The sequence below is a fragment of the Rutidosis leptorrhynchoides genome, chromosome 5 (genome assembly GCF_046630445.1).
Source record: "Rutidosis leptorrhynchoides isolate AG116_Rl617_1_P2 chromosome 5, CSIRO_AGI_Rlap_v1, whole genome shotgun sequence".
NCBI classification, from domain to species: domain Eukaryota; kingdom Viridiplantae; phylum Streptophyta; class Magnoliopsida; order Asterales; family Asteraceae; genus Rutidosis; species Rutidosis leptorrhynchoides.
Window position 1 is genome coordinate 336014157 of NC_092337.1, and position 287677 is coordinate 336301833.

Consider the following 287677-nt stretch of genomic DNA (forward strand, 5'->3'; position numbering starts at 1 on the left):
CGCGGATGGGGGTTTTGGTAGTCCCCGGGATTATGCTCTTGGTATCGGGTTGGATTGTAGAGTTCTAATCCGTCTAAAGAGATAAATGGGTCGAAACTGCTACTTTATTTGTAAAACGGGTCATTGTGAGCCCGGGGTTGTAAAACTTGTTTTTATGGTGGCAATATCTTAGTTTTACTTAATATGTCATATTGTGAAAATGGTTTCGTTGAAAAGTGTCGGGGAGCGAGTTTTTCGCTCGCGTGTAAACAAAAACTGATCAGTACTTTTTAGTTCATTGGGACGCCGTCCCAAATCCTTGGACGCCGTCCCAGTTGTAAAGGCTGGACGCCGTCCCGATTTCTGGACGCCGTCCAGATGGGCAGTCACAGAAATTTTTTTTGTGTCGTGTTTTTGGTAAATCAATGTTGGGTTGTTACAAGTGGTATCAGAGCATAGTCTAAGGGAATTAGGTGACCTTGGAGTAGGTACCTAGTCTTAGACTTATTGGCGGTTGTGCGTTATTTGCGGGACTTGTAGGAATACGGGTCAGATTGAGATTTGTTAGTACCTTAGAGTAGGTGACTAACTAGGACTAGTGCTTGTCCAATGTGGGATTATGTGGGGCCTTATTTCGTGAGTAAATTAGTGCCTTAGATTGCTAGTGCCTAATGTAAGTAGGCGAACTTGGACGTTGTTTTAGTGATAGTCACCTAGGTTGTAGGTTGACTTGTTGTTGCGGTGTACTTGTGTACATTTAGTATTTATATTGTATATAGGTATATATATATACAAGTATCTATTTCGTGCGGTGTCCTAGGGACGAATCTATTGGAGAGATTCGAATACTTGGCGGTTTGAGTGATCAAGTTCGCGGTAAGAACTTTGGTCATTCGGGTACTAGAAAATATCGCGTGTTATTTTGTGTGAATGTCGCGTCAGTCCGGGTAAAGTACTTTGCGTGACCATGTGAAAATGGTAAGGTACGCATTTGTAATAGTGACCGATCACCATTATTATGAAAGTGTATCTTGACATCAAGCATGACATGACGAGTACCGAACGGAGGAAACGTGGCATGGTTGGGGTAGATTCGAGATAAATGAGGAATCTTTATTGGTTCCTAGGTGATAGTTGTCTCGGGTGATGTGCTTGTAGTCACATCGGGTTCGTTGCGAGTCGAGAAGTGTTATGGTAGATTCGCTTAGTTAAGTGAGTGAGCAAACTCACGAGTTTGGTGCGTACTTAGTCACCCTATGTAGTGGGCGCACTATTAAGATTGTAATTGGTTTTAGTTACCCATCGTAACTAGGATGACCGATTTACGCTTGCGTGTATGCGACGAGGACTTGAATTCCGTAATGGAATGCGACAAGTCTAATGATTGTAGTTTTGAGTTACACTCGGTAGAGTGTGTGGGTAGAGAATCATGTTAGGATTCTAATTGTGAGTCGCCTTGGAATTGGCGAATCGAGGAGTCTTCGGGTCATTAAACTCATGGGAGTGGGACCCATATGATGATGTTTACGATAGTGTGTTGGTGTGTTGTGGATTATAGGGTAACATTCCTAACGGAATACCCCTGTCGTTGTGACTGTGCCGATAAGTGGAAGGGTGTAAGACTTGGTGTTCTCAAGCATCTCCTTAGTGTTAGATGAAGGGTTTCGTTAGGCTATATCGTTTTGGCCTTGTGAAAATTGCGGGTAGCGTGTGATCGCTAGGAACCTTCGATAAGACGATAAACCGTAAGGTTTGTCGGGTATGTATGACTTCGGGTCATTATTATAGAGAGACGGGTGACATCGGGTGTATGGAACCTAAAAATCGAGTTCTAAAACTTAGTAGGTTGTGGCGGGAGTCTGTATGACACTGCGTCAGGTGCCTTCTTATACCTGCTAGTGTGATGTTCAACTCCGATGATGGTGTGATCACTTTGTGCTTAGGGTGCCGGTGAGATACCCTTGGAAGCAGCGGAGATTATAATAGTGATCGACGGGTGATAGTAATACGACAGTTGCAAAAGTCGAAGTTTAAAAGCATTGTGATGAATACTTCTTATGAAGTGACGGGTGAGCAAATCTTGTTGCTCTTAAGTGATAGACGGGTAAAGATGACCGGTGAGCCGGTGACGGACTTAATGGTCGGTTAGTCCGAAGGGTTTTGATGAAGTGTTGATATTGTGGTGGACGCAATTATGGTGTCAGAATTGGTCACTCTTCTCCATGAGAGTGAGCAATTGTTGATAACGATCCGTCAAGTGGAAGGTCGGGTGATCTCGACTGAGAATCACGGATAAGTAAGCGGCGTGACATATGCCTAGGCTTAGAGGCATATGTAAGACTTTGGTCGAGTTTGCTTTTCGAACGATTAAGGTAGTTAGTTGTGAGTTGTGGGATGAAGGTGCGATTTCATCGCGTGTACGACGTCTCAAGTGATTGTGCATGTCGGCTCTGAGAGCCTAAAGCGAATTTGCGGTGAATTGATGTTTATGACCAACCGTGAGAATGGTCAGGTGTGACGTGGAATTACAATTCCGCGGGATGTTATCATCTTGGCGGTGAGAATAGGGAGATAAATCCTAAGTGGGGGAGTTTTTACTGCCGCCCGAGGAAAACTCCAGTGGTGTTATGTATAGTGAAATGTTGGAGCGTACCGTGCTAAGCCTCAATGGGTATTCGGAGCTCCTAACGAAGAAGAGTGACGGGTTGCTAATGTCGATTCGAGATCGTGCTTTACGATTGTGAGTTACAACTCGAGAATGTTATGCCTGAAGATTGTGATGATGGGATCGAAGGAAGTGTAAGACTTCCTATGTAAGGTGGTCGTGTAGTACCAATGTGCGGTATGAGACCAAATTTGAAGTTTGAGATTCCGGAGTGAGAGAATGAAGTTGTCATTGCGGGTGCTCCCGTAGTGAAAAATCTGGGTTGTCGTGAAACCCGGACAGTATAATTGAATGAGAACAAGTTCGATATCGTGACGAATATCGTATTTTCCCTGTCGGGAAACGCAATAGTGGAGATTGTCAGTGGATTATTCCACTTTATGGACGAATGTGAGGCGGAAAGTGTCGATTCTGATTGTCTCACATCGAGACACGTGGATGTTGTTTGTTTGCGAGAGTGTGTTCCCTAGTAATGCGACTGTTAGTTGCATTAAAATGTCGAGACCATCTTTAACGGACGGTCTAGGTAGGAAGGTCCACCCGGCGTGGTGAATATTTTTGTAGATCGTGTGGCGAATTGCGGAATTTTGTGATGATAATTCGCCTTGACGGGATTCTAGTATATGATTAGTCTCCATGCTAGTACTAGGAATCCGTCTGGTGTGGTTGTGTCGTAGGGTTTAGAGGAGGAACCCTCGTCGAGTTTTGATGTTTTGCTCATCACATGGTGTATTATTGTTGTCCTGGATTAATCCAGTGACGGATTGGTAGTGTGCGGATGGACTGATTGAGTGATATGGTTACGGACGTAGCTTGTGGCGAGTTGTAGCTGAGAGAACTTGAAGGTATATGTAGTGATTTTCGTATTTTCCTATATGGAAACTCTGGACGTTGAGTGTATGAGATATCGTTTATTGCGGTAGTGCACGCTAGTGATTATTAGCGTGTGGTTAGATCTTCGGATTTGTAGAAGATGTTATGGATGTCGGGCTTGGTTGTGTTTCGCAAGATCGTGAGGCGTGATGACGATGTTTGTCGGCAAATTGTTCTACTCTTAGGACGATTGTGAAGTGTATGGTATGAGTTTGGATACTCGGCGTAGGAGCAACGGTTACGGTTGTTTCGACTCGTGGGTTGATTACCCAATATTGAGGTATTATGATGCGTTAGTGCACGAAGCGAGGATTCGGATGAGTTTACTACTTGTGTGACTCCGCGTTGGAAGAGGAAATGTTCGTGGGAGAAGTGCTTAACTTCTAGTGTTTGTGCGGATCACGAGGACGTGATCCAATTTAAGTAGGGGAGAGTTGTAACACCCGTTTTTCAGTTACACGTTATTTCGAGCGTCATTCGAAATACGAGGCATGTAAGTGTATATTTGGATCCCAAATAAAGTTGGAGTTGATGTTCTAAAACCTTACCATTGGATAGTAAATCTCATTACGTTTCCAACGATATTTGATTCGTCGAAAACGGAGTTACGGTTTGAAAGTTACGACCAAAACAATTTCAGTTTCAGACTCAGTTCATTGGGACTCCGTCCAGACTTTAGGACGCCGTCCAACAATGAAGGTTAGGACGCCGTCCAAACTTTTTGGACGCCGCCCAGAAGGCCTGACAGGCCAGCAGCTGTATTTTAAAGGTTTTAAAAGAGGGTATTTGAGTCTTTTCACTTGGGGGTCGATTTTGAGCCATTAAAACTGATCCACTCTCATTCTTATCCCCATTTCACCTTCTCAAACACTCTCATCAAACCCTAATGAGAGAGAGAGGTTCTAGCGAGAGAGAGTTGGGGATTTGGAGAAGAAGAAGTGTGATTCGGGTCCGGTCTCAAAAGTTAAAGTTGTTCACCTCGTTCACGGCTACGTGGTGGTAGTGTTGGTAAGCTCTAAATCCGAATTTCTTTGTTAAGATTATTGTTTGAGTTAAAGTTTGTGCTAGTTAGAGTTATAACCCATTTATTGTGAAGTTTGGGGGTTTTTGGGGAAGATTCATGTATGTAAGCTCGAATTGGTGACTTAGGGCTTCAATTGATGGAATTGTTAGTTTGGACCTTGCATATGTTAGTTAAACCTTAGAACACTTGTGTTGACTTGATTTTTGGGTGTAAACCCTAATCTAGGTCAAAATGGGTCGAATGGGTATTTTGGGTCAAGTAAGCTTGATTCGGTGTCAAACTAAGTTATGGGTCAAGATTTGATGAACCAAGTATATAAATGTTTGATTCAAGTGTTAAATGGTATTTTGGAAAGTTAGTCACTAGCCGTTAGTGATTAAAGATGTTTTTGGGACTTATGTCAAAATAGGTTGACTTAGATGGGTCAAATTTGGTAATGACTTTAATTTTGGATTAATTGGATGATAAGCAATTTTGGTTAAGACCTAGATTAGTTTAAATGGTGTCAAATATAATTTTGGTTAAATTGTACTTGTTGGATGGGTCGGAATTACCACCCGTAGTGGTAATTGGTGAAGTCCACTTTATGTGTCTAAATGGCCGGTTTGTGGTGATAGGTGTAAACCCTTGGTTAAGGGTGTTGAAGTCGAATTCTCTCGTAGAGAATGTATGTTGATTGTTTGTATATCTATATGCGTTATTATAGGTAAAAGGTTTGCTCGGTTGCTTTTGGAGGCGATTTACGTTTATGACTTGTGCGGGCAATTCGAGGTGAGTGGAATAATTATATGTGTAGGTATATAATGTATCTATTTGTTGTAGCGTGAAAGGTGTAGTGTCGAGGTGCTAAGACACCATGTTTCACGTGAAGAGTGTAGCATCGAGGTGTTAAGATGTCACTCGGGTGTAGCATCGAGGTGTTAAGATGCCACCTAGGAGTGTAGTGTCGAGGTGTTAAGACACCACTCCGTAAAATAATGAGTGTTGCATCGAGGTTTTAAGATGCCACTCGGGGTGATGTGCCGAGGTGTTAAGGTGCCACCCTAGGGGTTAGTGGTGCGAGGTGTTAAGTGCCCTAACGGATGTTATGAACACCGATGGCGTTTTCGCGAGCGCCGTTCCCTTGTACTATTGGTCGACCATGGTTATTTGTGTTGTAGCGTAAGCATATTATATTTGTTCATATTATATATGCTTTCGTTATGCTAGCTTGATTATTGGAGGTTATAGCTTGTAATTGTGATGATAAGCTAATCGTGTTGCTAGCATGTATGCGGTATGTGTGTAAGTGTTTGCAAGTAGGTATATTATATATGTATGTGCATAATTATTGCATTCACTAAGCCTAGGCTTACCCCTCTCGTTGTTTACCTTTTTACAGGTATTGTGTTATTGATGCTAGCTAGTTGATTAGACTAGACGTGCAGGAGCGGTTGGGCTTGATGGGGTAGCTTTCGGATAATTGGACGCGGATGGGGGTTTTGGTAGTCCCCGGGATTATGCTCTTGGTATCGGGTTGGGTTGTAGAGTTCTAATCCGTCTAAAGAGATAAATGGGTCGAAACTGCTACTTTATTTGTAAAACGGGTCATTGTGAGCCCGGGGTTGTAAAACTTGTTTTTATGGTGGCAATATCTTAGTTTTACTTAATATGTCATATTGTGAAAATGGTTTCGTTGAAAAGTGTCGGGGAGCGAGTTTTTCGCTCGCGTGTAAACAAAAACTGATCAGTACTTTTTAGTTCATTGGGACGCCGTCCCAAATCCTTGGACGCCGTCCCAGTTGTAAAGGCTGGACGCCGTCCCGATTTCTGGACGCCGTCCAGATGGGCAGTCACAAAATTTTTTTTTGTGTCGTGTTTTTGGTAAATCAATGTTGGGTTGTTACATTGATGGTCACGGATAATAAGAGTGGTGAGGTTGATATCTCACTTTGTGTATGAATGTGTAATATAAATATATGTAATGTAATATTCCTGTGAAAGAACGAATCCAAAAACAGTAATATTAAATTAATAATATAATGATAATGATAATATATAATATAATATTAATTCTCAATCACTAAATTTAGTACAGTAATCAAGTGGATATGAATTCAAAAAGGAAACAGTCCAGCCATCGGATGAATTGGATTATTCTACCGACAGTTTTTCCCGGATATTATATCGTACTCCGTCGTAAATCAGTGGCGGATAACAGTGTTCAGAAAAATACCAAATTTTTATATTAACTATATTTATTTATTTCGGTCTTTTAGGATGTAAAATAAATCATAAAAAGTTGATTAATTATTAGCGCTCAGTCCCAAGTAAAAAGTACAGAGTATTATTATCAAAATATATTCTAAATATATTTTAATAAAGCTATAATTTCTATAACTCATTTTCGGATCACCGTTTATTTTTAAAATCACATAAGTTTATTTTTAACTTGTTTAATATCGATCAAATGACAATTGAGCGTTACGGTCGATTACAAAATAAGTTCGAAACCCTATATAAATATTCTATATACTTTATTTATATGTATATATATACTTTTTAAATAATAATTATCTTAATATCCTATTTTTATTTTATTTTACATAATTAATTTTAATAACACAACATATAATATTTACAATTATATTTCTAATTATATATATATATATATATATATATATATATATATATATATATATATATATATATATATATATAATACATACATATATATTTACAATTAATTGTTCGTAAATCGTCGAAAATTGTAGAAGGTCAAATAAATTCATGAAAACAGTTCAAAATTTTTGAGACTCAACATTACAGACTTTCCTTATCGTGTCGAAAATATTAAATCATATATAGATGTGGTTAAAAATAAGTCGAAATTTTCCGGGTCGTGACAGATTACATTTGTTTACAAGCGTCTACGTTCGAAAGATGTTGATTCACCGATATTTTTTTATAGTTGTTTAGGGTCTTTAATTATCTATTTAACTAGTTATGCTTGCTAAAGTAGTTTTATTTACATATTTATATACTTGCTTCCTCTTTTATATATTTTCTTATCTTATTCCATTTTAGCAATTGTTCATTCAAACGCTAATATTTTTTGTGTATCTAATTGTTAACATAATCTAAACAATACGACTTTAATATTTACATTCACTTAAAACCTTAAACATAACATTCAACTGTATCGTGCGGGTTAAATTTTTTCAAGACCACCGTTCAACTCGAAAAAGTCTCACGAACCCAACGGGACTAACTATACGCGAAACAGACACTTTTTAAAAAACGCTTAACACAACGACAACTCGTATCTTTCTGTTCGCCGCAAGTTAAATTTTTCCGACAGTAATGTTACACTCGAAAAAAATTTTATGAACAAAACGAAACTAACTACGTTCGAAACGGACACTTTTTGAAAAACGCTTAAGACAACGACATCTAAAACGGCGCTTAAAATATGAGCCGTTTTCCCCTCTGTAAATACACAACGCTACGTTAAATATGAATAACCGACCGAAAGCCCATGCCGCATCGCACGAGCCGGATCCGGACTAGTTTGTGGGTAACTAAGTCCTAAAAAATAATATTAAAAAAACAACCGACTTAGGCTATACTTTAGGCAGCAGATATCACTGACCCCGTAAAGATTTATCGGATTTAAATTTCTAGGGTTTCTATCGTCCACTTCCATTCAAAATCATGGATCTTTTACAAGCATACAAAGACAAAGATGCCGACGACGGTGCCGATCATCCGATGTCCGACAACTCATCACCGGACTCATCACCACCACGTCACTCAATTGTCTCAAAATCCGCCGCCCCTAAAGTCGACGACACCATGCTCTCCCTAACCGTCGCCGATGCAATCGCCAACAAAACCCTAACCAAACCACTCGATCCAACACAACACATTGTTTCCTTCAATCCGACCTACGATCAGCTCTGGGCACCAATTCAAGGTCCTGCACATCCCTACGCTAAAGACGGCATCGCTCAAGGTATGCGTAATCATAAATTAGGGTTTGTAGAAAACGCTTCAATTGATACGTTTGTGTTTGATGAACAATATAATACTTTTTATAAATACGGTTATGCTGCTGATCCGTCTGCTTCTGCTGGATATAATTACGTTGGTGATTTGGATGCGTTGAAACAACACGATGCGATTTCGGTGTATAATATACCGCAACACGAGCAGAAAAAGCGTAAGCTTGAGAAAAAGAAGGAGGCTTTGGAGAACGAAGGAGGTGATGGTGAAGATGTTGATACGGAAGAGGTTGAAAATCCGGCAACTGACGCGTGGTTGATTAAGAATCGAAAGAGTCCGTGGGCTGGGAAAAAGGAGGGTTTGCAGGGTGAATTGAGTGAAGAACAGAAAAAGTATGCTGAAGAGTATGCGAAAAAGAAAGGCGAAGAACGAGACGGGAATAAAGAAAAAGGCGAGTTTTTATCGGATAAAAGTACGTTTCATGGTAAAGAGGAGAAGGATTATCAAGGTAGGTCATGGATTGCACCACCTAAAGATGCAAAAGCAACTAATGATCATTGTTATATACCGAAAAGATTGGTGCATACGTGGAGTGGGCATACGAAGGGTGTTTCTGCGATTAGGTTTTTCCCTAAACATGGGCATTTGATTTTGTCTGCTGGGATGGATTGTAAGGTGAAGATTTGGGATGTTGTTAATTCGGGGAAATGTATGAGGACTTACATGGGACATTCAAAGGCGGTTCGTGATATATCGTTTTGTAATGATGGGTCTAAGTTTCTAACTGCTGGGTATGATAAGAATATTAAGTATTGGGATACTGAAACAGGGCAGGTGATATCGACTTTTTCGACTGGGAAGGTACCGTATGTGGTTAAGTTGAATCCGGATGATGATAAACAGAAAATACTTTTGGCAGGTATGAGTGATAAGAAGATTGTTCAGTGGGATATTAATACGGGGCAAATCACTCAGGAGTATGATCAACATTTGGGTGCAGTGAATACAATCACATTTGTTGATAATAACAGAAGGTTTGTTACATCTAGTGATGACAAATCGCTTCGTGTATGGGAGTTTGGTATTCCTGTTGTTATAAAGTATATAAGTGAGCCGCATATGCATTCGATGCCTGCAATTTCACTTCATCCTAATGGGAATTGGTTGGCTGCACAAAGTTTGGATAATCAGATTTTGATATATAGCACTAGGGAAAGGTTTCAGCTTAATAAGAAAAAGAGGTTTGCTGGGCATATTGCGGCTGGGTATGCTTGTCAAGTGAACTTTTCACCTGATGGTCGGTTTGTTATGTCTGGAGACGGTGAAGGTAAATGCTGGTTTTGGGATTGGAAGACTTGTAAAGTTTTTAAGACACTAAAGTGTCATGATGGAGTGTGTATTGGTGCTGAATGGCATCCTTTGGAACAAAGTAAAGTTGCTACGTGTGGATGGGATGGCTTGATCAAGTACTGGTAAGTATTGTCATTGTTGCTTATCAATTTTACTTATTTATCTGTAAATGTTCAGTATTTGAAATTGACGTTATGGTTAGTAGTTTCTTTTTAGTTTTGTTTGTAGAGGCTGCACTTAGGGAGATCATTAGAGATTTTATGTAGCAATAGGACTAACATCACTATAGTACCAGACTGGATTCTAACTTACAATGTGGACTAAAGAACTTTAAAAGGCTAGCATTTGTGAGTTTGTAACAAAGATTTCATAAAGCTGTAAGCAACTCTCAAGGTATTTTTTTTTATGCATTAGAAAGATTTGAGGATCTCTAGACTTTCCGAAAATCTGTTAATTAATGCTGTTTCTCTGGTATTTGGACTAAGAATATTGTAAATGTTATAGTTTTGAAAGTCAGAAAGAACCATAACCAAGGTGGCCTAGTGGTAAGTATACCTGGCAAATGGGTCAGGTTGGGTTGGTCTGGTAACGGGTTAAAACGGTTTTTGGTTGAAATGGGTCATGGGTCAAAAGGGTCAGATTTTTAATGGGTCAGGTTGGGTAACGGGTCAAAACGGGTCATAGGTCAAATGCGTCCAAACGGATCATATACTTTTACATTTTCTTTTTTACGTTTATATTTACGTTTTACTTTTATATTTACGTTTTACGTTTATACTTTTACATTTGATTTTTACATTTATGATTACGTTTGACTGATGCAACTTGTTATGATCTTTATGGACCCATTTGATCTATCCATATTTCTTGAGCTTTAGGAATTGATACTCACTTGACATGTTCTTTTATATTTTATATTTTGTATAGGACCCAACAGGTTGGAGGGAAACCCGTTGGATCTTTTTTCAAGTTTTGATTTACATTGCCAGGCTTGATTTTTCTCAAGACCCAGTTGACCCAAAAGCTTTACCCAATTTGACTCAAATTTGAGAGTATGGGTCTCAATTGCCGGGCATAGTAACATAAAGCAATTGGTTTAAAAAGAGTATCTTATCATTATAAGTCTTGTTAGGTTGATTCTGAGGGTGTTTTAGTGGGGTTGAATGCAAGTTACTTATCATCTATCATGTACCATCACTATTACATAGTGTGATTTCATCAATTCTCTGCCAGCTTTAATCTGATTTGCAGTATGATGTGCCCACATGTTTCAGATGATCCCCTTATTCCTTAGTTAATTTTATGTTGAATCGTGTGATCAGTTTAACTACTTCAAGTCAAAGGTAGACGAAAAGGGATAACTTATCACCTCGAGTAGAAATTATCTATTATATAGTTCCAAATCTTGAAAATGTAGATACAAGGACCTTACTCTTAATTTTTGAACAACCTTTTTGCTTCTTATTCTAAAGAAACTTATCACTATTCATGACATAAACACACACTCCGTAGTATTTTCTTTCTATATTTACTTGTGTAAACATGCTAAAATAACTAGAAGTCCTTAGTGCGTTTCACTAAATTGTGTTATTTGTGTGGCTTGCAGGGACTAAAGCTGTAGTGCAAGATTGTTTGAGCTGTAAACGGGAATCCAGAGTTTTGGAAAGGTACACTAATGTCTCTGCTGTGAACAGTGATGGTCTTGGATATCAAAGTTGTATGCTATGGACCTGTATCATTCGTATAGCTGAGGCATGTCGTTATAGGAACATATGGTAACTTGTATTTTACTTGAACTTCCCATCATCTTTTGTATGGTTTCCGCAATCAGAAGATATTAGTTTTGTGCCATTTTTATATTATGCTACAGCATTTGATATCCTTTCGTTTGCAACTCACTTGTGTGTAACATCCCGCATTTTTCCGTTAAATTATTTTAACGCCCGTCTTTTTCTTTTTAAATAATATCCTTCGTGTCTAGATTCGTATCCTTTGTTAAGTAACATTTTAAATATTCTCGTTATCGGATTTTAATATCTCCCGTACTCCCGTGAAATTTAAAATAATTCGTTCGGTTATTTCCCGCACCCGATTCATAGTTGAGGGACCAAACTTGCCAAGGGTTCAAACCTTTGACTAGGTCAAAGGGTCAAACCCTTTCCACCCTTTCATTATCACCTCCTCCATTTTATTACTTCCTCCATTTTCTCTCTAACTCCAAACACAAAGATTCATCATCCATTTATGATCTAGCGGGTATTTTGCAAAACAAATTACATATTTGAGCTCCTTACAACTTCCTCTTCGTTTTGGTACCAACTTCATCTCATTTGGGTAACATTTCTAAAACACTAGATTTCTTTAAATTCGTGTTCTTGACTTATAAAGTAGTTAATTAGTGTCTATGGCTCATTGTGATGTCGTGTATGTAATTTGTATGCTCGATTTGTTGTTTTTGGTGTAACTAGTTCATTATGAAAATTGCTTGCTAAATCTTTGATTTTGGATGATTAAAAGTTGTTTAATTGTTAAAGTTCATGTATTAAATGTGTTACTAGCGTCATTAGCTTCAATTTGATGTGTAGGTTGATTAAGAAAACTTCAAAAACATGATTATTGATTTTGAGATGTTTGACTAGGGTTTGATAGTTCTTGACATGAATTTTTGGATGCTTGAATGCCATGAAATGTTAATTGTTAGTGTTTAGTAGTAATGTATGCTTCATTACCTTCAAAACGGCATATCACATGTGTGAATTGGATTCCCGAAACTTAAAATGCATTTGATGAACTTGAAACTTTGAAAATGGATTCTTAATGATCACTTGACGGAAAATCGGTTATTGAAATTGATGTTTTTGTTTGATGAAACGTGTTTAGTTGTTTTCCTTGTCAAATTACCTTTCCAACGATATATAGTATGCATTTTGGATGTTTTCGGTTCATAAAATATGTTAATATGAGTTTTGGTTCGTGACTTGGTCTATTTTTCTGCAAACAGCAAAAATTCCAGGTATGCGCGCCGTGCAACCTCAGCGCGCCGCGCAAAACAGAAATCCCAGATATTTGCCCCCTTTAGTTGAGTTCTGACCCGGATTTACACTAGGGTGCGGGCCGCGCAACCCATAGCGCGCCGCGCATATGCCCAGCTCATTTTTGTTTTTATTTTTCCTTTCACAAAATGTTTCCCGCTTAACAGTAACTCCGATTAACATGAAACTTGGCCATTCTGCTCATAAATGATTTCTCATCATGGGAAAATTGTCGGATACCCGACCCCGTTGAAACTTGACTTTGACCAAGTTTGACTTTTAGTCAAACTTAACCAAACAATTATACGATCGTTCTAACATGCTTAATTACTTGTATCGTGCATGAAACTTGACTAATTGATTCACATGCTACATAATCGAGTCGTAACGAGCCATAGGACTAATTGAACATCTTTGACCGTTTGTGTTTACCGTTATTGATATAACCTATATGTTTAGGTCAAGACTAGCTTTGTCTTTGCACGCGTTTACTTGTTGAAGTACTTTATTAACTCTTGCACGCAAGGTGAGATCATAGTCCCACTTTTTACTCATTTGAACTTACTTTTGGGATGAGAAAACATAAACGATTCTTTTGAACTAAGTGAACACAAGAACGGGAAAACAAACATTCTACATACGAGTTTAGAACAAAATCCTCAATTCAATTATCATTAGTTACATTTGCAGGGTGTAAGTGTAGGCGTGAACTTATGTTGTATGGCCATATGGGTTTGACAACCCTCATCTTTGACGGTTCGCTACCGTCTACGGATGAAATATATTTTCGGAAAACAGTGTTGTTCTAGCACTAATTAATGGGGTATTCAACGGACGGAATGTTAAGCTTTGATAATTGGGTGCTCGTGAATATTAACTTTAGAATGTATTACTATTATTTCAACTTTGCAAACCTTGTGGTTCGACTTACTTACTTTTACTCACTTACTTACTTAAACCTATGATTTCACCAACGTTTTTCGTTGACAGATTTCTATGTTTTTCTCAGGGCTTGCACGATATGTGAAACATGCTTCCGCTCACTATTTGATACTTGCATTGGATGTCGAGTATACATGCATTTCATGGAGCGTCTTTGACTTTACTTTAAACCGTGTCGCCTAGATTTCATTTGTACTTATAACCTTGTAACTTAACCTATGGTTGAACTATTCTTGTAAACTTTGAAAACAATCTTTATTTTGAAATGAAGGCGACATATTTTGGTCAAACGTTGTCATAAAGACTTATGACCAGGTAATGGGACCCACGTAGACGACGCCGTCACTTGACGATTTGTCGGGGTCGCTACAAGTGGTATCAGAGCTTTGGTTGTAGGGATTTGGAGTTCATTTATGTCCACCCCGAGTCATAGGGTACATAGGTGAATCTAGACTACAACCGGCATATAGACTGAAGTAGGAATTACTTGACTATTTGTGCATTTATACTCGAACTCTTCTATCATATCTAACTCGTATTCGATCTTGATCTTACGTTGATAAATTTTGTTGACGCGCCACCTTGACTTTATAAAGTAATGTTAAATGCACATGTAAATCAGGGTAATATAATTTCCGGGATTATATTACGGTGATTCACATGGACGTTCCGACATTATGACGTAAAGAATTTAAGGCGAGTCAAGGAAAAATTTCCTCTCTATCCTTATTCCATACTCCGGTTAGTATTGTTGAAAATACTAACCAACGATATTCTTGTGTCATGAAGGAACAATGGCTCACCAAGGTCAACACAATACTCCTCTCGAAACCCTAGAACAAGCTCTTCAACGAATGATAACCACCGCCGTGGGTACGGCCGTGGCCGATCACTTTTCTAACAACAACAATCATGGAGCCGGTAATTCAATCGAAGGTTGCTCCTACAAGAACTTCATGAAGTACAATCCTCCCACTTTCGATGGAACCGGGGGACCGGTTACTCTCACCCGATGGTTTGAACAAATGGAGACCGTTTTTAACACAAGCGGTTGTCAAGACCAAGATAAGGTCAAGTTTTCCACCCTCACTTTCACCGGTATTGCTCTCTCATGGTGGAACACGTATGTACGATTAGTGGGAAGCGATGAAGCCCACACACTCTCTTGGACCGAATTAAGAGAAAGAATGATCACCGAATACTTCCCGCGCGACGAGACTCGAAGGCTCGAACAGGGTCTAAGGAATTTAAAAACGGTCGGAAATGACCTCGAAGCTTATAATCAACGGTTTATCGAACTAGTCTCAATGTGTCCAAATCTCACGACTCCCGAATCCCTAAGGGTCGAACTTTACATGGATGGCCTCCCTAAGAGCATTCAACACGGGGTAATAATATCCCAACCCCCTAACCTACAAGAGGCTTTAACAACGGCCCGCCAAACTTTAGGAACGACGAATGAAATGAAAGCACCGACACCAATGGTCGAGAGCCACCCGAGTAACAACAAAAGGAAATGGGAAGCCTCGCAACCAAGCAACCACAACAATAATAACATCTCCAAGAAACCTTTCACCCTCGGCCGCAAGAAGGGGTACGCCGGAAATCTACCTTATTGTAACAAGTGTCGCAAACATCATTTTGGTGAGTGTGGCAAACCATTTTGCATCAAGTGTCACCGAAGTGGCCATGTGGCCCATGCCTGTAAGAGTACCGCTACCGTCGCTCGAAAGGAGCCCAATGCGCCCACGACGGGTGTTTGCTTTGAATGTGGCCAACCGGGTCATTTTAGGAGTGCATGCCCAAATAAGAAAATCAACCCCAACGCACGCCGTTGAACTTTCAACATCAACGCCTAGGATGCCCGAGACGACGATGGACTAGTCACGGGTACGTTTCTTCACAACAAACCGTATATTTCATACTTATTCGATTCGATTACCGCTAGACGTTTTACAACCGAGACTTTGACCTGTACTCTTTACATTTCACCTTTTTCCCTAGATACTACTTAGACGATTTAAGTGACTAACGGAAAGATATTGTGTGCCTATAAATTTTATCGGAGGATATGCGTTAAGAAATTGGACTCGGCACCTATAGAACTAAGGAACTCAAAACCTATTCATTAAGGAGAAATTGCTTCCCTACAATTTTGTGTAGATTATTGTGAACTAAGAAATTTTCGGTTGAAACCGATACCCTCTCCCTCGCATCCATGACCTCATGATTAATTGCATGAATCCCGTATGTTCCAAATCGACCTCCGTTCCGGTTATCATCAATTGGGGGTTAAGGGAGACGATGTCTCCTAAGCCATTTTTTTTCCGAACTCGCAACGTTAGTTGTAAATCTCTCTTAGTACCGTTTGATTTATTTAGGACTCCGTCCGTATTCATGAACCTCCTAAACCACGTATACAACTTATCTAGACAAATCTGTTATCGTATTTATAGATGACATCTTAACTTATTCAAGTAAAGAAGGAAAACGAACAACATCACCATCTTACGCTCGAACTTTTGAGAAAAGAGCAACTCTATACCAAATTCTCCGAGTGGGAATTTTTGTTGAACGAAGTCCAATTTTTCTAGACCATGACGTTAATGGTCAAGGCATTACAATCAATCTCGAAATCAAGCCACATGTAATCAGGAAACTCTCCCAACTCAGACTTGTATTCGTAAAATCTTAGATCTCGCCTGTTATCACCGAAAATTCATTTCTGACTTTTCTCGTGTTACACGACTTTAACCTCGTTAACTCACTAAGGAAAACTTTAAACCTCTCCGTGTTCGAACCTTGAACGTAATTTTGCATGCAAACCTTTCTAGCTAAATTCGTATAGCACATAACGGAACTCAATATGGAAATAATTCTACTTAAACGCCCGAAAGGCATACTCTCTCGACTCGAAATCAACGGAACTGAAATTCGTTATTTTTGCACGAAGAATTCGAATACATAATTGTTGATCCGATCAACTTTTCTCGTCATCACGTACCACACTACGTACCTCTGTTATTCCACCGTTACCGTCTGATATTACTGAAACTTAAGATAACCCGCAATCCAAGGATACATCACTCTTATTTGACATAACGTCCTTGTGTTTCTGATAATCGGCCAACTACTATTCAACCCCGAACTATACAACTACGTGTACTATCTCGATTTTCTTTCAAACTTCAACTTTTGACAACTAGATGCACAATACTGCGACCTTGAGATGTAAACTCATCCTATTCTAAGACCTCATTTCACTCCTATCTTTATCGCTCGCACTTCCGTTTAAGGAAACTCCTTGTGACATTTCTCCATGGATAGAGAAACTCCTCATATTACCTTAACATTCGCCACGAGGGTGAATAGTCCTAACGAACATATTTCGAACCCTAACTGACTTGTTCAAACATATCTTAAGAGATTCTATTCCAGTACGGTGTATCTTCGTCATTTATCCTGTATCGAAATACTCGTTTCACTTCTAGTGTTACAAGAAACCTTGGGAACTCGCTTAGACACATGTACCGCGTATCTCCCACAACCGACGAACCGAGCAAACGTACGATTCAATCTTGGAAAGACATGTTACAGACTAGTATTGTTACCTTTAGTAGTTCCTCTTACAACGACAGCTATCACTCGTATATTAACGCCGCACCTCCGAAACCCTATATGACCGCAAATGTCATACCCCTGTTCATTTAACCAAAGCATGTGGCAAGCAAATCACCGAATCCGAACCCCATCAAGAAACAACAATTGAGATCGTTCAAGTCCGAGAAGGGCTCGAGATGACCCGTAGTCGCCAGAAGAGTTATACCAAACTTAGATGAAAACCTCACAAATCCCAGTGTGTAACCACGTAATATTGAGAACCTGCACCTTGGAAGGGTGTAATCCGTTTCGGGAATCAGGGAAAGTTAAACCCGCGACATGTTAACCCTTTTGAAACCTTGGGGCGTATTGGAACCGCTTCCTACCGTTTAGAACTTCCGACTCAATTAAGTTTCCGTTTACCCTACATTTCGTGTAACAAACTTAGAAACGTGTCCTGCGGAACAGGAACGTGCAATCCTGCTAGATACATCAACTATCGATGACAAACTACTCTTCATAGGAAAACCAGTTGAAACCAGGGATCGTAAAAAACCAAACCTTAATACAACGTGAAACCCTAACTATCCAAATTCATGAGAACACTCAAGGACGTACCTTCACTTATTCATAGCATTGACATCTCCGGTCTCGAGTGAGAGGCATCGATTATTACTTCCAACTAAATTTCGGGACGAAATTTCTTTTGAGGTGTGGATAATGTAACATCCCGCATTTTTCCGTTAAATTATTTTAACGCCCGTCTTTTTCTTTTTAAATAATACCCTTCGTGTCTAGATTCGTATCCTTTGTTAAGTAACATTTTAAATATTCTCGTTATCGGATTTTAATATCTCCCGTACTCCCGTGAAATTTAAAATAATTCGTTCGGTTATTTCCCGCACCCGATTCATAGTTGAGGGACCAAACTTGCCAAGGGTTCAAACCTTTGACTAGGTCAAAGGGTCAAACCCTTTCCACCCTTTCATTATCACCTCCTCCATTTTATTACTTCCTCCATTTTCTCTCTAACTCCAAACACAAAGATTCATCATCCATTTATGATCTAGCGGGTATTTTGCAAAACAAATTACATATTTGAGCTCCTTACAACTTCCTCTTCGTTTTGGTACCAACTTCATCTCATTTGGGTAACATTTCTAAAACACTAGATTTCTTTAAATTCGTGTTCTTGACTTATAAAGTAGTTAATTAGTGTCTATGGCTCATTGTGATGTCGTGTATGTAATTTGTATGCTCGATTTGTTGTTTTTGGTGTAACTAGTTCATTATGAAAATTGCTTGCTAAATCTTTGATTTTGGATGATTAAAAGTTGTTTAATTGTTAAAGTTCATGTATTAAATGTGTTACTAGCGTCATTAGCTTCAATTTGATGTGTAGGTTGATTAAGAAAACTTCAAAAACATGATTATTGATTTTGAGATGTTTGACTAGGGTTTGATAGTTCTTGACATGAATTTTTGGATGCTTGAATGCCATGAAATGTTAATTGTTAGTGTTTAGTAGTAATGTATGCTTCATTACCTTCAAAACGGCATATCACATGTGTGAATTGGATTCCCGAAACTTAAAATGCATTTGATGAACTTGAAACTTTGAAAATGGATTCTTAATGATCACTTGACGGAAAATCGGTTATTGAAATTGATGTTTTTGTTTGATGAAACGTGTTTAGTTGTTTTCCTTGTCAAATTACCTTTCCAACGATATATAGTATGCATTTTGGATGTTTTCGATTCATAAAATATGTTAATTTGAGTTTTGGTTCGTGACTTGGTCTATTTTTCTGCAAACAGCAAAAATTCCAGGTATGCGCGCCGTGCAACCTCAGCGCGCCGCGCAAAACAGAAATCCCAGATATTTGCCCCCTTTAGTTGAGTTCTGACCCGGATTTACACTAGGGTGCGCGCCGCGCAACCCATAGCGCGCCGCGCATATGCCCAGCTCATTTTTGTTTTTATTTTTCCTTTCACAAAATGTTTCCCGCTTAACCGTAACTCCGATTAACATGAAACTTGGCCATTCTGCTCATAAATGATTTCTCATCATGGGAAAATTGTCGGATACCCGACCCCGTTGAAACTTGACTTTGACCAAGTTTGACTTTTAGTCAAACTTAACCAAACAATTATACGATCGTTCTAACATGCTTAATTACTTGTATCGTGCATGAAACTTGACTAATTGATTCACATGCTACATAATCGAGTCGTAACGAGCCATAGGACTAATTGAACATCTTTGACCGTTTGTGTTTACCGTTATTGATATAACCTATATGTTTAGGTCAAGACTAGCTTTGTCTTTGCACGCGTTTACTTGTTGAAGTACTTTATTAACTCTTGCACGCAAGGTGAGATCATAGTCCCACTTTTTACTCATTTGAACTTACTTTTGGGATGAGAAAACATAAACGATTCTTTTGAACTAAGTGAACACAAGAACGGGAAAACAAACATTCTACATACGAGTTTAGAACAAAATCCTCAATTCAATTATCATTAGTTACATTTGCAGGGTGTAAGTGTAGGCGTGAACTTATGTTGTATGGCCATATGGGTTTGACAACCCTCATCTTTGACGGTTCGCTACCGTCTACGGATGAAATATATTTTCGGGAAACAGTGTTGTTCTAGCACTAATTAATGGAGTATTCAACGGACGGAATGTTAAGCTTTGATAATTGGGTGCTCGTGAATATTAACTTTAGAATGTATTACTATTATTTCAACTTTGCAAACCTTGTGGTTCGACTTACTTACTTTTACTCACTTACTTACTTAAACCTATGATTTCACAAACGTTTTTCGTTGACAGATTTCTATGTTTTTCTCAGGGCTTGCACGATATGTGAAACATGCTTCCGCTCACTATTTGATACTTGCATTGGATGTCGAGTATACATGCATTTCATGGAGCGTCTTTGACTTTACTTTAAACCGTGTCGCCTAGATTTCATTTGTACTTATAACCTTGTAACTTAACCTATGGTTGAACTATTCTTGTAAACTTTGAAAACAATCTTTATTTTGAAATGAAGGCGACATATTTTGGTCAAACGTTGTCATAAAGACTTATGACCAGGTAATGGGACCCACGTAGACGACGCCGTCACTTGACGATTTGTCGGGGTCGCTACATTGTGAGTGTTGCATACTCTGGCTTTGATAATAATGCGTCACTTACCGTGTTAAAAAAGAATTGCGTTTGAAAATCTGATTCACAGACCATATTTAGTACTCTTTATATAAATGAATTACTGATTTTGCAGGTGCCAGTTTTTGTTGCCAAAACACCAATAATCAAATGAACTCTTATCTACCCCTTTTTCGTTTATAAAACAGAATTTATGTCCTTTTTGGTTCACATAATCCCTAATCTCAAGGTAATTTGATAGAATTGGAATTGAATTACTTAGATCATCCCGTTTGGTTGACATATTATGGGGGAGTTAAATTTCATGGGAATTATGAGATTCCCTCATCCATGGAATCTTCTTTTTCAAGACGTTGATGCATTTGAATTCCTTTTAAGAATTGAATCTATGAAAGATTAAAATATCTGTAAATATTTATGTTCATATTTTACGTACATTTTGTGTACCGCGTTTCAGTTTTGCGTTTCAATTTTGGGTTTCACGTTTCAGTTTCACTTCTGCGTTTCACATATCATTTTCGCTTTCGCGTTTCGCTTTACATTTCCGAGTTTCAGTTTCACTGTTTCAGTCAACTTTGCATTTCGGGTTACCATTTCGCGATTAATTTTCGCATTTCGGTTCGTGATTCGGCTCCACGTTTTGATTTCGCGTTTCTATTCCGCGTTTCGGTTTCCCGTATCGGTTGCGTGTTTCAGTTTCGAGTTTATGTTTCACTTTCGCGTTTCGTTTTCGCAACCCTTAAACTTTGAATACGTGACCAAATATTTATCTTGTATTTTACCGAAATTTTTGAACATTGGAACTTATCTATTACATACCCACACCAACTCTTGAATCTTAAAACTTGAGCATCACTTCAAATACATAATTGGATTAACTGATATATTCATGATATATAATAGATGCGTCACATATATACAATAATACGCAAGGGAATCGTTTATTTTGGAGGAGATAATGTGGAACACCAGGGAGGCTACTTAATGAAGTTCCCTATATATCCCACATGGTATTTCACTATACCATAGGTAAATACATCTGATTAGATATCACCAACAATCTCCATAAAACCGTATGCTTTGAAAGAAGCTTGAACTACAAAATGAACTCTTGAACTTTGAAAACAGCACAAACATCTCTAAACCCTTGGTCTAGTTTCCATTTCTCTGGTTTGCGTTTTGTGTTTGTTTCTTTTTTTATTTCCTTTTGATTTGTTTTGTTGCTTGTTGTTTCTTGGCATGGCATGGTGTGGTTGTTTTAGGCGTTAGTTGCGTCGTTTCTTTTTTCCTTGTTTAGGGGTCGGTTTTATGGCTCAGTTAGGCTTATTAGTAGATAGTGTTAGCTAGTCGATTTGTTTAGCGTAGTTTTACAAGTTGCGAGCCTTCCCGTTTCCCTTTTGTATGTTTGTCGGTGACTTTCATCTTCAGATGAAAACCTTTGTTATATACTTCTCGTTATTTTTGCTAAAGAAACATCTTTCTAAACCCTTGCAGTGAATATGATCAATACAAAAAATGAAGACAAGAATTCAAAGGAGAAAATCCGTTTAGAAATCGAGATCTCGAGGCGTTCAGGAAAATATACAAAAAGAATGTCCTTGATTTCAAGCTTGCAACAGAACACCAACATTGGTATATATAAATTTGTATAGAGCAATACCCAATGCTTGATTGAGCATATAAAATAAAAATACACTCATCTGAAACACAATGAGAACATGAGGTAACAGATTTCAAGATGCAACTGGATATGAGAATAATAGATCGAGTAAATGGTAGCATTAATACAAATCCATGAATATACAAGTTGAAGAATGAAGAGTGAGTTGAAACTTGGAAACCCTTGAAACCAGCAGTTGGTTAAATTCTAAGAATACCACTGTTTAACAAGTTATTATTGAAATTTTAGATACCTCTGGAGCCATATACCCAAGAGTCCCACTATGAATACTTATCATCTTCTGATTTCTGAAAAAGTGATTCTCCAAAATCAGCAAGTTTGATCATGTGATGCTCGGTAATAAGCATATTCTCTGGCTTCACATCACAATGAATTATATTCATGGAATGAAGATAACTCAACCTAGAAATTAGATCAGTGGTTTCATGAGTGTTTAATTGAAAGTTTAAATAGAAAGATTAAATATCAAGGTGTCGTTTGCTTACCCTTTAGCGATATCAAGAGCAAATTGAATGGCGATTTTCATTGGAAGCTTCTTGGATTTTCATTGGAAGCTTCTTGTTTCGGTTCTTTCTTAAGTAAGATCTTAGTGTGCCTCCTTTTATATATTCAGAGAGAATACAAAAGTTGCTTTCAGGTATTGTTTTCTTGTTCTTCTTGTGTCCCAAATCTGTTTTCATTGACATGGATGCTCCGATCATCTGAAAACGCACACGAAACTATGGTAGGATTCATACATATGTACATTCTCATATGTACATATTAATTCAGTTCTTATTACCTAATATTTTAACACCAAACTTTGGGTGTATATAAATCACCCAAGGTAACCTCAAACATATACACGTACACGTACACGTTGGAGATAATCGGTTAATGGCTGCAAACTAAGTCCTACATCGGAAATTAAAATAAACTAATGTATGCATATAACTACTTGTGAACCTTCCTCTATCACCAATTGGTTTTAAAGTAGTGTACATACGTACCTTAATTATATTTGGGTGATCAAGATTTTGCCATAAAGCAGCTTCATTTTTGAAATCAGATTCCAAGATTTCCTTTTGCGCCTTTGTAAACTTCTTGTCGCGTAAATCAAGTACTTTAACTAAAAGCTAAATAAAACACTATTAATCATAATCATAAAAACAAAAATGTAGACATGCATATATAATTAGCATCTGTAAATCAACTAGACATATAATATAATCTGTCAACAATAAAGCTAGCTAGAACATTGCCTGCAACTGTTCGACGGTCATACGAGCCCTTATGAACAACACCGAAAGCCCTATGACCGATAACTTCGTGAAGATAAATTTTAAACGGATCGATAGTATCCTTCCATTGTTGTTGATTTTCATGTTGTTGTTGTTGAAGGATTAGATCGGGAGATCGCTGTTCATTGTCATTGATGAGGTTGATCTTGTCGGATACCATCCGGCCGGGTTCATCCATGATTGTTTGCACGAAGTTTGCAAGAGGTTTAATGTATAGAGTTGACAAATATATAGTTTGATTTATTGTTTTTAAACAGTTATTTGGGTTATATCTGGCGCTTCTGTTGTTTTTAAATTAGTATCATATGATATATACGGATCTAGTAATATATTATATTTCTGAATAAGTCAATCAGACTGATGCCTTTTTCACAGCTTTAAAGTTGTAAACGACTACTTAACTGAAAACAATCAAATAATGTCCCAAGTTGACAAAACAAAATTCAAATATATAATTAACGGTACGGTAGTACAATTTCTTTATGTTTGGATTGAGGGTGTTGGTAGGTTGTTAATGAAATTGAGACGAATGATAGTTAAAATGTTTCGTTAATGGGTATAATGTTTTATGGGATGAAATTCTCATTGAAGTATAACTTTTGTATATTGATAGGTTTAAGATTGATTTCGTAGTCTTAGATAGAAAACACTAAAGCCTAACCAAATAGAACGCTATCTAAAACCGAGTCTAGCCCTAAAACTAAAAAGAACGCTATAAAAGAACCAAACAAAGTGAACAAACAACCATAACAACAAACATGAGATTACTTTTACATACGAAAGAAGATGGGAGTATTACAAACTTACATACTTGAAAACCAACATCTTGAGTCTTCTTCATTTTCATTACATATTACATCGTAGCTAGTATGTAGACATCAACATAATAATAGAAGAACCAAATTTCTGTACTATAATAATATAATAACATAACATTAACACATACTATTATACTCCATGTATACTTTTATGAAATTGTGTCTTCTATTTACATATATTCTTTTACAGATAATTTTCATCTCTATATAATTAAGACAGTACTCTTGATGCTTTCTTTCATACCCCAAAGCAACTGAATCCAAAAACACCATGTCGATTTCCTGACATCGTTTGTAGCTCATGTGATTTCTGAATTTCTTCCAATTCAACGACCACGTCTTTCATCTCTGGCCTCTTCGTGGGATCCGTGTTCCAACATCGTTCCATTAATCGAGCCAACCATTTTGGACAATCCACCGGTATGCTTGGTCTCATATTCTGTACATAATAAAAACAACACGTACAATTAATCATCAATATATACACGTATGATCAAACAAATGAATCAGGGGCGGAGCCAGGAACTTGAATTGATGGGGTCACTAAATAATACTAAAAACACCTCTCGACCTTTGCGGTTGCAACGGGCAAAAACAACATAGACTTTATTAATCGATAAACATAACGATATGAAAGATTTTCCAGTTTCAACCATCAATCTAGTAAAGTATTTTGATTTCATCTCTTTGATTATTGTCATAGTCGAATATTTGTATCGTGTATATGGGATCCCAAGAAAGACGGTTATTTCAATTTTTTTAGCATTAAAGGAGTAGAGCTAAGTTTAATTAATTCTTTAATTTAAACTAAATAATTCTTTGAAACGACTACCACTAAAATTTATAATAACACATATGTGTTATAAAATATCTAGATTGGATGTTAATTTTATTATTATTATATTTCTTGCATAGTAATATTTTATACTATAAATAGACATGTATGGTAGCCATTTAAGGTGTACCATTTCTCTTGAAATATCAATATCAATATTTCTTCTCTCTTTCTTCTCTCTTTTTCTCTCTCTTTGTTCTTATAACCATTAAAGGTAGTTATAAGCCTACTGAATTATAATACGTTATCAGCACGAAGAGCTTAGTGTAATCAAAGGATATCTCAAACGATCACGAGTCACTAATCAAGGTATGAAATTATTAATAATTTTCAGACTCGGACATATCAAATTTTGGACTACTAACATTTTGAACTACTAATTTTTATTAAGTTCTTAGTGCATTTGTATTGTTCTTATTATATGGTTGGCTCTGCCACCTAAATTATATATGGTCGACACTGTCGCCTAACTATCATTTATGTTTACTAACTTTTATTAACTTCACTAACATTTATATTTATGTTATTTAAGTTATATATGGTCGGTTATACCACCTGAATTATATTTATGTAATCTAACTTTTATTAACTTCACTAACATTTATATTTATGTTATTTAAGTTATATATGGTCGGTTATACCACCTGAATTATATTTCTGTAATCTAACTATTATTAACTTCACTAACATTTATATTTATGTTATATATGGTCGGTTATACCGTCTGAATTATATATTCTGTAATCTAACTCTTATTAACTTCACTAACATTTATATTTATGTTAATAAGACCTCATGATTGTACGCAACACGTCATTTGACAACACGGTACTTTATGTACGCAACACGTCATTTGACAACACGGTACCATGGGTCGAGATTAATTCCGATCAATACGAATACGATGGGGTCTTTATATGTTATCTAACATTTATGATTACTTATGCAATTAATCATTATTTATTTCATGCATACTAATGTTTATTCTTAAATTTATAATCTTAAAAGTTAAAATAAGAAAAAGTAGTTTGTACTTTTATTAAAAGTAAATCTTAAAAGTTAAAATACAAAAAGTAGTTTGTATTTTTATTAAAAGTAAATCTTAAAAGTTAAAATACAAAAAGTAGTTTGTATTTTTATTAAAAGTAAATCTTAGAAGTTAAAATAAAAAAAAAGGAATGGTAAAATGGATTAGCTTTTTGTCAAAAATGAAGTATTGAAAATGAAGTGGTCTCCTTCTATAATTAAAAAAAAATATATTTTCATCAAATGAATTTTTATTGTGGCCGACAATTCCAAACACGAGTCAGTGTTTAGTTTATCAAGAATATCTCTTGCTTTGGTGAAAGGTCACGATCACGATATCGGGTGTTGTGAAAGAATTAAAAAATTGGTCAAGTGATTTTTTTTAAAACAAAGAAAGTGTTTAAATGAGTTTTACAGAAATGGGGAAAACAAAGTAAATTTTTTTTTCCAAACTTGTCAAATGTTTTGTTAAAAACGTGACCGTTGAAAAAAGGAGGTTGAATAATAAAACTTAAAAAAAAAACAAATTATTTTTTTTAAGAGTGTGCATCAAAATGGCCATAATGCCAAAGTGATGTATAAAGTTAATAAAGATGCAAGATGATCGTTTTGTATGTTGAAGTTAAACAAAAAGTTGATACAAGTGGGGTTTACATATATTATTTAGTTACTATTAGTCCACTAACCTCCACTCAAAACATATTTATAAGTTATAAAAAAAAAGGGTTTGGTGGCAATGCTAATTATTGAACCGAAAAAAAAAAATTATAAACCTTGGATGGCCACGAACCAAAACAAGAGGAGGCATGGATTTTAAGTTAGTATATATTCTGAAATGGTACGGGTGATGGATCCAATGAATCCGCATCAAGGACCCGCGGGTGCTATCCCTAATTGTGACAAGTACAAATCAACTAAAAGTCTAAAAGATAAATGCTCTTATAAGGACCAAATGTTCACAATAATTGCCTAAGCTAGATATGAAACAAATAGTTCATCAATAAAAAATATGCATCTAAAGCTTCTACTGAAAATTAATGTGCAATGTACAACATATAACTATATGGTCAAATTCATTTGAGCCTTCGGAGTCACAAGTATATGATGTATATATATTACTCAATTAACAAAATAGTAAATCGAAATTAATTCATATGAATAGTAAAAAGAAATTAATTAATTTACTATTCACATAAAAAGCGCATATGATGAAAAGCACATATGGTGAAAAACACAGCGCATATGATTAAAAGCGTATATGGTGAAAATGATATATAATGAAAAAGCACATGTGGTGATTTATGAAAAGAAAAAAAAACACATATGTTGATTAATGGAAAGCACATATGATTATTAATGAAAAGTATATTGTGAAAAAGAATCACAAATGTTTCTTGAAAGAATTCAAGGTAAGATATATGAACCAATTCATCCATCATGTGAACCATTTTGATATTTCATGGTTCTAATAGACGCATCTAGCGGATGGTCTCATATTTGTATGTTATCAAGCCGTAATATGGCATTTGCAAAGTTTCTTGCACAAATTATTAAATTGAGAACACATTATTCTGATTACACCATTAAAAGGATGAGACTTGATAATACCGGTGAGTTAACATCTCAAGCATTTAATGATCATTATATATCTACAGGGATTGTTGTTGAACATCCAGTTGCTCATGTGCATACAGCTAATAACTAGACAATTGATAATGAGTACAAAACTCTCGATATTTATATGTGGACATGTAAATTTACATGCTGCGACATTAATTCGCATTATACCATGTGGAAGTCATAAATATTTTCACTTACTACTTGATTTTGGCCAAGAGCCAAATATTTTCACCTTAGAACATTGGTTGTGCAGTGTATGTTCCAATTGTATCACCACAACACAATAAAATGGTTTTTCAAAGAAAGATGGTAATATATTTTGGATATAAAACATCTTCAATCATAAGATATACTGAACTCATGATGGGTGATGTTTTTACAGCACGTTTTGCTGATTGTCATTTTAATAAAACATTGTTCCCTAGATTAGGGGGTGAAGTAAACAAAATAAATAAATAAAATGATGCTTCATGATGTGAACATCAATTAAGGTATATTGAACTCGCACAAAAGAATGTGAAACGAAAGTTCAAAAATAATGCATATGCAAGAACTTGCAAATTAATTACTTTATGCATTTACAGATATAAAAAAAAAAGTGACTAAATCATATATACCAGCGATAAATGCTCCAGCTCGAACTGAAATTCCAAAAGCTGGCAATAATGTCACTGTTGAGTCTTTACCACGCATCAAACGTGGAAGATCAATTGGTTCCGAAGATAAAAATTCTCGAAAAAGAAAATCAGCTGATAATGAGGTAAAAGAAAGTGTTCAAGAAGAACCACAAATCAATATTCCTTCTGCAGAGGATATTGATAAATGTAAATACATAAATTGCGATAAATTATGCAATATTATGGAACCGAAATAAAATGAAAAAATCTTGATGAGATATTTTCATATAATGTTACAATGACATCATGAATAAAGATGATGATCTGGAACGAAAATCTGTCATTGAATATACAAAATGGACATGATTGAGCTCAATGGAAAGGAGCAATACGAGCTGAATTAGAATCGCTCGATAAAAGAAAAGTTTTCGGATCAATCGTTATCACTTTTAAAGATGTGAAACGTATGGGATACAAATGAATTTTTATCCGAAAAGAAATGTGCAAATGAAGTTACAAGGCAAAACTAGACTTGTAACTCAAGATTTCCCACAAAGACCATAAATGAATTATAAGGAAAACTTATCCTCCTGTAATGGATACAATTACTTATTAGATACTTAATCAACCTGGTAGTTATTTAAATGCATCTCATACATGTTGTTACTACTTACTTATCTGTATGGATCACTTAATAGTGATATATATGAATATACCTAAAGGTTTAAGGTATCATAAGCATCTAATGTAAAACCTAAGGGAATATATTCCATTAAATCACAAAGATTTCTTAATGTGTTTATACAAACGGGACGTATGTGGTATAACCGATTAAATGACTACTTGATAAGAAAAAGGGTATACATATAAACTTATTTTGCACGTATGTTTTATAAAAACAATGTTCGGATATGTGATCGTAGTTGTTTATGTCAATGTTCTTAACATCATATGAACAAATAAAGAGATCTATGAAATCATTCAACTTCTAAAGAATTATTTTGAAATAAAAAATCTTGAAAAAACCAAGTATTGCCTTGGATTGCAAATTGAGCATATGCCTAATGGTCTACTTGTACATCAAACAACTTATACTGAAAAGATTTTAAAACATTTTTTTTAAAGATAAAGCCAATTGGTTGTTAGATCACTCAATATTGACACTGATCCATTTCATCCCCGTGAAGATCATGAAGATATTAACGGATCAGAAGTTCCATATATTAGTGCAATTGGGACTGTTATGTATCTTACAAATTGTACAAGACCTGACATTTTTTTGCAGTTAATTTGTTGACAAGGTTCAACTCAGCCCTTACAAAAAGACATTGGAATGGGATAAACACATATTTTGATACCCTTGAGAAACTGCTAATTTAAAATTATTTTATTCTAACGTTTCAAAACAAGATTTGGTTGATTATGTATATGCAGGTCATTCATCAAATCCTCATAAAGATAAATCTCAAACTCGATATGTATTCCTAAATGGAGGTACCACAAAAATCATGGCGTTCTTAAAATAAACACTTGTTGCAACATAATCAGATCATGACGAAGTGATTGCATTATATGAAACTACTCGAAAATGTGTTTGGTTGAGATCAATGACACAAATCATTATTGATTCTTGTGGACTAGAACGCTATAAAAGACTAACAACTATCTTCACCAACAACTATATATGAAGATAATGCAGCTTGCATAATACAAATGAAAGAAGAGTATCAAAAGTGACTGAACAAAATATAAATACTGACGAGGCGCCAAAGCCATAGACAGTCTTAACGGTCATAAGTTTGATGGAAAAGAATGGTATGTTGGTAAGGCTCAGAAAAGACTACAAGGAAATATGAATTGAAACAAGGGTTTGAGCAAACCATGAAGGAGATTGTAGACAAATCACAGGGGCTAAACTTCTACATAAAAGATTTAGATGATACAGTTTCAGATGAAAACCTCAGATTCTTCTCATATACTCAAGATCTCGTAAAAGACAACCAGATTAAAATGAGATACGTTCAATCAACAACTCTGCTGATCTTTATACCAAAGCACTGCCAACTGCTATTTTCAGAACACACGTTCATAATATTGGCATGATGCATGTTCAGAAGATGTAACAACTCAGGCGTTGCCTACTTGAGGGGGAGTCAACTCTATGTTGCACTCTTTTTCCCTTAGCTAAAGTTTTATCCCAATGGATTTTCTTTAGCAAGGTTTTTAACGAGGCAGTACTAGTTATTCTCTAATAAAATTGTCATCCAAGGGGGAGTGTTATAAAATATCTAGATTGGATGTTAATTTTATTATTATTATATTTCTTGCATAGTAATATTTTATACTATAAATAGACATGTATGGTAGCCATTTAAGGTGTACCATTTCTCTTGAAATATCAATATCAATATTTCTTCTCTCTTTCTTCTCTCTTTTTTTCTCTCTTTGTTCTTATAACCATTAAAGGTAGTTATAAGCCTACTGAATTATAACAATATGAAATTATTGATTTTGCATCCTATATTAGTTTAGGATAAATTATAGTATGTTAAATAGTAGTTTATATGGTCAAATAAAAATAAGTAAATTAGTTTCTTCATCTCTCTACTAGTTTTTCAATTTATTATGGTCCAATCAAAATTTAAATATAGTCATATAGTTCAGTGATACACATATTTGAGTCCTTAAAATTACAAACTACTTGTATTTGTGATACTCGTGATGGTTGGTTGATAATAGATTACAACAGTGCTTGAAAGACATCGAGTTCTGGGCTTCGGAATATTTAATGGGGTCACTATCTAAAATCATAATATCACATAGTCTATGGGCTACTTGACTAGTGAGTTTCTGGGCAATTGAATGGGGTCACGGGCTCCCAGAAGATACAACATGGCTCCGCCCCTGACCTGAATATACTAAAATTATATACATGTGTATACATACGTTGTATATCTCTGATGGAATGTTTTCCAAGTCATACGTATACGCCATATCGCAACTATATATCTCCCACAAGCATATTCCAAAGGCATACACATCACATTTTGGCCCGTATGGTTTCTTGCTCATAACCTACAATCAATCAAAACCTTAAGAATTAGTAATTAATTATGAAATCAGAACTAGAGGGCGATCGGCTGTACGTGTTACGGTGTGTGAGTTGTCCTTATAAAAACTCTATAATATATCGAAACTATATGAAGACCTAAAAAGTTAGAAAGTTATAATTGAAATTGTATATACTGTTAAAATACAATGCAAATTTAGAATAATATGGAATTAGTAAATGTATATGGATAAAATATCTAGATATTAATATGTATAAAAAAATATCTAGATATTAGAATATGAGAGAAAAATCTAGAAATTGAAATGTAAAAGAAAAATCTAGATATTTGTAGGTTGTAGAAATATCTAGATATTTATATATCCATGAAAATATCTAGGTTCTAGAATGTTCCATGGAGTAGTATAAATATGGGAGGAGATTTCATTTGTGTTGTGTGAAGTTGTGCGAGTGAAATAAGAAGTGAGTTGTGAAGAAGAGAAGAAGAGTGTGAGTTAGCGAAAGTAGAGAAGATAAAGCTTGTAAGTAATATTGTAATTGTAATTTAATATAAGTGTTTTTGTTAAGTTTCCCGATCAAGCCTTAGTTTGTGTTTAAGTTCTTAGTGCACTTTTGTCGTTCTTATTATATGGTCGGCTCTGCCGCCTAAGTAATACATGGTCGGTTATACCGCCTAAAGATATATGGTCGACACTGTCGCCTAAGTACATTGTGCACTAAGGATTTATAAAATTAAAGGCTAACCAACGTCAAAGTGTTGGTGTAGTGAGTCTAGTATAGTCTAGATCCTCTATAGTGGTGTGTTGGGCTCGTCGAAGCTTCCAACAATTGGTATCAGAGCGGGTCGTTCGGGATCATTTCTAGTGGAGGAAATCGGTAAACGTTGGACGTTTACATCGACTTGTTTTCACCAAGGCTCTAAGGGAGATTCTGTCGGAGCACAGTTAGGAACTGTGAAAGCTCATCGGTCAGGGACCAAGCTTATTGGACGTTGGACGTCATGATGGCAGATCTTGCAAGTACGAGCAGTGGTATCAAGAGTCTCAATAACCACAACTATGGTTATTGGCGGACTTGTATAGAATCCTACCTACAAGGACAGGATTTATGGGAAATAGTTGCTGGCAATGACACAACGCCTCCACCGAAAGAAAATGCCGAAGCCTTGAGAAAATGGAACATCAAGGCCGGGAAGGCTTTATTTATATTGAAGACTACAATCGAGGAGGATCTGTTGGAGCACATCCGTGACGAGAAAACACCAAAGGCAGCTTGGGAAACTTTTGAAAAATTATTTTCAAAGAAGAATGAAGCACGCCTCCAGCTCTTGGAAAATGAGCTCGCGGGTATCTCACAAGGAAGTCTGTCTATTTCGCAGTACTTCACCAAGGTGAAATCAATTTGCCGTGAGATATCTCAACTTGCTCCTGAAGAGAAAGTGAGTGATGCAAGGATGAAGAGAATTATCATCCACGACTTAAGATCCAAGTATAATGGATTTATAGCCGCTGTGAGAGGATGGCCTACTCAACCATCATTAATAGAGCTGGAGAATCTATTGGCAAATCAAGAGGCATTAGCCAAGCAGATGAATGAAGTAACCGTAAAAGACGGAGAAGATGCACTCTTCACCAATAAAAAGAAAGCAACATCTCGAAGACAAGAGGCGATGAAAGAAAGTAAGACATATGGGTGGAAGGGTCACCCAAAATCAAAAGGCAACGCTTCAGGGGAAGCTCAACAAGGAAGAAGAGATCATCGCCAACAATACGGGGAAAATGATAAGAGAAAGAATGGTGAATGCTTCAATTGTGGCAAGAAGGGTCATTTTGCTCGAGAATGTAGATTCCCCAGAAGGCGAACTTTCGAAGGAAATGTGGCCGCTGCAAGAGATGAGAAGAAAGAGGTCACATTCGAAGCAACCATTAATGAGGAAACATGGGATGCAGAAGCAGGACTCTCCGTTGAAGCTGACATGGATGATCAAGCTCTTGCAGCAACCTTAAAGTCAAAAATAAACTACAAAGATGATTGGATCATTGATTCTGGGTGCTCAAATCATATGACCAATGATGAGACGAAGCTGCAAGAAATAGAGGATTACAAAGGAAAGAGAGTCGTGTTGACAGCCGACAATTCAAGGTTGTCTATTTCTCACATTGAAAATACAATAGTTCCAAATGAAGGCGACTCTCATAAGCTCCAACTCGAGAAGGTGTATCTTGTCCCTGGCCTAAAGAAGAATTTACTGTCAGTACCACAATTGACAGCAGAAGGGAACTATGTGTTCTTTGGACCAGAAGATGTGTCCGTATTCAAGAGAGTAAAGGTGGTTGGCAATCCAGTTATGCATGGAAGAAGAATAGAATCGGTCTATGTATTATCTGCTGAAACAGCTTATGTGGATAAGACTCGAAAAAATGAGACGGCTGATCTTTGGCATGAACGTCTTGGGCATGTGGGCTACAACAAGTTAAAGGAGATGATGGTAAAATGCATAGTAAATGGGCTTCCTCAAATTGATATCCGAACAGATACAATATGTGCTGGATGTCAATTTGGCAAAGCTCATCAATTGCCATTCAAGGAGTCAGAGCATCAGTCCAAGACACCACTAGAGCTTATACACTCAGATGTCTTCGGCCCAGTGAAACAAACATCACTTGGAGGTATGAAATATATGGTGACATTCATTGATGACTTCTCAAGATATGTTTGGGTTTACTTCATGAAGGAGAAGTCGGAGACTTTTCTGAAGTTTAAAGAGTTCAAGAACAAGGTAGAAAGTGAGCTCAATACTAAGATCCGGTGCTTACGCACAGATAATGGAAGAGAATATTTATCGACTGAGTTCAATATGTATCTTGAGAAGCACAAGATCAGAAGGTAATTAACTTGCCCCAATACTCCACAACAGAATGGAGTGGCGGAACGCAAGAATCGTCACCTTGCCGAAACTTGTCGAAGTATGCTTCATGGTAAGAATGTACCAGGCAGATTTTGGGCCGAATGTATGAGGACGGCAACGTACGTGATTAACAGACTCCCACAAACAAAGTTGGGATATATTTCACCATATGAAAGATTATGGAAGATCAAACCAACCGTCAACCATCTCAAAGTTTTTGGATGTGTATGCAACGTCTTCGTGTCAGATCATCTACGAAGCAAATTTGAGAAGAAGGCAATTCGGTGCATTTTTGTCGGTTATGATGAATCAAGAAAAGGATGAAGATGTTGTGATCCAAATACCGGAAAATGTCATACTTCAAGAAATGTGGTATTTGATGAAGCGTCTTCATGGTGGTCACCTCAAAAGATAGAGCTTCCAGAATCTCATGGATTAGAAGAAGGTCCAGAAGAAAAAGAAGAACCTAAAGAGCAGATATTGGATCCAATAAAAGAAGGAGAAGGGTCGTACTCTAAGGAAAAGAGTCCATGGAAAACTGGTGTGCATCAATCTGTATCCGAGGAGGTTCGTCCAAGCCAAATGGATGTCGAGGAGCATGTACAAGAATTACGGAGATCAACAAGACCGAGGCAACCTAATCCAAGGTATGCCAATGCTGCTCATGTGGATGAATCAATACCTATTGAGCCTTCTACTTATGAAGAAGCAGCACAAAGTCGAGAGTGGCAGAAAGCAATGGAAGAAGAAATTAATGCACTAAAAGAAAACCAGACATGGAGTTTAGTTCCAAAGCCAAAAGATGTAAAACCAATATCTTGTAAATGGGTTTACAAGGTGAAGACTCGATCAGATGGCTCCATTGAAAGGTATAAAGCTCGACTTGTTGCTAGAGGTTTTTCTCAACAATATGGGCTGGATTATGAAGAAACATTTAGTCCAGTGGCGAAGATCACAAAAATTCGTGTTCTACTAGCTTTAGCCGCTAGCAAATCTTGGAAGCTGTGGCAGATGGATGTCAAGAACGCTTTCTTACATGGAGAACTTGACAAAGAAATTTATATGGAGCAACCAAGAGGCTTTGAGAACAAGTTCCATCCTGACCATGTCTGCAAATTAAAGAAAGCACTATACGGCTTGAAGCAGGCTCCAAGAGCTTGGTACGGGAAGATTGGCGAGTTCTTAGTACAAAGTGGTTTCAAAGTTGCTCCTTCAGATTCTAGTTTATTTGTGAAACAAGATCAAGGAAAACTAGCCATAGTGCTAGTATATGTGGATGACTTAATCATCGCGGGAGATCACTATGAGGAGATCCAAAGAACAAGAGAGAATCTGTCTATCAGATTTCATATGAAGGAGCTTGGAGAACTCAAACATTTTCTTGGACTCGAAATAGAGCAGAAAAGAGAAGGATTATTTCTGGGACAACAGAAATATGCGCGAGATCTTTTACAAAAGTACAGAATGCTTAATTGCAAACCTATCTCAACTCCGATGGATCCGAATACAAAACTACTAGCAGATGAAGGAAAAAGTCTTCAAGATGTTACCATGTATCGAAAGATGGTCGGAAGTCTTATTTATCTCACACTAAGCCGGCCAGACATATCTTATGCAGTTGGAGTGGTAAGTCGATACATGAGCAATCCGAAGAAGCCTCACCTTGATGATGTACGACGCATCTTAAGGTATGTTAAAGGCACTATTAACTTTGGTATTTTATACAAGAAAACTAAAGAATGTCACGTGACTGGATATTGTGACGCCGATTACGCTGGAGACTATGATACACGACGGTCAACAACTGGATACATGTTTAGTCTTGGATCGGGAGTAATATCATGGTGCAGCAAGAGACAACCAACAGTATCCTTGTCAAGCACTGAAGCAGAATATCGATCGGCAGCATCAGCAACACAAGAAATTATGTGGTTGAAGCAACTAATGGAAGATCTTCATCAATCAACAGATTATCAAGTAAAGCTTTTCTGCGATAACCTATCAGCTATTCGTCTAGCAGAAAATCCAGTCTTTCATGCGAGAACAAAACATATAGAAGTGCACTATCACTATGTTCGCGAGAAGGTCCTTGAAGGAGAGATCAAGATGATGCCAACAAAGACAGATGAACAGGTTGCAGATATATTCACCAAGAGCCTAAGTAAACCGAAGTTTACAAAATTCAGAGAAGCACTTGGAATGGTCTGCAAGACATCGTTGGAAGAAAATTTGCATTGAGGGGGAGTGTTAAAATACAATGCAAATTTAGAATAATATGGAATTAGTAAATGTATATGGGTAAAATATCTAGATATTAATATGTATAAGAAAATATCTAGATATTAGAATATGAGAGAAAAATCTAGAAATTGAAATGTAAAAGAAAAATCTAGATATTTGTAGGTTGTAGAAATATCTAGATATTTATATATCCATGAAAATATCTAGGTTCTAGAATGTTCCATGGAGTAGTATAAATATGGGAGGAGATTTCATTTGTGTTGTGTGAAGTTGTGCGAGTGAAATAAGAAGTGAGTTGTGAAGAAGAGAAGAAGAATGTGAGTTAGCGAAAGTAGAGAAGATAAAGCTTGTAAGTAATATTGTAATTGTAATTTAATATAAGTGTTTTTGTTAAGTTTCCCGATCAAGCCTTAGTTTGTGTTTAAGTTCTTAGTGCACTTTTGTTGTTCTTATTATATGGTCGGCTCTGCCGCCTAAGTAATACATGGTCGGTTATACCGCCTAAAGATATATGGTCGACACTGTCGCCTAAGTACATTGTGCACTAAGGATTTATAAAATTAAAGGCTAACCAACGTCAAAGTGTTGGTGTAGTGAGTCTAGTATAGTCTAGATCCTCTATAGTGGTGTGTTGGGCTCGTCGAAGCTTCCAACATATACCTCAGGAGCCATATATCCAAGAGTTCCACTTTGATTACCAATTAGAATAAATTGTGATGGCTTCATGAAAACCGATTCTCCAAAATCAGCAATTTTGATCGTATGATGCTTGTCGATAAGCATGTTCTCTGGCTTCACGTCACAATGAATTATTTTGTTGGAATGAAGATAGCTCAACCTAAAGAAATAAAACGATATATTCTAATTAGTGTTTAATTTATGTATTAAGTTTAATAAATGGATCAAGATTTGAAGTTATATATTTTTTTTCCTCAAGTAGGTCAAGTTGATGTACTCAAAACATATATGAACCTAAAGCTAACAAAATTAATTAAAGAGTATGCTCTTTTGTTTCCTCTTGCAATTCAACAACTTGAGAGAACTTTAACTTGTAATAAGTATCCTAATTTAAAGACAAGTAATTAAGTACTAATAAGGTGTTGATTTCTTACCCTTTAGCTATATCAAGTGCAAATTGAACGACGTTTTTCATAGAAAGCTTCTTGGTTTTGTTCTTTCTTAAGTATGATCTTAGTGAGCCTCCTTTTAGATATTCACAGACGATACAAAAGTTGCTTTCGGCTATTGTTTTCTTGTTCTTGACCCCCGATGAATTGGTCTTCAAGGACATTGTGGCTCCGATCATCTGAGATTTAACACAAGAATGATTTTGAGATTCATACATAGTTTTATTTCTTAGCTATACATTCAATTGTTATTTTGCCCATCTATTCTTTATAAACAAATTAACATATATATAGTTTAAATTACTAAAAATTGGTAATATTGTTGGAACACACCTTAGTAATATTTGGATGATCAAGATATTGCCATAAACCGGCTTCTTTTTTGAAATCCTCCTTCATAATACCCTTTTGCACTTCTGTAATCTTCTTGTCGCTTAAATCAAGAACTTTCACTAAACAAACAATTAAAAAAATCCTATTAGCCTTACACACAAAAAAAGATCCTTAATTAGAATCTTAAATCAACAAATTAAAGAAAAAAGGAAGTAAAATCAAACATAGTCTTATACAATAATACAAACAGTCAAGAACGTTACTTGCAACCGTCTGGCCATTGTACGATCCTTTACGAACAACACCAAAAGTCCCACGACCGATAACATGGCCAAGAATAATCTTATTTGGATCGATTGTATCTCCCCATTGTTGTTGTTCTACTTGTTTTTCGTTAACTTGTTGGTGTTGTACAACGTAACGTTGCTGACAATTAAACGAACGTGGCATATAATGGTTGCGATTCATGATGACGTCGACTGGTTTCAGGGGATTCTCCATGGATACTTGCATGAAGTTTAGAAAGGCGTAATGTATCTAATAGTTGGACGTGCATGAAAAGTGTTAGTACGTACTTTCCAAGTTATATATAACTAAATGTAAAGTTTAGGCAGTAATTAGTTAGGTTTTGCGTCCGCTTATTTCGTAGTTTGATTTATATTCAATTACTTTTTTCCTTTTCCTACTTATATTTTCAACAAATGAATGTTAATCTTTTATTTGACACATGAGTTAATTTATCTATCTGGTATTGTTGTAAAATGGTTAGCTTAAGATATACGGAGTATCAATAACCATATTCATAACCTTTAGATAATAAATTATTATATTTCTATAAATTTCAATTATAATATAATAATAAACACATTATAATTATAAATATATTTTATACTATGAAAGAAAATATAAAGCTTTGAATAATTAATTAATCAAACAGTTTAAATAATCTAATTGATTCCATAACATATTGGTTTTGTAAGCAAATTCGATAACACTTTATATAAAAATTTTGTGTAATTTAATACAAAACCGTTTTAACAACCTAATAGAGATCTTATCTTATATTGAACCTGAACTTAATAATTAAATAATTATTCTTCACATTCATATTCAAAACTGAAATTCGATTATTCAATGGAAATTTATTATCTCTTTCTCTTTTAATTAATACAAAATTAGTGTATACTCCACTATTTTATATTATTATTAATTTATTTATATCATTTAATAAAATAATCTTATTGATAAAGGAAATATTATTGTAATAGATTAAAAGAATACTTAGTGTTAGTTTCTGAAAAGTACTAAGACTGCTATTAACCCTGCATGTGACGTCACCGGCAAATAGTGTACTTTTCAATTTTGTAGGGCCGACCATTTTCTGATTTTTATTTTTTACATTTGAATAAATATAATAAAAAATACATTATATAAAATAAAATACATATCAAATATAGAAAAAGACATAAATTAACATTTTATTAAAATTAAACATTACATAAAATTAAAAATATAAAGTTATAAATATAAATTTAAGTTAATTTAAATAATAATTAAAATAAAACATACTATTAAATTAAATATATTTTGTTAAATAAATTGAAAAATTGGCCCAAAAATAAAAAGTGGACTTTTAACCCTTTAAACTACATCTCTTCTATATCATCTATTTGCACCCTTCATTTATTATTCTCCATCATCTTCATCATCGCCTTTCTTAAGAAATACAAAACTTAAATTCAAAGTCAACAAATAAAAACGACTAGCAACAAGTTAAAAAAGCTCAACCAATCAAAAGAAACCACGTCGACCTCACGCCACTCTCCCTCTCCGTGACTCCGTCAGTTTGGTGACTAATTCCTCAACAGTGTTACACCATTATGATTTGAGTGGTGATGTGATGATAGCAGTGTTGTGAGAAAAAGAATTTTTCCAACGATGTTATTAATAAAACATTGTAGAAGATTTTAAGTGATGTGATGACATATAATTGGTAGTTAAAGGGAAATGGGGGGGGGGGGGGAGAAAGAGAATACGAATGGACAGAAGTCAGGAGCAGGAAGAACACAAGAAGATATGAAGACAACAGCAAAAAAATCTACGAATGGCAATGAAGCTAACAAAGAAAGGAGAGGTCGAACAGATATTGGAAGAATAATGGAATCAATGAGAACCACCTTTTTCTTCACTAATTACCCAGAAAAGTGGGGAAAGGAACTGCTTTGGCAATTATTTGACAAATATGGAAGGGTCATTGACATCTTCATTGCTCAGAGGCTATCAATGGCCGGAAAAAAGTTTGGTTTCGTCAGATTCAAAAAGGGTGAAGATGAAGATTTGTTGAGTCAAAAGTTGGAAAATGTTTGGGTTGAAGAAAGAAGACTAGTCATCAATAAAGCAAAATATGAGAGGAACAAAAATGATATCACAAAGCAGGAGAAGAAAGAATGGAGGAATCCTTACATCAACAACAGTTGTCATGTCTCTAACTCAGGAAGAGATGGTAGGAGCTTTATGGAAGTTTTATCAGGAAAACAAACTCAACCTAATTTAATCATCAAAGACTCAGAGATTGACCAAGACAGAATTGATAGATCCTTCATTGGAGATGTTAAAAATGTGAAGATATTAAAAAATATAAAGATGATATGCTATGTCGAAGGTATTGAAGACTGCCAAGTAAGCTATTTGGGGGGAAGATCGGTCCTTATGGAATGGAAATCAAAAGAATCCGCCAAAAAGGCATTTGAAAACTGTTACGATTGGCTTCTCAATTGGATGGATTGTGTGTAAAAGTGGAATGGAAACATCAGCTCATTTGGAAGAATCACTTGGCTTCATGTTGATGGATTTCCTATTTTTTTTTTAAATAATATGGATAAAGTTGAGAGATGGATAACTGACAAGTGGGGTCGTATTATGGATCACGATTATAGCTGTCCCGCACGGTGGAAGTTCCTGGTTCATACGTATCACATGTCCAGTATCAATTAAAGCTGCTTGTTTGAAGTCAATAATAATAAAAATTGGAAGGTAATGGTCACTGAGGAAATGGTGAATCCATCTCTTTTAATTTCATCTGAGGTGGAAGACAGCGTATGTAGTGATGATCTAACCAATTCAACTAGTTGGTCGAAAAAGTTTGCCGGAGACAGAAGTGTGGATGATGAAGATGATGGCGTGTCTTCCTTTGGTTCTTGGGACTCACAAAGGTCACGGGTGTGGGAAGAACGTAAGGTCAACAGTTCGCCGTTTTTGGGAGTTGTAGAAGATACTTGGGAACTAAAAAATATTAATGACGGCTACGCCTCGACTCCTTCAAAACCTAATATGACGGTTGGCACCCAGAGCGAAGAATGTGCAAAGGAACCAATGTTGGATGGATTGGGCCAATCAAGTAATAGCCCAATTAGATCTTCTAAGGTGAGCCGGCCCAAGACTAGTGGGCCAACTGATAATAATTTTAATGATTTGGATATTGAGTGTATGGGCCAAAACCTGGGCCAAGGAGGCGATAACTCATCAAAAAAAGGAACCGATCCAGAAAAACAAATGGGCAGTGCTTCTAAAAGTAAAAAAGATGATGTTGGAGATGCTAGAACAGAAAACAATAGAGGAAAAAGAACCCTAAATCAGAAAGAAAAAGAGGGGTTGAACATTCCAATTGTGGGTAGGATAAGTTTCCACAAGCTAAAAGAGTCGGCGAGAAAAAAAGGAAAAGAGAAAATCAAGATTAGCTCGCAAAAGTCGTTCGCTAGTAAAGAATCCAATGCGAATCAGAATCGTGATTCAATTGGAATTCGGTTAGATGCAAAAAAGAAGAAAGCTGTCGGTGAAGCACTTGGATTCAATTTCTGTAAGCATACACATTGTAGCAAAAGGTTTGGTAGGAGCTCTAATGCCTAACTTGGATGGAGCTCTACGACGTTTTATAAGTTTAATAATGAAGCTTTTATCTATCAATTTAAATAAATGGTATAGGAGGAACAGAAAAAAGAGAGTGGATTAGAAATTTAAATAAATCAAATCAACTTGATTTTAATGGTATCCAGGAGACAAAATCGCAAATCAACGATCATTCGTTGCTTGTTAGTCTATGGGGTACTAATGAGTTTGAATTTGTTCACTGTCCTGCTAGTGGCCTTTCGGGTGGTATTGTTTCGTTATGGCGAAGAGATAGCTTCATGATGGAAGGTTGTATCACCAACAGAAATTACATTTTAGTTTACGGCATTTGGCCAGGATTGAATGGGAAGATAAACCTTTTAAATATATATGCCCCACAAGAAGCTATAGCGAAACAATCATTGTGGCTGGAAATTGGTAATCTAATGACAAATCATGAAGGGAATTGGGTGATTTTTGGTGATTTTAATACTGTTAGGCAAAAAGAAGAAAGGCGTGCTTCTATCTTTAAAGAAAGAGAAGCCAGAAATTTCAATAATTTCATTGAAAGTGCAGGTCTAATAGACCTACCAACAGGAGGCAGGAAATTCACGTGGATGTCAAGCGATGGGAGGAAAGCAACTAAAATAGATAGAATTCTTCTATCTCCAGATTTCATTGATCAGTGGCCAAATTCTGAAATTATGGTACTTCCACGGAAAGAATCCGATCATTGTCCCCTTTTCCTTAACGCGAAACTGAGTATGAACTTAAATTTTGGTCCGAAACCTTTCAAATTCTTTAACGTTTAGCTTGAGGATGAGGAGTTCATGCCAATGGTGGAGAGAGCCTGGGCCAGCTATTCTTTCAACGGCAGGGCTGATACTTGTTTCAAAAATAAATTAAAGGCATTGAAGTTGGACTTAAAAAAATGGGCCAAGGACAAATACGGAAAGCTGGATTACAATATTCAGAAATTACAGGAGAAGATCAATGATTGGGAAAGTATGGCTGAAATCTCGACTCCAAATGATTATGATATTCGGCGACGGGAAGAGAATCTAATTACCCTAAAAAATCTTGAAAGAGCTAAGAAAGAGATGTTAAAGCAGAAAAGTAGAATCCGATGGGCGGTTGATGGAGACGAAAACTCTAAATTTTTCCACGCTATCAACAAAATGGGGGAAAAATCTAATGGCCTTTCCCGGATTAATATTGAAGGAGAATTGATCTCTGATTCAAGCAAGATCAAATAAACTGCCTTTACATGCTTTGCTGAGAAATTCAAACGCTCATCAGACTGCAGAACAGGTTATCTCAGTCCCTCTTTTTCTCGCCTTTCTGATTTTGATAATGATGTATTATGTAGAGAATTCGATAAAGACGAGATAAAAAGAGCTGTTTGGAGTTGTGCCATCTCAAAAGCCCAGGCCCAGACGGATTTAATTTTAATTTCATAAAAAAATTCCGGGGGATTCTGGAAGAGGATGTATTGAAGTGTGTACAGAAATTCAGAACTTACAGTAACTTCCCTCGTGATTGCAATAGTTCATTCTTATCTCTTGTTTCAAAGGTTTCAAACCCCATGACTTTCAATGAATTTCGGCCAATTAGCTTGATTGGATGTTTGTACAAGATAATAGCCAAAATTCTTGAAAATAGATTGAAAAAGGTGTTGTCGAAAGTTATTAGTGCTAATCAGTCCGCATTCTTAAAAGGAAGACAAATTCTTGATGGTGTGCTTGTGGCAAATGAAGTAGTGCATGAATTTAAAAGAAACAAAAGGAAGCTCTTCCTCTTCAAAGTAGATTTCTCGAAAGCTTTCGATTGTGTTGATTAGAGGTTTCTTGACGAAGTCATGAAGCAAATGAACTTTTCTACCAAGTGGAGAGGATGGATAAAGGGGTGTTTAACTTCTGGTAGAGCATCTGTTTTGATAAGGGGCAGTCCCACGAATGAATTTCCAATTGAAAAGGGGCTACGCCAAGGTGACCCTTTGTCCCCCTTCTTATTTACCATTGTGGGTGAAGCGTTAAGTGTGGCGCTGAAAGACGCAAACAATATCGGTGTTTTTAAAGGCTTTTCGGTGGGATCTAAAGAAGTGAAGCTGACACATTTACAATACGCGGATGATGTTTTATTTTTTGGCGAATGGTCCATAGAAAATATCTCAAATCTGATCAATATTGTCTCATGTTTTGGGGATGCTTCTGGCTTGAGAATTAATTTTGGAAAAAGCCGAGTATTCGGTATTAATGTGTCTGATCAGGAGGTTTCTGCTGTATGTCGAGATATAATGTGTGCCAAAGGTTCGCTTCCTTTTTCTTACTTGGGATTGCCTGTCGGACAAAGAATGAATAATTCAAGTGCTTGGGAAAATATAGTAAACAAATTTCTTTCCAATCTCAACCCGTGGAAAGCAAGAACTCTCTCAATTGGTGGTAGGGCTACTTTGGTAAAATCAATATTAAGTAGCCTACCACTATATTACATGTGGATTTTCAAAGCTCCGATTGGTGTCATTAATCACCTCGAGTCATTGAGAAGGAAATTTTTCTGGAATAATCTTGATGGCAATGGAATCTCATGGGTAAAATGGAATAAAGTTCTTGCCTCAAAATCATTTGGCGGGCTTGGTATAGGTAGTCTCCGAGCAAAAAATCTTAGCTTACTAGCCAAGTGGTGGTGGCGTTATAAGAAAGAAAGTGGCTCACTTTGGGCATCTATAGTCAACTCAATCTACGGTGATGATGGGGCATTCAGAATTGAAGGGTGTAAGGGTTCTGGAATATGGCCAATGATTATAAAAGCATGCAAGGAGATTGACAAGCTTGGAGTTTCCTTTTCTACATCCTTCTGCAGAAACATTGGCAATGGAAAATCCACTTCTTTCTGGTCTGACTCCTGGCTACCTAACAACTCTTCAAACCTTCGGTCTTGTTATCCACGTTTATTTGCATTGGAGTCAAATAAAAATTGTTGTGTTGCGGATAGAGTTCGTAATTCAGACCATGGTCTTAAACGCTGCTGGGATTGGCTAAACTCTATTCGTGGAAGGGCCCTTGACGAATTAAATAGCCTCTCTGATGTCATAGCTGTTGGGTCGAATTTAAATGAAAAAGACGACTCATGGGCGTGGTCTTTAAAGTCAAATGGTGTTTTTTCAGTTAGCCATTTATCTTCTCTTGTTGATAAGCAATTCCTTAACATTCTGCCGGATCTAAATTCGAGTATTTGGTTGCCATGTTTACCTAAAAAAGTTAACATCTTCAATTGGCAATTAAATATGGACAAAATTACAACAAGGTCAAATCTGTTAAAGCGTGGTGTAAATCTCGACCCATCTTGTCCATTTTGCGAAGAGGTGGAAGAAGACTCGTCACATTTATTTGTCAATTGTAGGTTCATAAAGCCTTTGTGGAGAAATCTATTTGCTTGGTGGCAGGTTCCAGCTCTAATTCTAAATGGAGTTGACAATGCTATAAATGCATCGTCCTATAGCATTGGTTCGGAGAATATTAATAAAGCTCTATGGACGTCTAGTAGAATTCTTCTCTGGCTTATTTGGAGGTGGCGAAACAAACTTGTGCATAGCTCTATTGAACAAAGGCAATCAATTAAGAATGAAACATAACGGTTAGCCTTCGAGTCCTCTCACACCTATGGCTATCTAATAGAAGAAAGGTGATTCATGGCGACTTTGATTCATGGAAAAGAGATCCTAAAAGTTTGGTGTTATAGTTTGGTGTTATAGTTGTTTTAGGTGTGAGTGGTGTTCTATATCATTTTGGTCTTTTCGGCTTTTTGTAGTTTTTCTAGGTGTTGTTTGGCCCTTCTGTTGTATTCTAACACGCTTCTTGCGTGCTTCTTTAATTGATGTTGCTTTCAAAAAAAAAAAAAAAGGGAAATGCGGGAAAATACATCCGTTGTTGAAAACATTGTGAGATGCCCACACCAACGCCCCATAGGAGGATGCCCACACCAACGCCCCATAGGAGGCGTAGAGTGCATTTTAGCAAGCAATGTCACAGAACCAACGCCCACAACAGACTTTAGAAAGCAGTTGTGAAATTCGGAGCGACCCTGAACACATTCGGAGTAACCTTTGAAGTCTAGCCTAAAGATACCACTTAAAAAGTCATTAGGAGCACTACTTAGTTGCCAAGCAGATACTACTACAATACTAGTTGGCCATATCCTCTATTTCGCGTCACAGGTATCACCCCAACCTATGCATCCAAGTAAAATATATCTCCTTAGTATAACCAAATTAGGCGCATACATTTAAGTAAAAGAATACTTCCAAAAATACTTTTTTTCCGGAGTAGCAACTTGATCCATTTTTTTTTTATTGTTTTAGCTTTTTTAGGGGGATTCAAGCATGTTTTCAAAGCATGGGCAACTCTACCTTAATCCATTACTACTTACTAGTTTTTCTACTTTTAATCCTTCCTATACAAATGTATGTACAGCTAACGACAGCTTTTTGAAAATGGATTTACATCTACAAATGCAACTTTTAACATAATGCTTCCGAAACCAAATCGATCTTGATTTACCATAACCTCCAAAACATTACCAGTAGCACTTCAACCACACCTAAATCTCGGGAGACGGGGAGCATTCATTTGCCTTTTTAGCTTTCTTGAACTCTTGTACAAGTAGATCATATATTTTTACTCTTGATTTGGATGCTTCTTGAGCGCGAAACCATTGCTTACCAAACTGATGATCAAAATACAATAATTGGCAAGTGAGTTGTACCTATTGACATAGCTCAATAACAACACAAATATATAATTATAATAATGAAATATGAAGGAGAGATGTAAAGATTTGTACCATTGATAAATCTTTTTTCCTAAACCTCTCGGGAGCTTTTTTGATGAAAAGTTCCAAATAGAACAAAATAAAGAGCCCACAGTCATATTCATTCTTTTGTTGTGGAACCTGATTAAGCAAAAACAGACATTGTGATATCAAAATTATGAGATATCTATATATTTATGTTTATATGAAGATAATAAATACCTGGCAATTGAGACCCATACTTTCTAATTTGGGTCAAATGGGTTAAGCTTTCAGGTCAATTAGGTCATGAAAGAAAATTAGGCCTTACAATGTAAATCAAAACCTAAAAAAAAGTCCAGTGAGTTTTTCTCCGGCCTATTGGGTCTTATACAAAATATAAAAGGACGGGTCAAATGGGTATCAAATCCTAAAGTTCAATAAAATAGAGACAGGTCTAATGGGTCTTGTGAATGGGTCAAATGGGTCAAGCATAACAAGTTTCATCCGTCAATCATTTATGAATGCATTCATGGTTATATCAATTATTATGTATATTAATATTTTCTTAAATATACAATAAAAATTAATAATAACTAAAACAATATAATAAATGTAAAAAATCAAGTTTAAAAGTATATGACCCGTTGAACCTATTTGACACATTTGACCCATTACCCGTTTTGACCTGTTACCCAAACCGACCCAACCTGACCCGTTTGGATCCGTTTAAAATGTTTACCCGTTTGACCCATGAACCATTTCAACCCAAAACCGTTTTGACCCGTTACGAAAACTGACCCAACCTGACCCGTTTGCCGTTTGCTGGGTATTCATAATATATAATAAAGTTGTAATGATGTAAAAGCACAAATTATTACCATAACCCTTTTGTGATCCATTCTACGGTCAAGAGTCTCCCAAATTTCATCTGCAATCGGAATATTCAAATGAGCTTCTGATTTTCTTAGGTAGTTCCATTCTTCTTTCAGAAATCTACAACCAAGCTTAATTTATAAATCTCACAAAACGTGAATTTAACTTATTGCATGAAAGGCATTTATAAGTATGATCGAAAGTGTTTTCAACACATGTTCCATTAAATCACATCATCAGATAACTATTACTCTTGTCATGTATTTTCCATTAGTTGTGCCTATCATGGTTGCAAACGGCGGTAGCATCGCTTTGGTGAGTAGCCCGTCCCATTTCACCAACGTCTAATTAGTTGTGTCAACGCTAAAAAGTCGGGTCAAAGTCGGGCAACGTCTGTCAAAAGTCAACATTTTGTCTGGCCTTTTTCTAATGTAAACAAAAATCCCAAGGCCATTTAATAATTAGTTGGGAAAAACACTGACTTATATAGTATCCCTTAAAGATAAATTATTAATAAATATAAATACACTATATAATTATAGAAAATATTATAAAAAACCTATATAATATTTAAGCTAATACCAAGTCATCTTATTTGTAAATCATTTATTTTTTAAAAAATTATTTTTGAAATATTTATGTTTGAAATGTTTATATTTAATAGATTTATACTTAAAGGTCAACATTGGTCAACATACGTCTCGCGCCTTTTTCAACCTTGGTGTCTATTAATGATGTAAATTAACTTATACAGTAGATAAATACCTTTTAATGTTATCAAAAAGTGATGTACTGTCATGTAGCCCAAGTGAGTCGAAATGAAGCAAAATTGGCCCTAATTCATCTGCTTTTGTAGGTACACATATTATCACCAAACTCCAATGCGCACTGTGCAATTAGCGAAAACATTATGCATGATTTTCACACATCTAACATCTTAAGTATGAGTGAGATTCTTACCTTTCATGAACGGGGAGAACTATGAAGGCTTTCTCGAATAAGCTAACACCTTTCCACCACTTTCTGAACTTAAGAAATGAATCTTCCTTGTAGCTCAACTAATAAAAAGGAGAAAAAAAAAAAAATAGAAATCAGTTATTTGCCATTGAAAAGAAATATAAAGTGTAATACAAAATTGGAATTCATATACCTTCGCCAACTTGTTATAAAAGTATGTGTTGAAGAAATGATAACTGCTTGTGGAACTCTCAGACGAAGGTGTGGGCTGCTGAAGGTATCTGTTCAAAAAATAAAGAAAAACGTAACCATCAAATAAATTCATTTTGCGTTGTGTGCTCGTTTTTCTAGTGGAAAAGAATGTGATAAAGAGAGAAGAGAGAAAATGATGAAAAATAACGTAATATAAAATAGCATACATGTATTCTTGAGTTGAAAGGAGAGTAAAAGAAAGAAAAGGAATATTAAAAAATAAAAAATAAAAAATTTTACAATTATATCATTTGCAATATTTGAACTAAATTGATTTGTATATAACTTATATGATCAATAAATAACATGTAATCAGTATTTTATTGTTAGTTTTATAAATATTATTAATTATTAATTATTTTTGAACACATGAAAGAAGTAGAGAAAGACAACTCGGATCATTTTTTACTGTATTCTGTTGCGTACAACGTACAATAATGTTGGTTATAGAATAATAAGAGGATTGGGAATAATATTCAAATATAATATTAAAAAAATACGTAGGTTTTTCTTCCAATCCCCGCCCAAATATGGGCGAAAAATGTTAACAAAAACCTTGTATACTCTCCTTTCTGATATCTCCTCTTCTTTCGTTTCCACTTAAAATGAAAACTCATGAATGCCTATTATTTAAAAATCTGTTCAATTCCTTTCCTTTCCACCATTAACATAACTTGAGAACGCTAGAATCTCAAACAATGGTAAAAGCGTATGAAACCTTTGCATAAAATAACACTAACCTTATATAAAAATTGATTATAGTGGACGAAAGACATGCTTCAGGCAAAAGACATTCCATGTCATTAGAATTAACTTCAACTGGATCAGGGTCATCCCTGTAAATTCACAATCAAAAGCAGATAGTAAAACTAAAATTGTAGGGAATCCTATAAATATGTAAATTCAATTGTATCATACCTTGATGGGTAGTAGACTTTAACATCTTTCATACTGCAATTTGACATCATCGATTAAAACATTTTTCCTATAATATCAAGTCATTAAACATAAAAAAGAGATGGCAGATGTGAGTCAAGATTGGTTACCTTGGATCCAATTTTTCAACATACTGTAATGTAGTCTCGATATCTTCATCCACTAAATGATAACTCCGTTTCTGTTGAATTAATGACAGTACTAAAACTTATAAGCAGAAATTATCAAAATACCCTCAACATGACAACATATTGGACCATCTTATTTACTAAAGTTCAATTTTGATCAACGCCCGACTCTTCCCGTCTCATCCCGACTATATATATGATGTATATATATTACTCAAGTAACGAATAAGTTAAAATGTTTAATTTTGAATTAATTAATTAATGAGTGACTAATTATTTAATTAAATGATATTTAATTATTAAAACATATATATATATATATATATATATATATATATATATATATATATATATAGGTCCCAACTGCGACTTGAGACTTTTACAACCTTAATTAGAACTAAATGGGGAACAAAATATGAGATGGTTCGTTTCATAACATTTTAGAGGAACATCCTAAATTTAAAACTTCCTGATACTGATGACGATTCCTATAGATATCTAAGATAGAATGGTCTCGCCATTCAACGAGCCATTGATAAGCATTTGAGCATCAAACTGTATGGTCTTCCAAGACATACATTGAAGAAGAATGAACTAAACTGATAATATGCCCATCTTATACGTTTGGTCCAAAGACTAACTTCGTTTTTGGAAGGTAGATACCATCCCATCTCTTACAATTTGTTTTTTTCATGGTTAATTTCTTTGTCCAAATATACATGAAAAAAAAAAAGGTCACCTAGACCACAAAGCTCACCAAATACTTTAAGCAAGAAGACTAAACATCAAAGCAAATGGGCAGCCAAGGAAGGGTAAAATAAAGGAAAGTATTCATGCGATGAAAACATTTAAATAAATAAAAAAAAAAAAAAAAAAAAAAAAAAAAAAAAAAAGAATAACGAAAACAATTTACTTGTCTAGGTCTTAAATTTCTTGATGGTGTATCTTTTGGAGAGTTTGGCCTGCAACAGAAAAAGAACAACTTAATAAGAACAAGATTATATTTAAAGCAAACTGATTGCTTCTATTCTTGCGATGAATTGTAAAACAAGTATACAGATAATGAAAAACAACATTCAGACTGAGATAAACATTTCTTACTCTAATTTAGCAGTAGTAGAATCGCCATCTTTTTTATCGTCATCGGAAATTATCTGTCTCTTACTATCTACTGGACGCGATAATCCTGTTTTGGATCCTCCCTTCCCCAAAATAGTCTTCAACTTCACTTTTCTCCCTTGACAAGGATTGATAACACACAAATCTTTTTCGAATGCATTGACAGTCCTAGAATCTTGCTGTTATTAAATGAAAGTTCATGTTGGCGTACTCTTTACTTCAGTAAGTACCAGAAGAAAAAAATAATAAATAAAAATTATTTAGGTATGATAGAGGATCATACATCTTCCATCAGCTTACTCAAAAAACGTTTGGTGAATCTTGAAGCAGATGCAGAATTCTGACCACCTTTCTTGTTGCCACACGATCCACCTACAGAAAAACGGTTCATATGATTTTATGCAAATAGTTAGATATCATGCCAAGCTTCAAAATGAGCAGTCGATACAAAACGCAATCCAACAAAACAGATAGCAGAACAATGCAGTTGTATCCTATACTTTTTCTTTGCAGCATACATTCTTAACAGTTAAATTAGGGTTTGTATAAGCTTCAATAAACAGTTGGCAGTTAATTTTACCATCATCACTATGATCCGAAAGCTGAATTGTCTCCTTACTTCCATTCTCCACCTGTTAAAACGACACGATAACAAAAAGATAGTCAAATAAAAACTCAACAGTGAGAATTATGTACATCATAGCTCAAGTTCAACCGAATAAACACGAAAAACCAAAATGCACAAAATACAAACCCTAATTTACAAAATGATCATCCATCAACCAATTACTACATTAAATTGACGCAAAATTAGGGCAAAAGAAAGCACAACCTTCGTCAATTTAGCTTGAATCCTTCTTTCGAGTTCGGCTTCGTATCGCCTGACAGTTGCTTTAAGCTTTTCGCCTCTATCAGGCAACTTATCAGATATTTTAACCATTCTTTTTTGTCTTGATATAAACTCGTTGATTTCACGGTCAGTTTTCATCATTAGTTCAGTATCATGTTCTCGATTTTCGAGTGTGTCAGTTTCCGTACTACCGCCGGTAACGTCCACCGGTTTTTTGCTTGATGTAATGATAATTTCCGGCGGAGGATCGTCATCGCCGGAGTCTAACAGGTTGTCATAGTCAATATCCAAAGGTTTCCCCCTTTTTATTCCGTTGCAACCGTTATTTTGTTCGTCGATTTCCATTCCAAATTGATTGATTATCAGTAAATTTGTAAATAAAACTGATAAAATGTGAATGTGAAATCGACGGTGGTTGTGGCAGAAGGAAGAGGGCCGAAGACGGCTAGTGTTGATTCAGGGTCTGAGGAAAGGGGGTAAAACTGAAATATTGAAATAGAATTAGAAATAGAAATAGAAATCATAATTAAAATTCAGAGTTAATTATATCATTGGTCCCTGTAGTTTATCAATAGTTATACAAGTAGCCCTTTTCTTTTTAAAATCATACCAGTAGTCCTAAACCTAAAGCCAAGTAGTCAGTTAACGAAAAAAATTAACTGACGTTAAGTTTAGAACCATCCCGTGCATTTATCAAACCACAAAGATTACCGGTACCATTTAAAAAGAAAAGAACACTTTTCTATTCTTTTCTTACCTTCATCTTAATCTTCTCAAAATTATAAACCCTAATTTTTAGAGCATGCTTGGTATAATTAGGGGAATGGAAATGAAAATGGTAATAGGAATATAATGGGAATATAATGGAATATTATAAGGGTTAAATATATAATAAATAAAATGTATTGAAAATTAAAAATATTATAAAAAAGAAAATACACGTACATAATTGTGTGATGAGGAGTGGGGAGAAAAACATGGAAGTTTGTTTCTAAGCATAATACGTAGAGATTTTTTTTATTCCCCTCTAATTGATGGGGAATGCTCCATTAACCACTACTAAGGAACGCTCATTCCCTTTATATTTAACAAAGCATATTATTGATTCTCTTTCTCATTCCTTATCACCCAAAACCCCCAACCAAGCACACCCTTATTAACCTTCAACTTTATCATCCAAATTACAATAATCGTACAATTACAATAATCATAATTTTATAACCCTTCATTTTATAAAATTAGTGCTACAACGAAGTCGATTCGCAACGTCTATAAATCCATCGTAACCTGCTTTCTTTGAATCTCATCCAACTTCCTGTTATCTAATTTTCACAACACAAAAATCACATATTTTATTTGTTTTTTATTAAAATAGTAGTGATAATGATATTGATTTAAGATCTATGTTAACCTGAACCATTTTATTGCGAAAAAGATCGAGGAAAACATGGTCTAACAAGCCGGGTTTGTACTCAACTGTTGTTTTTTGTATCTGTAAATTTTAGAAAGAAGAGACACTAAGACAATAGTGGATGATGAATAAATATAGAAAAAAACATTTTGTAACACCCCGTTTATCTAAACATGACGCTCGGGGCATCATTTGAAGTCCAAGAATGATTATTTAATAGTTTGGATGTAATGCTTTGACCACGTTTGACTTTGGGATGTTTTAAAAGTGAAATTGGAGTACATCAGGTAATCTATCGAGTTTGAGAGCAGTTTGTCGCGTTCTGGTGTGTCGCGTTCCGTGACAAACATGCTTGAAACGAGACAAGTTCTGATGGTGATTTCTGACCACTTTGTCGCGTTTGAGTGCTGTTTATCGCGTCCTGGTGTCGCGAAACGCGACGAAGTGTCGCGAAACGCGACAAATGTCGCTGAAATGACTTTTTAGCCATTTTAAATGGCATCTTTTGGGGGTATAATAGTCCTTTCACTTGTGGCCGGTTTTGAGGAGTTTAAAGCTGATTTAACCTTACCCAATCCTCATTTATCACATCTTCACCTTCACCAATTAAATCCTAGAGAGAGAGTTAGGGTTTAGTGAGAGAGAGCTCACTTGAAGAAGAAGAAGACCAAATCCCACCCAAGTCCGAGTTTTAAAGTTGTTCCCTACGTCTCTAGCTACGTTGTGATTGTATTGGTAAGTCTTAACTCTATGTTCTGAGTTTTAATTGGTTTATGGCTAGGGTTTTGTGTACTTGAGGCTTGTATGACCATTTGGGGGTTAAATGGGTGAATTTAGGTTATATTGATGAAAGGAAAACCCTAATAGCTATAACCTAGGCCTTGGTCTTGTAGTTTGAGATTTGTAAGTGTTAAATGTGTTGTTAGGCACTAATACACATGTTAAATGTCGAAAGATTTGTAAATGGGTTAAGTTTGACTAAATTTGTAAGTTTAAGTGTCAAAATGGGTCAAATGGGTAATGTTGACCTAGTTTGGGCAAGATGGGTATGAAAATACCCTAGATGGTGTTAGTTGTTGATATTGGACTATAATCACTAGCTTTTGGGGAATTATAATGGGTCTTGGCCATTAATGGGCGGTTTTGGTGTAACTGAGTCATTTAATGCAATTGGGTCATTAAATGCTCAAGTGTTAAATGTTGGTGTCTAGTCCAACTAGTTTGTGTATTGAAAGTGTACTTAATGAAATAGGTACGTTGCATTGAAGGTTGCGAGCTTGATTCCCTAGTTCACCAAAGACGATAAGGTGAGTGGAATAATTATACGTTCATGTATATGGCGTGTTTATTTGTGAATGTTATGGCATGAACCATGTGCCGGTAGTGCCATAACATGTATGTGACGGATATAGGATGTGAACCACGTGCCGGTAGCATCGAGTGTGAACCACGTGCCGGTAGCACTATAAAATGAGGCGTGAACCACGTGCCGGTAGCGTCAAAGTGTGGACCATGTGCCGGTAGCACTATAAAAGAGTGAGACTCAAATGCGTATGGTGTGAACCACGTGCCGGTAGCACCATAGCGTTATGGTTAACCATATTGTGTTGTGATCGTTTAGCATTATATATATATATATATATATTGTGTTGAGTATATGCTAATGAGATTTTGTGTCAATGTACTACTTGTTGGTATTTCGGGTATGATTAACTTGCTTTGTGAGTTACATGTTCGTACGAGGTATTTGGTATTAGTGATTGCAAATAGATGGGTTATATATATGTATGTATAATTATTGCATTCACTAAGCATTTCTTACCCTCTCGTTGTTTACCATTTTATAGGTTCCGGCGTGGACAAGGGTAAGGGCATTCGTTTGGATTAGAGATCCCGCCTTATTGTTAGGGGACGCTTTTGGATTTGTTAGCTTTGGAAGTTGGCCTAACGTTTTGGATAGTTTAGTCCCAAACCATGCTCGAAGTGTCGTTTGGATTATAAACTATCATTTGTAGTGGGGCGAACTTGTATTAAACTTAATTAATGGCCTTCGTGCCTTGTAAACATTTAAATTATGGTACGTTTTAAATAGAACTTGTGGAATGGTTTACATATTTTATTGGCGCGTAAATGTAAAATATATATATATATATATATATATATATATATATATATATATATATATATATATATATATATATATATATATTGTATGGAAATACGGGTTGGGTTGTTTCACATTTTCAAGTAGAATAGAAAATTAAGAGTAATAGACTGTTTGTGGTGACTCGAGAAGATGGGATGAGAATTTGTTGTTGGTTTTATAGAAAAGGAATAAGGGAAGGTTAGAGGAAAAAATGTGGCCACATTTGTTCGATAAGAATAAAAGATGGATATTTGCTGCCATGTCTATGTAATATATATTTATATATGTATATATGTGTATGTGTATTAGGCATTGATCCTAAACTTAATGTCAGTTAATTCGTTTCGTTAATAATTGAAATGTCCCGTTCTTATCGATTAAAAACGTTCCATATTAATTGATTTCGTTGCGAGGTTTTGACCTCTATATGAGACGTTTTTCAAAGACTGCATTCATTTTAAAACAAACCATAACCTTTATTTCATCAATAAAGGTTTAAAAAGCTTTACGTAGATTATCAAATAATGATAATCTAAAATATCCTGTTTACACACGACCATTACATAATGGTTTACAATACAAATATGTTACAACAAAATAAGTTTCTTGAATGCAGTTTTTACACAATATCATACAAGCATGGACTCCAAATCTCGTCCTTATTTAAGTATGCGACAGCGGAAGCTCTTAATAATCACCTGAGAATAAACATGCTTAAAACGTCAACAAAAATGTTGGTGAGTTATAGGTTTAACCTATATATATCAAATCATAATAATAGACCACAAGATTTCATATTTCAATACACATCCCATACATAGAGATAAAAATCATTCATATGGTGAACACCTGGTAACCGACATTAACAAGATGCATATATAAGAATATCCCCATCATTCCGGGACACCCTTCGGATATGATATAAATTTCGAAGTACTAAAGCATCCGGTACTTTGGATGGGGTTTGTTAGGCCCAATAGATCTATCTTTAGGATTCGCGTCAATTAGGGTGTCTGTTCCCTAATTCTTAGATTACCAGACTTAATAAAAAGGGGCATATTCGATTTCGATAATTCAACCATAGAAAGTAGTTTCACGTACTTGTGTCTATTTTGTAAATCATTTATAAAACCTGCATGTATTATCATCCCAAAAATATTAGATTTTAAAAGTGGGACTATAACTCACTTTCACAGATTTTTACTTCGTCGGGAAGTAAGACTTGGTCACTGGTTGATTCACGAACCTATAACAATATATACATATATATCAAAGTATGTTCAAAATATATTTACAACACTTTTAATATATTTTGATGTTTTAAGTTTATTAAGTCAGCTGTCCTCGTTAGTAACCTACAACTAGTTGTCCACAGTTAGATGTACAGAAATAAATCGATAAATATTATCTTGAATCAATCCACGACCCAGTGTATACGTATCTTAGTATTGATCACAACTCAAACTATATATATTTTGGAATCAACCTCAACCCTGTATAGCTAACTCCAACATTCACATATAGAGTGTCTATGGTTGTTCCGAAATATATATAGATGTGTCGACATGATAGGTCGAAACATTGTATACGTGTCTATGGTATCTTAAGATTACATAATATATAATACAAGTTGATTAAGTTATGGTTGGAATAGATTTGTTACCAATTTTCACGTAGCTAAAATGAGAAAAATTATCCAATCTTGTTTTACCCATAACTTCTTCATTTTAAATCCGTTTTGAGTGAATCAAATTGAAATGGTTTCATATTGAACTCTATTTTATGAATCTAAACAGAAAAAGTATAGGTTTATAGTCGGAAAAATAAGTTACAAGTCGTTTTTGTAAAGGTAGTCATTTCAGTCGAAAGAACGACGTCTAGATGACCATTTTAGAAAACATACTTCCACTTTGAGTTTAACCATAATTTTTGGATATAGTTTCATGTTCATAATAAAAATCATTTTCTTAGAATAACAACTTTTAAATCAAAGTTTATCATAGTTTTTAATTAACTAACCCAAAACAGCCCGCGGTGTTACTACGACGGCGTAAATCTGGTTTTACGATGTTTTTCGTGTTTCCAGGTTTTAAATCATTAAGTTAGCATATCATATAGATATAGAACATGTGTTTAGTTGATTTTAAAAGTCAAGTTAGAAGGATTAACTTTTGTTTGCGAACAAGTTTAGAATTAACTAAACTATGTTCTAGTGATTACAAGTTTAAACCTTCGAATAAGATAGCTTTATATGTATGAATTGAATGATGTTATGAACATCATTACTACCTTAAGTTCCTTGGATAAACCTACTGGAAAAGAGAAAAATGGATCTAGCTTCAACGGATCCTTGGATGGCTCGAAGTTCTTGAAGCAGAATCATGACACGAAAACAAGTTCAAGTAAGATCATCACTTGAAATAAGATTGTTATAGTTATAGAAATTGAACCAAAGTTTGAATATGATTATTACCTTGTATTAGAATGATAACCTACTGTAAGAAACAAAGATTTCTTGAGGTTGGATGATCACCTTACAAGATTGGAAGTGAGCTAGCAAACTTGAAAGTATTCTTGATTTTATGTAACTAGAACTTGTAGAATTTATGAAGAACACTTAGAACTTGAAGATAGAACTTGAGAGAGATCAATTAGATGAAGAAAATTGAAGAATGAAAGTGTTTGTAGGTGTTTTTGGTCGTTGGTGTATGGATTAGATATAAAGGATATGTAATTTTGTTTTCATCTAAATAAGTCATGAATGATTACTCATATTTTTGTTATTTTATGAGATATTTCATGCTAGTTGCCAAATGATGGTTCTCACATGTGTTAGGTGACTCACATGGGCTGCTAAGAGCTGATCATTGGAGTGTATATACCAATAGTACATACATCTAAAAGCTGTGTATTGTACGAGTACGAATACGGGTGCATACGAGTAGAATTGTTGATGAAACTGAACGAGGATGTAATTGTAAGAATTTTTGTTAAGTAGAAGTATTTTTATAAGTGTATTGAAGTCTTTCAAAAGTGTATAAATACATATTAAAACACTACATGTATATACATTTTAACTGAGTCGTTAAGTCATCGTTAGTCGTTACATGTAAGTGTTGTTTTGAAACCTTTAGGTTAACGATCTTGTTAAATGTTGTTAACCCAATGTTTATAATATCAAATGAGATTTTAAATTATTATATTATCATGATATTATCATGTATGAATATCTCTTAATATGATATATATACATTAAATGTCTTTACAACGATAATCGTTACATATATGTCTCGTTTAAAAATCATTAAGTTAGTAGTCTTGTTTTTACATATGTAGTTCATTGTTAATATAGTTAATGATATGTTTACTTATCATAGTATCATGTTAACTATATATATATCCATATATATGTCATCATATAGTTTTTACAAGTTTTAACGTTCGTGAATCACCGGTCAACTTGGGTGGTCAATTGTCTATATGAAACATATTTCAATTAATCAAGTCTTAACAAGTTTGATTGCTTAACATGTTGGAAACATTTAATCATGTAAATATCAATCTCAATTAATATATATATACATGGAAAAGTTCGGGTCACTACAGTACTTACCCGTTAAATAAATTTCGTCCCGAAATTTTAAGCTGTTGAAGGTGTTGACGAATCTTCTGGAAATAGATGCGGGTATTTCTTCTTCATCTAATCTTCACGCTCCCAGGTGAACTCGGGTCCTCTACGAGCATTCCATCAAACCTTAACAATTGGTATCTTGTTTTGCTTAAGTCTTTTAACCTCACGATCCATTATTTCGACGGGTTCTTCGATGAATTGAAGTTTTTCGTTGATTTGGATTTCATCTAGCGGAATAGAGAGATCTTCTTTAGCAAAACATTTCTTCAAATTCGAGACGTGGAAAGTGTTATGTACAGCCGCGAGTTGTTGAGGTAACTCAAGTCGGTAAGCTACTGGTCCGACACGATCAATAATCTTGAATGGTCCAATATACCTTGGATTTAATTTCCCTCGTTTACCAAATCGAACAACGCCTTTCCAAGGTGCAACTTTAAGCATGACCATCTCTCCAATTTCAAATTCTATATCTTTTCTTTTAATGTCAGCGTAGCTCTTTTGTCGACTTTAGGCGGTTTTCAACCGTTGTTGAATTTGGATGATCTTCTCGGTAGTTTCTTGTATAATCTCCGGACCCGTAATCTGTCTATCCCCCACTTCACTCCAACAAATCGAAGACCTGCACTTTCTACCATAAAGTGCTTCAAACGGCGCCATCTCAATGCTTGAATGGTAGCTGTTGTTGTAGGAAAATTCTGCTAACGGTAGATGTCGATCCCAACTGTTTCCGAAATCAATAACACATGCTCGTAGCATGTCTTCAAGCGTTTGTATGGTCCTTTCGCTCTGCCCATCAGTTTGTGGATGATAGGCAGTACTCATGTCTAGACGAGTTCCTAATGCTTGCTGTAATGTCTGCCAGAATCTTGAAATAAATCTGTCATCCCTATCAGAGATAATAGAGATTGGTATTCCATGTCTGGAGACGACTTCCTTCAAATACAGTCGTGCTAACTTCTCCATCTTGTCATCTTCTCTTATTGGCAGGAAGTGTGCTGATTTGGTAAGACGATCAACTATTACCCAAATAGTATCATAACCACTTGCAGTCCTTGGCAATTTAGTGATGAAATCCATGGTAATGTTTTCCCATTTCCATTCCGGGATTTCGGGTTGTTGAAGTAGACCTGATGGTTTCTGATGCTCAGCTTTGACCTTAGAACACGTCAAACATTCTCCTACATATTTAGCAACATCGGCTTTCATACCCAGCCACCAAAAATGTTTCTTGAGATCCTTGTACATCTTCCCCGTTCCAGGATGTATTGAGTATCTGGTTTTATGAGCTTCTCTAAGTACCATTTCTCTCATATCTCCAAATTTTGGTACCCAAATCCTTTCAGCCTTATACCGGGTTCCGTCTTCTCGAATATTAAGATGCTTCTCCGATCCTTTGGGTATTTCATCCTTTAAATTTCCCTCTTTTAAAACTCCTTGTTGCGCCTCCTTTATTTGAGTAGTAAGGTTATTATGAATCATTATATTTCATAGATTTTACTCGAATGGGTTCTCTATCCTTCCTGCTCAAGGCATCGGCTACCACATTTGCCTTCCCCGGGTGGTAACGAATCTCAAAGTCGTAATCATTCAACAATTCAATCCACCTACGCTGCCTCATATTCAGTTGTTTCTGATTAAATATGTGCTGAAGACTTTTGTGGTCGGTATATATAATACTTTTGACCCCATATAAGTAGTGCCTCCAAGTCTTTAATGCAAAAACAACCGCGCCTAATTCCAAATCATGCGTCGTATAATTTTGTTCGTGAATCTTCAATTGTCTAGACGCATAAGCAATCACCTTCGTTCGTTGCATTAATACACAACCGAGACCTTGCTTTGATGCGTCACAATAAATCACAAAATCATCATTCCCTTCAGGCAATGACAATATAGGTGCCGTAGTTAGCTTTTTCTTCAATAACTGAAACGCTTTCTCTTGTTCATTATTCCATTCAAATTTCTTCCCTTTATGCGTTAATGCAGTCAAGGGTTTTGCTATTCTAGAAAAGTCTTGGATGAACCTTCTGTAGTAACCAGCTAGTCCTAAAAACTGGCGTATGTGTTTCGGAGTTTTCGGGGTTTCCCACTTTTCAACAGTTTCTATCTTTGCCGGATCCACCTTAATACCTTCTTTGTTCACTATGTGACCGATGAATTGAACTTCTTTCAACCAAAATGCACACTTTGAAAACTTAGCGTACAATTCTTCCTTCCTCAATACTTCTAACACCTTTCTCAAATGTTCACCGTGTTCTTGGTCATTCTTTGAGTAAATAAGTATGTCATCAATGAAAACAATGACAAACTTGTCAAGGTATGGTCCACACACTCGGTTCATAAGGTCCATGAACACAGCTGGTGCATTAGTTAAACCAAACGGCATGACCATAAACTCGTAATGACCATAACGTGTTCTGAAAGCAGTCTTTGGAATATCATCTTCTTTCACCCGCATTTGATGATACCCGGAACGTAAGTCAATCTTTGAATAAACAGACGGGCCTTGTAGTTGATCAAATAAGTCGTCGATTCTCAGTAGTGGGTAGCGGTTCTTGATGGTAAGTTTGTTCAACTCTCGGTAGTCGATACACAACCTGAATGTACCATCTTTCTTCTTGACAAACAAAACAGGAGCTCCCCACGGTGATGTGCTTGGTCGAATGAAACCACGCTCTAAAAGTTCTTGTAATTGGCTTTGTAGTTCTTTCATCTCGCTAGGTGCGAGTCTGTAAGGAGCACGAGCTATTGGTGCAGCTCCTGGTACAAGATCTATTTGAAATTCAACGGATCGATGTGGGGGTAATCCCGGTAATTCTTTCGGAAATACATCGGGAAATTCTTTTGCAATGGGAACATCATTGATGCTCTTTTCTTCAGTTTTTACTTTCTCGACGTGTGCTAGAACAGCATACGCCAGTTTTCTTATTAGTTTTTGTGCCTTCAAATTACTAATAAGATGTAGCTTCGTGTTGCCCTTTTCTCCGTACACCATTAAGGGTTTTCCTTTTTCTCGTATAATGCGAATTACATTTTCGTAACAAACGATCTCTGCTTTCACTTCTTTCAACCAGTCCATACCGATTATCACATCAAAACTCCCTAACTCTACTGGTATCAAATCAATCTTAAATGTTTCGCTAACCAATTTAATTTCTCGATTCCGACATATATTATCTGCTGAAATTAATTTACCATTTGCTAATTCGAGTAAAAATTTACTATCCAAAGGCGTCAATGGACAACTTAATTTAGCACAAAAATCTCTACTCATATAGCTTCTATCCGCACCCGAATCAAATAAAACGTAAGCAGATTTATTGTCAATAAGAAACGTACCCGTAACAAGCTCCGGGTCTTCCTGTGCCTCTGCCGCATTAATATTGAAAACTCTTCCGCGACCTTGTCCATTCGTGTTCTCCTGGTTCGGGCAATTTTTAATAATGTGGCCCGGTTTTCCACATTTATAACAAACTACATTGGCATAACTTGCTCCGACACTACTTGCTCTGCCATTACTCGTTCCGACACCATTTGTTCCTTTCGTTCTATTAACCCCTGGTCCGTAGACCTCACACTTCGCCGCGCTATGACCATTTCTTTTACACTTGTTGCAAAATTTGGTGCAGAACCCCGAGTGATACTTTTCACACCTTTGGCATAGCTGCTTCTGATTGTTGTTGTTGTTGTGGTTATTATTGTTGTTGGGATGATTGTTGTAGTTGTTGTTGTTGTTGTTGTTATTGTTGTTGTTGTTGTTGGGCCGTTTGTTGTAGTTGCGATTGTTGGGATAATTGTTGCGATTATTGTTGTAATTGCTGTTGTTGTTGTATTGGTGATTCTTATCACCGTTTTCCTCCCACTTTCTTTTGACTTGCTTTACATTGGCCTCTTCAACAGTCTGTTCTTTAATTCTTTCTTCAATCTGATTCACTAGTTTGTGAGCCATTCTACATGCCTGTTGTATGGAGGCGGGCTCGTGTGAATGATGATGTAGCGGAGGGGTACGTGATAGTACTATATTTTACTAGGAAATACTACAAAATATGACACAAGTTTTATTAATTTACGGATGGGATATACCTAAACCTTGCTACAACACTATAGGCAGTGTACCTAATCGTAGAGTAGTGTAGTTTTTAGTAAGTCCGGTTCGTTCCACAGGGAGCTAGTGATTACGTACTATATTTTTATAAAACTATATTTATATAAATATATATATATATATAAGTAGTAATATTATTATAAAAGGGGGGTTTTACCGTTTAATGACCGGTTTGTCGATTCTATATTTTAAGCGCAAAGATAAATGACGATAATTAAAGTGCGCAAAATAATGACAATAAATAAAATGACAGTAAATAAAATTGCGAGTAATAAAATGACAGTAAATAAAGATACGATGAGAAATATAATAAAACAATTATGCTTATTTAAACTTCCGTAATCATGATGTTTGACGTGTTGATTTTAATTTATTACCATGGGTTAATTGTCCTTTGTCCTGGTTTATTTGATACGTCTATCTGATTTTTGTCCATAATAGTCCATCGGTCATAAATATAAAGTGCGAGTGTCCTCGTCAAATTACCCTTATACCCGAAGTCAAATATTCCAACTAATTAAGGATTTAAACTGTGACGCAGTTATCACTTCTGTCAACAATTACACCAGTTATCACTGTGTGTAATCTACCCCTGTTTTGATTAGATATGAATATTAATTTACCCACTTGATCAGTTTGAATAATCAATTACCCAACCCGAATAATTAATTAAATGATTATAATAGATTCCATATGAACGTCACTAAATAGGACAACCATAATCATTATTAATTATTAGGATAATTAATTTGAAGATAGGTTCGACAGACTCCAATGAGTTGTCACTCAATTAGACAATACCCCCCATCTATTAATAGTCAATAGTCCAATTTCCACAAGTGTCGGTCTTTTGCCCAAATCTTAATTATGGTACAAAGCCCAATTACCCAATTTTAGTAATTAGCCCAACATCATGATTACTTCGTTTTAAATAAGCATAATAATAACTTAGCTACGAGACATTAAATTAAAAAGGAAAGACATAACTTACAGTGGGTATTAATATCGTAGTATTACACGGGCAGAGTCTTGACTTAAAACCCGTAAATCATTTGTTACAATACTAAACTAAATCATAATTATTAAAATTATAATTAAAATTATAATTATTTATTTATGTTATATGTTTACAGAGAAGGAAAAGAAAAAGATGTGTTTGAGTTCGTGCATAAACTGCCTTTTTATAGGCATTTGGCCAGATTTTTACTGCCATGCGACTCGCATGGGTTTATGCCTATTTGCCATGCGACTCGCATGGCCACGCTGGACAGCTCACATATCTTTTGTCTTCTTGTTCGTCGACATATTTATTAAATATATATAAAATATAAATAATTTTAATAATTATTTATATATTATATTATATTTATGTGCATAGTAGACTAGATATTTTTGGTCCATTGCGTCGGGCGTTTCTTCTTGGCTCGGGTCCCGGTTCCGGATTTTCGGACGTCCTTTCGTACTATTTTATATCGTGTACTTTGCGTTCCGCAACTTGTACTCTTGTCATTTTTAGACGTTCTTCATCAATAATTTGAACCTTTTTATTTGTATCTTGTATATTTGAGCTTTTTGGACCTTTGTGTCTTTAATTCGTCGTTTTCGCCTTTTGTCTTCGCACTTATTTAATATAAACGAATATCACTTGAAAATGGAACAATTGCAACTAAAATCTTGTCTTTCTTGGGGGATTTTGCTATGAAATATATGTTCCTTTTTAGCCTTATCAATATCCCCACACTTGAGCGTTGCTTGTCCTCAAGCAATACAGTCTTGAAATAATATAATACATCACACGAATCACTTCTTTATTCTTCACACTTTGTACATCAGTGATTTTGATAGAGCGGTATAAACAATGATATTAACAATAGAACCATGGTTAAAGGTGGGTGTGTCATCCACAGTTGCCTTGGGTTTAGGTCAACGACACTTGCAATCAAATAGCCGATTTACTTTCGGTTTCCAAAGCAAAGTGCACATTTGAAAGGCGGTTTACAGTCCCACATGACTATAAAAATGTAGATCCTTTAGGAAATTGGATCTTTATGAAAACATTTGATCTTTTAAAAATTCAAGCTAGATTTTACCCTAGACAAGTTTTCTGATTTGACCCACCATCGGTGTTGCAAAATATATTTGTGGATCAATATTTTGGCTAAAAACATTTAGGTTCGTGTAATCCACTGCTATCCCGGTATCGGAAAGCACACATCCAGTTTACTTGTTCCGTATATTACCTTTCGGTAAACTACCGTCCGGTTGTAAAGGAAAGCGATGAACAAGAAACTGTTAAGGCAATGTCTAATGACATGCATTTGTTCATGGTCTAATTACGTGTCGGATGCTAGTACTATCCTTGGTAGGAGCAATAGTAAAGATCATCCTATGATTTTTCGGTCTGGCACAAGGTCCTGTCTCCGACCATGCTATGCAACCACCGTTCTTACGGTTGACACCCGATTTGGTTCAGGTGACCTAATGAATTCTGTTGAATTCCCAGGATTTTACGTTCAATGGTAATGAACGCATTGAAAATGGATTTTCAGAAAACAAATCGGTTTTAATTTTGATCAAAATATTTTCTCGTTCAAGCTTGAGTTTAGATATCATCGAATTCCATGAGTTTGAATTCTCAATCTTTAAGGTCAATCTCAAGGATTGAGTAATATCAGGCTTAAAAGCTGATTTTTAATCTTTAAGGAGATTATCCTTTCTGGGGATCTGATTCATTAGTCTTATCAAGCTAATTTGCATGGCGCCCCCCCATTGTACGAGATAAATCCTTCTCATGGTTAGGATAAATCTGACCACTTGGCGACCCTGTTTGATGCTGAGGTCCGTGGATTTCCTGCTGATTTTAGAGATGACTTTTCTAGATTTTTCGTCAACCTACAGCTGGTCTGGATGACAACTTCATGACCTAAATCAAGAAGCGCGTGTCTTTTTCGGAAGACTTTACTTCCTTTTAATGATGGAATTGATTCATCGTGTAGATCCATCTTTTCTTTCAAATATATTACAATAAACCGGGTAAAACTGTTAATTAAGTCCAAAACAAAAGCACCTGCAATAACTTTACAGAAACATGTGATAGATAGTTTTTAATTGAATAACTTGGTACATTCTCCCCACACTTAGTTTCTTTCTTTGCCTTTTTATTCTTCTTTATTCCTTTTTAAATGAATTCAAGCGTTTTGGGTTGTTTCTCAATTTATGTCCTCGAGGTAACGATAATTTCGGTATTAACACCTAGTTTTCATCGTTCATAAATATGTATAAACATGATTTTGACTTCATTTAATTGAAAATTTTGAAAAATTTTACTAGAAGTGGGTAGTCAGCATATAAGACTAGGGCTGTTCCTTGTTATCAGAGAGCACTAGATTCTAATACAACTACTGCGTTACTAGTATTTTAGTTGAAAATTTTTCAAATTTTCATGAAATTTGGCAATTAAACTAAGTATAAACCCGAGAGAATTTATAACCCTTCCCCACACTTGAGATCATGCAATGCCCTCATTTGCATGAAATCATACTATAATTATAAATTCATGAGGGTGATTAGTGTAGAAAAGTGATTAAAAATACCGAGTTTGTAATTACAAAGCTCGTCGAATGATTGATGGCGCCTCATCGTTCATTCCTCCATTTGTTATATAACATTTGTTATTTTGCGTCTTGTCGTCAAAATTGGTACCTTTTGCTGAACTTTAATGACAGTCTTTGAAAGTGCGTTGTTTTACCCTGTTGAGTTCATGATATAAACTACAAACATATATACATATTTTTGAAGTTGGGTATATTTCCCCACGTTCAAAAATTTATAAAATATAATATTTTTTTTTGGCATACTTTAGATCAATAAAATTAAAAATAATGATAACAAAATTTTTCGCCCCACTCTCGGGTAAAGCAATTTCGGCTCTATGACCTAGTCTTCAACTCACGACGAATTTTAGAAATCAAATTTTTTTTTTTAACTTAATGAAATAAAGTAAATTTTGTTTTTAAAATCACACAAAACTTAAATTTAAAAAGCATATTAATTTTTATATAAAACCTACAAAATAAAAAAAAATTCAGAATGGAGGGAGGAAACTAGTTCTTTAGTGTCTGCTAGCGGAAAAGACCAATCGGGTTCCATTCTCGGAACTACACGAGAACAGAACAACTAACTCTAGATAGCATTTTCTTTTTAGAACATTTGAATCTCCCCACACTTAGGTAGCCGTGGTGTCAAAATTGTGATTAACTTCATCGTTAATTTCTCTTGGTCCATAATCAACTTGCATATCCGTGACTTTTTCTTTAAGCCATTGGTCGGATTCCTGTGTAATATCCACAATTTCAACTAGTTTCTCCTTTTCTTTAGGTGATAGATTGGATACTAACCGGTTACATAACTTAAAGTTCCCCTTGGTTCTAGCATCGCGAATCCGTTTAATAAGTTTCTTCATTGAACTATTAATAACGAGATCATTTAATTTCGTATCAACAACGGGGTTCTTTGTTATCATGTCATCATTAGGTGTTACTTCATTTTCCCCACACTTAGGCGTTTCATTATTATTAAGCACTACCGTTGGAGTTGGTAAAACAACATGGTTGTTACCAATCGTTTTTGCTGGTTCAATGGTTTTGGTTGGTGGAGATTTAGACTTTCGAATCATAAAGGTGATCGATTTGTTACCACTACTAAGTGTCATTCTTCCATTTCCTACATCAAATAACGCCCCGGTGGACGCAAAGAATGGTCGACCTAAAATTAGAGGAATGTTTGGGTCCTCTTCTATGTCAATGACAATGAATTCGACTAGAAAGGTTAAATTACCTACTTGAATGGGTAGGTTGTCAGCAATTCCAACTGGGTGCTTAATGGTTTGATCAAAGAGTCGAACACTCATATCCGTTGGACTTAACTTACCTACACCTAATCTCTTATATAAGGAAAGAGGCATAACACTTACACTTGCACCTAAATCTGCTAGTGCATCATACATGACACAATCACTAAGTAGACAAGGAACAATAAATTCACCCGGATCACCTACCCTAGGTGGAGGTTTTGGTGGAACTGTCTTCACCGGGTTTATATTTACGGCTTTTGTTTCTTGCACTTTCTTATTCTTTTTCTTCTTCTTCTTTCCAGAGGTATCACAATCTTTATTACCTATCACTTGCTCATACTCAACTCCTTTTCTTGGAAACGGGATGGGTGGTTTGTATGGTGCCACCATTGGCTTTACATACTCGGGTGGTGGTGGTGTAACTTCTTCATTGTTACTCTCATCTAAAACCTTCCCATCTTCTGGTGCTGGTTTTTCAGAATTCGTTGAAACCATATTAACATTCTCATTCCGAGGATTTACTTCAGTATTACTCGGTAGCTTTCCTTGTTCCCTCTCACTCATCATGCTAGCAAGAGTACCTACGTGTTTTTCTAGATTCAAAATGGAAGCTTGTTGAGTTCTTAATGACTGATCAAATCTCTCGTTCGTTTGGGTTTGAGATGTAATGAATTGTGTTTGAGATTCAATCAGCTTTGCCATCATTTCTTCTAGATTTGGCTTTTTCTCTTCGGGTTGTTGTGGTGGTTTATACAAGCTAGGTCTTTGTTGATTGAAAGTGTTGTTTTGAGTCGGTTGGTTATTCGGACCTTGTTGGTTATACCAGTTATTTTCGGGTCCTTTTGGATTGTAAAGAATGTTTTGATTTCGATTTAAGTTTAGCCTTGGCGGTTGATAATTATTTTGATAATTATTTCCCGGCCTTTGGTTCATATAGGAAACATTCTCTCGTTGTTCCATCGTTGGTTCAATGTGACAATCTTTCAATAAGTGTGGTCCACCGCATTGCTCACAACTGATTCGTATTGCGTGAATATCTTTATTCATCTTTTCCATTCGTCTTTCGAAAGCATCTATTTTTGCGGAAACGGAATCAAAGTCATGGCTAGAATCGGCTCTAGCCACTTTAGATGAACGAAAAATATCTTTTTCTTGGTGCCACTCATGCGAGTGGGAGGCTGTATTATCAATAATTTTGTAAGCTTCAGTTGCGGTTTTCTTCATGATGGAACCACCAGCTGTTATGTCGATGTCTTTTCGTGTAGCAACGTTGACACCTTGGTAGAATATTTGTACTATTTGGTAAGTGTCTAAACCGTGTTGAGGACATCCTCTCAACATCCTTCCGAATCTTGTCCACGCCTCATATAATGTTTCATTTGGCTTTTGCGCGAACGTAACAATTTCTCCTTGAAGTCTCACGGCTTTAGATGCCGGAAAGAATTGTTTAAGAAATTTTTCAACTAAAACATCCCATGTGTCAATCGCCCCTTCAGGTAACGATTCTAACCAATCTTTGGCTTCTCCCTTTAAAGTCCAGGGAAACAACATGAGATAGATCTGCTCATCTTCCACTTCTCGGATTTTGAATAGTGTACAAATTCTTTTAAACGTACGAAGGTGTTCGTTAGGATCTTCATTCGGTGCACCACTGAATTGGCATTGGTTAGTTACCATGTGTAGAATTTGTCCTTTGATTTCATAATCTGGCGCATTAACTTCTGGCTTAATAATGGCGTGACCTTGGCCCGTGCGTGTGGCTCTCATTCGATTTTCCATACTTAGAGGTTCCGTTACTTCCATAATTGAATTTGTTGAATACGAATCACTAGAGGACTCTGATTTAACGGTTTGTGGTTCAGGAGGAATAATTAGTGGTTCAGGATCTTGGAATTGTCCTTGAATATGCTCCGGGTTCTTAATTGTGAAGTCGGGTTCAAAAGATGGATTATCGGAAATTTGAGTTGGAGTTCTTGTTCGACTAGATGACGATTCTAAAGAAAAATCAACGGCGACAATATTTGCTAGATGTCTTGATCGAGTTACAGGTGGTGAACGTATGAAAGGTGGTGAACGTTTTGCTCGGTGCATTAACTGAATATCCTATTAGTTTTTAAAAAGGAAAGAAAAATTATAATAAGTTATCCAATTAATAGACTTTTCTGATTTTGCCCACGTTTCGAATAGCCAAAAGATGCAGCAGAGGGGCAGGATTCGTTTGGTCTTAATATAATTGAGTACTGTTTGGCTCCAATAACCCGGTCCACGTACAAATCCAACTATTACTACGAACCAGAAAATTTTGATGTCTATCAATTTAACCACTTAAAATAAATTTTCGTAATTTTAAGAAATTTAGAGAAGAAGTAGAAAAAAAATAAGTCCTAAAAACTATAATGGCGAGAAATAAGAGAGAAAAAGATTGCGCGTCGAAAAGTGTCGAAAAATGAAAAAGACGAAAAGTGGTTTGTAAACACGCGGTTAATCTAACCTTATAACTATCACTATCTTAAAATTAAAACTACAAATAGAGATTACTAATTGGAATTGTAATTGATACATAGGTAAACGGCGTCGAAAGATAAATAAAAATAAGAAAGTAGCACGAAAAATAGCGTCGCAAAATTTTAAGGCACCTAAATCTTAGTCTAAAGAAAAAGCACTTAAGGGATTTTACGGCAAAACTAAAAATTCTAGAAGTAAAAATAACTATGGCAAAACTAAACTTAATACTAAAAGTTGCGAATATAGTCTAAAAATCTAAAGGTAATAAAAAAAAAAATTTTTTTTTTATAGACAAAATCTTAAAAATATATTTTTTTATAATTTTTTTTTTTTTTTACGTTTTTTTTTTTTTTACGTTTTTTTTTTTTTTTTTTTTTTTTTGCAAATATAAATTAAAAATATAGCGTTTTAGTGCTCCCCGGCAGCGGCGCCAAAAATTTGATGATGTAGCGGAGGGGTACGTGATAGTACTATATTTTACTAGGAAATACTACAAAATATGACACAAGTTTTATTAATTTACGGATGGGATATACCTAAACCTTGCTACAACACTATAGGCAGTGTACCTAATCGTAGAGTAGTGTAGTTTTTAGTAAGTCCGGTTCGTTCCACAGGGAGCTAGTGATTACGTACTATATTTTTATAAAACTATATTTATATAAATATATATATATATATAAGTAGTAATATTATTATAAAAGGAGGGTTTTACCGTTTAATGACCGGTTTGTCGATTCTATATTTTAAGCGCAAAGATAAATGACGATAATTAAAGTGCACAAAATAATGACAATAAATAAAATGACAGTAAATAAAATTGCGAGTAATAAAATGACAGTAAATAAAGATACGATGAGAAATATAATAAAAGAATTATGCTTATTTAAACTTCCGTAATCATGATGTTTGACGTGTTGATTTTAATTTATTACCATGGGTTAATTGTCCTTTGTCCTGGTTTATTTGATACGTCTATCTGGTTTTTGTCCATAATAGTCCATCGGTCATAAATATAAAGTGCGAGTGTCCTCGTCAAATTACCCTTATACCCGAAGTCAAATATTCCAACTAATTAAGGATTTAAACTGTGACGCAGTTATCACTTCTGTCAACAATTACACCAGTTATCACTGTGTGTAATCTACCCCTGTTTTGATTAGATATGAATATTAATTTACCCACTTGATCAGTTTGAATAATCAATTACCCAACCCGAATAATTAATTAAATGATTATAATAGATTCCATATGAACGTCACTAAATAGGACAACCATAATCATTATTAATTATTAGGATAATTAATTTGAAGATAGGTTCGACAGACTCCAATGAGTTGTCACTCAATTAGACAATACCCCCCATCTATTAATAGTCAATAGTCCAATTTCCACAAGTGTCGGTCTTTTGTCCAAACCTTAATTATGGTACAAAGCCCAATTACCCAATTTTAGTAATTAGCCCAACATCATGATTACTTCGTTTTAAATAAGCATAATAATAACTTAGCTACGAGACATTAAATTAAAAAGGAAAGACATAACTTACAGTGGGTATTAATATCGTAGTATTACACGGGCAGAGTCTTGACTTAAAACCCGTAAATCATTTGTTACAATACTAAACTAAATCATAATTATTAAAATTATAATTAAAATTATAATTATTTATTTATGTTATATGTTTACAGAGAAGGAAAAGAAAAAGATGTGTTTGAGTTCGTGCATAAACTGCCTTTTTATAGGCATTTGGCCAGATTTTTACTGCCATGCGACTCGCATGGGTTTATGCCTATTTGCCATGCGACTCGCATGGCCACGCTGGACAGCTCACATATCTTTTGTCTTCTTGTTCGTCGACATATTTATTAAATATATATAAAATATAAATAATTTTAATAATTATTTATATATTATATTATATTTATGTGCATAGTAGACTAGATATTTTTGGTCCATTGCGTCGGGCGTTTCTTCTTGGCTCGGGTCCCGGTTCCGGATTTTCGGACGTCCTTTCGTACTATTTTATATCGTGTACTTTGCGTTCCGCAACTTGTACTCTTGTCATTTTTAGACGTTCTTCATCAATAATTTGAACCTTTTTATTTGTATCTTGTATATTTGAGCTTTTTGGACCTTTGTGTCTTTAATTCGTCGTTTTCGCCTTTTGTCTTCGCACTTATTTAATATAAACGAATATCACTTGAAAATGGAACAATTGCAACTAAAATCTTGTCTTTCTTGGGGGATTTTGCTATGAAATATATGTTCCTTTTTAGCCTTATCAGTGAACTTATATCTTCTTGGATTCTTTTCGGTAATCCTTTCACAAACGCGTCAATCTTCTCTTCCTCATCTTCGAATGCTCCCGGACACAATAGGCACAATTCTGTGAATCGTCTTTCGTACGTGGTAATATCAAATCCTTGGGTTCGTAACCCTCTAAGTTCTGTCTTGAGCTTATTGACCAACCCTCTAAGTTCTGTCTTGAGCTTATTGACCTCGGTTCTGGGACGGTACTTCTCGTTCATCAAGTGCTTAAATGCTGACCACGGTAGTGCGTACGCATCGTCTTGTCCCACTTGCTCTAGATAGGTATTCCACCATGTTAACGCAGAACCTGTGAAGGTATGCGTAGCGTACTTCACTTTGTCCTCTTCAGTACACTTACTTATGGCAAACTTTGATTCGACCTTCTTGGTCCACCATTTCAATCCGATCGGTCCTTCGGTTCCATCAAATTCCAAAGGTTTGCAGGCAGTGAATTCTTTGTAGGTGCATCCTACATGATTTCCTGTACTGCTAGATCCAAGGTTATTGTTGGTATGTAGCGCAGCCTGTACTGCAGCTATGTTTGAAGCTAGAAAAGTACGGAATTCCTCTTCATTCATATTCACGGTGTGTCGAGTAGTGGTGCCATTTCCTTCAAAATAGTCAAATGGATCAAGTTAATCATACAGAATATTAAGAGTAGTTAATAGTATTTCGTAGCATAATATGAACTCATTTATAAAAGCTTTTTCTTCATATTAGCGTTTTATAAGTTTAAATTCGGGTAGTACCTACCCGTTAAGTTCATACTTAGTAGCTAATATACAATTCAACTACTACAATTCTATATGAAAAACTGATTATAATAATATATCGCGTTCAAACTTTTACACAATATTTTACAAACTTACAATACCGCTTATTTTACATATAGCATGAAATATAGCACACAATAAATTTGATACAACATGGTTGTGAAGATAATTCTAGCTAGTACACAAGTCGTTCAGCAAAGGCAATAAAGACACGTAATTCATACGTCCAGAAACAAGTCATGCATTCTGGTTTTACTAGGATTACTTCCCATCCTTGGTCTTGTGGAACATAACCGTTATGGCCGTTGATAAGACAGCATGTTGTAACGTCGTCAAAGGGACGAGGGTTACGTAATGTCCAACAATCCCGTAACAATCTAAAAACCTCATTTCTTACCCCAATTACCGACTCCGTCACTTGTGGGAATGTTTTGTTTAATAGTTGTAGCCCGATGTTCTTGTTCTCACTTTGGTGAGAAGCAAACATTACTAATCCGTAAGCATAACATGCTTCTTTATGTTGCATGTTAGTCGCTTTTTCTAAATTACGAAGTCCAATATTCGGATATATTGAGTCAAAATAATTTCTTAACCCATTGCGTAAAATAGCATTTGGGTTCCCCGCAATATATGCGTCAAAGTAAACACATCGTAACTTATGGATTTCCCAATGTGATATCCCCCATCTTTCAAACGAAAACCTTTTATAAATCAAGGCATTCTTGGAACGTTCTTCGAATGTCTTACAAACTGATCTCGCCTTAAATAGTTGTGCCGAAGAATTCTGACCGACTCTAGACAAGATTTCATCAATCATGTCTCCGGGTAGGTCTCTTAAAATATTGGGTTGTCTATCCATTTTGTGTTTTTATACTGTAAAATAGACAAGAGTTAGATTCATAAAAAAAATACTTATTAATACAAGAAATTTTTACATATATCATAAAGCATAAGCACACTATATTACATATATTACACCACACGAATACAACTATCTTATTCCGACTCGCTTGTTTCTTCTTCTTCGGTTTTGGTTCGTTTTGCCAAGTTTCTAGGGATATATGATGTTCCCCTAATACGAGCCGTAGTTTTCCACATTGGTTTAGAAAAACCTGGTGGTTTAGAGATTCCCGGGTCATTGTTACAACTTAAGGACTTCGGGGGTTGACGATACATATAAAGTTCATCGGGGTTGGAATTAGATTTCTCTATTTTTATGCCCTTTCCCTTATTATTTTCTTTTGCCTTTTTAAATTCAGTTGGGGTAATTTCTATAACATCATTGGAATTCTCGTCGGAATCCGATTCATCGGAGAATTGGTAATCCTCCCAATATTTTGCTTCCTTGGCGGAAACACCATTGACCATAATTAACCTTGGTCGGTTGGTTGAGGATTTTCTTTTACTTAACCGTTTTATTATTTCCCCCACCGGTTCTATTTCTTCATTCGGTTCCGATTCTTCTTCCGGTTCCGATTCTTCTTCCGGTTCCGACTCTTCTTCCGGTTCCTCTTCGGGAACTTGTGAATCAGTCCACGAATCATTCCAATTTACATTTGACTCTTCATTATTATTAGGTGAGTCAATGGGACTTGTTCTAGAGGTAGACATCTATCACATAATATCAAATGCGTTAAGAGATTAATATATCACATAATATTCACATGTTAAAAATATATAGTTTCCAACAAAATTTGTTAAGCAATCATTTTTCAAGTAAACACGGTCGAAGTCCAGACTCACTAATGCATCCTAACAAACTCAATAAGACACACTAATGCAAAATTTTGGTTCTCTAAGACCAACGCTCGGATACCAACTGAAATGTCCCGTTCTTATTGATTAAAAACGTTCCATATTAATTGATTTCGTTGCGAGGTTTTGACCTCTATATGAGACGTTTTTCAAAGACTGCATTCATTTTAAAACAAACCATAACCTTTATTTCATCAATAAAGGTTTAAAAAGATTTACGTAGATTATCAAATAATGATAATCTAAAATATCCTGTTTACACACGACCATTACATAATAGTTTACAATACAAATATGTTACAACAAAATAAGTTTCTTGAATGCAGTTTTTACACAATATCATACAAGCATGGACTCCAAATCTCGTCCTTATTTAAGTATGCGACAGCGGAAGCTCTTAATAATCACCTGAGAATAAACATGCTTAAAACGTCAACAAAAATGTTGGTGAGTTATAGGTTTAACCTATATATATCAAATCATAATAATAGACCACAATATTTCATATTTCAATACACATCCCATACATAGAGATAAAAATCATTCATATGGTGAACACCTGGTAACCGACATTAACAAGATGCATATATAAGAATATCCCCATCATTCCGGGACACCCTTCGGATATGATATAAATTTCGAAGTACTAAAGCATCCGGTACTTTGGATGGGGTTTGTTAGGCCCAATAGATCTATCTTTAGGATTCACGTCAATTAGGGTGTCTGTTCCCTAATTCTTAGATTACCAGACTTAATAAAAAGGGGCATATTCGATTTCGATAATTCAACCATAGAAAGTAGTTTCACGTACTTGTGTCTATTTTGTAAATCATTTATAATACCTGCATGTATTCTCATCCCAAAAATATTAGATTTTAAAAGTAGGACTATAACTCACTTTCACAGATTTTTACTTCGTCGGGAAGTAAGACTTGGTCACTGGTTGATTCACGAACCTATAACAATATATACATATATATCAAAGTATGTTCAAAATATATTTACAACACTTTTAATATATTTTGATGTTTTAAGTTTATTAAGTCAGCTGTCCTCGTTAGTAACCTACAACTAGTTGTCAACAGTTAGATGTACAGAAATAAATCGATAAATATTATCTTGAATCAATCCATGACCCAGTGTATACGTATCTCAGTATTGATCACAACTCAAACTATATATATTTTGGAATCAACCTCAACCCTGTATAGCTAACTCCAACATTCACATATAGAGTGTCTATGGTTGTTCCGAAATATATATAGATGTGTCGACATGATAGGTCGAAATATTGTATACGTGTCTATGGTATCTCAAGATTACATAATATACAATACAAGTTGATTAAGTTATGGTTGGAATAGATTTGTTACCAATTTTCACATAGCTAAAATGAGAAAAATTATCCAATCTTGTTTTACCCATAACTTCTTCATTTTAAATCCGTTTTGAGTGAATCAAATTGCTATGGTTTCATATTGAACTCTATTTTATGAATCTAAACAGAAAAAGTATAGGTTTATAGTCGGAAAAATAAGTTACAAGTCGTTTTTGTAAAGGTAGTCATTTCAGTCGAAAGAAGACGTCTAGATGACCATTTTAAAACATACTTCCACTTTGAGTTTAACCAAAATTTTTGGATATAGTTTCATGTTCATAATAAAAATCATTTTCTCAGAATAACAACTTTTAAATCAAAGTTTATCATAGTTTTTAATTAACTAACCCAAAACAGCCCGCGGTGTTACTACGACGGCGTAAATCTGGTTTTACGATGTTTTTCGTGTTTCCAGGTTTTAAATCATTAAGTTAGCATATCATATAGATATAGAACATGTGTTTAGTTGATTTTAAAAATCAAGTTAGAAGGATTAACTTTTGTTTGCGAACAAGTTTAGAATTAACTAAACTATGTTCTAGTGATTACAAGTTTAAACCTTCGAATAAGATAGCTTTATATGTTTGAATTGAATGATGTCATGAACATCATTACTACCTTAAGTTCCTTGGATAAACCTACTGGAAAAGAGAAAAATGGATCTAGCTTCAACGGATCCTTGGATGGCTCGAAGTTCTTGAAGTAGAATCATGACACGAAAACAAGTTCAAGTAAGATCATCACTTGAAATAAGATTGTTATAGTTATAGAAATTGAACCAAAGTTTGAATATGATTATTACCTTGTATTAGAATGATAACCTACTGTAAGAAACAAAGATTTCTTGAGGTTGGATGATCACCTTACAAGATTGGAAGTGAGCTAGCAAACTTGAAAGTATTCTTGATTTTATGTAACTAGAACTTGTAGAATTTATGAAGAACACTTAGAACTTGAAGATAGAACTTGAGAGAGATCAATTAGATGAAGAAAATTGAAGAATGAAAGTGTTTTTAGGTGTTTTTGGTCGTTGGTGTATGGATTAGATATAAATGATATGTAATTTTGTTTTCATGTAAATAAGTCATGAATGATTACTCATATTTTTGTTATTTTATGAGATATTTCATGCTAGTTGCCAAATGATGGTTCCCACATGTGTTAGGTGACTCACATGGGCTGCTAAGAGCTGATCATTGGAGTGTATATACTAATAGTACATACATCTAAAAGCTGTGTATTGTACGAGTACGAATACGGGTGCATACGAGTAGAATTGTTGATGAAACTGAACGAGGATGTAATTGTAAGCATTTTTGTTAAGTAGAAGTATTTTTATAAGTGTATTGAAGTCTTTCAAAAGTGTATAAATACATATTAAAAAACTACATGTATATACATTTTAACTGAGTCGTTAAGTCATCGTTAGTCGTTACATGTAAGTGTTGTTTTGAAACCTTTAGGTTAACGATCTTGTTAAATGTTGTTAACCCAATGTTTATAATATCAAATGAGATTTTAAATTATTATATTATCATGATATTATCATGTATGAATATCTCTTAATATGATATATATACATTAAATGTCTTTACAACGATAATCGTTACATATATGTCTCGTTTAAAAATCATTAAGTTAGTAGTCTTGTTTTTACATATGTAGTTCATTGTTAATATACTTAATGATATGTTTACTTATCATAGTATCATGTTAACTATATATATATATCCATATATATGTCATCATATAGTTTTTACAAGTTTTAACGTTCGTGAATCACCGGTCAACTTGGGTGGTCAATTGTCTATATGAAACATATTTCAATTAATCAAGTCTTAACAAGTTTGATTGCTTAACATGTTGGAAACATTTAATCATGTAAATATCAATCTCAATTAATATATATATATATATATAAATGGAAAAGTTCGGGTCACTACAATAATTACATGGAGTTAGGTGTAAGATCAATGCCAATCATTTATCAAACCACATGGACAACCGGTATAATTTTAAAAAGAAAAGGATTGCTGGTATATTTATGAGTATGTCACATGGATCAATGATATAATTAACTCTTAAATTAAAAATCTAACGTTGTTTTCTCGAGGGTTTTTTTTATTTTATTTTTTATTTTTTTATTTTTTCTGTGTGTGAAAATGAATGGGGATGGAAAGGAGATGGGAGAATAAAGATAAAAAAGAATGTATTGTAAAAAAAGATCAAGTGTATTCTCGAGTAAAAGAGAAAGTAAAAGAAAACAAAGAAAATAATTAATTAATTTTATTAAAGAAATAAAAATAATAAAAATCCAATATCTCTATTTTCAACCAAAAGAATCACACAAACACATATGCACCAGCAAAATCCCAACACTAATTTTATGAAATATAGGCATATCAAAATAAAAATATCAAACTTAACGGTGAAACACAAATATAATAAGAATTTTAATTTTAGATCTAATATGATAATTACATATACAGCATGTTTGACCTTTCAGTTATGAATAAACGGCAATGCAATATAGGGTCAGAATAGTACACATACGTTTAAGCTTAGTTAAAATAATCACATAATTTTTGTGGTGAAAGTTGTGAATGAACACAGAAGATGCGTATCATTATATGGATACAAAAAAATTGTTTTTCCCTCTAACGAATAAACGGCGATGCAATATATGGTAAGAATAGTACACATACGTTTAAGCTCAGTTAAAATAATCGCATAATTTTTGTGGTGAAATGTGACACCCCGTACAAAACCATCGTGTACGGATCATCAACAACAGGAACATTACAAGGTCAAACACATATGCGGTTTTAAAATAAGTTTGCATTCATAAGAAAAGGTGATGTCTTAACCAACATCAAAAGTTTAACATACGAAAGTGTGCCTCTATGAATAGAAGGCAAATAATAATAGTACGTGACCCAATGGTCATTACAAATTCATTATTTCAAAATAACATAATTTGAATGCAAATTAAATGTTTCATTCGAAGACATCTCTAATAAGCGCAGCGAGAGTCTACAAAGCATGACAACTACAGCGGAAGTAACCAAACCTTAAGCACCTGAGAAAAACATGCTTAAAAACGTCAACACGAATGTTGGTGAGCTATAGTTTGTTCGTAATCAGTAATGTGATGTAGGCCACGAGATTTCAGTGCTTCAACCAGCAGTTTAAATCAGTAATTCAAATCAGTATGATAAAGTATATGTTCAACCGTGGGCACCCGGTAACTAACTTAACGTAATAATAATACCCCCTAAAAGTGCACTTGGCGAGTGCGTATGTTCACGAAGTATTAAACACCAGTTAAATGCTAGCGCGACTAGCCCGAGTGGGGATGTCAAACCCTATGGATCCATATCTAAGATTCGCGTTCACCAGTTCAAAAACCAATGACTAAACGTTACCGGGCTAAGGGGAAAGTTTATGCCGTTGTATAACCCACACATATATAAAGTTTAAGTACTCGTGCCTAGTATGTAAAACGTAAAACACGCATGCATTCTCAGTCCCAAAATAGTTAAAGTAAAAAGGGATGCTATAACTCACAGTGAAAAGTAGTGGTAAAATTGATTCGGGAAAGTAAGCAAGTAGTTTGTCCAAAAGGTCCTCAACTTAAGTCAAAAGTTACTAAGTCAGTAAACCGTTCCCAAAGTTTTAAAAGTATGTAAATTAGGTCTTAAGTATCATCATCATTCATCATTAAACAAAAAGTGTAACGTAAGTTTTAAATCAAGAACAAGGTTTAAAACAAAGGCTGACTTCGTTCAGTCGCCACGGCCTCTATACAAATTGAAATGAGGTGAAACCAGTGGCGATGGCTCCGTATATCAGTCCCCTAGATTCTGACCAATTTCCAGAACCAAACTCGTCTTCGTTTGACCGCGGTGACGGTTTAAGTGCGAGTAGGTCAGAAATTTCAGCACAACGTTAATAGGGTGTAGTGGCTTTCGGAGGGCCATAGATCCTAAACCGTAACCCGTATTAAGACGAGGTCTAAACAGAAAATCATCTACTCGAACAAAAATAACTGAAAATCAACTTTACAGTATCCCAGGTGGTCTGATCAGACCCGAAAAAAAGTAGGTAATGTGTTCTGGTGGGTTCTTGGTTCTTGATGCTCATCACGGTTCTCATCCTTGATGCTTATAGCTTCAAGTGTACAACTCGTTGATGTGTTTACATCATCTTTACCAAGTTTTGACCATCATAACACTAGTGCAAGTCTAAGATATGTAGCACAACTCAATTAAGGGTTTTAAGTAGTTTGATGAACCAAAGTTACATTAAGATCTTAGATACGACACATACATGAGTTATAAGAGTAATATTAAGCTATAAACTTGAAAGTAAACTTATATAAACAAGATCTTAAGTTGTAGAACATAGTTCTTAGTTAGATCTTGAAGATCCTAGACCCAAAAGTCTAGATCTAACATAAGTGTACAAAGTTATAATTAAAAAGTTTTACTTACATGTTCTTGAACTTACAAAGTAGTTTCAAGAAATATGAGATCAAGATTAACTAGTAATACTTGACCAAATTAACAACATTACAACTTTAAATAAATGAAATGAAGAAATAAATTAAAGTTACAAGTATTATATTCATGTTTGCTTCATACTTGAGAAGATTCAAATCAAGTTTGAATCTTAGGAAAATAAACTTCAAGTCTACAAAACATGAATACAAAGAAGATCATCAAGTTTATGAACTTTAGATCTTGGAAAAATTTAAGTGTAGAACCATAAACTAACAAGTTTAGGTTCTTGTTCTTGGTTCTTCATCAAACAAAGAATGGAAGTATCCAAGATTACATGAAGATACAAGTTAGAAAACTTGATCGTTAACAACAACAACAAACAACAAGTAATAAATCAAGAAGGATGATGATGGTTATATTCGGTTTTAATGGAAGAAAAGAAAGAAAAAAAAAGAAGTTTGTTACTTACAAAGTAGAGAGAAAATGAGAGAAAAATGAAAGTGCAAGTAGTGAAGTGTGAAGAGTGAGGTAGAAACTAGTTAATAAGTAGCAAATAAAAATGAAAATGGATCTCCCCATTACCCATCTAAAACCAACGGCCAAGACACAAAAGGGGAAAGGTCAAATTCCTACTTTCATGCATGGGGAGGAGGTGAAAGCTCAAAATGGATTAAAGTTAGATGCATGAGAAAGAGGTGCAAGCATGCTTGAATCATTTGTCTCCTCATTAACTAATTAACCTTGTTTAAGCTTAATAAATTACTAGTAACAAAATGGGCTCACAACTAGTCCATTAAGAAAAGTAGGGTGGGCTTCCAAGTCCAAATCCATTAATAAAAGTCCATGTACAAGTATGTAACAAAAAGCCCAAGTAATTAACTACTTACATTAGTTAATTAAAAATGATTAATATTAATTAATCATGAATGTAAATAATATTCGAAAATATTATTCGTGGAAAGCATGTGTGTCACAAAGACAAGTCGGGCCATGGAAAGTCAATTACGGTGTTAAGTCCATTAAGGTAACTAGTAAGCATTAATAAACACCAAGCTTAATTAGACAAACCTTTAAGCCAAGTAATTCTTATAATAAATAACAATCAAGTTTACGCAGTCATAATATCCCAATTACGACAAAAGTTTAACGTGTACCAAGTACGTATTTCGTTTAAAACGATAAGTGACACCAACGGTCGTAAAAGCATTCGGGGATCAAGTTAAGTGATTACACACTTAATAGCACGTAGTAAGATATTAACGAGAGTAATTAATCATGATTAAAGATCCCAGAGCATAAGCTAGCTCAGTACGCATAAATACGCAGTTTCGTGAAAGCACAAAGCACAAAAGCAAATTGAAAAAGCCGGGTCGTTACATTACCCACCTGTTAAAGAAAATTTCGTCCCGAAATTTTAAGGAGTGACCAACAATGGTACTGTATTTGAATAAGAAGGAGCGTATCAAAGTTTCGTGAGACTCGTGGGCTCAGAAGTTAGTTATTTACCTTGAAAGGTACTTCGGCGTATGAAAGTAAGAATAGGTATATGCCATTAATTAAGTCTCTCAACAAATTGGTTTCGTTTCTGATTAACATGAGTATGCCATCTGAATATATATCCACAAAAGGAAAGATGGTGTTTTTAGCCTTACAGGCATCTTCAGTAAGCTGGATGCGTGAAATGAATCATGAATGTTTCTAAGCTCATCTAAAACATTGAGCGCTTATATCGCAATACAAAGCTGACAGGTAGAATGGAAAACATGGTGATCACAACCATGCGATTTGATGTCTGGATAGTGTTAGCCACGGAATTTACCAACCCCTTGATTTCGGAAGGAGGCCATAGGCATAAAGAACCCGATATTTAAGAACGTTTCATTGAATAAATGAATTGAAATTTTAGCTGAAAGTGACCAATCGGACTTGCAAGCTATAATTATTTATAGTGTCTTCAGGACGGTCTGGACGAAAAATGAATGATATTACCCATTTTACCACACTACAGGTGAACTTATCCTTGGATGAAATGAAAGTACAGTTCCGTAATGTAACTTCATCCTTTCAGTTACATGTTGAAGTTAGGGTTAACATTAACTAGGACAACAGATAGTTGCAACCAACGAAGGAAGAAATATATAGAGTATCCACATCAGTGTCGTAAATGTTTTAAGCAGTCCCCTCCCAAAAGGGATAACAAGATTCATAGGTTCTCAAAGTATCTTATATTACATTTTCGAAAGAAAATCGCACGAAAGATGTGATCTTTGAACGAGAGTGAACTCTTCGAGCAGTTCGTTCTGAATTTATCTGTGTACTTAAGGGGATGCGCGGATGAGAAGATACGTGAACCTTTGGTCATAAAGAATGGTTTACTCTAAGTGAAAAGAATCTCAAAAATGATATCTTGTACCTCTACATACAGATTCATAGAGATGATGTTTACGAGGGTGTTGTGATTTTCCGTGAAGTATTGAGAACAGAAACCCACCTAGTGCCTTTCCTACAATAGGGTGACCACTGAGTGTACTTCGGAAAAACTGATTTATCGGCCCACGTTTTTGCCATGTATAAACTTAAGAGGAACACTTTATGGGTGCAAGGATTTTCTAACAATTTTATAAAACTGCCATCCAAAGTGGCTCAAGAGTTTTTAACAAAGATCTTAATGGTAAGCTTCATCCCTAACGGAGGGCGAGAAGAAGTGTGATCCATACATAGTGTATTTGTAAGGCCCTTATTAGCTTGTACAGCAGTGTAATTATGTTACATAGAGTGTGGGTGATGTTGTGCAGTTAAACAGAAGTCACTGAGTGAGCTGAGCCTAGTGCACGCCGCGCACACTAAAGGGAGCGCGCCGCGCACCCCTTACTGTAGCCGGGTTCCAGCTTTTTAAATCAGATATTTTGATGGGCATTTTGGTAAATTCACTTATGGACGGGTTAAAGACAGATAGGTCAGTTTGGGGAGCACCATTACTCCATTATCAACAACCTTATCACTTTAACTTTAATTCTAGAGAGAGATTGTGATTTTTGAGAGAGAAGGCTTAAATCCAAGAGGAAGGAGCTTGTTTTGGGTTAAAGTTCAAGCATTAAAGTCGTTCATCTTATCTCTAGCTTCGTTGTGGTATGTTCTAATTTTATTTTCCTTACTTTGATTTAGTGTAAGGGTTAGGGTTTGAGTAAATGATGAACACAAAACCCATTATTGGTGATTTTGGGTGTTCTTGGGTAAAATTGAGTCTTGAATACTAATTGGTGACTAGTCTAGGGTTTCAAAGCATTAAATGATGTTTATGAACCCTAATTGGTGAGTTAATTGCTAACACACCTAGTTATTTAGTAAATGGGTGTTGGTTAGTTAGTGGATGACCCGAAATGGGTGTGTTGTCTTAAAATGGTTATTTGGGTAATAAATTGACCTAGTTTGGAAAGATGGGTATGAATTACCCTAATTATGTGTTAGTTGGTGTTGTTGGACCTTAATCACTTGCTTTTAAGTGATTAGTGGTGGTCTTGACTTTAATTGGGCGGTTTTGGTATAAATGGGCGATTTAATACATTAAGTCATTAAATGCTCATGTGTAAGTGTTAGTATTGAGTCCACTTAGCTTGTGTGTTGATCAAGTACTTATTATATTAGGTACTTTGCTTTGAAGCTTGTGGAGGTTGAAATCGTCATCTAATTGTTAAGGTGAGTGGAATAATTATATGCGTATGTATATAATGTATCTATTTGTAGTAGCGTGAAAGGTGTAGTGTCGAGGTGTTAAGATACCACGTTTCATGTGAAGGGTGTAGCATCGAGGTGTTAAGATGCCACTCGGGTGTAGCATCGAGGTGTTAAGATGCCACCTAGGAGTGTAGTGTCGAGGTGTTAAGACACCACTCCGTAAAATAATGAGTGTTGCATCGAGGTGTTAATATGCCACTCGGGGTGATGTGCCGAGGTGTTAAGGTGCCACCCTAGGGGTTAGTGGTGCGAGGTGTTAAGTGCCCTAATGGATGTTATGAACACCGATGGCGTTTTCGCGAGCGCCGTTCCCTTGTACTATTGGTCGACCATGGTTACTTGTGTTGTAAGCATATTATATCATTTCGAGTTATATTATTATGAGGTTGTTGCTAGCTTGTAGTATTGGAGATTATAGCTTGTTAATGTGACGATAAGCTAATTGTGTTGCTAGCATGTTTGCGGTTTGTGTAAGTGTATGCAAGTAGGTATGATTATATATGTATTCGTATAATTATTGCATTCACTAAGCTTTGCTTACCCTCTCGTTATTTACCATTTTATAGGTTCGGTTTTGGACAAGGGTAAGGGCATCGTATTGGACTAGAGATCCCGCTTGATACTAGGGGACGCTTTTGGCTTTAGTAGCTCTTGGAGTTTGACCGGTAGTTGGGTAGTTTAATCCCAAACGCCATGCTCATTGTGTAGTTTGGAACTTAAACTTTTTGGTGGTCGAAACTCTAAACTTGTATTAAACTTGTATTTTGGGTCGTGTGGGCCCCGCTTGTAAAACATCATTTTTATGCTTGATTCGTGTTAGTTTTACATATATAAGTTTGTTGTGAAAAGCGTTCGGTCTAAAAGTGTCGGGAAGTCGAAGATCTTTTCGCGAAAAATGGACATTTTGATCAGAACTGTCTCAGGCCTTGTGCGCGCCGCGCACAGGCAGTGGTGCGCGCCGCGCACCCTCCAGATCAATTTTAATTTTTTTTTATTTTATTCCGCGTTTTTGGTTGGTTAACGGGTTGGGTTGTTACAAGTGGTATCAGAGCATGGTCTAAGGGATTTAGGTGACTTGAGATAGGCGCCTAGACTTAGACTTTTGTGTGCGCGTGTATGCGGGACTTGTAGGACTTTGGGTCGGATCGGGATGGTTAGTGCATAGGTTTATGTGAACTAATCATGCGCTATTTGTTTGTGTTGTGTTTAGCAATCATCAAGCGAGATAGGCGTTGTACTAGCGAGTTAATGTGACGTGCTCGCGTAGTAATGACTAGCTACCATTGTTACGGGCGCAAATCATGTTAAACAAGCAATGTACGACGATTGTTGAGCGAGATGGAGTAGTGTGGCATATATGTATATACACATGTAATTGTCCTTTCATTTTTGTGGTTTAACCTATTTCGTTTTATAGAATGAAGACGAGAAACGGTCCCGATCATGATAACGAAAGTACAAGCGAGGACGCCGAGTTTTCGGCCAAGGTTGAGGCCGTCTTTAAAAAGTTAAAAGCGGATTTTCTTACGGACGTCCGAAAGGTCTTTCAAGATTCGGTTGATGAGCAAATAACCGATCTAATTAATGAACGAATGAAGGCCACTATCGAAGAGGCCCTTGACGCTAGGAATATCTATCCTCGCGGTGAAGGAGGCGAAGGAAGGCGGGACTTCCACTACAAGAACTTCAAGGATGCTCAACCCCCGATGTTTAATGGGGTGCGAGATCCTTTGAAGAGTACATGTTGGATCTCCGATATCGAGGGAGCTTTCCGTACCGTGGAATGCCCTCCTGAGAAGAAAATAAGGTTTGGTTCAAGCATGTTGCGGGAGGAAGCTAAGTTGTGGTGGGACGATAAGATCAACTTATATGGCGAAGAACAATGTATGAACTTGACATGGGAGGAGTTTAAGAAGGAATTCTTCAAAGAATACCGAACTTCTTCCGATCTCGATAGAATCCGGGACGAGTTGCACCATTTGCAACAAGGTTCCATGGATTTGGTTACCCTCAAGTCCACATTCTTGGCAAAGACTCGTTTTTGCCCGGAATATGTTGGTGATGATCATAAGCTCATGAAGGATTTCTACCGTACTTTGAATGATGAGTACAAGGGGAAGATTGGTCGGGGTATGGCTAAGTCTTTTGATGAATTGTTCGAGTTGGCTCGGGGTTTTGAGCCGGAGGTTCCAAGAAAGAGTGATTTCATGTTTACCAAAAGAAAGTTTGAAGGTTTTAGTTACTCTAACGCCTCAAGCAAGAAGAGCAAGAGCAAGAGGGGGGCCGAAAGTGTCAATAGTGCAAAGAAGGGCACTACCGGTGGGTTTTCTTATACGTGCTACAATTGTGGGCAACTGGGTCATATGGCTCGTGAGTGTCCGAAACCATCTTTCGGAAACAAAGTCACTTGTTATAATTGCGGCAAAGAAGGGCATAAGAAGCCGGAGTGTCCCGACTTGCGAAGCGACAATGTGAAGCGGTTAGAGAAGGCGGCAGGTACGGCTAGGGGTCGCAACTACTTGATTACTAATGTGTAGCGACCCGACCAAATCATGTTTGACGGCGCCGTCTACTTAGGTCCCGTTACGTGGTCATAAGTCTTTAAGACAAAGTTTGACCAAAATATGTCGCCTTCATTTCAAAATAAAGATTGTTCCCAAAGTTTACAAGAATTGTTCAACCAATAGTTAAGTTACAACGTTATAATACGAATGAAATCTAGGCGACACGGTTTAAAGTAAAGTCAAAAGACGCTCCATGAAATGCACATATACTCGACATCCAATGCAAGTATCAAATAATGAGCGGAAGCATGTATCATGTATCGTTCAAGGACCTGAGAAAAACATAGAAATCTGTCAACGAAAACGTTGGTGAAATCATAGGTTTAAGTAAGTAAGTACAAGTGAACCACAAGATTTGCATCAATGAAATAATAGTAATACATTCCAAAAGTTTGTTTCACGAGCACCCAATTATCAATGCTTAACATTTCCTTCCATTGAACCCCATCACTTAGTGCTAGAACATACACTGTTTCTCGAAAATATATTTCATTCGTAAACGGTAGCGAACCGTTTGAATGAGGGTTTGTCAAACCCATATGGATCCATACAACATAAGTTCTCGCTTACACCCGGCAAGTGTAACTAATGATAATCGAATTGAGGATTTTGTTCTAAACTCGTATGTAGAATGTTTGTTTTCCTGTACTTGTGTTCACTTAGTAAAGAAATGTTTATGTTTTCTCATCCCAAATGTAAGTTCAAAAAGAGTAAAAGTGGGACTATGATCTCACCTTGAGTGCACGAGTAGTAAAGTACTTCGACAAGTAAACGTGTGCAAAGAACAATGCTAGTCTTGACCTAAACAATAGGTTTGTATCAATAACGGTAAACACAATAGGTCAAAGATGTTCAATTAGTCCTATGGCTCGTTAAGACTCGATCATAATAGCATGTGAATCAAATTGTCATGTTTCATGCAAGGTACAAGTATAAAAACATGTTAGAACGATTGCACAATTATTTGGTTAAGTTTGATTAAAAGTCAACTTGGTCGGGTCAAAGTCAACAGAAAAGTCAACGGGGTCGGGTTGGGTATCCGACAATTTTTCTAAGTTATATAATCATATATGAGCATGTTGGCCAAGTTTCATGTTAATCGGAGGTCCGTAGCATAGCAAACATTTTTATGTCAAATGACCAAAGTAAACAGCCCGTTTTAGTACAATGGGACGGCGTCCCAATTGGCTAGACGGCGTCCCGTTTTTAAGGTTGGGACGGCGTCCCGAGAAGCTAGACGGCGTCCCGGTTTTAAGTTTGGGACGGCGTCCCGAGAAGCTAGACGGCGTCCAGATCGTTTTCCAGGCCCTGTTTGCTGTACTTCCTAAGTGCACGAACCAAAACACAAACCAACACATTTCATGACCCGCAAACAATCAAGATATGTATCTTATATCATCGGAAAGGTAATTTGACAAGGAACATAACTAAGCACTTTTTATTAATCAAAATTCCACTTACAACTACCAAAACCGCATCTAATGCTTAACCTTAACCGCATACAAGTTCATAATGCAATTCAATGATTCGGGCAACCAATTTACATGAATGATATGCCGTTTCGAAGGTAATCAAGCATACAATCCAACTAAACACTTACCAATAATAATCCATGGCATTCAATGCATCAAAAGTCCATTTCAAGTTCATCAAACCCTAACCCAAATTCACCAAAATCAATAATCAAGTTCATGAAGTTTTCTAAGGCAACCTACACATCAAATTGAAGCTAGTGATGCTAGTAACACAATTTAAAACATCAACTTTTAACATCTAACAACATATGATCATCCAAAATTCAAGAACAACACACCAAAATTCAAGTTCATGCTAGTTACACTAAAACAACGAGATCGAGCATATAAATCATATATTCATGTTAGACTTGAGCCATAGACACTAATTAACACTTTTATAAGTTAAAAACATCAAGAACACAAAATCTAGTGATTTTGGAAAGTTACCCAAATGAGATGAAGTTGGTACCAAAATGAAGAGGATGAAGAGAGGATCACAAATATGTAGTTTATTTTGTTGTAAGCCTCCTAGATCGAATTTAGATGATGATTGAATGAATTTGGTTTTGAGTGTGTGTTCTTGCTAGAGAGAAAGAGAGAGAGATGGAGGTGGAAATGAATGGGTGAAAGGGGTTTGACCCTTTGACCTAGTCAAGGGTTTGATCCCTTGTCAAGTTTAGTCCCTCAACTTTCGTTCGGGTGCGGGAATTACCTAAACGAGATAATTTAAAACGCGTATCAACGGGAGATGTTATAAACATATAACGGACTTTATATTAGTATAACGGAAAAGAAAACGGAAAAAGGCGGGATGTTACATTACCTACTCCTTAAAAGAAATTTCGTCCCGAAATTTAAGTAGGCGTAGTAGTCGTTGTTTCTTCCTCGAGATCTTGCGTTTCTGAATTCACAAATAGATGAGGATACTTCCTTTGCATTTGGTCTTGTCTTTCCCAAGTAAACTCGGGTCCTCTTTTGGCATTCCAACGAACCTTGACAATCGGGATTCGGCTTTGTTTCAATGTCTTGACGGAGGTGTCCACAATTTCAACCGGTTCCTCCACAAAATGAAGTTTGTCATCAATAGTAAGTTCTTCGAGAGGGATGACGATATCGGGTTCGGCAAGACACTTTTTCAAGTTAGATACATGGAAGGTAGGATGAACAGAGTTCAATTGAGGCGGAAGATCTAAACGATAAGCAACGGTTCCAATACGCTCCAAGATTTCGAAAGGACCAATATACCGCGGATTTAGCTTCCCGCGTTTCCCAAAATGGATTACACCCTTCCAAGGTGCGACTTTTAACATTACTCGGTCACCGACTTGAAATTCAAGATCGTTGCGTCATTTGTCGGTATAGCTCTTTTGACGACTTCGGGCCGTCCTAAGCCTATCTCGGATTTGAACGATTTTCTCGGTGGTTTCGTGAATGAGTTCGGGTCCGGTGATTTGCACGTCGCCTACCTCGGCCCAACAAAGAGGTGAACGACATTTGCGGCCATATAGCGCTTCAAAAGGTGCGGCTTTAATACTCGCGTGATAACTATTGTTGTAAGAGAACTCGGCGAGAGGTAAGTGCTTGTCCCAAGCTTTTCCGAAATCAACCACGCAAGCTCGTAACATGTCCTCTAAGGTTTGAATTATACGTTCGCTTTGTCCATCGGTTTGAGGATGATATGCGGTGCTCATGTCTAAACGCATTCCCAACGCTCCTTGCAATGTACGCCAAAATCTAGAAACGAAACGGCCATCTCGGTCGGAGATAATCGATAAAGGTATACCGTGTCGGGCTACGATCTCCTTAATGTAAAGTTGTGCAAGTTTCTCCATTTTGTCTGTTTCTTTCATGGCAAGGAAGTGTGCGGATTTGGTGAGACGGTCAACAATAACCCAAATGGTATCATAACCGCCCGTCGTTTTTGGTAGCTTGGTGATAAAATCCATCGTTATCCTTTCCCACTTCCATTGCGGGATCTCGGGTTGTTGAAGTAGTCCGGACGGTCTTTGGTGTTCGGCTTTGACTTTGGAACATGTCAAACACTTGGAAACATAAGTAGCTACGTCCCTTTTGATGTTCGGCCACCAATATAGTTGTTTAAGGTCGTGGTACATCTTATTGGCACCGGGGTGAATCGAGTATCGTGACTTATGGGCTTCATCTAAAATAAGGCTTCGTAGATCCCCATAACTATTCACCCAAATTCTTCCGGCGAAATATCGGAGTCCGGTTTCTTTAACTTCGAATCGAGAGGTGAGGACGTTCAAGTGTTCGAGAGAGATGTTTTCATCCTTGAGAGCCTCATCTTGGGCTACCCGAATTTGGCTATTAAGGTTGGTGTGAATGGTGATGTTTAAAGCTCGGACACGGAGAGGCACCGCTCTTTCTTTTCGACTTAAGGCATCGGCTACTACATTTGCCTTCCCGGGATGGTAACGAAGCTCGCAATCGTAATCGTTTAAGGTTTCAATCCACCTTCGTTGTCTCATGTTTAGTTGCTTTTGATCGAAAATGTGTTGAAGGCTTTTGTGATCGGTGAAGATAGTACTCTTGGTTCCATAAAGATAGTGTCTCCACATTTTAAGTGCAAAGACAACGGCTCCGAGTTCGAGATCATGTGTCGTATAGTTTCGTTCATGAATTTTGAGTTGTCGAGAAGCATAAGCAATGACTTTCGTTCGTTGCATCAATACACACCCAAAACCATGTTTTGAGGCATCGCAATATACAACAAAGTCATCATTGCCTTCGGGAAGTGACAAGATAGGAGCGGTGGTTAGCTTCGTTTTCAAGATTTGGAATGCGGATTCATGTTCGGTCGCCCAAATGAATTTCTTTCCCTTGTGAGTCAATGCGGTTAGAGGACGTGCAACCAAAGAGAAATTTTCGATGAATCTACGATAGTACCCGGCGAGACCCAAAAATTGACGAATGTGAGTAGGAGTAGTAGGAGTCTCCCATTTACTAATGGCTTCGATCTTCGTGGAATCGACTTTAATGCCTTGATCACTTACAACATGACCAAGAAATTGAACTTCCTTCAACCAAAATTCACACTTGGAGAATTTGGCATAAAGTCGTTCTTGTCTCAAGAGTTCAAGCACAAGTCGGAGATGTTGTTCGTGCTCTTCTTCATTTTTAGAATAGATCAATATATCATCGATGAATACAATAACGAATTTATCGAGATACGGTTTGCACACGCGGTTCATAAGATCCATGAACACCGCCGGTGCGTTAGTGAGACCAAATGGCATGACGAGGAATTCATAACTACCATAACGAGTTCGGAAAGCGGTTTTGGAGACATCTTCCCCCTTAACCCTCAATTGATGATAACCCGAGCGGAGATCGATTTTCGAATATACACAAGACCCTTGTAGTTGATCAAAGAGGTCATCGATGCGAGGAAGAGGATATCGGTTCTTAACCGTCAATTTATTTAGTTTACGATAATCAATGCACATTCGTAGGGATCCGTCTTTCTTTTTAACAAACAAAATCGGAGCGCCCCAAGGTGAATGGCTAGGTTGGATAAAACCACGATCAAGTAGTTCTTGGATTTGACTTTGCAATTCTTGCATTTCGGATGGGGCGAGTCTATATGGTGCACGTGCTACGGGTGCGGCTCCCGGAATAAGATCGATTTGGAATTCAACCGGTCGATGAGGTGGAAGACCCGGCAATTCGTCGGGAAATACATCGGAAAAGTCACTAACAATTGGCACATCATCGATATGCTTATCATCGGACTCGACTTTCTTAACGTGGGCAAGGATCGCAAAACAACCCTTACGGAGCAGTTTTCTAACTTTAAGGCACGAAACGAGGTTGAGTCTGGTGCAACTCTTATCGCCATAAACAATCAAAGGTTCACCATTCTCGATGGGAATTCGGATTGCGTTAAGATCACAAAGAATATGAGATTTCGTTTTGACTAACCAATTCATACCGATTATTACATCAAAGCTTCCTAGTTCCATGGGTATCAAATCAATTTCAAATTCCTTACCCAAAATGTTTATCGTACACCCCCGGTAATATGTGTCGGCACTTAATAGTTTCCCGTTAGCCACTTCAATGGTATAAGTGGTATCTAATGGAAGAGGTGGAGTGCTAAAAGAATGAGTCAAAGTCTTGGATACAAAGCATTTATCGGCACCCGAATCGAATAAGCAAGAGACATAAGAATTGTTGAGAAGAAACGTACCCGTGACTAGTTCAGTGTCATCCCGGGCTTCCTCGGTGTTGATGTTGAAAGCTCGGCCGCGCGTATTGGGGTTATCTTTCTTCTTTGGGCATGCATTTCTATAATGACCCGTTTGGCCACATTCGTAACAAGTGCCCGTCTTTGGTGCATTGGGCCACTTTCGAGCGACGGGAGTGGCACTTTTACAATCGTTGGCCTTATGACCAACTCCTTGGCACCGGTGGCAAATTAACTTGCCACATTCACCAAAGTGATGTTTGTTGCATTTGTTGCAAAGAGGTAGATTCCCGGCATAACCCTTCTTGCCGTCGGAAGTGAAAGATTTCTTGGCAAAGTTGTTGTTGCTTGATTGGGGAGCTTCCCATTTTCTTTTGTTGCCGCCCGATTTATCCTCGGCCTTAGGTGCCGGAACTACGATTTCGTCAACCGTTTCAATTAGTTGGCGAGCCATGTTCATAGCGGCTTGATGAGTAGTGGGTTTGGATGACATCACCCCTTGTTTGATGCTTTTTGGAAGACCGAGCATGTAGAGCTCAATCCTTTGAGATTCGGGGTTAACAAGATTAGGACACATCAAGGATAGTTCGGCGAAGCGTTGATTATAAGCTTTAAGATCGTTTCTGACCGCTTTCAAAGCTCTTAGTTCTTCCTCAAGCTTTCGGGTTTCTTCGCGCGGAAAATATTCAACAATCATCTTTTCCTTTAGATCGGCCCAAGAGAGGGCATGAGCTTCATCGGTACCCACCGATTGAACATAGGTGTTCCACCATGTTAGAGCAATTCCGGAGAAAGTGTGAGTGGAGTATTTGACCTTGTCTTGGTCCCGACAACCGCTTATGCTAAAGACGGCTTCCGTTTGCTCAAACCATCGGGTGAGCACGACCGGTCCCCCGGTTCCATCAAAAGTGTGAGGTTTGCACCCCATGAAAGCTTTATAGGAGCATCCCTCGTTTGAGTTTCCGGCTCCATTGTTGTTGTTGTTGTTGTTGTTGTGGTTGTTGTGGTTGTTATTATTATTGTTGTTGGATGAGTGACCGGCCATGGCCGCATCTACGGCGGTAGCTATCATCCGTTCGAGAGCTTGTTCGGGAGTTTCATTGCGGCGTACACGACGAGGAGCCATTGTTCCTTCAAGACACAAGAATATCATTGATTAGTATTCTCAATAATACTAACCGTGATATAGAATAAAGATAAAGAGAAGTTTTTCCTCGACTCGCCTTAAATTCTTTATGTCAAAATGTCGGAACGTTCATATGAGTCACCGTAATATAATCCCGGAAATTATATTACCCTGATTCATATGTGCATTCGACATCATTTCATATAGTCAAGGTGGCGTGTCAATCAAATTAAACAACGTGAGATTAAGATGAACTAAGAGTAGATATGAGTAGAAGCGTTCGAGTATAAATGCACAAGTAGTCAAGTAATTCCTACTTCAAGTCTATATGCCGGTTGTAGTCTAGACTCACCAATGTACCCTATGACTCGGGGTCGACACCAATGAACTCTAAATCCCTACAACCAACGCTCTGATACCATCTGTAGCAACCCGACCAAATCATGTTTGACGGCGCCGTCTACTTAGGTCCCGTTACGTGGTCATAAGTCTTTAAGACAAAGTTTGACCAAAATATGTCGCCTTCATTTCAAAATAAAGATTTTTCCCAAAGTTTACAAGAATTGTTCAACCAATAGTTAAGTTACAACGTTATAATACGAATGAAATCTAGGCGACACGGTTTAAAGTAAAGTCAAAAGACGCTCCATGAAATGCACATATACTCGACATCCAATGCAAGTATCAAATAATGAGCGGAAGCATGTATCATGTATCGTTCAAGGACCTGAGAAAAACATAGAAATCTGTCAACGAAAACGTTGGTGAAATCATAGGTTTAAGTAAGTAAGTACAAGTGAACCACAAGATTTGCATCAATGAAATAATAGTAATACATTCCAAAAGTTTGTTTCACGAGCACCCAATTATCAATGCTTAACATTTCCTTCCATTGAACCCCATCACTTAGTGCTAGAACATACACTGTTTCTCGAAAATATATTTCATTCGTAAACGGTAGCGAACCGTTTGAATGAGGGTTTGTCAAACCCATATGGATCCATACAACATAAGTTCTCGCTTACACCCGGCAAGTGTAACTAATGATAATCGAATTGAGGATTTTGTTCTAAACTCGTATGTAGAATGTTTGTTTTCCTGTACTTGTGTTCACTTAGTAAAGAAATGTTTATGTTTTCTCATCCCAAATGTAAGTTCAAAAAGAGTAAAAGTGGGACTATGATCTCACCTTGAGTGCACGAGTAGTAAAGTACTTCGACAAGTAAACGTGTGCAAAGAACAATGCTAGTCTTGACCTAAACAATAGGTTTGTATCAATAACGGTAAACACAATAGGTCAAAGATGTTCAATTAGTCCTATGGCTCGTTAAGACTCGATCATAATAGCATGTGAATCAAATTGTCATGTTTCATGCAAGGTACAAGTATAAAAACATGTTAGAACGATTGCACAATTATTTGGTTAAGTTTGATTAAAAGTCAACTTGGTCGGGTCAAAGTCAACAGAAAAGTCAACGGGGTCGGGTTGGGTATCCGACAATTTTTCTAAGTTATATAATCATATATGAGCATGTTGGCCAAGTTTCATGTTAATCGGAGGTCCGTAGCATAGCAAACATTTTTATGTCAAATGACCAAAGTAAACAGCCCGTTTTAGTACAATGGGACGGCGTCCCAATTGGCTAGACGGCGTCCCGTTTTTAAGGTTGGGACGGCGTCCCGAGAAGCTAGACGGCGTCCCGGTTTTAAGTTTGGGACGGCGTCCCGAGAAGCTAGACGGCGTCCAGATCGTTTTCCAGGCCCTGTTTGCTGTACTTCCAAAGTGCACGAACCAAAACACAAACCAACACATTTCATGACCCGCAAACAATCAAGATATGTATCTTATATCATCGGAAAGGTAATTTGACAAGGAACATAACTAAGCACTTTTCATTAATCAAAATTCCACTTACAACTACCAAAACCGCATCTAATGCTTAACCTTAACCGCATACAAGTTCATAATGCAATTCAATGATTCGGGCAACCAATTTACATGAATGATATGCCGTTTCGAAGGTAATCAAGCATACAATCCAACTAAACACTTACCAATAATAATCCATGGCATTCAATGCATCAAAAGTCCATTTCAAGTTCATCAAACCCTAACCCAAATTCACCAAAATCAATAATCAAGTTCATGAAGTTTTCTAAGGCAACCTACACATCAAATTGAAGCTAGTGATGCTAGTAACACAATTTAAAACATCAACTTTTAACATCTAACAACATATGATCATCCAAAATTCAAGAACAACACACCAAAATTCAAGTTCATGCTAGTTACACTAAAACAACGAGATCGAGCATATAAATCATATATTCATGTTAGACTTGAGCCATAGACACTAATTAACACTTTTATAAGTTAAAAACATCAAGAACACAAAATCTAGTGATTTTGGAAAGTTACCCAAATGAGATGAAGTTGGTACCAAAATGAAGAGGATGAAGAGAGGATCACAAATATGTAGTTTATTTTGTTGTAAGCCTCCTAGATCGAATTTAGATGATGATTGAATGAATTTGGTTTTGAGTGTGTGTTCTTGCTAGAGAGAAAGAGAGAGAGATGGAGGTGGAAATGAATGGGTGAAAGGGGTTTGACCCTTTGACCTAGTCAAGGGTTTGATCCCTTGTCAAGTTTAGTCCCTCAACTTTCGTTCGGGTGCGGGAATTACCTAAACGAGATAATTTAAAACGCGTATCAACGGGAGATGTTATAAACATATAACGGACTTTATATTAGTATAACGGAAAAGAAAACGGAAAAAGGCGGGATGTTACATAATGATGAAGCCAAACAATCGAACGAAGTTGTCTCAGGTACTTTCATGGTTAATTCTAATCCGGCGAGGACTCTTTTCGATAGCGGTGCAAATTTGTCGTTTGTGTCTCCTAAATTTGTGCCTAAACTTAATAGACCGTTAGCTAAGTTAAGTCATCCGATAGAAGTCGAAATAGCGGACGGCAAGACGGTGCTAGTGGTTGATGTGTGTGAAAATTGTGATGTTGTTTTTGGTGCCGAAACCTTTAAAATTGATCTTATTCCAATGACCTTGGGCGACTTTGATATTGTCGTTGGTATGGATTGGCTCGATCGTTATAGAGCCGATATTGCATGCCATGATAAGTTTATTCGTGTGAAGACCCTAAGTGGGGGAGAGTTAATTATTCATGGTGATAAGCGAAGGAGACCGGTGCCGATATGCACTTTTGCACGGGCACGTCGTTTTGTTGTTAGTGGTGGCATGGCTTTCCTTGCTCATGTTGTTGATACTCGTAATGAGCCACCACCTATTCATGAAATTCCGGTTGTTAGTGAATTCGAAGACGTTTTTCCGGACGAATTACCGGGTGTTCCGGCGGAAAGACAAGTTGAGTTTCGTATTGAGTTGGTTCCTGGAGCTACTCCCATTGCTAAAACTCCTTATCGTTTAGCACCAACGGAAATGCAAGAGTTGTTAAATCAAACCCAAGAGTTGCTCGAGAAGGGTTTTATTCGGCCGAGTGCTTCGCCATGGGGCGCTTCGGTGTTATTTGTGAAGAAGAAAGATGGTAGTATGCGTATGTGCATTGATTACCGTGAGTTGAATAAAGTGACGATCAAGAATCGTTATCCATTACCTAGGATTGACGATTTATTTGATCAACTTCAAGGTGCAACGTATTTCTCTAAGATCGACCTACGGTCCGGCTATCACCAAATGCGGGTCCGTGAGGAAGACATAGAGAAAACGGCTTTTCGAACGCGTTACGGGCATTATGAGTTTGTAGTTATGCCCTTTGGTCTTACGAATGCACCGGCGGCATTCATGGATCTTATGAACCGAGTGTGCCAACCTATGTTGGACAAGTCGGTAATAGTGTTCATTGACGACATACTAGTCTACTCGAAAAGTATGAACGAACATGAACATCATTTGCGTGAAGTATTGAAGACGCTACGAAAGGAGAAGTTGTATGCAAAGTTCTCCAAATGTGAATTTTGGCTAAGGGAAGTTCAATTCCTTGGTCATATTGTGAACGAAAACGGTATTCAAGTAGATCCGGGGAAGATCGAGACGGTGAAGAGTTGGGGACGACCGACTACGCCTACGGAAATCCGAAGTTTTCTCGGATTGGCCGGTTATTATCGTCGGTTTATCCACGATTTTTCTAAGATCGCTTCTTCGTTGACGAAATTGACAAGGAAGAATGCGAGGTTTGTTTGGGAGAACGAGTAAGAAATTGCTTTTCAATTGTTAAAAGAGAAGTTGTGTCAAGCTCCAGTGTTAGCGTTACCGGAATGTGTTGAAGACATGGTGGTTTATTGTGATGCTTCCTTAAATGGTCTCGGGTGTGTTCTAATGCAAAGAGGTAAAGTCATCGCTTATGCCTCTCGACAATTAAAGGAACATGAAACGAGGTATCCGATTCATGATCTTGAGTTGGCGGCGGTTGTGCATGCGTTGAAAATTTGGCGCCATTACTTGTATGGTGTCAAGTGTACGGTTTATTCGGATCATAAGAGTTTGAAACATCTCTTTAATCAACGAGATTTGAATTATCGCCAACGTAGGTGGATGGATGTGGTGAAAGACTACGATTGTGAAATACTTTATCATCCGGGTAAGGCGAATGTGGTCGCGGATGGGTTGAGTCGAAAGAGTCAACATCCGGCGATACGAGTTGGATCGTTACGTTTGATTATTACCAACGATTTTCTTGAAAAGCTTGGTGAGATTCAAATAGAGGCTTATGTTCACAACAATCATACGGAGCGAATCGTGGGCCAATCGGAGTTTATTACTATGGGTCCGCGTGGTTTGTTGTCTTTCCAAGGAGGGGTGTGGGTGCCTAAGATGGGTGATTACCGACGAGTGCTACTTGATGAAGCACATAAGTCAAAATATTCCATTCATCCGGGGCGACGAAAATGTATCTTGACTTGAAGAAAGATTATTGGTGGCCGAGCATGAAGCGTGATGTTGTGAAGTATGTTGAGCAATGCGTCACGTGTTTGCAAGTAAAAGCCGAACACCAAAAGTTGTATGGTAAATTGCAACCGTTAGAAATTCCGAAATGGAAATGGGAGCACATTACCATGGATTTCATAACAAAGTTACCTAAGACGGCGAGAACCCAATTTGATACGATTTGGGTGATAGTTGACCGGTTGACGAAAAGTGCTTTGTTTCTTCCCATTAAAGAAGCGATATCGTCGGAGACCTTGGCTAAGTTGTTTATCAAGGAAGTGGTCTCTCGACACGGGGTTCCTATATCTATTGTTTCGGATAGAGATACTCGTTTTACATCTCGGTTTTGGGAAAAGTTTCACGAAGATATGGGTACGCGATTGAAATTGAGCACGGCGTATCATCCTCAAACGGACGGTCAAACCGAACGTACGAATCAAACTTTGGAAGATATGTTACGGGCGTGCATTATTGATTTTGGTGGTAGTTGAGATGAGCATTTGCCTTTGGTGGAATTCTCGTACAATAATAGTTATCATACTAGTATCGGGATGCCACCTTATGAGATGCTTTATGGGCGGAGGTGTCGAACTCCCATTTGTTGGGGAGAAGTGGGTCAAAGAGAAATCGGGAGTACCGATTTGGTTTTAGAGACGAATAACAAGATTGATATTATTCGAGAACATTTGAGAAAGGCTCAAGATAGACAAAAGTCGTATGCCGACAAACGTAGACGAACGATCTAATTTCAAGAAGGCGATATGGTGATGCTTAAGGTTTCGCCATGGAAGGGTATTATTCGATTTCGAAAACGGGGAAAGTTAGCTCCTCGGTTTATTGGTCCCTTTAAAGTTTTAGCTCGTGTTGGTGAAGTTGCGTATCGTTTGGAATTACCCGAAGAGCTTGCGGGGATTCATAATACATTTCATGTTTCCCATCTCCGTAAGTGTCTTACGGATGATTCATCATGGGTGCCGTTAGACGAAATTGAGCTAAATAACAAGTTGGAGTATGTTGAGGAGCCGGTTGCTATACTCGATGAAAAGGTTAAGAAATTGAGAAATAAAGAGGTGAGGACTTTTAAAGTCCAATGGCGTCGAAGTATAGGTTCCGAGTTTACTTGGGAGCCCGAAGAGTTTGTGTTGGTATATCTTCCCTCTTGTCATGCGGCTTGGATTGCGAGGACGCAATCCGAATAAGTGGGGGAGAGTTGTAAGACCCTAATCAGTTTGTACAGCAGTGTAATTATGTTACATAGAGTGTGGGTGATGTTGTGCAGTTAAACAGAAGTCACTGAGTGAGCTGAGCCTAGTGCGCGCCGCGCACACTAAAGGGAGCGCGCCGCGCACCCCTTACTGTAGCCGGGTTCCAGCTTTTTAAATCAGATATTTTGATGGGCATTTTGGTAAATTCACTTATGGACGGGTTAAAGACAGATAGGTCAGTTTGGGGAGCACCATTACTCCATTATCAACAACCTTATCACTTTAACTTTAATTCTAGAGAGAGATTGTGATTTTTGAGAGAGAAGGCTTAAATCCAAGAGGAAGGAGCTTGTTTTGGGTTAAAGTTCAAGCATTAAAGTCGTTCATCTTATCTCTAGCTTCGTTGTGGTATGTTCTAATTTTATTTTCCTTACTTTGATTTAGTGTAAGGGTTAGGGTTTGAGTAAATGATGAACACAAAACCCATTATTGGTGATTTTGGGTGTTCTTGGGTAAAATTGAGTCTTGAATACTAATTGGTGACTAGTCTAGGGTTTCAAAGTATTAAATGATGTTTATGAACCCTAATTGGTGAGTTAATTGCTAACACACCTAGTTATTTAGTAAATGGGTGTTGGTTAGTTAGTGGATGACCCGAAATGGGTGTGTTGTCTTAAAATGGTTATTTGGGTAATAAATTGACCTAGTTTGGAAAGATGGGTATGAATTACCGTAATTATGTGTTAGTTGGTGTTGTTGGACCTTAATCACTAGCTTTTAAGTGATTAGTGGTGGTCTTGACTTTAATTGGGCGGTTTTGGTATAAATGGGCGATTTAATACATTAAGTCATTAAATGCTCATGTGTAAGTGTTAGTATTGAGTCCACTTAGCTTGTGTGTTGATCAAGTACTTATTATATTAGGTACTTTGCTTTGAAGCTTGTGGAGGTTGAAATCGTCATCTAATTGTTAAGGTGAGTGGAATAATTATATGCGTATGTATATAATGTATCTATTTGTAGTAGCGTGAAAGGTGTAGTGTCGAGGTGTTAAGACACCACGTTTCACGTGAAGGGTGTAGCATCGAGGTGTTAAGATGCCACTCGGGTGTAGCATCGAGGTGTTAAGATGCCACCTAGGATTGTAGTGTCGAGTTGTTAAGACACCACTCCGTAAAATAATGAGTGTTGCATCGAGGTGTTAAGATGCCACTCGGGGTGATGTGCCGAGGTGTTTGAAATGTCCCGTTCTTATTGATTAAAAACGTTCCATATTAATTGATTTCGTTGCGAGGTTTTGACCTCTATATGAGACGTTTTTCAAAGACTGCATTCATTTTTAAAACAAACCATAACCTTTATTTCATAAATAAAGGTTTAAAAAGCTTTACGTAGATTATCAAATAATGATAATCTAAAATATCCTGTTTACACACGACCATTACATAATGGTTTACAATACAAATATGTTACATCGAAATCAGTTTCTTGAATGCAGTTTTTACACAATATCATACATTCATGGACTCCAAATCTTGTCCTTATTTTAGTATGCAACAGCGGAAGCTCTTAATATTCACCTGAGAATAAACATGCTTTAAACGTCAACAAAAATGTTGGTGAGTTATAGGTTTAACCTATATATATCAAATCGTAACAATAGACCACAAGATTTCATATTTCAATACACATCCCATACATAGAGATAAAAATCATTCATATGGTGAACACCTGGTAACCGACAATAACAAGATGCATATATAAGAATATCCCCATCATTCCGGGACACCCTTCGGATATGATATAAATTTCGAAGTACTAAAGCATCCGGTACTTTGGATGGGGTTTGTTAGGCCCAATAGATCTATCTTTAGGATTCGCGTCAATTAGGGTGTCTGTTCCCTAATTCTTAGATTACCAGACTTAATAAAAAGGGGCATATTCGATTTCGATAATTCAACCATAGAATGTAGTTTCACGTACTTGTGTCTATTTTGTAAATCATTTATAAAACCTGCATGTATTCTCATCCCAAAAATATTAGATTTTAAAAGTGGGACTATAACTCACTTTCACAGATTTTTACTTCGTCGGGAAGTAAGACTTGGCCACTGGTTGATTCACGAACCTATAACAATATATACATATATATCAAAGTATGTTCAAAATATATTTACAACACTTTTAATATATTTTGATGTTTTAAGTTTATTAAGTCAGCTGTCCTCGTTAGTAACCTACAACTAGTTGTCCACAGTTAGATGTACAGAAATAAATCGATAAATATTATCTTGAATCAATCCACGACCCAGTGTATACGTATCTCAGTATTGATCACAACTCAAACTATATATATTTTGGAATCAACCTCAACCCTGTATAGCTAACTCCAACATTCACATATAGAGTGTCTATGGTTGTTCCGAAATATATATAGATGTGTCGACATGATAGGTCGAAACATTGTATACGTGTCTATGGTATCTCAAGATTACATAATATACAATACAAGTTGATTAAGTTATGGTTGGAATAGATTTGTTACCAATTTTCACGTAGCTAAAATGAGAAAAATTATCCAATCTTGTTTTACCCATAACTTCTTCATTTTAAATCCGTTTTGAGTGAATCAAATTGCTATGGTTTCATATTGAACTATATTTTATGAATCTAAACAGAAAAAGTATAGGTTTATAGTTGGAAAAATAAGTTACAAGTCGTTTTTGTAAAGGTAGTCATTTCAGTCGAAAGAACGACGTCTAGATGACCATTTTAGAAAACATACTTCCACTTTGAGTTTAACCATAAATTTTGGATATAGTTTCATGTTCATAATAAAAAACATTTTCTCAGAATAACAACTTTTAAATCAAAGTTTATCATAGTTTTTAATTAACTAACCCAAAACAGCCCGCGGTGTTACTACGACGGCGTAAATCCGGTTTTACGGTGTTTTTCGTGTTTCCAGGTTTTAAATCATTAAGTTAGCATATCATATAGATATAGAACATGTGTTTAGTTGATTTTAAAAGTCAAGTTAGAAGGATTAACTTTTGTTTGCCAACAAGTTTAGAATTAACTAAACTATGTTCTAGTGATTACAAGTTTAAACCTTCGAATAAGATAGCTTTATATGTATGAATTGAATGATGTTATGAACATCATTACTACCTTAAGTTCCTTGGATAAACCTACTGGAAAAGAGAAAAATGGATCTAGCTTCAATGGATCCTTAGATGGCTCGAAGTTCTTGAAGTAGAATCATGACACGAAAACAAGTTCAAGTAAGATCATCACTTGAAATAAGATTGTTATAGTTATAGAAATTGAACCAAAGTTTGAATATGATTATTACCTTGTATTAGAATGATAACCTACTGTAAGAAACAAAGATTTCTTGAGGTTGGATGTGTAACGACCCGACCAAAACCGTTATTGACGGCGTCGTTAACTTAGGTCCCGTTACGTGGTCGTAGTCCCTATATGAGACTCGTTTGACCAAAATTATGTCGCATTCATTTGAAAGGTACAAGACTTGCAAGTTTAGTTTACAAAACCGTTCGACAACAAGTCTAAGTTTACAAAAGTCATAAAGTATAAATGAAATAACTTGCGACATAATATAAGTTGAAAAACACAGTTGCTATAAATAGCGTAAGTATGTAAACAAAAGTTTGAATCCAAAAGTGCTATCCCTAGCGTATGTATGTATGTATGCTTGACCCCAAGCAAGAAATCAGAGTGTATGCATGTATGCTCGACTCCAAGCAAGTATGAGTGTACGCGGAAGCATGTATCAAATAGCCAAGTATGAACCTGAGAAACATATAGAAAACTGTCAACGAAAAACGTTGGTGAAATCATAGGTGTATTAGTAAATGTTATATTTTGAACCACAAGATTTAGTATTTCCATAAATTGATCATCCAAAAGTTGCATTCCAAAAGTTGGTTCGCGAGCACCCAATTATCAAGACTTAACGTTTCCTTCCATTGTATACCCCATCACTTAGTGCTAGAACAAACACTGATTCTCGAAAATATATTTCATCCGTAGACGGTAGCGAACCGTCCGAAATGAGGGTTTGTCAAACCCGTATGGCCACACAATATAAGTTCTCGCTTACACCCTGCAAGTGTAACTAATGATAATCGAATTGAGGATTTTTGTTCTAACTCGCTGTGGAATGTTTGTTTTCCTTGTACTTGTGTTCAAAGTATAAAAGCAAGTAGTACAAAATGTAACAAAGTATATGTTTCTCAGCCCACAATTTAAAAGTGTAAAAAGTTGTTGAAAAGGTGGGACTATGATCTCACCTCGAGTGCACGAGTATAAAAGTACTTCACAAAGTAACGTATGCATGAAAGTTGCTTAGCCTTGACCTAAACAAGTAAGTTATATCAATTAACCGGTTACGACACAAGGTCGGGTGAAATGTGTTCAATTAGTCCTATGGCTCGTTACGACTCGATTAAGTATAGCATGTGAATCACGTTGTCAAGTTTCATACAAGAAACAAGTATAAAAGCATGTTAGAATGATTGTATAAAAGTTTGGTTAAGTTTGACTAAAAGTCAAACTTGGTCAAAGTCAACGAAAAAGTCAACACGTTCGGGTTCGGTCCCGAACTATTTTTCTGAGGTTTTTATTCATATATAAGCATATTAGAACAAGTTTCATGTGAATCGGAGGTCGGTAGCTAGTCAAACATTTCACGTTAAAAGGGACATGGAGGTCAGAATCTGTCCAGGCCATTTGGCGCGCCGCGCGGGGTAGGGTGCGCGCCGCGCGACCTGCTGTTCAGCTATTTTCTGCAGTTTTCAACTTATGCACGAATCCAACTTCAAATACCCATAAATCCTAAACCGTAAACATCCAAAACAAGTATCTTATATCGTTGGAAAGGTATTTTGACAAGGAATACAACTAACCACTTTTCATCAAGCAAAAACATCATTTACAATAACCGAAAACTCGTCAATTGATCAAGAAAGGTTTATTTTCAAAGTTTCAAGTTCGTAAAACGTATTTTATGATTCGGGAACTTTTAACATACAAATGATATGCCGTTTTGAAGGTAATAACGCATACATTGCAACTAGACGCATATTCCAAGTTTCAATAAACATTTACTACGTCAAAATCACTAGCCACGTTATCGTTTCAAAATCAATTTCGACACAAATGAGACTTATGATTCACTAATCAAACGCTAGCATACATCACACCATTTCGAAGCTATTTACGCATACAATTTAACTAGTTAACTAGCATACATTCAAACAAGTGTCTCAACTAGCATTCAACCGCATCAAGTTCCTACCAAAACGATAATCGATTCACCAAAAACACATTTCATGTTATTGAGCTAGTTTTTCATCATCCAACATATCAAAACGAAGCTAATGAAGTAACTAACACTTTTAACACATACACTTTATCTTATAACATCATTTGAGCAACCAAAACTCAAGATTAAGCTAGACCCATTTGGGTGTTCATGTCATATTTTCAAAACACGAAGAACGAGCATACAAATTACATACACGACATCCCTACGAGCCATAGACACTAATTAACCACTTGACAAGTCTAAAAACGAATTTAACAAGTTAGGGTTTCATGAGAAATTCTTACCCCATGCCATGAGACTAGTATCGAATCGAAGAGGATGAAACGAGGATTCCAAAAGTACAATTTGTTTTGATGTTTGCTTCTCCAATCGGATTTAGATGATGATTTTGTGATTTTGGTGTTTATGTTCATAAAAGAGAAGTAGAGAGAAAAAGAGGAAGAGGTGTTGGTGGAAATGAATGGAGGAGGTGAAGTGGTTGACTAGTTGACCTAGTCACCACTTTGCCCACTTGTCAACTTAAGTCCCTCATGTTTGTAGTCGGGTGCGGGAATTAACCAAACGAAATATTTTAAAAACGCTCGAGTAGACGAGTGATGTTATAATTAAATAACGAGAATATTATAAACGTTAGTCAACGGAAATTGGGAATTTAAATAGCGAAAGACAATATTTAAAAGAAAAAGACGGTGTTAAAATAAATTTAACGGAAAAACGCGGGATGTTACAGGATGATCACCTTACAAGATTGGAAGTGAGCTAGCAAACTTGAAAGTATTCTTGATTTTATGAAACTAGAACTTTTGGAATTTATGAAGAACACTTAGAACTTGAAGATAGAACTTGAGAGAGATCAATTAGATGAAGAAAATTGAAGAATGAAAGTGTTTGTAGGTGTTTTTGGTCGTTGGTGTATGGATTAGATATAAAGGATATGTAATTTTGTTTTCATGTAAATAAGTCATGAATGATTACTCATATTTTTGTAATTTTATGAGATATTTCATGCTAGTTGCCAAATGATGGTTCCCACATGTGTTAGGTGACTCACATGGGCTGCTAAGAGCTGATCATTGGAGTGTATATACCAATAGTACATACATCTAAAAGCTGTGTATTGTACGAGTACGAATATTGGTGCATACTAGTAGAATTGTTGATGAAATTGAACGAGGATGTAATTGTAAGCATTTTTGTTAAGTAGAAGTATTTTGATAAGTGTATTGAAGTCTTTCAAAAGTGTATAAATACATATTAAAACACTACATGTATATACATTTTAACTGAGTCGTTAAGTCATCGTTAGTCGTTACATGTAAGTGTTGTTTTGAAACCTTTAGGTTAACGATCTTGTTAAATGTTGTTAACCCAATGTTTATAATACCAAATGAGATTTTAAATTATTATATTATCATGATATTATCATGTATGAATATCTCTTAATATGATATATATACATTAAATGTCTTTACAACGATAATCGTTACATATATGTCTCGTTTAAAAATCATTAAGTTAGTAGTCTTGTTTTTACATATGTAGTTCATTGTTAATATACTTAATGATATGTTTACTTATCATAGTATCATGTTAACTATATATATATCCATATATATGTCATCATATAGTTTTTACAAGTTTTAACGTTCGTGAATCACCGGTCAACTTGGGTGGTCAATTGTCTATATGAAACATATTTCAATTAATCAAGTCTTAACAAGTTTGATTGCTTAACATGTTGGAAACATTTAATCATGTAAATATCAATCTCAATTAATATATATAAACATGGAAAAGTTCGGGTCACTACAGTACCTACCCGTTAAATAAATTTCGTCCCGAAATTTTAAGCTGTTGAAGGTGTTGACGAATCTTCTGGAAATAGATGCGGGTATTTCTTCTTCATCTGATCTTCACGCTCCCAGGTGAACTCGGGTCCTCTACGAGCATTCCATCGAACCTTAACAATTGGTATCTTGTTTTGCTTAAGTCTTTTAACCTCACGATCCATTATTTCGACGGGTTCTTCGATGAATTGAAGTTTTTCGTTGATTTGGATTTCATCTAACGGAATAGTGAGATCTTCTTTAGCAAAACATTTCTTTAAATTCGAGACGTGGAAAGTGTTATGTACAGCCGCGAGTTGTTGAGGTAACTCTAGTCGGTAAGCTACTGGTCCGATACGATCAATAATCTTGAATGGTCCAATATACCTTGGATTTAATTTCCCTCGTTTACCAAATCGAACAACGCCTTTCCAAGGTGCAAATTTAAGCATGACCATCTCTCCAATTTCAAATTCTATATCTTTTCTTTTAATGTCAGCGTAGCTCTTTTGTCGACTTTGGGCGGTTTTCAACCGTTGTTGAATTTGGATGATCTTCTCGGTAGTTTCTTGTATAATCTCCGGACCCGTAATCTGTCTATCCCCCACTTCACTCCAACAAATCGGAGACCTGCACTTTCTACCATAAAGTGCTTCAAACGGCGCCATCTCAATGCTTGAATGGTAGCTGTTGTTGTAGGAAAATTCTGCTAACGGTAGATATCGATCCCAACTGTTTCCGAAATCAATAACACATGCTCGTAGCATGTCTTCAAGCGTTTGTATCGTCCTTTCGCTCTGCCCATCAGTTTGTGGATGATAGGCAGTACTCATGTCTAGACGAGTTCCTAATGCTTGCTGTAATGTCTGCCAGAATCTTGAAATAAATCTGCCATCCCTATCAGAGATAATAGAGATTGGTATTCCATGTCTGGAGACGACTTCCTTCAAATACAGTCGTGCTAACTTCTCCATCTTGTCATCTTCTCTTATTGGTAGGAAGTGTGCTGATTTGGTGAGACGGTCAACTATTACCCAAATAGTATCAAAACCACTTGCAGTCCTTGGCAATTTAGTGATGAAATCCATGGTAATGTTTTCCCATTTCCATTCCGGGATTTCGGGTTGTTGAAGTAGACCTGATGGTTTCTGATGCTCAGCTTTGACCTTAGAACACGTCAAACATTCTCCTACGTATTTAGCAACATCGGATTTCATACCCGGCCACCAAAAATGTTTCTTGAGATCCTTGTACATCTTCCCCGTTCCAGGATGTATTGAGTATCTGGTTTTATGAGCTTCTCTAAGTACCATTTCTCTCATATCTCCAAATTTTGGTACCCAAATCCTTTCAGCCCTATACCGGGTTCCGTCTTCCCGAATATTAAGATGCTTCTCCGATCCTTTGGGTATTTCATCCTTTAAATTTCCCTCTTTTAAAACTCCTTGTTGCGCCTCCTTTATTTGAGTAGTAAGGTTATTATGAATCATTATATTCATAGATTTTACTCGAATGGGTTCTCTGTCCTTCCTGCTCAAGGCATCGGCTACCACATTTGCCTTCCCCGGGTGGTAACGAATCTCAAAGTCGTAATCATTCAATAATTCAATCCACCTACGCTGCCTCATATTCAGTTGTTTCTGATTAAATATGTGTTGAAGACTTTTGTGGTCGGTATATATAATACTTTTGACCCCATATAAGTAGTGCCTCCAAGTCTTTAATGCAAAAACAACCGCGCCTAATTCCAAATCATGCGTCGTATAATTTTGTTCGTGAATCTTCAATTGTCTTGACGCATAAGCAATCACCTTCGTTCGTTGCATTAATACACAACCGAGACCTTGCTTTGATGCATCACAATAAATCACAAAATCATCATTCCCTTCAGGCAATGACAATATAGGTGCCGTAGTTAGCTTTTTCTTCAATAACTGAAACGCTTTCTCTTGTTCATCCTTCCATTCAAATTTCTTCCCTTTATGCGTTAATGCAGTCAAGGGTTTTGCTATTCTGGAAAAGTCTTGGATGAACCTTCTGTAGTAACCAGCTAGTCCTAAAAACTGGCGTATGTGTTTCGGAGTTTTCGGGGTTTCCCACTTTTCAACAGTTTCTATCTTTGCCGGATCCACCTTAATACCTTCTTTGTTCACTATGTGACCGAGGAATTGAACTTCTTCCAACCAAAATGCACACTTTGAAAACTTAGCGTACAATTCTTCCTTCCTCAATACTTCTAACACCTTTCTCAAATGTTCACCGTGTTCTTGGTCATTCTTTGAGTAAATAAGTATGTCATCAATGAAAACAATGACAAACTTGTCAAGATATGGTCCACACACTCGGTTCATAAGGTCCATGAACACAGCTGGTGCATTAGTTAAACCAAACGGCATGACCATAAACTCGTAATGACCGTAACGTGTTCTGAAAGCAGTCTTTGGAATATCATCTTCTTTCACCCGCATTTGATGATACCCGGAACGTAAGTCAATCTTTGAATAAACAGACGAGCCTTGTAGTTGATCAAATAAGTCATCGATTCTCGGTAGTGGGTAGCGGTTCTTGATGGTAAGTTTGTTCAACTCTCGGTAGTCGATACACAACCTGAATGTACCATCTTTCTTCTTGACAAACAAAACAGGAGCTCCCCACGGTGATGTGCTTGGTCGAATGAAACCACGCTCTAAAAGTTCTTGTAATTGGCTTTGTAGTTCTTTCATCTCGCTGGGTGCGAGTCTGTAAGGAGCACGAGCTATTGGTGCAGCTCCTGGTACAAGATCTATTTGAAATTCAACGGATCGATGTGGGGGTAATCCCGGTAATTCTTTCGGAAATACATCGGGAAATTCTTTTGCAATGGGAACATCATTGATGCTCTTTTCTTCAGTTTGTACTTTCTCGACGTGTGCTAGAACAGCATAGCAACCTTTTCTTATTAGTTTTTGTGGCTTCAAATTACTAATAAGATGTAGCTTTAGTGTTGCCCTTTTCTCCGTACACCATTAAGGGTTTTCCTTTTTCTCGTATAATGCGAATTGCATTTTTGTAACAAACGATCTCCGCTTTCACTTCTTTCAACCAGTCCATACCGATTATCACATCAAAACTCCCTAACTCTACTGGTATCAAATCAATCTTAAATGTTTCGCTAACCAGTTTAATTTCTCGATTCTGACATATATTATCTGCTGAAATTAATTTACCACTTGCTAATTCGAGTAAAAATTTACTATCCAAAGGCGTCAATGGACAACTTAATTTAGCACAAAAATCTCTACTCATATAGCTTCTTTCCGCAACCGAATCAAATAAAACGTAAGCAGATTTATTGTCAATAAGAAACGTACCCGTAACAAGCTCCGGGTCTTCCTGTGCCTCTGCCGCATTAATATTGAAAACTCTTCCACGGCCTTGTCCATTCGTGTTCTCCTGGTTCGGGCAATTTCTAATAATGTGGCCCGGTTTTCCACATTTATAACAAACTACATTGGCATAACTTGCTCCGACACTACTTGCTCCGCCATTACTCGTTCCGACACCATTTGTTCCTTTCGTTCTATTAACCCCTGGTCCGTAGACCTCACATTTCGCCGCGCTATGACCATTTCTTTTACACTTGTTGCAAAATTTGGTGCAGAACCCCGAGTGATTCTTTTTACACCTTTGGCATAGCTGCTTCTGATTGTTGTTGTTGTTGCGGTTATTATTGTTGTTGGGATGATTGTTGTAGTTGCTGTTGTTGTTGTTGTTGTTGTTGTTGTTGGGCCGTTTGTTGTAGTTGCGATTGATGTTGCGATTGTTGGGATAATTGTTGCGATTATTGTTGTAATTGCTGTTGTTGTTGTATTGGTGATTCGTATCACCGTTTTCCTCCCACTTTCTTTTGACTTGCTTCACATTGGCCTCTTCAGCAGTCTGTTCTTTAATTCTTTCTTCAATTTCGTTCACGAGTTTGTGAGCCATTCTACATGCCTGTTGTATGGAGGCGGGCTCGTGTGAACTTATATCTTCTTGGATTCTTTCCGGTAATCCTTTCACAAACGCGTCGATCTTCTCTTCCTCATCTTCGAATGCTCCCGGACACAATAGGCACAATTCTGTGAATCGTCTTTCGTACGTGGTAATATCAAATCCTTGGGTTCGTAACCCTCTAAGTTCTGTCTTGAGCTTATTGACCTCGGTTCTGGGACGGTACTTCTCGTTCATCAAGTGCTTGAATGCTGACCACGGTAGTGCGTACGCATCGTCTTGTCCCACTTGCTCTAGATAGGTATTCCACCATGTTAACGCAGAACCTGTGAAGGTATGCGTAGCGTACTTTACTTTGTCCTCTTCAGTACACTTACTTATGGCAAACACCGATTCGACCTTCTCGGTCCACCGTTTCAATCCGATCGGTCCTTCGGTTCCATCAAATTCCAAAGGTTTGCAGGCAGTGAATTCTTTGTAGGTGCATCCTACACGATTTCCTGTACTGCTAGATCCAAGGTTATTGTTGGTATGTAGCGCAGCCTGTACTGCGGCTATTTTTGAAGCTAGAAAAGTACGGAATTCCTCTTCATTCATATTCACGGTGTGTCGAGTAGTCGGTGCCATTTCCTTCAAAATAGTTAAATGGAACAAGTTAATCATACAGAATATTAAGAGTAGTTAATAGTATTTTGTAGCATAATATGAACTCATTTATAAAAGCTTTTTCTTCATATTAGCGTTTTATAAGTTTAAATTCGGGTAGTACCTACCCGTTAAGTTCATACTTAGTAGCTAATATACAATTCAACTACTACAATTCTATATGAAAAACTGATTATAATAATATTTCGCGTTCAAACTTTTATACAATATTTTACAAACTTACAATACCGCTTATTTTACATAAAGCATGAAATATAGCACACAATAACTTTGATACAAGATAGTTGTGAAGACAATTCTAGCTAGTACACAAGTCGTTCAGCAAAGGCAATAAAGACACGTAATTCATACGTCCAGAAACAAGTCATGCATTCTGGTTTTACTAGGACTACTTCCAATCCTTGGTCTTGTGCAACATAACCGTTATGGCCGTTGATAAGACAGCGTGTTGTAACGTCATCAAAGGGACGAGGGTTACGTAATGTCCAACAGTCCCGTAATAATCTAAAAACCTCATTTCTTACCCCAATTACCGACTCCGTCACTTGTGGAAACGTTTTGTTTAATAGTTGTAGCCCGATGTTCTTGTTCTCACTTTGGTGAGAAGCGAACATTACTAATCCGTAAGCATAACATGCTTCTTTATGTTGCATGTTAGCCGCTTTTTCTAAATCACGAAGTCCAATATTCGGATATATTGAGTCAAAATAATTTCTTAACCCGTTGCGTAAAATAGCATTTGGGTTCCCCGCAATATATGCGTCAAAGTAAACACATCGTAAATTATGGGTTTCCCAATGTGATATCCCCCATCTTTCAAACGAAAGTCTCTTATAAACCAAGACATTCTTGGAACGTTCTTCGAATGTCTTACAAACTGATCTCGCCTTAAATAGTTGTGCCGAGGAATTCTGGCCGACTCTAGACAAGATTTCATCAATCATGTCTCCGGGTAGGTCTCTTAAAATATTGGGTTGTCTATCCATTTTGTGTTTTTAAACTGTAAAATAGACAAGAGTTAGATTCATAAAAAAAATACTTATTAATACAAGCAATTTTTACATATATCATAAAGCATACGAACGCTATATTACATATATTACACCACACGAATACAACTATCTTATTCCGACTCGCTCGTTTCTTCTTCTTCGGTTTTGGTTCGTTTTGCCAAGTTTCTAGGGATATATGATGTTCCCCTAATACGAGCCGTCGTTGTCCACATTGGTTTAGAAAAACCTGGTGGTTTAGAGGTTCCCGGGTCATTGTTACAACTTAAGGACTTCGGGGGTTGACGATACATATAAAGTTCATCGGGGTTGGAATTAGATTTCTCTATTTTTATGACCTTTCCCTTATTATTTTCTTTTGCCTTTTTAAATTCAGTTGGGGTAATTTCTATAACATCATCGGAATTCTCGTCGGAATCCGATTCATCGGAGAATTGGTAATCCTCCCAATATTTTGCTTCCTTGGCGGAAACACCCTTGACCATAATTAACTTTGGTCGGTTGGTTGAGGATTTTCTTTTACTTAACCGTTTTATTATTTCCCCCACCGATTCTATTTCTTCATCCGGTTCCGATTCTTCTTCCGGTTCCGATTCTTCTTCCGGTTCCGACTCTTCTTCCGGTTCCTCTTCGGGAACTTGTGAATCAGTCCACAAATCATTCCAATTTACATTTGACTCTTCATTATTATTAGGTGAGTCAATGGGACTTGTTCTAGAGGTAGACATCTATCACATAATATCAAACACGTTAAGAGATTAATATATCACATAATATTCATATGTTAAAAATATATAGTTTCCAACAAAAATGTTAAGCAATCATTTTTAAAGAAAACACGGTCGAAGTCCAGACTCACTAATGCATCCTAACAAACTCGATAAGACACACTAATGCAAATTTTCTGGTTCTCTAAGACCAACGCTCGGATACCAACTGAAATGTCCCGTTCTTATTGATTAAAAACGTTCCATATTAATTGATTTCGTTGCGAGGTTTTGACCTCTATATGAGACGTTTTTCAAAGACTGGATTCATTTTTAAAACAAACCATAACCTTTATTTCATAAATAAAGGTTTAAAAAGCTTTACGTAGATTATCAAATAATGATAATCTAAAATATCCTGTTTACACACGACCATTACATAATGGTTTACAATACAAATATGTTACATCGAAATCAGTTTCTTGAATGCAGTTTTTACACAATATCATACATTCATGGACTCCAAATCTTGTCCTTATTTTAGTATGCAACAGCGGAAGCTCTTAATATTCACCTGAGAATAAACATGCTTTAAACGTCAACAAAAATGTTAGTGAGTTATAGGCTTAACCTATATATATCAAATCGTAACAATAGACCACAAGATTTCATATTTCAATACACATCCCATACATAGAGATAAAAATCATTCATATGGTGAACACCTGGTAACCGACAATAACAAGATGCATATATAAGAATATCCCCATCATTCCGGGACACCCTTCGGATATGATATAAATTTCGAAGTACTAAAGCATCCGGTACTTTGGATGGGGTTTGTTAGGCCCAATAGATCTATCTTTAGGATTCGCGTCAATTAGGGTGTCTGTTCCCTAATTCTTAGATTACCAGACTTAATAAAAAGGGGCATATTCGATTTCGATAATTCAACCATAGAATGTAGTTTCACGTACTTGTGTCTATTTTGTAAATCATTTATAAAACCTGCATGTATTCTCATCCCAAAAATATTAGATTTTAAAAGTGGGACTATAACTCACTTTCACAGATTTTTACTTCGTCGGGAAGTAAGACTTGGCCACTGGTTGATTCACGAACCTATAACAATATATACATATATATCAAAGTATGTTCAAAATATATTTACAACACTTTTAATATATTTTGATGTTTTAAGTTTATTAAGTCAGCTGTCCTCGTTAGTAACCTACAACTAGTTGTCCACAGTTAGATGTACAGAAATAAATCGATAAATATTATCTTGAATCAATCCACGACCCAGTGTATACGTATCTCAGTATTGATCACAACTCAAACTATATATATTTTGGAATCAACCTCAACCCTGTATAGCTAACTCCAACATTCACATATAGAGTGTCTATGGTTGTTCCGAAATATATATAGATGTGTCGACATGATAGGTCGAAACATTGTATACGTGTCTATGGTATCTCAAGATTACATAATATACAATACAAGTTGATTAAGTTATGGTTGGAATAGATTTGTTACCAATTTTCACGTAGCTAAAATGAGAAAAATTATCCAATCTTGTTTTACCCATAACTTCTTCATTTTAAATCCGTTTTGAGTGAATAAAATTGCTATGGCTTCATATTGAACTATATTTTATGAATCTAAACAGAAAAAGTATAGGTTTATAGTTGGAAAAATAAGTTACAAGTTGTTTTTGTAAAGGTAGTCATTTCAGTCGAAAGAACGACGTCTAGATGACCATTTTAGAAAACATACTTCCACTTTGAGTTTAACAATAAATTTTGGATATAGTTTCATGTTCATAATAAAAATCATTTTCTCAGAATAACAACTTTTAAATCAAAGTTTATCATAGTTTTTAATTAACTAACCCAAAACAGCCCGCGGTGTTACTACGACGGCGTAAATCCGGTTTTACAGTGTTTTTCGTGTTTCCAGGTTTTAAATCATTAAGTTAGCATATCATATAGATATAGAACATGTGTTTAGTTGATTTTAAAAGTCAAGTTAGAAGGATTAACTTTTGTTTGCGAACAAGTTTAGAATTAACTAAACTATGTTCTAGTGATTACAAGTTTAAACCTTCGAATAAGATAGCTTTATATGTATGAATCGAATGATGTTATGAACATCATTACTACCTTAAGTTCCTTGGATAAACCTACTGGAAAAGAGAAAAATGGATCTAGCTTCAATGGATCCTTAGATGGCTCGAAGTTCTTGAAGTAGAATCATGACACGAAAACAAGTTCAAGTAAGATCATCACTTGAAATAAGATTGTTATAGTTATAGAAATTGAACCAAAGTTTGAATATGATTATTACCTTGTATTAGAATGATAACCTACTGTAAGAAACAAAGATTTCTTGAGGTTGGATGATCACCTTACAAGATTGGAAGTGAGCTAGCAAACTTGAAAGTATTCTTGATTTTATGAAACTAGAACTTTTGGAATTTATGAAGAACACTTAGAACTTGAAGATAGAACTTGAGAGAGATCAATTAGATGAAGAAAATTGAAGAATGAAAGTGTTTGTAGGTGTTTTTGGTCGTTGGTGTATGGATTAGATATAAAGGATATGTAATTTTGTTTTCATGTAAATAAGTCATGAATGATTACTCATATTTTTGTAATTTTATGAGATATTTCATGCTAGTTGCCAAATGATGGTTCCCACATGTGTTAGGTGACTCACATGGGCTGCTAAGAGCTGATCATTGGAGTGTATATACCAATAGTACATACATCTAAAAGCTGTGTATTGTACGAGTACGAATACGGGTGCATACGAGTAGAATTGTTGATGAAACTGAACGAGGATGTAATTGTAAGCATTTTTGTTAAGTAGAAGTATTTTGATAAGTGTATTGAAGTCTTTCAAAAGTATATAAATACATATTAAAACACTACATGTATATACATTTTAACTGCGTCGTTAAGTCATCGTTAGTCGTTACATGTAAGTGTTGTTTTGAAACCTTTAGGTTAACGATCTTGTTAAATGTTGTTAACCCAATGTTTATAATATCAAATGAGATTTTAAATTATTATATTATCATGATATTATCATGTATGAGTATCTTTTAATATGATATATATACATTAAATGTCTTTACAACGATAATCGTTACATATATGTCTCGTTTAAAAATCATTAAGTTAGTAGTCTTGTTTTTACATATGTAGTTCATTGTTAATATACTTAATGATATGTTTACTTATCATAGTATCATGTTAACTATATATATATCCATATATATGTCATCATATAGTTTTTACAAGTTTTAACGTTCGTGAATCACCGGTCAACTTGGGTGGTCAATTGTCTATATGAAACATATTTCAATTAATCAAGTCTTAACAAGTTTGATTGCTTAACATGTTGGAAACATTTAATCATGTAAATATCAATCTCAATTAATATATATAAACATGGAAAAGTTCGGGTCACTACAGTGTTAAGGTGCCACCCTAGGGGTTAGTGGTGCGAGGTGTTAAGTGCCCTAATGGATGTTATGAACACTGATGGCGTTTTCGCGAGTGCCGTTCTCTTGTACTATTGGTCGACCATGGTTACTTGTGTTGTAAGCATATTATATCATTTCGAGTTATATTATTATGCGGTTGTTGCTAGCTTGTGGTATTGGAGATTATAGCTTGTTAATGTGACGATAAGCTAATTGTGTTGCTAGCATGTTTGCGGTTTGTGTAAGTGTATGCAAGTAGGTATGATTATATATGTATTCGTATAATTATTGCATTCACTAAGCTTTGCTTACCCTCTCGTTGTTTACCATTTTATAGGTTCAGTTTTGGACAAGGGTAAGGGCATCGTATTGGACTAGAGATCCCGCTTGATACTAGGGGACGCTTTTGGCTTTAGTAGCTCTTGGAGTTTGACCGGTAGTTGGGTAGTTTAATCCCAAACGCCATGCTCATTGTGTTGTTTGGAACTTAAACTTTTTGGTGGTCGAAACTCTAAACTTGTATTAAACTTGTATTTTGGGTCGTGTGGGCCCCGCTTGTAAAACATCATTTTTATGTTTGATTCGTGTTAGTTTTACATATATAAGTTTGTTGTGAAAAGCGTTCGGTCTAAAAGTGTCGGGAAGTCGAAGATCTTTTCGCGAAAAATGGACATTTTGATCAGAACTGTCTCAGGCCTTGTGCGCGCCGCGCACAGGCAGTGGTGCACGCCGCGCACCCTCCAGATCAGTTTTAATTTTTTTTTTTATTCCGCGTTTTTGGTTGGTTAACGGGTTGGGTTGTTACAGTATTCTAATACGAAAACCTTTAATAAAATCAACCAAGGAAGTTTTGAAAAACCTTTAAACGTTTGATGCGACAACATAAACGGAACGAAGTTCTTAGTAATTTTAGAAGTAGGTACAACGTGTACCATTTTGCACAAAACTATTTGACTTAGTTGAATAACTCGATAAAGGAGCGATTTTTAAATAATTTGAAGATATAACTTAGTATGTACTAACCAATATAAGTAAAGGTAAATTTATTAACTTAATTATACATACATATATGATTTTATAAATCGCATAAGTGACAGAAAAATTTTATTACTTTCACTTGTCCATAAATCTCGTGAGGACCGCACGAATAATCAACGTGTAAAAATCAACGTGTAAAAATTTTGATAAACATAGCTCTTCGTATTTCGGAGGCTGCGATTTGAAAAAGATTGAGTGGAAAATCTTTAAATCATCGGGTGACAAGTTACTAGGTAATGAAAACTAATGAATCCAATGTAGTTTTGATAATTATTAGGACTTAAGTCTTTGGGCCAAAAATGTTTACGTCCGAAGCCGTTGCTAAAAAGTGAGGTATGAAGGATAGAGCATGAGGACGAGAAGTTAATCGCTTCTTGTCTTTGTAAAATGCCAAACAGGTTATGACTAATATTAGAGTCGGAATACTGATGGTATTAATATCACTAAATGAGAATCCCTTGGAATAAGTCAGGACTTAGAGTTATGTAAGAAAGAGCATTGTTCCAACAGGTGTGGCGGATAAGATCCATGGGGTAACGCAATAATTTTGAATGGTTTAAGTGTTAGTGGATGGCCAAAGGCTCTGCATGACGTGGCAGTAAGTGCCTTCAACACATACACACATGAATCTCTCAATTTCGACGGTTGTAAAGTCTTCACGATGACCTGGGTACGAATGAGCAACGAAGAATTTTATATAACAAGCGACGAAATTTTTTATAGAAATTGTTTAAGGTGACAATATAAGAAAAGAAACGAAGTTCTTAGTAAATATAGGTTACTCCAAGTAAAATGTCTTTTGGTTAAAAAGGATTGATTTGTAAATGTGAAAGTAAAATTTCACATGTACTAGTCAAAAGTAAGTAATCATTTACTTTATTATATATAACATATACGGCTTCTAAAATTTGTACGAATGGTAATAAAATAAATTTATTTTTATAAAACTTTGAGAGGATCGCACGGTAAAATAGTGTGTGTAAAATTTTGGCAAACAAAATTTTCATATTTCGAAGGTTACAAGTTGGATAAAGATTGATGAGGGTTGAGTAAAAGATTTTTGAAAATTTTGGGTGATATTTGAGAAAAAATGTCACGAGGTAATGAAAACTGTTGAATTTAAATATGGTTGATGTCTATTAGTAGGGCACAAGTCCTTTGACCAAAAATGCTTAAGTGTGAAGTTGTTGCTTATAAGTGAGTTACGAATGAGAGAGTATGAGGATGAGAATTAACCACTCGTTAATTTTAGGAAAATTTTGAACTGGTATGACTAATGTCGAAGTAAGAAGGATGATGTTGTGATTATCATCGAATAAGTAATCTCCCGGAATAAGTTAGGATTTAGAGTCGCGTAAGAAATAAGATTCTTGGGTAGTCCTTAATATAAAATTCGAACCGCTGAAGGGACGGGATACAATTTCCTTTATGTATCGTTATGCAAGTTTGTCCATTATATCGGTTTCTTTCATGGCTAGAGAGTAAGCAGATTTGGTGAGGCAGACACAATAACCCAGATAGTGTCATAATCGCCTACCGTTTTCGGTAACTTTGTGAGGAAATTCATCGTTATTCTTTCCCATTTCCATTGTGGTATTTCGGGCTGTTGAAGTAACCCAGATGACTTTTGGGCTCACCATTCTAGCGAGGTATACAAAAAATCTTCTTACTATAAATAACTTTCGCTTTCATCCTTGAAAGTCATTTCGTTCCAACTATTTTATCAAAGCTTCCTAATGTAGTGACCCGAACTTTTCCATGTTTATATATATTAATTGAGATTTATATTTACATGATTAAATATTTCCAACATGTTAAGCAATCAAACTTGTTAAGACTTGATTAATTAAAATATGTTTCATATAGACAATTGACCACCCAAGTTGACCGGTGATTCACGAACGTTAAAACTTGTAAAAACTATATGATGACATATATATGGATATATATATAGTTAACATGATACTATGATAAGTAAACATATCATTAAGTATATTAACAATGAACTACATATGTAAAAACAAGACTACTAACTTAATGATTTTTAAACGAGACATATATGTAACGATTATCGTTGTAAAGACATTTAATGTATATATATCATATTAAAAGATACTCATACATGATAATATCATGATAATATAATAATTTAAAATCTCATTTGATATTATAAACATTGGGTTAACAACATTTAACAAGATCGTTAACCTAAAGGTTTCAAAACAACACTTACATGTAACGACTAACGATGACTTAACGACTCAGTTAAAATGTATATACATGTAGTGTTTTAATATGTATTTATATACTTTTGAAAGACTTCAATACACTTATCAAAATACTTCTACTTAACAAAAATGCTTACAATTACATCCTCGTTCAGTTTCATCAACAATTCTACTCGTATGCACCCGTATTCGTACTCGTACAATACACAGCTTTTAGATGTATGTACTATTGGTATATACACTCCAATGATCAGCTCTTAGCAGCCCATGTGAGTCACCTAACACATGTGGGAACCATCATTTGGCAACTAGCATGAAATATCTCATAAAATTACAAAAATATGAGTAATCATTCATGACTTATTTACATGAAAACAAAATTACATATCCTTTATATCTAATCCATACACCAACGACCAAAAACACCTACAAACACTTTCAATCTTCAATTTTCTTCATCTAATTGATCTCTCTCAAGTTCTATCTTCAAGTTCTAAGTGTTCTTCATAAATTCCAAAAGTTCTAGTTTCATAAAATCAAGAATACTTTCAAGTTTGCTAACTCACTTCCAATCTTGTAAGGTGATCATCCAACCTCAAGAAATCTTGGTTTCTTACAGTAGGTTATCATTCTAATACAAGGTAATAATCATATTCAAACTTTGGTTCAATTTCTATAACTATAATAATCTTATTTCAAGTGATGATCTTACTTGAACTTGTTTTCGTGTCATGATTCTGCTTCAAGAACTTCGAGCCATCCAAGGATCCGTTGAAGCTAGATCCATTTTTCTCTTTTCCAGTAGGTTTATCCAAGGAACTTAAGGTAGTAATGATGTTCATAACATCATTCGATTCATACATATAAAGCTATCTTATTCGAAGGTTTAAACTTGTAATCACTAGAACATAGTTTAGTTAATTCTAAACTTGTTCGCAAACAAAAGTTAATCCTTCTAACTTGACTTTTAAAATCAACTAAACACATGTTCTATATCTATATGATATGCTAACTCAATGATTTAAAACCTGGAAACACGAAAAACACCGTAAAACCGGATTTACGCCGTCGTAGTAACACCGCGGGCTGTTTTGGGTTAGTTAATTAAAAACTATGATAAACTTTGATTTAAAAGTTGTTATTATGAGAAAATAATTTTTATTATGAACATGAAACTATATCCAAAAATTATGGTTAAACTCAAAGTGGAAGTATGTTTTCTAAAATGGTCATCTAGACGTCGTTCTTTCGACTGAAATGACTACCTTTACAAAAACGACTTGTAACTTATTTTTCCGACTATAAACCTATACTTTTTATGTTTAGATTCATAAAATAGAGTTTAATATGAAACCATAGCAATTTGATTCACTCAAAACGGATTTAAAATGAAGAAGTTATGGGTAAAACAAGATTGGATAATTTTTCTCATTTTAGCTACGTGAAAATTGGTAACAAATCTATTCCAACCATAACTTAATCAACTTGTATTGTATATTATGTAATCTTGAGATATCATAGACACGTATACAATGTTTCGACCTATCATGTCGACACATCTATATATATTTCGGAACAACCATAGACACTCTATATGTGAATGTTGGAGTTAGCTATACAGGGTATACAGGGTTGAGGTTGATTCCAAAATATATATAGTTTGAGTTGTGATCAATACTGAGATACGTATACACTGGGTCGTGGATTGATTCAAGATAATATTTATCGATTTATTTCTGTACATCTAACTGTGGACAACTAGTTGTAGGTTACTAACGAGGACAGTTGACTTAATAAACTTAAAACATCAAAATATATTAAAAGTATTGTAAATATATTTTGAACATACTTTGATATATATGTATATATTGTTATAGGTTCGTGAATCAACCAGTGGCCAAGTCTTACTTCCCGACGAAGTAAAAAAATCTGTGAAAGTGAGTTATAGTCCCACTTTTAAAATCTAATATTTTTGGGATGAGAATACATGCAGGTTTTATAAATGATTTACAAAATAGACACAAGTACGTGAAACTACATTCTATGGTTGAATTATCGAAATCGAATATGCCCCTTTTTATTAAGTCTGGTAATCTAAGAATTAGGGAACAGATACCCTAATTGACGCGAATCCTAAAGATAGATCTATTGGGCTTAACAAACCCCATCCAAAGTACCGGATGCTTTAGTACTTCGAAATTTATATCATATCCGAAGGGTGTCCCGGAATGATGGGGATATTCTTATATATGCATCTTGTTAATGTCGGTTACCAGGTGTTCACCATATGAATGATTTTTATCTCTATGTATGGGATGTGTATTGAAATATGAAATCTTGTGGTCTATTGTTACGATTTGATATATATAGGTTAAACCTATAACTCACCAACATTTTTGTTGACGTTTAAAGCATGTTTATTCTCAGGTGAATATTAAGAGCTTCCGCTGTTGCATACTAAAATAAGGACAAGATTTGGAGTCCATGTTTGTATGATATTGTGTAAAAACTGCATTCAAGAAACTGATTTCGATGTAACATATTTGTATTGTAAACCATTATGTAATGGTCGTGTGTAAACAGGATATTTTATATTATCATTATTTGATAATCTACGTAAAGCTTTTTAAACCTTTATTTATGAAATAAAGGTTATGGTTTGTTTTAAAAATGAATGCAGTCTTTGAAAAACGTCTCATATAGAGGTCAAAACCTCGCAACGAAATCAATTAATATGGAACGTTTTTAATCAATAAGAACGGGACATTTCAGTTGGTATCCGAGCGTTGGTCTTAGAGAACCAGAATTTTGCATTAGTGTGTCTTATCGAGTTTGTTAGGATGCATTAGTGAGTCTGGACTTCGACCGTGTTTACTTGAAAAATGATTGCTTAACAAATTTTGTTGGAAACTATATATTTTTAACATATGAATATTATGTGATATATTAATCTCTTAACGCGTTTAATATTATGTGATAGATGTCTACCTCTAGAACAAGTCCCATTGACTCACCTAATAATAATGAAGAGTCAAATGTAAATTGGAATGATTCGTGGACTGATTCACAAGTTCCCGAAGAGGAACCGGAAGAAGAGTCGGAACCGGAAGAAGAATCGGAATCGGAAGAAGAATCGGAACCGGGTGAAGAAATAGAACCGGTGGGGGAAATAATAAAACGGTTAAGTAAAATAAAATCCTCAACCAACCGACCAAGGTTAATTATGGTCAATGGTGTTTCCGCCAAGGAAGCAAAATATTGGGAGGATTACCAATTCTCCGATGAATCGGATTCCGACGAGAATTCCGATGATGTTATAGAAATTACCCCAACTGAATTTAAAAAGGCAAAAGAAAATAACAAGGGAAAGGGCATAAAAATAGAGAAATCTAATTCCAACCCCGATGAACTTTATATGTATCGTCAACCCCCGAAGTCCTTAAATTGTAACAATGACCCGGGAACCTCTAAACCACCAGGTTTTTCTAAACCAATGTGGAAAATAACGGCTCATATTAGGGGAACATCATATATCCCTAGAAACTTGGCAAAACGAACCAAAACCGAAGAAGAAGAAACAAGCGAGTCGGAATAAGATAGTTGTATTCGTGTGGTGTAATATATGTAATATAGTGTGCTTATGCTTTATGATATATGTAAAAATTGCTTGTATTAATAAGTATTTTTTTATGAATCTAACTCTTGTCTATTTTACAGTATAAAAACACAAAATGGATAGACAACCCAATATTTTAAGAGACCTACCCGGAGACATGATTGATGAAATCTTGTCTAGAGTTGGTCAGAATTCTTCGGCACAACTATTTAAGGCGAGATCAGTTTGTAAGACATTCGAAGAACGTTCCAAGAATGCCTTGGTTTATAAAAGGCTTTCGTTCGAAAGATGGGGGATATCACATTGGGAAATCCATAAGTTACGATGTGTTTACTTTGACGCATATATTGCGGGGAACCCAAATGCTATTTTACGCAATGGGTTAAGAAATTATTTTGACTCAATATATCCGAATATTGGACTTCGTGATTTAGAAAAAGCGGCTAACATGCAACATAAAGAAGCATGTTATGCTTACGGATTAGTAATGTTCGCTTCTCACCAAAGTGAGAATAAGAACATCGGGCTACAACTATTAAACAAAACGTTCCCACAAGTGACGGAGTCGGTAATTGGGGTAAGAAATGAGGTTTTTAGATTGTTACGGGACTGTTGGACATTACGTAACCCTCGTCCCTTTGACGACGTTACAACACGATGTCTTATCAACGGCCATAACGGTTATGTTCCACAAGACCAAGGATGGGAAGTAGTCCTAGTAAAACCAGAATGCATGACTTGTTTCTGGACGTATGAATTACGTGTCTTTATTGCCTTTGCTGAACGACTTGTGTACTAGCTAGAATTATCTTCACAAATATCTTGTATCAAAGTTATTGTGTGCTATATTTCATGCTTTATGTAAAATAAGCGGTATTGTAAGTTTGTAAAATATTGTGTAAAAGTTTGAACGCGAAATATTATTATAATCAGTTTTTCATATAGAATTGTAGTAGTTGAATTGTATATTAGCTACTAAGTATGAACTTAACGGGTAGGTACTACCCGAATTTAAACTTATAAAACGCTAATATGAAGAAAAAGCTTTTATAAATGAGTCCATATTATGCTACGAAATACTATTAACTACTCTTAATATTCTGTATGATTAACTTGTTCCATTTGACTATTTTGAAGGAAATGGCACCGACTACTCGACACACAGTGAATATGAATAAAGAGGAATTACGTACTTTTCTAGCTTCAAACATAGCCGCAGTACAGGCTGCGCTACATACCAACAATAACCTTAGATCTAGCAGTACAGGAAATCGTGTAGGATGCACCTACAAAGAATTCACTGCCTGCAAACCTTTGGAATTTGATGGAACCGAAGGACCGATCGGATTGAAACGGTGGACCGAGAAGGTCGAATCGGTGTTTGCCATAAGCAAGTGTACTGAAGAGGACAAAGTGAAGTACGCTACGCATACCTTCACAGGTTCTGCGTTAACATGGTGGAATACCTATCTAGAGCAAGTGGGACAAGACGATGCGTACGCACTACCGTGGTCAGCATTCAAGCACTTGATGAACGAGAAGTACCGTCCCAGAACCGAGGTCAATAAGCTCAAGACAGAACTTAGAGGGTTACGAACCCAAGGATTTGATATTACCACGTACGAAAGACGATTCACAGAATTGTGCCTATTGTGTCCGGGAGCATTCGAAGATGAGGAAGAGAAGATCGACGCGTTTGTGAAAGGATTACCGGAAAGAATCCAAGAAGATATAAGTTCACACGAGCCCGCCTCCATACAACAGGCATGTAGAATGGCTCACAAACTAGTGAACCAGATTGAAGAAAGAATTAAAGAACAGACTGTTGAAGAGGCCAATGTGAAGCAAGTCAAAAGAAAGTGGGAGGAAAACGGTGATAAGAATCACCAATACAACAACAACAGCAATTACAACAATAATCGCAACAATTATCCCAACAATCGCAACATCAATCGCAACTACAACAAAAGGCCCAACAACAACAACAACAACAACAGCAACTACAACAATCATCCCAACAACAATAATAACCGCAACAACAACAACAATCAGAAGCAGCTATGCCAAAGGTGTGAAAAGTATCACTCGAGATTCTGCACCAAATTTTGCAACAAGTATAAAAGAAATGGTCATAGCGCGACGAAGTGTGAGGTTTACGGACCAGGGGTTAATAGAACGAAAGGAACAAATGGCGTCGAAACGAGTAATGGCGGAGCAAGTAGTGTCGGAGCAAGTTATGCCAATGTAGTTTGTTATAAATGTGGAAAACCGGGCCACATTATTAGAAATTGCCCGAACCAGGAGAACACGAATGGACAAGGCCGCGGAAGAGTTTTCAATATTAATGCGACAGAGGCACAGGATGACCCGGAGCTTGTTACGGGTACGTTTCTTATTGACAATAAATCTTCTTACGTTTTATTTGATTCGGGTGCGGATAGAAGCTATATGAGTAGAGATTTTTGTGCTAAATTAAGTTGTCCATTGACGCCTTTGGATAGTAAATTTTTACTCGAATTAGCAAATGGTAAATTAATTTCAGCAGATAATATATGTCGGAATCGAGAAATTAAACTGGTTAGCGAAACATTTAAGATTGATTTGATACCAGTAGAGTTAGGGAGTTTTGATGTGATAATCGGTATGGACTGTTTGAAAGAAGTGAAAGCAGAGATCGTTTGTTACAAAAATGCAATTCGCATTATACGAGAAAAAGGAAAACCCTTAATGGTGTACGGAGAAAAGGGCAACACGAAGCTACATCTTATTAGTAATTTGAAGGCACAAAAACTAATAAGAAAAGGTTGCTATGCTGTTCTAGCACACGTCGAGAAAGTACAAACTGAAGAAAAGAGCATCAATGATGTTCCCATTGCAAAAGAATTTCCCGATGTATATCCGAAAGAATTACCGGGATTACCCCCACATCGATCCGTTGAATTTAAAATAGATCTTATACCAGGAGCTGCACCAATAGCTCGTGCTCCTTACAGACTCGCACCCAGCGAGATGAAAGAACTGCAAAGCCAATTACAAGAACTTTTAGAGCGTGGTTTCATTCGACCAAGCACGTCACCGTGGGGAGCTCCTGTTTTGTTTGTCAAGAAGAAAGATGGTACATTTAGGTTGTGTATCGACTACCGAGAGTTGAACAAACTTACCATCAAGAACCGCTACCCACTACCGAGAATCGACGACTTATTTGATCAACTACAAGGCTCGTCTGTTTATTCAAAGATTGACTTACGTTCCGGGTATCATCAAATGCGGGTGAAAGAAGATGATATTCCAAAGACTGCTTTCAGAACACGTTACGGTCATTACGAGTTTATGGTCATGCCATTTGGTTTAACTAATGCACCAGCTGTGTTCATGGACCTTATGAACCGAGTGTGTGGACCATACCTTGACAAGTTTGTCATTGTTTTCATTGATGACATACTTATTTACTCAAAGAATGACCAAGAACACGGTGAACATTTGAGAAAGGTGTTAGAAGTATTGAGGAAGGAAGAATTGTACGCTAAATTTTCAAAGTGTGCATTTTGGTTGGAAGAAGTTCAATTCCTCGGTCACATAGTGAACAAAGAAGGTATTAAGGTGGATCCGGCAAAGATAGAAACTGTTGAAAAGTGGGAAATCCCGAAAACTCCGAAACACATACGCCAGTTTTTAGGACTAGCTGGTTACTACAGAAGGTTCATCCAAGACTTTTCCAGAATAGCAAAACCCTTGACTGCATTAACGCATAAAGGGAAGAAATTTGAATGGAATGATGAACAAGAGAAAGCATTTCAGTTATTGAAGAAAAAGCTAACTACGGCACCTATATTGTCATTGCCTGAAGGGAATGATGATTTTGTGATTTATTGTGACGCATCAAAGCAAGGTCTCGGTTGTGTATTAATGCAACGAACGAAGGTGATTGCTTATGCATCTAGACAATTGAAGATTCACGAACAAAATTATACGACGCATGATTTGGAATTAGGAGCGGTTGTTTTTGCATTAAAGACTTGGAGGTACTACTTATATGGGGTCAAAAGTATTATATATACCGACCACAAAAGTCTTCAGCATATATTTAATCAGAAACAACTGAATATGAGGCAGCGTAGGTGGATTGAATTGTTGAATGATTACGACTTTGAGATTCGTTACCACCCGGGGAAGGCAAATGTGGTAGCCGATGCCTTGAGCAGGAAGGACAGAGAACCCATTCGAGTAAAATCTATGAATATAATGATTCATAATAACCTTACTACTCAAATAAAGGAGGCGCAACAAGGAGTTTTAAAAGAGGGAAATTTAAAGGATGAAATACCCAAAGGATCGGAGAAGCATCTTAATATTCGGGAAGACGGAACCCGGTATAGGGCTGAAAGGATTTGGGTACCAAAATTTGGAGATATGAGAGAAATGGTACTTAGAGAAGCTCATAAAACCAGATACTCAATACATCCTAGAACGGGGAAGATGTACAAGGATCTCAAGAAACCTTTTTGGTGGCCGGGTATGAAAGCTGATGTTGCTAAATACGTAGGAGAATGTTTGACGTGTTCTAAGGTCAAAGCTGAGCATCAGAAACCATCAGGTCTACTTCAACAACCCGAAATCCCAGAATGGAAATGGGAAAACATTACCATGGATTTCATCACTAAATTGCCAAGGACTGCAAGTGGTTTTGATACTATTTGGGTAATAGTTGATCGTCTCACCAAATCAGCACACTTCCTGCCAATAAGAGAAGATGACAAGATGGAGAAGTTAGCACGACTGTATTTGAAGGAAGTCGTCTCCAGACATGGAATACCAATCTCTATTATCTCTGATAGGGATGGCAGATTTATTTCAAGATTCTGGCAGACATTACAGCAAGCATTAGGAACTCGTCTAGACATGAGTACTGCCTATCATCCACAAACTGATGGGCAGAGCGAAAGGACGATACAAACACTTGAAGACATGCTACGAGCATGTGTTATTGATTTCGGAAACAGTTGGGATCGACATCTACCGTTAGCAGAATTTTCCTACAACAACAGCTACCATTCAAGCATTGAGATGGCGCCGTTTGAAGCACTTTATGGTAGAAAGTGCAGGTCTCCGATTTGTTGGAGTGAAGTGGGGGATAGACAGATTACGGGTCCGGAGATTATACAAGAAACTACCGAGAAGATCATCCAAATTCAACAACGGTTGAAAACCGCCCAAAGTCGACAAAAGAGCTATGCTGACATTAAAAGAAAAGATATAGAATTTGAAATTGGAGAGATGGTCATGCTTAAAGTTGCACCTTGGAAAGGCGTTGTTCGATTTGGTAAACGAGGGAAATTAAATCCAAGGTATATTGGACCATTCAAGATTATTGATCGTGTCGGACCAGTAGCTTACCGACTTGAGTTACCTCAACAACTCGCGGCTGTACATAACACTTTCCACGTCTCGAATTTGAAGAAATGTTTTGCTAAAGAAGATCTCACTATTCCGTTAGATGAAATCCAAATCAACGAAAAACTTCAATTCATCGAAGAACCCGTCGAAATAATGGATCGTGAGGTTAAAAGACTTAAGCAAAACAAGATACCAATTGTTAAGGTTTGATGGAATGCTCGTAGAGGACCCGAGTTCACCTGGGAGTGTGAAGATCAGATGAAGAAGAAATACCTGCATCTATTTCCAGAAGATTCGTCAACACCTTCAACAGCTTAAAATTTCGGGACAAAATTTATTTAACGGGTAGGTACTGTAGTGACCCGAACTTTTCCATGTTTATATATATTAATTGAGATTTATATTTACATGATTAAATGTTTCCAACATGTTAAGCAATCAAACTTGTTAAGACTTGATTAATTAAAATATGTTTCATATAGACAATTGACCACCCAAGTTGACCGGTGATTCACGAACGTTAAAACTTGTAAAAACTATATGATGACATATATATGGATATATATATATAGTTAACATGATACTATGATAAGTAAACATATCATTAAGTATATTAACAATGAACTACATATGTAAAAACAAGACTACTAACTTAATGATTTTTAAACGAGACATATATGTAACGATTATCGTTGTAAAGACATTTAATGTATATATATCATATTAAAAGATACTCATACTTGATAATATCATGATAATATAATAATTTAAAATCTCATTTTATATTATAAACATTGGGTTAACAACATTTAACAAGATCGTTAACCTAAAGGTTTCAAAACAACACTTACATGTAACGACTAACGATGACTTAACGACTCAGTTAAAATGTATATACATGTAGTGTTTTAATATGTATTTATACACTTTTGAAAGACTTCAATACACTTATCAAAATACTTCTACTTAACAAAAATGCTTACAATTACATCCTCGTTCAGTTTCATCAACAATTCTACTCGTATGCACCCGTATTCGTACTCGTACAATACACAGCTTTTAGATGTATGTACTATTGGTATATACACTCCAATGATCAGCTCTTAGCAGCCCATGTGAGTCACCTAACACATGTGAGAACCATCATTTGGCAACTAGCATGAAATATCTCATAAAATTACAAAAATATGAGTAATCATTCATGACTTATTTACATGAAAACAAAATTACATATCCTTTATATCTAATCCATACACCAACGACCAAAAACACCTACAAACACTTTCAATCTTCAATTTTCTTCATCTAATTGATCTCTCTCAAGTTCTATCTTCAAGTTCTAAGTGTTCTACATAAATTCCAAAAGTTATAGTTTCATAAAATCAAGAATACTTTCAAGTTTGCTAACTCACTTCCAATCTTGTAAGGTGATCATCCAACCTCAAGAAATCTTGGTTTCTTACAGTAGGTTATCATTCTAATACAAGGTAATAATCATATTCAAACTTTGGTTCAATTTCTATAACTATAATAATCTTATTTCAAGTGATGATCTTACTTGAACTTGTTTTCGTGTCATGATTCTGCTTCAAGAACTTCGAGCCATCCAAGGATCTGTTGAAGCTAGATCCATTTTTTTCTTTTCTAGTAGATTTATCCAAGGAACTTAAGGTAGTAATGATGTTCATAACATCATTCGATTCATACATATAAAGCTATCTTATTCAAAGGTTTAAACTTGTAATCACTAGAACATAGTTTAGTTAATTCTAAACTTGTTCGCAAACAAAAGTTAATCCTTCTAACTTGACTTTTAAAATCAACTAAACACATGTTCTATATCTATATGATATGCTAACTCAATGATTTAAAACCTGGAAACACGAAAAACACCGTAAAACCGGATTTACGCCGTCGTAGTAACACCGCGGGCTGTTTTGGGTTAGTTAATTAAAAACTATGATAAACTTTGATTTAAAAGTTGTTATTCTGAGAAAATGATTTTTATTATGAACATGAAACTATATCCAAAAATTATGGTTAAACTCAAAGTGGAAGTATGTTTTCTAAAATGGTCATCTAGACGTCGTTCTTTCGACTGAAATGACTACCTTTACAAAAATGACTTGTAACTTATTTTTCCGACTATAAACCTATACTTTTTCTGTTTAGATTCATAAAATAGAGTTTAATATGAAACCATAGCAATTTTATTCACTCAAAACGGATTTAAAATGAAGAAGTTATGGGTAAAACAAGATTGGATAATTTTTCTCATTTTAGCTACGTGAAAATTGGTAACAAATCTATTCCAACCATAACTTAATCAACTTGTATTGTATATTATGTAATATTGAGATACTATAGACACGTATACAATGTTTCAACCTATCATGTCGACACATCTATATATATTTCGGAACAACCATAGACACTCTATATGTGAATGTTGGAGTTAGCTATACAGGGTATACAGGGTTGAGGTTGATTCCAAAATATATATAGTTTGAGTGGTGATCAATACTGAGATACGTATACACTGGGTCGTGGATTGATTCAAGATAATATTTATCGATTTATTTCTGTACATCTAACTGTAGACAACTAGTTGTAGGTTACTAACGAGGACAGTTGACTTAATAAACTTAAAACATCAAAATATATTAAAAGTATTGTAAATATATTTTGAACATACTTTGATATATATGTATATATTGTTATAGGTTCGTGAATCAACCAGTGGCCAAGTCTTACTTCCCGACGAAGTAAAAAAATCTGTGAAAGTGAGTTATAGTCCCACTTTTAAAATCTAATATTTTTGGGATGAGAATACATGCAGGTTTTATAAATGATTTACAAAATAGACACAAGTACGTGAAACTACATTCTATGGTTGAATTATCGAAATCGAATATGCCCCTTTTTATTAAGTCTGGTAATCTAAGAATTAGGGAACAGACACCCTAATTGACGCGAATCCTAAAGATAGATCTATTGGGCTTAACAAACCCCATCCAAAGTACCGGATGCTTTAGTACTTCGAAATTTATATCATATCCGAAGGGTGTCCCGGAATGATGGGGATATTCTTATATATGCATCTTGTTAATGTCGGTTACCAGGTGTTCACCATATGAATGATTTTTATCTCTATGTATGGGATGTGTATTGAAATATGAAATCTTGTGGTCTATTGTTACGATTTGATATATATAGGTTAAACCTATAACTCACCAACATTTTTGTTGACGTTTAAAGCATGTTTATTCTCAGGTGAATATTAAGAGCTTCCGCTGTTGCATACTAAAATAAGGACAAGATTTGGAGTCCATGTTTGTATGATATTGTGTAAAAACTGCATTCAAGAAACTGATTTCGATGTAACATATTTGTATTGTAAACCATTATGTAATGGTCGTGTGTAAACATGATATTTTAGATTATCATTATTTGATAATCTACGTAAAGCTTTTTAAACCTTTATTTATGAAATAAAGGTTATGGTTTGTTTTAAAAATGAATGCAGTCTTTGAGAAACGTCTCATATAGAGGTCAAAACCTCGCAACGAAATCAATTAATATGGAACGTTTTTAATCAATAAGAACGGGACATTTCACCTAAATCGATGAGTATTAGGTTAATCCTAAAGTTCATCCCAACTATTGCATCCAGCTTCCCAAATTGATGGATGTTAGGTTAATCTTAAGGTTCATTCCAACCAATCTTATTATACTACCGTGAAAATTCTATCAATCTTCTCAGATAACAATTGTTTGTTCGTAGGTAACTAATCCTTTCCAACTACTACTTTAAAACCTCTAAGTTTTGTTGACATGAGGTCATCTCCAAATGACCCACTTGTTAATTTTAAGGTACTACCTTAAATTATTCCTCTATCTCTGCCAGCTTACCATTAGCTTGTTCTATAGAATACTTAACTTCTCATGGTTGTTAATGGCTTATTAGTCATAACACTAAGGTTCTTAGATATAAGGTTCCTATCATTGTAGTATTAAACAACTTCGAGACAATAAAACATTGTGACGAAATGTACCCTAACTAAAATCAGGATCCATGCAAGTCTCCATAACGATTGCTTTACCGCAAGTAAGTTTAAAGTTTTTCCTATATGAGAACTTTTTCCTTAAATGTCCAGGGTGTCGATATCTATAACAAATTTTCGGGTTATCAATCCTACAATCAAGGCCCTTCTTGTACAGTATCTGGGATACGTGGTTATTCCTTCCCTACCTTTAACATACTATAATGCTTATGCTCAAGTGATCCCTGCCAAAATTTTCCCTGGATTACCTCATATTCCTCATGTAGTAACATTGGGACTTCTGCATGATTTACTTCAATATGATCACGCTGGCCTGGCGTCATTATATTGTACTAAATCGTACGTTCATTCCAGTATCACCCCATATGGTCAATGTAACGTGATCACTTCCAGTTATACTCAATTTCATCTAACGGTGCTTTATCTATGCCATCTCAAAACAGAATCTACATAATTAATCTCACAGTTTCTCGATGTAGGTGCGTAGGTTTCGTAGGTCATGCATCAATGCCTAAATGTCCCGAAATTCCTTCAAAATGTTCGGGTTCAGGTAATGTCGTTAGGTTCCTTTCTAGAAATTCAATCTGGGTTTCGTGTCGAGTTGTACGTGTAGCAAGTAGTAATACTATATGTTTTGAGGCGACTCCCAAGTCTTTGGGTATGGCTGAGCATCAGTAGAAGACACTATGACCTTGTGAAAGGGGATGCCTTCCCGACTTCTCCAATGTCTAGGAGTGTTAGGGACCTAAGTCCTGAAGTGTCGTTAGATCGTCGAGTAGTGGTGAAGAATGAGAGAGATAAGTGACGGTCATGAAAGCGCACGAGATACAAATCAACTTGCGAAAACTGAATATCCTTCTAATGTTCATACGATGTACGTGGCTAATTAGGGTGAGCTCGGGGTGTGGTTACTCCGACAAGTCCTCACATATTTCCTCCTCCGAGGATCAACTTTAGTGGGCGTGAAATCCGAGGGGTACTCCTTCTAGATTGTGTGAAGTAATGTTTCGATCTCTGGAACGGTGGAACAGTAGTAACAGGTAGATTACACTACTAGTTCTTAGGGTTAGACGAGTGGGAAAGTAGTTCAGAAAAACATCTGAACTGGGAAAGATAAGTTCTCCAAGTCAGTACAGTGAAAAGCAGACGGGTAGCAAGCACATAATCAGGAATAATTACTACAGCAGCCTAGATCATCTACAGCAGTACATAGCATGGCAGCAGTATCAACAGAAGTATCATGCAAAAAGCAGATAGTAGCATGCAGTAGCGAGAATAAGCAAAAGCATACAGCAAGTTTACATAGCAGTAAAAGGTAACGGTAGCATGCAATAAGTTCATACATCAGTAGAAGTAGGTAGTGGCATGCAGTAGTAGTAAGCAGTAACATGCAGTAATATAACACAGTAGCATGCAGTAGGTTCCGCAGAAACAAGTAAACTAGCAAGTTGTAGATTAGTCCTATTAGTGAATCCAACTCGGTCCGGTCTAGACTCACTAATGCAACCTAATTCCCTATAACCAATGCTCTGATACCAAATGTGACACCCCATACAAAACCATCGTGTACGGATCATCAACAACAGGATTATTACAAGGTCAAACACTATATGCGGTTTTAAAATAAGTTTGCATTCATAAGAAAAGGTGATGTCTTAACCAACATCAAAAGATTAACATACGAAAGTGTTCCTCTATGAATAGAAGGCAAATAATAATAGTACGTGACCCAATGGTCGTTACAAATTCATTGTTTCAAAATAACATAGTTTGAATGCAAATTAAATGTTTCATTCGAAGACATCTCTAATAAGCGCAGCGGGAGTCTACAAAGCATGACAACTACAGCGGAAGCAACCAAACCTTAAGCACCTGAGAAAAACATGCTTAAAAACGTCAACACGAATGTTGGTGAGCTATAGTTTGTTCGTAATCAGTAATGTGATGTAGGCCGCGAGATTTCAGTGCTTCAATTAGCAGTTTAAATCAGTAATTCAAGTCAGTATGATAAAGTATATGTTCAACCGTGGGCACCCGGTAACTAACTTAACGTAATAATAATACCCCCTAAAAGTGCACTTGGCGAGTGCGTATGTTCACGAAGTATTAAACACTCGTTAAATGCTAGCGCGACTAGCCCGAGTGGGGATGTCAAACCCTATGGATCCATACCTAAGATTCGCGTTCACCAGTTCAAAAACCAATGACTAAACGTTACCGAGCTAAGGGGAAATTTTATGCCGTTGTATAACCCACACATATATAAAGTTTAAGTACTCGTACCTAGTATGTAAAACGTAAAACACGCATGCATTCTCAGTCCCAAAATAGTTAAAGTAAAAAGGGATACTATAACTCACAGTGAAAAGTAGTGGTAAAGTTGATTCGGGAAAGTAAGCAAGTAGTTTGTCCAAAAGGTCCTCAACCTAAGTCAAAAGTTACTAAGTCAGTAAACCGTTCCCAAAGGTTTAAAAGTATGTAAATTAGGTCTTAAGTATCATCATCATTCATCATTAAATAAAAAGTGTAAAGTAAGTTTTAAATCAAGAACAAGGTTTAAAACAAAGGCTGACTTCGTTCAGTCGCCACGACCTCTATACAAACTGAAATGAGGTGAGACCAGTGGCGATGGCTCCGTATATGAGTCCCCTAGATTCTGACCAATTTCTAGAACCAAACTCGTCTTCGTTTGACCACGGTGACGGTTTAAGTGCGAGTAGGTCAGAAATTTTAGCACAACGTTAATAGGGTGTAGTGGCTTTCGGAGGGCCATAGATCCTAAACCGTAACCCGGATTAAGACGAGGTCTAAACAGAAAATCATCTACTCGAACAGAAATAACTGAAAATCAACTTTACAGTATCCTAGGTGGTCTGATCAGATCCGAAAAAAGTAGGTAATGTATTCCGGTGGGTTCTTGGTGCTTGATGCTCATCACGGTTCTCATCCTTGATGCTTATAGCTTCAAGTGTACAACTCGTTGATGTGTTTACATCATCTTTACCAAGTTTTGACCATCATAACACTAGTGCAAGTCTAAGATATGTAGCACAACTCAATTAAGGGTTGTAAGTAGTTTGATGAACCAAAGTTACATTAAGATCTTAGATCAGACACATACATGAGTTATAAGAGTAATATTAAGCTATAAACTTGAAAGTAAACTTATATAAACATGATCTTAAGTTGTAGAACATAGTTCTTAGTTAGATCTTGAAGATCCTAGACCCAAAAGTCTAGATCTAACATAAGTGTACAAAGTTATAATTAAAAAGTTTTACTTACATGTTCTTGAACTTACAAAGTAGTTTCAAGAAATATGAGATCAAGATTAACTAGTAATACTTGACCAAATTAACAACATTACAACTTTAAATAAATGAAATAAAGAAATAAATTAAAGTTACAAGTATTATGTTCATGTTTGCTTCATACTTGAGAAGATTCAAATCAAGTTTGAATCTTAGGAAAATAAACTTCAAGTCTACAAAACATGAACACAAAGAAGATCATCAAGTTTATGAACTTTAGATCTTGGAAACATTTAAGTGTAGAACCATAAACTAACAAGTTTAGGTTCTTGTTCTTGGTTCTTCATCAAACAAAGAATGGAAGTAACCAAGATTACATGAAGATACAAGTTAGAAAACTTGATCGTTAACAACAACAACAACAAACAACAAGTAATAAATCAAGAAGGATGATGATGGTTATATTCGGTTTTAATGGAAGAAAAGAAAGAAAAAAAAGAAGTTTGTTACTTAAAAGTAGAGAGAAAATGAGAGAAAAATGAAAGTGCAAGTAGTGAAGTGTGAAGAGTGAGGTAGAAACTAGTTAATAAGTAGCAAATAAAAATGAAAATGGATCTCCCCATTACCCATCTAAAACCAACGGCCAAGACACAAAAGGGGAAAGGTCAAATTGCTACTTTCATGCATGGGGTGGAGGTGAAAGCTCAAAATGGATTAAAGTTAGATGCATGGGAAAGAGGTGCAAGCATGCTTGAATCATTTGTCTCCTAATTAACTAATTAACCTTGTTTAAGCTTAATAAATTACTAGTAACAAAATGGGCTCACAAATAGTCCATTAAGAAAAGTAGGGTGGGCTTCCAAGTCCAAATCCATTAATAAAAGTCCATGTATAAGTATGTAACAAAAAGCCCAAGTAATTAACTACTTACATTAGTTAATTAAAAATGATTAATATTAATTAATCATGAATGTAAATAATATTCGAAAATATTATTCGTGGAAAGCATGTTTTTCACAAAGACAAGTCGGGCCATGGAAAGTCAATTACGGTGTTAAGTCCATTAAGGTAACTAGTAAGCATTAATAAACACCAAGCTTAATTAAACAAACCTTTAAGCCAAGTAATTGTTATAATAAATAACAATCAAGTTTACGCAGTCATAATATCCCAATTACGACAAAAGTTTAACGTGTACCAAGTACGTATTTCGTTTAAAACGATAAGTGACACCAACAGTCGTAAAAGCATTCGGGGATCAAGTTAAGTGATTACACACTTAATAGCACGTAGTAAGATATTAACGAGAGTAATTAATCATGATTAAAGATCCCAGAGCATAAGCTAGCTCAGTACGCATAAATACGCAGTTTCGTGAAAGCACAAAGCACAAAAGCAAATTGAAAAATCCGGGTCGTTACATTACCCACCTGTTAAAGAAAATTTCGTCCCGAAATTTTGAGGAGTGACCAACAATTGTACTGTATTTGAATAAGAAGGAGCGTATCAAAGTTCAGTGAGACTCGTGGGCTCAGAAGTAAGTTATTTACCTTGAAAGGTACTTCGGCGTATGAAAGTAAGAATAGGTATATGCCATTAATTAAGTCTCTCAACAAATTGGTTTCGTTTCTGATTAACATGAGTATGCCATCTGAATATATATCCACAAAAGGAAAGATGGTGTTTTTAGCCTTACAGGCATCTTCAGTAAGCTGGATACGTGAAATGAATCATGAATGTTTCTAAGCTCATCTAAAACATTGAGCGCTTATATCGCAATACAAAGCTGACAGGTAGAATGGAAAACATGGTGATCACAACCATGCGATTTGATGTCTGGATAGTGTTAGCCACGGATTTTACCAACCCCTTGATTTCGGAAGGAGGCCATAGGCATAAAGAACCCGATATTTAAGAACGTTTCATTGAATAAATGAATTGAAATTTTAGCTGAAAGTAACCAATCGGACTTGCAAGCCATAATTATTTATAGTGTCTTCAGGACGGTCTGGATGAAAAATGAAGGATATTACCCATTTTACCACACTACAGGTGAACTTATCCTTGGATGAAATGAAAGCACAGTTCCGTAATGTAACTTCATCCTTTCAGTTACATGTTGAAGTTAGGGTTAACATTAACTAGGACAACAGATAGTTGCAACCAACGAAGGAAGAAATATATAGAGTATCCACATCAGTGTCGTAAATGTTTTAAGAAGTCCCCTCCCAAAAGGGATAACAAGATTCATAGGTTCTCAAAGTATCTTATATTACATTTCAGAAAGAAAATCGCACGAAAGATGTGATCTTTGAACGAGAGTGAACTCTTCGAGCGGTTCGTTCTGAATTTATCTGTGTACTTAAGGGGATGCGCGGATGAGAAGATACCTGAACCCTTGGTCATAAAGAATGGTTTACTCTAAGTGAAAAGAATCTCAAAAATGATTTCTTGTACCTCTACATACAGATTCATAGAGATGAGGTTTACGAGGGTGTTGTGATTTGCCGTGAAGTATTGAGAACAGAAACCCACATAGTGCCTTTCCTACAATAGGGTGACCACTGAGTGTACTTTGGAAAAACTGATTTATCGGCCCACGTTTTTGCCATGTATAACCTTAAGAGGAACACTTTATGGGTGCAAGGATTTTCTAACAATTTTATAAAACTGCCATCCAAAGTGGCTCAAGAGTTTTTAACAAAGATCTTAATGGTAAGCTTCATCCCTAACGGAGGGCGAGAAGAAGTGTGATCCATACATGGTGTATTCTAATGCGAAAACCTTTAATAAAATCAACCAAGGAAGTTTTGAAAAACCTTTAAACGTTTGATGCGACAACATAAACGGAACGAAGTTCTTAGTAATTTTAGAAGTAGGTACAACGTGTACCATTTTGCACAAATCTATTTAACTTAAGTTGAATAACTCGATAAAGGAGCGATTTTTAAATAATTTGAAGATATAACTTAGTATGTACTAACCAAAATAAGTAAAGGTAAATTTATTAACTTAATTATACATACATATATGATTTTATAAATCGCATAAGTGACAGAAAAATTTTATTACTTTCATTTGTCCATAAATCTCGTGAGGACCGCACGAATAATTAACGTGTAAAAATTTTGATAAGCATAGCTCTTCGTATTTCGGAGGCTGCGATTTGAAAAAGATTGAGTGGAAAATCTTTAAATCATCGGGTGACAAGTTATTAGGTAATGAAAACTAATGAATCCAATGTAGTTTTGATAATTATTAGGACTTAAGTCTTTGGGCCAAAAATGTTTACGTCCGAAGCCGTTGCTAAAAAGTGAGGTATGAAGGATAGAGTATGAGGACGAGAAGTTAATCGCTTCTTGTCTTTGCAAAATTCCAAACAGGTTATGACTAATATTAGAGTCGGAATACTGATGGTATTAATATCACTAAATGAGAATCTCTTGGAATAAGTCAGGACTTAGAGTTATGTAAGAAAGAGCATTGTTCCAACAGGTGTGGCGGATAAGATCCATGGGGTAACGCAATAATTTTGAATGGTTTAAGTGTTAGTGGATGGCCAAAGGCTCTGCATGACATGGCAGTAAGTGCCTTCAACACATACACACATGAAACTCTCGATTTCGACGGTTGTAGAGTCTTCACGATGACTTGGGTACGAATGAGCAACGAAGAATTTTATATAACAAGCAACGAAAATTTTTATAGAAATTGTTTAAGGTGACAATATAAGAAAAGAAACGAAGTTCTTAGTAAATATAGGTTACTCCAAGTAAAATGTCTTTTGGTTAAAAAGGATTGATTCGTAAAAGTGAAAGTAAAATTTCACATGTACTAGTCAAAAGTAAGTAATCATTTACTTTATTATATATAACATATACGGCTTCTAAAATTTGTACGAATGGTAATAAAATAAATTTATTTTTATAAAACTTTGAGAGGATCGCACGGTAAAATAGTGTGTGTAAAATTTTGGCAAACAAAATTTTCATATTTCGAAGGTTACAAGTTGGATAAAGATTGATGAGGGTTGAGTAAAAGATTTTTGAAAATTTTGGGTGATATTTGAGAAAAAAATGTCACGAGGTAATGAAAACTATTGAATTTAAATATGGTTGATGTCTATTAGTAGGGCACAAGTCTTTTGACCAAAAATGCTTAAGTGTGAAGTTGTTGCTTATAAGTGAGTTACGAATGAGAGAGTATGAGGATGAGAATTAACCACTCGTTAATTTTAGGAAAATTTCGAACTGGTATGACTAATGTCGAAGTAAGAAGGATGATGTTGTGATTATCATCGAATAAGTAATCTCCCGGAATAAGTTAGGATTTAGAGTCGCGTAAGAAATAAGATTCTTGGGTAGTCCTTAATATAGAATTCGAACCGCTGAAGGGACGGGATACAATTTCCTTTATGTATCGTTATGCAAGTTTGTCCATTGTATCAGTTTTTTTTCATGGCTAGAGAGTAAGTAGATTTAGTGAGGAAGACACAATAACCCAGATAGTGTCATAATCGCCTACCGTTTTCGGTAACTTCGTGAGGAAATTCATCGTTATTCTTTCCCATTTCCATTGTGGTATTTCGGGCTGTTGAAGTAACCCAGATGACTTTTGGGCTCACCATTCTAGCGAGGTATACAAAAAATCTTCTTACTATAAATAACTTTCTCTTTCATCCTTGAAAGTCATTTCGTTCCAACTATTTCATCAAAGCTTCCTAACTCGATGAGTATTAGGTTAATCCTAAAGTTCATCCCAACTATTGCATCCAGCTTCCCAAATTGATGGGTGTTAGGTTAATCTTAAGGTTCATTCCAACCAATCTTATTATACTACCGTGAAAATTCTATCAATCTTCTCAGATAACAATTGTTTGTTCTTAGGTAACTAATCCTTTCCAACTACTACTTTAAAACCTCCAAGTTTTGTTGACATGAGGTCATCTCCAAATGACCCACCTGTTAATTTTAAGGTACTACCTTAAATTATTCCTCTATCTCTGCCAGCTTACCATTAGCTTGTTCTATAGAATACTTAACTTCTCATGGTTGTTAATGGCTTATTAGTCATAACACTAAGGTTCTTAGATATAAGGTTTCTATCGTTCTAGTATTAAACAACTTCGAGAGAATAAAACGTTGTGACGAAATATACCCTAACTAAAATCAGGATCCATGCAAGTCTCCATAACGATTGCTTTACCGCAAGTAAGTTTAAAGTTTTTCCTATATGAGAACTTTTTCCTTAAATGTCCAGGGTGTCGATATCTATAACAAATTTTCGGGTTATCAATCCTACAATCAAGGCCCTTCTTGTACAGTATCTGGGCTACGTGGTTATTCCTTCCCTACCTTTAACAGACTATAATGCGTATGCTCAAGTGATCCCTGCCAAAATTTTCCCTGGATTACCTCATATTCCTCATGTAGTAACATTGGGACTTCTGCATGATTTACTTCAATATGATCACGCTGGCCTGGCATCATTATATTGTACTAAATCGTACGTTCATTCCAGTATCACCCCATATGGTCAATGTAACGTGATCACTTCCAGTTATACTCAATTTCATCTAACGGTGCTTTATCTATGCCATCTCAAAACAGAATCTACATAATTAATCTCACAGTTTCTCAATGTAGGTGCGCAGTGTGACGACCCGAAAATTTCCGACCAAATTAAAACTTAATCTTTATATGTTCCAACACAATAAGCAAAGCCTGTAATGTTGAGTCTCGAAATGTTTGAACTATTTATATAGATTCATTTAACATGTGACTATTTTCGACGATTCACGAACAATTGTGTGTAAATAAATATGTAAATATATATACATGTATAAATATAAGAGTGCATATTAAGTTGTATTAATAAAATACAAAATAATCATTTGAATTGAAAATGTAAAATAATGTACAAGATAATTAAGATTAAAATTTATTTATGATTTAAACGAATTCTTATTTTTATTTATTATCATTTTTATGATATTATTTAGTTATTTTATTAGAATTATTATTAATATTATTAGGGTATTTACAATTAATATTTATTAAAAATAAAAATAGGGAATCCCATTATGTTAGAAGTAACTATCAATTTTTTTTCTTTTTCTTCACATGAAAATAATTTACGTACTTCATGTCTCCAGTTTGTTACAAGTCTACTTCACAAATCAATTGGAAATCAATTTAACTGTTAAATCATGTGCCTGATCACTCTATATAAGTTACAAACTGCAATTTGAGTTGAAAACAAAGAAAACCCAGAAAATAAGCTCGACACTCTGTACATTCATCTTTTTCACCATATTTTGATTTAGAACAAATTTTCAAAATGTAATAATGCAGTCATGTTAGGAATCGTCTATCTAAACTATCTGTAAGTTTTCAATCCTCAATTCTTTCTATTAATTTCTAATTTGAGAGTCAAAGTTTTGGTTTTCAAAGTCAACTAAGTGTTCTTGAATCAAATTCGAGTTTGTTTTGATATCTCAAGTTAATTTGATGATCCATAAAGATTATAGGAATGATTTACAACACAATTCATGTTGTAATCATAACCTATAACACTCTTAATCTAAAAATCAATTTTTGAGTTCTTGAGTTCTTCACAGTGATATACACTAACGTGAATTCGAAACAAATTTCAAAAACTAAAAATGTAGAGTTGTTAGGAATCATTTACTTAAACTTCCTGCAAAATCTCAAGTTCCAATTCTTGATAACGAATTCGAATTTACGAGTCAAAGTTAAATTGTCAAAAGTCAACTGTTTTGTTCTTGGAGAAATTAGAGCTTGTTTTGATGTTTTAAGTTCAATTGACGATTTCAATAGTTTTTAGGAATGATTTGAAACATGTTTCATGTTGTAAAGATTGTCCAAAACGAACTCAAAATTGAAAACAAATTTTTTTTTTCTTGGCTACTAGCAAGCAGTAGGATTTTTTTGTTTTTTTTTCTCATTTTTTTATATCATGAACAAATTTTTATTTTTTGTTTCATGTTTGTTTAGAAGTCCTAAAACCATTTTGATGATTGACTATTAAGAATGAAGTTGTTTGATTGTTTAGATTTTGGTGAAGAAGATAAAGTGGGTTGAAACATGTAATAGATAAGTATTTGGGTTTGTATTATAAATCAGAAAAACTGAAATGGAGGAATGGTTAAGGGTGTTGATGAGTGAACGAGTGGTCTCGGGTTCGAGCCCGGCTTGGTGCAATTTTTTTAAAACTGACTCCTAAGGTAGTTTTATACTTTTAAAAATTATTATTATTATTAATATTATTATTATTATCCTTAGGTATTTCTACAATTATTAATTTTACAAAACAAAAGATATATATGTAAATATATTATTACATAAAATATACTAATATTACATAAAATTATGTTTCAACTAATATTATTGATATAACATTAATTAAATATCAAATAAGTATCATAATATATTATAAGAATAATTAATACATAACAAATATATAAACTTGATTGATTTATACTATAATGTGTTAATACTTGATATAGGTTCGTGAATCCGAGGCCAACCCTGCATTGTTCAATGTCGTCATATGTATTTTTACTACAAAATACAGTATTGTGAGTTTCATTTTCTTTTTTACCCTTTATATTTTTGGGCTGAGAATACATGCACTGTTTTAATAACTGTTTTACAATATTTATATGCGTGAGTTTCATTTGCTCCCTTTTTAAATGCTTTTGCAATATATATCTTTGGGACTGAGAATACATGCGCTATTTTTATAACTGTTTTACGAAATAGACACAAGTAATTGAAACTACATTATATGGTTGAATGATTGAAATCGAATATGCCCCTTTTTAGTCTGGTAATCTAAGAATTAGGGAACAGACACCCTAATTGACGAGAATCCTAAAGATAGATCTATCGGGCCCAACAAGCCCCATCCAAAGTACCGGATGCTTTAGTACTTCGAAATTTATATCATGTCCGAAGGAGGATCCCGGAATGATGGGGGATATTCTTATATGTATATTGTGAATGTCGGTTACCAGGTGTTCAATCCATATGAATGATATTTTTGTCTCTATGCATGGGACGTATGATTATGAGAAATGGAAGTATGAAATCTTGTGATCTATTAAAATTTTGAAATGATTCTTTATGATAAACTAATGAACTCACCAACCTTTTGGTTGACACTTTAAAGCATGTTTATTCTCAGGTACAAAAGAAATCTTCCGTTGTGCATTTGCTCATATTAGAGATATTACTTGGAGTCATTCATGACATATTTCAAAAGATGTTGCATTCGAGTCGTTGAGTTCATCAAGATTATTATTAAGTCAATTATATTTGGATATATTATGAAATACTTTACATGCCTGTCAACTGTCGATGTAACGAAAGTTTGTCTTTTAAAAACGAATGCAATGTTTGTAAAATTTATCATATAGAGGTCAATTACCTCGCGATGTAATCAATTGTTGTGAATCGTTTGTAATCGATATGGACTTCGTCCGGATAGATTAGGACGGGTCTCTACAGTTGGTATCAGAGCGGTGGTCTTAGCGAACCAGGTCTTGCATTAGCGTGCCTAACTGATAGTCGTTAGGATGCATTAGTGAGTCTGGACTTCGACCGTGTCTGCATGTCAAAAGTTTTGCTTATCATTTTTATCGGAAAACATCTGCTTATCATCCTTAGGAAATTACCTACTCATTATTCTTAGTCTAGACACATTTTACTGCATTGACTGCATGAATAGTGTATAGACAAAATTCATATCTTAGCGTATCTGACAATTCATATCTTAGTGTATCTGTTACTGTAGACCTTGCCTGATATCTCTCGTAAATTTCTCATTAATTTAAGGGATCCTGGTACTATATATATCTATGCAAATTATGCATTGAGAATACCATCTAACTATCAATTGATGCCACTAAACTCTTCATACCAAAAATCTTTCCTGAGATCGTTTAAGATGGCCTCTACGAATCGACCAAGTTCCTCTGACTCCGAAGACAGCGTGACAGGAGCACACCAACCAATCAACTACCGTGATTACTAGAGAAAATGGGGATGGGTTCGCGACATACTCACCCTATGGAGAAAGGAAGAAGGTACTCCATATCATGAATCAAATCTACCACCTAACCTTGGAGTACTTGACCCGCTCACCGGCGAACCCGTTCGCAATACCGTTTATACCCTATTTGCAAGAATTTTTCATCTTGAAACTACCATTAATGGAACTAGAGAAGATATCCGACCTCTACCTCACATTGATAAACAACTCGGGTTAGTAGAAGAAGTTAGAGAACTCCGAGCTCGAGTATTAACTTTAGAGAGCACGGTATACAATTTGCAATCATCAACAGTATCACCAACACCAGTAACATCACCAGCCTTAGCACCAATGGCACCAGTACCACCAACAACCCAAGTTTCAACAATCCATGCCTCAACATCTCATTCTGTACCTCGAGTATAATTATCGTTCCACAAATCATTCTACATCATTTATCTTCGTTTGACATGACGATTATGTAAACTCTAATGTTTTAGAGATTATGTATCATAGTTCTAATCGTAAATCAGATGAGTTTAATATCACATTGACTCATTAAATCCATAATTACATCTGAAGAAAATATATATGTAAATATATTTTCATAAAGATTGTGATTAAAAATTCTTTCGTACAAACTGTTAATGGTAAAAATATTTTAACGGGTAGGTAATACCCGAGAAATATTTAAGATTTCACATTAATAAGTTACATTGTACAGTCTTCGAATCTGATTCAATGGTCGATTACCATCCTACCTACATCTATCGATATACGAATCCGTTCACCACAGAATAACCATTTTCATTCAAATTCAATTTCATATTTGGATTTTTACTTACTAGAATCCAACAAGTGGTATAATGAAGAAATAATGGACACAATAAAAATTGATTAGAAACAGACTAATTAACAATATGGAATTTTGTTAAGAAACCATGCTAACTGTTCCAGCTAACTGTTCCTAGCTAACTGATTACATTCTATTTATCGCATTTTATTTATTGCAATTTAATTATCGCAATTTACATTCCCGCAATTTTATTTATTGTCATATAATTTCTGTTATTTATTTTACGCACTTTAGTTATCGTTATTTAACTCCTGTTATTTATTTTACGCACTTTAAATATCGGGACACGTATACAAGGTTTTGACATATCATATCGATGCATCTATATATATTATTTGGAATCACCATAGACACTCTATATGCAGTAATGATCGAGTTCTCTATACAGGGTTGAGGTTGATTCTATAATAATATATATACTTTGAGTTGTGATCGAGTCTGAGACATGTACACGGGTCCCGATACGTATTAATTAATTCGGATATTATATATTAAGCTATATATGTATTATCGGACTGTTAATTGTGGACTATCAAATATGGACTGTCGACATTGGATAATTAAAATGAATTAAAATATTGATTATAACATATGAAACTAAACATATCTTTAAGTTTGCCACTTGATCTCATCTTAAACCTCATCTGTATCTTGACGATTACAATCTGCGTTCAAACCTTTCATGATTCTTGAAAACACCTCAATCGATAGGATGAATCAACCGCACTTCATCTACGAAAGGAAAGGTTTATGCATATAGTTATGCACCTGAGAAACTCTCGGCAACTGAGTAAAAGTTTAACACGTAGCCGCATCAGATCCTTTGGCATTTATTAGCAAAAATAACTTTGCGATCCCTTTTCAAAGTAGCCAATTTTGTCACAGCTCCAGCAAGTCAACTTCGACTTTTCATTCGAAGTAGCCTTACTATAATCCTGATATATACAATTACCCTTTTTATAACGGAGAATTCTTTTATATTCCACCATATTACCAAAAGACGTACCAGCAGCCTCGTTGTTTTTTTTTTGGCTTAAATCTCTCTGACAAATCATTATATTTATTCATTGAAACCCTATCATATACTCATCTGCATCTTGTAACGAGAACTGCCATACCAATTACCGGGAATCAGCAAATTTGTATTTTGAGTCTCGCAACGTTTCCACATCAACAGTTATATGTATCCATATAACATTTATCTCTTAGAACTATGATCTTCCATTCTGAAATTCAGAAAAGCACCCAGTCTGTGAATTAATGCTCTAAATTTTGAAAAGTTAAATGAAGCAACAAAAACTATAGATGATTTTAACAGTCAAAAGTTTGATAAAAAAAAAGATACGTTGGAAAAGCTCAAAAGGAATTTTGGTACTGAAAAACGAATTGAGCAAACCATGAAGGAGACTCTGAGCAAATCACAAGGACTAAACTTGTACATAAAGAACCCTGATGATTCTATTTCTGATGAAGTCTTTAGTGAATATCTTGCTCCTTATTTATTCTAAATCCTTGCGAAAGGATTTTCTTCATCAACATTCGATCTCAGAAATTCTAAAAATATCATCATAAATATCTTTTATATTTCCGAGAATATTTTCATAACAATTCTTATCTGAAATCATTAATCTCTTCGTGCTATCAGTGTTACATCATATAGAAACTGTTAGTTTCTATATTCTGTAAACTTTCGAGCTTGAAATATGAATGTTATTGAAGTAATGTTGGGACTTGATGCATGAGTTAGTATAATATAATGACACTTGATCAATGTGATTATATTACAGTAAGTCATGCTGAGTTTCTAATGGAACGTGATGATTCACAGATCATAACGTCATCATGTGCCATGTTACACGACTCTTACATTCTACCCAATCTCCAAGTATATCAAGAACATATATTCTTAATAGTTCTATCTTTTCAGATATTCTAGTAATTTGAAAAATCAAGATCGTGCCATTACGATTTCCTTCTAGAACATTAACTATGTTTATTTCAAAATCCATATCTACGAATTCCGGACCATTATTCGCTTGACTTGAAGTCGGGAAGAGGAGGCGAAAGTATGGAACTCTTGAATATAAAGAAAATATAAAGCTCGACAACAACACATAAATTACAAACCGTGCATATCAATACGTATTGCCACGTAAAGGCACGGGAAAATTAAAAACACTATAACCCCAAGATAATAGTAGAAGTAAATATAATCCTCCGGTGGTAGATGAAAGAGAAGAATGACAGATATGAAAGTTAAGAGTATATCCAGGATCAGAACTGGATGGAGCATATTAATGAATGCTTTAAAAATATGAATCAGGGGAGAAAGAATGGAAGGTGTGAGCTGTGAAAATAAGGAAACGAAGGGAGTGGATTTATAGTAAAATATCCGACAGAGCAATCGAAACAGATTATTGCATTTAATCAAAGAAGATTTGATTTCCTATATCGCCGAAGAACCAAATCTTATTACGAAGATTTTCTTTAAATCCCATGAATTCCGGAAATCAATCATAACTACGTCATCAGTTCCCTCTCTTGCGATAGCTTTGATTATACTCTTCGCGTACTCAAATTTTTTTTTACCCATATTACTCACTGATGATAAAACTCTAATTTCTAGCTCGAATACGTCATGAAAACATACTTATTGTCAGCCATGACCATTCCACTCAAATTTCGGGACGAAATTTCTTTAACGGGTAGGTACTGTGACGACCCGGAAATTTCCGACCAAATTAAAACTTAATCTTTATATGTTCCAACACAATAAGCAAAGCCTGTAATGTTGAGTCTCGAAATGTTTGAACTATTTATATAGATTCATTTAACCTGTGACTATTTCCGATGATTCACGAACAATTGTGTGTAAATAAATATGTAAATATATATACATGTATAAATATAAGAGTGCATATTAAGTTGTATTAATAAAATACAAAATAATCATTTGAATTGAAAATGTAAAATAATGTACAAGATAATTAAGATTAAAATTTATTTATGATTTAAACGAATTCTTATTTTTATTTATTATCATTTTTATGATATTATTTAGTTATTTTATTAGAATTATTATTAATATTATTAGGGTATTTACTATTAATATTTATTAAAAATAAAAATAGGGAATCCCATTATGTTAGAAGTAACTATCAATTTTTTTTCTTTTTCTTCACATGAAAATAATTTACGTACTTCATGTCTCCAGTTTGTTACAAGTCTACTTCACAAATCAATTGGAAATCAATTTAACTGTTAAATCATGTACCTATTCACTCTATATAAGTTACAAACCGCAATTTGAGTTGAAAACAAAGAAAACCCAGAAAATAAGCTCGACACTCTGTACATTCATCTTTTTCACCATATTTTGATTTAGAACAAATTTTCAAAATGTAATAATGCAGTCATGTTAGGAATCGTCTATCTAAACTATCTGTAAGTTTTTAATCCTCAATTCTTTCTATTAATTTCTAATTTGAGAGTCAAAGTTTTGGTTTTCAAAGTCAACTAAGTGTTCTTGAATCAAATTCGAGTTTGTTTTGATATCTCCAGTTAATTTGATGATCCATAAAGATTATAGGAATGATTTACAACACAATTCATGTTGTAATCATAACCTATAACACTCTTAATCTAAAAATCAATTTTTGAGTTCTTGAGTTCTTCACAGTGATATACACTAACGTGAATTCGAAACAAATTTCAAAAACTAAAAATGTAGAGTTGTTAGGAATCATTTACTTAAACTTCCTGCAAAATCTCAAGTTCCAATTCTTGATAACGAATTCGAATTTGCGAGTCAAAGTTAAATTGTCAAAAGTCAATTGTTTTGTTCTTGGAGAAATTAGAGCTTGTTTTGATGTTTTAAGTTCAATTGACGATTTTAATAGTTTTTAGGAATGATTTGAAACATGTTTCATGTTGTAAAGATTGTCCAAAACGAACTCAAAATTGAAAACAAATTTTTTTTTCTTGGCTACTAGCAAGCAGTAGGATTTTTTTGTTTTTTTTTCTCATTTTTTTTATATCATGAACACATTTTTATTTTTTGTTTCATGTTTGTTTAGAAGTCCTAAAACCATTTTGATGATTGACTATTAAGAATGAAGTTGTTTGATTGTTTAGATTTTGGTGAAGAAGATGAAGTGGGTTGAAACATGTAATAGATAAGTATTTGGGTTTGTATTATAAATCAGAAAAATTGAAATGGAGGAATGGTTAAGGGTGTTGATGAGTGAACGAGAGGTCTCGGGTTCGAGCCCGGCTTGGTGCAATTTTTTTAAAACTGACTCCTAAGGTAGTTTTATACTTTTAAAAATTATTATTATTATTAATATTATTATTATTATCCTTAGGTATTTCTACAATTATTAATTTTATAAAACAAAAGATATATATGTAAATATATTATTACATAAAATATACTAATATTACATAAAATTATGTTTCAACTAATATTATTGATATAACATTAATTAAATATCAAATAAGTATCATAATATATTATAAGAATAATTAATACATAACGAATATATAAACTTGATTGATTTATACTATAATGTGTTAATACTTGATATAGGTTCGTGAATCCGATGCCAACCCTGCATTGTTCAATGTCGTCATATGTATTTTTACTACAAAATACAGTATTGTGAGTTTCATTTTTTTTTTTACCCTTTATATTTTTGGGCTGAGAATACATGCACTGTTTTAATAACTGTTTTACAATATTTATATGCGTGAGTTTCATTTGCTCCCTTTTTAAATGCTTTTGCAATATATATCTTTGGGACTGAGAATACATGCGCTATTTTTATAACTGTTTTACGAAATAGACACAAGTAATTGAAACTACATTATATGGTTGAATGATTGAAATCGAATATGCCCCTTTTTAGTCTGGTAATCTAAGAATTAGGGAACAGACACCCTAATTGACGAGAATCCTAAAGATAGATCTATCGGGCCCAACAAGCCCCATCCAAAGTACCGGATGCTTTAGTACTTCGAAATTTATATCATGTCCGAAGGAGGATCCCGGAATGATGGGGGATATTCTTATATGTATATTGTGAATGTCGGTTACCAGGTGTTCAATCCATATGAATGATATTTTTGTCTCTATGCATGGGACGTATGATTATGAGAAATGGAAGTATGAAATCTTGTGATCTATTAAAATTATGAAATGATTCTTTATGATAAACTAATGAACTCACCAACCTTTTGGTTGACACTTTAAAGCATGTTTATTCTCAGGTACGAAAGAAATCTTCCGCTGTGCATTTGCTCATATTAGAGATATTACTTGGAGTCATTCATGACATATTTCAAAAGATGTTGCATTCGAGTCGTTGAGTTCATCAAGATTATTATTAAGTCAATTATATTTGGATATATTATGAAATGCTTTACATGCCTGTCAACTATCGATGTAACGAAAGTTTGTCTTTTAAAAACGAATGCAATGTTTGTAAAATTTATCATATAGAGGTCAATTACCTCGCGATGTAATCAACTGTTGTGAATCGTTTGTAATCGATATGGACTTCGTCCGAATGGATTAGGACGGGTCTCTACACGTAGGTTCCGTAGGTCATGCATTAATGCCTAAATGTCCCGAAATTCCTTCAAAATGTTCGGGTTCAGGTAATGTCGTTAGGTTCCTTTCTAGAAATTCAATCTGGGTCTCGTGTCGAGTTGTACGTGTAGCAAGTAGTAATACGATATGTTTTGAGGCGACTCCCAAGTCTTTGGGTATGGCTGAGCATCAGTAGAAGACACTATGACCTTGTGAAAGGGGATGCCTTCCCGACTTCTCCAATGTCTAGGAGTGTTAGGGACCTAAGTCCTGAAGTGTCGTTAGATCGTCGAGTAGTGGTGAAGAATGAGAGAGATAAGTGACGGTCATGAAAGCGCAAGAGATACAAATCCACTTGCGAAAACTGAATATCCTTCTAATGTTCATACGATGTACGTGGCTAATTAGGGTGAGCTCGGGGTACGGTTACTCCGACAAGTACTCACATATTTCCTCCTCCGAGGATCAACTTTAGTGGGTGCGAAATCCGAGGGGTACTACTTCTAGATTGCGTGAAGTAATGTTTCGATCTCTGGAACTTTGGAACAGTAGTAACAGGTAGATTACACTAATAGTTCTTAGGGTTAGACGAGTGGGAAAGTAGTTCAGAAAAACATTTGAACTGGGAAAGATAAGTTCTCCAAGTCAGTACAGCGAAAAGCAGACGGGTAGATCGTCTACAGCAGTACATAGCATGGCATGGCAGCAGTATCAACAGAAGTATCATGCAAAAAGCAGATAGTAGCATGCAGTAGCGAGAATAAGCAAAAGTATACAACAAGTTTACATAGCTGTAAAAGGTAACGGTAGCATGCAATAAGTTCATACATCAGTAGAAGTAGGTAGTGGCATGCAGTAGTAGTAAGCAGTAACATGCAGTAATATAACACAGTAGCATGCAGTAGGTTCCGCAGAAACAAGTAAACTAGCAAGTTGTAGATTAGTCCTATTAGCGAATCCTACTCGGTCCGGTCTAGACTCACTAATGCAACCTAATTCCCTACAACCAATGCTCTGATACCAAATATGACACCCCGTACAAAACCATCATGTACGGATCATCAACAACAGGATCATTACAAGGTCAAACACTATATGCGGTTTTAAAATAAGTTTGCATTCATAAGAAAAGGTGATGTCTTAACCAACATCAAAAGTTTAACATACGAAAGTGTGCCTATATGAATAGAAGGCAAATAATAATAGTACGTGACCCAATGGTTGTTACAAATTCATTGTTTCAAAATAACATAGTTTGAATGCAAATTAAATGTTTCATTCGATGACATCTCTAATAAGCGCAGCAGGAGTCTACAAAGCATGACAACTACAGCGGAAGCAACCAAACCTTAAGCACCTGAGAAAAACATGCTTAAAAACGTCAACACGAATGTTGATGAGCTATAGTTTGTTCGTAATCAGTAATGTGATGTAGGCCACGAGATTTCAGTGCTTCAACCAGCAGTTTAAATCAGTAATTCAAATAAGTATGATAAAGTATATGTTCAACCGTGGGCACCCGGTAACTAACTTAACGTAATAATAATACCCCCTAAAATTGCACTTGGCGAGTGCGTATGTTCACGAAGTATTAAACACCCGTTAAATGCTAACGCGACTAGCCCGAGTGGGGATGTCAAATCCTATGGATCCATATCTAAGATTCGCGTTCACCAGTTCAAAAACCAATGACTAAACGTTACCGAGCTAAGGGGAAAGTTTATGCCGTTGTATAACTCACACATATATAAAGTTTAAGTACTCGTGCCTAGTATGTAAAATGTAAAACACGCATGCATTCTCAGTCCCAAAATAGTTAAAGTAAAAAGGGATGCTATAACTCACAGTGAAAAGTAGTGGTAAAGTTGATTCGGGAAAGTAAGCAAGTAGTTTGTCCAAAAGGTCTTCAACCTAAATCAAAAGTTACTAAGTCAGTAAACCGTTCCCAAAGGTTTAAAAGTATGTAAATTAGGTCTTAAGTATCATCATCATTCATCATTAAACAAAAAGTGTAAAGTAAGTTTTAAATCAAGAACAAGGTTTAAAACAAAGGCTAACTTCGTTCAGTCGCCACGGCCTCTATACAAACTGAAATGAGGTGAGACCAGTGGCGATGGCTCCGTATATGAGTCCCCTAGATTCTGACCAATTTCCAGAACCAAACTCTTCTTCATTTGACCGCGGTGACGGTTTAAGTGCGAGTAGGTCAGAAATTTCAGCACAACGTTAATAGGGTGTAGTGGCTTTCGGAGGGCCATAGATCCTAAACCGTAACCCGGATTAAGACGAGGTCTAAACGGAAAATCATCTACTCGAACAGAAATAACTAAAAAAAATCAACTTTACAGTATCCCAGGTGGTCTGATCAGACCCGAAAAAAAGTAGGTAATGTGTTCCGGTGGGTTCTTGGTGCTTGATGCTCATCACGGTTCTCATCCTTGATGCTTATAGCTTCTAGTGTACAACTCGTTGATGTGTTTACATCATCTTTACCAAGTTTTGACCATCATAACACTAGTGGAAGTCTAAGATATGTAGCACAATTCAATTAAGGGTTGTAAGTAGTTTGATAAATCAAAGTTACATTAAGATCTTAGATCCGACACATACATGAGTTATAAGAGTAATATTAAGCTATAAACTTGAAAGTAAACTTATATAAACAAGATCTTAAGTTGTAGAACATAGTTCTTAGTTAGATCTTGAAGATCCTAGACCCAAAAGTCTAGATCTAACATAAGTGTACAAAGTTATACTTAAAAAATTTTACTTACATGTTCTTGAACTTACAAAGTAGTTTCAAGAAATATGAGATCAAGATTAACTAGTAATACTTGACCAAATTAACAACATTACAACTTTAAATAAATGAAATGAAGAAATAAATTAAAGTTACAAGTATTATGTTCATGTTTGCTTCATACTTGAGAAGATTCAAATCAAGTTTGAATCTTAGGAAAATAAATTTCAAGTCTACAAAACATGAACACAAAGAAGATCATCAAGCTTATGAACTTTAGATCTTGGAAACATTTAAGTGTAGAACCATAAACTAACAAGTTTAGGTTCTTGTTCTTGGTTCTTCATCAAACAAAGAATGGAAGTAACCAAGATTACATGAAGATACAAGTTAGAAAACTTGATCGTTAACAACAACAACAACAAACAACAAGTAATAAATCAAGAAGGATGATGATGGTTATATTCGGTTTTAATAGAAGAAAAGAAAGAAAAAAAAAAGAAGTTTGTTACTTACAAAGTAGAGAGAAAATGAGAGAAAAATGAAAGTGCAAGTAGTGAAGTGTGAAGAGTGAGGTAGAAACTAGTTAATAAGTAGCAAATAAAAATGAAAATGGATCTCCCCATTACCCATCTAAAACCAACGGCCAAAACACAAAAGGGGAAAGGTCAAATTGCTACTTTCATGCATGGGGAGGAGGTGAAAGCTCAAAATGGATTAAAGTTAGATGCATGGGAAAGAGGTGCAAGTATGCTTGAATCATTTGTCTCCTCATTAACTAATTAACCTTGTTTAAGCTTAATAAATTACTAGTAACAAAATGGGCTCACAACTAGTCCATTAAGAAAAGTAGGGTAGACTTCTAAGTCCAAATCCATTAATAAAAGTCCATGTACAAGTATGTAACAAAAAGCCCAAGTAATTAACTACTTACATTAGTTAATTAAAAATGATTTATATTAATTAATCATGAATGTAAATAATATTCGAAAATATTATTCGTGGAAAGCATGTGTGTCACAAAGACAAGTTGGGCCATGGAAAGTCAATTACGGTGTTAAGTCCATTAAGGTAACTAGTAAGCATTAATAAACACCAAGCTTAATTAAACAAACCTTTAAGCCAAGTAATTGTTATAATAAATAACAATCAAGTTTACGCAGTCATAATATCTCAATTACGACAAAAGTTTAACATGTACCAAGTACGTATTTCGTTTAAAACGATAAGTGACACCAGCGGTCGTAAAAGCATTCGGGGATCAAGTTAAGTGATTACACACTTAATAGCACGTAGTAAGATATTAACGAGAGTAATTAATCATGATTAAAGATCCCAGAGCATAAGCTAGCTCAGTACACATAAATACGCAGTTTCGTGAAAGCACAAAGCACAAAAGCAAATTGAAAAAGCCGGGTCGTTACATGAAAGTTGTGAATACACAGAAGATGCGTATCATTATATGGATACAAAAAAATTGTTTTTCCCTCTAATCATCTCAAAATTGAGCTGATAGTTACTAACATAAACATCTTATAAGAATTCCTCTCTAACCTTCTCCTCTCCACTCCTTTTTTCTATAAAAAAAACACTCAAGAATGATTGATTAGTATTTATCCATCCATCCATCTCATTTCCTTTCATTTCAAAAAAAATCTCTGAGAACACAGCCTAAAAGACAGTATGTTATAGTAGATTCATAAGAAATAACAAAATAAATAAATATAATAAATAAATAATAAGACGGTTAATCACGAGATTTGTTGTATATTACAAGTTAACCATTAGAGCACATGGTGTACGTGTCCTTGCACTAAAGTCCACTTCAGTGTCAATAATGGACCTTGAAATTGACTAACAGTGTGCAAGGTGGAGGTATCCACTGTGTCCATTTCAGTGTTCATTTATTTTTACTTGAGTTTTAATATTTTTATTTAGTTATTTATAAATATGTAAATAATAATAATATATAAAAAACATATTTAATTAAATAAAAAAAGTACATCCCTAATAAAAGAAGAAAAAAAAAATACGATTACGATTATTAAACAAACACACATACGCTTAATTAAAACAAACAAACAAACAAACAAACTACTCTTCGTCCGGTGTCCGTAGACAACTCTTGGACCTCCTCAAACCTCTTCAACACGTTGCGTCTGATCAACGCCTTCTGCATCTCGATTACCTTCTTGTCATCTTCAGTCATATCAATCGCTAACGTCCGCATTTCCACTTCAACTTGCTTTGCTTCATAATACCTTCTTTTCCGTTCAGCTACCGTGTCATGATTTTCCTTCATGGACAAATGCAACAACTCACGAAATGATCCTGATGGTGTAGAATCACTCGACTTTTTCCTTGACTTCCTCGGCTTACCCGGTGGACGGGCTATTCGATCACGACCATACATTTCTTGGTTTGGGTTTGGGTTTGGGTTTGAGTTACTTGGGTTTGCCTCGTCATCTTGATTCAAGTCAACCGAATTATTTCCAACCACTTCTTCAACAATTGGTTCACGTCTCTTATTTTGCGTAACAATTACAACCGGATCCGGATGTAGCCACTTTGACTTGTTTTTCAAAAAGTTCCATGCCCGATGACTTGTTAAACGTTTGGTGAATCTTGAAGCAGATGCAAAATTCTGTCCACCTTTCTTGTTGCCACAGGATCCACCTACAGAAAAACAGTTCAAATGATTCTATGCAAATAGTTAGAGATCATGTGATGCTTCAAAATGAGCAATCCAATTAAACAGATAGCAGAACAATGCATTTGTATCCTATACTTTTTCTTTGCAACATATATTCTAAACAGTCAATAATACACTCAATATGTTATAATAAATACATAAAAGCTTGAATTAAACAGCTGGCAGTTAATTTTACCTTCATCACTACGATCAGATAGTTGAATTGTCTCCTTACTTCCATTCTTCACCTGTTAAGACGACACGATAACAAAACTGATGGTCAAATACAGACTAAGTAGTGAGAATTATGCATATCATAGCTCAAGTTCAATCGAATAAACATGAAAAACCAAAATGCACAAAATACAAACCCTAATTTTAAGAAATGATCATCCATCAACCAAATTATGCATGTTATTATAACACATTCAAAATTACTATATGAAATTGACGTAAAGTAGCGCAAAACAAAGCACAACCTTCGTCAATTTAGCTTGATTCCTTCTTTCGAGTTCGGCTTCATATCGCCTGACAGTTGCTTTAAGCTTTTCGCCTCTATCAGGCAACTTATAAGAAATTTTTTCCATTCTTTTTTGTCTCGAAATAAACTCGTTGATTTCACCGTCAGTTTTCATCATTAGTTCAGTATCCTGTTCTCGATTTTCAAGTGTGTCAGTTTCAGTACTGCCGCCGCTAACATCCACCGGTTTTTTTGCTTGATTTAACGATAATTTGCGGTGGAAGATCGTTATCGCCGGATTCTAACAGGTTGTCCCAGTCAAGGGTCAAAGGTTTCCCCCCTTTTATTCCGTTGCAACCGTTATTTTGTTCGTCGATTTCCATTCCAAATTGATTGATTATCAGTAAATTTGTAAATAAACTGATAAAATGTGAATGTGAAATCGACGGTGGTTGTGGCAGAAGGAAGAGGGCCGCAGATGGCTAGTGTTGATTCAGGGTCTGAGGAAAGGGGCTAAAACTGAAATATTTAATTTAAATAGAAATAGAAATAGAAATCATAATAATTAATTAAAATTAAAAATCAAAAAGAAAGAGTGTGTTGTGTAGTACATTTATATTTATTTATATATACACTAATAAACAAAACACTATTCCACTACTCATCAAGGGGTATTTTCACCATTTAACCTTTTTTCTCCCCACGATAAAATAAGCAAGAAATACGGAGTAATAAATAATTAAATAAAAAATAACACGGTTAACTACGTCTAATTTGTCGCATATTACACATTAACCATAAACTTTTTTCGACGTGATTATTCATCACGATTTTCACTAGTTATGTGGTTGGTTGTTGTGTGCGAGGTGTAGTACTAAATACTATTATAGTTTACTACAAAATACTATTAAATACGATACAATTTTACACAATCTATTTATTTATTTATTGAATGGATATACCTAAACCTTGCTACAACACTTATAGACAGTGTACCTAATCGTAGAGTGTGTAGTTTTTAGTAAGTCCGGTTCGTTTCACAGGGAGCTAGCTGAGTTTAACGCTATATTTTTTTTAAAACTATATTTGTATATGTATATATATATATATATATATATATATATATATATATATATATATATATATATATATATGTAGGGGCAGGATCAATGGGGAAGTAACCAATCGGGGGGAAGCGGGGGGAAGCCAAAAAAAAAAAATCCGTTTTTTGAAAAAACTTTGTTCACGAACATTATAGATTGGATGAAAATATGAACATTTAGAAAAGACACTTCGTGATGAATGTTATTATTTTGGCGGGAAAACGATCGACAAAAATAACATTCAATATAATATTGTTCGTGAAGAATGTTAACGTTTTTCTTTCTTCATGTTTTGTGAAGTAAAATTTAGCCTGATTTAAAATTTAGCTGAGTTTAACGTTTTTTTTCATGTTTATGGACTAAACCCAAAACACCAAACCCTAAACCCTAAACTCTAAACCGTTCGTGTTAAAAACTCAATCTAATCCTAAATCTAAACCCTAAACCCTAAATTTCTAAATCCTAATATCTAAACCCTATAAACCCTAATATCTAAACCCTAATATTCAAACCCTAATATCTAAAACCTCAAAATACGCTCGAAAAACACGATAATTGTTATATATTACTTCTTCGAGCGTTTTCCCGCCAAAATAAAAACATTTATCACAAAGTTTCTTTATTAAATGTTCATATTTTCATCCAATCTATAATGTTCACGAACAAAGTTTTTTCAAAAAACGAAAAAAAAAAAATTTGCTTCCCCCGTTTCCCCCCGAATGGTTACTTCCCTCTTGATCCTACCACTATATATATATATATATATATATATATATATATATATATATATATATATATATATATATATATATATATATATATATATATATATATATTGTAACGACCCGACTTTTTCGACTTGCTTTCGTGCATTGTATTTTTGCGAAACTGCGTATTTGTGCGTACTGTGTTACTTTATACTCTGGAAACTTGATATACGTGGTTTGCTTCTATTTATATGTTAAAACGTGCCTTAGAGTATGTAGGATACTTAACTTGTTCAACGGAAGCCTTTATCACCGTTAATGTTACTTAACGTTTCGAATAAACCGCGAACTGCGCGCACGTTTGACTTTTGTCGTAATCAGAATATTATGACTGCGAAATATTAATTATTATTTTATAATAATAATTACTTGGGCTTTTGGATGCTTAATTTTAATTAATTATTTTACTAGATCACAATAGTTAGTCTTGTTGGACTTTCTACCTTGTTGGACTTAAGCCCACCCTACACTAACTAGTGGCCCAATTAATTAGCCCAAGTATTATTACTAGTGACCCATAATAAATAAAATAAATTAATTAATGAGTCATACTAGCATTTGGATAAGGATTATCCATATTGTTACATGTGATTCTAGCATAAGTACATGCTTTAGACAACCACTAACCAAAAAGCAAAATGGTGTCTCCTCCCCTCCCCCTCAAAACCTACGGCCAAGAGGCCCTTCCAAGTCATCAATCCATGTCAAAAATTTTCTTATAAATACTAGCCATTTACCTCTCATTCAAACACTTGCTCATTTGATTTTCACACACACTTGCTCTTTCTTTCCTTCCTTTCTTATATTACTTGTAAGTTTTCTTTTTCTTCTTCTTTTCCTTCATCATTTTCGTGGCATATCATCATCATCATGGAAGATCAAGCTCTTTAGCCTTGATCTTGATTATATCTTGTTGATTCAAGCATGAATCCTTCAAGAACATGGAAGATTCAAGCTTTCTAGCTTTGAATCTTCACCAACTTTGTAGATCTATATTTTTCTTACTTTAATCTTGTTGTTTTGTTAAAAAGATTCAAACTTTTATTTGTTATCTTCATATATCTTAAAGATCCAAGCTTTATGCTTCAATATCTTCAAGAACAACCAAGATGCAAGCTTTCTAGCTTGAATCTTCATATCTTGTTGTTGGATCTAAGTTTTCTAGCTTATGATCTTGTTGTTTTGTTATAAAGATCAAAACTTGTGTTTATGGTCTTCATGAAACTTAAAGATCCAAGCTTTATGCTTCAAGATCTTCAAGAACACTAAAGGTTCAAGCTTTCTAGCTTTGTGACCTTATAAATTGTGTGAAAGGGATCCAAGCTCTCTAGCTTAGGGTTCCATCACTTCATTTGACTTAGATCATGTTCATACTTGTTTGATTGATGTAAAGTTTATAACTTTGTTTGTAAATAGGACTTGTAATTGTGTTAAGACTAAGGATATGATGTAACCTTGGTTCATCATCCATCTAAGACTCTTAAATGAGTTGTGTTACCACTTGGTCTTAACATATTGTGTATTGATGGTAGAATCTTGGTCAAAAGTGATGCTAAACCATCAACGAGTTGTACACTTGAAGCTACAAGCATCAAGGATGAGAACCGTGATGAGCATCAAGCACCAAGAACCCCACCGGAGCACTTGTCCACTGATTTTCGTATCTTATCAGACCACCTGGGCTACTGGAAAGTTGATTTTCAATTAGTTCGGTTCGAGTAAATGATTTTACGTTTAGGCCTCGTCTTAATCCGAGTTACGGTTTAGGATTTATGGCCCTCCGAGAGTCACTACACCCTATTAACGTTGTGCTAAAATTTCTGACCTACTCGCACTTAAACCGTCGCCACGGTCAAACGAAGACGAGTTAGGTTCTGAAAATTGGTCAGCTGTTAGGGGACTCATATACAGAGCTATAGATTCTGACTATGCGTCTTTTTGATTTACGTAGAGGTCTTAGCAGCTGACCGAATCAGCCTATTGTTTCGATCTCTATTCTTGTCGAACTTACTTAGCTTTTATGATGATGAATGATGATGATGATGACACTTAAACTTATTTTATGCACTATTAGAATTTATAAGACAACCTACTGACCTAGTAACCTTTGATTTAGGTTGACGACCTTTCGGACCGACTTACTACTTGCGTACTTCCATTACCGACTTTACTGCTTTTATCACTGTGAGTTATAGCATCCCTTTTTACCACTTTTACTATTTTTGGGACTGAGAATACATGCGCTTTTTGTTTTACATACTAGGTACGAGTACTTAAACTTTATATGTGTGTGGGTTATACAAATGCAGAAACATTCCCCTTAGCACGGTAACGTTTAGTCATTGGTTTTTGAACCAGTGAACGCCAATCTTAGATATGGATCCATAGGGTTTGACATCCCCACTCGGGCTAGTCGCGCTAGCATTTAACGGGTGTTTAATACTTAGTGAACATACGCACTTGCCAAGTGTACTTTCAGGGGGTTATTAACGTTAAGTCTAGTTACCGGGTGCCCACGGTTATACATATACTTTTCATACTGTTTTGTTACACTGAAATCTCGTGGCCTACCTTACGTTACTGTTACAACTTAAACTATAGCTCACCAACATTCGTGTTGACTTTTAAGCGTGTATTTCTCAGGTGCCTAGAGGTTTCTTGCTTCCGCTGTTAGATTTGCTGTCATGCTGTTATTGAATTGCCGTTAAGGACCTGCTGTATTAGTTATCCGCTGCATTACTAGAGATGTCTCATTCATGGAACTTTTCTGTTGCATTCGTAGTTTAGGTTAATTTCAAACAATGGCTTTGTAACGATCTTAGTGTCAAATACTTATGTTTATGCTCCTATTCGTAGGATGCACGTTATTTTTTTATAAAACGCTATCTTTTTATGAATGCAAACTGGTTTTCAAACAGCATGTAGTATTCAACCGTGTAAAGGTCCTGTTGTTGACGAATCGTACACGATGGTTTTGTACGGGGCGTCACATTTGGTATCAGAGCATTGGTTGTAGGGAATTAGGTTGCAATAGTGAGTCTAGACCGACCCGAGTAGGATTCACTAATAGGACTAATCTACAACTTGCTAGTTTACTTGTTTCCGCGAAACTTACTACATGCTTTTGTCTACTTTTTCAGCTGTATGAACTTACTGCATGCTATTGCTTATCTTTACTGCCATGCGAACTTGTTGTATGCTTATTTCCGCTATTGCATGATTACTATCTGCTTTCACATGTTATTTCTGATTAGCACTGTTATTATTACTGCCATGCTAGGTTGCTGTAGTGTCTAATACGTGCTTGCTTTATGACTTACTGACACGGAAAAGTTATTTTTCCTTGTTCAGATGTCGGATATTCCACCTGTCATCATTTTGGGCAGCGATTCAGACTCATCAGCCACCTCACCTACTGCTGCTACCGACACACAGGTCCTGTTAACCAGTGACCCCGACGCTTCATCCTCCGGAACTAGCAGCCATACGCCTGCCCCAGTGGTTACCTCAGGCGGAGCCCAGGACCCCCCGGAGATTCCAGCTCTACTTGCCCCAGGACCCTCGGAGCCACAGCCCCGCTCCGGTGGTGTTGTGATTCCCGGGGAATACGGGGACGTTCCGTTCCGTAATGAGCATAACCATTGGTGCCGACGCCTTCCTGATGGACGTGTCATACCGATCCCACCTTTCAGATACCGGATCATGACTACCGGTCGCCGATCGCCGCCACCTCCAGCTGTTTTCGACGATTCATCATCCGACGACTCATCCATAGACGACTCTAGTGACGATGACTCCGACGAGGAGGACCCTGATGATGCACCTGTACAGCCACCCTCCACCCCACCGAAGAAGCGGTACCGTTTCGATGGCACCGTTTTTCCGGGGATCAACGGAGGTCGAGTGTTCACTAACACACATGGTCAGCGTCGTAGGGTTACCGCCCATAAGCGGGTTGTGCCTTACCCTGCTGATCCTTTCGTGCGTAAGCCTTACCGCTATGCAGCATCTACTTCTGGTGCTGGACCATCTGCACCACCGGCACCACCTGCACCAGCAGCACCGCCTGCTCTGCCAGCCCCTCCCTCTGCCGAGGAACTGACGAGGGAGGTGGAGATCCTCCGTGCTCAGGTAACTGAGCTCGAGGACCAGATGTCCCACGTAATGGACATCCTTTACCCACCGTCACCATAGGACATTGTAGTAGATTTCATTATGTAATCTCGTTTGTAGTTCATATTTTACTTATGTATTGTACGAACCTAAGCGAATGTATGCAACTCTTTATTAACAAATGGAACTTTGTATTGTTTAATTCTTACACAGTGTTCTATTTACGTTACTGTATGTTGGTTTTGCGGTATTTGTACCTGGTTGCGTTACTTAATTGGCATACGTTGTGTTGTTCCCCTGTTTACCATATACTGTATTATTATATATATTGAATGCCGGATTTTGACTTAAGTCAAAATTTCCGTTTAGAAGAGCAATGGCAAACGGACGAGCAGCACCCACAGCAGCACAAATCGAGGAAATGATTGCGGAACGAGTAGCCGCAGTCATGGCAAATGTCATTCCCCCAGCCCCACCGGTTAACCAGAACGTCCAGAACGGTTGCACTTACAAAGAGTTTCAAAGCTACAAGTCCCACAACTTTAGCGGCACTGAGGGGCCAGTTGGTTTGACTAGGTGGTTTGAGAAATTGGAAGCTGTGTTCTGCTTCAGCAACTGCTCAGAGGCGAACAAAACCAAGTATGCCTCATGTACGCTGTCAGACGGCGCCCTAACCTGGTGGAACACACTGGCTCAAGCTAAGGGTATTGATGAGGCTTATGCCATTCCGTGGGAGGAATTCAAGGGGGCCATGATCGAAGAGTACTGCCCCAGGACAGAAATACAGAAGATGGAGGCTGAGTTCTGGGAGTTAAAGGTTGTGGGCAACGATCTTGATAGTTACAACCGTAGGTATCTGGAATTAGCGCTGATGTGTCCCATGATGGTCACCCCGGAATTTAAGAGAATGGAACGATACTTGTGGGGACTTCCCAAGTCCATTCAAGGAAATGTCACCTCTTCTAATCCACCCAACGTCCCGGCAGCTATGCGCATGGCGCATACCCTTATGAACCAAATTATCAGCAAAGAACCGGAAAAGGCAAAATCCGAATTGGGAGCCAGTGGTGAGAAGCGTAAGTGGGACTACAACAAAAAGGGGAGAACCTATGATCAAACCCCCGCTAAGAGGCCTAACGATGGAAAGAACCCCAACTCGAATACCAGCTCGAACCCCAACTACAAGGGTACTCTACCACAGTGCAAGAGGTGCTACAAGCACCATACCGGGTACTGTAATGCGGTCTGTGAAAAGTGCAACAAGATCGGACACGTTGGCAAGAACTGCAAGATTTCCATTGCAGCTATAAGGACAAACCAAAATGGGCCAAGGAAATGCTATGAGTGTGGACAGCAGGTCCACTTTAGGAATGATTGCCCCAATAAAAAGAAGGACGGCGGACCACCGCGTGGAAGAGCTTTCATCGTTAATGCAAGGGATGCACGTGAGAACCCCGACTTGATTACATGTATATTCACAATCAACAAACTATTAGCCTCTGTCCTATTTGATACTGTTGCCGATAGAAGCTATGTCTGTAGAAACTTTTGCTCTAAGATAGATTGGTCATTAGTGCCTTTAGAAGAGAATATGCTAGTAGAAGTAGCCAATGGGAAACTTGAGAAACTTGACCAAATTGGACGAGGAGCTATTATTAACATAGCTGGTGTGGATTTCGCAATTAACTTAATACCTATCAAATTGGGGAGTTTTGACGTGATTGTCGGTATGGACTGGTTGAACAAAGTAAAGGCCGACATTATCTGTGGAGACAAAGCTCTTCGTATACCACAAGGAGACGGTGAGCCACTGAGTATTTACGGAGAAAGATGTAACTTGAAGCTGAACCTCATTAGCTGTATGAAAGTGCAGAAGATCATGAAGAAAGGACGACTTGCTTTTTTAGCGCACGTGAAGGCTTTAGAATCAGAGGAGAAGAGTGTGAATGACGTGCGAATCGTGAATGAATTCCCTGACGTCTTTCCGGAAGAGTTGCCTGGATTACCGCCACCAAGAGCAGTGGAGTTCCAGATTGATCTAGCACATTCCGAACTGCAAGAGTTGCAGAGTCAACTGCAGGAATTGCTCGACTGATTGTTTATCCAACCGAGCTCGTCGCCTTGGGGCGCACCTGTTTTATTCGTGAAGAAGAAGGACGGATGCTTCCGCATGTGTATCGACTACCGCGAACTCAACAAATTGACGATCAAGAATCGATATCCCCTTCCCAGAATTGACGATCTTTTTGATCAGCTGCAAGGATCAAGCGTGTACTCTAAGATCGATTTGCGATCTGTTACCACCAGTTGAGGGTGAAAGAGAGTGATGTGATGAAGACTGCGTTTAGAACCCGCTATGGTCACTACGAGTTTCTCGTGATGCCGTTCGGATTAACCAACGCACCAGCCGTGTTCATGGACCTCATGAATCGTGTCTGAAAGCCTTATCTGGATAAATTCGTTATCGTCTTCATAGATGATATCCTCATCTACTCCAAGAGCGAAGAAGAACATGAGCAACATCTTCGGTTAGTGCTTGAACTCTTGAGACGAGAGCAGCTTTATGCCAAATTCTCCAATTGTGAATTTTGGCTAAAGGAAGTCCAATTTCTGGGTCATATTGTGAGTGATCAAGGTATCAAAGTTGACCCCGTCAAGATTGAAGCTATCAGCAAGTGGGAGACACCCACTACTCCGATTCACATCCGCCAATTTCTAGGTCTTTCCGGTTATTACAGAAGGTTTATTGAAGGTTTTTCGTTGATTTCGCGTCCTTTAATCGCACTGACTCACAAACGAAAGAAGTTCGTTTGGGAAACCGAACAAGAAGTAACATTTCAAACCATGAAGCAGAAGTTAACCACCGCACCTATCTTATCTCTTCCCGAAGGCAGTGACGACTTCGTTGTATACTGCGATACTTCGAAGAATGGTTTTGGTTATGTATTGATGCAAAGAACGAAGGTCATTGCTTATGCATCTTGTCAGCTGAAGATTCATGAGCGAAACTACACTACTCACGATCTCGAACTTGGAGCCGTTGTCTTCGTATTGAAGCTGTGGAGACACTATCTCTATGGAACAAAGAGTACCATATTCACCGATCACAAAAGCCTCCAGCACATCTTTGATCAGAAGCAGCTGAACATGAGACAACGACGATGGATTGAGACACTGAAAGACTATAATTGTAAACTTCGCCACCATCCTGGTAAGGCCAATGTTGTAGCCGACGCTCTGAGTCAAAAGGAGAGAACGATACCTCTCCGTGTTCGGGCTCTGAACATCACCATCCATTCGAACCTCCATAGCCAGATCCGAGTATCCCAAGAAGAGGCTCTCAAGGAGGAGAACATATCTCGTGAATACCTGAACATCCTGGTCTCTAAATTTGGGGTTAAGGAGTCTGGACTCCGATGTTATGCTGGAAGAATTTGGATACCTCGTTATGGAGGTTTACGAAACCTTTTACTTGATGAAGCCCACAAGTCAAGATATTCGATTCATCCAAGAGCCGGAAAAATGTACCATGATCTCAAGGAACAGTATTGGTGGCCAAATCTTAAGAAGGATGTTGCAACTTATGTTGGGAGGTGTTTGACTTGCTCGAAGGTTAAGGCTGAACATCAGAGGCCATCTGGATTACTCCAACAACCAGAAATCCCACAATGGAAATGGGAAGTAATTACGATGGATTTCATCATGAAGCTACCAAAAACGGTGGGCAGATATGATACAATCTGGGTTATCGTTGACCGTCTTACCAAATCTGCTCATTTCCTAGCTATGAAGGAAACAGATACAATGGAGAGACTTGCTCAACTATACATCAAAGAGGTTGTATCTCGTCATGGCGTGCCTCTATCAATTATCTCAGATCACGATCCCTGTTTTGCTTCCAGATTCTGGCGTTCCTTGCAAGAATCCTTGGGAACACGTCTCGACATGAGCACCGCGTATCACCCCTAGACCGACGGTCAGAGCGAACGAACGATTCAGACTTTAGAGGACATGTTACGTGCCTGTGTTATTGACTTCGGAAAGTCATGGGAAAGGCATCTGCCGTTAGCCGAATTCTCTTACAACAACAGTTATCATTCGAGTATTAAAGCCGTGCCTTTTGAAGCGTTGTATGGCCGCAAGTGCCGTTCTCCTATTTGTTGGGCCGAGTTAGGCGAAGTGCAAATCACCGGACCCGAGATAGTCCATGAAACGATGGAGAAGATTTCTCAGATTTAGGAAAGACTTAGGACGACCCGCGATCGCCAAAAGAGTTATGCTGATCTTAAACGTAAAGACTTCGAATTCAACGTGGGTGACCGAGTAATGTTGAAGATCGCACCCTAGAAGGGTGTAATTCGTTTTGGAAAGTGCGGAAAGTTAAACCCGTGATATATTGGTCCTTTTGAAATTTTGGAACGTGTTGGACCCGTTGCTTATCGTCTGAATCTTCTGACTCAGTTGAGTGCTGTTCATCCAACCTTCCATGTATCAAATTTGAAGAAGTGCCTTAATCCACCGGAACTTATCATACCATTGGAAGAACTTATGATTGATGACAAACTCCACTTCGTGGAAGAGCCTGTCGAAATTATGGACCGTGAGGTCAAAACCTTGAAATGCAATAAGATTCCAATTGTCCGAGTTCGATGGAATGCCAAGCGTGGACCTGAGTTTACCTGGGAACGAGAGGATCAAATGATGCAGAAGTATCCTCACCTTTTCCCGACTCCATCACCATCAGCTTAAATTTCGGGACGAAATTTCCAATAATAGGTGGGGTAATGTAACGACCCGACTTTTTCAACTTGCTTTCGTGCCTTGTATTTTTGCGAAACTGCGTATTTGTGCGTACTGTGTTACTTTATACTCTGGAAACTTGATATACGTGGTTTTCTTCCATTTATATGTTAAAACGTGCCTTAGAGTACGTAGGATACTTAACTTGTTCAACGGAAGCCTTTATAACCGTTAGTGTTACTTAACGTTTCGAATAAACCGCGAACTGCGCGCACGTTTGACTTTTGTTGTAATCGGAATATTATGACTGTGAAATATTAATTATTATTTTATAATAATAATTACTTGGGCTTTTGGATGCTTAATTTTAATTAATTATTTACTAGATCACAATAGTTAGTCTTGTTGGACTTTCTACCTTGTTGGACTTAAGGCCACCCTACACTAACTAGTGGCCCAATTAATTAGCCCAAGTATTATTACTAGTGACCCATAATAAATAAAATAAATAAAATAAATTAATTAATGAGTCATACTAGCATTTGGATAAGGATTATCCATATTGTTACATGTGATTCTAGCATAAGTACATGCTTTAGACAACCACTAACCAAAAAGCAAAATGGTGTCTCCTCCCCTCCCCCTCAAAACCTACGGCCAAGAGGCCCTTCCAAGTCATCAATCCATGTCAAAATTTTGCTTATAAATACTAGCCATTTACCTCTCATTCAAACACTTGCTCATTTGATTTTCACACACACTTGCTCTTTCTTTCCTTTCTTTCTTGTATTACTTGTAAGTTTTCTTTTTCTTCTTCTTTTCCTTCATCATTTTCTTGGCATATCATCATCATCATGGAAGATCAAGCTCTTTAGCCTTGATCTTGATTATATCTTGTTGATTCAAGCATGAATCCTTCAAGAACATGGAAGATTCAAGCTTTCTAGCTTTGAATCTTCACCAACTTTGTAGATCTATATTTTTCTTACTTTAATCTTGTTGTTTTGTTAAAAAGATTCAAACTTTTGTTTGTTAGCTTCATATATTTTAAAGATCCAAGCTTTATGCTTCAAGATCTTCAAGAACAACCAAGATGCAAGCTTTCTAGCTTGAATCTTCATATCTTGTTGTTGGATCTAAGTTTTCTAGCTTATAATCTTGTTGTTTTGTTATAAAGATCAAAACTTGTGTTTATGGTCTTCATGAAACTTAAAGATCCAAGCTTTATGCTTCAAGATCTTCAAGAACACTAAAGGTTCAAGCTTTCTAGCTTTGTGACCTTATAAATTGTGTGAAAGGGATCCAAGCTCTCTAGCTTAGGGTTCCATCACTTCATTTGACTTAGATCATGTTCATACTTGTTTGATTGATGTAAAGTTTGTAACTTTGTTTGTAAATAGGACTTGTAATTGTGTTAAGACTAAGGATATGATATAACCTTGGTTCATCATCCATCTAAGACTCTTAAATGAGTTGTGTTACCACTTGGTCTTAACATATTGTGTATTGATGGTAGAATCTTGGTCAAAAGTGATGCTAAACCATCAACGAGTTGTACACTTAAAGCTACAAGCATCAAGGATGAGAACCGTGATGAGCATCAAGCACCAAGAACCCCACCGGAGCACTTGTCCACAGATTTTCGTATCTGATCAGACCACCTGTGAAATATCCCGTTCATATTGATTATAAACGTTCCATATTAATTGATTTCGTCGCGAGGTTTTGACCTCTATATGAGACGTTTTTCAAAGACTGCATTCATTTTTAAAACAACCATAACCTTTATTTTATCGATAAAGGTTTAAAAAGCATTACGTAGATTATCACATAATGATAATCTAAAATATACCGTTTACACATGACCATTACATAATGGTTTACAATAAGAATATATTACATCAAAAATAAGTTTGTTGAATGCAGTTTTTACATAATATCATACAAGCATGGACTCCAAATCTTGTCCTTATTTTAGTATGCAACAGCGGAAGCTCTTAATAATCACCTGAGAATAAACATGCTTAAAACGTCAACAAAAATGTTGGTGAGTTATAGGTTTAACCTATATATTATCAAATCATAATAATAGACCACAAGATTTCATATTTCAATTTACATCCCATACATAGAGCTAAAATTCATTCATATGGTGAACACCTGGTAACCGACATTAACAAGATGCATATAAGAATATACCCTATCATTCCGAGAAATCCTTCGGACATGATAAAAACGAATTCGAAGTACTAAAGCATCCGGTACTTTGGATGGGGTTCGTTAGGCCCAATAGATCTATCTTTAGGATTCGCGTCAATTAGTAGATCAGTTTACTAATTCTTAGGCTACCAAGCAAAAGGGGCATATTCGGCTTCGATCATTCACCCATATAATGTAGTTTCAATTACTTGTGTCTATTTCATAAAATATTTATAAAACTGCATGTATTCTCATTCCAAAATATTAGATTTTAAAAGTGGGACTATAACTCACTTTCACAGATTTTTACTTCGTCGGGAAGTAAGACTTGGCCACTGGTCGATTCACGAACCTATAACAAATATGTACATATATATCAAAGTAAGACTTGACCACTGGTCGATTCACGAACCTATAACAAATATGTACATATATATCAAAGTATGTTCAAAATATATTTACAACACTTTTAATACATTTTGATGTTTTAAGTTTATTAAGTCAGCTGTCCTCGTTAGTAACCTACAACTAGTTGTCCACAGTTAGATGTACAGAAATAAATCGATATATATTATCTTGAATCAATCCACGACCCAGTGTATACACGTCTCAGGCTAGATCACAACTCAAAGTATATATATTTTTGGAATCAACATCAACCCTGTATAGCTAACTCCAACATTACTGCATATAGAGTGTCTATGGTTGTTCCAAATAATATATATACATGGGTCGATATGATATGTCAAAATATTTGCATACGTGTCTATGGTATCCCAAGATTACATAATATATTAGAATACATGTATAATACAATATAAGTTAGCTAGGATATGATTTGTATATAATTGTTAATATTTCCCGTAGCTACAAAAATAAAAAAATATCCAATCTTGTTTTACCCATAAATTCTTCAGTTTAAATCCGTTTTGAGTAAATAAAATTGCTATGGTTTCATATTGAACTCTATTTTATGAATCTAAACAGAAAAAGTATATTTTTATAGTCAGAAATATAAGTTATAAGTCGTTTTTGTAAGAGGTAGTCATTTCAGTCGAAAGAACGACGTCTTGATGACCATTTTGAAAAACATACTTTCACTTTGAGTTTAACCATGATTTTTGGATATAGTTTCATGTTCATAAGAAAAATCATTTTCCCAGAAGAACAACTTTTAAATCAAAGTTTATCATCGTTTTTAATTATCAAACCCAAAACAGCCCGCGGTGTTACTACGACGGCGTATGTCCAGTTTTACGGTGTTTTTCGTGTTTCCAGGTTTTAAATCATTAAGTTAGCATATCATATAGATATAGAACATGTATTTAGTTGATTTAAAAGTCAAGTTAGAAGGATTAACTTTTGTTTGCGAACAAGTTTAGAATTAACTAAACTATGTTATAGTGATTTCAAGTTTAAACCTTTGAATAAGATAGCTTTATATGTATGAATCGAATGATGTTAAGAACATCATTACTACCTCAAGTTTTGTGGATAAACCTACTAGAAAAGAGACAAATGGATCTAGCTTCAAAGGATCTTGGATGGCTTGAAAGTTCTTGAAGCAGAATCATGACACGAAAACAAGTTCAAGTAAGATTTCCACTCGAAATAAGATTGTTAGAGTTATAGAAATTGAATCAAAGTTTGAATATGAGTATTACCTTATATTATAAAGATATCTTACTATAAATAAGAAAGATTTCTTGAGGTTGGATGATCACTCTACAAGATTGGAAGTAAGCTAGCAAACTTGGAAGTATTCTTGATTTTATGAAACTAGAACTTGTAGAATTTATGAAGAACACTTAGAACTTGAAGATAGAACTTGAGAGAGATCAATTAGATGAAGAAAATTGAAGAATGAAAGTGTTTATAGGTGTTTTTGGTCGTTGGTGTATGGATTATATATAAAGGATATGTAATTTTGTTTTCATGTAAATAAGTCATGAATGATTACTCATATTTTTGTAATTTTATGAGATATTTCATGCTAGTTGCCAAATGATGGTTCCCACATGTGTCAGGTGACTCACATTGGCTGCTAAAAGCTGATCATTGTAGTGTATATACCAATAGTACATACATCTAAAAGCTGTGTATTGTACGAGTACGAATACGGGTGCATACGAGTAGAATTGTTGATGAAACTGAACGAGGATGTAATTGTAAGCATTTTTGTTAAGTAGAAGTATTTTGATAAGTGTCTTGAAGTCTTTCAAAAGTGTATGAATACATATTAAAACACTACATGTATATACATTTTAACTGAGTCGTTAAGTCATCGTTAGTCGTTATATGTAAGTGTTGTTTTGAAACCTTTAGGTTAACGATCTTGTTAAATGTTGTTAACCCAATGTTTATAATATCAAATGAGATTTTAAATTATTATATTATCATGATATTATGATGTATGAATATCTCTTAATATGATATATATGCATTAAATGTCGTTACAACGATAATCGTTACATATATGTCTCGTTTCAAAATCATTAAGTTAGTAGTCTTGTTTTAACATATGTAGTTCATTGTTAATATACTTAATGATATGTTTACTTATCATAATATCATATTAACTATATATATATCCATATATATGTCATCATATAGTTTTTACAAGTTTTAACGTTCGTGAATTACCTGTCAATTTGGGTGGTCAATTGTCTATATGAAACATATTTCAATTAATCAAGTCTTAACAAGTTTGATTGCTTAACATGTTGGAAACACTTAATCATGTAAATAACAATTTCATTTAATATATATATAAACATGGAAAAGTCCGGGTCACTACAACCTGGGCCACTGGAAAGTTGATTTTCAGTAATTCGGTTCGAGTAGATGATTTTCCGTTTAGGCCTCATCTTAATCCGAGTTACGGTTTAGGATTTATGGCCCTTCGAGAGTCACTACACCCTATTAACGTTGTGCTTAAATTTTTGACCTACTCGCACTTAAACCGCCGCCACGGTCAAATGAAGACGAGTTAGGTTCTGAAAATTGGTCAGCTGTTAGGGGACTTATATACGGAGCCATAGCCACTGACTATGCATCTTTTCGATTTACGTAGAGGTCGTAGCAGCTGACCGAAGTCAGCCTATTGTTTCAATCTCTATTCTTATCGAACTTACTTAGCTTTTATGATGATGAATGATGATGATGATGACACTTAAACTTATTTTATGCACTATTAGAATTTATAAGACAACCTACTGACCTAGTAACCTTTAATTTAGGTTGACGACCTTTCGGACCGACTTACTACTTGCGTACTTCCATTACCGACTTTAACTGTAGTGACCCGAACTTTTCCATGTTTATATATATTAATTGAGATTGATATTTACATGATTAAATGTTTCCAACATGTTAAGCAATCAAACTTGTTAAGACTTGATTAATTGAAATATGTTTCATATAGACAATTGACCACCCAAGTTGACCGGTGATTCACGAACGTTAAAACTTGTAAAAACTATATGATGACATATATATGGATATATATATAGTTAACATGATACTATGATAAGTAAACATATCATTAAGTATATTAACAATGAACTACATATGTAAAAACAAGACTACTAACTTAATGATTTTTAAACGAGACATATATGTAACGATTATCGTTGTAAAGACATTTAATGTATATATATCATATTAAGAGATATTCATACATGATAATATCATGATAATATAATAATTTAAAATCTCATTTGATATTATAAACATTGGGTTAACAACATTTAACAAGATCGTTAACCTAAAGGTTTCAAAACAACACTTACATGTAACGACTAACGATGACTTAACGACTCAGTTAAAATGTATATACATGTAGTGTTTTAATATGTATTTATACACTTTTGAAAGACTTCAATACACTTATCAAAATACTTCTACTTAACAAAAATGCTTACAATTACATCCTCGTTCAGTTTCATCAACAATTCTACTCGTATGCACCCGTATTCGTACTCGTACAATACACAGCTTTTAGATGTATGTACTATTGGTATATACACTCCAATGATCAGCTCTTAGCAGCCCATGTGAGTCACCTAACACATGTGGGAACCATCATTTGGCAACTAGCATGAAATATCTCATAAAATTACAAAAATATGAGTAATCATTCATGACTTATTTACATGAAAACAAAATTACATATCCTTTATATCTAATCCATACACCAACGACCAAAAACACCTACAAACACTTTCATTCTTCAATTTTCTTCATCTAATTGATCTCTCTCAAGTTCTATCTTCAAGTTCTAAGTGTTCTTCATATATTCTACAAGTTCTAGTTACATAAAATCAAGAATACTTTCAAGTTTGCTAGCTCACTTCCAATCTTGTAAGGTGATCATCCAACCTCAAGAAATCTTTGTTTCTTACAGTAGGTTATCATTCTAATACAAGGTAATAATCATATTCAAACTTTGGTTCAATTTCTATAACTATAACAATCTTATTTCAAGTGATGATCTTACTTGAACTTGTTTTCGTGTCATGATTCTGCTTCAAGAACTTCGAGCCATCCAAGGATCCATTGAAGCTAGATCCATTTTTCTATTTTCCAGTAGGTTTATCCAAGGAACTTAAGGTAGTAATGATGTTCATAACATCATTCGATTCATACACATAAAGCTATCTTATTCGAAGGTTTAAACTTGTAATCACTAGAACATAGTTTAGTTAATTCTAAACTTGTTCGCAAACAAAAGTTAATCCTTCTAACTTGATTTTTAAAATCAACTAAACACATGTTCTATATCTGTATGATATGCTAACTTAATGATTTAAAACCTGGAGACACGAAAAACACCGTAAAACCGGATTTACGCCGTCGTAGTAACACCGCGGGCTGTTTTGTGTTAGTTAATTAAAAACTATGATAAACTTTGATTTAAAAGTTGTTATTTTGAGAAAATGATTTTTATTATGAACATGAAACTATATCCAAAAATTATGGTTAAACTCAAAGTGGAAGTATGTTTTCTAAAATGGTCATCTAGACGTCGTTCTTTCGACTGAAATGACTACCTCTTACAAAAACGACTTGTAACTTATTTTTCCGACAATAAACCTATACTTTTTCTATTTAGATTCATAAAATAGAGTTCAATATGAAACCATAGCAATTTGATTCACTCAAAACAGATTTAAAATGAAGAAGTTATGGGTAAAACAAGATTGGATAATTTTTCTCATTTTAGATACGTGAAAATTTGTAACAAATCTATTCCAACCATAACTTAATCAACTTGTATTGTATATTATGTAATCTTGAGATACCATAGACACGTATACAATGTTTTGACCTATCATGTCGACACATCTATATATATTTCGGAACAACCATAGACACTCTATATGTGAATGTTGGAGTTAGCTATACAGGGTTGAGGTTGATTCCAAAATATATATAGTTTGAGTTGTGATCAATACTGAGATACATATACACTGGGTCGTGGATTGATTCAAGATAATATTTATCGATTTATTTCTGTACATCTAACTGTGGACAACTAGTTGTAGGTTACTAACGAGGACAGCTGACTTAATAAACTTAAAACATCAAAATATATTAAAAGTGTTGTAAATATATTTTGAACATACTTTGATATATATGTATATATTGTTATAGGTTCGTGAATCAACCAGTGGCCAAGTCTTACTTCCCGACGAAGTAAAAATCTGTGAAAGTGAGTTATAGTCCCACTTTTAAAATCTAATATTTTTGGGATGAGAATACATGCAGGTTTTATAAATGATTTACAAAATAGACACAAGTACGTGAAACTACATTCAATGGTTGAATTATCGAAATCGAATATGCCCCTTTTTATTAAGTCTGGTAATCTAAGAATTAGGGAACAGACACCCTAATTGACGCGAATCCTAAAGATAGATCTATTGGGCCTAACAAACCCCATCCAAAGTACCGGATGCTTTAGTACTTCGAAAGTTATATCATATCCGAAGGGTGTCCCGGAATGATGGGGATATTCTTATATATGCATCTTGTTAATGTCGGTTACCAGGTGTTCACCATATGAATGATTTTTTATCTCTATGTATGGGGTGTGTATTGAAATATGAAATCTTGTGGTCTATTATTACGATTTGATATATATAGGTTAAACCTATAACTCACCAACATTTTTGTTGACGTTTTAAGCATGTTTATTCTCAGGTGATTATTAAGAGGTTCCGCTGTCGCATACTTAAATAAGGACGAGATTTGGAGTCCATGCTTGTATGATATTGTGTAAAAACTGCATTCAAGAAACTTATTTTGTTGTAACATATTTGTATTGTAAACCATTATGTAATGGTCGTGTGTAAACAGGATATTTTAGATTATCATTATTTGATAATCTACGTAAAGCTTTTTAAAACCTTTATCTATGAAATAAAGGTTATGGTTTGTTTTAAAAATGAATGCAGTCTTTGAAAAACGTCTCATATAGAGGTCAAAACCTCGCAACGAAATCAATTAATATGGAACGTTTTTAATCAATAAGAACGGGACATTTCAGTTGGTATCCGAGCGTTGGTCTTAGAGAACCAGAATTTTGCATTAGTGTGTCTTATCGAGTTTGTTAGGATGCATTAGTGAGTCTAGACTTCGACCGTGTTTACTTGAAAAATGATTGCTTAACAAATTTTGTTGGAAACTATATATTTTTAACATGTGAATATTATGTGATATATTAATCTCTTAACGCGTTTGATATTATATGATAGATGTCTACCTCTAGAACAAGTCCCATTGACTCACCTAATAATAATGAAGAGTCAAATGTAAATTGGAATGATTCGTGGACTGATTCACAAGTTCCCGAAGAGGAACCGGAAGAAGAGTCGGAACCGGAAGAAGAATCGGAACCGGAAGAAGAATCGGAACCGGATGAAGAAATAGAACCAGTGGGGGAAATAATAAAACGGTTAAGTAAAAGAAAATCCTCAACCAACCGACCAAGGTTAATTATGGTCAATGGTGTTTCCGCCAAGGAAGCAAAATATTGGGAGGATTACCAATTCTCCGATGAATCGGATTCTGACGAGAATTCTGATGATGTTATAGAAATTACCCCAACTGAATTTAAAAAGGCAAAAGAAAATAATAAGGGAAAGGACATAAAAATAGAGAAATCTAATTCCAACCCCGATGAACTTTATATGTATCGTCAACCCCCGAAGTCCTTAAGTTGTAACAATGACCCGGGAACCTCTAAACCACCAGGTTTTTCTAAACCAATGTGGAAAATGACGGCTCGTATTAGGGGATCATCATATATCCCCAGAAACTTGGCAAAACGAACCAAAACCGAAGAAGAAGAAACAAGCGAGTCTGAATAAGATAGTTGTATTCGTGTGGTGTAATATATGTAATATAGTGTGCTTATGCTTTATGATATATGTAAAAATTGCTTGTATTAATAAGTATTTTTTTTATGAATCTAACTCTTGTCTATTTTACAGTATAAAAACACAAAATGGATAGACAACCCAATATTTTAAGAGACCTACCCGGAGACATGATTGATGAAATCTTGTCTAGAGTCGGTCAGAATTCTTCGGCACAACTATTTAAGGCGAGATCAGTTTGTAAGACATTCGAAGAACGTTCCAAGAATGCCTTGGTTTATAAAAGGCTTTCGTTCAAAAGATGGGGGATATCACATTGGGAAATCCATAAGTTACGATGTGTTTACTTTGACGCATATATTGCGGGGAACCCAAATGCTATTTTACGCAATGGGTTAAGAAATTATTTTGACTCAATATATCCGAATATTGGACTTCGTGATTTAGAAAAAGCGGCTAACATGCAACATAAAGAAGCATGTTATGCTTACGGATTAGTAATGTTCGCTTCTCACCAAAGTGAGAACAAGAACATCGGCCTACAACTATTAAACAAAACGTTCCCACAAGTGACGGAGTCGGTAATTGGGGTAAGAAATGAGGTTTTTAGATTGTTACGGGACTGTTGGACATTACGTAACCCTCGTCTCTTTGACGACGTTACAACACGCTGTCTTATCAACGGCCATAACGGTTATGTTCCACAAGACCAAGGATGGGAAGTAGTCCTAGTAAAACCAGAATGCATGACTTGTTTCTGGACGTATAAATTACGTGTCTTTATTGCCTTTGCTGAACGACTTGTGTACTATCTAGAATTATCTTCACAACTATCTTGTATCAAAGTTATTGTGTGCTATATTTCATGCTTTATGTAAAATAAGCGGTATTGTAAGTTTGTAAAATATTGTATAAAAGTTTGAACGCGAAATATTATTATAATCAGTTTTTCATATAGAATTGTAGTAGTTGAATTGTATATTAGCTACTAAGTATGAACTTAACGGGTAGGTACTACCCGAATTTAAACTTATAAAACGCTAATATGAAGAAAAAGCTTTTATAAATGAGTTCATATTATGCTACGAAATACTATTAACTACTCTTAATATTTTGTATGATTAACTTGTTCCATTTGACTATTTTGAAGGAAATGGCACCGACTACTCGAAACACCGTGAATATGAATGAAGAGGAATTCCGTACTTTTCTAGCTTCAAACATAGCCGCAGTACAGGCTGCGCTACATACCAACAATAACCTTGGATCTAGCAGTACAGGAAATCGTATAGGATGCACCTACAAAGAATTCACTGCCTGCAAACCTTTGGAATTTGATGGAACTGAAGGACCGATCGGATTGAAACGGTGGACCGAGAAGGTCGAATCGGTGTTTGCCATAAGTAAGTGTACTGAAGAGGACAAAGTGAAGTACGCTACGCATACCTTCACAGGTTCTGCGTTAACATGGTGGAATACCTATCTAGAGCAAGTGGGACAAGACGATGCGTATGCACTACCGTGGTCAACATTCAAGCACTTGATGAACGAGAAGTACCGTCCCAGAACCGAGGTCAATAAGCTCAAGACAGAACTTAGAGGGTTACGAACCCAAGGATTTGATATTACCACGTACGAAAGACGATTCACATAATTGTGCCTATTGTGTCCGGGAGCATTCGAAGATGAGGAAGAGAAGATCGACGCGTTTGTGAAAGGATTACCGGAAAGAATCCAAGAAGATATAAGTTCACACGAGCCCGCCTCCATACAACAGGCATGTAGAATGGCTCACAAACTAGTGAACCAGATTGAAGAAAGAATTAAAGAACAGACTGCTGAAGAGGCCAATGTGAAGCAAGTCAAAAGAAAGTGGGAGGAAAACAGTGATAAGAATCACCAATACAACAACAGCAATTACAACAATAATCGCAACAATTATCCCAACAATCGCAACATCAATCGCAACTACAACAAACGGCCCAACAACAACAACAACAACAACAACAGCAACTACAACAATCATCCCAACAACAATAATAACCACAACAACAACAACAATCAGAAGCAGCTATGCCAAAGGTGTGAAAAGTATCACTCAGGGTTCTGCACCAAATTTTGCAACAAGTGTAAAAGAAATGGTCATAGCGCGGCGAAGTGTGAGGTTTACGGACCAGGGGTAAATAGAACGAAAGGAACAAATGGTGTCGGAACGAGTAATGGCGGAGCAAGTAGTGTCGGAGCAAGTTATGCCAATGTAGTTTGTTATAAATGTGGAAAACCGGCCACATTATTAGAAATTGCCCGAACCAGGAGAACACGAATGGACAAGGCCACTGAAGAGTTTTCAATATTAATGCGGCAGAGACACAGGAAGACCCGGAGCTTGTTACGGGTACGTTTCTTATTGACAATAAATCTGCTTACATTTTATTTGATTCGGGTGCGGATAGAAGCTATATGAGTAGAGATTTTTGTGCTAAATTAGGTTGTCCATTGACGCCTTTGGATAGTAAATTTTTACTCGAATTAGCAAATGGTAAATTAATTTCAGCAGATAATATATGTCGGAATCGAGAAATTAAACTGGTTAGCGAAATATTTAAGATTGATTTGATACCAGTAGAGTTAGGGAGTTTTGATGTGATAATCGGTATGGACTGGTTGAAAGAAGTGAAAGCAGAGATCGTTTGTTACAAAAATGCAATTCGCATTATACGAGAAAAAGGAAAACCCTTAATGGTGTACGGAGAAAAGGGCAACACAAAGCTACATCTTATTAGTAATTTGAAGGCACAAAAACTAATAAGAAAAGGTTGCTATGCTGTTCTAGCACACGTCAAGAAAGTACAAACGGAAGAAAAGAGCATCAATGATGTTCCCGTCTCAAAAGAATTTCCCGATGTATTTCCGAAAGAATTACCGGGATTACCCCCACATCGATCCGTTGAATTTCAAATAGATCTTGTACCAGGAGCTGCACCAATAGCTCGTGCTCCTTACAGACTCGCACCCAGCGAGATGAAAGAACTGCAAAGCCAATTACAAGAACTTTTAGAGCGTGGTTTCATACTACCAAGCACATCACCGTGGGGAGCTCCTGTTTTGTTTGTCAAGAAGAAAATGGTACATTCAGGTTGTGTATCGACTACCGAGAGTTGAACAAACTTACCATCAAGAATCGCTACCCACTACCGAGAATTGACGACTTATTTGATCAACTACAAGGCTCGTCTGTTTATTCAAAGATTGACTTACGTTCCGGGTATCATCAAATGCGGGTGAAAGAAGATGATATTCCAAAGACTGCTTTCAGAACACGTTACGGTCATTACGAGTTTATGGTCATGTCGTTTGGTTTAACTAATGCACCAGCTGTGTTCATGGACCTTATGAACCGAGTGTGTGGACCATACCTTGACAAGTTTGTCATTGTTTTCATTGATGACATACTTATTTACTCAAAGAATGACCAAGAACACGGTGAACATTTGAGAAAGGTGTTAGAAGTATTGAGGAAGGAAGAATTGTACGCTAAGTTTTCAAAGTGTGCCTTTTGGTTGGAAGAAGTTCAATTCCTCGGTCACATAGTGAACAAAGAAGGTATTAAGGTGGATCCGGCAAAGATAGAAACTGTTGAAAAGTAGGAAACCCCGAAAACTCCGAAACACATACGCCAGTTTTTAGGACTAGCTGGTTACTACAGAAGGTTCATCCAAGACTTTTCCAGAATAGCAAAACCCTTGACTGCATTAACGCATAAAGGGAAGAAATTTGAATGGAATGATGAACAAGAGAAAGCGTTTCAGTTATTGAAGAAAAAGCTAACTACGGCACCTATATTGTCATTGCCTGAAGGGAATGATGATTTTGTGATTTATTGTGACGCATCAAAGCACGATCTCGGTTGTGTATTAATGCAACGAACGAAGATGATTGCTTATGCGTCTAGACAATTGAAGATTCACGAACAAAATTATACGACGCATGATTTGGAATTAGGCGCGGTTGTTTTTGCATTAAAGACTTGGAGGCACTACTTATATGGGGTCAAAAGTATTATATATACTGACCACAAAAGTCTTCAACACATATTTAATCAGAAACAACTGAATATGAGGCAGCGTAGGTGGATTGAATTATTGAATGATTACGACTTTGAGATTCGTTACCACCCGGGGAAGGCAAATGTGGTAGCCGATGCCTTGAGCAGGAAGGACAGAGAACCCATTCGAGTAAAATCTATGAATATAATGATTCATAATAACCTTACTACTCAAATAAAGGAGGCGCAACAAGGAGTTTTAAAAGAGGGAAATTTAAAGGATGAAATACCCAAGGGATCGGAGAAGCATCTTAATATTCGGGAAGACGGAACCCGGTATAGGGCTGAAAGGATTTGGGTACCAAAATTTGGAGATATGAGAGAAATGGTACTTAGAGAAGCTCATAAAACCAGATACTCAATACATCCTGGAACGGGGAAGATGTACAAGGATCTCAAGAAACATTTTTGGTGGCCGGGTATGAAAGCCGATGTTGCTAAATACGTAGGAGAATGTTTGACGTGTTCTAAGGTCAAAGCTGAGCATCAGAAACCATCAGGTCTACTTCAACAACCCAAAATCCCGGAATGGAAATGGGAAAACATTACCATGGATTTCATCACTAAATTGCCCAGGACTGCAAGTGGTTTTGATACTATTTGGGTAATAGTTGATCGTCTCACTAAATCAGCACACTTCCTGCCAATAAGAGAAGATGACAAGATGGAGAAGTTAGCACGACTGTATTTGAAGGAAGTCATCTCCAGACATGGAATACCAATCTCTATTATCTCTGATAGGGATGGCAGATTTATTTCAAGATTCTGGCAGACATTACAGCAAGTATTAGGAACTCGTCTAGACATGAGTACTGCCTATCATCCACAAACTGATGGGCAGAGCGAAAGGACGATACAAACGCTTGAAGACATGCTACGAGCATGTGTTATTGATTTCAGAAACAGTTGGGATCGGCATCTACCGTTAGCAGAATTTTCCTACAACAACAGTTACCATTCAAGCATTGAGATGGCACCGTTTGAAGCACTTTATGGTAGAAAGTGCAGGTCTCCGATTTGTTGGAGTGAAGTGGGGGATAGACAGATTACGGGTCCGGAGCTTATACAAGAAACTACCGAGAAGATCATCCAAATTCAACAACGGTTGAAAACTGCCCAAAGTCGACAAAAGAGCTACGCTGACATTAAAAGAAAAGATATAGAATTTGAAATTGGAGAGATGGTCATGCTTAAAGTTGCACCTTGGAAAGGCGTTGTTCGATTTGGTAAACGAGGGAAATTAAATCCAAGGTATATTGGACCATTCAAGATTATTGATCGTGTCGGACCAGTAGCTTACCGACTTGAGTTACCTCAACAACTCGCGGCTGTACATAACACTTTCCACGTCTCGAATTTGAAGAAATGTTTTGCTAAAGAAGATCTCACTATTCCGTTAGATGAAATCCAAATCAACGAAAAACTCCAATTCATCGAAGAACCCGTCGAAATAATGGATCGTGAGGTTAAAAGACTTAAGCAAAACAAGATACCAATTGTTAAGGTTCGATGGAATGCTCGTAGAGGACCCGAGTTCACCTGGGAGCGTGAAGATCAGATGAAGAAGAAATACCCGCTTCTATTTCCAGAAGATTCGTCAACACCTTCAACAGCTTAAAATTTCGGGACGAAATTTATTTAACGGGTAGGTACTGTAGTGACCCGAACTTTTCCATGTTTATATATATTAATTGAGATTGATATTTACATGATTAAATGTTTCCAACATGTTAAGCAATCAAACTTATTAAGACTTGATTAATTGAAATATGTTTCATATAGACAATTGACCACCCAAGTTGACCGGTGATTCACGAACGTTAAAACTTGTAAAAACTATATGATGACATATATATGGATATATATATAGTTAACATGATACTATGATAAGTAAACATATCATTAAGTATATTAACAATGAACTACATATGAAAAACAAGACTACTAACTTAATGATTTTTAAACGAGACATATATGTAACGATTATCGTTGTAAAGACATTTAATGTATATATATCATATTAAGAGATATTCATACATGATAATATCATGATAATATAATAATTTAAAATCTCATTTGATATTATAAACATTGGGTTAACAACATTTAACAAGATCGTTAACCTAAAGGTTTCAAAACAACACTTACATGTAACGACTAACGATGACTTAACGACTCAGTTAAAATGTATATACATGTAGTGTTTTAATATGTATTTATACACTTTTGAAAGACTTCAATACACTTATCAAAATACTTCTACTTAACAAAAATGTTTACAATTACATCCTCGTTCAGTTTCATCAACAATTCTACCCGTATGCACCCGTATTCGTACTCGTACAATACACAGCCTTTAGATGTATGTACTATTGGTATATACACTCTAATGATCAGCTCTTAGCAGCCCATGTGAGTCACCTAACACATGTGGGAACCATCATTTGGCAACTAGCATGAAATATCTCATAAAATTACAAAAATATGAGTAATCATTCATGACTTATTTACATGAAAACAAAATTACATATCCTTTATATCTAATCCATACACCAACGACCAAAAACACCTACAAACACTTTCATTCTTCAATTTTCTTCATCTAATTGATCTCTCTCAAGTTCTATCTTCAAGTTCTAAGTGTTCTTCATATATTCTACAAGTTCTAGTTACATAAAATCAAGAATACTTTCAAGTTTGCTAGCTCACTTCCAATCTTGTAAGGTGATCATCCAACCTCAAGAAATCTTTGTTTCTTACAGTAGGTTATCATTCTAATACAAGGTAATAATCATATTCAAACTTTGGTTCAATTTCTATAACTATAACAATCTTATTTCAAGTGATGATCTTACTTGAACTTGTTTTCGTGTCATGATTCTGCTTCAAGAACTTCGAGCCATCCAAGGATTCGTTGGAGCTAGATCCATTTTTATCTTTTCCAGTAGGTTTACCTACTAAACTTGAGGTAGTAATAATGTTCATAACATCATTCGATTCATATATATAAAACTATCTTATTCGAAGGTTTAAACTCGTAATCACTAGAACATAGTTTAGTTAATTCTAAACTTGTTCGCAAACAAAAGTTAATCCTTCTAACTTGACTTTTAAAATTAACTAAACACATGTTCTATATCTATATGATATGCTAACTTAATGATTTAAAACCTGGAAACACGAAAAACACCGTAAAACCGGATTTACGCCGTCGTAGTAACACCGCGGGCTGTTTTGGGTTAGTTAATTAAAAACTATGATAAACTTTTATTTAACAGTTGTTATTTTGAGAAAATGATTTTTATTATGAACATGAAACTATATCCAAAAATTATGGTTAAACTCAAAGTGGAAGTATGTTTTCTAAAATGGTCATCTAGAAGTCGTTCTTTCGACTGAAATGACTACCTTTACAAAAACGACTTGTAACTTATTTTTCCGACTATAAACCTATACTTTTTCTGTTTAGATTCATAAAATAGAGTTAAATATGAAACCATAGCAATTTGATTCACTCAAAACGGATTTAAAATGAAGAAGTTATGGGTAAAACAAGATTGGATAATTTTTCTCATTTTAGCTACGTGAAAATTGGTAACAAATCTATTCCAACCATAACTTAATCAACTTGTATTGTATATTATATAATCTTGAGATACCATAGACACGTATACAATGTTTCGACCTATCATGTCGACACATCTATATATATTTCGGAACAACCATAGACACTCTATATGTGAATGTTGGAGTTAGCTATACAGGGTTGAGGTTGATTCCAAAATATATATAGTTTGAGTTATGATCAATACTGAGATACGTATACACTGGGTCGTGGATTGATTCAAGATAATATTTATCGATTTATTTCTGTACATCTAACTGTGGACAACTAGTTGTAGGTTACTAACGAGGACAGCTGACTTAATAAACTTAAAACATTAAAATATATTAAAAGTGTTGTAAATATATTTTGAACATACTTTGATATATATATGTATATATTGTTATAGGTTCGTGAATCAACAGTGGCCAAGTCTTACTTCTCGACGAAGTAAAAATTTGTGAAAGTGAGTTATAGTCCCACTTTTAAAATCTAATATTTTTGGGATGAGAATACATGCAGGTTTTATAAATGATTTACAAAATAGACACAAGTACGTGAAACTACATTCTATGGTTGAATTATCAAAATCGAATATGCCCCTTTTTATTAAGTCTGGTAATCTAAGAATTAGGGAACAGACACCCTAATTGACGCGAATCCTAAAGATAGATCTATTGGGCCTAACAAACCCCATCCAAAGTACCGGATGCTTTAGTACTTCGAAATTTATATCATATCCGAAGGGTGTCCCGGAATGATGGGGATATTCTTATATATGCATCTTGTTAATGTCGGTTACCAGGTGTTCACCATATGAATGATTTTTATCTCTATGTATGGGATGTGTATTGAAATATGAAATCTTGTGGTCTATTGTTACGATTTGATATATATAGGTTAAACCTATAACTCACCAACATTTTTGTTGACGTTTAAAGCATGTTTATTCTCAGGTGAATATTAAGAGCTTCCGCTATTGCATACTAAAATAAGGACAAGATTTGGATTCCATGTTTGTATGATATTGTGTAAAAACTGCATTCAAGAAACTAATTTCGATGTAACATATTTGTATTGTAAACCATTATGTAATGGTCGTGTGTAAACATGATATTTTAGATTATCATTATTTGATAATCTACGTAAAGCTTTTTAAACCTTTATTTATGAAATAAAGGTTATGGTTTGTTTTAAAAATGAATGCAGTCTTTGAAAAACGTCTCATATAGAGGTCAAAACCTCGCAACGAAATCAATTAATATGGAACGTTTTTAATCAATAAGAACCCGTTCTTATTGATTAAAAACGTTCCATATTAATTGATTTCGTTGCGAGGTTTTGACCTCTATATGAGACGTTTTTCAAAGACTGCATTCATTTTTAAAACAAACCATAACCTTTATTTCATAGATAAAGGTTTTAAAAAGCTTTACGTAGATTATCAAATAATGATAATCTAAAATATCCTGTTTACACATGATCATTACATAATGGTTTACAATACAAATATGTTACAACAAAATAAGTTTCTTGAATGTAGTTTTTACACAATATCATACAAGCATGGACTCCAAATCTCGTCCTTATTTAAGTATGCGATAGCGGAAGCTCTTAATAATCACCTGAGAATAAACATGCTTAAAACGTCAACAAAAATGTTGGTGAGTTATAGGTTTAACCTATATATATCAAATCATAATAATAGATCACAAGATTTCATATTTCAATACACATCCCATACATAGAGATAAAAATCATTCATATGGTGAACACCTGGTAACCGACATTAACAAGATGCATACATAAGAATATCCCCATCATTCCGGGACACCCTTCGGATATGATATAAATTTCGAAGTACTAAAGCATCCGGTACTTTGGATGGGGTTTGTTAGGCCCAATAGATCTATTTTTAGGATTCGCGTCAATTAGGGTGTCTGTTCCCTAATTCTTAGATTACCAGACTTAATAAAAAGGGGCATATTCGATTTCGATAATTCAACCATAGAATATAGTTTCACGTACTTGTGTCTATTTTGTAAATCATTTATAAAACCTGCATGTATTCTCATCCCGAAAATATTAGATTTTAAAAGTGGGACTATAACTCACTTTCACAGATTTTTACTTCGTCGGGAAGTAAGACTTGGCCACTGGTTGTGTGATGACCCGGGAATTTCCGACCAAATTTAAACATAATCTTATATGATTCGACTCGATAAGCAAAGTCTATTAAACCGAGTCTCATTATGTTTGAACTATTTCATGATAACATTTGACCTTTAACTATTTCCGACGATTCACGAACCTTTAATTGTAACTAAGAATGTAAATATAAATAATTATATATAAAACTAATTATATTAGTATTAATGAACTATTAAGTAATTTTGTTATTATAAAAGATAACATTTAATAACTAAAGATTTTCATTTTGAATATATATAGTATATTGTATATAAATGATTCAAACATATTTTACCAACGTTATCAAAATATTAAATGTACAATGTTATACTTTGTAGTTAATTGTTTAATATACATAATTAATCATCTACTCAACATTTAAAACATGATTTTATATATATGGTAGTATACATATATACATAAATATAACTATATATATATGATTTTATACATAATTATTATATTATGTATATGTAGAAATTTATAATATATCTATGATGAAATAATGTACTATTTTAATAAATATATATAATACTTACATATATAAAACATTTATATTTTTCATAATTACATACATAAGTATAATATAATTAGTATGTAAATAAATATTATAATATATTTATATTAAAATGCATAAATATATAATATTCAGTATATGTTACAATACATATTACATAATTATTAAATATTACATAATAATAGATGATATTAATAAATTAAATTTAAATACAAATATAGTTGTTGTAGTAATGTTATTTGTATCGTCAAATATCAATATTTGTATTCATAATATCACTTTATATCATATAAAGATGAAATTGGATGTATAAATTAGATTATTATTACTAATATTATTATTATCGATAAAATATTAATATTATCATAATTAGTATGGTATTATTATTATTATTATTATTATTATTATCATTTTTACAATTATTATTATCATTAATATTATATTTATCATTATTATTAATTTTATTAATATTATTAGATATTAATAGTATTGTTATTATATATTATTATTATTAATTAAAAAAAACAGTAGGGATCTATATTATACGCTTGACCTCTGTATCCTTTATCTCTATTATTATTATTTTTTTTGTTTCTTTCCTGCTCCAAACTCGTGAACCTGTGTTGACATTTTCTCCATTTTTTATCAACCGATCTCTATTATTACAAAATGATTATGTATAATTGCAAATCAAATAAAAAGGAAATCCAATGGGATTAAAGAGCACAGCGATATTTTTTTTTCTTCTTCTCTGCACGCTCCAATTTTTTTTCTCTTAATTCAATTTCGAATAAAGTTTCAAAATCTAAAAATGCAGAAAGGTTAGAAATCTTTCTTTGAATCTATCTGCAAAATCTCAACTCTCAAATCTTTATATCGATCTTGAATTTTGAAGTCAAAGTTTAGTTTAAAAAAAGTCAACAATTGTTCTTGAGACAAATTCGCGTTCGTGTATATGTTTCTGATCAAATTGACGATTCCAGTAGTTTTTATACATGTTTAGAAAACTATTTCGTGTTATAAACATTATCTATAATGTTATCTATTACGAAATCAATTTTTTTTGTTTTGTTCCAAGAACCGACGCTGCAGTAGGCCTTTAGTGTTTTTTTTTTTTATTTTAGAACCCAAATTATTTTTTTTTCTGTAATGTTTTGAAGCTTTAAAAGGAACCCTGATTTTTTTTTTTTTTTTTTTTTTTTTGGTTATTGATGTTTTGTTGAATCCATGAGACTTGTGGAGAAGAAGAGGAATAGAAGAAAAACAGTTTATATATAAAATTTAAATTCGATATTAGTACAGAGAATCAGAATTGGTGGGATGGTCGAGAGTGTTTGCGTGTGAGCATGTGGTCACGAGATCGAGTCCAGAGGACGGTAGTTTCTTTTTTTTTTTTGAAACTCTTTTCATGTGAGGTAGTTTTCTTTTCTAATTTTATTATTGTTATTATATATTAATTATTATTAGTATTATTATTATTATTGTGATTGTTTTGATTGTTATTGTTATTGTTATTATTAGTATCATACTTGTTATCATATTTGAAAGTATTATAGACATTACTATTATTATTATGATAGGTATTAATAATATTATTATTAGTAATAAACTTATCATTTTAGTATTTTATCATCATTAGGATTATGATTATCATTATTATTATTATGAAGGAAATAAAAATATATTATTATCATCAATATTAGAATTTGTACCGGTTTATAAATAATAGTATCATCAGTACATTTACAATTAATAATATCATATTTATCAGTATCATCATTAATATTTACTAGTATTATTATGATTATCATTTATCATTTTATAAATATTAGAACCCTTATTATTAACATAAGTATGGTATTAGTATTAATATTATTTTAGAGTTATTATTATTAGTATCATTAACAGTTATCATTTTCATTTTTTTTGCTATTAGTATTATCATTATTAATAAAATTATTATTATTATTAGTAAATCATTATTATCTAAATTATTATTTTAACAAATAAATCTTTTGTACACTATATATATACTTATGGTATATACTAGGATTGTATTAATAATTCACATAACAAACTAATAAAATTTCATAAATACAATACTAACCACAAATATATGTATATAAATATATTAATGTCACTATTTATATAAACGTAAATCATTATAGATATATATACATAAAATCGATATATATATATAAAATATAACTTAAAATATAATATAAGTATACGTTTTAAAATAAAGGTTAGAATAAATTCTACAAAACTATAATATATAAATAATACATATTAATAAATGAAATTTTGTAACTTACATTATACGTATTAATATATACACAATTGATATAGGTTCGTGAATCCGAGGCCAACCCTGCATTGTTCAATGACGTCATATGTATTTTTACTACAAAATACAGTATCGTGAGTTTCATTTGCCTTTTTACCCTTTATATTTTTGGGCTGAGAATACATGCGCAACTTTTATAACTGTTTTACGAAATTGACACAAGTACGTGAAACTACATTCTATGGTTGGATTATCGAAGTCGAATATGCCCCTTTTTATTAAGTCTGGTAATCTAAGAATTAGGGAACAGACACCCTAATTGACGCGAATCCTAAAGATAGATCTATCGGGCCCAACAAGCCCCATCCAAAGTACCGGATGTTTTAGTACTTCGAAATTTATATCATGTCCGAAGGAGGATCCCGGAATGATGGGGATATTCTTATATATGCATATTGTTAATGTCGGTTACCAGGTGTTCAATCCATATGAATGATATTTTTGTCTCTATGCATGGGACGTATGTTTATGAGAAATGAAAATCTGAAATCTTGTGGTCTATTAAAATGATGGAAACGATTGTTTAAGTTAAACTAATGAACTCACCAACCTTTTGGTTGACACTTTAAAGCATGTTTATTCTCAGGTACGAAAGAAATCTTCCGCTGTGTATTTGCTCATTTTATAGATATTACTTGGAGTCATTCATGGCATATTTCAAAAGACGTTGCATTCGAGTCGTCGAGTTCATCAAGATTATTATCAAGTCAATTATAGTTGGATATATTATGAAATGGTATGCATGCCTGTCAACTTTCGATGTAATGAAAGTTTGTCTTTTCAAAAACGAATGCAATGTTTGTAAAATGTATCATATAGAGGTCAAGTATCTCGCGATGTAATCAACTGTTGTGAATCGTTTATAATCGATATGGACTTCGTCCGGATGGATTAGGACGGGTCTTCATAGTTGGTATCAGAGCGGTGGTCTTAGCGAACCAGGTCTTGCATTAGTGAGTCTAACTGATAGTCGTTAGAATGCATTAATGAGTCCGGACTTCGACCGTGTTTGCATGTCAAAAGTTTTGCTTATCATTTAGTGTCGAAAAATTATTTACTTATCATCCTTAAAGTCTAAGACACGTCTTACTGCCTTTATTGCATAGACAGTGTATAGTTAAATTCATATCTTAGCGTATCTGTTATTGTTACCTTTGCCTGACAGCTTCCGTAGATTCCTCCGTAGCTTATGGGATTTTAGTATTATATATGCATATGTAAATTATGTATTGCAGGGTACTAATCTACATCCTATAATCTATTTCTTATCGAAAATCCTTCATCTGATCGTACGAGATGAATCCCTCAACCAGTTCGAGTCCATCTGATTTCGATAGCTATTTCGATAGTTATTCCGACAGCTATTTCGATATGGATTTCCACTCGAGCTCCGAAAGCAGAGTAACCGGAATGAATCGATCAATTAGCCATCATCTATTCTGAATGAATTGGAGATGGGTTCGTAGTCGACTTAATCAATGGAAACGCGAAGAAGGCGATCATTTCCACTAACCAAATTCACCTCTTGACAATGGACCTAAAACGTTTACCGGCGAACCTGTTCGAGACACCATTTTCTCTCTCATTTCCAAAGTATCTCATCACGATCATATACTATCTCAGATTCTAAACCTCATTCATCCGCTCGTCCGAACCGACAATCATCCCGGTGTAATAGAAGAAGTTAACGAACTTCGCGCATAAGTTGTAGTCTTGGAAAATATGGTGCAAAACGTACCAGCTTCATCCAAATCACCGGCACCAACGGTACCACCAACAACCCAAATTTCAATATCACATGCCTCAACATCTCAATCTATACCTCGAGTATAATCATCATTCTACATGACATTCTACATCAGTTATCTTCGTTCGACATGGTGATTATGTAATCTCTAATGTTTTAGAGATTATTTATTCTAGTTCCAACTGAAAACTAAATGAGTTTAATATCATGTTAACTCATTAAATTCATGATTACATCTGAAGAAAATATATATGTATATATGTTTTCATAAAGATTGTAATTAAAAATTCTTTTGTACAAACTGTTAATAATAAAAATATTTTAACGGGTAGGTAATACCCGAGGAATATTTAAATTTCACATTAATAAGTTACACTGTATATTCTTCGAATCTGATTCAACAGTTATTCACTATCCTATTTACAACCACCGGGATACTTATCCGTTCACCAAAGAATAACTATTTTCATTCAAATTCAATTTCATATTTGAATTTTGACCTATCAGAATCCAACAAGTGGCATAATGAAGAAATAATGGACACAATAAAAATTGATTAGAAACAGACTAATTAACAATATTAAATTTTATTAAGAAACCACGCTAACAAAATCCTAGCTAACTGTTAATTCCGTATTACATTTTATTTATCGCAATTTATTTATCACAATTTATTTTATCGCAATTTATATTCTCGCAATTTTATTTATTGTCATTTAATTTCTGTTATTTACTTTACGCACTTTATTTATCGTCATTTAATTTCTGTTATTTATTTTACGCACTTTAAATATCGGGACACGTATACAAGGTTTTGACATATCATATCGACACATCTATATATATTATTTGGAATCACCATAGACACTCTATATGCAGTAATGATCGAGTTCTCTATACAGGGTTGAGGTTGATTCTATAATAATATATATACTTTGAGTTGTGATCGAGTCTGAGACATGTACACGGGTCACGATACGTATTAATTAATTCAAATATTATATATTAAACTATATATGAATGATTGCACTGTCAACTGTGGACTATCGACTGTGGACTAATAACATTGGACAATTAAAATGAATTAAAATATTGAATATAACATATGAAACTAAACAATTCTTCAAGTTTGCCACTTGATTTCGTCTTAAACCTCATTTGTATCTTCACGATTACATTCTGCGTTCAAACCTTTCATGATTCTTGAAAACACCTCAATCGATAGGATGAATCAACCGCACTTCATCTACGGAAGGAAAGATTTATGCATATAGTTATGCACCTGAGAAACTCTCGGCAATTGAGTAAAAGTTCAACACGTAGCCGCGTCAGATCCTTTGGCATTTATTAACAAAAACAACTTTGCGATCCCTTTTCAAAATTAGCCAATTTTGTCACAACTCCAACAAGTCAACTTCGACTTTTCGTACGAAACAACCTTATTATAACGTTTATATATACGCGTGCTCTTTTATTGTTACCAGGTAACCTTTCATATTCCATCATATTACCATCAGCGTTTAATCATCTAAAAACACAATTCTCCTGAAACCACCTCGGATTAATAACCGATGATTCAGATATCATAGCATTAAATGCAGAGGAAACAGAAAAATGGTAGATGGTCTAAACGGACAAAAGTTTGATGATAAAGAAAGGAGTGTTAGGAACGCTCGATAGAAAATTGGGTATTGAAAAACAGATTGAGTTACCCATGAAGGAGACCAAGGACAAATACAAGGACCAAATCCTATATTCAAAGGATTCAGGTAATTCTGGATCCGTTGAAATCTTTAGAGAATATCTTGCTCCGAAGTCATGTTAAAATCTTGCGGAAAATCTTTCTCCATCAACCGTCGAACTTAGAAATTCCAAAATATCATCATCAATATCTTTGATATTTCTGAGGATATTTTCATAAATATTCTCGTCCGAAATTATATACCTCTTCGTACTTCCTGTGTATCAATATATTGGAAACATTCAATAGAAAATATAGTACCGAAAAGCAGATTATGCGAAACTATGAAGAAAGCCGTGGATAAATCACAAAGAATAAGTTTGACTTCAAAGAATCCAAATAATTCAATGTCTGCTAAAGTCTATAGTGAATAACTTGCTCCTTACTCTAAACCCTTGCAGACAATAGTTTCTATCATCCTCTGATCTTAGATATTCTGAGATATTATCGTACCTTTCATTATAAATATCCTCCATATTTCTGGAGATATTTTTATAACTATTCTTATCTGAAATCATTAATCTTTTCGTGCTATCAGTATTACATCATATAGAAACTGTTAGTTTCTATATTCTGTAAATTTTCAAGCTTAAAATATGAATGTTATTGTAGTAATGATGGGAACTGATGCATGAGTTAGTATAATATAATGACACTTGATCAACGTGATTATATTACAGTAAGTCATGCTGAGTTTCTAAATGAAACGTGATGATTCACAGATCATAACGTCATCATGTGCCATGTTACATAACTCTTTCATCCTACTTAACTCCGTAACAAATCAAGAAAATGTATTCTTGATGGTTCTATCTTCCGTGATGTTGATAAATTTGAAAATCAAATCGTGCTATCACGTTCCTTCATGCTTAGAACATTATAATCATTCGAAACTCTATATCTATAAATTCTGGACCATTATTCGCTTGACTTGAAGTCGGGAAGAGAAAACAAAAGCATAGAGCTTTGAAATATAAGGGAGAATATAAAGTCCGATAACAACACATAAATTACAAACCGTGTATATCAATGTTTATCGCAACATAAAGACACGGGAGAATTAAAAACATTATAATCCCGAGGGCGAAGTAGAAGAAAGCAGATTCCTCTGGTGGAAGTTGGAAAAGGAGAATGATTGTTGCGATAGTAAGGATGAGGACAAGGATCAGAACTGGATTAATCATTTTCAGAATCTTTTGGATGTATGAACTAAGAAAGAAAGTATAAGAATGGTGAGAATAATGGAAAGGAAGAGCTTAATTTATACTGGAAATATCAGACGTAGTAATCGGGGCAGATCACCGTATTTAATTAAAGAGATCTTAATTTCCATAAATCCCGAAGAATCAGATTTTATAGATCTTCAAGATTTTCTTTAAATCCCTTAAATTCCGGAATTCAACCAAGGCAATGTCAAAAGTTAAGACGCGCCTTATTTTCTAAATTCAAACCTGACTACGTCAAAAGTTAAAAACAAATCTTTGTTTCTCATTTCATCCTTTTGTGAATAGCTTCATTCGCACTCTTCGAATAATTGAATTATTTTTATCCATATTACTCAATGATGATAAAACTCAAGTTATCAACTCATATTCGTCAGGAAAACATATTTATTGTTAGCTATGACGACCTCACTCAAATTTCGGGACGAAATTTCTTTAACGGGTAGGTACTGTGATGACCCGGGAATTTCCGACCAAATTTAAACATAATCTTATATGATTCGACTCGATAAGCAAAGTCTATTAAACCGAGTCTCATTATGTTTGAACTATTTCATGATAACATTTGACCTTTAACTATTTCCGACGATTCACGAACCTTTAATTGTAACTAAGAATGTAAATATAAATAATTATATATAAAACTAATTATATTAGTATTAATGAACTATTAAGTAATTTTGTTATTATAAAAGATAACATTTAATAACTAAAGATTTTCATTTTGAATATATATAGTATATTGTATATAAATGATTCAAACATATTTTACCAACGTTATCAAAATATTAAATGTACAATGTTATACTTTGTAGTTAATTGTTTAATATACATAATTAATCATCTACTCAACATTTAAAACATGATTTTATATATATGGTAGTATACATATATACATAAATATAACTATATATATATGATTTTATACATAATTATTATATTATGTATATGTAGAAATTTATAATATATCTATGATGAAATAATGTACTATTTTAATAAATATATATAATACTTACATATATAAAACATTTATATTTTTCATAATTACATACATAAGTATAATATAATTAGTATGTAAATAAATATTATAATATATTTATATTAAAATGCATAAATATATAATATTCAGTATATGTTACAATACATATTACATAATTATTAAATATTACATAATAATAGATGATATTAATAAATTAAATTTAAATACAAATATAGTTGTTGTAGTAATGTTATTTGTATCGTCAAATATCAATATTTGTATTCATAATATCACTTTATATCATATAAAGATGAAATTGGATGTATAAATTAGATTATTATTACTAATATTATTATTATCGATAAAATATTAATATTATCATAATTAGTATGGTATTATTATTATTATTATTATTATTATTATTATTATCATTTTTACAATTATTATTATCATTAATATTATATTTATCATTATTATTAATTTTATTAATATTATTAGATATTAATAGTATTGTTATTATATATTATTATTATTAATTAAAAAAAACAGTAGGGATCTATATTATACGCTTGACCTCTGTATCCTTTATCTCTATTATTATTATTTTTTTTGTTTCTTTCCTGCTCCAAACTCGTGAACCTGTGTTGACATTTTCTCCATTTTTTATCAACCGATCTCTATTATTACAAAATGATTATGTATAATTGCAAATCAAATAAAAAGGAAATCCAATGGGATTAAAGAGCACAGCGATATTTTTTTTTCTTCTTCTCTGCACGCTCCAATTTTTTTTCTCTTAATTCAATTTCGAATAAAGTTTCAAAATCTAAAAATGCAGAAAGGTTAGAAATCTTTCTTTGAATCTATCTGCAAAATCTCAACTCTCAAATCTTTATATCGATCTTGAATTTTGAAGTCAAAGTTTAGTTTAAAAAAAGTCAACAATTGTTCTTGAGACAAATTCGCGTTCGTGTATATGTTTCTGATCAAATTGACGATTCCAGTAGTTTTTATACATGTTTAGAAAACTATTTCGTGTTATAAACATTATCTATAATGTTATCTATTACGAAATCAATTTTTTTTGTTTTGTTCCAAGAACCGACGCTGCAGTAGGCCTTTAGTGTTTTTTTTTTTTATTTTAGAACCCAAATTATTTTTTTTTCTGTAATGTTTTGAAGCTTTAAAAGGAACCCTGATTTTTTTTTTTTTTTTTTTTTTTGGTTATTGATGTTTTGTTGAATCCATGAGACTTGTGGAGAAGAAGAGGAATAGAAGAAAAACAGTTTATATATAAAATTTAAATTCGATATTAGTACAGAGAATCAGAATTGGTGGGATGGTCGAGAGTGTTTGCGTGTGAGCATGTGGTCACGAGATCGAGTCCAGAGGACGGTAGTTTCTTTTTTTTTTTTGAAACTCTTTTCATGTGAGGTAGTTTTCTTTTCTAATTTTATTATTGTTATTATATATTAATTATTATTAGTATTATTATTATTATTGTGATTGTTTTGATTGTTATTGTTATTGTTATTATTAGTATCATACTTGTTATCATATTTGAAAGTATTATAGACATTACTATTATTATTATGATAGGTATTAATAATATTATTATTAGTAATAAACTTATCATTTTAGTATTTTATCATCATTAGGATTATGATTATCATTATTATTATTATGAAGGAAATAAAAATATATTATTATCATCAATATTAGAATTTGTACCGGTTTATAAATAATAGTATCATCAGTACATTTACAATTAATAATATCATATTTATCAGTATCATCATTAATATTTACTAGTATTATTATGATTATCATTTATCATTTTATAAATATTAGAACCCTTATTATTAACATAAGTATGGTATTAGTATTAATATTATTTTAGAGTTATTATTATTAGTATCATTAACAGTTATCATTTTCATTTTTTTTGCTATTAGTATTATCATTATTAATAAAATTATTATTATTATTAGTAAATCATTATTATCTAAATTATTATTTTAACAAATAAATCTTTTGTACACTATATATATACTTATGGTATATACTAGGATTGTATTAATAATTCACATAACAAACTAATAAAATTTCATAAATACAATACTAACCACAAATATATGTATATAAATATATTAATGTCACTATTTATATAAACGTAAATCATTATAGATATATATACATAAAATCGATATATATATATATAAAATATAACTTAAAATATAATATAAGTATACGTTTTAAAATAAAGGTTAGAATAAATTCTACAAAACTATAATATATAAATAATACATATTAATAAATGAAATTTTGTAACTTACATTATACGTATTAATATATACACAATTGATATAGGTTCGTGAATCCGAGGCCAACCCTGCATTGTTCAATGACGTCATATGTATTTTTACTACAAAATACAGTATCGTGAGTTTCATTTGCCTTTTTACCCTTTATATTTTTGGGCTGAGAATACATGCGCAACTTTTATAACTGTTTTACGAAATTGACACAAGTACGTGAAACTACATTCTATGGTTGGATTATCGAAGTCGAATATGCCCCTTTTTATTAAGTCTGGTAATCTAAGAATTAGGGAACAGACACCCTAATTGACGCGAATCCTAAAGATAGATCTATCGGGCCCAACAAGCCCCATCCAAAGTACCGGATGTTTTAGTACTTCGAAATTTATATCATGTCCGAAGGAGGATCCCGGAATGATGGGGATATTCTTATATATGCATATTGTTAATGTCGGTTACCAGGTGTTCAATCCATATGAATGATATTTTTGTCTCTATGCATGGGACGTATGTTTATGAGAAATGAAAATCTGAAATCTTGTGGTCTATTAAAATGATGGAAACGATTGTTTAAGTTAAACTAATGAACTCACCAACCTTTTGGTTGACACTTTAAAGCATGTTTATTCTCAGGTATGAAAGAAATCTTCCGCTGTGTATTTGCTCATTTTATAGATATTACTTGGAGTCATTCATGGCATATTTCAAAAGACGGTGCATTCGAGTCGTCGAGTTCATCAAGATTATTATCAAGTCAATTATAGTTGGATATATTATGAAATGGTATGCATGCCTGTCAACTTTCGATGTAATGAAAGTTTGTCTTTTCAAAAACGAATGCAATGTTTGTAAAATGTATCATATAGAGGTCAAGTATCTCGCGATGTAATCAACTGTTGTGAATCGTTTATAATCGATATGGACTTCGTCCGGATGGATTAGGACGGGTCTTCATAGGTTGATTCACGAACCTATAACAATATATACATATATATCAAAGTATGTTCAAAATATATTTACAACACTTTTAATATATTTTGATGTTTTAAGTTTATTAAGTCAGCTGTCCTCGTTAGTAACCTACAACTAGTTGTCCACAGTTAGATGTACAGAAATAAATCGATAATTATTATCTTGAATCAATCTACGACTCAGTGTATACGTATCTCAGTATTGATCACAACTCAAACTATATATATTTTGGAATCAACCTCAACCCTGTATAGCTAACTCCAACATTCACATATAGAGTGTCTATGGTTGTTCCGAAATATATATAGATATGTAGACATGATAGGTCGAAACATTGTATACGTGTCTATGGTATCTCAAGATTACATAATATACAATACAAGTTGATTAAGTTATGGTTGGAATAGATTTGTTACCAATTTTCACGTAGCTAAAATGAGAAAAATTATCCAATCTTGTTTTACCCATAACTTCTTCATTTTAAATCCGTTTTGAGTGAATCAAATTGCTATGGCTTCATATTGAACTCTATTTTTTGAATCTAAAAAGAGAAAGTATAGGTTTATAGTCGTAAAAATAAGTTACAAGTCGTTTTTGTAAAGGTAGTCACTTCAGTCGAAAGAACGACGTCTAGATGACCATTTTAGAAAACATACTTCCTCTTTGAGTTTAACCATAATTTTTGGATATAGTTTCATGTTCATAATAAAAATCATTTTCTAAGAATAACAACTTTTAAATCAAAGTTTATCATAGTTTTTAATTAACTAACCCAAAACAGCCCGCGGTGTTACTACGACGGCGTAAATCCGGTTTTACGGTGTTTTTCGTGTTTCCAGGTTTTAAATCATTAAGTTAGCATATCATATAGATATAGAACATATGTTTAGTTGATTTTAAAAGTCAAGTTAGAAGGATTAACTTTTGTTTGCGAACAAGTTTAGAATTAACTAAACTATGTTCTAGTGATTACAAGTTTAAACCTTCGAATAAGATAGCTTTATATGTATGAATCGAATGATGTTATGAACATCATTACTACCTTAAGTTCCTTGGATAAACCTACTGGAAAATAGAAAAATGGATCTAGCTTCAACGGATCCTTGGATGGCTCGAAGTTCTTGAAGCAGAATCATGACACGAAAACAAGTTCAAGTAAGATCATCACTTGAAATAAGATTGTTATAGTTATAGAAATTGAACCAAAGTTTGAATATGATTATTACCTTGTATTATAATGATAACCTACTGTAATAAACAAAGATTTCTTGAGGTTGGATGATCACCTTACAAGATTGGAAGTGAGCTAGCAAACTTGAAAGTATTCTTGATTTTATGTAACTAGAACTTGTAGAATATATGAAGAACACTTAGAACTTGAAGATAGAACTTGAGAGAGATCCATTAGATGAAGAAAATTGAAGAATGAAAGTGTTTGTAGGTGTTTTTGGTCATTGGTGTATGGATTAGATATAAAGGATATGTAATTTTGTTTTCATGTAAATAAGTCATGAATGATTACTCATATTTTTGTAATTTTATGAGATATTTCATGCTAGTTGCCAAATGATGGTTCCTACATGTGTTAGGTGACTCACATGGGCTGCTAAGAGCTGATCATTGGAGTGTATATACCAATAGTACATACATCTAAAAGCTGTGTATTGTACGAGTACGAATACGGGTGCATACGAGTAGAATTGTTGATGAAACTGAACGAGGATGTAATTGTAAGCATTTTTGTTAAGTATAAGTATTTTGATAAGTGTATTGAAGTCTTTCAAAAGTGTATAAATACATATTAAAACACTACATGTATATACATTTTAACTGAGTCGTTAAGTCATCGTTAGTCGTTACATGTAAGTGTTGTTTTGAAACCTTTAGGTTAACGATCTTGTTAAATGTTGTTAACCCAATGTTTATAATATAAAATGAGATTTTAAATTATTATATTATCATGATATTATCATGTATGAATATCTCTTAATATGATATATATACATTAAATGTCTTTACAACGATAATCGTTACATATATGTCTCGTTTAAAAATCATTAAGTTAGTAGTCTTGTTTTTACATATGTAGTTCATTGTTAATATACTTAATGATATGTTTACTTATCATAGTATCATGTTAACTATATATATATCCATATATATGTCATCATATAGTTTTTACAAGTTTTAACGTTCGTGAATCACCGGTCAACTTGGGTGGTCAATTGTCTATATGAAACATATTTCAATTAATCAAGTCTTAACAAGTTTGATTGCTTAACATGTTGGAAACATTTAATCATGTAAATATCAATCTCAATTAATATATATAAACATGGAAAAGTTCGGGTCACTACAGAACCTACCCGTTAAATAAATTTCGTCCCGAAATTTTAAGCTGTTGAAGGTGTTGACGAATCTTCTGGAAATAGATGCGAGTATTTCTTCTTCATCTAATCTTCACGCTCCCAGGTGAACTCGGGTCCTCTACGAGCATTCCATCGAACCTTAACAATTGGTATCGTGTTTTGCTTAAGTCTTTTAACCTCACGATCCATTATTTCGACGGGTTCTTCGATGAATTGAAGTTTTTCGTTAATTTGGATTTCATCTAAAGGAATAGTGAGATCTTCTTTAGCAAAACATTTCTTCAAATTCTAGACATGGAAAGTGTTATGTACAGCCGCGAGTTGTTGAGGTAAATCAAGTCGGTAAGCTACTGGTCCGACACGATCAATAATCTTGAATGGTCCAATATACCTTGGATTTAATTTCCCTCGTTTACCAAATCGAACAACGCCTTTCCAAGGTACAACTTTAAGCATGACCATCTCTCCAATTTCAAATTCTATATCTTTTCTTTTAATGTCAGCGTAGCTCTTTTGTCGACTTTGGGCGGTTTTCAACCGTTGTTGAATTTGAATGATCTTCTCGGTAGTTTCTTGTATAATCTCCGGACCCGTAATCTGTCTATCCCCCACTTCACTCCAACAAATTGGAGACCTGCACTTTCTACCATAAAGTGCTTCAAACGGCGCCATCTCAATGCTTGAATGGTAGCTGTTGTTGTAGGAAAATTCTGCTAACGGTAGATGTCGATCCCAACTGTTTCTGAAATCAATAACACATGCTCGTAGCATGTCTTCAAGCGTTTGTATCGTCCTTTCGCTCTGCCCATCAGTTTGTGGATGATAGGCAGTACTCATGTCTAGACGAGTTCCTAATGCTTGCTGTAATGTCTGCCAGAATCTTGAAATAAATCTGCCATCCCTATCAGAGATAATAGAGATTGGTATTCCATGTCTGGAGACGACTTCCTTCAAATACAGTCGTGCTAACTTCTCCATCTTGTTATCTTCTCTTATTGGCAGGAAGTGTGCTGATTTGGTGAGACGATCAACTATTACCCAAATAGTATCAAAACCACTTGCAGTCCTTGGCAATTTAGTGATGAAATCCATGGTAATGTTTTCCCATTTCCATTCCGAGATTTCGGGTTGTTGAAGTAGACCTGATGGTTTCTGATGCTCAGCTTTGACCTTAGAACACATCAAACATTCTCCTACGTATTTAGCAACATCGGCTTTTATACCCGGCCACCAAAAATGTTTCTTGAGATCCTTGTACATCTTCCCCGTTCCAGGATGTATTGAGTATCTGGTTTTATGAGCTTCTCTAAGTACCATTTCTCTCATATCTCCAAATTTTGGTACCCAAATCCTTTCAGCCCTATACCGGGTTCCGTCTTCCTGAATATTAAGATGCTTCTCCGATCCTTTGGGTATTTCATCCTTTAAATTTCCCTCTTTTAAAACTCCTTGTTGCGCCTCCTTTATTTGAGTAGTAAGGTTATTATGAATCATTATATTCATAGATTTTACTCGAATGGGTTCTCTGTCCTTCCTGCTCAAGGCATCGGCTACCACATTTGCCTTCCCCGGGTGGTAACGAATCTCAAAGTCGTAATCATTCAATAATTCAATCCACCTACGCTGCCTCATATTCAGTTGTTTCTGATTAAATATGTGTTGAAGACTTTTGTGGTCGGTATATATAATACTTTTGACCCCATATAAGTAGTGCCTCCAAGTCTTTAATGCAAAAACAACCGCGTCTAATTCCAAATCATGCGTCGTATAATTTTGTTCGTGAATCTTCAATTGTCTAGACGCATAAGCAATCACCTTCGTTCATTGCATTAATACACAACCGAGACCTTGCTTTGATGCGTCACAATAAATCACAAAATCATCATTCCCTTCAGGCAATGACAATATAGGTGCCGTAGTTAGCTTTTTCTTCAATAACTGAAACGCTTTCTCTTGTTCATCATCCCATTCAAATTTCTTCCCTTTATGCGTTAATGCAGTCAAGGGTTTTGCTATTCTGGAAAAGTCTTGGATGAACCTTCTGTAGTAACCAGCTAGTCCTAAAAACTGGCGTATGTGTTTCGGAGTTTTCGGGGTTTCCCACTTTTCAACAGTTTCTATCTTTGCCGGATCCACCTTAATACCTTCTTTGTTCACTATGTGACCGAGGAATTGAACTTCTTCTAACCAAAATGCACACTTTAAAAACTTAGCGTACAGTTTTTCCTTCCTCAATACTTCTAACACCTTTCTCAAATGTTCACCGTGTTCTTGGTCATTCTTTGAGTAAATAAGTATGTCATCAATGAAAACAATGACAAACTTGTCAAGGTATGGTCCACACACTCGGTTCATAAGGTCCAGGAACACAGCTGGTGCATTAGTTAAACCAAACGGCATGACCATAAACTCGTAATGACCGTAACGTGTTCTGAAAGCAGTCTTTGGAATATCATCTTCTTTCACCCGCATTTGATGATACCCGGAACGTAAGTCAATCTTTGAATAAACAGACGAGCCTTGTAGTTGATCAAATAAGTCGTCGATTCTCGGTAGTGGGTAGCGGTTCTTGATGGTAAGTTTGTTCAACTCTCGGTAGTCGATACACAACCTGAATGTACCATCTTTCTTCTTGACAAACAAAACAGGAGCTCCCCACGGTGATGTGCTTGGTCGAATGAAACCACGCTCTAAAAGTTCTTGTAATTGGCTTTGCAGTTCTTTCATCTCGCTGGGTGCGAGTCTGTAAGGAGCACGAGCTATTGGTGCAGCTCCTGGTACAAGATCTATTTGAAATTCAACGGATCGATGTGGGGGTAATCCCGGTAATTCTTTCGGAAATACATCAGGAAATTCTTTTACAATGGGAACATCATTGATGCTCTTTTCTTCAGTTTGTACTTTTTCGACGTGTGCTAGAACAGCATAGCAACCTTTTCTTATTAGTTTTTGTGCCTTCAAATTACTAATAAGATGTAGCTTCGTGTTGCCCTTTTCTCCGTACACCATTAAGGGTTTTCCTTTTTCTCGTATAATGCGAATTGCATTTTTGTAACAAACGATCTCTGCTTTCACTTCTTTCAACCAGTCCATACCGATTATCACATCAAAACTCCCTAACTCTACTGGTATCAAATCAATCTTAAATGTTTCGCTAACCAGTTTAATTTCTCGATTCCGACATATATTATCTGCTGAAATTAATTTACCATTTGCTAATTCGAGTAAAAATTTACTATCCAAAGGCGTCAATGGACAACTTAATTTAGCACAAAAATCTCTACTCATATAGCTTCTATCCGCACCCGAATCAAATAAAACGTAAGCAGATTTATTGTCAATAAGAAACGTACCCGTAACAAGCTCCGGGTCTTCTTGTGCCTCTGCCGCATTAATATTGAAAACTCTTCCGCGGCCTTGTCCATTCGTGTTCTCCTGGTTCGGGCAATTTCTAATAATGTGGCCCGGTTTTCCACATTTATAACAAACTACATTGGCATAACTTGCTCCGACACTACTTGCTCCGCCATTACTCGTTCCGACACCATTTGTTCCTTTCGTTCTATTAACCCCTGGTCCGTAGACCTCACACTTCGCCGTGCTATGACCATTTCTTTTACACTTGTTGCAAAATTTGGTGCAGAACCCCGAGTGATACTTTTCACACCTTTGGCATAGCTGCTTCTGATTGTTGTTTTTGTTGCGGTTATTATTGTTGTTGGGATGATTATTGTAGTTGCCGTTGTTGTTGTTGTTGTTGTTGTTGTTGGGCCGTTTGTTTTGTTGCGATTGATGTTGCGATTGTTGGGATAATTGTTGCGATTGCTGTTGTTGTTGTATTGGTGATTCTTATCACCGTTTTCCTCCCACTTTCTTTTGACTTGCTTCACATTGGCCTCTTCAGCAGTCTGTTCTTTAATTCTTTCTTCAATCTGGTTCACTAGTTTGTGAGCCATTCTACATGCCTGTTGTATGGAGGCGGGCTCGTGTGAACTTATATCTTCTTGGATTCTTTCCGGTAATCCTTTCACAAACGCGTCAATCTTCTCTTCCTCATCTTCGAATGCTCCCGGACACAATAGGCACAATTCTGTGAATCGTCTTTCGTACGTGGTAATATCAAATCCTTGGGTTCGTAACCCTCTAAGTTCTGTCTTGAGCTTATTGACCTCGGTTCTGGGACGGTACTTCTCGTTCATCAAGTGCTTGAATGCTGACCACGGTAGTGCGTACGCATCGTCTTGTCCCACTTGCTCTAGATAGGTATTTCACCATGTTAACGCAGAACCTGTGAAGGTATGCGTAGCGTACTTCACTTTGTCCTCTTCAGTACACTTACTTATGGCAAACACCGATTCGACCTTCTCGGTCCACCGTTTCAATCCGATCGGTCCTTCGGTTCCATCAAATTCTAAAGGTTTGCAGGAAGTGAATTCTTTGTAGGTACATCCTACACGATTTCCTGTACTGCTAGATCCAAGGTTATTGTTGGTATGTAGCGCAGCCTGTACTGCGGCTATGTTTGAAGCTATAAAAGTACGGAATTCCTCTTCATTCATATTCACGATGTGTCGAGTAGTCGGTGCCATTTCCTTCAAAATAGTCAAATGGAACAAGTTAATCATACAGAATATTAAGAGTAGTTAATAGTATTTCGTAGCATAATATGAACTCATTTATAAAAGCTTTTTCTTCATATTAGCGTTTTATAAGTTTAAATTCGGGTAGTACCTACCCGTTAAGTTCATACTTAGTAGCTAATATACAATTCAACTACTACAATTCTATATGAAAAACTGATTATAATAATATTTCGTGTTCAAACTTTTATACAATATTTTACAAACTTACAATACCGCTTATTTTACATAAAGCATGAAATATAGCACACAATAACTTTGATACAAGATAGTTGTGAAGATAATTCTAGCTAGTACACAAGTCGTTCAGCAAAGGCAATAAAGACACGTAATTCATACGTCCAGAAACAAGTCATGCATTCTGGTTTTACTAGGACTACTTCCCATCCTTGGTCTTGTGGAACATAACCGTTATGGCCGTTGATAAGACAGCGTGTTGTAACGTTGTCAAAGGGACGAGGGTTACGTAATGTCCAACAGTCTCGTAACAATCTAAAAACCTCATTTCTTACCCCAATTACCGACTCCGTCACTTGTGGGAACGTTTTGTTTAATAGTTGTAGGCCGATGTTCTTGTTCTCACTTTGGTGAGAAGCGAACATTACAAATCCGTAAGCATAACATGCTTCTTTATGTTGCATGTTAGCCGCTTTTTCTAAATCACGAAGTCCAATATTCGGATATATTGAGTCAAAATAATTTCTTAACCCATTGCGTAAAATAGCATTTGGGTTCCCCACAATATATGCGTCAAAGTAAACACATCGTAACTTATGGATTTCCCAATGTGATATCCCCCATCTTTCGAACGAAAACCTTTTATAAACCAAGGCATTCTTGGAACGTTCTTCGAATGTCTTACAAACTGATCTCGCCTTAAATAGTTGTGCCGAAGAATTCTGACCGACTCTAGACAAGATTTCATCAATCATGTCTCCGGGTAGGTTTCTTAAAATATTGGGTTGTCTATCCATTTTGTGTTTTTATACTGTAAAATAGACAAGAGTTAGATTCATAAAAAAAATACTTATTAATACAAGCAATTTTTACATATATCATAAAGCATAAGCACACTATATTACATATATTACACCACACGAATACAACTATCTTATTCCGACTCGCTTGTTTCTTCTTCTTCGGTTTTGGTTCGTTTTGCCAAGTTTCTAGGGATATATGATGTTCCCCTAATACGAGCCGTCGTTTTCCACATTGGTTTAGAAAAACCTGGTGGTTTAGAGGTTCCCGGGTCATTGTTACAACTTAAGGACTTCGGGGGTTGACGATACATATAAAGTTCATCGGGGTTGGAATTAGATTTCTCTATTTTTATGCCCTTTCCCTTATTATTTTCTTTTGCCTTTTTAAATTCAGTTGGGGTAATTTCTATAACACCATCGGAATTCTCGTCGGAATCCGATTCATCGGAGAATTGGTAATCCTCCCAATATTTTGCTTCCTTGGCGGAAACACCATTGACCATAATTAACCTTGGTCGGTTGGTTGGGGATTTTCTTTTACTTAACCGTTTTATTATTTCCCCCACCGGTTCTATTTCTTCATCCGGTTTCGATTCTTCTTCCGGTTCCGATTCTTCTTCCGGTTCCTCTTCGGGAACTTGTGAATCAGTCCACGAATCATTCCAATTTACATTTGACTCTTCATTATTATTAGGTTAGTCAATGGGACTTGTTCTAGAGGTAGACATCTATCACATAATATCAAACGCGTTAAGAGATTAATATATCACATAATATTCACATGTTAAAAATATATAGTTTCCAACAAAATTTGTTAAGCAATCATTTTTCAAGTAAACACGGTCGAAGTCCAGACTCACTAATGCATCCTAACAAACTCGATAAGACACACTAATGCAAAATTCTGGTTCTCTAAGACCAACGCTCTGATACCAACTGAAATGTCCCGTTCTTATTGATTAAAAACGTTCCATATTAATTGATTTCGTTGCGAGGTTTTGACCTCTATATGAGACGTTTTTCAAAGACTGCATTCATTTTTAAAATAAACCATAACCTTTATTTCATAGATAAAGGTTTTAAAAAGCTTTACGTAGATTATAAAATAATGATAATCTAAAATATCCTGTTTACACACGACCATTACATAATGGTTTACAATACAAATATGTTACAAAAAAATAAGTTTCTTGAATGCAGTTTTTACACAATATTATACAAGCATGGACTCCAAATCTCGTCCTTATTTAAGTATGCGATAGCGGAAGCTCTTAATAATCACCTGAGAATAAACATGCTTAAAACGTCAACAAAAATGTTGGTGAGTTATAGGTTTAACCTATATATATCAAATCATAATAATAGACCACAAGATTTCATATTTCAATACACATCCCATACATAGAGATAAAAAAGATTCATATGGTGAACACCTGGTAACCGACATTAACAAGATGCATATATAAGAATATCCCCATCATTCCGGGACACCCTTCGGATATGATATAAATTTCGAAGTACTAAAGCATCCGGTACTTTGGATGGGGTTTGTTAGGCCCAATAGATCTATTTTTAGGATTCGCGTCAATTAGGGTGTCTGTTCCCTAATTCTTAGATTACCAGACTTAATAAAAAGGGGCATATTCGATTTCGATAATTCAACCATAGAATGTAGTTTCACGTACTTGTGTCTATTTTGTAAATCATTTATAAAACCTGCATGTATTCTCATCCCAAAAATATTAGATTTTAAAAGTGGGACTTTAACTCACTTTCACAGATTTTTACTTCGTCGGGAAGTAAGACTTGGCCACTGGTTGATTCACGAACCTATAACAATATATACATATATATCAAAGTATGTTCAAAATATATTTACAACACTTTTAATATATTTTGATGTTTTAAGTTTATTAAGTCAGCTGTCCTCGTTAGTAACCTACAACTAGTTGTCCACAGTTAGATGTACAGAAATAAATCGATAATTATTATCTTGAATCAATCCACGACCCAGTGTATACGTATCTCAGTATTGATCACAACTCAAACTATATATAATTTGGAATCAACCTCAACCCTGTATAGCTAACTCCAACATTCACATATAGAGTGTCTATGGTTGTTCCGAAATATATATAGATGTGTCGACATGATAGGTCGAAACATTGTATACGTGTCTATGGTATCTCAAGATTACATAATATACAATACAAGTTGATTAAGTTATGGTTGGAATAGATTTGTTACCAATTTTCACGTAGCTAAAATGAGAAAAATTATCCAATCTTATTTTACCCATAACTTCTTCATTTTAAATCCGTTTTGAGTGAATCAAATTGCTATGGTTTCATATTGAACTCTATTTTATGAATCTAAAAAGAGAAATTATAGGTTTATAGTCAGAAAAATAAGTTACAAGTCGTTTTTGTAAAGGTAGTCACTTCAGTCGAAAGAACGACGTCTAGATGACCATTTTAGAAAACATACTTCCTCTTTGAGTTTAACCATAATTTTTGGATATAGTTTCATGTTCATAATAAAAATCATTTTCTCAGAATAACAACTTTTAAATCAAAGTTTATCATAGTTTTTAATTAACTAACCCAAAACAGCCCGCGGTGTTACTACGACGGCGTAAATCCGGTTTTACGGTGTTTTTCGTGTTTCCAGGTTTTAAATCATTAAGTTAGCATATCATATAGATATAGAACATGTGTTTAGTTGATTTTAAAAGTCAAGTTAGAAGGATTAACTTTTGTTTGCGAACAAGTTTAGAATTAACTAAACTATGTTCTAGTGATTACAAGTTTAAACCTTCGAATAAAATAGCTTTATATGTATGAATCGAATGATGTTATGAACATCATTACTACCTTAAGTTCCTTGGATAAACCTACTGGAAAAGAGAAAAATAGATCTAGCTTCAACGGATCCTTGGATGGCTCGAAGTTCTTGAAGCAGAATCATGACACGAAAACAAGTTCAAGTAAGATCATCACTTGAAATAAGATTGTTATAGTTATAGAAATTGAACCAAAGTTTGAATATGATTATTACCTTGTATTAGAATGATAACCTACTGTAAGAAACAAAGATTTCTTGAGGTTGGATGATCACCTTACAAGATTGGAAGTGAGCTAGCAAACTTGAAAGTATTCTTGATTTTATGTAACTAGAACTTGTAGAATATATGAAGAACACTTAGAACTTGAAGATAGAACTTGAGAGAGATCAATTAGATGAAGAAAATTGAAGAATGAAAGTGTTTGTAGGTGTTTTTGGTCGTTGGCGTATGGATTAGATATAAAGGATATGTAATTTTGTTTTCATGTAAATAAGTCATGAATGATTACTCATATTTTTTGTAATTTTATGAGATATTTCATGCTAGTTGCCAAATGATGGTTCCTACATGTGTTAGGTGACTCACATGGGCTGCTAAGAGCTGATCATTAGAGTGTATATACCAATAGTACATACATCTAAAAGCTGTGTATTGTACGAGTACGAATACGGGTGCATACGAGTAGAATTGTTGATGAAACTGAACGAGGATGTAATTGTAAGCATTTTTGTTAAGTAGAAGTATTTTGATAAGTGTATTGAAGTCTTTAAAAAGTGTATAAATACATATTAAAACACTACATGTATATACATTTTAACTGAGTCGTTAAGTCATCGTTAGTCGTTACATGTAAGTGTTGTTTTGAAACCTTTAGGTTAACGATCTTGTTAAATGTTGTTAACCCAATGTTTATAATATCAAATGAGATTTTAAATTATTATATTATCATGATATTATCATGTATGAATATCTCTTAATATGATATATATACATTAAATGTCTTTACAACGATAATCGTTACATATATGTCTCGTTTAAAAATCATTAAGTTAGTAGTCTTGTTTTTACATATGTAGTTCATTGTTAATATACTTAATGATATGTTTACTTATCATAGTATCATGTTAACTATATATATATCCATATATATGTCATCATATAGTTTTTACAAGTTTTAACGTTCGTGAATCACCGGTCAACTTGGGTGGTCAATTGTCTATATGAAACATATTTCAATTAATCAAGTCTTAACAAGTTTGATTGCTTAACATGTTGGAAACATTTAATCATGTAAATATAAATCTCAATTAATATATATAAACATGGAAAAGTTCAGGTCACTACAGTCCGCTTTTATCACTGTGAGTTATAGTATCCCTTTTTACCACTTTTACTATTTTTGGGACTGAGAATACAAGCGCTTTTTACGTTTTACATACTAGGCATGAGTACTTAAACTTTATATGTGTGTAGGTTATACAACGGCAGAAACATTCCCCTTAGCACGGTAACATTTAGTCATTGGTTTTTGAACCAGTGAACGCGAATCTTAGATATGGATCCATAGGGTTTGACATCCCCACTCGGACTAGTCGCGCTAGCATTTAACGGGTGTTTAATACTTAGTGAACATACGCACTCGCCAAGTGTACTTTCAGGGGGTTATTAACGTTAAGTCTAGTTACCGGGTGCCCACGGTTATAAATATACTTTTCATACTATTTTGTTACACTGAAATCTCGTGGCCTACCTTACGTTACTGTTACAACTTAAACTATAGCTCACCAACATTCGTGTTGACTTTTAAGCGTGTATTTCTCAGGTGCCTAGAGGTTTCTTGCTTCCGCTGTTAGATTTGCTATCATGTTGTTATTGAATTGCCGTTAAGGACCTGCTGTATTAGTTATCCGCTGCATTACTAGAGATGTCTCATTCATGGAACTTTTCTGTTGCATTCGTAGTTTAGGTTAATTTCAAAGTGTAAAGTAAATGACGATAAATAAAAGTACAATAATTAAAAATACAAGTAAAGCGTAAAAATATATGAAGATAAATAAAAATGCGATAATTAAAAGTGCGATAATTTAAAGTACGATAAATTAAATGACATTAAATAAAAGTGCGATGAGATATAAAATAAGGGAATTATGCTTATTTAAACTTCTGTAATCATGATGTTTGACGTGTTGATTTTAATTTATTACCATGGGTTAATTGTCATTCGTCCTGGATTATTTGATAAGTCCATCTGGTTTTGTCCATAATAGTCCATCGGTCATAATTATAAAGTGTGAGGGTCTTCGCCAAATTAACCTTATACCCGAAGTCAAGTATTCCAACTAATTGGGGATTTAAACTGTAACAAGATCTTAATACTTTGTTAATGAATACACCAGGTAATCGACTGCGTGTAATCCAAGGTTTTAATACTTTGTTAACAATTACACCAAATACCTTTGAATGTAATCCACCCCTATTTTAATGAGTCCAGTGACTATTAATCCATCCCCGTGTCCGGTCAAATGAACAATTATTAGTATTTATAAATATCTCGCCCACGGTACCCAGTCAAGCGTATGTGGTTATATATAGATACGTCAAATTGTAACCTTTATATTAAATTAACAAGATATCATTTAGCTAATTAAATATAAAGCTCATTAATAGCCCATAGTCCAATTTCCACAAGTATCGGTCTTTTGTTCAAACCCCAATTATGGTCCAAAGCCCAATAACCCCATCTTAATATTTAGTCCAACATCACGATTACTTCGGCTTAAATAAGCATAATAATAACTTAGCTACAAGACATTAATTTAAAAGGTTGAACATAACTTACAATGAGTATTTATCGCGTATTGTTACACGGACAAAATTTCGACTTACAAAACCTTAAAACATTCTCTATAATAACCTTATTATTATTATTAATTTAATATTAAAATTATAATTAATATATATATATATATATATATATATATATATATATCTTTACATAAGGAAGAAAGAAAGAAAAGGTGTAATATGATCGTCGAATAGCATGTCCTTTTATAGGGGGATTTGATAACGCTCCATTTATTCATATTTTTAGTCGCGTTATCGGTTCTCATATTTATTATTTTGGATATATTTTGAAGACTTTGAGTTCGTTTATGATTAAAGTGAAGGGGTTATGTTCGAGAAATTGTTAATGGCACTTTGACGAAGATTTTGGCAAGGTTTCAGCTCAAAACGACAATTAGAGTGAAGATTTCAAGTTGAGGAGCAAATAAAAATCGTCCTGTAGTTTATTGAAGATTTCACGGCCACAATAGGGTGCCTCGCGGCCACGAGGCTTAAATGGTGCCCGGGAAGTTTTGTTCGCACCCGTTAGATATAGACAGAAGAGATGGAAGATACGGTATTTACGAAAGGAAATATTTTTTTTCAGCTCCAGGTACACGGACTATAATACTACATCGCTAAATGCGAAGACCAAATATTGCTCAAACACGAGGTATCAAACTGATGTGCAAACTTTTATTGTTAAAAGCCACGGTCCAAGTATTTCGTGTATGGAGTAAAGGCCTCTCAAGGTGCTTATATTTTAAAAGTCGGATGATGAAACGCGATTTTTGTTGGGCCAATTGTAAGTTAAAAGAATACAAAAAAGGTGGCTAGTAAAAGTTGGGCCATGTTGTGGATTCAAACAATAAGGAGTCGGTGGTTATGTTTTGGAAGGCACATGCATATTAAAACACCAACCCTTAATTATGGATATATATATATATATATATAAGGAGTCGGTGGTTATGTTTTGGAAGGCACATGCATATTAAAACACCAACCCTTAATTATGGATATATATATATATATATATATATATATATATATATATATATATATATATATATATATATATATATATATATATATATATATATCCATTACTTTAGACAGAAGAGGGAGGAGGAGGCGCCTCATATTGTGGGGGTTGTCTGTCGACAAGCACAAGGAAAAAAAAGAGAGGCTATCTCATATCTCATATTTATTTTTAGCTTGTTCATAGATATTGAGCACACTTGGTACAATTCTCTTCTATCTTGTGTTTATATCTATATACTGATGAACATCATGATTTTATCTATTTCAATTGATGAGTTGTTTTTGTCTATGAATAGCAAAATCTTCTAGTATTCACTTAGATAATTGAACCTAGGTGATGGATTGCTAATCTTTGGCATTTATTAATAAGTGCTCTTGATCCATGATTCTTAATTACTCCCATTAATTGATCTCATTGATTACTTGTCCGTTGGTTGATGTAACGAGAGTTACTAGATTAATTAACTTATCTAGCTTATTGAGAAATAATTAGATTGGCTGAATTGCATGCTGGACACCAGTGTAATTAGACTAGTAGTTAATCCCATCAATTGAGTAGGTAATTGTGAAGCCTAAAAAGGGACATCGATTTACCCTTCAACTGAATCATAATCTTGAGTAGTTAATATTGATTGATTGTGTTCTTCAGAAGCGTATGGGTGACCAACGTGAAAAACCGACACTTTCATAATATAATTGGTAACTAAGTGAGGGACACCTGCTTATCTTACTAAATGATTAATGATCTAGGTTAACGAGAGTTATACATAGGGATTTAATTACATTGTTCTTAATAAAAGCAATCCGGAACCTAGGGAATTGAATCTAAGTGAATACTCCTTTATCCATTTGAATTCGTATTTGCTTTCTTTGTTTTAATTAGTTTTTAATCATAAACCCATTTTTTACAACTTAAACTTCAGAATAACTATTAGTCTTAAAATCTTAAACACTGCTCCCTGTGGACGAATTCGTAATCATACTATAATAAGATTAGGTGTGCTTTTCGCATATCAAATTTTTGGCGCCGCTGCCGGGGAGCGGTGTGTTTTAAGATTTTAATAACTCTTAGTTGTTCGATCCTTTCATGGGAATTCGTTTTTGCGAAAGTTACTTTTTGTTATTTTATTTTGTTTGGTTTTACGCGCTCGTTTGGTTGTGTTGTGATTGCAGCTAAGTTACAGGTATACCATGGCCGGGCAAGAATCTTTGTATGACTTGTTATGGTCAAGAGTAATGAATGATGGTCAACAATTGGGCACGAACGATGATTCTGGTTATGGGTATGTGAATGATGGTCACATGGGCAATCATGATAATGGGTGTATGAATTCGTGGCAAGCTAATGGTGAGCCGAATGGTTATTATGGTACTTATGATGGTTATTGTGATGACGGGGGTTATGATAATGGTTATATGAATAATTTTTCTCCCGTGCATCATCCTTGTGATAATGGTTCCATATCTAATTTTGAATCTTTCGGTCAACCAATGGACTATTGTTATGAGGGGGATGACTCGACATGGGAGTCTTCTCAACATCAAGTCCAAGAGCAACAACAAGAGGAGATCGATCCGAATTTACAAGAGTTATTATCAAACTTCATGAGGATCCACTTTGACCGCATCGAGGCTCTCAACCAAGAAAGACAAGATTTAAAGGAAATGTTAGCTAGTCAACAACAGTCCATCCAATCTTTAGAGAAGGTCGTGAGTTCCTTACTCCCATTGGTCGAAAGACTTTGTATCCACCAGCATTTCACCACCCACCACACCCGTAGTCTCCACTTCTCGGTCACGAGATTCGATCTTTCATGATGATGATGCAAGCTTTTGTGCCAATACCGAAGTGGTGGAGAGTGCACAAATACCCGCATATTCTATAACCAATGATGAAGATGACGAGGACGATGATGAAGTGTTTGAAAATTTGCCAACACCCGATGTTTTTAAAATCTATGATAATCCACTTGGTGATGGAAAAGATGATAGTGATGATGATTGTGAGGATGATAGTGAAGATGAGGTTGAAGAAATCATACCCAAAACTTTTTTAATATACAATAATCCACTCGGGTATGGTAATGATGATATTGAGGAGGTTTTGCAACCTGAGGTTGAAGTGAGCGAGTCACCAAAGGTCATTGAGAATGAGGCGATTGATATAGTGAAACCACTTGAGGTGTCACCTTCTCATGTGGAAATTGTATGTCCTCACGAGTTTAACATGTGTGATATGATGTATGATGACCCGTTTTGGTACGAGCCGATCAAGAAGATAAACCTTTTGTTGAAAACCGTGTTTGGAAGAGAGTCTTTCATTGACTCTCTGGTTAGTTTAATCTTCTTCATCAAGAAGATTGTTTTTGCTTTCTTATATACCACCCTAGGGGTTAATGATTGGCTCACTTTGTTAATACGTGGAACTTTTTCCACTGATTTCATATGTCATCCGATAAGTGTGGGGGAGGATGACTCCACTAGGAGTTAATAATATGGGGTCGAGTCTAGTGCAAGACTCGTTAATAAACTTGCACACGTATCCTTGTATATTGCGTGTGTTTTGAATCTAAAAACCCTAAAAATTTGAAAAACCCAAAAATCCAAAAAATATGTTTCCTTTTGTGTTTTGTTCTTTTGTAATCATTGCAGGTACGATAATGTGATGATAATCGAGGAATGGCCGTCAGTGCAGAGCCGTCTGTCACTCCGTTTCGCGATTATATTGCTCTACATCTGGTTATGTTTTTCCCATTCACTCTATTATCCTCTCGAATTTATACTTTATTTATCTGATTTCATGTAAATGAGGACATTACATGATCTTAAGTGTGGGGGGAGATATATAAATTCTCGAGGATGTAATTCACTTGCTTGAGTCTTATTTTTGACTAAATAATTGAAAAAATTGGGAAATTTTTAAATTTTTGACTCGTTAAAAAGCCAAGTGTAGTTTTGTAATTAAGCAAATGTTATCACCTTTGTAAGTTAAATTGTGCAGGTACCTCAATAATATTGGTGATTTTGGCATTTTGTATTTTCTTCTGCGTGAGTGTGTGCGTAATAAAGAAGCAAAGTCTTCCAGGGTATAAAAACCCAAAATTGTAGGATGATTCAAGTCCATCCATAAAGGAAGTCAAGTCTTCCGAATGCCCGTTTTACTTGGTGTAGGAGACTTCCTAATCTACATCATTTCATACTGACATTGGTTAATTCATCATTTCACGATGTTTTACACCGATGTATCGTACTGTGGGAAGAGGAGCCTCGAGCTTCAACCATGCTGTCTTTTTATGTAAGAGCAATGGCTTCGTGCTAGCGTTTGCTTAGACAACGCACGCCATGGCCAAAAGCCATGGTACCATTAAAATACGAAAATGTAGTATCTGCTTCCTACATTTTCTTAAAACTAGCATAAAAGCTAGATGCGTGGGAAGTGGGGTCCAAGGACCTTAAATAAATTAAGAAGTGTTTAAACACTTCCGGGAGAATCGAGTCCTCCCACGTTGTTCTTAGGAAGTAAAGTCTTCCGAAACTTGAAAGTAAAGTCTTGCAAGTTGAGTTTCAAAAGACCATTGCTTGAAAGTAAAGTCTTTCAGGTTTCGTGCACTAGACCCCCCGAAAAATTTACACCCAAGGTAGTTGCTTTCTCATCGCCTTCGAACCGGGAGGTAGTTCACTTCGGTGATATACCGGGTTGGCAACTACCAGTGAGGCTGTCCCACAACCGGGAAGGCTTGTATGCACACCGCCTTTTTGAGCCCAAGACAATTGTTATCTCATAGCTTTCGAACCGGGAAGTAGTTTATCCTAGATAATATACCGGGGTAACAATTGTCCGTGCGGCTGTCCCAAAACCGGGATGGCTTTGAAAGCACATAGCCTTAAAAACTTAAATTTTCGGAAACTTGTTTCGTGTAAAAACTTAACTTGTTTTACCGTTCTTAAAATACAAAAAAATGGTTTTCTAAAGGTCTTGTTTTCCCGAAGGCCAAATTTTTTCTTGGTTCCGCATATGGGTGTTCATGATTCCGGGTGGGAAGCTTGTGGGTGATTTTGAATTTAATAATTGAAGAAATTGACGTTTGTTGAAGACTTGAACCTTGCACATGCTTGTTGAAGATCACACATATTGATTTTATTTGTTCATGATGATAATATTGGTGCATCTTGCTTTATTGAAGACTCACTTAGGGTATGGTTACTTTTGCATTGGATTTTATTATTTTGAAGATAAGCTCACTTGAGGACAAGCAAGGTTCAAGTGTGGGGGAATTTGATAAGGCTCCATTTATTCATATTTTTAGTCGCGTTATCGGTTCCCATATTTATTATTTTGGATATATTTTGAAGACTTTGAGTTCGTTTATGATTAAAGTGAAGGGGTTATGTTCGAGAAATTGTTAATGGCACTTTGACGAAGATTTTGGCAAGGTTTCAGCTCAAAACGACAATTAGAGTGAAGATTTCAAGTTGAGGAGCAAATAAAAATCGTCCTGTAGTTTATTGAAGATTTCACGGCCACAATAGGGTGCCTCGCGGCCACGAGGCTTAAATGGTGCCCGGGAAGTTTTGTTCGCACCCGTGAGATATAGACAGAAGAGATGGAAGATACGGTATTTACGAAAGGAAATATTTTTTTTCAGCTCCAGGTACACGGACTACAATACTACATCGCTAAATGCGAAGACCAAATATTGCTCAAACACGAGGTATCAAACTGATGTGCAAACTTTTATTGTTAAAAGCCACGGTCCAAGTATTTCGTGTATGGAGTAAAGGCCTCTCAAGGTGCTTATATTTTAAAAGTCGGATGATGAAACGCGATTTTTGTTGGGCCAATTGTAAGTTAAAAGAATACAAAAAAGGTAGCTAGTAAAAGTTGGGCCATGTTGTGGATTCAAACAATAAGGAGTCGGTGGTTATGTTTTGGAAGGCACATGCATATTAAAACACCAACCCTTAATTATGGATATATATATCCATTACGTTAGACAGAAGAGGGAGGAGGAGGCGCCTTATATTGTGGGGGTTGTCTGTCGACAAGCACAAGGAAAAAAAGAGAGGCTATCTCATATCTCATATTTATTTTTAGCTTGTTCATAGATATTGAGCACACTTGGTACAATTCTCTTCTATCTTGTGTTTATATCTATATACTGATGAACATCATGATTTTATCTATTTCAATTGATGAGTTGTTTTTGTCTATGAATCGCTAAATCTTCTAGTATTCACTTAGATAATTGAACCTAGGTGATGGATTGCTAATCTTTGGCATTTATTAATAAGTGCTCTTGATCCATGATTCTTAATTACTCCCATTAATTGATCTCATTGATTACTTGTCTGTTGGTTGATGTAACGAGAGTTACTAGATTAATTAACTTATCTAGCTTATTGAGAAATAATTAGATTGGTTGAATTGCATGCGGGACACCAGTGTAATTAGACTAGTAGTTAATCCCATCAATTGAGTAGGTAATTGTGAAGCCTAAAAAGTGACATCGATTTACCCTTCAACTGAATCATAATCTTGAGTAGTTAATATTGATTGATTGTGTTCTTCAGAAGCGTATGGGTGACCAACGTGAAAAACCGACACTTTCATGATATAATTGGTAACTAAGTGAGGGACACCTGCTTATCTTACTAAATGATTAATGATCTAGGTTAACGAGAGTTATACATAGGGATTTAATTACATTGTTCTTAATAAAAGCAATCCGGAACCTAGGGAATTGAATCTAAGTGAATACTCCTTTATCCATTTGAATTCGTATTTGCTTTCTTTGTTTTAATTAGTTTTTAATCATAAACCCATTTTTTACAACTTAAACTTCAGAATAACTATTAGTCTTAAAATCTTAAACACTGCTCCCTGTGGACGAATTCGTAATCATACTATAATAAGATTAGGTGTGCTTTTCGCATATCAGGATTCGATTCCTGTTTTGCTCCGCTACTGCGGATACTTTGTTCTTCACAGCTCCGCGACTGCGGAGCTTCGATTTCCAGCTCATCCAGAATTTGGATCATAGCTTGCCGACGTTATTTATTTAATATATAAATATAATATATATATAATTTACATAATTAATTATATATTATATTATACTTATGTGCATAGGTGATTTGTAATTTTAGCTCCGTTGAGTCGCACGTTGATAGTTGGTTCATGTCTTGGTTCTGAATTTTCGAACGTCTTTTCGTATAATTTAATATCTTGTACTTTGCGTTTTGTGGCTTGTACTCTTGTCATTTTTAGACGTTGATCATCAATAAATTGAACCAATTGGATTGTACTTTGTACTTTTTAGCATTTTGGTCATTTGCGTCTTTAAATCGTCGATTCTGTCTTTTGTCTTCACTTTTTATTATTTAAACGAATATCACTTGGAATTAGAACAATTGCAACTAAAAGCTTGTCTTTCTTGAAGGATAATGCTATGAAATATATGTTCGTTTTTAGCATTATCAAATATTCTCACACTTGAGTGTTGCTTGTCCTCAAGCAATATAGAACTTGAATATAACTTTACTAGAATCACTTCTTTATTCTTCACACTTTGTACATCAGTGATTTTAATAAGGCGGTATGAACAATGATAGTAACGTTGTGGTTTACAGTCCCACATGACTATAAAAATTTAGATCCTTTAGGAAATTGGATCTTTATGAAAACATTTGATCTTTTGAAAATTCAATCTAGCTTTTACCCTAGATAAGTTTTCCGGAATAACCCTTCACCGGTGTTTGCAAAATGTTTTAGTGGGTTTTGAGGATTTCAGATTTTAAAATTTTAGCTCAAAAATTGTGATTTTGTGTCACCCACTTGCTAACCTTGTATTGGGAAAGTAACACGTCTAGTTTACTTGCTCCGTATATTACCTTTCGGTAAACTACCGTCCGGTTGTAAAGGAAAGCGTTGAACAAGCAACTGTTAAGGCAATGTCTAATGACATGCAGATGTTCATGGTCCACAACGTGTCGGATGCAATTACTATCCTTTGTAGGAGCAACGGCAAAGTTCACCCTAAAAATTTTCGGTCTGGCACAAGGTCCTGTCTTCGACCATGCTATGCAACCACCGTTCTTACGGTTGACACCCGATTTGGTTCAGGTGACCTAATGAATTCCGGTGAATTCTTAGGATTTTACGTTCAGTGGTAATGAACGCATTGAATATAGGTTTTCAGAAAACAAATCGGTTTTAATTTGATCAAAATATTTTCTCATTCAAGCTCGAGTTTAGATATCATTGAATTCCATGAGTTTGTAATTCTCAATCTTTAAAGTCAATCTCAAGGATTGAGTAAAATCAGGCTTAAAAGCTGATTTTTAATCTTTAAGGAGATTATCCTTTCTAGGGATCTGATTCATTAGTCTTATAAGCTAATTTGCCTGGTGCCCCCATTGTACAAGACAGATCCTCTCATGGTTAGGATAAGTCTGACCACTTGGTGACCCTGTTTGATGCTGAGGTCCGTGGATTTCCTGCTGATTTTAGAGATGACTTTTCTAGATTTTTCGTCAACCTACAGCTGGACTGGACGACAACTTCCTGACCTAAATCAAGAAGCGCGTGTCTTTTTTGGAAGACTTTACTTCCTTCACTTCTTTTTTCGGAAGACTTTACTTCCTTTTAAATCAAGTGGCACATTTCTTTCAAATATATTATAAGAAATCGGGTAAAACTGATTAGAATCGTCCAAAACAAAAGTACCTTCAATTATTTGTACAAAAATATGTGATATGCGGTTTAAATAACTTGGTAAATTTTTCTCACATTTGGCTTTTATTTTTCTTTCTTTGCCTTTTTATTATCTTCTATTCAATTTTAAATGAATTCAAGCGTTTTGGGTTGTTTCTCAATTTTTGTCCTTTCCGAGGTAACAATAATTTCGTTGTTAACACCTAGTTTTGTCGTTCATAAATATGTATAAACATGATTTTGAGTTCATTTAGTTGAAATTTTTTTAAAATTTTTACTAGAAGTGGGTAGTCAGTATATAAGACTAGGGTTGTTCTTTATTATCAGAGAGCACTAGATTCTAATACAACTACTGCTTTACTAGTAAAATTTAACAGTGGCTATTAAACCAAGTGTATAAGTCAAATGTTTAAAACCGAAAGAATTTAATCCCTTCCCACACTTAAGATCTTGCAATGCCCTCATTTGCAAGAAATCAGTAAAAATTTAAATTATTGAGGGTTATTAACGTAGAAAAATGATTAAATTTTACCAAAGTTTCCAAACATATTGTTGTTTGTTTGAATGATAAATGGTGCACTTCATTTGTTCATTCCTACAGTTGTTAATTCACATATATTTTGCATCTTGTCGTCAAAATTAGTTTCTTTTGCTGAACTTAATGTCAGTCTTTAAAAGTTCGCTGTTTTACCCTGTTTTGTACATAAGATAAACCACACACACACACACACACACACACACACACACATACATACATACATACATACATATATATATATACATACATACATACATACATATATATATATATATATATATATATATATATATATATATATATATATATATATATATATATATATATATATATATATATATATATATATATATATATATATATATATATATATATATATATATATATATATATATTTTGAAGTTGGGTATATTACCCCACGTTCAAAAATTTATAAAATCTAATATTTAAAATGTTAGAAAACTATAAAAACTATTACAATACCAAAATAAATATTAAAAGTAGTAACATTACAAATAATAAAATAAATAAAACTAAGGAAATTAGGGTTGATCCTGAGTGTACCAGTAGGGGTTCCAAGGTTCGTGGTATATGTTTTGATACGCTTGGAATGGGTCGTATGTAGGAAAAGGTGGTCGTGAATCGTCGATCCATGGAGGAAAATAGGCCGGTTCAGTAGGAATGTAGTTCCTACCTTGAGATGCTAAATAGGTTTTGATATATTCTTGATGATATTGCCAAGCCTGAAACTCACGTTGCATAGCCTGATTGTATGCACTTTGGGCCATTATTCTTTGTATATATGTCATTTGGTTTCCTCCACCCGCATTACCTTGCTCCTGATCTCGTTCTACCTGTGGATGCGTGCCATCATATGATACTGCAGCGTTATGTCTTTTCTTTAAAACCTTTGCACCATGATACACGCGTAAATCAATTCTATCACGGGGTTCTGGTACTGGAACTAATAATCCCCCCTGACTTCTATCCACATTGAGATACTCAGCAATTAAAGTAATGAAAATTCCACCTCCTATTATACTATTATTTCGCATACCCCTTACCATTACCGATAAGTAATAACCCACACAATAAGGTATGTTCACAATGCTCTGTGGGTCTCGAATACACGAGGTAAAATAGATCATTTTCATTTCCCTTTTCTTTATTCCTGCCTCGTTGTGTAATCGAGTTTGCTAAAAACCTATGGATCACTCTTAGCTCAGCTCTATTAATATCTGTATAAGAGTATGATCCCCCACGAAATCGGTTATGGCTAGTCATTCTACTCCATATTCCATTTATATCAAAAATTTTCATCAACCCTTCTACCGTTAATTATTAACCTTTGACAATCAGTAGATGCTAGTTCCTCAGGCGTATATATACACAAGGCCCGAGCCATATCTAATAGAGACATATGGCGCATCACACCTCCTAACAAAAATCTAATAAAACTCTGATCAGTTAAGCTATTTACCCGATCATTTATTTCAACACTACTTAATAATTCTACACACCATTCTCTATATACAGGCCTACGTATAGTGAATAAACGTTCTCAATCGTTAAAAGTAGAATTACCATACCTTTGGTAAAGTAATTCCCTGATTCGTTCAGCTAATCCCACTGTTTCTAACGGTTCCCAATCTATCACCCTGGGCACTTCAACATCCTTAGACTGAAGAATGTGTAAGTTCCTCTGATATTTTGGATAATCTATCCAACGTCTGTCAAATCTTAAATTAGGGTGTAAATCTGCTTCGTGTATATTTGAATATGAAACGACTGGGTGCGGTAGATTTTGTCTGTATTGGTCGTTAATCTCCTATTCGTCTGCATTCTCAGGAGGAGCATTGTGAGCCTGGGACACGGATGAAGATTCACCCCTTTCAGTCTGCAAAACACATTAAACACAATTTTTGTGCATCCAAATATGCATTAGTGTTAGCAAAATCATAAATCAAAACAATCATAATGACATGTTTAATCCATATTAAACTTATACGCATTTTCATAATATTATCAATTATACATTTTTTTAAATAAGCATATATGAAAATGTATACAATGTTCATAAACATTTAACTCAAATAACATGTCAAAATAATCATTATAGCAATTAAACGAGTTTCAAATGACCTTCATATCAATTAAATCAAGTTCATGCATTTTTGACTCAAAAAGTCAACAATCTTGCTCAAAAATCATGTTTAGGATCAAAGTTTGGATCAATTAGCAACCTAAACATGTTACACTACTTAATTAAGCATGAACTAATAATAAAATTCGGCCATAACCTGTTTATATCAAAAAGTCCCAATTTTTCTCAAGAACACAAACCCTAAATTGTTAAAAATTTGAAGTTTAAGGCTTCTAATCATGTTAAATAGCATCAATCTTGGTTATACAAGCATAATATACAAACAATTTAAGCACGATTAAGCTAGAAATCATCAAAATCAAATTAGGTTAAAATATGCTCAAGAACACTTTAAATCCGAGTTAAAGAGTGTTTGGATGTCGAAACTTACCGTTCTTCTTAAAAAACTTCTTGGTAGGATTCTTCTCATCATGATTTTAGTGAAGATTTGGTGAAAAATGGGTAAAAATCACGAGTTTGTGTGTGTTTTGGGTGTTTTTTCGCAGAAAAATGGGAATGTGGAGTGCTTAGGACTGGTCTGTCGACCAGCTTATCTGTTCTAGAATTTGGGAGCTCCGCAACTGCGGTGCTATTTACCCCTCTAAGCTCCGCGACAGCGGGGTGTGTTTTTTTTTCATTTTTTTTATATAAAACCTTTAGTAATAAAACAATTAATGGAGTAATTTTTAAAATTTTGTTCCTTTCTTTGGGTTGAGGTCGTTTCGGTAAGTTTACCTAGTTCGTCCCTCGAAAAAATTTTAAAATTTGTCATTTTAAAGCGATTGTTTTAAAAAAAAGATTTTTGGGTTTTTTTAAATATTTTTGGCATACTTTAAATCAATAAAATTAAAAATAATAATAACAAAATTTGTCGCCCCGCCCTCGGGTAAAGCAATTTCGGTTCAATGACCTAGTGTTTAACTCACGATGAATTTTAGAAATCAATTTTTAACTTAATGAAATAAAGTACATTTTTGTTTTTAAATTCACACCAAACTTAAATTTTAAAATGCATAAATTTCATATAAATATTATTAGTATTTATATACATTAGTTTACAAACTTACATTTAAAAATAATATAGTTATATATTAATTTAGAAAACAAGGTAAAAATAAAAAAAATTTTGGTCTTTTATCCCACTTTAATCAATCAAATATTAACAAAAATATACGTCCCTCTTTTGGGTAAAGTAATTTCGGCTATATTACTTAGTTTTACTCCTGACGAATTTCTGAAATATTTTGAATTGATTGATTAAAGATATTTATACCTTATGAATAAACGGTAAATTTTGCAGTGATGAATTAAATTTTTATCTGATATCAATAATTTCGGTTTATTATACCTAATTTTATTGAATATCAATTTAATACTTTATAGTTAACGATTCAACGTTTATTAACAAAAGGTTAAAAGCAATAAATAAAAATAAAAACTGTACATACTTACCTATGAGATAGAATTCTTAGAGACCTGCTTTAGTCGACTCATAGGAGAGTCTTTCAATTTGGTTTTCCATTGCTACATAAGCGTAACCTCGATTTTTCAATAACTTTTCTTCTAAACATATGAACGGTCCTTCTCTGCATAAAGTAACGAACTCGGTATTAGAATGTATCTGATTGTTCGAGCATTTCCATTCGTGTGACCATTTTCTGCATTTATGACATCTTTCAAGGCGTCGTGCTCTTCTTTTTGTTGCGGATTTTGATTTTCCTTTACCAAAATATATCTTATTATGATCTTTCCTGAGTTCTTTCCTTACTTCGTCCATTTTGCCTCTTATGAATGATGCCAGTTCATTCAGGAAGGTGTTATTATCACGTTTAGTAATCATGGCGTGTAGTAGTAGACCATGGTTCAAATCAAAGGGATTCTTCATCTCGTAAAACCTAAAAGCACAAAAATTCAGAATGGAGTGAGAAGACTAGTTCTTTAGGGTCTGCTAGGAAAAGACCATTTGGATTCCATTCTCGAGAACTACACGAAAATAGAAAATCTAACTCTAGACATCATTATATTATCCTTTAAAACATTTGAATCTCCCCACACTTAGTTAGCTGTGGTGTCGAACTTGTGATTAACTTCATTGTTAATTTCAATTGGAACATCAACAACTTGCATATCTCTGACTTTTGCTTCAAGCCATTTGTTGATTTCCTCTGTAACATTCACAAATTCAACTAACATTGCCTTTTCTTTAGGCGACAAATTGGATACTAATCGGTTAAATAACTTAAAGTTCCCCTTAATCCTAGCATCTTGAATCCGTTTATAAAGTTTCTTCGTTGAATTATTAAAAATGGGATCAGCTAATTTCGTATCAACAATGGGGTTCTTTGTTATCAGGTCATCATTAGGTGTTTCTTCATCTTCCCCACACTTAGGTGTTTTTATTGGTTCAACAATTTTGGTTGGTGGAGATTTAAAGTTTCGGTTCACAAAGGTGACCGATTTGTCACCATCCCTAAGTGTCATTCTACCTTCTCTTACATCAAAGAACGCCTCGGTAGTTGCTAAAAATGGGCGACCTAAAATTAGAGGAATATCAAGGTCTTCCTCCATATTGATAACTATGAAATCTGCAACAAAAGTTAAACTTCCCACTTTAACAAGTAAATTGTTGGCTATCCCAACCGGGTATTTAATGGTTAGGTCAAATGATTGAACATCTATGCTGGTTGGTCTTAATTTACCTACACCTAATCTTTTGTATAAAGAAAGAGGCATAACATTCGCACTCGCTCCTAAATCTGCGAGCCCATTACACATAGCACCATCATTAAGCAAGCAAGAAATGATAAATTCACCTGGGTCTCCGACTTTAGTAAGCGGAGTTGGTTTGTTAATCTTTTCCAGGTGCTCTTTTCTTGGTTCTTTCACTTCTACTTGAACTTCTTGTTCATATTTTTCTTCGTTTCTTGGAATGGGAGGTTTATATAGAAATTCTTCTTCATCACTCCAATTTGAAACTTCTCCATCTTCCAATTTTGGTTTTTCATATGTCGTTGAAAACATATTTATGTTTTCATTCTGAGTGTTTTCTTTGGTGGTAAAATTATGATTAACTTCATTGCCAACTTCCATCGGATCATGTATGTAATGTTTAACTCCGTGATCATTAACTTTAAATTCAATTCTATTTGAATTTATTAACTCTATTGTTCCGTATGGGAAAACTCTTTTGACTATGAATGGTCCAGACCATCTTGATTTCAATTTTCTAAGAAATAGCTTGAATCGTGAATTGAAAAGAAGAACTATGCCTCCTTCCTTAAATTCTTTTGAACTTCTGATTCTTTTATCATGCCATTTCATTGTTCTTTCCTTATAGATTAACTAATTTTCATATGCATCATGTCTTAATTCTTCTAATTCGTTTAGTTGACTTAACCGTAGACGTCCAGCTTCATGCAAATCAAGGTTACATGTCTTCAAAGCCCAAAATGCTTTATGCTCTATTTCTACTGGAAGATGACATGCTTTTTTGTAAACGAGTTTAAAAGGTGTGGTACCAATTGGAGTTTTGTAGGCTGTTCTAAAAGCCCAGAGTGCATTCTCCAATTTCATGGACCATTCCTTCGGATTTGATCCTACAATTTTCTCAAGAATATGTTTTAATGCTCGGTTGGTATTTTCAACTTGTCTACTTGTTTGTGGATGATAAGCGGTTGAGATTTTATGAGTTACTCCATATCTTTTGAGAACTTTCTCAAGTTGATTATTACAAAAATGAGTACCCCGATCAGTTATTAAAGCTTTCGGTGTTTCAAACCTAGCAAAAAGACGTTTTAAGAAGTTGACTACAACTCGTGCATCGTCAGTTGGGAGAGCTTGTGCTTCCGCCCATTTAGATACATAATCAATGGCAACGAGAATGTAGAGATTATTATGAGATTTTGGAAATGGACCCATAAAGTCAATACCCCAAACGTCAAATACTTCACATACTTGAATGACATTTTATGGCATTTCATCACGTTGACTTATTTTTTCGGCCCTTTGACAAGCATCACAGGATTTGCAAAGAAGATGTGCGTCTTTGAAAATTTTAGGCCAATAGAATCCAGCGTTATAAACTTTTCTTGCTGTGAGTTGAGGCCCATAATGCCCTCCTGTTGGTCCTGTGTGACAATGGTTTAAGATTTGACTAGCTTCATCCCCGAATACGCATCGGCGTATTATTCCATCGGGACAAATTTTGAACAGATGTGGATCTTCCCAAAAATAGTGTTTTATATCACTAAAGAATTTCTTTCGTTTTTGGTACGACAACCCTTTTTCAAGGAATCCACATACTAAGTAGTTTTCAAAGTCTGCAAACCATGGAATTTCACTATAATCGATTATCAAGAGATATTCATCAGGAAAGTTACCTTGTATGTCCGATTCATTTAGAACTTCTAATTCGGGATTTTCAAGACTAGAAAAAAGATCAGCGGCGAGATTTTCTGCTCCCTTTTTGTCTCGGATTTCAATATCGAATTCTTGTAAGAGTAAGATCCAACGGATTAATCATGGTTTGACATCTTGTTTTGAAAACAATTATCTAAGAGCAGAATGATCAGTATAGACCATCGTTTTAGCTAGAACGAGATATGAACGAAATTTATCAAAAGCAAAGACAATAGCAAGGAGTTTTTTTCAGTAGTTGTGTAATTCGTTTGTGCTCCTTGTAACGTCTTACTAGCGTAATAAATAGGTTGAAATCATTTTTCAATCCTTTGTCCTAAAACGACTCCCATTGAAAAATCACTTGCATCGCACATGAGTTTAAATGGTAGATTCCAATTTGGAGTTATCATGATCGGCGCATTATTGAGTTTTTCTTTAAGAATATTAAAAGATTTGATGCATTCATCCGAAAAGATGAATGAAGCATCTTTTTCTAGGAGTTTATTCATAGGAGTGGCAATTTTAGAAAAATCTTTTATGAAACGTCGGTAAAAACCGGCATGCCCTAGAAAACTCCTAACTCCTCTAACATTGGTGGGATGTGGAAGTTTAGCAATTACATCTACTTTAGCTCTATCCACTTCAATTCCTTCCTTTGAAATTTTATGACCAAGAACGATGCCTTCTCTAACCATGAAATGGCATTTCTCCCAATTAAGAACTAGATTTGATTGCTCGCATCTAATAAGCATTCGTTCAAGATTACCTAGACATGATTCAAATGTACCATCGAAGACTGAAAAGTCATTCATGAAAACTTCCATGCATTCTTTCATCATGTCGTGAAAAATCGCCATCATGCACCTTTGAAAAGTTGCAGGGCATTGCAAAGTCCAAATGGCATGCGTTTGTAAGAAAAAGTACCATAAGGGCACTTGAAGGTGGTTTTCTCTTGGTCCTCAGGTGCGATTGGAATTTAAAAGTATCCGGATAAACCGTCAAGAAAAGAATAGTAACTGTTCCCAGCTAACCTTTCCAACATTTGATCAATGAAAGGTAAGGGAAAGTGATCTTTTATGGTGGCATCATTTAATTTTCTATAATCAATACAGACACGCCATCCCGTTACAGTCCTAGTAGGAATAAGCTCATCTTTTTCATTTGTGATGACAGTGATGCCACCCTTCTTAGGTACGCATTTAACTGGGCTTACCCATGGATTATCAGAGATTGGATAAATTAAACCTGCATCTAGCAGTTTAATTATTTCTTTCTTAACAACATCTTGCATATTAGGATTTAGTCTTCGTTGGCGTTGCACATATATTTTATGACCTTCTTTCATAAGGATTTTATGTGTGCAACACGAAGGACTTATGCCTTTAATATCATGAATCTTCTATGTAATAGCTGGTTTATGAGCTTTTAGCACAGAAATGAGTTGAGATTTTTCATTTTTCGTAAGAGAAGACGAGATTATTACAGGTAATTCAAATTCACCATGTAAATAAGTGTATTCCAAATGGTTTGGAAGTGGCTTTAACTCTAATATCGGTGGTTCTTCTATCGATGATTTGTATCGATATCTGTCTTCCTCTTTTAGCATTTGAAGTTCTTCTATTGTTGGTTCGTATTCATTAGCCATAAGTGTAGCTAACATTTCAGCTTCGTCAATTGGTTCAGTTCCTTCTCCTAAAGAACATTATCATGTTCCTTGTAATTCTGGAAATTCTTGTAATAATTCTGCATGTGAATCTATAGTTTGAATATAATAACATGTATCATCTGCAGATTGCGGTTGTTGCGTGGCTCTATCAACAGAAAAGGTAACACTCTCGTCCTCTATACTTAGGACCAGTTTCTTACCAAACACGTCTATTATTACTTTAGCCGTGTTTAAGAATGGTCTTCCTAATATGAGAGCAACTCGAGAATCTTCTTCCATGTCCAGAATAACAAAGTATACTGGAAATACTAAAGTACCAATGATATCGGCTAAAAAGTCATATTTTCACCCCGATATTAAGGCCCAAAAACAAGAAAGATTCGAACTTTTTTGGCAAAATACCCACTTCGTCGATTAGAATTGAAGAACAAGTAATTACGAAGGTGGTGCAAAAAGAATCAAGAGAATCGGAGCTAAAATGAAGATTCTAGAGCAAAAACGGTGAAAGACAAGAAATCAAGTTACGATCCAGGGAATCAAGGCTGACCAGCATCAAATCCGGCCTGCCATATGGGCTGCCATATGGCCTGCCTGTATGGATACGGCCTGCCAAATACGCCCAACACACAGCCCACCATGCGGTCTGCCAGCAATACGGCCTGCTAAATACGCCCCACCATACGGCCTGCCATACGGCCTGCCAGGCATATTCTGGCAAATTCCAAGTCTATTTAAAGGGTCTTTGTCATTCATTCCAATACACACTTCAATTCACTTCTTTCTCTCTCTTGTACAATATTAGTCATACTCTCAAGGCCTTCGACTCCGTGCGGGAAACCTAGTACCCGGAGAAGAACGCTAAAGATTGTATTAGGAGCGGTCTGGAGTCTTGAAGTTGTCACTTTTGTATTCGAAACTCGTTTAATCTACTGGTACTTCTATCCTTTATCATATATAATGTTTTATGATATTGTTGCCATGATTAGCGAGTAGTTATCTTTAGTGTATGCTATGATGTAAGCAGTTATAATGCCGAAATAATATTATGGTTTGTGTATGCTGTCGAAATGCTTTCTGATTATGCTTTAAACTCAATCGCTTTTCCAACTAATAGAACGTAGTTATAGGTTCTGTTATTGGGAAGTCGCTAACCCCGATTCAGAGTACACTATCTGTGTCACCCCTTGGTAAGAGAAGTCTATTGGATATAACGTAAAATCGACCGAGGCACACCAGTTATAGTAAGTCTATCGAGCTTTGGATTCTGACTGAGGACTCTTTCGTAGTGAAACATCTGACTAGACCCTTAGTACATTGTCGGTCCTAGACCATGCTATTGTAGTCACCAAGCATATAAACTTCATACGTGCACGCTGAAGCACAGCTGTTGTTGTAAGCTATACCTCTGCTAAGTAAGGCCGTGGAACACAGTTAGTGTTGACCAGTACACTACACCATAACGCGGTCTCAAGCATTGCACCCAGCTTGAGGGATTCTTAGTTAATTAAGGGACTGTTTGTTTAGACACATAAAGGATTGGACAGTTAGGATAACCGAACGTGTTCATGGAAGTCAACTTGACTTGGCCATGGTGTTCTTTATGGTTGAACTCTTTTTAAGGGCCTAACTATCTTTTACCAATCATTAACGAAAGCATTGAAACACATCACGTCTCTCGGATATGGTAAACCATGTATTCTATTATGCTTAAGAAAGTTTAGACCATTTTGGAATGTTAATACGTCACCCAACCGAGTCGCTCAATTGGATGAGCCGTCTGAACGTGTATGCCTCTAGTCAGACTGCACGGGCGTCGGGGGTAAGGGACGTTGCTGTCTATTCAGAATCTTCAAGCCTAACGCAGTACCCAGTGACATGTCTTATGACAGGGGCGTTTAGGACTAGTGTAATGAATACAAGGCCTGTGCCTATTCATGAGCCAGCATTCCATAATCTCGGCAACATAACTGACGAAATCATAGTATGCCCTTACTTTAACCTTATCTGAATTACAAATTTTATCGCATTTACTTTACCTGTCTTATAAACTAGAATATCCCAAAATAAACATTCACTACTCCCTAACTATCTTAGGCTAAAATATAGGTTCGATGTTACTGATATCTCAAAAATACGACTCTAGGTCATACTTCCCTTACTTATAAGGAGCAGTAAGATTTAGGCCCCGCTAAATATAAATTTAAAACAGTACCCTCTCCCACGAGTGGCTGATCCTGGCGATCCGCGGCCTGACGACACCGCTCAATTAAAAACCGTCCGTTTCGGCCATATCAGGAGAGTTACTTAGTTTTTGGCGCCGCTGCCGGGGAACTGGTATCAGGCAATACTGCTCTCTATCAAACTTATTCACAAGCATTTAGTGGTGTCTAAGAAAGACAATTATACACGGACTTGGTTATTGGATTTTCCGAACAGTCGCCATTTATATTGGGACCAAAAGGATCCTGCCTCTCTGTAGTGGGCCTGGCCACTTGGTTTGTTGAATAGTTCGTGCGGAGCTCTATCACTGAAATACCAGGCAATTAGTAGCCAGAACCAAAAACATATTCCACCGTAGGATAGTTAGTTAATTAGTTAAAGAACTTTAGATTACCTTAGATTACCTTAGATTACCTTAGATTAGATTAGATTAGATTAGATTACCTTAGACTACCTTAGATTAGATTACCTTAGATTAACTTAGGTTACAATTAAATCAAATTAGATTACCGTAGAATTAAATTAGTTTAGTTTAGCTTATTATAATTTAGCTTATCTGCGAAAAATTAAAAACAAAAAGGCATACCCAGTGTATGACCCAAACTCGATCTAGACCAGGGCCGTTGTTGTTCGTACCTGATCCAGACGCAATAATCTCTAAAGCACGTAAGGAAGTACGAATCAGAAATCAAATGGCATTACACGTTACTTTAGCAGAAAATACCAAACCCTCGATTGAAGGTCGAGGAGGACCAATCAGATTTTCAGAGATTCATGGACACTCATTCGAGTTAAAACATCACATCATCCAGCTCATTCAGAATAGCTGTCAGTTTCATGGATTATCGAATGACGATCCTAATTCTCACCTTGATAAATTCATATCTCTTTCGAAATCCTACAAACAGCCAGGGATAGGACAAGATATAGTCCGGCTATACCTGTTCCCCTATTCTCTCACTCATTATGCTCAAACTTGGTTCGAAGGACTGGAAAAAGATTCCATCACGTCATGGACGGAGATGGCTACTAAATTCCTAACCAAATATTCCCCCCTTCTAAACAAACCAAGCCGAAGAATGACATCATTAACTTCAAACAAAGTTATGATGAATCTCTTTACACTGCATGGGAGCGTTTCAAAACCCTGCTGAAGAAATACCCTAATCACCAGCTAGAACGGTCAGCCCAAATCTGCACCTTCTACAATGGTCTTACAGTAAATCATAGGACGAAGATTGATGCAGCAGCTCAAGGGAATCTGATGAATCAAACCGCAGACGAAGCATGGGAATTGCTCGAAAACATGACGATGCATCATCATGACTGGAACAGTGGTGAAACAACTTCATCATCTGCCCCACTCTCTGCACTTAACAATCAAACGGAGGCCATCAAATCCCTCACGGACAAGATGGAATCTCTTGCTAAACAACTCGGAGAATTGAAGACGCAGCCGCAGCAGGTTAACCAAGCTCAGGCTTGTGTTAATTGTACCAACCCGCAACCTACTGAAGAATATCAAGTTGAGTACGAAAACCTCGACGGTTCAGTCTGTTACGTCCAATACCCAGCTCGTCCACCAAATCCCAGATTCAATCAACCACCTAGGGTTAATCAATTTCAGCGAAGCAATCAACCTTTCCGCTATCGCTATCCACCTTACCCAGCCCAACAATCTCAATTGACCTACGATCAACCACTTTCACTCACTGGTCCCCCAGTTGAGGAAAATTCCCCTACCACCCAGATTACAAAAGCAGCTAACCCCACTCTCGGAGCTGATGATCAGTTAACTCAGTTCATCTGAGGACAACAACAGCTAAATCAGAGAACTGCGGCCAGACAAGATCAGACAGAGATACTAATGAGAAATCAATTGGCTCTGCTCAAAAGTTTGGAAACGCAGCTCGGACAGTTATCACAACGCCTTGAAACCCGACCGCAGGGAAGATTGCCAAGTAATACTATCCAAAATCCCCACATAGAAGAGGCAAAGCAAATGGACTCTGTAATTCCAGAGGAAGAACCACGGAGATGGTAAACTAGGCTCAAGAACAAATCAACATATACTCAGAAGCTGACTCCTGAAACTCCAGTTCGCGTACCTTATCCTGGAAGGCTACAAGGAGAACCATCCAAGCTTGATTCCTTCAAACTGGATGGCAGATTCCTGGACACCATGTCCAAAGCTCCCAACCAGAAGAGATACATCTGAAGGCTTCTTTCTACAAAGGAGAGGATACCAGACTCTAACAAAATTCCACTGAGTGAAGAATGCTCTGCATTACTCAGAAACTCTCTACCACCTAAGCTAGGAGATACGGGCTGATTCGTTTTCTCGTGTTCAATCTACCAATCTGGAACCATTCATGCGCTAGCAGATTTAGGAGCAAGTATCAACCTAATCCCCTACTCTCTCTACAAGAGATTAGAGTTAGGAGACTTGTCACCAACCAAAATGACAATCCAACTTGCCGATCATACAATTCGGTATCCTAAGGGCATAGTTGAGAACTTCTTGGTGAAAGTCGACAAATTCTTGTACCCTACGGATTTCGTAGTAATGGATATCAAGGAATACCTACACACCCCTGTAGTGTTAGGAAGGCCTTTTATGAATACGGCTAGGACTATCATTGATGTGTACAATCAAACCTTGATCTTACGATCACGTGGGGAGAGCGTTACCTTCAAAATTGACCGACCAACCGATCTTTCTGGATAGGCAGAGATGTTTGCTATTTCCACCAGACGGATCACTTCCGATGACGAGTCTTTACCACCAGCCGACGATGTCGAGATGGGTGTCAAATCACAGTCTGTAAACGACCCAGAAAAGGAAGAAGAGGATCCCAGTGAAGAAATAGAGGAAGATGAGGAATCTGAGGAGGAAGAGGAAATGGAAGACGTAAAAGAAACTGCGACAATACCCGTTCCAAGCACTGAGCGTCATGAAGAAATAATGAGGCTTGAGACGGAAGATCACAGTTTAATCATTCGCTTCAAGAAGAAGACCGACAAGGCTGAGGTTAAGGATATAGAAATTGATCCTGTAAGTATCAAAGTGGAGAATCATAATACTGAAGAAACTCGTTCATCAGACGCATCGTCAGAGGAACCAGATACCGATGATGACAAGGAAGAGCAACATGAAGACATTATGAATAACTCACACTCTCCAACCGAACCAGATCAAGGGGAGCCAGACATTTCTTCAGATTGAATTCCGGTTATATCCACACATGCATACATGATCACCTTCATCAATGATACCGATGAATTTGAAGACATTCTCGAAGCCATCCGGAAGTCAACCATTGATTTTTCGCTACGCTTAACAGAACGAATTATGGCTATCAGAGAAGAACACCACCTCTATCTCCGAAGAGAAGACAATGATGTTGAAATCCTAGAAGAACGCATTCAAGACTTTATCAATTCTCTTCACGATCATATCTATCATGAAGAAAGGCAACGTGAGCATAATTCAGTGGTTCGCACTATTCTCGAAACAAGATTCTGTCGAGATCAGAAGATAATTTACTCCAGGGTTTATAAAGCCTTAGCCGGATCTGCACTTCCATTCTCACGAAACCAATGAGCACTACTGACTCTCATCCGGAAGCATATGGATCTTTCCACCGGATGCCCGACTTATCACTCTGATTTGTAAATGGTTGAGGATATTCACAGTCTTTTTGCTCTTCTGGATAGAGATAATTTCGAAAGCACACCAGACAGACTAGTGATTTACGTAACAATTGATCACCACGCTGATCTGATTATCAAAGAGTTACAAGACGCTGTTATGGAGGAAGCAAGGCGAAACAATCCGTTCTCTCATCTTGAACCAGATCGAGTAAACATTGCCACTTATGTTACAAAGCAGCTATCACGTATCTTCCACGAGTCCACAGATCCTAGTTTCACATTTAAAGCTGGATGTCGGGAGATATACTCAAAGACGGTGAAATTAATACTCGGATCAGGATTGCTGTTCACTTCTTTCCAGCTTCGTCTCTTAACTAATCTGTGCAAAGCAACCGACTCCTACTGTGGAGATCACCGTTCTGAAGACTTCGAGATTCTAAAGATACAGTTTCTGACATTATTTGAAGACCTCCGAAATGAGCATCCCATCAGAGAAATCATCAACACCAGCACTGCTTCTATGATTGACATTCATGGGTCAACCAGCAGGGCTGTGGATCATATTCTCATCGAACTTCAAGACTTATCAAGAGCCGAAACTGCGCACTATTTATCTTTCAGAAGATCTTCAAGAGAAGTACCGGACCTGTTACCACTATTGGTCTGACACTTTCTCAGGATTTATCTAGCAAGACTCACATTCCCTCGAGAAGACCAAGATCACAACCATCAGCGAGGAATGTTTGCTTTTTGAAGCATCACTACGGTCGAGCCAACGACCTTAAACAAAAGCGCTTCTCGGGAGGCAACCCGTGCAATAAAGTAGAGTAGAAGAATAAAGGATGACAAATGAGCCGATAAAGAAGCAAGGAAGCCAGCCGCATCTGCTAGGGGTATTTCTTTCTTTTCGCTACTCGCTCAAGATTCAAACTATGCCACATCCTAGCTTTTCACTAAGTGTGGGATAACACCCAACTAAAACACTAGACAAATATTCCTAAATCTTCAACTTAAACTCCTAAGTGTGGGATACACTAGGAACATTGAGGACAGTGTTCATCTAAGTGTGGGATGTTGGTATCTTTTTATGCTGTATTATAATAAACCATTATGAAGATTCCAAGTCCTTAAGCCAAATTTCAAAATTTTTTACAAAAAGAAACCCTTTTCGAAAGAGTATTTTTGAAAACCTAAAACGTTTGTCTATAAAAATAAGGCTTAAGTAAGGTAGAATTATTATTAGATTGAAATCTCTAATAGAGCATTGCATGACTAAGGCATTATCGACCTAAATTGATTATAGTGAGGCACCCCAAATAAGACCAGCATTCATCTTTAATGCTTCACTATTTTTCGTTGAGAGTGCCGATGTCTGTGCTTAGAATCAGAACTTGCTTTAGATCTACATCTCTGGTGTTTTGCGAGGTGTATATGAAATAGCTTATATTTTTACTAGGAAATACTATTAAATACGATACAATTTTACACAAGATATTTATTTATTTATAGAATGGATATACTTAAACCTTGCTACAACACTTATAGGCAGTGTACCTAACCGTACAGTAGTGTAGTTTTTAGTAAGTCCGGTTCGTTCCACAGGGAAATCTTTTAAACAAAGCTTAACGCTATATTAGTTTTAATTTATAAAAATACAAATATATATAAGTAATATTATTATTATAAAAGGGGGTTTTTACCGTTTAATGACCGGTTTGTCGATTTTAAAAACTTTAGTCGCAGTTAAAACCTAATGTAAAATATTAAATAAATAAAAGACTTAATTTAAAGCGTAAAGTAAATAACGATAATGAAATTGCGATAAATAAAAGTGCGATAAAATAAAATTGTGATAATTAAAAAGTACGATAATTAAAAGTGCAATTAAATATAATGAAAATAAATAAAAGTACGATAATTAAAAGTGCAATTAAATATAAAAATAAAGGAATTATGCTTATTTAAACTTCCGTAATCATGATGTTTGACGTGTTGATTTTAGTTTTATGCCCATGGGTTAATTGTCCTTTGTCCTGGATTATTTAATATGTCCGTCTGGTTTTTGTCCATGACATTCCATCAGTCATAAATATAAAGTGCGAGTATCCTCGTCAAATTATCCTTATACCCGAAGTCAAATATTCCAACTAATTGGGGACTTAAACTGTAACGAGGTTTTAATACTTTGTTTAATAATTACACCAGGTTATCGACTGCGTGTAACCCAAGGTTTTAATACTTTGTTATCAATTATGCCAAGTGTCCTTGTACATAATTTCACCCCTGTTTTAATAATTCCATAGACTATTAATCCATTCCCGTGTCCGGTTAAATGAACGATTATTCGTACATATAAATATCCCGCCCATCGTGTCCGATCGAGTGTATATGGTTATTTATAGGTATGTCCAATTGTAAATCTTTATATTAAAATTAACAAACTATCATTTAGTTAAACAAATATAAATCCCATTAATAGCCCATAGTCTAATTTCCACAAGTGTCGTTCTTTTGTCCAAACCCCAATTATGGTACAAAGCCCAATTACCCAATTTTAGTATTTAGCCCAACATCATGATTACTTCGTTTTAAATAAGCATAATAATAACTTAGCTACGAGACATTAAATTAAAAAGGTTGAACATAACTTACAATGATTAAAAATAGCGTAGCGTTACACGGACAGAATTTCAACTTACACCCTTACAACATTCGCTAACATACCCTTATTATTAGGATTAAATTTAAAATTAAAATTAAATATATATATATATATATATATATATATATATATATATATATATATATATATATATATATATATATATATATATATATATATATATAAGTTTACGTATGAGTGAAGAGAAAAAGATGTGTAAATTTCGGCCGAATGCTCGGCCTTTCATAGGCCCACGTTTACCGTTTGACCTCCGCGAGTGCGGTGGTTCTTGCCTTTATAAGCTCCGCGAGTGCGGAGCTGTGGATTCCAGCTCACACAAGCTTGGCTCCTAGCTTGCCGACGGTTTTATAATATAATATAATATATATATTAATTTTAAGAATTAATTATATATTATATTATATTCATGTGCATAGTTGACTTGTAATTTTTAGTCCGTTGCGTCGAGCGTTGAGAGTTGACTCTGGTCCCGGTTCCGGATTTTAGAACGTCCTTGCGTATAATTTAATATCTTGTACTTTGCGTTTCGCGTCTTGTACTCTTGTAATTTTGAGACGTTTCTCATCAATAATTGGAACCACTTTGATTGTATTTTGTACTTTTGAGCTTTTTGGTCGTTTGCGTCTTCAATTCGTCGAATCTGTCTTTTGTCTTCACCTTTTATTATTTAAACGAATATCACTTGTAAATAGAACAATTGCAACTAAAAGCTTGTCTTTCTTGAGGGATAATGCTATGAAATATATGTTCGTTTTTAGCATTATCAAATATTCCCACACTTGAGCGTTGCTTGTCCTCAAGCAATATAGTCTTGAAATATACTAGAATCACTTCTTTATTCTTCACACTTTGTACATCAGTGATTTCTTTACGGCGGTATAAACAATGGTAGTAACGATGTGGTTTACAGTCCCACATGACTATGAAAATTTAGATCCTTTAAGGAAATTGGATCTTTATGAAAACATTTGATCTTTTGAAAATTAAATCTAGCTTTTACCCTAGATAAGTTTTTCGGAATAACCCTTCACCGATGTTTGCAAAATATTTTTGTGGGTTTGGTAGGTTTCAGATTTGAAAATTTTAGCTCAAAACTTGTGGTTTTGTGTCACCCACTTGCTAACCTTGTATTGGGAAAGTAACACGTCCAGTATACTTGCTCCGTATATTACCTTTTGGTAAACTACCGTCCGGTTGTAAAGGAAAGCGTTGAACAAGCAACTGTTAAGGCAATGTCCCCTGACATGCTTTTAATTATGGTCTATAACGTATCGGATGCAATTACTATCCTTTGTAAGAGCAATAGTAAAGCTCACCCTTATAATTTTCCGGTCTGGCACAAGGTCCTGTCTTTGACCATGCTATGCAACCACCGTTCTTACGGTTGACACCTGATTTGGTTCAGGTGACCTAATGAATTCCAGGTGAATTCTCAGGATTTTACGTTCAATGGTAATGAACGCATTGAAAATGGGTTTTCAGAAAACAAATCGATTTTAATTTTGATCAAAATATTTTCTCGTTCAAGCTCGAGTTTAGATATCATCGAATTCCATGAGTTTGTAATTCTCAATCTTTAAGGTCAATCTCAAAGATTGAGTAATATCAGGCTTAAAAGCTGATTTTTAATCTTTAAGGAGATTATCCTTTCTGGGGGTCTGATTCATTAGTCTTATCAAGCTAATTTACACGGCGTCCTCCCCATTTTACAAGACAGATCCTCTCATGGTTAGGATAAGTCTGACCACTTGGCGACCCTGTTTGATGCTGAGGTCCGTAGATTTCCTGCTGATTTTAGAGATGACTTTTCTAGATTTTTCGTCAACCTACAGCTGGTCTGGACGACAACTTCATGACCTAAATCAAGAAGCGTTTTTCTTTTTCGGAAGACTTTACTTCCTTTAAGTGATGGAATTGATTCATCGTGTAGATCCATCTTTCTTATAGTAAATCGGGTAAAACTGTTTAGTTTAGTCCAAAGCAAAAGTATCTTCAATTATTTGTTACAGAAATATGTGACATATGTTTAAGATAACTTGGTAAATTTTCCCACACTTGGCTTTTATTTTCTTTTATTTGCCTTTTTATTGTCCTCTATTCCATTTTAAATGAATTCTAACATTTTGGTTTGTTTCTGAATTTATGTCCTTTTCGAGGTAACAATAATTTCGGTGTTAACACATAGTTTTATCGTTCATAAATATGTATAAACATGATTTTGAGTTCATTTAATTGAAAATTTTGAAAAATTTTACTAGAAGTGGGTAGTCAGTATATAAGACTAGGGCTGTTCTTTGTTATCAAAGAGCACTAGATTCTAATACTGCTACTACGTTACTAGTATTTTTAATGGTAACCAAGTGTTTAAGTTAAAAATTTTAAAAATCCGAAAGAATTTAACCCCTTCCCACACTTAAGATCTTGCAATGCCCTCATTTGCAAGAAATCAGTAACAATTTAAATTATTGAGGGTGATTAGCGTAGAAAAATGATTAAATTTTACCAAAGTTTCCAAACATATTGGCGTTTGTTTGCTGAATGATAATTGGTGCATATCATTTGTTCATTCCGTCTGTTGGTACATCACATTTGTTTTTCGTTTTGTCGTCAAAATTAATAGCTTTTGCTGAACTTAATGCCAGTCTTTGAAAATGCGCTGTTTTACCCTGTTTTGTACATGAGATAAACTACAAACACATATATACATATTTTTGAAGTTGGGTTTTCACACCACATTCAAAAATTATTAAAATCTAATAAAGTTAGAAAATTATAAAAGCTATTATAATAATAAAATAAGAAATAAGAAATAAGAAAATTAAGAATTAGTAACATTACAATAAAATAAACAAAAATAGAAAATTAGAAAATTACGGATAAGGAGGATGGTTCCAGTATGGGTCCCAAGCGTATCCATAGATGCTGTAAAATGCTTGGGCAGGGTCATATGTAGGATATGGTGGTCGGCTCTCTATAGTCCAAGGAGCAAATTCGGGCATAACGGTAAGAATGTAGTCTCTTCCTACGTGTGTACAATGACTTATGATTTGGCTTTGATGATACTGCCAATCTTGAAATGCTTTTTGTCTAGCCATTTCATACTCGTGTCGAGCGATAAAAATTTGCATTTCCGTCATTGGATTACCCCCTCCCGGTTGACCTTGCTGTTGATCTCTCTCAACCTGTGGATGCCTGCCATCATAACGTGCTGCCGCGTTGTTTCGTTTCTTTAAGACCTTAGCACCATGATAAACACACAAATCTATTCTATCGCGGGGTTCTGGTTCTACCATTAATAATCCCCCCCGACTTCTATCCACACCGAGATATTCAGCAATTAAAGTAATAAATATACCACCTCCTATTATGCTACCACGCCTCATACCCCTAACCATAGTCAATAAATTGTAACAACCCAAACCAACCCTCGACCAAACCCCGTGAAAATACAAACAAAAAAAAATTGCTGTACAGTGACCCCGCGCGCCGCGCCCCCTACCTGGCGCGCCGCGCCAAAATGGCCTGTCCCCGGGCTTTTTAAATGCGAATAAGATAGACTCGTTCCCGACACTTTCAGACGAAACGCTTTTTACAACATATTAAAATAAGTAAAACTAACATGATTAATTAATTAAAACGAGTTTTACATCGCGGGGCCCACATATGCCCAAAATACCCCTTTTAATACAAAATACAACTTCGACCCAATGAGTTTAAGTTCCAACAAACTACGAGCATGATGTTGGGGATAAACTACCCAATCCTAGGTCGAATCCAAGCAAGCATCGAAATGGGAAAATCATCTAATCCCGAGCATACCCTTGCCACGTCCGCCTTCGAACCTAAAAATGTAAACAACGAGAGGGTAAGCTAATGCTTAGTGAATGCAATACTTATACGCATACATACATAATCTAATTACTTGCATACACCTACACAACAACACAATAACATTAGCAAACCGCAATAACAAATAAACGATTAATCGTACGTACAACAAGTCAACATCATTAGCATAGAGATCACAACAATAATACATGCCAAAAACGAATACGTACAATGCTAATAAAATTACACATCCCAATATACCCAATGTCGACATTCGACTCGATGGTGGCCGACGAAGAGTAGTAGGTCAAAATCGTTAACTACTCACCACCCATCGCACGCGTAAGTGGCCGACGAAGAGTAGTAGGTCAAAATCGTTAACTACTCACCACTACGCACTATGAGGCCGACGAAAAGTGCAACCGAAACGTTAACACTTACCTCAATCACAAGGATGGCCGACGAAAAGCGGAACCGCTTACCATCCCACGATAAGTGGCCAACGAAGAGCGAACCCCTAAACGGTTAATACTCACCACTTACCCAAACACCATGTGGCCAACGAAGAGCGATAGATCAAACGTTAATCACTCGCCACAAACTAAATATACACATGTGACCGACGAAGAGTGATAGGTCAAACATTAACCACTCGTCACATATCCAAACGCACACATGTAGCCGACGAAGAGTGATAGGTCAAACATTAACCACTCGCTACATATCCAAAACGAATATAGCCAACGAAGAGCTATCCACGCGGATATCACTCACTATATTTTTCCCAACTCAAATGTGGTCCACGAAAAGTGAATCCTAACGGATATCACTTACCACCCCGCACACAAGCAACCAAATTATATACATAAGCGTATAAATATTCCACTCACCTTGAAATACTTGAAGAACGTATTCCGCGATCTTAACTTCTTCCACCGACTTCACGCAAATCACCTACGCAAAGTATACATGCAAATAAGCTACTCACAATGCTTGTTCGACTTAAACAATACATATGTTCTCCTAGAACATCCTATTGACCAACTTTGACCAAAAACCATTTTTCGCTCAAAAACCTTCATAATCACAAATGACTTGTGATTATGCCTCAACAACATCATTTAAACATGGTTTGGTCATTCGATCACTCATTTAAACACACGACCCGCCCATTTGGTCCTAAAGTGTGTTTTACACCCTATTAAGCATAAAACGATACTCACAAGTCCAAAACTTATGAAATCACTTCCCGCGTTCCCGAAATAGCTAATCTTAACTCTTTTAGCCATTAAACGCCATTTATAGGGTTGTTTACTCAAAAACCCATTTTGACCTAAAACTAGTCAAAACACCAAATTGTAAGTTTACACCCCTAATCACCAACAATCCAAGTAGCTAGTGATTTCATCAACTAATTTAGTTTTACAAACCCACAATATCATCATCCAACCCTAGACCCACCAATATTAGGGTTCTTGCACTAAAACTTAACCCGTTTACCCCAAACTTCCAAGAAATGGGTTTTACATCTACTTTAACACAAACCCTAGCATAATAAACGAATTAACACAACTAAATCCGAATTAGGGTTTTACCTTTTGAAGAAAACGAAGCTAGTACAACAACAACACAAGTAATGAGCTTAAACTTGAAGAATCCAAGCTTCTTCTTCCTCTTCTCAAGCTTTCTCACTCTACTCTCACTCTAGAACTTGAGGTTGAAGATGAGAGTGTTTGTGGACTTGAAAATGATCCAAAAGTGGATCTAAAACTGATCTAAAAGCCACAAATCCGTCCACAAGTGAAAGGACCATAATACCCTTCATTTAGACACTTAAAATGCTGAAAAAAACGCATCAGACCCATTCGGAGCGCCGCGCCAAAAGGTCGTGCGCCGCTCCACACTGCAGGTCAGATTTCAGAAACTTGTTTTGGCCATAACTTTTTGACCGTAGCTCCGTTTTCGATGAACCAAATATCGTTGGAAACGTAATAAGATATTCTTTCCAATGGTAAGGCTTTGAAACATCAACTCAAACTTTATTTGGGGTTGAAAAGATACGTACACACTTTGTACCTCAAACAACGTCCAGTTTTCTTCGACGTTCGAGCAAGCAACACGTACCTGCTTCGTACACTTCGTATACGCATCGTACACCATAAATACATTATGTACAATAAATATTTGGGTCTTACAACTCTCCCCCACTTAGAATCGATCACGTCCTCGTGATCCTCATCACTTAAATTAGCAAGTACCAAAATCCATGGTCCTTCGACATACGTCCAAACTCGATGTCCACAACATTTCCCCCAAATTCGAAGATTTCATACAAATCCTTTAGGCGACCTTACACAAGGTTACCTTTCCGTTTAGAATCATCATCCGTGATTCACCAATTCTACCAAACCGAGCACTAAGTCTCGCTTCGTCCCCGAACCGGGACAAACTCATGCCTCGACCGCATGACATAAACAAGCTAACATTCCATATCCTCGTACCAAGTTAGCAATCCCTTTAGCGTACCCTTATCACGTACATCGCTAAAGTAACAACACACCAATAACATGGTCAATAAACAGCACAATGGAGCCGACGAAAAGTGAATCCTCACGATTGGATACCACTTGCCCCACATCCTTACGCGTACGTGGCCGACGAAAAGCGGTAGATCAAACGTTAACCACTTACCACTACGCAACAAGAGGCTGACAAAAAGCGCATCCTTATGGATCACACTTACCTCTACCCACACATGGCCAAACAAAAGCGATCCCTAACGGAAAACGCATTCCACACACCAATAAGTAGCCGACGAAAAGTGAATCTTAACGGATAACACTTACTACTTATCACACTTCAACCGTGGCCAACGAAAAGTGAACCCTCACAATTGGATGACACTTGCCACAATACATATAAACAAATTAAGTATATGCACATACTTAGAATCATTCCACACATCCAGGAATTCCCGCACACAAAATATCCGCACGCGCGAATATCGCCATCACAACCGAGCAAGAACCACCTATATCGCACATAGGCACAAAACAACAATTCTCTAGAAGAGAATCCGACACACACATCCCTTAACCGAGGGATTTCACCTTGCTCGTCAAACACGTCCATTACCTCTCAACGAGATTTACCACATTACCACCTCGGTGATAATTTAAGTCCAAAATCATAAGTACAATTTTAACTGAAATTGTACTCTACCGCAAACCGACCAAATCTAGGTCCCTACACAAATTTCAGATCCACTATGAGCATCATCCGAAATCTCACACTAAAAACCTATCCTCAAACACTTCGAACGAAAAGTGTACCATAATTTACCCAAACTTTAACCTTGCAAATTCTCCGATTGCCGTAACTAATCAAAGTTTCACCTAGTCACTCATGTACCTAAGGGTTTATCTTCGGTACCCTAAGTACAACATAACCGCATCACCATCGGAGTCGAACACTACGCTTGTAGGTATGGAAAAAGGCACCTAACGTCGCGTCATGTAGACTCCTTCACCAATACACGTCGAGATCAACACTAGATCTCTCGGGTTTTACCCACCCGACGAACCTCACGGTTTAACAACCTCTACACGAGAGCGAACACGCTCTATCATTCGAACACCAAAACCCACCCATGTGGCTTGGTATAAACATTTTCCAAATATCAAGGAATGCTTGGTTGCACCAAGTCTTATGCCCTTCGCCCGACAACCGAATCAACAACATAGGGTAATTCCATGAGGAACACTACCCCTCATTACACTACGCACTAACACAAAATGCAACAAACAACATCATAAGTACGTTTCAATAAGATAGTCGAAAAATTACCTGAACACCATCGTCAGGTTCTCATGCATCACTAACTAAATCCGGACACGTCGACCTTCGGTGTCCCTCCTTTTGACAATTAAAACACATAACCTTGTTAGACTTTGCATTCGTACACTCGCGCGACAAATGACCTCGTTCGCCACAATTATAACACGTGGGCACAAAACCACCGGTGCCACTCCTTTTCATGCTCCCGACACCCTCGGTAGCGCTTTTACTCTTCTTGTTCGAAAACGCAGTCGCTTCGAACTTCCGTTTACTAACATCGGACACGCTTGGCTTCGACACCTCCGGTTCGAAACCCCGAGCCAACTCAAACAACTCTTCAAAAGACTTAGCCATTCCCCGACTAATCTTACCCTTAAATTCATCATTCAGTGTACGGTAGAAATCTTTCATCAACTTGTGGTCGTCACCAACGTACTCCAGACAAAAACGAGTCTTTGCTAAAAAGGTAGACTTGAGAGTAACCAAGTCCATCGAACCCTGTCGCAAATTGTGTAACTCGTCCCGGATTCTATCAAGATCGGAAGAAGTTCGGTATTCATCAAAGAACTCCTTTTTGAACTCATCCCATGACAAGCTCATACATTGTTCCTCGCCATACAATTGAATCTTGTCATCCCACCACAACTTGGCTTCTTCACGTAACATACTAGAACCGTACCTCATTTTCTTCTCGGGAGGACATTCACTAGTACGGAAAGCCCCCTCGATGTCGGAAACCCAACATGTACTCTTCAACGGATCCCTTACCCCATTAAACATAGGAGGTTGTGCATCCTTGAAGTTTTTGTAATGGAAGTCCCGCCTCCCATTTCCTTCACTCCCTTCACCTCGGGGATAAATATTTCTAGCATCAAGCGCTTCCTCGATTGCGACCTTCACCCTTTCATCAATTAGATCGGTTATTTGCCCATCAACCGATTCCCGGAAAACCTTTCTAACATCCTCGAGAAACTCCGCTTTTTGACGTTTAAAGATGGCCTCAACCTTAGCCGTGAACTCAACGTCTTCGTCTTGATCTTCGTTGGCTTGTTTGCTCCTTGTCGTCATTCTAAGAAATGAACTCGGTTAGGAACACAACATGAATAACTTACACACACCACCACGATCAATCGTTCACAAGCATATAATATGCCACCGTTCGTACATCCCATCTAGTTCAACACTTGTTGTACATCACTTGCATGACTCGGCTTGCAACCATAATAAGGGTCGCGAAGCATTATTACGCTCACACGCCATGCTGAACTCATGAATACAACAATTATCTCGCTAGATGTTCAACACAACACAACATGATTAGTAACACATAATCAACACATAGTTAAAGCACCTATTCTCAAAGGCACTAACTAGAAACTCGAACCGACCCGTAATCCTACAAGTCCCGCATAAAAGCATACACAAAAGTCTAAGTCTAGGCACCTATCTCAAGTCGCCTAAATCCCTTAGACCATGCTCTGATACCACTTGTAACAACCCAAACCAACCCTCGACCAAACCCCGTGAAAATACAAACAAAAAAAAATTTGCTGTACAGTGACCCCGCGCGCCGAGCCCCCTACCTGGCGCGCCGCGCCAAAACGGCCTGTCCCCGGGCTTTTTAAATGCGAAAAAGATAGACTCGTTCCCGACACTTTCAGACGAAACGCTTTTTACAACACATTAAAATAAGTAAAACTAACATGATTAATTAATTAAAACGAGTTTTACATCGCGGGGCCCACATATGCCCAAAATACCCCTTTTAATACAAAATACAACTTCGACCCAATGAGTTTAAGTTCCAACAAACTACGAGCATGATGTTGGGGATAAACTACCCAATCCTAGGTCGAATCCAAGCAAGCATCGAAATGGGAAAATCATCTAATCCCGAGCATACCCTTGCCACGTCCGCCTTCGAACCTAAAAATGTAAACAACGAGAGGGTAAGCTAATGCTTAGTGAATGCAATACTTATACGCATACATACATAATCCAATTACTTGCATACACCTACACAACAACACAATAACATTAGCAAACCGCAATAACAAATAAACGATTAATCGTACGTACAACAAGTCAACATCATTAGCATAGAGATCACAACAATAATACATGCCAAAAACGAATACGTACAATGCTAATAAAATTACACATCCCAATATACCCAATGTCGACATTCGACTCGATGGTGGCCGACGAAGAGTAGTAGGTCAAAATCGTTAACTACTCACCACCCATCGCACGCGTAAGTGGCCGACGAAGAGTAGTAGGTCAAAATCGTTAACTACTCACCACTACGCACTATGAGGCCGACGAAAAGTGCAACCGAAACTTTAACACTTACCTCAATCACAAGGATGGCCGACGAAAAGCAGAACCGCTTACCATCCCACGATAAGTGGCCAACGAAGAGCGAACCCCTAAACGGTTAACACTCACCACTTACCCAAACACCATGTGGCCGACGAAGAGCGATAGGTCAAACGTTAATCACTCGCCACAAACTAAATATACACATGTGACCGACGAAGAGTGATAGGTCAAACATTAACCACTCGTCACATATCCAAACGCACACATGTAGCCGACGAAGAGTGATAGGTCAAACATTAACCACTCGCTACATATCCAAAACGAATATAGCCAACGAAGAGCTATCCACGCGGATATCACTCACTATATTTTTCCCAACTCAAATGTGGTCCACGAAAAGTGAATCCTAACGGATATCACTTACCACCCCGCACACAAGCAACCAAATTATATACATAAGCGTATATATATTCCACTCACCTTGAAATACTTGAAGAACGTATTCCGCGATCTTAACTTCTTCCACCGACTTCACGCAAATCACCTACGCAAAGTATACATGCAAATAAGCTACTCACAATGCTTGTTCGACTTAAACAATACATATGTTCTCCTAGAACATCCTATTGACCAACTTTGACCAAAAACCATTTTTCGCTCGAAAACCTTCATAATCACAAATGACTTGTGATTATGCCTCAACAACATCATTTAAACATGGTTTGGTCATTCGATCACTCATTTAAACACACGACCCGCCCATTTGGTCCTAAAGTGTGTTTTACACCCTATTAAGCATAAAACGATACTCACAAGTCCAAAACTTATGAAATCACTTCCCGCGTTCCCGAAATAGCTAATCTTAACTCTTTTAGCCATTAAACGCCATTTATAGGGTTGTTTACTCAAAAACCCATTTTGACCTAAAACTAGTCAAAACACCAAATTGTAAGTTTACACCCCTAATCACCAACAATCCAAGTAGCTAGTGATTTCATCAACTAATTTAGTTTTACAAACCCACAATATCATCATCCAACCCTAGACCCACCAATATTAGGGTTCTTGCACTAAAACTTAACCCGTTTACCCCAAACTTCCAAGAAATGGGTTTTACATCTACTTTAACACAAACCCTAGCATAATAAACGAATTAACACAACTAAATCCGAATTAGGGTTTTACCTTTTGAAGAAAACGAAGCTAGTACAACAACAACACAAGTAATGAGCTTAAACTTGAAGAATCCAAGCTTCTTCTTCCTCTTCTCAAGCTTTCTCACTCTACTCTCACTCTAGAACTTGAGGTTGAAGATGAGAGTGTTTGTGGACTTGAAAATGATCCAAAAGTGGATCTAAAACTGATCTAAAAGCCACAAATCTGTCCACAAGTGAAAGGACCATAATACCCTTCATTTAGACACTTAAAATGCTGAAAAAAACGCATCAGACCCATTCGGCGCGCCGCTCCACACAGCAGGTCAGATTTCAGAAACTTGTTTTGGCCATAACTTTTTGACCGTAGCTCCGTTTTCGATGAACCAAATATCGTTGGAAACGTAATAAGATATTCTTTCCAATGGTAAGGCTTTGAAACATCAACTCAAACTTTATTTGGGGTTGAAAAGATACGTACACACTTTGTACCTCAAACAACGTCCAGTTTTCTTCGACGTTCGAGCAAGCAACACGTACCTGCTTCGTACACTTCGTATACGCATCGTACACCATAAATACATTATGTACAATAAATATTTGGGTCTTACATAAATAATAACCCACACAAAAAGGTATACTTACAGCGCTATGTGGGTCTCGAATACACATGTGGTAAAACAAATTCTGTTCATTTACCTTTTCCTTATTCTTACCTCGTTGTGTAATCGAATTGGCTAAAAACCTATGGATTACTCTTAATTCAGCTCTATCAATATCAAGATAAGAGTATAATCCCCCTGGAATCGGCGATGGCTAGTCATCCTACTCCATACGTCATTTGTATCAAATTCTCATCCACCCTCCTACCATAAACTATTAACCTCTGGCAATCATAAGATGCTAGCTCTTCGGGCGTATATATACCTAAAGCCCGAGCCATGTCTAGTAAGGACATATGGCGCATCTCCCCTCCTAATAAAAATTTAATAAAACTACGATCGGTTAAAATATCTACCCGATCATTTATTTCAATAGTATACAATAACTCTATACACCATTCTCTATATACAGGTCTACACATGTTGAATAAATGTACCCAATCACTAAAAGTAGAATTACCATACCTTTGAGTAAGTAATTCCCTGATTGGCTCGGCCAATTCCACTACCTCTAATGGTGCCCAATCTATAACTCTGGGTACCTCAACATTATTAGACACAAGGTTGTGCAGGTTCTTTTGATATTTTGGATAGTCTATCCAATATCTATCAAATCTCAAATTCGGATGTAAATCTGCCTTAGGAATGTTTGAATATGAAACAATTGGGTGAGGCATATCTTGTCGGTATTAGTTATTAATTTCCTGTTGATTTGCATCTTCCGGAGGAGCATTGCGAGCCTGGGATGAAGATTCACCCCTTTCAGTCTGCAAAATATATCAAACACAATTTTTGTGCATCCAAATATGCATTAGTTTTAGCAAAATCATAAATCCAAACAATTACAATGACATGTTTAATCCATATTAAACTCTATACACATTTTCAAAATATTAACAATTCTACATTTTTACAAATATACTTTTACAAAAATGTATACAAAGTTTCTTCGCATTTAACTTCTAAAACATGTCAAAAATAATCATTATAACAATTAAACAAGTTCCTCATGGCATTCATATCAATTAAATCAAGTTCATGCAATTATGGTTCAAAAAGTCCACTTTAATCTTTATAAATCATGTTTAGGATCAAAGTTTTGATCATTTAGCAACCTAAACATGTTACATTACTCAATTTAGCATAAACTAACAACAAAATTCGGCCATAATCTGTTTATATCAAAAAGCCCTAATTTTGCTCAAGAACACAAACCCTAGATTACTCAAAAATTGAAGTTCAAAGCTTCTAATCATGTTAAATAGCATCAATCTAGGTTATACAAGCATAATATACAAACAATTTAAGCATTATTACACTAGAAAGCATCAAAATTGAATTATGTATGAAATTATTCAAGAACACTAAAATTCGGATTAAATGGTGTTTAGGTGTAGAAATTTGCCGATTTCCTTGAGTAATTCCTTGATAATAGTCTTCTCATTGTGATTTTAGCAACAAATTTGACGATTTATGGTGAAAAATTGCAAATTTGGGCGATTTTTCGTGAGTTTTTCGTGAAAAATGGGTATGGTGGTGAAGAAACTGGTCTGTTCGACCAGTTATATTTTTTTCTGGGTTTTTTTTACCTCCGCGAGTGTGGTGGTGGGGCCATTTAAACCTCCGCGAGTCGCGGTGGTTTTTTTTTTTTTTATATAAAACCTTATAACTTTATAAAACATAAAATTAATTTAAAAATTAAAATTTTGTTTCTTTTTAGGATGAGGGCGTTTCAGATCGATGTCCTAGTCCGTCCCTCGACAAAATTTTAAAATTTGTCAATTCAAAGCGCGATTTTAAAAGCAAAGATTTTTGGGTTTTTTAATGTTTTTGGCATACTTTAATTAAATAAGATTAAAAATAATGATAATAAAAGTTCTCGTCCCTCCCTCGGGTAAAGCAATTTCGGTTCAAAGACCTAGTCTTCAACTTACGACGAATTTTAAAAATCATATTTTTAACTTAGCGAAATAAAGTAAATTTTTGTTTTTAAATTTACACCAAACTTAAATTTAAAATGCAAAAAATTGAAAATTCATATTAAAAATTCACACCAAACTTAAATTATATTTTTGTTTTAAAAATATTAATTTTTCAAATATTTACAATTTTAAATATATATTAATTTTAACAAGTTTACAATATTATTTTAATATTAATTTTAAAAACAAAGTAAAATTAAAATTAAAAATCTTTTTGGTCTTTTATCCCACTTTAATCAATCAAATATTATCAAAAATATACGCCCCTCTTTTCGGTAAAGTAATTTCGGTTCCATGACCTAATTTAACTCATGACGAATTTTTGAAATATTTTTGGTTGATTGATTAAAGATATTTATACCTTAAGAATAAATGGTAAATTTCGCAGTGATGTAATAAATTTTTGAATGATATCAATAATTTCGGTCGCAAGATCTAATTTTATAGAATATTAATTTAATACTTTATAGCGAATCAAATTAGCGTTTATTATCAAAAGGTTAAAAATAAAAATGAAAATAAAAATGAAAACTGTACAAACTTACCTGTGAAAGAGATTTCTTAGTGATATGCTCTAGCCCACTCATAAGATAGTCGGACTAATTGGTTTTCCATAGCTACATAGGCATAACCTCGAGCATTTAGCGTTTTTTCTTCTAAACATATGAACGGTCCGTCTCTACATAAAGTAACAAATTCGGTGTTGGAATATGTCTGATTCGTCGAGCATTTTCCTTCGTGTGACCATTTTCCGCATTTGTGACATCTTTCAAGGTGTCGTGCTCTTCTTTTCGCTGCGGATTTTGATTTTCCTTTACCAAATTGTAACTTATTATTTTCGCATCTGGATTCTTTTCTTACTCCGTCCAATTTTTCTCTGATTACTGATACTATTTCACTTGGAAGTGTGTCATTATTACGTTTAGTGATTAAAGCATGTAGCATTAGACCATGGTTTAATTCACAGGAAGTCTTCATTTCGTAAAACCTAAAAAAAATAAAAATTCAGAATGGGGGGAGAAGACTAGTTCTTTAGGATCTGCTAGGGAAAGACCATTCGGGTTCCATTTTCGAGAACTACACGAAAACAGAAAATCTAACTCTAACAGAAATACATATTATCCTTTAAAGACTTGATTCTCCCCACACTTAGTTAGTTGTGGTGTCGAAATTGTGATTAACTTCGTTGTCAACTTCCATTGGACTATCTATGTAATGTTTAACTCTGTGACCATTAACCTTAAATTCAATCACATTTAAATTTATTAATTCTACTATTCCGTAATGGAAAACTCTTTTGACTATGAATGGTCCAGTCCTTCCTTAAATTCTTTTGAACTTCTGATTCTTTTATCATGCCATTTCTTCGTTCTTTCCTTATAGATTAACGAATTATCGTATGCTTCATGTCTTAATTCTTCTAATTCGTTTAATTGACTTAACCGCTGACGTCCAGCTTCATGTAAATCAAGATTACATGTCTTCAAAGCCCAAAATACTCTGTGTTCAATTTCTACTGGAAGATGACATGCTTTTCCGTAAACGAGTTTGAAAGGTGTGGTTCCAATTGGAGTTTTGTAGGCTGTTCTAAAAGCCCAGAGTGCATCCTCCAATTTAATGGACCATTCCTTCGGATTTGATCCTACGGTTTTCTCTAGAATACGTTTTAAAGCTCGGTTGGTATTTTCAACTTGTCCACTTGTCTGTGGATGATAAGCAGTGGAGATTTTATGAGTTACTCCTTATCTTTTAAGAACTTTCTCAAGTTGATTATTACAGAAATGAGTTCCCCGATCATTTATTAAAGCTTTCGATGTTCCAAACCTTGCAAAAAGACGTTTTAAAAAGTTGACTACAACTCGTGCATCGTTAGTTGGGAGAGCTTGTGCTTTCGCCCATTTAGATACATAATCAATGGCTACGAGAATGTAGAGATTATTATGAGATTTTGGAAATGGACCCATAAAGTCAATACCCCAAATGTCAAATACTTCACATACTTGAATGACATTTTGTGGCATTTCATCACGTTGACTTATTTTTTCGGCCCTTTGACAAGCATCACAGGATTTGCAAAGAAGGTGTGCGTCTTTGTAAATTGTAGGCCAATAGAATCCAGCATCATAATCTTTTCTTGCTGTTAGTTGTGGCCCATAATGCCCTCCTGTTGGTCCTGTGTGACAATGGTTTAAGATTTTACTAGTTTCATCTCCGAATACACATCGGCGTATTATTCCATCGGGACAACTTTTAAACAAATGTGGATCTTCCCAGAAATAGTGTTTTATATCACTAAAGAATTTCTTTCATTTTTGGTACGACAATCATTTTTCAAGGAATCCACATACTAAATAGTTTGCATAGTCTGCAAACCATGGAATTTCATTATAATCTATCTTCAATAGATATTCATCAGGAAAGTTGTCTTGTATGGCCGATTCATTTAGAACTTCTAATTCGGAATTTTCAAGACGAGAAAGATGATCAGCGGCGAGATTTTCTGCTCCCTTTTTATCTCGGATTTCAATATCGAACTCTTGTAAGAGTAAGATCCAACGGATTAATCGTGGTTTAGCATCTTGTTTCGAAAATAGGTATCTAAGAGCAGAATGGTCGGTATAGACCACCGTTTTAGCTAGAACGTGATATGAACGAAATTTGTCAAAAGCAAAGACAATAGCAAGGAGTTCTTTTTCAGTAGTTGTGTAATTTGTTTGTGCTCCTTGTAACGTCTTACTAGCATAATATATAGGTTGAAATCGTTTTTCAATCCTTTGTCCTAAAACGGCTCCCATTGCAAAATCACCTGCATCACACATTAGTTCAAATGGTAGATTCCAATTTGGAGTTATCATAATCGGCGCATTAGTGAGTTTTTCTTTAAGAATATTAAAAGATTTGATACATTCATCTGAAAAGATGAATAGAGCATCCTTTTCTAGGAGTTTATGTTTAACAACCCGTCCTAATCCATCCGAACGAAGTCATCAACAGTTGATCCCATTGCGATGATCGACTCCAAGTAATATCTTAAACATGAGCAAACGCACAGCGGAAGACTTAATTCGTACCTGAGAATAACATGCTTTAAAATGTCAACATAAAGTTGGTGAGATATATAGGTTTGATGCTAGCAGCGTTATAACAATGGACCACAAGATTTAAAGTTTATACATAATACACTCCTCGTGTATAGAAAAGACGTTGAGCACTTGGTAACCATACTTAACATTTAAATCACAGCAGCATATTCTTAAATAAACCCTACACCGTACCAAGTGTAGTAACGAAACGAAGTACTGTGCAACCGTTTAAAACTGGTCGTCCAGCCCGGTTGGGGTTGTCAGGCCCGATAGATCTATCAACAGGATTCGCGTTTACGCTCCTCACGTAAATATTAGCTACCAAGTATAAAGAGATATGCCATGGTACAACTCAACGTAAAGTTTATTTTTGATCACTTGTGTCCATATCGTAAATCATTTATAAAAGTAGCGCATGTATTCTCAGCCCAAAAATATTTAGAGTTTAAAAGGGACTATATACTCACCTAATGTATTTTGTAGTAAAAATACATATAACATCATTGAATAAGTGTAGGGTTGGCCTTGGATTCACGAACCTATATCATTTGTATCTTTATTAATACACATAATCGTAATCGAACGAATTTATTTATTATGTTATATATTAAGATTAATATTCTTATGTATATTTCATTAATACTTATAATATGTTATAATACTTATTTGATATATAAATCAATTAACGTTGTATTATTATATTAATTAAACATAATTTTATATAATATTAGTATACTTATATAATAAATATATTTGATGTACAAAATATTTATTTGTTAAAATGATAGTTTTGAAAGTGTTGATTTACTAATAATAATAGTAGTTTTTAATAAAACTGTTAAGTTTAGTAATAATGATATTGAAAATAGTAGTTTTGTTAATAATAATAATAATAATGATAATAATAATAATAATAATAATAATAATAATAATAATAATAATAATAATAATAATAATAATAATAATAATAATAATAATAATTAAATTTGATCATACTTAAATTTAATCTTAATATTCTATCTTTTATATATATCTTTTATATTATGATTAGAATTATAATAATAACAACAATAATAATATAAATATAAATACTAGTAATAGTAATAATAATAATAATAAAAATGAATAAATGGATCACTACCTCAATAGATAAGCTTTTCTAAAAAAACATGTCACAGCCCGGTTTCGAACCCGGGACCTTTCGATCAAACCAACACTCCTAAACCAATTGATCCAATTCTGTTTCTCTGATTTTAAAACCCCACAAAATTTATTTATCCAATATTAATTAATGTTATTTCTTGCTTCTTCTTCCACAATCAAATAGACCCAGATCAGATTAACCATAGCAATACAGATTGGATTTGTTTTTGTATTCTTAATATAAACAGAAACGAACGGCTATGTTTTATATAGATTAACAGAAAAAGAAGAGAAAAGAATTTCCGACACAGTTTTGAAGAAGATGAACACAAAATCGATTTTTAAAATTAGGACGTTTTTAGACTATGATTACTACATAAATTATGTAGCAAATCCTTCATATAACCTTCGAAAATCAGTAATTGAACTTGAATCGTATCAGGTAACTCGAATTTCATGAAGAACAAGATGTTCGACTTTTAAACTTAAAACTTTAACCTCGAAATTCATACTTGGTTTTACGAATTAAGAATTTGAACTTTGCAGATAGTTTGATTCCATCATTACTAATAAAACTGCATTTATAAATTTTGGAAATTTAAAACGAATTCAGGTTTTTGATAATTAAATCATGAACAGGGTCGGCTTCTTTTTCTGTTTCAGTTCTTCCCTTTCCTTCTGTTTGAATACACGAGTACCAGCAGATGTTCAAGAGTGTAAATGATTAATTAGGGTTGTAATCTAAAGTATCTGCTCGTGATTTATGGTAATGAAAAAGATAAATGGGGGTTCACGGGTCTTATAGACAAAAGAAAAAAAAACAGACTGATATAGACAGATAAGGAATACAAGGCGTATTTATTTCCTTGTTTAAATATAATTTAGTTTAATTAATGATATTAATAATAAATAATATATTAACAATAATAATACTTATTAATTTTATTAATAATAATAAAATATTTATAACATAATAATATTAATAATAATAATAATAATATTATTAATAATAAGTAATAATAATGATACTGATAATTATAATTATATCGTAATAATAATAATATATCAAACTGCACATATTAGATTTATTATCTATATATTATATATTAAAATTAATCATAAATGTATCGTATTGTTTTTATAATAATAATAATAATAATAATAATGGTTCTAAAAAAAAATAAGATTACTAGTAATAACAAGATACATATTTAAATTTTATATCTATATGCTATTTATTACATTATTATTAATAATACAGACATCAATACTAATAATAATAATGAGTGTACTACTTATAATATTGATATCACAAATTATGTCAATCAAATCTCATATTTATTAATTATATATAGTAAATTAATAATACGAAAATCAATATTAATAATAAAAATAAATATTTATATTAATAAAGTATTCCTTTTAATATAATAATATTATAAGTTATTAATCATGTAACATTTAATGCATTTCTAGTTATAATTTAAAGGTTCGTGAATCATCAGGCTTGGTCAAAAAGGGTAACTAATCATCCAAATATAGATTTCAAACTTTCTAGACTCAATATTACAGGTCTTTTGCTTATCAGGTCGGAAACATATAGAGATTAGAGTTTAAATTTGGTCGGAAATTTCCGGGTCGTTACAGTACCCACCCGTTAAAAAAATTTCGTCCCCGAAATTTGGTAGAGGTTGTCATAGATAACAATGGGAATGTTTTCATGACGAATATGAGATAATAATAGAGTTTTATCATTATTGAGATATATAGATAAAACGATTCGATCATGTGAACTGCGCGAGTGAAGTTATCACAAAGGAGTGAAATCAGTAATCATGGAATTGTTTTAACCGATGACGTGATTAGGATTTATTTTCCGGAATTTATGAGATTTAAAGGAAATCCTACGTAATAAGATTTGGTTCTTCGGCGATTAGTATCTTCTTTGATTTAATGCGGCAAATCTGTTCTGATTTCTTTGTCGGATATTTCTCTATAAGTTCACCCCCCCCCCCTTTCGTTTCCTTATTTCCATATCCTACATCTTCTACGCTTTTTCCTTAGTTTCTATTTTAAAACATTTACCAATATGCTCCATCCCATTTTGATTCTGATTATACTTCTAACTTTCATATCTTTCATTCTTCTCTTTCTTCTGCTGCCAGAAGAATCTATTCATTTCTATGATTTCCTTGGAATTATAATGTTTCTAGTTCTCCCGTGTCTTTACGTTGCAATACGTATTGATATACACGGTTTGTAATTTTTGGGTGATTGTTGAGTTTTATATCTTCTCTTATACTTCAATGTTCCTGCTTCTGTCCTCTATAATCATTGTCATCCACAGTTAATACCCTCTTCTATTTGCTGTGATTTATACTCAAATTTCTATTTTGGGGCTTTGTCCCTTCGTTTCTTCTTCCCGTTCTCGAGTCAAGCGAACAATGGTCCGAAATTCGTAGGTATGAAATTCAGAATAAACATAGCTAATGCTCTTAGAAAGAAATAATTATGGTACGATTTTTATTTGTCAAATTACCAGAATATTCCGGAAAATAGAACTATCAAGGTGATACGTTCTAATATGTTTGGAGATTGGATATAATGTAAGAGCCGTGTAGCATGGCATATGATGATGGTACTGTGAATCGTCACATTCCATTAAAAACTTAACATGAGTTACTGTAATATAATGAAGTTGATCAAGTTTCATTATATTATACTAATTCATGCATCAGTTCCCAACACTACTTCAAAACATTCATATTTTAAATTTGAAGGTTTCAGAATTTAGAAACTAACACAGTTTCTTTTATGCTGTAACGCAGATGTTACGAAGAGATAAACGATCCCAGATAGGAATAGTTGTGAAAATATCTCCAGAAATATGAAGAATATGTATAACGGAAGATATGAAGATATCTTATATATATAAGGTAAGATGATGATGATGATGAATATCATTTGGAAAGGTTTAGAATAAGAATTAGGGTTCTTACTAACGGTTTCAGCAGGCACTGAATCGTTTAGATTCTTTGAAATAGGTTCAGTTCTTGTGATTTATCCACATCCTCTTTCATACTTTGCTCAATCCATTTTCCAATTCCAGCCCCTTCTATTTTTCTGAGCTTTATCATCACACTATACTTTATCATCAAACTTTTGACTGTTAAAGTCGTTTATGGTTTTTACTGCTTCATCAGCATTCCAAGAACTACTTCACAGTTCAGGGTATTTTTCAGATACTTCACATTCGGAGTAAGAAATTCTTAGGGATAGACGCTATAGGTATAACTGGAGAAGTTCTGCGAGATTTTCAAAATACTGATTGCGGATTCTGCTAATGAGACAACGAGCTGCTGGTACATCTGTTGATGATGTCGTGAAATGTGAAAGGTTCTCCGATAACGACAGCGTAAAGACAACGTATAAATATCGAGATTATAATAGGAGTAGTCTCACTGAGAAGTCGAAGTGGAGCTCTGACAAAATTAGCTTCTTGAAAAGGAATTGTAGGGTTGTTTTTGCTAATAAATGGCAAAGGATTCAACACAGAATGTGTTAAACTATGAATTTGGATTTGAGAGTTTTTCAGGTGCATAAATCTTTTCTTTCGTAGATGAGGTGCGGTTGATTCACCTTTCCGATCGAGGTGTTTTCAAGAATCATGAAAGGATTTGAACGCGATTTGTAATTGTCGAGATACAAATGAGGTTTAGGATGAAATCAAGTGGCAAACTTGAAGAATTGTTTAGTTTCATATGTTATAATCAACATTTTAATTCATTTTAATTGTCCAAAGTTAACAGTCCAATAGTTCGATTGTCCAATGGTCCAATAAATTCATATATAAATTAGATATATATAATATTCGAATTATTTAATATGTATCGTGACCCGTGTACCGGTCTCAGTGTCGATCACAACTCAAAGTATATATATATTTTGGAATCAACTCCGACCCTGTATAGCCAACTCCCACCTTCACATATAGAGTGTCTACGGTTGTTCCGAAATATATATATAGATGGGTCAATATGATAAGTCGAAACCTTGCATACGTGTCCCGTTATTTAAAGTGCGTAAAAGTAAATAACATAAATTAAATGACGATAAATAAAATTGCGAGAATGTAAATTGCGATAAATTAAATGTTAATCAGTTAGCTGGGAACAGTTAGCCGGAACAGTTAGCGTGAAATCCTATCACAATTCCAATTAATTAATTCGTTTGTTTCTAACACTTTTTATTTTTGTCTAATGTTTTCTTCGTTATGCCACTTGTTGGATTCGGATAGGTAAAAATTCCAAATATGAAATTTAAATGAAAATGGTTAATCTGAGGTTAACGGATACCTTTATTGATGATTGTAAGTAGGATAGTAAATGATCGTTGAATCAGATTCGAAGAATGTACAGTGTAACTTATTAATGTGAATTCTAAATATTCCTCGGGTACTACCCACCCGTTAAAATATTTTCATCATTATCAGTTTGTACGAAAGAAGTTTTAATTACAATCTTTATGAAAATATACTTGCATATATATTTTCTTTAGATGTAATTATGAATTTAATGAGTCAATAGAATATTATACTCATTTGATTTATTGTTGGCACTTGATTACATGATCTCTAAAACATTAGAGATTACATAATTGCCATGTTGAACGAAGGTAAATGAGGTAGAACAATACGTAGAACGAGATTAATCGATGTAGAACGATATGTAGAACGAAGATCATACTCTAAATACAGATGGTAATATTGAGGCGTGTGATGTTGATATTCGAGGTACAGATTGTGATGTTGAGAGTTACGGCGCGGTTATGGTTTAGGGATGATAAGGGTACTGTCGACGTCGATGATGGTGGTACTGTTCGTAACCTTCGTACCAGGTTCTCCAAAGTCGTCACACGAGCGCGTAGTTCGTTAACTTCTTCTAGTACTACGGGATGATTGACGGTTGAAGCGAGCGAATGAATAGGATTCGTAATATGGGATAGTATGTAATCGTGATGAGATACTCTAGAGATAAGGGAGAAAATGGTTTCTCGAACAAGTTCGTCGGTAAGTGATTCTGGTTCATTGCCAAGAGGGCAATTTGGAGAATGAGAAGGATCTTCGATGTGAAATGATTTTCGAATATATGATGATATTCTAACTTCATAGAATATCTATAATACTAAAGATTTCATAGCCTACAGAGGATCTTACGGCATATGACAAGCAAGTCTACAGATGCGCTAAGATATGAATTTTTTTTTTTTGTCTATACATATCGATGCACTAAATGCAGTAGAGCGGGTCTAGACTTAAGAATGATAAACAGGCAATTCCCTAAGGATGATAAGCAGATGGTTTCCGACTAAAAATGATAAGCAAATTTTTTTTGACAGGTAGACACAGTCAAAGTCCAGACTCACTAATGTATCCTAACAACTACCAGTTAGACACACTAATGTAAGGCCTGGTTCGCTAAGACCAACGCTCTGATACCAACTTTAACAACCCGTCCTAATCCATCCGAACGAAGTCATCAACAGTTGATCCCATTGCGATGATCGACTCCAAGTAATATCTTAAACATGAGCAAACGCACAGCGGAAGACTTAATTCGTACCTGAGAATAACATGCTTTAAAATGTCAACATAAAGTTGGTGAGATATATAGGTTTGATGCTAGCAGCGTTATAACAATGGACCACAAGATTTAAAGTTTATACATAATACACTCCTCGTGTATAGAAAAGACGTTGAGCACTTGGTAACCATACTTAACATTTAAATCACAGCAGCATATTCTTAAATAAACCCTACACCGTACCAAGTGTAGTAACGAAACGAAGTACTGTGCAACCGTTTAAAACTGGTCGTCCAGCCCGGTTGGGGTTGTCAGGCCCGATAGATCTATCAACAGGATTCGCGTTTACGCTCCTCACGTAAATATTAGCTACCAAGTATAAAGAGATATGCCATGGTACAACTCAACGTAAAGTTTATTTTTGATCACTTGTGTCCATATCGTAAATCATTTATAAAAGTAGCGCATGTATTCTCAGCCCAAAAATATTTAGAGTTTAAAAGGGACTATATACTCACCTAATGTATTTTGTAGTAAAAATACATATAACATCATTGAATAAGTGTAGGGTTGGCCTTGGATTCACGAACCTATATCATTTGTATCTTTATTAATACACATAATCGTAATCGAACGAATTTATTTATTATGTTATATATTAAGATTAATATTCTTATGTATATTTCATTAATACTTATAATATGTTATAATACTTATTTGATATATAAATCAATTAACGTTGTATTATTATATTAATTAAACATAATTTTATATAATATTAGTATACTTATATAATAAATATATTTGATGTACAAAATATTTATTTGTTAAAATGATAGTTTTGAAAGTGTTGATTTACTAATAATAATAGTAGTTTTTAATAAAACTGTTAAGTTTAGTAATAATGATATTGAAAATAGTAGTTTTGTTAATAATAATAATAATAATGATAATAATAATAATAATAATAATAATAATAATAATAATAATAATAATAATAATAATAATAATAATAATAATAATAATAATTAAATTTGATCATACTTAAATTTAATCTTAATATTCTATCTTTTATATATATCTTTTATATTATGATTAGAATTATAATAATAACAACAATAATAATATAAATATAAATACTAGTAATAGTAATAATAATAATAATAAAAATGAATAAATGGATCACTACCTCAATAGATAAGCTTTTCTAAAAAAACATGTCCCAGCCCGGTTTCGAACCCGGGACCTTTCGATCAAACCAACACTCCTAAACCAATTGATCCAATTCTGTTTCTCTGATTTTAAAACCCCACAAAATTTATTTATCCAATATTAATTAATGTTATTTCTTGCTTCTTCTTCCACAATCAAATAGACCCAGATCAGATTAACCATAGCAATACAGATTGGATTTGTTTTTGTATTCTTAATATAAACAGAAACGAACGGCTATGTTTTATATAGATTAACAGAAAAAGAAGAGAAAAGAATTTCCGACACAGTTTTGAAGAAGATGAACACAAAATCGATTTTTAAAATTAGGACGTTTTTAGACTATGATTACTACATAAATTATGTAGCAAATCCTTCATATAACCTTCGAAAATCAGTAATTGAACTTGAATCGTATCAGGTAACTCGAATTTCATGAAGAACAAGATGTTCGACTTTTAAACTTAAAACTTTAACCTCGAAATTCATACTTGGTTTTACGAATTAAGAATTTGAACTTTGCAGATAGTTTGATTCCATCATTACTAATAAAACTGCATTTATAAATTTTGGAAATTTAAAACGAATTCAGGTTTTTGATAATTAAATCATGAACAGGGTCGGCTTCTTTTTCTGTTTCAGTTCTTCCCTTTCCTTCTGTTTGAATACACGAGTACCAGCAGATGTTCAAGAGTGTAAATGATTAATTAGGGTTGTAATCTAAAGTATCTGCTCGTGATTTATGGTAATGAAAAAGATAAATGGGGGTTCACGGGTCTTATAGACAAAAGAAAAAAAAACAGACTGATATAGACAGATAAGGAATACAAGGCGTATTTATTTCCTTGTTTAAATATAATTTAGTTTAATTAATGATATTAATAATAAATAATATATTAACAATAATAATACTTATTAATTTTATTAATAATAATAAAATATTTATAACATAATAATATTAATAATAATAATAATAATAATATTATTAATAATAAGTAATAATAATGATACTGATAATTATAATTATATCGTAATAATAATAATATATCAAACTGCACATATTAGATTTATTATCTATATATTATATATTAAAATTAATCATAAATGTATCGTATTGTTTTTATAATAATAATAATAATAATAATAATGGTTCTAAAAAAAAATAAGATTACTAGTAATAACAAGATACATATTTAAATTTTATATCTATATGCTATTTATTACATTATTATTAATAATACAGACATCAATACTAATAATAATAATGAGTGTACTACTTATAATATTGATATCACAAATTATGTCAATCAAATCTCATATTTATTAATTATATATAGTAAATTAATAATACGAAAATCAATATTAATAATAAAAATAAATATTTATATTAATAAAGTATTCCTTTTAATATAATAATATTATAAGTTATTAATCATGTAACATTTAATGCATTTCTAGTTATAATTTAAAGGTTCGTGAATCATCAGGCTTGGTCAAAAAGGGTAACTAATCATCCAAATATAGATTTCAAACTTTCTAGACTCAATATTACAGGTCTTTTGCTTATCAGGTCAGAAACATATAGAGATTAGAGTTTAAATTTGGTCGGAAATTTCCGGGTCGTTACAGTACCCACCCGTTAAAAAAATTTCGTCCCCGAAATTTGGTAGAGGTTGTCATAGATAACAATGGGAATGTTTTCATGACGAATAGGAGATAATAATAGAGTTTTATCATTATTGAGATATATAGATAAAACGATTCGATCATGTGAAGTGCGCGAGTGAAGTTATCACAAAGGAGTGAAATCAGTAATCATGGAATTGTTTTAACCGATGACGTGATTAGGATTTATTTTCCGGAATTTATGAGATTTAAAGGAAATCCTACGTAATAAGATTTGGTTCTTCGGCGATTAGTATCTTCTTTGATTTAATGCGGCAAATCTGTTCTGATTTCTTTGTCGGATATTTCTCTATAAGTTCACCCCCCCCCCTTTCGTTTCCTTATTTCCATATCCTACATCTTCTACGCTTTTTCCTTAGTTTCTATTTTAAAACATTTACCAATATGCTCCATCCCATTTTGATTCTGATTATACTTCTAACTTTCATATCTTTCATTCTTCTCTTTCTTCTGCTGCCAGAAGAATCTATTCATTTCTATGATTTCCTTGGAATTATAATGTTTCTAGTTCTCCCGTGTCTTTACGTTGCAATACGTATTGATATACACGGTTTGTAATTTTTGGGTGATTGTTGAGTTTTATATCTTCTCTTATACTTCAATGTTCCTGCTTCTGTCCTCTATAATCATTGTCATCCACAGTTAATACCCTCTTCTATTTGCTGTGATTTATACTCAAATTTCTATTTTGGGGCTTTGTCCCTTCGTTTCTTCTTCCCGTTCTCGAGTCAAGCGAACAATGGTCCGAAATTCGTAGGTATGAAATTCAGAATAAACATAGCTAATGCTCTTAGAAAGAAATAATTATGGTACGATTTTTATTTGTCAAATTACCAGAATATTCCGGAAAATAGAACTATCAAGGTGATACGTTCTAATATGTTTGGAGATTGGATATAATGTAAGAGCCGTGTAGCATGGCATATGATGATGGTACTGTGAATCGTCACATTCCATTAAAAACTTAACATGAGTTACTGTAATATAATGAAGTTGATCAAGTTTCATTATATTATACTAATTCATGCATCAGTTCCCAACACTACTTCAAAACATTCATATTTTAAATTTGAAGGTTTCAGAATTTAGAAACTAACACAGTTTCTTTTATGCTGTAACGCAGATGTTACGAAGAGATAAACGATCCCAGATAGGAATAGTTGTGAAAATATCTCCAGAAATATGAAGAATATGTATAACGAAAGATATGAAGATATCTTATATATATAAGGTAAGATGATGATGATGATGAATATCATTTGGAAAGGTTTAGAATAAGAATTAGGGTTCTTACTAACGGTTTCAGCAGGCACTGAATCGTTTAGATTCTTTGAAATAGGTTCAGTTCTTGTGATTTATCCACATCCTCTTTCATACTTTGCTCAATCCATTTTCCAATTCCAGCCCCTTCTATTTTTCTGAGCTTTATCATCACACTATACTTTATCATCAAACTTTTGACTGTTAAAGTCGTTTATGGTTTTTGCTGCTTCATCAGCATTCCAAGAACTACTTCACAGTTCAGGGTATTTTTCAGATACTTCACATTCGGAGTAAGAAATTCTTAGGGATAGACGCTATAGGTATAACTGGAGAAGTTCTGCGAGATTTTCAAAATACTGATTGCGGATTCTGCTAATGAGACAACGAGCTGCTGGTACATCTGTTGATGATGTCGTGAAATGTGAAAGGTTCTCCGATAACGACAGCGTAAAGACAACGTATAAATATCGAGATTATAATAGGAGTAGTCTCACTGAGAAGTCGAAGTGGAGCTCTGACAAAATTAGCTTCTTGAAAAGGAATTGTAGGGTTGTTTTTGCTAATAAATGGCAAAGGATTCAACACAGAATGTGTTAAACTATGAATTTGGATTTGAGAGTTTTTCAGGTGCATAAATCTTTTCTTTCGTAGATGAGGTGCGGTTGATTCACCTTTCCGATCGAGGTGTTTTCAAGAATCATGAAAGGATTTGAACGCGATTTGTAATTGTCGAGATACAAATGAGGTTTAGGATGAAATCAAGTGGCAAACTTGAAGAATTGTTTAGTTTCATATGTTATAATCAACATTTTAATTCATTTTAATTGTCCAAAGTTAACAGTCCAATAGTTCGATTGTCCAATGGTCCAATAAATTCATATATAAATTAGATATATATAATATTCGAATTATTTAATATGTATCGTGACCCGTGTACCGGTCTCAGTGTCGATCACAACTCAAAGTATATATATATTTTGGAATCAACTCCGACCCTGTATAGCCAACTCCCACCTTCACATATAGAGTGTCTACGGTTGTTCCGAAATATATATATAGATGGGTCAATATGATAAGTCGAAACCTTGCATACGTGTCCCGTTATTTAAAGTGCGTAAAAGTAAATAACAGAAATTAAATGACGATAAATAAAATTGCGAGAATGTAAATTGCGATAAATTAAATGTTAATCAGTTAGCTGGGAACAGTTAGCCGGAACAGTTAGCGTGAAATCCTATCACAATTCCAATTAATTAATTCGTTTGTTTCTAACACTTTTTATTTTTGTCTAATGTTTTCTTCGTTATGCCACTTGTTGGATTCGGATAGGTAAAAATTCCAAATATGAAATTTAAATGAAAATGGTTAATCTGAGGTTAACGGATACCTTTATTGATGATTGTAAGTAGGATAGTAAATGATCGTTGAATCAGATTCGAAGAATGTACAGTGTAACTTATTAATGTGAATTCTAAATATTCCTCGGGTACTACCCACCCGTTAAAATATTTTCATCATTATCAGTTTGTACGAAAGAAGTTTTAATTACAATCTTTATGAAAATATACTTGCATATATATTTTCTTTAGATGTAATTATGAATTTAATGAGTCAATAGAATATTATACTCATTTGATTTATTGTTGGCACTTGATTACATGATCTCTAAAACATTAGAGATTACATAATTGCCATGTTGAACGAAGGTAAATGAGGTAGAACAATACGTAGAACGAGATTAATCGATGTAGAACGATATGTAGAACGAAGATCATACTCTAAATACAGATGGTAATATTGAGGCGTGTGATGTTGATATTCGAGGTACAGATTGTGATGTTGAGAGTTACGGCGCGGTTATGGTTTAGGGATGATAAGGGTACTGTCGACGTCGATGATGGTGGTACTGTTCGTAACCTTCGTACCAGGTTCTCCAAAGTCGTCACACGAGCGCGTAGTTCGTTAACTTCTTCTAGTACTACGGGATGATTGACGGTTGAAGCGAGCGAATAAATAGGATTCGTAATATGGGATAGTATGTAATCGTGATGAGATACTCTAGAGATAAGGGAGAAAATGGTTTCTCGAACAAGTTCGTCGGTAAGTGATTCTGGTTCATTGCCAAGAGGGCAATTTGGAGAATGAGAAGGATCTTCGATGTGAAATGATTTTCGAATATATGATGATATTCTAACTTCATAGAATATCTATAATACTAAAGATTTCATAGCCTACAGAGGATCTTACGGCATATGACAAGCAAGTCTACAGATGCGCTAAGATATGAATTTTTTTTTTTGTCTATACATATCGATGCACTAAATGCAGTAGAGCGGGTCTAGACTTAAGAATGATAAACAGGCAATTCCCTAAGGATGATAAGCAGATGGTTTCCGACTAAAAATGATAAGCAAATTTTTTTTGACAGGTAGACACAGTCAAAGTCCAGACTCACTAATGTATCCTAACAACTACCAGTTAGACACACTAATGTAAGGCCTGGTTCGCTAAGACCAACGCTCTGATACCAACTTTAACAACCCGTCCTAATCCATCCGAACGAAGTCATCAACAGTTGATCCCATTGCGATGATCGACTCCAAGTAATATCTTAAACATGAGCAAACGCACAGCGGAAGACTTAATTCGTACCTGAGAATAACATGCTTTAAAATGTCAACATAAAGTTGGTGAGATATATAGGTTTGATGCTAGCAGCGTTATAACAATGGACCACAAGATTTAAAGTTTATACATAATACACTCCTCGTGTATAGAAAAGACGTTGAGCACTTGGTAACCATACTTAACATTTAAATCACAGCAGCATATTCTTAAATAAACCCTACACCGTACCAAGTGTAGTAACGAAACGAAGTACTGTGCAACCGTTTAAAACTGGTCATCCAGCCCGGTTGGGGTTGTCAGGCCCGATAGATCTATCAACAGGATTCGCGTTTACGCTCCTCACGCAAATATTAGCTACCAAGTATAAAGAGATATGCCATGGTACAACTCAACGTAAAGTTTATTTTTGATCACTTGTGTCCATATCGTAAATCATTTATAAAAGTAGCGCATGTATTCTCAGCCCAAAAATATTTAGAGTTTAAAAGGGACTATATACTCACCTAATGTATTTTGTAGTAAAAATACATATAACATCATTGAATAAGTGTAGGGTTGGCCTTGGATTCACGAACCTATATCATTTGTATCTTTATTAATACACATAATCGTAATCGAACGAATTTATTTATTATGTTATATATTAAGATTAATATTCTTATGTATATTTCATTAATACTTATAATATGTTATAATACTTATTTGATATATAAATCAATTAACGTTGTATTATTATATTAATTAAACATAATTTTATATAATATTAGTATACTTATATAATAAATATATTTGATGTACAAAATATTTATTTGTTAAAATGATAGTTTTGAAAGTGTTGATTTACTAATAATAATAGTAGTTTTTAATAAAACTGTTACGTTTAGTAATAATGATATTGAAAATAGTAGTTTTGTTAATAATAATAATAATAATAATGATAATAATAATAATAATAATAATAATAATAATAATAATAATAATAATAATAATAATAATAATAATAATAATAATAATAATTAAATTTGATCATACTTAAATTTAATCTTAATATTCTATCTTTTATATATATCTTTTATATTATGATTAGAATTATAATAATAACAACAATAATAATATAAATATAAATACTAGTAATAGTAATAATAATAATAATAAAAATGAATAAATGGATCACTACCTCAATAGATAAGCTTTTCTAAAAAAACATGTCCCAGCCCGGTTTCGAACCCGGGACCTTTCGATCAAACCAACACTCCTAAACCAATTGATCCAATTCTGTTTCTCTGATTTTAAAACCCCACAAAATTTATTTATCCAATATTAATTAATGTTATTTCTTGCTTCTTCTTCCACAATCAAATAGACCCAGATCAGATTAACCATAGCAATACAGATTGGATTTGTTTTTGTATTCTTAATATAAACAGAAACGAACGGCTATGTTTTATATAGATTAACAGAAAAAGAAGAGAAAAGAATTTCCGACACAGTTTTGAAGAAGATGAACACAAAATCGATTTTTAAAATTAGGACGTTTTTAGACTATGATTACTACATAAATTATGTAGCAAATCCTTCATATAACCTTCGAAAATCAGTAATTGAACTTGAATCGTATCAGGTAACTCGAATTTCATGAAGAACAAGATGTTCGACTTTTAAACTTAAAACTTTAACCTCGAAATTCATACTTGGTTTTACGAATTAAGAATTTGAACTTTGCAGATAGTTTGATTCCATCATTACTAATAAAACTGCATTTATAAATTTTGGAAATTTAAAACGAATTCAGGTTTTTGATAATTAAATCATGAACAGGGTCGGCTTCTTTTTCTATTTCAGTTCTTCCCTTTCCTTCTGTTTGAATACACGAGTACCAGCAGATGTTCAAGAGTGTAAATGATTAATTAGGGTTGTAATCTAAAGTATCTGCTCGTGATTTATGGTAATGAAAAAGATAAATGGGGGTTCACGGGTCTTATAGACAAAAGAAAAAAAAACAGACTGATATAGACAGATAAGGAATACAAGGCGTATTTATTTCCTTGTTTAAATATAATTTAGTTTAATTAATGATATTAATAATAAATAATATATTAACAATAATAATACTTATTAATTTTATTAATAATAATAAAATATTTATAACATAATAATATTAATAATAATAATAATAATAATAATATTAATAATAAGTAATAATAATGATACTGATAATTATAATTATATCGTAATAATAATAATATATCAAACTGCACATATTAGATTTATTATCTATATATTATATATTAAAATTAATCATAAATGTATCGTATTGTTTTTATAATAATAATAATAATAATGGTTCTAAAAAAAATAAGATTACTAGTAATAACAAGATACATATTTAAATTTTATATCTATATGCTATTTATTACATTATTATTAATAATACAGACATCAATACTAATAATAATAATGAGTGTACTACTTATAATATTGATATCACAAATTATGTCAATCAAATCTCATATTTATTAATTATATATAGTAAATTAATAATACGAAAATCAATATTAATAATAAAAATAAATATTTATATTAATAAAGTATTCCTTTTAATATAATAATATTATAAGTTATTAATCATGTAACATTTAATGCATTTCTAGTTATAATTTAAAGGTTCGTGAATCATCAGGCTTGGTCAAAAAGGGTAACTAATCATCCAAATATAGATTTCAAACTTTCTAGACTCAATATTACAGGTCTTTTGCTTATCAGGTCGGAAACATATAGAGATTAGAGTTTAAATTTGGTCGGAAATTTCCGGGTCGTTACAGTACCCACCCGTTAAAAAAATTTCGTCCCCGAAATTTGGTAGAGGTTGTCATAGATAACAATGGGAATGTTTTCATGACGAATATGAGATAATAATAGAGTTTTATCATTATTGAGATATATAGATAAAACGATTCGATCATGTGAAGTGCGCGAGTGAAGTTATCACAAAGGAGTGAAATCAGTAATCATGGAATTGTTTTAACCGATGACGTGATTAGGATTTATTTTCCGGAATTTATGAGATTTAAAGGAAATCCTACGTAATAAGATTTGGTTCTTCGGCGATTAGTATCTTCTTTGATTTAATGCGGCAAATCTGTTCTGATTTCTTTGTCGGATATTTCTCTATAAGTTCACCCCCCCCCTTTCGTTTCCTTATTTCCATATCCTACATCTTCTACGCTTTTTCCTTAGTTTCTATTTTAAAACATTTACCAATATGCTCCATCCCATTTTGATTCTGATTATACTTCTAACTTTCATATCTTTCATTCTTCTCTTTCTTCTGCTGCCAGAAGAATCTATTCATTTCTATGATTTCCTTGGAATTATAATGTTTCTAGTTCTCCCGTGTCTTTACGTTGCAATACGTATTGATATACACGGTTTGTAATTTTTGGGTGATTGTTGAGTTTTATATCTTCTCTTATACTTCAATGTTCCTGCTTCTGTCCTCTATAATCATTGTCATCCACAGTTAATACCCTCTTCTATTTGCTGTGATTTATACTCAAATTTCTATTTTGGGGCTTTGTCCCTTCGTTTCTTCTTCCCGTTCTCGAGTCAAGCGAACAATGGTCCGAAATTCGTAGGTATGAAATTCAGAATAAACATAGCTAATGCTCTTAGAAAGAAATAATTATGGTACGATTTTTATTTGTCAAATTACCAGAATATTCCGGAAAATAGAACTATCAAGGTGATACGTTCTAATATGTTTGGAGATTGGATATAATGTAAGAGCCGTGTAGCATGGCATATGATGATGGTACTGTGAATCGTCACATTCCATTAAAAACTTAACATGAGTTACTGTAATATAATGAAGTTGATCAAGTTTCATTATATTATACTAATTCATGCATCAGTTCCCAACACTACTTCAAAACATTCATATTTTAAATTTGAAGGTTTCAGAATTTAGAAACTAACACAGTTTCTTTTATGCTGTAACGCAGATGTTACGAAGAGATAAATGATCCCAGATAGGAATAGTTGTGAAAATATCTCCAGAAATATGAAGAATATGTATAACGGAAGATATGAAGATATCTTATATATATAAGGTAAGATGATGATGATGATGAATATCATTTGGAAAGGTTTAGAATAAGAATTAGGGTTCTTACTAACGGTTTCAGCAGGCACTGAATGGTTTAGATTCTTTGAAATAGGTTCAGTTCTTGTGATTTATCCACATCCTCTTTCATACTTTGCTCAATCCATTTTCCAATTCCTGCCCCTTCTATTTTTCTGAGCTTTATCATCACACTATACTTTATCATCAAACTTTTGACTGTTAAAGTCGTTTATGGTTTTTGCTGCTTCATCAGCATTCCAAGAACTACTTCACAGTTCAGGGTATTTTTCAGATACTTCACATTCGGAGTAAGAAATTCTTAGGGATAGACGCTATAGGTATAACTGGAGAAGTTCTGCGAGATTTTCAAAATACTGATTGCGGATTCTGCTAATGAGACAACGAGCTGCTGGTACATCTGTTGATGATGTCGTGAAATGTGAAAGGTTCTCCGATAACGACAGCGTAAAGACAACGTATAAATATCGAGATTATAATAGGAGTAGTCTCACTGAGAAGTCGAAGTGGAGCTCTGACAAAATTAGCTTCTTGAAAAGGAATTGTAGGGTTGTTTTTGCTAATAAATGGCAAAGGATTCAACACAGAATGTGTTAAACTATGAATTTGGATTTGAGAGTTTTTCAGGTGCATAAATCTTTTCTTTCGTAGATGAGGTGCGGTTGATTCACCTTTCCGATCGAGGTGTTTTCAAGAATCATGAAAGGATTTGAACGCGATTTGTAATTGTCGAGATACAAATGAGGTTTAGGATGAAATCAAGTGGCAAACTTGAAGAATTGTTTAGTTTCATATGTTATAATCAATATTTTAATTCATTTTAATTGTCCAAAGTTAACAGTCCAATAGTTCGATTGTCCAATGGTCCAATAAATTCATATATAAATTAGATATATATAATATTCGAATTATTTAATATGTATCGTGACCCGTGTACCGGTCTCAGTGTCGATCACAACTCAAAGTATATATATATTTTGGAATCAACTCCGACCCTGTATAGCCAACTCCCACCTTCACATATAGAGTGTCTACGGTTATTCCGAAATATATATATAGATGGGTCAATATGATAAGTCGAAACCTTGCATACGTGTCCCGTTATTTAAAGTGCGTAAAAGTAAATAACAGAAATTAAATGACGATAAATAAAATTGCGAGAATGTAAATTGCGATAAATTAAATGTTAATCAGTTAGCTGGGAACAGTTAGCCGGAACAGTTAGCGTGAAATCCTATCACAATTCCAATTAATTAATTCGTTTGTTTCTAACACTTTTTATTTTTGTCTAATGTTTTCTTCGTTATGCCACTTGTTGGATTCGGATAGGTAAAAATTCCAAATATGAAATTTAAATGAAAATGGTTAATCTGAGGTTAACGGATACCTTTATTGATGATTGTAAGTAGGATAGTAAATGATCGTTGAATCAGATTCGAAGAATGTACAGTGTAACTTATTAATGTGAATTCTAAATATTCCATACATTCTTCTATCATGAAAAGTCATCCATGAAAACTTCCATACATTCTTCTATCATATCATGAAAAATCGCCATCATGCACCTTTGAAAGGTTGCAGGGGCATTGCAAAGTCCAAATGGCATGCGTTTGTAAGCAAAAGTACCATAAGGGCACGTGAATGTGGTTTTCTCTTGGTCTTCGGGTGCTATTGGAATTTGAAAATATCCAGAAAAACCATCAAGAAAACAATAGTAACTATTTCCGGCTAATCTTTCCAACATTTGATCAATGAAAGGTAAGGAAAAGTGATCTTTTCTGGTGGTGTCATTTAATTTTCTATAATCAATACATACACGCCATCCTGTTACAGTCCTAGTAGGAATAAGCTCATTTTTCTCATTTGTAATGACAGTCATGCCACCCTTCTTAGGCACGCATTGAACTGGGCTTACCCATGGACTATCAGAAATTGGATAAATTAAACCTGCATCAAACAGTTTAATAATTTCTTTCTTAACAACATCTTGCATATTAGGATTTAGTCTTCATTGGCGTTGCACATACGTTTTATGACCTTCTTCCATAAGGATTTTATGTGTGCAATACGAAGGACTTATTCCTTTAATATCATGAATCTTCCGTGCAATAGCTGGTTTATGAGCTTTTAGCACAGAAATGAGTTGAGATTTTTCATTTTTAGTAAGAGAAGACGATATTATTACAGGTAATTCAGATTCACCATGTAAATAAGCGTATTCCAAATGGTTTGGAAGTGGCTTTAACTCTAATTTTGGTGGTTCTTCTATCCATGATTTATATCGATATCTGTCTTCTTCTTTTAGCATTTGAATTTCTTCTGTTGTTGGTTCATATCCATTAGCCATAAGTGTAGCTAACATTTCAGTTTCATCAATCGATTCAGTACCTTCTCCTAAAGAACATTCTCCTGTTCCTTGTAATTCTGGAAATTCTTCTAACAATTCTGCATGTGATTCTATAGTTTGAATATAGTAACATGTATCATCTGTAGATTGCGGTTGTTGCATTGCTCTATCAACTGAAAAGGTAACACTCTCGTCCTCTATACTTAGGGTCAGTTTCTTACCGAACACGTCTATCATTGCTTTAGCCGTGTTTAAGAATGGTCTTCCTAGTATGAGAGGAACTTGAGAATCTTCTTCCATGTCCAGAACAACAAAATCTACTGGAAATACTAAAGTACCAACTTTAACTAGCATGTTCTCCATTATCCCTCTAGGATATTTTACTGATCTATCGGCTAGTTGTATGCTTATTCGTGTTGGTTTCAATTCTCCAAGGTCTAGTTTAGTGTATAGTGAGTACGGCATTAAATTTATACTAGCACCTAAGTCTGCCAATGCTTCTATTGAACTAAGACTACCCAGAAAACATGGAATTGTGAAACTTCCTGGTTCTGATAATTTTTCTGGTATCTTATTCAACAGCACTGCTGAACAATTAGCATTCATAGTAATAGCCGAGAGTTCTTCCATTTTCTTTCTATTCGAGATTAGATCTTTCAGAAATTTAGCATATCTAGGCATTCCTGAAATCACATCAATGAAAGGAAGATTTACATTTATCTATTTAAACATATCCAAGAATTTGGATTACTCGGGTAAGGAAGTGGTGGTTGGTATAGTTTAACATAAGGTTTTCTCATTTTACTCGGGTAAGATGTGAAAAACTGCGTTTGAGATTCAACTAGCTTCATCATCATATCTTCTAAATTCGGTTTTTTATCATCGGTTTGTGGTGGTTTGTTTTGAAAATTAGGTCTTTGCTGGTTGTAAGTATTATTGGATACTTGTTGATTGTTAGGACCTTGTTGGTTGTTGTATGGAACATTGCGATTATAATTCTGGTTTTGATTGTAAATCGGTCTTGGCGGTTGATAATTATTCTGATAATTATTTCCAGACCTTTGGTTTAGATATGAAACATTCTCTCTTTGTTCCATTGTTAGTTCAATACTGGGACAATCTTTTGTCAAATGTGGTCCTCCACACTGCTCACAACTAATTCGTATTGAGTGAATATCTTTGGTCATCTTTTCCATTCGTCTCTCGACAGCATCTATCTTTGCAGAAATGGAATCTAAGTCATGGCTAGAATCGGCTCTAGCTGCTTTAGATGATCTAACGATATCTTTTTCTTGGTGCCACTCATGTGAGTGGGAAGCAGTGTTATCAATAATTTTATAAGCATCAGTTTCTGTTTTCTTCATAATAGAACCACCAGCTGCTATGTCGATGTCTTTCCTTGTAGTGATGTCGCATCCTTGGTAGAATATTTGTACTATTTGACAGGTGTCTAAACCATGTTGCGGACATCCTCACAATAACTTACCAAATCTTGTCCATGCCTCATATAGAGTTTCATTTGGCTTCTGTGTGAACGTGACAATTTCTCCTTGAAGTCTTACGGCTTTAGATGCCAGAAAGAATTGTTTAAGAAATTTTTCAACTAAAACATCCCATGTATCAATCGCCCCTTCAGGTAACGATTCCAACCAATCTTTGGCTTCTCCCTTTAAAGTCCAGGGAAATAACATGAGATATATCTGTTCATCTTCAACTTCTCTTATTTTAAACAGAGTGCAAATCCTATTAAAGGTACGAAGATGTTCATTTGGATCTTCCTTCAGCGTACCACTAAATTGGCATTGATTAGTCACCATATGTAGAATTTGTCCTTTGATTTCATAATCTGGCGCATTAATGTCTGGATGAGTAATTGCGTGACCTTGGCCAGTGCGTTTAGCTCTCATTCGGTCTTCCATACTTAGAGGTTCCAGATTCTCCATGATTGAATTTGTTGAATCTGAATCACTAGAGGATTCTGATTTAATGGTTGGTTCCTCAACAATCTCTGTTTGAATGATTGGTGGTTCCGGAGGAAAGATTAGTGGTTCAGGATCTATGAATCGTCCCTGAATATTCTCCGAATTCTCAATTGTGAGGTCGCGTTCAAAAAATGGATTATCGAAAATTTGAATTGGAGTACTTGGTCGACTGGATGACGATTCTAAAGAAAAATCAACGGCGACAATATTTGCTAGATGTCTTGATCGAGTTACAGGTGGTGAACGTACAAAAGGTGGTGAACGTTTTGCTCGGTGCATTCACTGAATATCCTATTAGTTTTTAAAAAGAAAGAAAAATTATATAAGTTATCCAATTAATAGACTTTTCTGATTTTGCTCACGTTTCGAATAGCCAAAAGATGCAGCAGAGGGGCATGATTCGTTTTGTCTCAATATAATTGAGTACTGTTTGGCTCCAATAACCCGGTCCACGTACAAATCCAACTATTACTACGAACCAGAAAATTTTGATGTCTATCAATTTAACCGCTTAAAATAAATTTTCATTTGAAATTTAAAGAAATATTAGATACGAAATAGAGAAAATTCTAAATCCTAAAAACTAGAATGGCGAGAAATAAGAAAGAAAAAGAGCGCGTCGGTATTAAAATTGGAGAAATAAGAAAGAAAAAGAGTGACTTATAAAACTTTAAAACACTCGACTAACCCAACCTTATTATTATCACTAACTTAAAATTAAAATTGCAAATTGAGATTACTAATTGGAGTGATAATTGAACATAGGTAAAAGGCGTCGAAAAATAAAAATAAGAAAGTAGCGCGTTGAAACTTAAAAAGGAACTAAAAACTAAGAATTAAAAGTTGCGTCTAAAAATATTAAAGCTTACAAGTAAAACTATATCCCAAATGGCAATAACTTAAAAAGGTACTAAAAAAAAATAGCGTCGTAAAATTCTAAAGCACCTAAATCTTAGTCTAAAGAAAAAGCACTTAAGGGATTTTACGGCAAAGCCTAAAAATCTAGAAATAAAAATAACTATGGCAAATACTATGATTTAAAACTAAAAACGAGCGAAAAATACAAATATTACGCTAAAAATAAATAAAAAGAGACAAAATATAAAAATATACTTAAAGTTGTAAAAATTATAATTTTTATTAAAATATTATTTTTATATAAAACTATTAATTTTATATATTTAATAAAACTTAATATTACTTAAAAATACAAATTAATTAAAAACTAAACTAAATAATTTAAAATTAAAACCTAATTAATATTAATATTAATATAATTAACCCTAATTTCGCATTAAATGATACCGGGTTTGACCTGTCAGAGGACCTCCGCGAGTGCGGTATAGTCCAGTTCAAATGCTCCGCGAGTCGCGGAGGGTCAAATTTAAGCTGAGAAAGGGTTCATTTTTTTTATATATATTTTTTTAATTTTCTATTTCTATTTTTCTATAAATATAAAATATATATATAAATATAAATAAATATTTATATAAAACAATAAAATACTTATATTTAAACTCAAAAATAAAAATACTTTTTAACTTTCTATATTTTTTAACAAACTCTTTTTGTATTTTTATATTTTTATATTTTTTTTAAAACTTATATTTTTATACGAAGGACTTAATAAAAACTTTTACAAAATTATATTATTTTTTTTTATATCATTAGCGTTGCGCTTTCGGCGTTTAAGTTCCCCGGCAGCGGCGCCAAAAATACTTGGTGTTTTGCGAGGTGTATATGAAATAGCTTATATTTTTACTAGGAAATACTATTAAATACGATACAATTTTACACAAGATATTTATTTATTTATAGAATGGATATACTTAAACCTTGCTACAACACTTATAGGCAGTTACCTAATCGTACTGTAGTGTAGTTTTTAGTAAGTCCGGTTCGTTCCACAGGGAAATCTTTTAAACAAAGCTTAACGCTATATTAGTTTCAATTTATAAAAATACAAATATATATAAGTAATATTATTATTATAAAAGGGGGTTTTTACCGTTTAATGACCGGTTTGTCGATTTTAAAAACTTTAGTCGCAGTTAAAACCTAATGTAAAATATTAAATAAATAAAAGACTTAATTTAAAGCGTAAAGTAAATAACGATAATGAAATTGCGATAAATAAAAGTGCGATAAAATAAAATTGCGATAATTAAAAAGTACGATAATTAAAAGTGCAATTAAATATAATGATAAAAATTAAAAGTGCGATAATTAAAAGTGCAATTAAATATAAAAATAAAGGAATTATGCTTATTTAAACTTCCGTAATCATGATGTTTGGCGTGTTGATTTTAGTTTTATGCCCATGGGTTAATTGTCCTTTGTCCTGGATTATTTAATATGTCCATCTGGTTTTTGTCCATAACAGTCCATCAGTCACAAATATAAAGTGCGAGTATCCTCGTCAAATTATCCTTATACCCGAAGTCAAATATTCCAACTAATTAGGGACTTAAACTGTAACGAGATTTTAATACTTTGTTTAATAATTACACCAGGTTATCGACTACGTGTAACACAAGGTTTTAATACTTTGTTATCAATTATGCCAAGTGTCCTTGTACATAATTTCACCCCTGTTTTAATAATTCCATAGACTATTAATCCATTCCCGTGTCCGGTTAAATGAACGATTATTCGTACATATAAATATCCAAACCTCCGCGAGTCGCGGTGGTTCTTGCCTTTATAAGCTCCGCGAGTGCGGAGCTGTGGATTCCAGCTCACACAAGCTTGGCTCCTAGCTTGCCGACGGTTTTATAATATAATATAATATGTATATTAATTTTAAGAATTAATTATATATTATATTATATTCATGTGCATAGTTGACTTGTAATTTTTAGTCCGTTGCGTCGAGCGTTGAGAGTTGACTCTGGTCCCGGTTCCGGATTTTAGAACGTCCTTGCGTATAATTTAATATCTTGTACTTTACGTTTCGCGTCTTGTACTCTTGTAATTTTGAGACGTTTCTCATCAATAATTGGAACCACTTTGATTGTATTTTGTACTTTTGAGCTTTTTGGTCGTTTGCATCTTCAATTCGTCGAATCTGTCTTTTGTCTTCACCTTTTATTATTTAAACGAATATCACTTGTAAATAGAACAATTGCAACTAAAAGCTTGTCTTTCTTGAGGGATAATGCTATGAAATATATGTTCATTTTTAGCATTATCAATCTCCAAGCAGCGAAACGTGGTTCGGTTGTACTCAAAATAGCTAGCCATTTGTCAAACAATAAACCTTCCGCACCTCCACTACTTCTACTCCACCACCACATCCACATCACCTCTACTATTTACTCAAAAAATCCAGAAAATGAGATTCCTTCCGAAAACCCGAAGTTATAAACCTCTCAAGTATCATGGCAAAAGTCTTGAAAAAGTTTACCGGCAAAAAGTTTCTCGAGATGAAGTCTCCAAAAAAAAAAAAATGATGATATTTTCAAGTTCTGAAAAAAGGAGCAGAACTAAATAAGAGAAATGCCGAAGAGAACTCGACCGAAAATGATTATCAAATGAAGAAAAAATTTAAAAGTGCTTCTCAAAATACTTCAGCACTCCTATCTATCCGAATAAAAGTCTGTGTAAAGACTACATTACCCTTTTATCTCACCCTTCAAAAACAACTTCACTACCACTCCAAAATTCCTTTCCCATCATTGACAAATGACCTATTAAGCTGAGATTACTACCGTTCTCGCATTAGCAGCAAGGATTTGAGTCTTTATCAAGCCTATGACGATGGGTACAGCATGACTGGCTATGAGCGTACTTCATTTCTTAGATCTATAGGGAACCCTAAATATTTGAGTGATTTGAGTGACCCGTGAAAGCTAGCCTATGCCATGTAACCTCCTCGCATGCTTGCAGAGATAATTTCAATCCTAACATAGATGACTCACCTTATCTTTTTTGCTCTTATAATAAAAGCAAACCGCTTAGGCTATTAGAAAAGAAACACCGAAAATATTCTTAAAAAATGAGAGTTTGCTTGAGGACAAGCAAAGTCTAAGTGTGGGATATTTGATAGCGGCTAAAAAGTCACGTTTTCACCCCGGTATTAAGGCCCAAAAATAGGAAAGATTCGAACTTTGTCAGAAAAATACCCACTTCATCGATTAGAATTGAAGAACAAGAAATTACGAAGGCGGTGCAAAAAGAATCAAGAGAATCGGAGCTAAAACGAAGATTCTAGAGCAAAAATGGTGAAAGACAAGAAATCAAGTTACGATCCAGGGAATCAAGGCTGACCAGCATCAAATCCGGCCTGCCATACGGGCTGCCATACGGCCTGCCTGTATGGATACGGCCTACCAAATACGCCCTAACACACGACCCACCATGCGGTCTGCCAGCAATACAGCCTGCCAAATATGCCCCACCATACGGCCTGCCATACTGCCTGCCAGGCGTATTCTGGCAAATTCCAAGTCTATTTAAAGGGTCTTTGTCATTCATTCCAACACACACTTCAATTCAATTCTTTATCTCTCTTGTACAATATTAGTCATACTCTCAAGGCCTTCGACTCCGTACGGGAAACCTAGTACCCGGAGAAGAATGTTGAAGATTGTATTAGGAGCGGTCTGGAGTCTTGAAGTTGTCACTTTTGTATAACTCGTTTAATCTACTGGTACTTCTATCCTTTATCTTATATAATGTTTTATGATATTGTTGCCATGATTAGCGAGTAGTTATCTTTAGTGTATGCTATGATGTAAGCAGTTATAATGCCGAAATAATATTATGGTTTGTGTATGATGTCGAAATGCTTTCTGATTATGCTTTAAACTCAATCGCTTTTCCAACTAATAGAACGTAGTTATAGGCTCTGTTATTGGGAAGTCGCGAACCCTGATTCAGAGTACACTATCTGTGTTAACCCTTGGTAAGAGAAGTCTATCGGATACAACGTAAGATCGACCGAGGCGCGCTAGTTGTAGTAAGTCTATCGAGCTTTGGATTCCGACTGAGGACTCTTTCGTAGTGAAACATATGACTAGACCCTTAGTACATTGTCGATCCTAGACCATGCTAGTGTAGTTACCAAGTATATAAACTTCGTACGTGCACGCTAAAGCACAGTGGTTGTTGTAAGCTGTACCTCTGCTAAGTAAGGCCATGGAACACGGTTAGTGTTGACCAGTACACTACACCGTAACGCGGTCTCAAGCATTGCACCTCGCTTGAGGGATTCTTAGTTAATTAAGGAACTATTTGTTTAGACATATAAAGGATTGGACCGTTAGGATAACCGAACGTGTTCATGGAAGTCAACTTTACTTGGCTATGGTGTTCTTTATGGTTGAACTCTTTTTAAGGGCCTAACTATCTTTTACCAATCATTAACGAAAGCATTGAAACACATCACGTCTCTCGGATATGGTAAACCATGTATTCTATTATGCTTAAGAAAGTTTAGACCATTTTGGAATGTTAATACGTCACCCAACCGAGTCGCTCAATTGGATGAGCCATCTGAACGTGTATGCCTCTAGTCAGACTGCACGGGCGTCGGGGGTAAGGGACGTTGCTGTCTATTCAGAATCTTCAAGCCTAACGCAGTACCCAGTGACATGTCTTATGACAGGGGCGTTTAGGACTAGTGTAATGAATACAAGGCCTCTGCCTATTCATGAGCCAGCATTCCATAATCTCGGCAACATAACTGACGAAATCATAGTATGCACTTACTTTAACCTTATCTGAATTACAAATTTTATCGCATTTACTTTACCTGTCTTATAAACTAGAAAATCCCAAAATAAACATTCACTACTCCCTAACTATCTTAGGCTAAAATATAGGTTCGATATTACTGATATCTCAAAAATACGACTCTAGGTCATACTTCCCTTACTTATAAAGAGTAGTAAGATTTAGGCCCCGCTAAATATAAATTTAAAACAGTACCCTCTCCCACGAGTGGCTGATCCTGGCGAGCCGCAGCCTGACGACACCGCGCAATTAAAAACCGTCCGTTTCGGCCATATCAACCAACTTTAACTAGCATGTTCTCCATTATCCCTCTAGGATATTTTACTGATCGATTGACTAGTTGTATGCTTATTCGTGTTGGTTTCAATTCTCCAAGGTCTAGTTTAGTGTATAATGAATATGACATTAAATTTATACTAGCACCTAAGTCTGCCAATGCTTCTATTGAATTAAGACTACCCAGAAAACATTGAATTGTGAAACTTCTTGGATCTGATAATTTTTCTGGTATCTTATTCAATAGCACTGCAGAACAATTAGCATTCATTGTAACAGCCGAGAGTTCTTCCATTTTCTTTCTATTTGTTATTAGATCTTTCAGGAATTTAGCATATCTTGGTATTCCTGAAATCACATCAATGAAAGAAAGATTGACATTTATTTGTTTAAACATATCCAAGAATTTGAATTGTTCGGCTTCAAGTCTTTCTTTTCTCATTTTACTCGGGTAAGGAAACGGTGGTTGGTATGGTTTAACATAAGGCTTTGCCTTAACTGTGTTATCTTCATTAACCTTTTCAAGTACCGGTTCTGATTCCTTCTCTTACTCAGGCTGTGGTCCCTGTGTAGTAGGAATAGAGTCATCAGAAATTATAGGTATTTCAGGTGGTTTAAGTGTTATACCACTTCTTGTGGTAATGGCTTTAGCTGTTTCATTTCGGGGGTTAGTATTTGTATCACTCGGTAAACTCCTCGGTTTTCTTTCACCTATTAACCTTGCTAGGTTGCTCACTTCTTGTTCCAGATTTTAAATAGAAGCTTGTTGATTTCTAAATACTTGAGTATTTTGTTCATTAGTTTGTTTCTGAGATGTGAAAAATTGAGTTTGAGATTCAACTAGCTTCGACATCATATCTTCTAAATTTGGCTTTTTATCATCGGTTTGTGGTGGTTTATTTGGAAAAATAGGTCTTTGCTGGTTGTAAGTATTATTAGATACTTGTTGATTGCTAGGACCTTGTTGGTTGTTGTATGGAATATTTCGGTTATAATTCTGATTTTGATTGTAGTTTGGTCTTGGCGGTTGATAATTATTTTGATAATTATTTCCCGGCCTTTGGTTCATGTATGAAATATTCTCTCTTTGTTCCATTGTTTGTTCAATATTGAGACAATATTTTTTCAATTGTGGTCCTCCACACTGCTCACAACTAATTTGTATTGCGTGAATATCTTTAGTTATCTTTTCCATTCGTCTCTCGAAAGCATTTAACTTTGCGGAAATGGAATCAAAGTCATGGCTAGAATCGGTTCTAGCCGCTTTAGATGATCGAAGAATATCTTTTTCTTGATGCCACTCATGTGAGTGGGAGGCAGTGTTATCAATAATTTTGTGAGCTTCAGTTGCGGTTTTCTTCATAATGGAACCACCAGCTGCTGTGTGTGACGACCCGAGAATTTATGACTATATTTAAACTTAATCTTTATATGATTTCGATACGATAAGCAAAGTATGTAATGTTGAGTCTAGAAAATTTTGAAAAGATGTTCATATATTCAATTGACCTTCGACTGCTCTCGACGATTCACGAACAATTAATTGTAAATAGATATGTGTGTATGTATATATAAATAATAATTCAAAATATAATTTGAAGTATCATATGTTGTTGTTATTAAAAATTAATGAAATAAAAATAGGATATTATAATAATTATTATTTAAAATATATCTCTATATATAAATAAAGTATATTAAAAATAAATAATAAATGATTGTAATACTCGTTTGATATTTCGATTGATATTAAGCAAGTTAAATTCAAACTTATGTAATTTTAAAATAAACGGTGATACGAAAATGAGCTCTATAAATTTTAGGCTTATTAAAAATATATTTAGGAAATATTTGTTAAGTTCTAACATTTTTTATATTTTACCCATAAATGAGAGGGACAGTTGATGTAATTTTTATTTATTAAATTAATGATTGAATTTTATACCATAATGACCAAAATAAATAAATATAGTTAATTTAAAAATATGAGATTTTTCCGAGGACTTTTATCCGCCACTGATTTATCAACGGAATACGATTTAGCAATCCGTGGAAAAGCATCGGCAGAGTACTCCAAAAACCCTGGCTGCCTAACTATTCCTTCTGTACCATTTATATGATTGATTAAGTATTATTATATTATAATTATTTTATTATTATTAATTTTTATTAATATACATAAGTTTATATATATAGATGATGGATGTATATATGATCAAACATCACCACTATCCCTTCAAATCTACAACTCACCGGTCACCTTTTGTAACCACCTCCACAATACCCTCATCACCACCATATTCAGCTCACCACCACTACAACACCATTGACAACCATTACCGTTCCCGTTTGTCGTTGTAAAAACTCAACCCATTTAGT

General features: G+C 35.0%; 3 protein-coding genes across 5 annotated transcripts; 1 reads left to right on the forward strand and 2 right to left on the reverse strand.

The window, feature by feature from the left end:
- The first annotated feature begins 8186 nt into the window (after positions 1 to 8186).
- On the forward strand, positions 8187 to 11815 carry LOC139847233 (uncharacterized). 2 transcript variants are annotated; one of them, XM_071836886.1, is made up of 2 exons: positions 8187 to 9997; positions 11482 to 11815. In XM_071836886.1, the coding sequence occupies exons 1-2, from the start codon at positions 8235 to 8237 to the stop codon at positions 11486 to 11488; spliced, it is 1770 nt and encodes a 589-aa protein (XP_071692987.1). In that variant the 5' UTR covers positions 8187 to 8234; the 3' UTR covers positions 11489 to 11815. The 2 variants fall into 2 exon arrangements, with proteins under 2 accessions (XP_071692987.1, XP_071692988.1); XM_071836887.1 differs by lacking the exon at positions 11482 to 11815 and having other exon boundaries at positions 8187 to 10001.
- A 12829-nt stretch (positions 11816 to 24644) lies between these two features.
- LOC139849579 (serine/threonine-protein kinase 52-like) lies at positions 24645 to 38014 on the reverse strand. The gene is made up of 3 exons (XM_071839217.1): positions 37836 to 38014; positions 37384 to 37561; positions 24645 to 24845 (listed from the first exon to the last, which is right to left on the reverse strand). Exons 1-3 carry the CDS (start codon positions 38012 to 38014, stop codon positions 24645 to 24647), a joined length of 558 nt encoding a protein of 185 aa, XP_071695318.1.
- An 8379-nt stretch (positions 38015 to 46393) lies between these two features.
- LOC139847151 (ubiquitin-like-specific protease 1C) lies at positions 46394 to 159162 on the reverse strand. 2 transcript variants are annotated; one of them, XM_071836770.1, is made up of 14 exons: positions 158690 to 159162; positions 51705 to 51756; positions 51408 to 51496; positions 51107 to 51303; positions 50919 to 50967; positions 49988 to 50058; positions 49860 to 49892; positions 49682 to 49777; positions 48883 to 48970; positions 48693 to 48790; positions 48498 to 48620; positions 47738 to 47852; positions 46911 to 47018; positions 46394 to 46793 (listed from the first exon to the last, which is right to left on the reverse strand). In XM_071836770.1, exons 1-14 carry the CDS (start codon positions 158846 to 158848, stop codon positions 46668 to 46670), a joined length of 1404 nt encoding a protein of 467 aa, XP_071692871.1. In that variant the 5' UTR covers positions 158849 to 159162; the 3' UTR covers positions 46394 to 46667. The 2 variants fall into 2 exon arrangements, with proteins under 2 accessions (XP_071692871.1, XP_071692870.1); XM_071836769.1 differs by lacking the exon at positions 158690 to 159162 and adding an exon at positions 51957 to 52437.
- Between the last annotated feature and the right edge of the window lie 128515 nt (positions 159163 to 287677).

Bases quoted from the DNA above. Each gene is read 5' to 3' on its own strand.
- LOC139847233 (XM_071836886.1), top strand. From the start codon at position 8,235: ATGGATCTTTTACAAGCATACAAAGACAAAGATGCCGACGACGGTGCC.
- LOC139849579 (XM_071839217.1), bottom strand. From the start codon at position 38,014: ATGTCCTTGAAGACCAATTCATCGGGGGTCAAGAACAAGAAAACAATA. The intron at 37,562-37,835 runs GTAAGAAATCAA...TTATTTCTTTAG, and splicing joins GCACTTGATATAGCTAAAGG to GTTGAGCTATCTTCATTCCA. The intron at 24,846-37,383 runs GTATATGTTGGA...TATTATGTACAG, and splicing joins TTGGATATATGGCTCCTGAG to AATATGAGACCAAGCATACC.
- LOC139847151 (XM_071836769.1), bottom strand. From the start codon at position 52,319: ATGGAAATCGACGAACAAAATAACGGTTGCAACGGAATAAAAAGGGGG. The intron at 50,968-51,106 runs GTAAGAAATGTT...TTTCTGTTGCAG, and splicing joins TCTACTACTGCTAAATTAGA to GCCAAACTCTCCAAAAGATA. The intron at 48,971-49,681 runs GTTAGTGTTATT...TTTTTTGAACAG, and splicing joins ATAATCAATTTTTATATAAG to ATACCTTCAGCAGCCCACAC.